General features: G+C 37.8%; 2 protein-coding genes and 1 pseudogene across 6 annotated transcripts; 2 read left to right on the top strand and 1 right to left on the bottom strand.

Annotated features, from left to right (window-relative positions):
• Positions 1 to 18,181: 18,181 nt before the first annotated feature.
• On the bottom strand, positions 18,182 to 41,256 carry LOC612377 (annotated as a pseudogene).
• A 69,625-nt stretch (positions 41,257 to 110,881) lies between these two features.
• FST (follistatin) lies at positions 110,882 to 117,308 on the top strand. 3 transcript variants are annotated; one of them, XM_038535120.1, is made up of 6 exons: positions 110,882 to 111,010; positions 113,029 to 113,220; positions 113,667 to 113,885; positions 114,250 to 114,474; positions 115,143 to 115,370; positions 116,100 to 117,308. In XM_038535120.1, the coding sequence occupies exons 1-6, from the start codon at positions 110,926 to 110,928 to the stop codon at positions 116,180 to 116,182; spliced, it is 1,032 nt and encodes a 343-aa protein (XP_038391048.1). In that variant the 5' UTR covers positions 110,882 to 110,925; the 3' UTR covers positions 116,183 to 117,308. The 3 variants fall into 3 exon arrangements, with proteins under 3 accessions (XP_038391048.1, XP_038391047.1, XP_038391049.1); XM_038535119.1 differs by having other exon boundaries at positions 115,140 to 115,370; XM_038535121.1 differs by having other exon boundaries at positions 115,140 to 115,370; positions 115,837 to 117,308.
• Positions 117,309 to 169,307: 51,999 nt separating this feature from the next.
• NDUFS4 (NADH:ubiquinone oxidoreductase subunit S4) lies at positions 169,308 to 282,974 on the top strand. Of its 3 annotated transcripts, none has more exons than XM_038535116.1 (5): positions 169,308 to 169,461; positions 213,087 to 213,165; positions 248,941 to 249,113; positions 263,733 to 263,806; positions 282,753 to 282,974. In XM_038535116.1, exons 1-5 carry the CDS (start codon positions 169,364 to 169,366, stop codon positions 282,854 to 282,856), a joined length of 528 nt encoding a protein of 175 aa, XP_038391044.1. In that variant the 5' UTR covers positions 169,308 to 169,363; the 3' UTR covers positions 282,857 to 282,974. The 3 variants fall into 3 exon arrangements, with proteins under 3 accessions (XP_038391044.1, XP_038391046.1, XP_038391045.1); XM_038535118.1 differs by lacking the exon at positions 282,753 to 282,974 and adding an exon at positions 265,403 to 265,446; XM_038535117.1 differs by lacking the exon at positions 169,308 to 169,461 and adding an exon at positions 169,955 to 170,003.
• The last annotated feature ends 5,384 nt before the right edge of the window (positions 282,975 to 288,358 follow it).

The following is a 288,358-nucleotide window of genomic DNA, read 5'->3' as shown; positions in this document are numbered from 1 at the left end:
TTTACTCAAAAGAATTATAGCCGAAAACCTCCTTATTCTGAGAAAGGTCCTAGACATCAAAGTCCAAGAAGCACAGAGAACTCCCATTAAATTCAACAAAAGCTGACCAAAACCAAGGCATATCATAGTCAAATTCATAAAATAGACAGACAAGGAAAGAATTCTGAAAGCAAAAAGGTTAAAAAAAAAAAAAGAAAAAAGAAAGCCTTAACTTACAAGGGAAGACAGATCAGATTTGCAGCAGATCTGTCCACCAAAACTTGGTAAGCCAGAAAGAACTGGAAGGAAATACTCAATGTGCTGAATGGGAAGAATATGCAGCCAAGAATTCTTTATCCTTCAAGGCTGTTATTCACAAAAGAAGAAGAGATAAAGAGTTTCCCAGACAAACAAAAATTAAAGGAGTCCATTACCACTAAACCAGCCCTGCAAGAAATTTTAAGAGGGACTCTTTGACTGGAGGGAGAAAAAAAAAACACCAAAAGCAACAAAGACTAGAAAGAACCAGAGAACATCACCAGGAACACCAACTCTACAAGGTAATACAATGACACTAAATTCGTATCTTTCACTAATCACTCTGAATGTAAACGGACTAAGTGATCCAGTCAAAAGACATAGGGTTTTAATGGATTAAAAAACAAGACCCATCTACATGCTACCAAGAGACTAATTTTAGACCTAAAGACATCTGCAGATTGAAAGTGAAGGGATGAAGAACCATCTATCATGCTAATAGATATCAAAAGAAAGCCAGAGTAGCCATCCTTATATCAGACAAACTAGATTTCAAAATAAAGACTAATAGAAGATAAAGAAGGGCATTATAACATAATTAAGGCATCTATCCATCAAGGAGATCTAACAATTAGAAATACTTATGCCCCCAATTTGGAAGCATGCAATCTACATATCAATTAATAATAATCATAAAGAAACACATTGGTAATAATACATTAATAGTAGGGGACTTTTACACCCCACTTACAGCAATGGACAGATCATCTAAGCAGAAAATCAGTAAGGAAATAATGACTTTGAATGACACACTGGACCAGATAGACTTAACCTATATTCAGGGCATTTCATCCTAAAGCAACAGAATACACATTCCTTTCACATGCACATGTAAAATTCCTCAGAACAGATTACATACTAGGTCACAAATCAGGACTCAACTAGTACAAAATGACTGAGATCATACCATGCATTTTTTCAGACCACAATGCTATGAAACTTGAATTCAATCAGAAGAAAAAAATCGGGGGAGGTTGTGCCTAAATGGCTTAGTCAGTTAAGCATCTGCCTTTAGCTCAGGTCATGATCCCAAGGTCCTGGGATTGAGCCCCACATTGGGCTCCCTGTTCAGGGGGACCCTCCTTTTCCCTCTGTTCTCTCTTTCAAATAAATAAAGAAAATCTTTAAAAGAAAATAAGAAAAAAATTTAGAAGGACCACAAATACATGGAGGTTAAAGAACATCCTAAAAAGAATGAATGGGTGAACCAGGAAATTAAAGAAGAATTTTAAAAATAAATGGAAGCAAATAAAAATGAAAATACAACAGTTCAAAACATTTGGGATGCAGCAAAGGTGGTCCCAAGAGGGAAGTATATAACAATACAGGCCTTCCTCAAAAAGCAAGAAAAGTCTCAAATATACAACTTAATCTTAAACCTAAAGGAGCTAGAAAAGAACCAGCAAATAATGCCAAAAGCCAGCAGAGGGAAATAATAAATATTAGAGCAGAAATAAATGATATAGAAACAAAAAAAAATAGTAGAACAGATTAATGAAACTAAGAGCTGGTTTTGAAAGAATTAATAAATTAATAACCCTAGCCAAACTTATCAAAAAGAAAAGAGAAAGAATCCAAATAGATTTTAAAAATGAATGAGAAGAGATCACAACCAATATCACAGAAATACAAACAATTATAGGAGAATACTATGAAAAATTATATGCCAACAAACTGGGCAACCTGGAAGAAATGGACACATTCCTAGAAACCTACAAACTACCAAAAATAAAAACAGAGAAATAGAAAATTGGAACAGACCCACAACTAGCAAATAAATTGAATCAGTAATCAAAAATCTCCCAACAAACAAAAATCCAGGGCCGGACAGATTCCCAGGGGAATTCTACTAGACATTAAAGAAGAGTTATTGCCTATTCTCTTCAAACTGTTCCAAAAAACTAGAAATGGAAGGAAAACTTCCAAACTCCTTCTACAAGGCCAGCATTACCTTCATTCCAAAACCAGACAAAGATCTCTCTACAAAGTACATTATAGGCCAATTTCCCTAATGAACATGGATGTAAAAATTCTCAATAAAATACTAGCAAATCAAATTCAACAGTACATTAAAAGAATTATTCACCATGATCAAATGGGATTTATTCCTAAGCTGCAGGGGTGGTTCAACACATACAAATCAATCAGCATGATATACCACATTAATAAAAGAGAAGATAAGAACCATATGATCCTCTCAGTAGAGGCAGAAAAAGCATTTGACCAAATACAGCATCCTTTCTTGATAAAAACCCTCCGCAATATAGGGATAGAAGGAACATACCTCAATACCATAAAGGCCATATGTGAAAGACCCACAGCTAATATCATCCTCAATGGGGAAAAATTGAGAGCCTTTTCCCTATGGTCAGGAACAAGACGAGGATGTCCACTCTTACCATTACTATTTAACAGTACTCGAAGTCTTAGCTTCAGATCAGACAACAAAAAGAAATAAAAGGCATCCAATTGGCAAGGAAGAAGTCAAACTTTCACTCTTTGCAGAAGACATGATACTCTATGCAGAAAACTTGAAACGCTCTACCAAAAAACTGTTAGAACTCATACATGAATTCAGCAAAGTTGCAGGATATAAAATCAATGTGCAAAACTTCGTTGCATGTCTATACACCAATAACAAATCAGGAGAAAAAGAAATCAAGGTATCCATCCCATTTGCAACTGCACCAAAACCAATAAGATACCTAGGAATAAACCTAACTAAAAGGTTAAAGATCTAAATACTCTGGAAACTATAGAACTCTTATGAAAGAAATTGAAGAGGACACAGAGAAATGTAAAAGTATTGTAAATGTAAAATGTAAAAGCTCATGGATTGGAAGAACAAACATCATTAAAATGTCTATACTATGCAAAGCAATCTAAACATTTAATGCAATCCCTAGCAAAATGTCATCGACATTTTTCACAGCTAGAACAAACAATCCTAAAATTCGTATGGAACCACAAAAAAAAAACACCAAATAGCCAAAGCAATCTTGAAAAAGTAAAGCAAAGCTAGAGACATCATGATTCCAGACTTCAAGCTGTATTACAAAGCTGCAGTCATCAAGACAGTATGGTACTGGCACAAAAACAGACACATAGATCAATGGAACAGAACAGAGAACCAGAAATGGACCCACAAGTATTGGGTCAACTAATCTTCAACAAAGCAGAGAAGAATATCCAGTGGAAAAAGGACAGTCTCTTCAATAAATTGTGTTGTGAAAATTGGGTAGCCACATGCAGAAGAATGAAAATGGACCACTTTCTAACACCATACACAAAAATAAATTCAAAATGGTTGAAAGACCTAAGTGTGAGACAGGATACCATCAAAATCCTAAAGGAAAACACAGCCACAGCAACTTCTTATTAGACAAGTCTCCAGAGGCAAGGGAAACAAAAGCAAAAATGAACTATTGGGACTTCATCAAGATAAAAAGCTTCTGCACAGCAAAGGAAACAATCAGCAAAACTAAAAGATAACCTATGGAATGGGAGAAGATACTTGCAAATGACATATCTGATAAAGGGTTAGTATCCAAAATATATAAAGAACTTACTAAACTCAACACTCAAAAAACAAATAATGCAGTTAGGAAATGGACAGAAGACATGAACAAACATTTTTCCAAAAAGACATCTCGATGGCTAACAGACACATGAAAAGATGCTCAACATCACTCATCATTGATTTAATACAAATCAAAACCATGGTGAGATACCACCACACACCCATCAGAAAGGCTAAAATTAACAACAAAGGAAACAAGAGATGTTGGTGAGGACGCAGAGAAAGGGAAACCTTGTTACACTGTTTGTAGGAATGCAAACTGGTGCAGCCACTATGGAAAATAGTTTGGCAGTTCCCAAAAAAGCTTAAAAAAAGAATTGCCCTATGATCCAGCAATTACCCTACTAGGTAAATACTAGGTATTTACCCAAAGGATACAAAAATACTAATTCAAAGGGACTCCTGTACCCTAATGTATTTTTTTAATTTTATTTATTTATTCATGAGAGATACAGAGAGAGAGGCAGAGGGAGAAGCAGGATCCCTGCAGGGAGCTCAATACAGGACTCAATCCGGAGACCGCAGAATTACAATCCGAGCCAAAGGCAGACACTCAACCACTGAACCACCCAGGTGCCCCTACCCCAATGTTTATAGCAACATTATCAACAATAGCCAAACTATGTGACTTTTGATCTTGGGGATGTGAGTTTGGGCCCCACATGGGTGTAGAGAGTGCTTAAAAATAAAATCTAAGGGGCACCTGGTGGCTCAGTCAGTTAAGTGTCCAACTTCAGCTCAAGTCATGATCTTAGAATCCTGGGATGGAGCTCCACATCCATCTGGTTCTGCACTCAGTGGGAAGTCGGCTTCTGCCTTTGCCCCTCCCCTACTACTTGTGTGCGTGTGTGCTCTCTCTCTCAAATAAATAAATAAAATCTTTAAAAAAAAATAGCCAAACTATGGAGTGAGCCCAAGTATCCATCCAATGATGAATGGATAAAGAAGATATGGTATATTTATATATACCACATGGCCATTTGTAATAATGTGGATGGAGCTAAAGTATATTATGCTAAGCGAAATAAGTCAGTCAGAAAAACAAATACCATATGACTTCACTCATATGTGGAATTTAAGAAACAGGACAAATGACCATAGGGGAAGGGGAAAACAGAGAGAGAGGGGAAAGAAAACGGTAAGAGACTCTTTACAGACAACAAACTGAGGGTTGTTGGAAGGGAAGTGGGGGAATGGATGGGCTAAATGAGTGATGGTTACTAAGGAGGGCACTTGTGATGAGCATTGAGTTTGTTTGTTTTTTTTAAGACTTTATGTATTTATTCATGAGATACACACAGAGAGAGATAGAGAGAGGCAGAGACACAGGCAGAGGGAGAAGCAGGCTCCATGCAGGGAACCCGATGTGGGACTTGAGCCTGGGTCTCCAGGATCATGCTCTGGGCTGAAGGCGGCGCTAAACCGCTGAGCCACCCAGGCTGCGGAGCATGGAGTTTTATATGTAAATGATGAATCACTAAATTCTACACCTGAAGCCAATTTTACCATATATGTTAACTAACTAGAATTTAAATTTAAAATTTGGTTTTTTTATTTTTTTAAATTTAAAATTTGAAATTAAAAAAAGAAATGAAGTAGGAGTCACATTACAAATCCCATGAATATTAAAAGGGATATTAAAAGGAATATTACAAATAACTCTATGCCTACAGATTTGGTAATATAGGTGAAAGTGGCCAATTCCTTGAATATTCAAACCACCAAAATTCACACAAGGGTAGATAACCCAAATACCCCTATATCTACTGAATTGAAATCAATAATTAAGAAATTTCCAAAAAAGAAAACACCCCAGGCTAATATTGTTTCACTAGTGAATTCTATAAAATATTTAAAGAAGAAATGATACCAATTCTTCACAATTATTTTCAAAAAACTAAAGCAGAGGGAACACTTCCTAACTCATTCTTTAATGGCAGTATTATCCTAATACCAAAACTAGATAAAGATATTACAAGAAAGGAAGGCTATGGATCAATATCTCTAAAGAATATAGATGTAAGAATCCTTAACAAAATATTAGCAAATTAAACCTAACAATACGTAAAAAGAATTATACGATACAACCAAGTACGATTTATTTCCAGTATGCAAGACCGATTTAACACTCAAAAAAATCAATGTCTTACATATCATTAGGCTAAATTTGAAAAACAAATGAACATATCAATTGTCACCAAAAAAAAGCATTTGACAAAATTCATAATAAAAACCCTCAGAAAACTATAAATAGTGGAGGAACTTCCTCAACTTGATCAAGAATAGCTAATAAACAACTAACATTATACTTATTTGTGAGAGACTGGATGTTTTCTTATTAAAATCGAGAACAAGTTAAGGAAGTCATCTTTCTACATACCCATTTAACTCTATACTGGAAGTACTAGCCAATTTATACTAGTTAGACTAGTTATACTCTTTGTCTCAAAGTTTATTTTATTTGATATTAATATTGTCGCTCAAACCCTCTTCACTGGCATATCTTTTTCTAGGCACTTAGTCTAGCGCTGCCTTCAGCCCAGGGCCTGATCCTGAGTCCTGGGATCAAGTTCCACATCAGGCTCCCTGCATCAAGCCAGCTTCTCCCTCTGCCTGGGTCTCTGCCTCTCTCTTTCTCTCTCTCTCTCTCTCTCTCTCTCTCTCTCTTTCTCTCTCAAATAAATAAAAATAAAATCTTAAAACAAAAAATTCCCACTGTTATATTTTAAGTTTGGCAATCAAGAGTGACCCCTGTGGAAACCGTAGGCTCCCACCCTCAATCCCAATAAAAACAGAACCCCCAGCCCATGTGCACTCTCTCTCTCTCTCTCTCTCTGTACCTGCAACCTCACTGCATGGCCCAGGTGTGCTATGTAATTTCCAAGTCTTGTAAGTAATATTTTTTTTTCAAAGTTTCCTTATGATTGTCGCTGAAGGGCATTTGCCATCATAATAAAAACCATAAGTCTGGTTAAGATTTTATTTATTTATTCATGAGATACACACAGAGAGAGATAGAGAGAGGCAGAGAGAGAAGCAGGCTCCATGCAGGGAGCCCAATGTGGGACTCGATCCTGGGACTCCAGGATCACGCCCTGAGTTGAAGGCAGATGCTCAACCGCTGAGCCACCCAGAAGTCTCGTATAGTTCTCTTTTTAACTAACAATAAGCTGAGACCAACACAAAACACTGTATTGGCTAAAGTCCATACTACTCAGATTTCCTTAGTTTATACTTACTGTCCTTTTTCTGTTCTAGGACACCACATTACATTCACCTACTCATCAGGTCTCCCAAGGCTGTAACAGTTTCTGAGACTTTTGGTTTTGGTTACCTTGACAGTTTTGAGGAGTACTGGTAAGGTATTTTGTAGAATGTTTGTCAAGTAGAGATTTGTCTGATGTTTCTCTTATGATCAGATGGATATTACGGGTTTTGGAGAGGAAAACCAGAGGCAAAGTGACACTCTCATCACATCATACTGATGGTACATACTATCTACATGACTTTCACTGTTGATGTTAACCCTGATCACTTGCCTGAGGTAGTGATTGTTAGGATGCTCAACTAAAGATGCTATTTTCCCTCCTTTGTATATTGTACTTTTAGAAGGAAGTCATTGTGTGCAGCCCACATATAAGGAATGAGGAGTTATCTTTCATCTCCTTGACAATAAAGTATATACATAAATTATTTGAATTTTTCTGCATGAGAAATTTGTCCCTTCTCCCATTTATTTATGTATACAATAATTTATATCAATGTGTACTAATGACTACTTATTTTACACTTTGTGTTATAATCCATTACTACTTTCTTTATTTTGCTACCCAGATTGTTCCAATTTTGGTCATTGGGAGCTCTTTCAGTTTGTTTTTATGTCCCTTTGACATAACATATCCTTTGCATTGTGGGAGAGTTTTTAAATGTGAGATCTTCCTTACTTTCTAGTACTACATCATACTTCAGATTTATTGTGTACAGTCTTTGTCCCAGTCCTAGAGCCAGCCGTTTCTTGCAAGGTGCCTTTTACTTCTCTTCCCCCTTTACATTCTCCAGTACAACATCTGGATGATAGATGCACTCATTGCTACTGAGACATCATTGCTTCTAGGACCTCTCAACTGAAAAAGCAAGAGAATAAAACCTGTATTTATATACACATACCTATAAATATTTCTATATGTCACCATCTTTGTCTATATTAGGCTAAACATGAGGTCACACTAATGTTTCCAACTCTAGATCATTACCCCACAGATCATACTAGCCTCATCTCCTTGCTTACCTGTAACCTCCAACAGTGACACACCTTGCTCCCACCATCAGCCATCTGTTTGCTTATTTGTTCAATTCTAGTATGCATATATAGTAATTTCAGAATTGTTAACCTGTACCCCTGTGAGAAACAATTTTATCAACTAGAGTAGAATACCTCAGTACAGTTCCTTTTGCAGACACTCCACTTATTTCCAAAGTGACTCAGGTCAGCACTGTTTCCCCACCACCACCCCTACCCCTATAGTGAAACTGTTTCATATATTTATAAAGCAATTAGATTGGTGTGTTACATTCTTATTACATCTGGGATCTTCCACTTTCTAAATGATTTTTTTTATTATACACATTGTTCGACTCTTTGTGCTATTCTGTTCTATGAGGTTTTTTTTAAGATTTTATTTATTTATTCATGAGAGACAGAGAGAGAGAGAGAGAGAGGCAGAGGGAGAAGCAGGTTCCAAGCAGGGAGCCTGACGTGGGACTCAATCCTGGGTCTCCAGGATCACGCCCTGGGCTGAAGGCAGCGCTAAACTGCAGAGCCACCAGGGCTGCCCAGTTCTATGAGTTTGGACAAATACATGTCATGTATCCATCTCCAAAGCATCACAGAACATAGTTTCATGATCTCAAAAAGACCCTTTTACTATCCCTATTCCACCCCACCCCTAAACTCTTGGAAACTACTAAACTGTTTATCATCTGTATAAACAAGTCACATAATTAAACCATTCAGCATGCAACCCTTCCAGACCAGCTTCTTTCACTTAGCAATATGCATTTAAGATGCATCCGTGTCTTTTCATAGCTTAGTAGCTCATTCTTCTCTATCACTGAATAGGAAATGTTGTACTATGGTTTGTTCATCTATTCACCTACTGAAGGACATCTTGGCAGCTTTCAGTTTTGGATAGATATAAATCAAATTGCTATAAACATTCAATGTGCAGGTTTTTGTGTGGACATAAGTTTTCAATTCACTTGGGCAAACATCTAGGAGTGTAATAGCTGGATCATACGGCAAGACAATGTTTAGCTCACCATTTTAATAGATATCTAGTAGTATGGTGCTATCTCTTTGCTGTTTTAATTTATAATTCCCTAATGACATGATGTTAAGCATCTTTTCATATACTTATTTGCTATCTGTAATATTTTTTTAGTAGGGGCTTTCAGATCTTAGGCCCATTTTTAAATTTAGTTGTTATCTTCTTGTAGAGTTTGAAGAGTTCCATACACACACACACACACACACACACACATATATATATATATATTTATACTAGATTCAAGTCTTTTTACAGATACGTGTTCTGAAAATATTTTCCCCGTCTGTAGCTTTTCTTTTCATTCTCTTAACAGTGTCTTTCATAAAGAAATTTTTAGTTTTAGTATAGTCCAACTTAACTAAATTTTTCTTTCATGTGTCATGCTTTGGGTTATATATCTAAAAAGTCATCATCAAACCCAGGGTCACCTAGATTCTCTGTTATCCTCTAGAAGCTTAATAGTTTTGCATTTTACATTTAGATTTATGATACATTTTGAGTTAATTTTTATAAATGGTATAAGGTCTATGCCTAGACTTGTTTTGCATGTGAATGTCCAGTAGTTTCAGCATCATCTGCTGAAAAAAACTATCCTTTCTCTTCTAAATAGCCTTTGATCCTTCATAAAAGACCAGTTGACAATATTTGTGGGAGTCTTTTTCTGGGCTATTCTGTTCCACTGATCTATTTGTCCATTCTTTGCTGATACTATGCTATCTTAATTACTAGAGCTTTATTGTAAGTTTTAAGTCAAGTGTTGTCAGTCTTTAGACTTTGTTCTTCTTCCATACTGTGTTGGTTACTCTGGGTCTTTTGTCTTTCCATATAAATTTCATATTTTCTTCAATACCAACAAGATAACTTGCTGGGATCTTGATTGGAATTACATTGAATCTATAGATCAAGCTTAAAAGAACTGACTTAACAATATTTTGTCTTCTTATCAATGAACATGGAATATCTCAACATTTATTTAGATCTTCTTTGATTTATTTCATCAGGGTTTTGTAGCTTTCCACCTATAGACCTTGAATATATTTTTAGATTTATACCAAAATATTAAATTTTTGTTATAATATAAAAATAGTGTTGTTTTAACTTCAAGATTGAAATGTTCATTGCTAATATACAGGAAAGAAGTTGATTCTTACATATTAACCTTATTTTCTATGACCTTTATTTAATTACTTATATTTTTATAGTATTTGTTACCAATTCTTTGGGATTTCCTGCATAGACTATCATATTATATATGAACAAAGACAGTTTTTTTTTATTGGTGTTCAATTTACTAACATACAGAATAACACCCAGTGCCCGTCACCCATTCACTCACACCCCCCGCCCTCCTCCCCTTCTACCACCCCTAGTTCGTTTCCCAGAGTTAGCAGTCTTTACGTTCTGTCTCCCTTTCTGATATTTCCCACACATTTCTTCTCCCTTCCCTTATTTTCCCTTTCACTATTACTTATATTCCCCAAATGAATGAGAACATATAATGTTTGTCCTTCTCCGACTGACTTACTTCACTCAGCATAATACCCTCCAGTTCCATCCACGTTGAAGCAAATGGTGGGTATTTGTCATTTCTAATAGCTGAGTAATATTCCATTGTATACATAAACCACATCTTCTTTATCCATTCATCTTTCGTTGGACACCGAGGCTCCTTCCACAGTTTGGCTATAGTGGCCATTGCTGCTAGAAACATCGGGGTGCAGGTGTCCCGGCGTTTCATTGCATTTGTATCTTTGGGGTAAATCCCCAACAGTGCAATTGCTGGGTCGTAGGGCAGGTATATTTTTAACTGTTTGAGGAACCTCCACACAGTTTTCCAGAGTGGCTGCACCAGTTCACATTCCCACCAACAGTGTAGGAGGGTTCCCTTTTCTCCGCATCCTCTCCAACATTTGTTGTTTCCTGCCTTGTTAATTTTCCCCATTCTCACTGGTGTGAGGTGGTATCTCATTGTAGTTTTGATTTGTATTTCCCTGATGGCAAGTGATGCAGAGCATTTTCTCATATGCATGTTGGCCATGTCTATGTCTTCCTCTGTGAGATTTCTGTTCATGTCTTTTGCCCATTTCATGATTGGATTGTTTGTTTCTTTGGTGTTGAGTTTAATAAGTTCTTTATAGATCTTGGAAACTAGCCCTTTATCTGATATGTCATTTGCAAATATCTTCTCCCATTCTGTAGGTTGTCTTTGAGTTTTGTTGACTGTATCCTTTGCTGTGCAAAAGCTTCTTATCTTGATGAAGTCCCAATAGTTCATTTTTGCTTTTGTTTCTTTTGCCTTTGTGGATGTATCTTGCAAGAAGTTACTATGGCCGAGTTCAAAAAGGGTGTTGCCTGTGTTCTTCTCTAGGATTTTGATGGAATCTTGTCTCACATTTAGATCTTTCATCCATTTTGAGTTTATCTTTGTGTATGGTGAAAGAGAGTGGTCTAGTTTCATTCTTCTGCATGTGGATGTCCAATTTTCCCAGCACCATTTATTGAAGAGACTGTCTTTCTTCCAATGGATAGTCTTTCCTCCTTTATCGAATATTAGTTGCCCATAAAGTTCAGGGTCCACTTCTGGATTCTCTATTCTGTTCCACTGATCTATGTGTCTGTTTTTGTGCCAGTACCACACTGTCTTGATGACACAGCTTTGTAGTACAACCTGAAATCTGGCATTGTGATGCCCCCAGATATGGTTTTCTTTTTTAAAATTCCCCTGGCTATTCGGGGTCTTTTCTGATTCCACACAAATCTTAAAATAATTTGTTCTAACTCTCTGAAGAAAGTCCATGGTATTTTGATAGGGATTGCATTAAACGTGTATATTGCCCTGGGTAACATTGACATTTTCACAATATTAATTCTGCCAATCCATGAGCATGGAATATTTTTCCATCTCTTTGTGTCTTCCTCAATTTCTTTCAGAAGTGTTCTATAGTTTTGAGGGTATAGATCCTTTACATCTTTGGTGAGGTTTATTCCTAGGTATCTTATGCTTTTGGGTGCAATTGTAAATGGGATTGACTCCTTAATTTCTCTTTCTTCAGTCTCATTGTTAGTGTATAGAAATGCCACTGACTTCTGGGCATTGATTTTGTATCCTGCCACGCTACCGAATTGCTGTATGAGTTCTAGCAATCTTGGGGTGGAGACTTTTGGGTTTTCTATGTAGAGTATCATGTCATCGGCGAAGAGAGAGAGTTTGACTTCTTCTTTGCCAATTTGAATGCCTTTAATGTCTTTTTGTTGTCTGATTGCTGAGGCTAGGACTTCCAGTACTATGTTGAATAGCAGTGGTGAGAGTGGACATCCCTGTCTTGTTCCTGATCTTAGGGGAAAGGCTCCCAGTGCTTCCCCATTGAGAATGATATTTGCTGTGGGCTTTTCATAGATGGCTTTTAAGATGTCGAGGAATGTTCCCTCTATCCCTACACTCTGAAGAGTTTTAATCAGGAATGGATGCTGTATTTTGTCAAATGCTTTCTCTGCATCCAATGAGAGGATCATATGGTTCTTGGTTTTTCTCTTGCTGATAGGATGAATCACATTGATTGTTTTATGGGTGTTGAACCAGCCTTGTGTCCCAGGGATAAATCCTACTTGGTCATGATGAATAATTTTCTTAATGTACTGTTGGATCCTATTGGCCAGTATCTTGTTGAGAATTTTTGCACCCATGTTCATCAGGGATATTGGTCTGTAATTCTCCTTTTTGGCGGGGTCTTTGGCTTTGGAATTAAGGTGATGCTGGCTTCATAGAACGAATTTGGAAGTACTCCATCTCTTTCTATCTTTCCAAACAGCTTTAGGAGAATAGGTATGATTTCTTCTTTAAACGTTTGATAAAATTCTCCTGGGAAGCCATCTGGCCCTGGACTCTTGTGTCTTGGGAGGTTTTTGATGACTGCTTCAATTTCCTCCCTGGTTATTGGCCTGTTCAGGTTTTCTATTTCTTCCTGTTCCAGTTTTGGTAGTTTGTGGCTTTCCAGGAATGCGTCCATTTCTTCTAGATTGCCTAATTTATTGGCGTATAGCTGTTCATAATACGTTTTTAAAATCGTTTGTATTTCCTTGGTGTTGGTAGTGATCTCTCCTTTCTCATTCATGATTTTATTAATTTGAGTCTTCTCTCTCTTCTTTTTAATAAGGCTGGCTAATGGTTTATCTATCTTATTAATTCTTTCAAAGAACCAACTCCTGGTTCTGTTGATCTGTTCCACAGTTCTTCTGGTCTCGATTTCGTTGAGTTCTGCTCGAATCTTTATTAACTCCCTTCTTCTCTTGGGTGTAGGATCTATTTGCTGTTTTTTGTCTAGCTCCTTTATGTGTAAGGTTAGCTTTTGTATTTGAGTTCTTTCCAGTTTTTGAATGGATGCTTGTATTGCGATGTATTTCCCCCTTAGGACTGCTTTTGCTGCATCCCAAAGATTTTGAACGGTTGTATCTTCATTCTCATTAGTTTCCATGAATCTTTTTAATTCTTCCTTAATTTCCTGGTTGACCCTTTTATCTTTTAGCAGGATGGTCCTTAACCTCCATGTGTTTGAGGTCCTTCCAAACTTCTTGTTGTGATTTAGTTCTAATTTCAAGGCATTATGGTCCGAGAATATGCAGGGGACAATCCCAATCTTTTGGTATCGGTTCAGACCCGATTTGTGACCCAATATGTGGTCTATTCTGGAGAAAGTTCCATGTGCGCTTGAGAAGAATGTGTATTCAGTTGAGTTTGGATGTAAAGTTCTGTAGATATCTGTGAAATCCATCTGGTCCAGTGTATCATTTAAAGCTCTCGTTTCTTTGGAGATGTTTTGCTTAGAAGACCTATCGAGTATAGAAAGAGCTAGATTGAAGTCACCAAGTATAAGTGTATTATTATCTAAGTATTTCTTCACTTTGGTTAATAATTGATTTATATATTTGGCAGCTCCCACATTCGGAGCATATATATTGAGGATTGTTAAGTCCTCTTGTTGAATAGATCCTTTAAGTATGATATAGTGTCCCTCTTCATCTCTCACTACAGTCTTTGGGGTAAATTTTAGTTTATCTGATATAAGGATGGCTACCCCTGCTTTCTTTTGAGGACCATTCGAATGGTAAATGGTTCTCCAACCTTTTATTTTCAGGCTGTAGGTGTCCTTCTGTCTAAAATGAGTCTCTTGTAGACAGCAAATAGATGGGTCCTGCTTTTTTATCCAGTCTGAAACCCTGCGCCTTTTGATGGGGTCATTAAGCCCGTTCACATTCAGAGTTACTATTGAGAGATATGAGTTTAGTGTCATCATGATATCTATTCAGTCTTTGTTTTTGTGGACTGTTCCACTGAACTTCTTCTTAAAGGGGAATTTTAAGAGGCCCCCTTAAAATTTCTTGCAGAGCTGGTTTGGAGGTCACATATTCTTTTAGTTGCTGCCTGTCTTGGAAGCTCTTTATCTCTCCTTCCATTTTGAATGAGAGCCTTGCTGGATAAAGTATTCTTGGTTGCATGTTCTTCTCATTTAGGACCCTGAATATATCCTGCCAGCCCTTTCTGGCCTGCCAGGTCTCTGTGGAGAGGTCTGCTGTTACCCTAATACTCCTCCCCATAAAAGTCAGGGATTTCTTGTCTCTTGCTGCTTTAAGGATCTTCTCCTTATCTTTGGAATTTGCAAGCTTCACAATTAAATGTCGAGGTGTTGAACGGTTTTTATTGATTTTAGGGGGGGATCTCTCTATTTCCTGGATCTGAATGCCTGTTTCCCTTCCCAGATTAGGAAAGTTTTCAGCTAGAATTTGTTCAAATACATATTCTGGCCCTCTGTCCCTTTCGGCGCCCTCGGGAACCCCAATTAAACGTAGGTTTTTCTTCCTCAGGCTGTCGTTTATTTCCCTTAATCTATCTTCATGGTCTTTTAATTGTTTGTCTCTTTTTTCCTCAGTTTCCCTCTTTGCTATCAACTTGTCTTCTAGGTCACTCACTCGTTCTTCCACCTCGTTAACCCTCGTCGTTAGGACTTCTAGTTTGGATTGCATCTCATTCAATTGATTTTTAATTTCTGCCTGATTAGCTCTAAATTCTGCAGTCATGAAGTCTCTTGAGTCCTTTATACTTTTTTCTAGAGCCACCAGTAGCTGTATAATAGTGCTTCTGAATTGGCTTTCTGACATTGAATTGTAATACAGATTTTGTAACTCTGTGGGAGAGAGGACTGTTTCTGATTCTTTCTTTTGAGGTGAGGTTTTCCTTCTAGTCATTTTGCTCAGTGCAGAGTGGCCAAAAGCAAGTTGTATTGGGAAAAAGAGAAAAAGAGAGGAGAGAAAGAAGGAAAGAAAAGAGAAAGAGAAAAAAAAAGGGAAGAAAAAGAAAAAAAAAACGAAAAAAAAAAAAAAGAAGAAGAAAAAGAGAAAGAAAAAGAAAGGAGAAAAAAAGGGGGTGGGGGAAGGAAACAAATCAAAAAGCAAAACAAAATAAAAACAAAAACAAAACAAAACAAACAAACAAAAAAAGAACCACGGGGGAGTATCTTCTGATTCTGTGTACTTTAAGTCCCTTGGCTTCTCCTGGGAGTTGTCCGTCTAGCTGGTGTTCTGGGGGAGGGGCCTGCTGTGCTGATTTTCAGGTGTTAGCAGTTGGGGGAGCTGCTGTGCCCCTGCCTGGTGCAGGGCTCAGTGGGGGTTGTTTACCCCGTGAGGCCGCAGGAGGAACAGCCCCAGTGGCGGGGCAGCTCTGGAAACCTGGATTCAGCTCCGGCAGGAACTCCGGAGCTCTCCGTCTGCAGGGCCTGGAGGCTCCGGGCGGGGCCGCTGCTCTGCTCAGCTGGGGCAGGAGCGTCCTCGCTGTCCTGGGCCCTCCCGGCCTCTGCCTGTCCCGGGGGAGGCGGGATCCTGGGCTGTGTCCCGGCGCCCTGTGCTCCGGGGCCTGCGCTGTTGGATTCGCGCTCCCGGGCCGCGCAGCCCCCTCCGCGGAGCCGCCGCCCGAGCCCCTTCAGCTGCTCCGGGTCCCGCCGGGTCCCGCCGTGCGCGCTGCAGCCCTTAGGGAGCTCGGCGCACTCTCCTGGGCGCGCAGTTGCTGTTACTGTCCCCGGGAGCCCGAGGGCATCCCCGCCCTCCTGGGTCCTGCTCCAACTCCCTGCGAGCCCCTTTCCGCCCGGGAAGGTCGGTGCAGCTCCTGCTTCTCCGGGACGGGGCTCTCCTGTCCTGGGGACACTCGCCCCGGCCTCAGCCCGGCTCCTCGCGCGGCCCCTCCCCCTTGGAGGCCTTTGTTCCTTTATTTCTTTTTCCCCGTCTTCCTACCTTGATAGAAGCACGAACTCTTCTCACTGTAGCATTCCAGCTGGTCTCTCTTTAAATCTCAGGCCGAATTCATAGATTTTCAGGATAATTTGAAGGTTTTCTAGGTAGTTTGGTGGAGACAGGTGATTTGGGGACCCTACTCTTCCGCCATCTTGCTCCTCCCCCCACAAAGACAGTTTTATTTTTTCTTTTCTGATCTGTAAAAGAGATCATTTATTCATTTATTCATTCATTTATTTATCACTTATTTATTGCCCTGCTGCATTAACTAGGACTTCCGGTAAATACTAATGTAATAATCACTCCCTCCATAGTTTTCCCAGTACATAGCTAGATCATGATAAAATTTAATCCTGGTATTGACCTAATAGTCGGAAGGTTAAGTAAGGGCAGGTCCAGAGGTGAACCAACATAATACTGCTGCCTGTCTCACAATCTTCAAGAAAGGGAGACTCTGTTTTCCAACAGTCGAAAGTTGATGCCACATCTGTAAACATAGAGAGCACAAGAGAATCTGCATGCTCAAGTTTATGTACCAAGATAACATCAATCATATCAGGTCTTAAGGTCTCACTCTTTATCAGGCACTTTTCTTTAAGATTTTATTTATTTATTCATGAAAGACACACACGCAGAGAGAGAGAGAGAAGCAAAGACAAAGGCAGAGGGAGAAGCAGGCTCCCTGCAGGGAGCCCGATGTGGGGACTCGATCCCGGGACTCGATACCGGGACTCCAGGATCACGCTCTGGGCTGAAGGCAGGTGCTCAAACACTGAGCCACCCAGAGATCCCCTATCAGGCACTTATCTTTAGCATAGATTTGGCTAGGCTGAGAATTCAGCCTTTTCCAAAGTTCTGCCACTCTTAAAAATGAGGTTCTATGCCTGATCTTCATCTCCATCTCTCCCTCACTAGTAGAAAATGAGATCACTTTGAAAGCTATGTAAGCTGTCCCCTAACTCTCACACTTAGCATGAAATTGGTGATGGATTGTCCTGAGCCTATGATTTTCTCTTTTCAATGGCAATCAACAATACCCACCCAATTTCACAATTCTTATATTCTTTCTCTGCTACCTTCCAAATGCCAGAGATACTGAACAAGCCAGTGCAAATTCTTCCCCTATACACATTCCCATTCACCACAGGTAGAAGTCTCAACAGTTGTACTTCTACTACATATCATAATAGATTATTGCAACTGATGATGAGGCATTTCTATTATACTGACAGAAAATGATCCAACCTGGGATCCCATTCTTAGAGTGTACGTCCCTCTTCTAGAAACAAATGTATTAGGTTAAGTTCCCTAGAAACAGAGCCTGAAATAGGGTTTGTAGTAAACATAATTTATTTATTTTTTAAAAATACTCTTAAGGCATTTATTTATTAAAACGTTCTCTGCCAAGATTTCACATTAGCTTGAAATTCAAATCAGTCTTTACATTTCTCTACTGAGGACTCCACCTCAGTGTATGACATAAAAGCACCTTCTCCAGCAGTGAGTGTTACCAGCATCCACACAGTGAGCCCCATGGTCGGCCTCTCTGTTCCCCAGGTGACCCAACTAGATGTTAATACTGCTCTGCTACAGGGTAAAAGCTCCTAACTCAAACTCATTGGAAAAGGGGTGAAACTTCTGCAAAGTGCACTTTAAGAAGAGGTACTGTTTGCTCATGAAAAGAAACCAGTGAGTCCTCTAAGAATAATAAAAGGGGATATTTTACAGTTAAGCACATGATTTGGAGTGAAGAATTCGGATGTTGCTCTGCTGGTCCAGGCTGTTAATACTCTTCTTGTTCCTCCTGTGGGCCCCCTTCATCAGGTATCACAAAGCCCTCATCTGTGGCATAGAGAATGTCCACGATCCTCTGCAATACAGGGTTGTTTTCCCCTTCTTTCTCCTGGCAAATCAATTCAATGTTTCTTAGCTTTCCAAAGTAGAAATCTCTCTCTTTCTCCAAGTCTTCGATGGTAGGTTTCAATACATTGACCTGCTGCATCAATTCAGCTGCTTCATCATCCCCGTTGCCCACACCAGGATTCTTTCGCACCACACCCGGGCCAGCCTTAGGGGTTGCAGTAGTTCTGTGTGTTGCAATGGGCCTCTGTGGAGCTGCCCTGCTAGAGCTGAGAGTTTTCTTCGGTTTGTTCAGAGCTGGAGCAACAAGGGAGGGAGCCACTGCAGTTTCTTGACCTTGTCTGGCAGCTACAGGGTCATAGTCTTTTCCATCATAGTTTGCATCAAAAAATTTCTTGAACCACTGAACAAATTCAAAATTGTCCTGAAACTTCCTTTTACTAATTTGTCCACAGGAATTACTTTGTCAACACCCATTCTTTTAAAACCTGCTTGTAGTATTTTGAAGTTCTGGATGTATTCACGCTCTAGTTTAGCCTGGAATTTCACTTTCTTCAAGGCAATGGAGCCAGGGAATAGCATGTCCATAAACTGACAATAGGCAGCCCCTGAGCACAACTGTTCAATCTTTGTCAGATTCAGCTGCAGAGACTCATTGATCCAGGCCAGCATATCATGTCGACTTAGGTTATCAATGGTGACGGTCGTTGAGTATACGTTCACTGCATCTTCGGCTCTCGGTGGGACCGCGTCCACTGCCTGTGCCCGGCTTCGATTCTGCCTTCGTCTCGTTCCAGGTTTGTAGTATACATGATTTATTGAGACAATGCCCTTCAGGAAAAAAATTCTATATAGAGAGAATTAGGCAGAATTAGGAAAGGAGAAGGAGGCACGCAAAGGTGCAGTCTTTGATGAAAGCTAGCTATAGTTTAATCCACAGGATGAGGCTCAGAAGCATAAACCCAACACAGGTTAACCCTTCCCAAGGAAAAAAGCCAGGCTTTTATGCTCCTACATTCATCATTCACTGGCTCAGGAACATCCTCAGTGGAGATGTAACTGCCAGGGGTAGATGGTTCCCATTAAAAGACGACCAGCTGGGGACACCCGGGTGGCTCAGTGGTTGAGCATCTGCTTTTGGCTCAAGTTGTAATCCCAGGGTCCTGGATCCAGTCCTGCATCAGGCTCCCTGCAGGGAACCTGTTTCTCCCTCTGCCTATATCTCTGCCTTTTTCTGTGTGTCTCTCATGAATGAATAAATAAAATCTTTTTTTTTTTTTAAAAGAACCAGTTGTCTGAGCATCAGCCATGAACTGTTGACACAGCATCTGACAGCATAGATGCACTACCTGGTAAACGGGAATCTGAGCAAGACAACACGGCACTACTACAAGTGTTGAAAAAAGAGTCTTTTCTATATATAATGTTAGGTCAATTGGATATCCAGTTGACTCAAAATGCATTAAGCTTGAACTTTCCTCATACCATATTAAAACATCAATTCTAATTTGATTGTGTATTTACATATGAAAGGTGGCACAATAAAAGTCCTTTAAAAAAGTATACTCTATACATTATTAAAGTAATATGATTTTTTTCAATAGAGAGAGAGTATACATGAGCAGAAAGAGAGAGAGAGAGAATCTTAAGCAGGCTCCACGCCCAGTGCAGAGCCTGACATGGGGCTCAATTGCACGACTCTGAGATCAAGACCTGAGCCAAAATCAAGAGTCAGATGCTTAACCAACTGAGCCACCCAGGCACCCTAAGATTTCCTAAACATTACACAAAAAGGCATTATTCTTAAAGAAAATGATGGTGGAATTAGTAACTTTTGTATATTTAAAGACCTATTAAAAAAAGAATGAACCAAATAATGAAAGAAGATATGTGCATGTAGACATCTGTCCAAGGTCTCATACCCAGAACAGATGACATATTCCTACAAAGCAATAAGAAAAACATTTTTTTACTGTTTAAAAAAAAAAAAAGTAACATTTTTTTAATTGACAAAAGACATAAGCAGGCACTTCACAAAAGAAGTTACCCAAATGACTAATAAACATAGGAAAGGGCTCTTGAGTTCATTAATCACCAGAAAATCTGAAACCATTATATATCCATCAGAGTGACTGGAAGTAGAAGATTAACAATAAGTGCTGGCTAGGATGTGGAAAAACTGGAACTTGAATACACTGCTACTGGGAAGGTGAATTATTATAGCCACTTTGAAAACGTGCTTAGCTGTATCTACTGAAAGAGAATATCTGCCTATTCAATGAGATATAAATTTCATTATTAGGTAAATACTGAATAGAAATGTGTACCTCTGTAGACAACAGGACATGTACAAAGATGTTCCTAGCAGAGTTATTCATAATAGCTGAAAACTGGAAACAAAAAAAAATACTCTTGAATATATATGACTATATTACATACATATATATATATAGAGAGAGAGAGAATATACATATAGTTAACAAATTACTGCCATATGCAACAATATAAATTGTGTCACAAAAAATCCATACTATATAATTCGAATTATAGAAAGTTAAGGTATCTCTGGAGAAAGAGAGTATAATGACAAGGAATAGGCACAGGAGGATTTTCTGGATGCTGGTAATGTTATGTTTCTTGACATTCATTTTGTGAAAATCCATCAAGCTACACACTGAGGATGTATGTCTTTACCTATATGAATTTTTACACATCAATACATTATTTAGTAAAATGGAATTGCAATCAGTAAATTGTGATTTTCTCATTTAGCCCAGCAATATAACCTTTAAAAATGTGTATTATGTCTAATGCTAAAACCCATCATAATTACAATCAGATAATCCTGTGTAGTTTGCAAATCATTTGCAAATGGATTATCTTTTCATTAGTGTAGTGATAAAAACAACTAACCCACTATTACTAGAACATGTCTGTAGTAAAGGGAACCCAGAGCCCAGCTTACCTAAAGTTGTCTTCTGGCACAATAAGGAAATAAGAGAGATGTAAAATGCTGGAAACTCTTTTTAATCCCCAAGAATATCCAGTGTAGTACAATCTTATCTTCTTATCACCTCATCATATTTTTTTACTATCTTTTCCATCTTTTCCCCTCAGTGTTTCTCTCCTTCTTTCCTCCCATCTCCTTTCTTCTTCAATCTCTTCTATGCAAGTTTCATGGAGACAGTGTACAGCTGAGGTGAAGGTACCATCATTAAGGCTATTCCTGGGGGAAATGATCTGTTCTCTTTAATCTGTTAGCTCTAATTTTTCATCTGCCTAAATTTCTCAAAAGGAAAAGGGCAGAGCATTAAACAGTGATAGCTAACTAATTGTCAAGCAAAAATTTATGGCCCCTCATCCATAGTGTAAAGATTATTTGAAAATTGATTCCCAGGAGCACCTGGGGGCTCATTTGGTTAAGTGTCTCCCTTTGGTTTAGGTTATAATCCCGGGGTCCTGGAATCAAGCCCCACCCAGATGGGGTCCTCTGCTCAGCCAGGAGCCTGCTTCTCCCTCTCCCCTCTTCTTGCACTCTCTCTATCTCTTTCTCAAATTAGTACATAAAATCTTAATTTAAAAAAAAAAGAAAAAATAAAAGAAAATTGATTCCCAGCCAGGGACTACATTTCCTAGTCTCTCTTGCAGTTAGGTGAGACTATATAAATGAATACTAACTTATGAAAAGTGAGTGGAAATGTTACATGCCATGTCCAATTCCAGTCCATAAAATTCTCCTATGCATTTTCCTCTCTGCCCTATTCCCCTAGTGGGAAACCTGGATCATCTGCATACTGAAATTGGCAAGGCCTCCATTGTCCTGGACTTCTGAATGACTGTGTGGAGGAAGGATACTGCCCACCTATTCCCTACCCAACACTTGCATTAAAGCTGTTGGCCTACCTAAATTGATATGAAGTAGTTTCAAAATCTTTAGTAAACAAGGATCACCCAATTATCTTTTCCAAGTCCTAGGCTTGATAGGTTATAAGTTTTCTGTGACTATACTTGTAGAGAAGAGAGACTAATTTTTCCATTCCCCTGTTCTCTATTACAGGGAACAGAGCAGTTAAGTGTCATAGCTACTGTGCCATTAAGTCAAAAAAAAGGGGGGTGGAGGGGGCTAAAAAATGCCAATTAATTCCTGTGGCCCAAATAAAGGTATTGTATCTCCTTAATTTTACGTTAGTATCTTCACTAAGTAAAATGGTTTTGCTAAGGATCATCAGACTCTCTGCAGAGAGTTGCAACAGTTGAAAAGGATGATGAGACAGAAAGGATGAATATCCATCATTTTCTTCAACATGGATGGAAACTGGAGCGTATTATGCTGAGTGAAAAAGTCAATCAGAGAAGGACAACCATCATATGGTTTCACTCATATGTGGAATATAAGAAATAGTGAAAGCGGGGCGGCCTGGGTGGCTCAGCGGTTTAGCGCTGCCTTCAGCCAGGGTGTGATCTTGGAGACCAGAGATCTGGTCCACATCAGGCTCCCTGCACGGAGCCCACTTCTCCCTCAGCCTCTCTGTTTCTCTGTCTCTCTCTCTGTGTCTCTGTCTCTGTCTCTGTCTCTCTCTCATGAGTAAATAAAATATTAAAGAAATAATGAAAGGAACTATAAAAGAAAGGAGGGAAACTGGAGGAAAAATTAGAGAGGAAGACAAACCACAAGAGACTCATAACTCTGGAAAATAAAGGGTTGCAGAAAGAGAGGTGGGGGGCGGATGGGGTGACTGGGTGACAGGCACTAAGGAAAACACTTGATGGGATGAGCACTAGGTGTTATACTATATGTTGGCAAATTGAATTTAATTAAAAAAAAAAGAAAAGGATGATGGGACTTAGTGATGAAGTTTCATTCAGAAATACAGTGACTTCCTAAAAGAACTTGCTTCAGAATTTTATGGTTTGGAAACCAGAGATGAGGCTTATTTTGTAGAAATGTTCTATTTTTAAAACAAAAAGAAAGAAATACTGAGTGCTTTTATGAGTACCCCACTACCTTAGCCTCCTGCTCAGGAAAACAATGCCAGGGAATTCCAGTGGTCTGGTGCACATGTGGCTTGGCAGGTGCTTTATACTTAAAAGCACATGAGGTTGTCAGATTGGCTCAAACTGCTCTAAGCATAACCTTGGGGAACCAGTTCATGTTTGCCATAACTCCATCCCCAGAACATCTGGGAATCTCCTGAAAAATTAATAATGAATTGTGGGTAGAAATTTGATAAAGGACTTATGACACAGGCATTAATACCATATGAGTTTTTATGATTAACTTTAGTATAATAAAAGCCAAATGAATTAGAAATTATTTAGTCCAATATTTTAGCCCATCATTGACATAGGTCAAGGTACCTCAAGTGCAATTTTAATGAATACAGTGTTTGTTATGAGGCCACTAAGATGATAGCATATAAAGTGTCACTGATCTCCATATGACTCCATTTGGCATTCTAAAAGTTTCACTGTTTACAGTTCAGGGCTTTCTGATCACGTGGTAGGGTACATTCCATAGCTCCCTCTGACAGAATAATTCCAGTGTGTCATTTCAGAGGAATATTGAACTAGACCCTAACTTGGCTAATACTTGAGTACTCCAAATTCCCAAGAGGTTACTTTTGATGGGAAACTGGCCCCAACTGCTCTGAAATATTCATGTTTAACCTCTAGAACTCAACCCAAGAACTATCTAGCCTGATTTTGTGTTTAGTACAGTGGGTCATTCTGGGCTAACAAATATGAAGATACTCCAGTGAAGAAAAATGGAACTGACTGATGTTAAGGACTATCACTTCAGGTTAATGATCCTCAATGAAAGGCTATGTTGCTCATGCCTCAGGGCCACCATGTATCCTATGGGAATTGCCACAATGCATGACTGTGGGAATTGTCAGGGTTCACAGAAAGCTCTTCACACACCATCTTCATTCACACACATGCACACACATATACAGTCCCCTGACTACCTATAGTACTGATTTGAGTCTCAATTCATAAACTTCAACTGTCTTGTAAACACAGATTATTATATCTTCCTCCATTAGAGGACTTCTTGGAGATATAAGCAAATGGACGTTTCACCACACTTTATGAAACACTTATTTAAACATGGATTTTTTAAACTTATTATAAAAGTAATAGATGTTTATTGTAAAAACTAGAAAATATAAGTAAGCAAAATATAAATTCATAATTCTACCATCTATAGACAGCCACTATTAATTTTTTGATGCATGTTCTTCTAGTTTTGCATAGTTCAGGATGGTAGCCACTAGCCACATGACACTACTGAACATGTGAAATATATCTAGTCCAAACTGAAATGTGCTCTAATGGTAAAATACCCAGTGAATTTCAAAAACATGTGAAATATTCTCTTATACAAAAATATATAAAATATCATTAATAATTTTGTCAGTTAATATTTTGTCCATTATTAACTCTTTGAGGAACCTCCACACAGTTTTCCAGAGTGGCTGCACCATTTCACATTCCCACCGACAGTGTAAGAGGGTTCCCTTTTCTCCATATCCTCTCCAACATTTGTGGTTTCCTGCCTTGTTAATTTTCCCCATTCTCACTGGTTGAGGTGGTATCTCATTGTGGTTTTGATTTGTATTTCCCTGATGGTAAGTGATGCAGAGCATTTTCTCATGTGCATGTTGGCCATGTCTATGTCTTGCTTTGTGAGATTTCTGTTCATGTCTTTTGCCCATTTCATGATTGGATTGTTTGTTTCTTTGCTGTTGAGTTTAAGAAGTTCTTTATAGCCCTTTATCTGATACGTCATTTGCAAATATCTTCTCCCATTCTGTAGGTTGTCTTTTAGTTTTGTCGACTGTATCTTTTGCTGTGCAAAAGCTTCTTATCTTGATGAAGCCCCAATAGCTCATTTTTGCTTTTGTTTCTCTTGCCTTCGTGGTGTATCTTGCAAGAAGTTACTGTGGCCGAGTTCAAAAAGGGTGTTGCCTGTGTTCTCCTCTAGGATTTTGATGGAATCTTGTCTCACATTTAGGTCTTTCATCCATTTTGAGTTTATCTTTCTGTATGGTGAAAGAGAGTGGTCTAGTTTCATTGTTCTGCATGTGGATGCTCAATTTTCCCAGCACCATTTATTGAAGAGACTGTCTTTCTTCCAGTGGATAGTCTTTCCTCCTTTATCGGATATTAGTTGACCATAAAGTTGAGGGTCCACTTCTGAGTTCTCTATTCTGTTCCATTGAAAATAGACCTGCCCTACGACCCAGCAATTGCACTGCTGGGGATTTACCCTAAAGATACAGATGCAATGAAACTCCGGGACACCTGAACCCCAATGTTTATAGCAGCAATGGCCACAATAGCCAAACTGTGGAAGGAGCCTCGGTGTCCATCGAAAGATGAGTGGATAAAGAAGATGTGGTCTATGTATACAATGGAATATTACTCAGCCATTAGAAACGACAAATACCCACCATTTGCTTCGACGTGGATGGAACTGGAGGGTATTATGCTGAGTGAAATAAGTCAATTGGAGAAGGACAAACATTATATGGTCTCATTCATTTGGGGAATATAAATAATAGTGAAAGGGAATAGAAGGGAAGAGAGAAGAAATGGGTAGGAAATATCAGAAAGGGAGACAGAACATGAAGACTCCTAACCCTGGGAAATAAACTAGGGGTGGTGGAAGGGGAGGAGGGAGGAGGATGGGGGTGAATGGGTGACGGGCACTGAGGGGAGCACTTGACGGGATGAGCACTGGGTGTTATTCTGTATGTTGGCAAATTGAACACCAATAAAAAATAAATTTATTATTAAAAAATATATATTTTGTCCATTAATATATATTATTAAAATTAATTTCAATTATTTCTTTCCACTTGTCTTAATGTGGCTACTAGAAAACTTTAAATGCATTTGTGACTTGTAATATATTTAAATAGAATAATGCTATTCTAGAACTTTTCTTATGTATGTAAATTTCCCTCTTTTGAGTGTTACAATATATATGCTTATTTGTTTTAAGTGGACTTTTTAAGTTTAGCAATATTTTATGAAGATATTTCTATATTAGTAAATATTTATTGGCAATACTATTTTAATTATATTTATATTTATTAAACAACTTAATATTATATTAATCATCTTAATATATATAACCAATGCCTTAGTGTTGAACTTTTATGTTGTTTCAATTGGATATATTTCCAATAAACGTATAAATAATTTCTAAAGTCACAATCAGAGTATGTCTTACTTCACTGTAATATACTTTACTTTTCAAAAAAACAATGAAAATAAACCAGTAGACATCCCTAAAATGAGGGTTTAAGGTTGAGTGATTTTGTTTATACCTTATGTGCTATATCTGGATTCTAAAAAACAGAAAACAGGGAAGGCTATTGGCTCAGTGGTTGAGCATCTGCCTTTGGCCCAGGGCATAATCCCAGAGTCCCAGGATCAAGTCCTGCATCAGATCCCTGCATGGAGCCTGCTTCTCTCTCTGCCTCTCTCTGCCTGTGTCTCTGCATCTCTCTCTCTCTCTCTCTCTCTCTCTCTCTCTGCGTCTCTCGTGAATAAATAAATAAAATCTTGAAAACACACACACATACACACACCAGAACTAGTAAGATAGATTAGATATAGATATAGAGATTTATTATAGAAATTGGCTCATGCAATAATGAAAGTTGAGAAGACCCATAATCTGCTATCTACAAACTGAAGAACCAGGAAAGCCAGTGGTATAATTCAGTCCCTATCTGAAGGCCTGATAACCAGAAGTGCTGATGCCCACAGTTAGGAGAAGATGGATATCCCAGCTTAAGCAGAGAGCACATTTACCCTTCCTCTATTGGCTTGTTCTATGCAAGCCTTTAATGTATTAGAAGATGCACATCCACTTCGGTGCAGGCAATCTTCTTTATTCAACCTACCAACTGAAATGCTAACCTCTTCTAAAAACATGCCCTCACAGACACATAAGAAATAATGTTTTACCAGTTATCTGGGCATCCTTTAGCCCAGTCAAGTTGACATATAAAATAACCACCATACACACATTTAAGCAAAAGTTACCAAGCAGTAGATTCTGAGGTATGTCTGAAAACATCTCCAAAAAACATTTAGTTTGCTCTCAAACTGATTTGCTTTGCACTTGGGTGGGTCAGTATTTATTTAATGCTATAAACACTAATCCTTATACAAATTAACATGTATAATTACATGTATCTAAATTCTTATAGATTAATCTAATAAGATGTTTAATCAGCTATGGGTTCTCTAATTTTTTCCAGTCGATTTTATGAGAATTTGTTTTTGTGCGTTGACTTTAAGTAACTAAGCTAAAAGAGCTCTCATGGCCTGATGACACAGACAAAAAGGAAATAGATGCATCCATAAACGCATACTGGTGACTTTGTTCATAGCAAGTGGACTGGTAAATATGTTCAGGCAGCCCAAAAATGCCCTAGCCAAAAACTCAGGGGAATGTTTTAAATTCAGCCTTATAAAAGAAGCTGCTTCTCTGTTATTTAGAAATTTGTTCTTCTGTTACTCTATCTCTACTTCCTTCTGGTTTAAAATCAAAATAAAAGGGATTCCTGGGTGGCTCAGTAGGCTAAGCACTTGCTTTTGGCTCAGGTTAGGATCCCAGCAGTTCAGGATCCCAGGGTCCTGGGATCAAGCCCTACATGGGGCTCTTTCCTCAGCAGGGAGCCTGTTCTCCCTCTGCCTGCTGTTCCCCCTGCTTATGCATTCTCGATCTCTCTCTCTCTCTCTCTCTCTCTCCATGACAAATAAATAAATAAAATCTTTTTTTAATTAAAAAATAAAGGGAAAATAGAGTCCCTATATATTTCAAAGTTAAAAGGAATAGAGGAAGATGAGAAACTGTCCCTAGTCAACAAGAAAGGGCTTACATAAAAGGAGATTTTCTGTTATTTTTTTAAAGTAATCTCTGTATGCAACATGAGGCTCGAACTCACAACCCCAAGATCAGGAGTCTCATGTTCTACCAACTGAGCCAGCAGACACTCTGAGGTTTTCTGTAATTTTTTACTAGAGAACATCATAATAGAATTTGAATCCTATAAAGAAAGGCTCCATATCTTTATGAAAAAGTAAGGTCTCCTCAGAGTTGGAGGTAGTACCAGGCAACACCCAATAGCTTCCTACTTTGAGGAAAGGTTAGAGAAACATCCCCAGCAGCCCCCTGCCCAGGCATATTTCCCTATTCTTGAGATAACAGACAATTGGCCCAACAAAATCATCACTGTCTATAACTAGGCATAACTGATCATTGGCCTAAAGCATATAGCCTACATTCCTACAAGTGCTGCATTATTAAAAGGAAAAGAAATTTCCTTCCTTATTTTCCTGAAACCCTTTCAATGTATTCAACAGTATCTGTCCTCTACCCAAAGTCCAAACATAAGAGAATAATAAATACCATTTACTATAAATAATTATCACTGAACTAAGGATTGGAGTTTCAGTAGAGTTCATGGAACTGGCTTTGAAAAAATTTCACAGAATAAATGCACCTACTGTCCTGCCCTGCTCAGGATACGACACTCTACTTCAGTAAAACAGATAATATTTTGAGGTTAACCCTAGACATTAAATGCTATTTGACTGTGCTCTGTAAACATTGCAAAAGTAAACCACATGCATTTACTCAGAACATTTTAAATGTGGGCCAAAATAAAATCCTAGAACCTTCATTGGTACTGCATCTATTTTAAGATGATAAACAGAAAGAAGTACCTATAAACACTCCCTGTCTTAAATATTTCTAGCTTTAAATCCAGAACTCTTGGTTTCTATTTTTCACTGAAATTTTTTGTTGTACTACAAAATGTAGGTCAAGTTGTTGGTAAGTGCTGGACAGAATCTGTTTATATCAAAAAGTAAATGGTAGAACCCTTCCAGGTTGGCATAGTTTAAAAAAAATTACTCCTGCCACTGTGCTTTTCAGGGTATCCCTGATAAAGCTGAGGAATGCTTAACATAGACCTCTCTGAATGCTACATTTTAATCATAATTGTGTAACTTTCCCTTGAGGGAAAATTCATAAGAATTATAATTCATAAGACCCTCTATTCCTGGGAACCAATAACAAAAAATACAAATAAAATCTTATTCAGGTTCTTATGCTTTATGCATATATATATATATGTATATATATATATACATATATATATATATACAAACACACATGCACCCCTCTAGCTGCCTGAAGATAATCCTTTGCTAATTTACTCTCAAAATTAAATGAATGTTTATACAACATCCAAGCAGATAAATGCAGTCATTTTGGAGAAAGGAATAAATTACTTAGTTATCAGGGATTCTTCAAATATAACAATCTAATAATTATCATAGATCTTGCTCAAATGATTTTCATATATAACCATTAAAGCATAAGGAGTAGACTTAGCCAAGTGCCAACTTATGGTGGAGAGTGTTCAAAATAACTCTAGATCCTGGAATAGGCCCTCTTCTGGATGAAGCCCTCTAGTTTTAAGAGTAAACCTTGACCTGAATTAAAAGTAATTTATCTAGCAGTACTCATTTGGTGATACATGAAGAAAAGGTATGCTTGCAAGTAAAGCATCTCCTCCTATAAGACAAAATAATGTATAAACCACAAGGGAAGGGAATGAAACTCTATCAAGAAAAAAGATGTGAAGCTTAGGATACTACTAAGAGGGCATATGGATCTGAAGTTCAAAAATGGACAAGGTGAGTTCTTTATGCTTTTTTTTTTCTTTATGCTTTTCTGAGCATGGTGAGAAACCACGGTCCATATATTCCTGTTGAAAAATAGGACTTCTATTGCTAAATGACAACAGATCCCCAGGAGGACTCAGATCTAGTGTTAACTCCAATGCAGACTAGATTAGGTAAAGTCTTATTTTTTTAAGATTTTATTTCAGAGAGAGAGGCAGAGACACAGACAGAGGGAGAAGCAGGCTCCCCACAGGGAGCTCGATGTGGGACAGATTTGATCCTAGTACCCTGGGATCACTCCTTGAGCCGAAGGCAGATGCTAAACCACTGAGTAACCCAGGTGTCCCTAGTTAAAGTTTTAAATGAAGATGCCACTAGTGCTTAGAAAATAGCTAGCGTAATGGTGAGACTTAAAAGGAGGAAAGACAAAAAAGTTCTCAATTACAGTATTTCTAGGACCTGTCTAGGTTATGAGTAAAAAAAATTAGAGATCTCTAATTCAGAGAACAGGAAATGAACAAAGTCTCCCCTTCTTAAGAAATAGCATCATGTCCTTCCTGTGCATTCTTTAAAAATAAATATTTTACTTGTTTATGGTAATTTAAGTGCCCTTCACTATAATCCTGTGGAACAACTATTACCCTGGGATGAACCACCTTTTCACTGATAACCCTCAGCACTCTAGTTCACTGTATTTTCTCAGAGTCTCAACCTGGGTGGCCAACGAGGTTGCATTACCAGGTCCAATCTAGAGTAGGATCAGTTAGGAACTGAGGAGATATCAACTATGGGCCAAGACTGGGAAACCCCCTTCTTTCATTTCAGAAGTGCTGTGAGCAAATTCCTTTGGGGGCTGAGGCTTATGCAGCTCCCGGTTCTCCACTAGTGCAGTATAAAGGGGTGGAACCTAACCCTGAGAGAATACACCAAGGATGTGAAATACAAGAACAAATCTAGGTCTGAGTTCCAGCGTTCCTTGGATACTTCCTATGGCTGGACACTGTGCTAGGTACTGAGGAAAAAGAGATAAATGATAAATGATAAATGATAAATGATGGAGTGGGTCAGCCTCAAAAAGCTCACCATTTGAATTGTTTTGTAAGATTTTCTCACATGTTCTTTTTTTTAAGATTTTATTTTTTATTTATTCATGAGAGACACAGAGAGAGAGAGGGAAAGAGAGAGAGAGAGAGGCAGAGACACAGGCAGAGGGAGAAGCAGGCTCCATGCAGGGAGCCCGATGTGGGACTCGATTCCGGGTCCCCAGGATCACGCCCCCGGCTGCAGGCGACGCTAAATCGCTGCGCCCGCGGGGTTGCCCTCACGTGTTCTTGTTTAGCAATTTTCTAGTTTTAGCTCTTTAGGTCTGTGATCTATCTTGAGTTAATTTTTGTATATAATGTGAAGTAAGATCATTTTTTCCTCATTGAGTTGTTTTAATACCTTTTCTGAAAATCAATTAGCCACATATGCATGGTGTGTATTTGTGAACTTTCTATTCTGTACCACTTATTTATTTGTCTATCTTTACACTAAACTAATACCACACTATCTTGGTTACTGGAGTTTCATCATAAGTTTTGAAATTAGATGGTTGTATGTCTTCCATTTTTGTCCTCTAGATCCTTTGCGTTTCCACATAAAGTTTAGAATCAGTTTGTCCAAGAGAGGAAAGGAAAAAGAAGGAAAGGAGAGGAGAGGAGAGGAGAGGAGAGGAGAGGAGAGGAGAGGAGAGGAGAGGAGAGGAGAGGAGAGGAGAGGAGAGGAGAGGAGAGGAGAGGAGAGGAGAGGAAAGGAAAGGAAAGGAAGAAGAAAAGAGTCTGCTGATATTTTTGACTGGAGGTTTGAGTTGACTTTCTAAATCAATCTGAGAAAAATTAACATCTTAATTATATTGACTATTCCTATCGTGAACATACAAAATCCCCTTTTGGCCCCAATGCATGGGTTATCAGTCTTTGTAAGTATGTTTCTTAGAATTTTTTTATAATACCATCTCTAAAAGACTCTGTTATATAGCATGCAGTACTGAGGACATAAATGATACTTAGTAAATGTCAAAAGTTAATAATACTGCCCAAGAAATGGTATGAAAGTATATCATTATTACAAAGATAACAAAAAACTTAGATCATTACATCTAATTTTGCTAATATGCTTTTTTACTAATAGACTTCTTTCAACTGATATATTTGGCCCTTATGTATTTACTCTCCTTGGATTGTATAAATAAGAAGTCTAGTTTCACTTTTACTGGAAAGATATTCACCTTCATTTTCAGTCTTTCATTCCTGAGAGGTGGATCTTCAGCTCTGACATAAACTGCTTGCAAAATTTGATCCCCTAATAGCAGAAAATGGTAAAACCTTAAGACTCAACATCTAGGTTCTTCCTAATGGAAACAAGAAAGGACTATATATACCTCTTTAGATGTATAAGTATGATGTATGGCTAGGATTAGTATTCAACAATCCATACAAGAATTGACCCAAACAATCAGAAAGGATGCCCTCCAAAGATAGCACATAGAGTAATTTTGTTACAAACTATCTGAATATAATCCCTGTTCATAGACATAAGAATAAATATCTCTGGGTAACTTCAAGTGTCTTATAGAAAGAAAGCTGAACTTCATGGGACACCTGGGTAGCTCAGCGGTTGCGTGTCTGCCTTCAGCTCAGGGTGTGATCCCAGCTTTGGGGATTGAGTCCCACATCAGGCTCCCTGAGGAGAGCCTGATTCTCCCACTGCCTAGGTCTCTGCCTCTCATTGTGCATCTCTCATAACAAATGAATACAACAGAAAGAAAGAAAGAAGAAAGAAAGAAAGAAAGAAAGAAAGAAAGAAAGAAAGAAAGAAAGAAAGAAAGAAAGAAAGAAAGAGAAAGAAAGCTGAACTTCAGCAAAACTTTACTGTATGCAAAAGTTACCATCAACTGCTCACAGGTTAAATTTCTGAATCCTCAGTAATTTGGGGCACTTCCTCTTGCTTCCCAAAGACCAGCAATATTGTGCCTTTTCCTCTCACACACCTAGAACTATTCCATGCTTCTAATATTTCTAACAAATCCTAGAATCATAGGCTATCCATGCTGAGAGGGATCTTAGAAATTCTCTAATAGAATCCCTTATTTTGCAACTGGGAAAACAGAGTTCTAAGAAAATCAAATCATTAAGGGTACATGGGTGGCTTATTTGGTTAAGCGTCCGACTCTATTTCAGCTCAGGTCATGATCTCAGTGTCATGGGATTAAGCCCTGAGTCAGGCTCCATATTCAGTACGGAATCTGCTCAAGATTCTCTCCCTCTGTCTCTGAACTTCATGCTCTCTCTCTCTCTCTAAAATCAAATAAATAAATAAATCCTAAAAAAAGAAAAAGGAAATGAAATTACTTTTCCAAAGTCATATCATATAGTGCTAATGCAAAAATTGAACTAAAGTTTTCTGCCATTCATTGACTTCAGAGTAATCACAGAATATCCTATCATAGAAATTAGTAGTTTAAGCTATTACTATGTTAAGGTACTACTTAACCCAGGATAGTTCCATTTATTTTTTTAATTATAGAATACACAAAATTTCATATTTTAAAAATATATTTCATTTATTTTTATTTAAATTCAATTTGCCAACATATACTATAATACCCAGTGCTCATCACATCATGTGCCTTCCTTAATGCCCGTCATCCAGTTACCCCATTCTCCCAACCACCTCCCCTTCAGCAACCCTCCATTTGTTTCCCAGAGTCACAAGTCTTTCATAGTTTGTCTTCATCCATAATTTTTCCCTACTCAGTTTCCCCCTCTTTCCCTTATGGTCCCTTACACTATTTCTATATTCCACATATGAGTGAAATCATATGATAAGCTTTTTTCTCCGACTGACTTACTTCACTTAGCATAACACCCTCCAGTTCCAACTAAGTTGATGTAAATGGTAGGTATTCATCCTTTCTGATGGCTGAGCACATGAAAAAATGCTCCGCATCACTTGTCCTCAGGGAAATACAAATCAAAACCACAATGAGATACCACTTTACACGAGTGAGAATAGCTAAAATTAACAAGTCATAAAAAAAACATTTTTAACTGAATGTTCCAGGCATTACAATTTTAAATGAAATATATTGAAAGGGATATATTACCTGACTGCTCTAATGTACCTGGGGCCCCACATGTAGCTATAGGGGCCCTCCTTTTAACATGAACAAATATATATATAGTCCTCTCTCAAGATTCATTAAATATAACAGGATAATCACAACCAGCATAATGAGCACCAAATAAATTTAAATCAACTGAATGAATGTTACCCATCTTCCAAAGACAAGAGACAGTAACTGAAATGATAAGAATGGCATATCACAACTAGAAAATTCATCTGTATGAATTATTCTGAGCCAGATGTATTACCTATCCCAAGGTTCTAAGGCCTAAATCCATGGGATTAGTTATTCTCTTTAGTTGACTCAATTTTGTTTCTTTCAAACATCAGCTGTTATTGGTTCCAACTCAAGTTTTGAGTAGACAACTCCAGACCCAGATTCTTAATCATAAATGTCCTGTTTGGCATCTGACATTTTAAAAGCTTGTGAGTGAACCATGAGTTCGATGCCTGTTGTATGGTGAGATATGTAGAATAAGAAATTAATCTCCTCTTTTATTATTATTATTCAATTTATTTAAACTGAAAAATGGGCACTTGACTGACAACTCTTGATCTGAGGATTGTGAATTCAAGCCCCATGTTAGGCGTAGAGACTACTGAAAAAAATTAAATAAACTTTAAAAAGTAATTAAAAAACAAAAACTCCACGCATTTCCCCCAGCTCCCCACCTCTGGCAATCTTCAATCTGTTCTTCATGAGTTTGTCTCTTGTTATTGTCGTGATTTAGATTCCACATATAAGAACAATCATATGGCATTTGTCTTTCTCTAACTTATTGCAGTTAGCCTAATGCCCTCAAGGTCCATCCACGCTGTCACAAATGGTCAGATTTCAATATTTTTAATGGCTGAATAATATTCCATTGTGTATATGCATATATGTATGCATGTATAAATACATACTACATTTTTTATTCATGCCTCCATCAATAGACATAGCCTGTTTCCATATCTTGGCTATTGTAAATAATATTACAATGAACATGAGATGCATATATCTTTTTGAGTTGTTTTCTTCAGATAAATACCTAGAAATGGAATTTCTGAATCATATGATATTTGTATTTTTAATTTTTTGAAGAACCTCCATATTGCTTTCATAATGGCTGCATCAGTTTACATCCTCACCAATAGTGCACAAGAGTTCTGTTTTCTCCACATCCACATTATTTCTAGTCTATTTGGTAACAGCCATTCTAACAAGTGTGAAGTGATATCTCATTGTGATTTTGATTTGCATTTCCCTGGTGATTCATGACTTAGAGCATATTTTTATGTACCTGTTGGCCATCTGTATGTCTTCTTTAGTCTATTCAGCTCTTGTGACCTTTTTTTTTAGATGAGAACAGTATAGCACAATATTTTATCTTTTTATAATAAATTTATTTTTTATTGGTGTTCAATTTGCCAACATACAGAATAACACCCAGTGCTCATCCCGTCAAGTGCCCCCTCAGTGCCCATCACCCATTCACCCCCACCCCCCGCCCTCCTCCCCTCCCACCACCCCTAGTTCGTTTCCCAGAGTTAGGAGTCTTTATGTTCTGTCTCCCTTTCTGATATTTCCCACACATTTCTTCTCCCTTCCCTTTATTCTCTTTCACTATTATTTATATTCCCCAAATGAATGAGAACATACACTGTTTGTCCTTCTCCGATTGACTTACTTCACTCAGCATAATACCCTCCAGTTCCATCCACGTTGAAGCAAATGGTGGGTATTTGTTGTTTCTAATGGCTGAGTAATATTCCATTGTATACATAAACCACATCTTCTTTATCCATTCATCTTTCGATGGACACCGAGGCTCCTTCCACAGTTTGTCTTGTGCCCATTTTTTAATGAGATTATTTGATTTTTGCTATTGAGTTGCATTAATTCTTTATCTATTTTGGGTATCAGCCCCTTATCTGATACATGATTTATATTTTCTCCTATTCAATAGGTTGCTTTTTCTTTTTTTTTTTTTTTTTTTGCTTTTTCATTTTTTTTATGGCTTCCTTTATTGTGCAGAAGCTTTTTAGTTTGACCTAGTCCTACTTGTTTATTCTTGCTTCTGTTGCTTTTGCTTTTGGTATAAGATTAAAAAATCGGGACACCTGGGTGGCTCAGCAGCTCAGCATCTGCTTTTGGCTCAGGGCATGATCCTGGAGTCCTGGGATGGAGTCCCACATCGGACTTCCTGCATGGAGCCAGCTTCTCTCTCTGCCTGTGTCTCTGCCTCTCTCTCTCCTCTGTCTTTCATGAATAAATAAATAAATAAATAAATAAAATCTTTAAAAAACAAAGACAAAACAAAACAAAATCATCACCAAAACCTATGTCAAGGAGCTTACTGCCTACATTTTCTTCTAGGAGTTTTATGGTTTCACATCTTATGTTCAAGTCTTTATTCATTTTGAGTTAATTTTTGTGTATGGTATAAGATAGTGGTCTAGTTTCACATTTTTGCTTGTGGCTGTCCAATTTTTCCAACACAGTTTACTGAACAGACTGTCCTTCCTTCATTATATATTCTTGGCTCCTTTGCTATAAATTAATTGACCATATATGCATGAATTTCAGATAACATAATGTACAAGTCTCTTTTGGTCCTATAAAATCCTACTCCCAAACTTTTATTCTCATACTGGTGTGTATTTTTTTCCTTTGCATTTACATACAAATATTTCTACATTTAATTTTTTTAAGATTTTATTTATTTATTCATGAGAGAGGCAGAGACACAGGCAGAGGGAGAAGCAAGCTCCCCATGGGGAGCCCAATGTAGGACTCAATCCCAGGACCCCAGGATCATGCCCTGAGCCAAAGGCAGATGTTCAACCACTGAGCCACCCAGGCATCCCTACATATAATTTTGTTTTAAAGGTGATTTTAAAACAAATAATAAGGGATCCCTGGGTGGCTCAGTGGTTTGGCCCAGGGCATGATCCTGGATATGCGGGATCGAGTCCCGCGTTAGGTTCTTTGCATGGAGCCTGCTTCTCTCACTGCCTGTGTCTCTGCCTCTCTATCTCTCTCTCTCTCTCTTTCTCTCTCATGAATAAATAAATAAAATCTTAAAAAAAATAATAACTACCTATTGTTGGCAATTTGGTTTGCTTTTCTATTTGTTGACTTGCCATTGGAGATCTGCCACCTAATATTTTGCAGTGTTCTAGATGGTCTGTTATCCATTTCACATTATAGCTTCCTCCTCTATGTTCTTACTATCGCAAGGGAAATGCCCAGATATAAATTTCCCAAAATCCTTTTTAACTATGGCTCGGCTCTGGATTAAATTCTGTCAATAAGAGGTAATCTCACAAGACTGAAAAGATAATATTTTCTAGCAGTTATGTGGGCAAATGGAAAAAAAAATGAGAGTTTACAGCAGTTTCTAGGAAAGTTCCTAAAAATAACCTGCTGCTCAACATGTTAAAAAAAAAAAGCCTCCTGTAGAGCAAGGATATTAATAAAGACAATTTGAAGGACATAGATTCCAACCATTTCTCTAGATATAGGTTTAATTCCCGGATCAAGTGGGGCCATCATCTCCCATGTTCTGTTGTCAAGGTGCACCTCCAACTCTCTTGATTTTCTCTGCCTAAGATTTGTTTTGATTCAGTATCTTTTTAGTTAACCTAGAGGCAGCACTGTGAAACCCTTTCTGGTATTTTCTTGCGGATATTGCTAAGGACATTGCTTCCTATGTGAAAATCCAATGAGAAATTTCTTTCAGAACTAATTGCCAAAGGAAACATTTGCACATATCAGAAATTGGTGTGTTAATCATTTAACTAATCACCTGGTTGATAGTAAAATCAGAATTAATTTACACTCAGTTTTCAGGAACTATGTAAGACACAGTGGCTTATGTGCCTCGTATCTTTACTAGGTCTCTACCTTCTATACAATGTATACTTTACTATATTTCTATGCTTTCTTTGCTCCTTATTTTTTAATTTACTTATATTTTCCAATTTTTCATGTATATGTTTGTCTTTTTCACTACCTCTCCCAATTAAGAAATATAATATATGCTAAAGTATAAAATTTTTAAAATACGTGTTAGCCCAAGCTTCCTGAGACCTCAACATGTGGATGCAAACGTGGTAACATAAATAATAACTAAAATTTTAATTTTATAAATTTTAGTTTATATTCCTATTTATTTATGAACATCTTTGGGTTCCCATAAAACACGTCATCTCTGCTCCCAACCAAATGTTTCTGGCAATCCCCAGTGGGTGTTTCACATGGACTTATTTTTCTATTAGGCACAACCATGATAGATGAGCACCATAGATATGCATTTTTTTTCCCTTAAGTGACAGTTCTAGATGAGTACTCAGGTCAGCAGGGGAATTCAGCTCTTCATTGTCACTCAGGAACCTAAGTTGATGACTACTTTAAGTATTGAATCACCGAATCACTATATTGTACACCTGAAATTTATGTAAAACTGTTATACTATACTGGAATTAAAAGTTTTAAAATTAGGATCATATGTCTTCTTCTTTATTCACTTAAAATCATATTAAGAATTTGCCTATCATAAAATTGTCTTCAAAAAACAGTTTTAAAAGACAACATATTAGGGATGCCTGGGTGGCTCACTCAGTTGAGCATTCAACTCTTGGTTTCAGCTTAGATTATGATCTCATGGGTTGTGGAACAGAGCTCCTCACTCGGTAAGGAGTCTACTTGGAAGAGTCTCTCCTGCCCTTCCCCCCACTTGTACTCTTCTCTCTCTCTCAAAATGAATAAATAAATCTTTATTTTTAAAAAAGGATATATTATTTTGTCTCATATGTAGCATAACATATTTACCTGTTTTCCTGCTGTTGGATATTTAACCTCTTTACATTTTTGGTTTAATAAATGAAACTAAAATTAAAATATTATATATAAATCTTTAGCAGTCTTTCTAAGATTTTTCTTAGTATAGAGTCCTACAATGGAATTGAATTATGAAGTCAAAGAATATTATAGAGGGTGTATCTTACTCCTCTTCCACTTGATAAGGGGTAGGAGGGTTAAGTTAGCCCTGTTTTAATCACATCTCAGTATAAATGCAGATTTCTCTTCTCCACCATCACCCCTCCAGGTGTCAAGGGCTCCATCTTCTATCTCAGGACATTTAAGAGTATTACAAACCATCAAAAGGAGATGTTTTGTGTTTGTTTGTTAGCTTGTCTGTTTGTGTTAACTAAAATAGAACTGAACATCATCTCTCCTGATTACTGGGAGATATGCTGGCTATCAGACCTGGAAGGCTCCTAACAATGCCAATATAAAGGGCATCTATGTAGGTCCTCAGCACAGGCTATGTGCTGAAATATTCACTGAAATGAAAACAGAATGGGTCACAGACACTGATTTTTCTCCCAAGTGGTTCCCTGGTATTTGCAGCAGATGTACTCAAGGTAGTGTCAACTGGAGTCAACTCTATTCCTACCCACAAAAATCTCTGCAGTTTCCAGTGTCCCTTGACTCTTCCATATACATTTTTAAGCATTTAGCATTATTTAGATTCCCAGAAGTTGCTGCAAACATTATGCAATTTCTTGATCTACAAAAAAGTTAATAAAAAAATTATATACTATAGAATAGAATTGATAAACTACAGCCCTCAGGCTGATAAAGTTTTATTGGAACACGTTCACATCCATTCATTTACATGTTATCCATGGCAGCTTTCAACTACAGCTGCCAAGTTGAACGGTTATGACAAAGACTTTATGGCCCCCAAGCTTAAAATATTTACAGAAAAAGATCTCCAATCCCTGCTCAACTCCATAGGCTCCTACTGAAGTATGTACTATATTCACATGCTATCCTACTCATCTGTTGAGCTGTCTACCTCGAAGTAATTTTCTTATTCATAAATGTCCTATATTACTGCCATTGTTAATGCATCTAGCCTCCTTAACCATTTCTCCCACTTGTCATAATTTTTAAATTCCATTCCTCTCTTCCTATTCAATTTAGGTTCATAATTTTGTGCACATACTATGTTTCAGCCACCCAAGTTAATAATAAATATGTTAAGAGGCATTTTCCTCTCTGGTTATGTAGGACTTAAGTATTTTCAAATGGTTAGTGAACGTTACTAATGATATTTCTCTTTCTCTTCTTCCTACTAAATATTATGCTATGTCTGTGTAGTCATAGTCATTTCCAACACAAGACTCTACAAACCTAAGATTATCTCATCCCAATAGAAACAAAGGGGAAAAGGAATTAGACTTAAGTGAAAGCCAAAGTAAAACCGTATCAAGGGAGCTTAAAAATAACAGTGTATTTCTTTCAAATAAATGTGCCCTTCTTTCAAAAGACTATTGTGGCATAGAAAATTATCTTTAGAGTCCTAAAAATTGCCATCAAATGTAGAGTAAGATAGAAATGATCATTAACATTCAAAAACAATTAAAGGAATTCTAAAATTTAAAGTACCTAAATCAAATTAAATAGCACAAGAGAAAACACATAGCTATTTAAGAAGTACATATAAAATTGCAAGACATCCTTGTCTCCTAGTTATACAGCTTAGGTGGTTAATCACTGTTTTCCAACTGACGTAACAAGGATGTCCTTGCGTGTATTATTTACAAGACCAAATACATGGTTAATAAAAAGAAGCAGTTTAAAACACCCTCTTTTAATGTTTTTGTTATACAAGTGGACACAGATTTGTGATTAAAACTCGTCAGAGAAGCATGTGAAAAAGTGGTATGAATCATTACTGATTTCCTGCCTTGCCCCTTTCCAAAGAAACTCATTCTTTTCCCCAACTAAAAACATATAAGACGTTCATAGTTATAAAACCATGTGAAAAGAAAGCAATTTGTTTAAAAATTTTTAATCTCTAATACAAAGCTTCTTACCTAAATGCTCATATATGTCATTTAAGTTCTTTCTAGAGGTACAAAAGTGACTCATAGTTTCATATAGTTGGAGATAATTTTAGAAAGAGCCTCTTTTTGTTTAAATAAATATCAAACCTTTTGCCAAGCCTTGGAAACTGCTGTTTTCATTGGCATGTTGACTTAAAAGGTTAGATTGTCTTTGGTCTTTAACTAGAATCTTGGAGAAGGAGGGGAAGGCCTAAAGAATCTCTGGAGACTTCTTTTACCTATATTACTATGACTCTACTGTTTGATGAAATCCAAATGATGCTCAAATAAAAATCAATTTTCAAAACCTCCCTACTGTTGAAATATAGATGCATTTCCAAATTTTTCATTCAGGAGTCCTTCCTAAACTAACATCCATCCTTTTTGCCTTTTTTCTTTCTTTCACATACTCTGGGAATTGCATATTAAATTTTCTTCCTCTCACCCACCAACATTCCCAGCCCCATCTCTATCCCCTTTATAAAGTGTAAGAAAAGTATCTGTCTTTGGCATCTCTAATCTTCCCTTTGAATACATGCTTCCTTAACTTTGCTCTTTTCTCCAGGAATCTAGCACCATATGCTGGGCTCTGTATTAGTTATCTCTTGCTGATTACCCCAAACTTAATGTCTTAAAACAGCACATATTTATTATCTCATGCAGTTTCTGTAGGCCAGGAATTTGGATGTGGTTTGGCTGAGTAGTTCTACTTTCAGGTCTCTCATGATGTTGAAGTCAAGATGTCATTCAGAGTTATAGTCTCCTGAAGGCTTCAGTAAGGCTGGAAAATCCACTTCCAATGTGGCTCATTCAGATACCTGGCAAATTAGTGCTGATTGTTGGCAGAACACCTCAGTTCCTCACCATAAGAAACTCTGTGAAGGACTGCTTGAGTGACCTCACAACGCAGCAGCTGACTTTCCCCAGAATGATTCATTTAGTGATTAATGCAGAAGCCTCAATGTCTTGTGACCTAGTTTTGGGAGTCACTTCCACAGTATTCTACTGGTTCACAAAAGCAACCCTCATTCAAAGTCATAGAGACAACATAAGAGTGCAACTAACAGGAAGCAAGAATCACTGGCAGCCATCTTGGAAGTTACCGCAGGCCCTAATTGCCCAAGACCTTCCACTCAGGCCTGCCTGTACTGGCCCTGACAGTCCTCTCCAGATGGCCTCCAAAGAAAATGCTCAGTACATTTATCCTCTTAATTCTCTATTCTTTACTAAGCATAGCTTTGCTGATCAGATAATTTTTGTTAATGTGTTCAGAGAATGCTACAAGGAAAAAGTATTACTTCTAACTTATATTCTTCTTCATCAGAGAATAAAAGAGCCAAGGCCTTGACTAAGCACTAACTCTAGTGGAGGAAACATCAGGTTTCTTCCTGAACAACAGTGGTTCTCATGATACTAGTAGATGGTGGAAATGTTCTTGTATTAAGTCCTTGTATTAAATCTCACCATGCAGGCATATACCAGCTTCCACAACTCCAAAATCTGAATTTGTAGGGAAGTATGAACAATACGGTAATTCTAGTCACAAGTTTGCATTTCAGCTCTCTGAAATGACTATTGGCTGGAATTAAGCAGACCATGCTCTGATCCCGTACTCAGTGCACACTTGCGTATCCTCAGTCTGGCAGAGAGTAAGCATCCAATAAATACTAGTTCAATGAAAGAAGGAAGATCCAGACAGACTTGATTTCTCAATAAATGGTAGTACTAATGTAGCTACCCACCTGCTTTCCAGAAACTCAAGAGGTGCAGCTTCAATAAAGAAGAGAGAAAACAAAAGAAAAATTGTTCAACTTGTGTTGAATTAGAATTAGAAGCAGAACTCTCTGAAATTAAAAAAGCCCAACAGGGGATGACTTCATTCAAGTTATGTCTTTGAAATTAAAAGAATTACAAACAGTAATTATTAGAGACCAACATTTACTGACTACATCTAACTTAGATCATGTACTTTGCATATATTAGCCATCCTCTTTCAACAACCCTGCAGGATACATATTGGAAACCTCATTCCAAAAGAAAAAAACAGTAAGAAGCATGGCTAATTAGAGATAGAGAGCTGGACTTCAAACTCAGGTTTGTCTGACTCCAAAGCACAAACTCTTCCTCCAAGACTGTACTGACTAATTTGTTGCCCCTAATCGAAAAACAGGCTTACAGGGTGTTACCAATTGTACTTAAGGTAGACCCATGGTTCCTCTGTCATCTTCCTGGGCTCATATGTACGGGTACTGTCAGTTGGCTCAAGGCAACTATAAGCTTGCTCAATTGGCAGACGCCAGACCCAGGGACTTTATAGGGTTCATCACTGACTATACAGCTTTCCTGGGGAGTAAAGAAAAGATATAACAGGGTTAAAGCTAACCTCAGCACTGAAGCCTGTAAACTCTGGTGATGTGTAAAATTTGATTAGAGGAGGGTAGAGAAGAATGCAATATTTATATTTCTCAAAAAATAATGAGTTAAATTCACTTTTCCCCTTTTGGTGTATAGATACACACAAAGGGTTGATTTCTCTGTATATCATTATTTTTTTATTCTGTAGCACATTCATTACTGCATGAGAGTTCTAAGCTATCATAAAGGATTTTAATAAGAAATAGAAGGAAATTATTCTCCATGCTCACATATGGCCACCAAGCACACAACCTCCAAAAAAAAAAAAATCATCCATAAACTACAGATTTAGAGTTTCAAGAATGTTAGAAACATAATGTGCTGAATTCTATCATCTGACTACTCAGTACTGAACAACACTAAAATCCTTAAGAAAAGGGAAAAAAATGAAGAAATTCTCCTTATGAGAATTACTAATAAACTTGCAGTCTATATAATCCTGCATGACAATCAGTAAGAAATAGTAGCTTTTTATTTCTTAAAGTTTCATAACAAACTTTTTTTTATAACAAACTTTTGAAAGTGTTTTAACGCTCTTCTTTGCATGTTGTTGAGCATTTGTCTTAAAATTCAAGTTATCTAGAATTTTAATAACTTCTACATTTCAGCTTTGCCCTGGCATTGTGGAAGATACAAAGAAGCATAAGATTTGTCCTTTTCTTTACAACAGTGGTTCTCGAAAGTGAGCATGTATCTAAATCATCTGGAAGGCTTATTCACAGAGTGCTGGACCCCTGACCTGGAATTTCTGACTTAGCAACTCTGGAGTGAGACCTAAAAAATTATAGTTCTGACAAATTCTCAGATGATGCTGATGCTATGGTCCAGGGACCACACTTGGAGAACCAATGCTTTAGAACTAAGTCTCCAGTCCAGATAAAAAGGCAAGACATAAACATCATGAAGTGAAAGGATTCTCTACAGCAGCATAAGATCAGGCGCAAACTCAGAGAGACGAGAGGCTTAAAAGAGAGTGATACAAGAACTCTAAAGAGAGCGATAGGGCAGCCCAGGTGGCTCAGCGGTTTAGCACCGCCTTCAGCCCAGGGCCTGATCCTGGAGATCCAGGATCGAGTCCCACGTCAGGCTCCCTGCATGGAGCCTGCTTCTCCCTCTACCTGTGTCTGTGCCTCTCTCTCTCTCTTTCTCTCTCTCTCTCTCTGTGTGTCTCTTATGAATAGATTATTAACCAAAGTGAAGAAATACTTAGATAATAATACACTTATACTTGGTGACTTCAATCTAGCTCTTTCTATACTCGTTAGGTCTTCTAAGCACAACATCTCCAAAGAAATGAGAGCTTTAAATGATACACTGGACCAGATGGATTTCACAGATATCTACAGAACTTTACATCCAAACTCAACTGAATACACATTCTTCTCAAGTGCACATGGAACTTTCTCCAGAATAGACCACATATTGGGTCACAAATCGGGTCTGAACCGATACCAAAAGATTGGGATCGTCCCCTGCACGTTCTCAGACCATAATGCCTTGAAATTAGAACTAAATCAGAACAAGAAGTTTGGAAGGACCTCAAACATGTGGAGGTTAAGGACCATCCTGCTAAAAGATGAAAGGGTCAACCAGGAAATTAAGGAAGAATTAAAAAGATTCATGGAAACTAATGAGAATGAAGATACAACCGTTCAAAATCTTTGGGATGCAGCAAAAGCAGTCCTAAGGGGGAAATACATCGCAATACAAGCATCCATTCAAAAACTGGAAAGAACTCAAATACAAAAGCTAACCTTACACATAAAGGAGCTAGACAAAAAACAGCAAATAGATCCTACACCCAGGAGAAGAAGGGAGTTAATAAAGATTCGAGCAGAACTCAACGAAATCGAGACCAGAAGAACTGTGGAACAGATCAACAGAACCAGGAGTTGGTTCTTTGAAAGAATTAATAAGATAGATAAACCATTAGCCAGCCTTATTAAAAAGAAGAGAGAGAAGACTCAAATTAATAAAATCATGAATGAGAAAGGAGAGATCACTACCAACACCAAGGAAATACAAACGATTTTAAAAACGTATTATGAAAAAAAAAAAACGTATTATGAACAGCTATACGCCAATAAATTAGGCAATCTAGAAGAAATGGACGCATTCCTGGAAAGCCACAAACTACCAAAACTGGAACAGGAAGAAATAGAAAACCTGAACAGGCCAATAACCAGGGAGGAAATTGAAGCAGTCATCAAAAACCTCCCAAGACACAAGAGTCCAGGGCCAGATGGCTTCCCAGGGGAATTTTATCAAACGTTTAAAGAAGAAACCATACCTATTCTCCTAAAGCTGTTTGGAAAGATAGAAAGAGATGGAGTACTTCCAAATTCGTTCTATGAGGCCAGCATCACCTTAATTCCAAAACCAGACAAAGACCCCACCAAAAAGGAGAATTACAGACCAATATCCCTGATGAACATGGATGCAAAAATTCTCAACAAGATACTGGCCAATAGGATCCAACAGTACATTAAGAAAATTATTCACCTGACCAAGTAGGATTTATCCCCGGGACACAAGGCTGGATCAACACCCGTAAAACAATCAATGTGATTCATCATATCAGCAAGAGAAAAACCAAGAACCATATGATCCTCTCATTAGATGCAGAGAAAGCATTTGACAAAATACAGCATCCATTCCTGATCAAAACTCTTCAGAGTGTAGGGATAGAGGGAACATTCCTCAACATCTTAAAAGCCATCTATGAAAAGCCCACAGCAAATATCATTCTCAATGGGAAAGCACTGGGAGCCTTTCCCCTAAGATCAGGAACAAGACAGGGATGTCCACTCTCCCCACTGCTATTCAACATAGTACTGGAAGTCCTAGCCTCAGCAATCAGACAACAAAAAGACATTAAAGGCATTCAAATTGGCAAAGAAGAAGATAAATAAAATCTCTAAAAATAAATAAATAAATAGAGTGATAGCATTGGCACTAGTCATCAGAAAAGAGGTGAGACCAAGGTTAGTTCTCACTGAAAGAGCAGGAAGAAGAGGGGGAAGGGCATCTCAGACCTAAGTACACGTGTAGTTTGAGTTATCTCAAACTACTCTGAGAAGGGATATTCCATTGGTCAGCAAAGATTGATACATTTGAAAAGGTATGCCAGGGCCAGCAAATGAAAACTAAAGGATTCATGGGCTTTAGGAACCACTGGAGATTCTTTAGTGGGAGAGTGATGATTTTAGTAAGGACTTAGTGAGGATTTGGGTAAGGATTAAAAGGCAAAAACATACATTTGCGGTGCTGGGAGAGACTAGAAAGGGAGAGGCACAAGCCAGATGGTAAATGCCATGATGTAGATCTGATGTGACAAAAACCTGAAAGGGGTGAAGGCAATGAAAATCAAGAGAAAGAGACAGATTGAAAGAGCTAGAGAACTTAGTGACTTACCTGATACAAAGACCAATACAAAGGAGGGAGAGGGGAATCAAAGTTTACTGAGGTTACGAACCCTATGACTGAGAGAAAACTATAACAAAATATTTTACTTTGTTGGACAATGCCCAAAATATTTCTGCTGACAATATAATATCAGAAGGTACTGATTTTTAGGGAGGAATGGGAGAGTCTATTTTGGCAAGTTTCAAACTTTCCCTAATCTTACAGGGTCAAGATAAGTCTGAATCTCATTTGTGTCCAAACCCATCTAAACTCTTTAAAAAGTGATTTCCTGTTTTAAAGAGAAAAAATATATATATTTTAAAAATTATTCAAAGGGCTTAAATACTTCTTAGACATCAAACAACCCTTAAGAAATAATATTTTGATGATTTAAGTAAAATTAATCAAAAACATATGGATTGAATTTCCTTTCAAATACACATGATATTTAGAAAGTAAGGTTAAGACTGCTTCATAAAATGAGCTTGCTCTTTTATCAAACTCAAAATGGCTGAAAAACTCTTCAAACATTCAAATTCCAGCCAGGTTTGTTGTACCCTCAGTTCTGCGTTATTGAATATCAGAATCTTTCAGGCCATTTTACTTTTTTTAGTCAATGAATCATGACATTGGTTTTCCATAAGACATAATATTTATGGGCTGTTTTGACATGTACATCTGCAAAATAAGGTAATGTAGTTGAATCCACTGAATGTTCCAGTGAGAACTTCCATACACACACAATAGTGCCCATTGCTTTCAGTAACCTATGATGGTGGTTTTCATATTTGGCAAAAGAGACTGTTCTCCTGAGTAATCTCTCTTCCCTAAGGAGCCATAAGGAAAGCTAGCTTGCTGGCTGTGGCCGACTCAGCACCCCCGCCAACCTGCGTGCACACATGTGCACAGACGCACACACACACACTCATACACAGAACAGCAAAATTAAATGGCTTTTGTGTTTTCCTTGTACATTCTGATTTCCCTTTAGCACAAGTTCCATTACCCTTATCTTAGACTTTGTCATTCCCCAAACCCTGTTACTTATCTTCCAATACTTCTAATCTCTACCTCTCTGATTCCTGCATTACATTCCTCCAAAGCCTGGCTCCTCATCTATAAAAATAGGTTAACAACAGACTATTCATTAGATAAACAAATCCATAATTTTTCACACAAGAGGGTTAAGAAGACCCTTATGGGTCACTTAGTTGAGCCCCCTTGTTATCAAACAAATGAAGAGAGGTTCCCTACAAGACAGAGCTGGTCAGTAGCCAGGATTAAAATACAAGTCTCCTGATTCACTTTCCATTTTTGTTCCACAGTATACCACATTACCTCTTGGACACCAGCTTTCTACAAGTGATTGCATGACTCCTGAGTGACTGTCCTTTTTTTTTTTTTTTCATCAAAAATGAACCATTTCCCTAGCTGATTGCTCAGTCATTTGCTCTTAACTTTCTGGAACTATCCCAACTACAGTGCTTATGATCAGCTTTCCTAGAGGATGCTGTGGGCAGGAGAGGTATTATTGGTCAAAAGAGCATTTCCAGGGTGTTCATATCATATTTCATTATTTACAACTGCTGACTCAACTCATGCCTAGAGCTAGATCTGTTTCACACAATCAGGCTTAGTTTAGGGCAGTGATTTGCAACTGGGAGTGACTTTTGCCCCCCAAGGGACATTTGTCAATGTCTGAAAACATTTTTGGTTTTCAAAACTGAGGAATGCTACTGGCATCTAGTGGGTAGAGGCCAGGGATGCTGCTAAACCTCCAACAATGCACAAGACAGCCCCCCACTACAAAGAATTATCTAGTCCCAAATAGCAACAGAGCAGAGTTTAGGGTGATGTTTTAGGAGAGGAGGCTCTTGTAGACATCTATACAAGAATTTCAGCACATTTCTAGGTTTGCAGATAATGGCTAGACCATTCTGTCTTGGAGTATTCATTCGGCATCTATTATGTGCTAGGCACTGCACTAGGTACTGCTGCTAAATTTACATTAGAAACACAGAATGTTGTTGTCTTACAAGGTTCTAGATACAGTGAAAGACAGAATCTTCAGCCAAATAAGTTCATGAGCATGCTACATTATAGTCAAATAAAATGCTGAACCTTTGGAAGGCATGATGTGCCTCACCCATTCCTGGGATCAACAACAGCCACTTGGACCTGGTGGAGAACTTTCAAAAGATGAATGCGGTGTCAGTGCCCTGAAGCCATCCAAGAACAACTAGACAGGCATCTGTAAAGAATGCTTCGCAAAGTGAAAAATGACCACGTGGTTTCTTTTGTTGTTGTTATTGTTGTTCTGCCAAGTGAAAAGCAAACTATGCTTTAAATATTTCAGGAAAGAAAAATCTCCCTTTGATACCATGTCTTACTCACGTTCACCAAAATGTCATCCTGTGAGGCTGGGTGCTATCCGGGACGTATCAAAAGCCTCTTTTATCAGTGTTATTCCTACTTTGAACACATTCCTTTAATTTAAGTCAGTATGACTGGTTTGTATTAAAATATTGGAAAGGTTCTTGGGTTTCAGACTGATAGTAAATCCATAAAAAAGCCAATGGCTTCTCCATTTCCGGGAAATCTAATTAAATGTTGTGAAAACAAATGTGCTCTGGTGTGGCATATGATAGAATAATATTGAAGAATAAATATTGAGTGTCTGTTGTTCAGTAAGCTCTTTGAACTCTGGAGAATGTGAGAAAAATACCTTCCTAAGCTAGGGGATCTAGCTAGGGAGATAAGGAATGATGAATGCTCACTTAAAACTACTCCAGATCCTCGATACTATAAAAACCTTAAATTAATTTAAGGGAAGACCTCCTCTACAGGCTCAGGTAATATAGTTTTCCTGCCACGTAGCAAATTTTGTATCTGAGGGGGTCTTATCTCACCAGTAGTCCCTACCAGAATCCTCAAGTGAGAAAAAACATATGCCTGGGACTTTTATCTCCCTCTCAGCCCATCCTCCACAGCACCACACTCAGTCTGACTTGGTAATGGCAAATCCCTCCACAAAATGGAGGTCAGAGTTTATCTCTGTTTTCAATGTCCATCTTTTTTTTTTTTTAACATAGGTTCCATGCCCAGCATGGGGCCCAAAGTGGGGCTTGAACTCACCACACTGAAATCAAGACCTGAACTAAGATTAAGAGTCAGAGGCTTAACCCACTGAGCCACCCAGGTGCCCTTCAATGTCTATCTTGACAAAATATTTGTGAGGTTCAGCAGTGGTGCCATGGAATATCTCCGGGGATGCATGTGGTATTGTAGCAACTCATAATCTACATTGCTTCCTTTCCTACCAACCCACACACAATTTAAACAAAAACAAGGTGTTTGCTATGCAAACACAACTTTAAACCATGTTCTTTTCCAACCAGATTGTTGATTATAAACCCATTCTATAACTGAAATTCTATGCCCATGGTTGGGATTTATATTTTTACCAAAAAAAATTATATCTATGACTTACATCTCATGGTTTATAAACTATTGCATATACTATCACATTTCAGTTTTATAATACTTCTGACACCCTCCTTGCCCCTTGCCACTTTGAGGGTTCTTAGCACAGTTATAGAGCCTAGAGGAAGGCATATTAATCTTTTCTGTACTGACCTGACCAATAATCCTGCCCACTCCACACCTCCTGTCTAGTCTGTTAAACTCGGATTATGCTTAAAAAGAAAAATTGTGTTCTTAATCTTCTTCATTTACTTCACCATCTCACACCCAGCACCCCTCTAGTAACCATCTATTTGTTCTCTACAGTTGTTAAGAGTCTGTTACTTGGTTTCTCTCTCTTTTTTCTTTATTTCTTTACTTTTTTCTTAAATTCCACATAAGTGAAATCATATGGTATTTGTGTTTCTCTGACTGACTTATTTCCCTTAGCATTATCTCTCTAGCTCCATCCATGTCATTACAAATGGCAAATTTTCTTTTTTTTTTTTTAGAGAGAGTGTGTGCATGTGAGTTATGGGGGAGGGACAGAGGGAGAGGACTAGAGACTCTTAAGCAGCCTCCATGCACAGCACAGAGATCATGAGATGAGATCATGACCTGAGCCAAAATCAAGAATCAGACACTTAACTGACTGAGCCACCCAGGCACCCCTGGATTTCATTCTTTTTATGGCTGAATAATATTCCATTATGTATATATATACCATAACCTTCTTTATCCATTCATCTATCAATGGACACTTGGGCTGCTTCCATAATTTGGCTACTGTAAATAATGCTGCAATAAACATAGGGGTGCATACATCCCTTCAAATTAGTGTTTTCAAATTCTTTGGGTAAATATCCAGTAGTGTGATGCTGGATCATAGTTCTTTTTTTAATTTTTTGCAGAACCTCCATACTATCTTCCACAGTGGCTGTATAAGTTTGCATTCCTACCAACAGGCAAGAGCATTCCTTTTTCTCCACAACTTTGCCAACACTTGTTTCTTGAGTTTTTTATTTTAGCCATTCTGACAGGTGTGAGGTGATATCTCATTCTGGTTTTGATATGCATTTCCCTGATGAAGAGTGATGCTGAGCATCTTCTCATGTTGGTTTGTTGGTCATCTGTATGTCTTCTTTGAAGAAACATCCATTCATGTCTTTTGCCCATTTTTAATCAGATTATTTATTTATTTATTTATTTATTTGGTGTTGAGTTGTGTAAGTTCTATATATATTTTGGATACTAACTTTTATCAGATATGTCACTTGCAAATATCTTCCCCCATACCTTTTTAGTTTTTTTGGTTGTTTCATTTGCTGTGCAGAAGCTTTTTATTTTCATGTAGTCCTAGTAGTTTATTTTTACTTTTTTAGTTTTGTTGGTTGTTTCATTTGCTGTGCAGCCTTTTATTTTGATGTCGTCCTAGTAGTTTATTTTTATTCTTGTTTCCATTGTCTTAGGAGATATATCAAGAAAAATGTTGTTACAGCTGGTGTTTGAGAAATTACTGCCTATGCTCTCTTCTAGGATTTTTATGGTTTCAGGTCTCACATTTAGGTCCTTAATCCATTTTGAGGTTTTTTGTACGGTATAGGTAAGTAGTCCAGTTTTATTCTTTTGCATATAGTTGTCCCGTCTTCCCAATACCATTTGTTGAAGAGACTGTCTTTTCCCATTGTATATTCATTCCTGCTTTGTCAAAGATAAATCGACCATATTGTTGTGGGTTTATTTCTAGGCTTTCTATTCTATCCTACTGATCTATTTATCTTTTTTTGTGCCAGCACCATACCGTTTTGTTTACTACAGCTTTGTAATATAACTTGAAGTTTGGAATTGTGATACCTCCAGTTTTGTTTTTCATTCTCAAGATTCTTCAGCTATTTGGGGGTCTTTTGTGATTCCATAAAAATTTTAGGATTGTTTGCTCTAGTTCTGTGAAAAATGATGTTGGTATTTTGATAGAGATTGTATTAAATCTGTAGATTACTTTGGGTAGTATACACATTTTGACAATATTTGTTCTTCCAATCCCTATGCATGGAAGGTCTTTCTTTTTGTTTATGTCCTTTAAATTTCTTTCTTTTCTTTTTAAAGATTTTATTTATTTATTTGAGAGATACAGTGCACATGAGCTAGCACAAGCAAGGGGATCAGCAGAGGGAGAGGGAGAGAAGCCCCAATGGGGGGCTCCATCCCAGGACTCTGGGATCATGACCTGAGCCAAAGGCAGATGCTTAACCAACTGAGACACCCAGGCACCCCTCAATTTCTTTCAACAAGAGGGTCACCTGGGTGGCTCAGCTGTTGAGCGTCTGCCTTTAGCTCAGGGCATGATCCTGGAGTCCCAGGATCAAGTCACATTGGGCTTCCTGCATGGAGCCTGCTTCTCCTTGCTGTGTCTCTGCCTCTCTCTGTGTGTGTCTCTCATGAATAAATGAATAAAATCTTTTTTTTAAGTCATTTTATATCGAAACACTAAATTACTTCAAAGAGTATTCTTAATTCTATAGCCTTCAGAACTAGTAGCATAAGTAGTAATTACTGATTTAAATATATAAAAAGTTACATTTAAGGATAGAGCAATAAGCTACTAGAGAGATGAAATGTTATGCCATGACTGTTAAACAAGTACCACACAACCCAATATTTTTTTTAAGATTTTATTTATTTATTAATGAAAGACACAGAGAGAGAGAAAGAGAGAGAGAGAGAGAGAGGAATAGAGACACAGGCAGAGGGAGAAGCAGGCTCCATGCAGGGAGCCTGACATGAGACTCGATCCTGGGTCTCCAGGATCACGCCCTGGGCTGAAGGCGGCACTAAACTGCTGAGCCACCTGGGCTGCCCACAACCCAATATTCTTAAGCAGGCAATTCATCTAACATGACAGTTGTAACATCTTATGGCATTTATTTTCTCTTTAAGTCTTCATTCCCACCAACCACACCACCCTTCAAAGGGTAGGCACTGTGTATTATATATGTATTGTATTCTCTGAAATCCCAGTACCTAGCTGAATTATGCCTACATAATGCCAGTGGTTGTTAATGCTTATTGTCTAAACAAATGACTATGAAAAGCTTTTCTAAGTTAAAAAAAGTCTTTAAAAATGGGCAAAAGATATGAGAGAGATAGACAGACCTCCACTAAACACATAGATTCTCCTCCATGTTTTATTCTGGGAAATACAAACCAAAACAATAATTAAATATTTTTCATCCATCAGATGGTATTTAATTGAAATAATTATTTAAATATTAGGTCTTGAAAAGTGGAAACAAGCATTCTCAAATAGTATATATTGATTTAATTTGACAACATCTATCAAAGTGTAAAATGTGCAAATTCTTTGATCTAGCAATTCCACTGTCAGGACTCCATACAGGAGAAAAACTCAATACATGCACAAAAATAGGAGATCCAATAAAGCAGGGTTTGTAATTGAAAAAAAAAAATGTAGAAACCTTAATGCCCACTAATAGAGGAATAGTAAATAAATGATAGTCAATCCACATTATGAGGACTTTAGATCTTACTACCTTCTTCCACATTGGATTTTCATACACTTAAAAAACAGTATTTCATAGTGGATAGAGACTTACAAGTTGTGCAGAAGGAAAACGAGAGTGATTGAAAGGTCTAAAGTTGGGAGCAAGAGGAGCAGAGGTAAAAAAAAAAAAAAAAAAAAAAGGAGGGAGGCATGCCTAGAACTAGGAGACCAGTTAGGTGCTGATAGCCAAGTAAAAGAAGGTGGTAGCTAGGAGACAGAAAAGTAGACAAACCATGAGAAATATTTGGAAAGTAAAACAGAAAGGATTCAGTAAGTAATTATATAGGAAAAGGGAGTGTCAAGGATGAAGCAAGTCTAGGTTCCAAGGCTTGCATAAGCAAATAGATAGTGGTGGCTTTCCCTGAGCCAAGAAACACAAGAAGAGAATTGGATGTGGAGAACAGGCAATGGAGTTCTTGAGGTCAATCCTCAACCTGTCCAGATTGAATGAGTGATCTTTAAAACAACCAACTAGAGATACTAGCAGGAACTCAGAAAAGCAGTGTAGGCTGGAAATGGAAGCATGGAAATCACTGACCTACAGATGTGTGGGTGATGTCAAGTGGGACAGAGAAGTGCCGAATAGAAACAGAAATGAGTGGTTGTCAATGGCCAAACTTAACTAATTAGGTGAAGACCAGATCTGGTAACCATAAAGTCCACTGAGACAAGGACCAACTGCCCTCTAGTGGAATCCAGGCCATTTTAACAGCCGGCACCAGGAAATACATTGAACTTATTTTCAAATAACTGTGAGCAAAAACGCTATAGACTTTCTATGTAGGAAAAAAAAAACTCTAAGCAAGTCACCTACCTCCCTCCACAAGGTTCTGGATAAAACAAAGTTTCTGTCTCAACAGAATTCCAAAAAATAAAGCTAATTATGTGTCTGTGTTTTTTAAAGATTTTATTTATTTACTCATGACAGACCCAGAGACAGAGAGAGAGGGAGAGAGAGAGAGAGAGGCAGAGACACAGGCAGAGGGAGAAGCAGGCTCCATGCAGGGAGTCTGACGTGGGACTCAATCCCTGGTCTCCAGGATCACGCCCTGGGCTGAAGGCGGCGCTAAACCACTGGGCCACTGGGGCTGCCCTAATTGTGTTTTTGAAACACTAGTCCATAATACTTTTTCCATAACCCAAACATCTAAAAGTTTCTAAAATCCAAAAGGTTTTTTCACAAACTCAGGTGCAAAACCTGACTTCATGCGAACACATTTGTTATAAAAATCTGACTTGAATTTCCATGAGGCTATTTCTGGTCCTCACTTGTCCCTCTCAGTATAAATATTTAAGTTGCACTTTTCAGCATCAAGGTTAGCCATCAAATGAGCTGCCGCTGTCCTGATTGTGTGTGTGTGTGTGTGTGTGTACATATGCGCAAGCCCAAAGGTGCATATATCATGCTTATGGGCATAGACTGTAGATGGCTTCACTCCACCTGAACTGCAGGGCAAGACCAGGGTTCTCCTTGCTTCAAAGTCTCCAGGAAATATACAATGCAGTGGACTAAGTTAGACCCTACATCCTGTATCTAATTCTCTTCTTCACATAAATCTTAAAAATTGAGATGGAAAAAAAATCTAGATGAAGATTCTATACATGAAAAGTACATAATAAATAGTAATAAGCATTTTCCACTAAAATCACACTGAGGCTCTGAACTTTCCCTCACTACTGATATCAAAAGGTCTATGATAATCTCATTCCTTGTGCTCTTCTGATAGTTGCATGCCCGAGGCCAGGAGCAAGTTAGGGCAGAAATAATGTCAAAATATTTTATCTTCTGTATGCTAAAAACAGAGTAGTTTAAAGTGCAACATCTTCCCCCAAAAAGCAGTACCTTAAATTCATTTAGAATTAGAGACTTTTACATGATGCTTATCCATTCATTCAACACATAGTTATTGTGTGGCTACTAGGCACCAGGCATTGTATTGATTTAGTAAATAAGGTAAAGTCCTCTTAATTCATGTGTAGGGTGAAGAAGCCAGACAGCATTATACCCATTTAACAGATGACAGAAAAAAGATTGAAAGACTCTACATGTCAACAATAATAAGTAATAAGAACAGAACTTGTCTGCAGACCCTCTACCGCTGTTTCTGTCTACTGACCTGTGCCCTCTACCTGCCCTACTGCCCTGCAAACCAGAGGCCAAGGCGGACATCAGAGATAAAGGCCTAGAGCAGTAGCAGAAGTAAGAGCAGGAGGAAGTCACAGAGCCAGCCAGAACACACACATCCGAGCCCCCAAATGATAGGAACATCACAAAGGCCCCAAAGAAGCCAAAGAGGAGGGTTTAGGAAATGACTGTGATCTCAAAGCCAAACACACTGAAATCCAAATCTAGGTATTTTTAGTTCTCTTCCTAGAATGAATAGAATGGTATAATTTATTTATGGCTGTTATATTTTGTTATAATTTTCCTCCAGTGCTATCTTAACATGAACATTTGAGAAGGATCTTCTACTAAAAAATAGGAAGTAATCCCAAAAATAATAGACCTTGGCTTTATAAGATGCCTTTTTTCCTGCCAGGGGGCTCAGAGCACTTTATGAGGGTACCAGATTTCCAAAAAGCAAGAACTAGATAGGAGGTGTTTCCATAGCCTCTTGGAATTTCCTGAAAAAAGATAAAGGCAAGGAAGGGGTCACCAAAGGCTACAGACACATTGTGTAAAGACTGTATTCATGCATATTTTATAGACAGGTATGGTAAGAGCTAGAAATGTTACAGTTCTGTAAGCTTTTGGCTCCCAAAGGATTGAGACTAGCCAAAAATGCAGGTAAACAAAATACCAGCTGAAAACTCCTCTACAAGAATGCTTTGGAATATCACACCTGGATTTTGGCTCCAAGCCACCACAAACAGAGTATGTGGGCTTACTGGCACTGAAACAAGAATATCCGTGAGAGAAATCAGGGCAGTCAATGGCTTAGGGGCCTGATAATGGGATATGTTTTGCCTCTTATCTTCTGGCTCATATTCAGCCCAGGTGGAAAGTGACTAAAAATGGCTGCCTTATTGTGGCCTCTAGACGTTTCCACTTGGGTCCTGGTAAACAAGGACCTCTCCCTCAAACAAAGGACCCAAAATGAGAAACTTGGAGCAAGTGTCTAACAGATCTGCCAAGAACTCAATGGGCCATAAAAAAGAAAAATAATAATAGTAATAATAAACCAAGAGGAAAAAAGAAAGAAAAATAGGGAGTCAAAAGCCTCCTCATCTTAACAGGTGGTTAGAAACTGGCACAAAGGCTATTCTTGTGGTAAATCCATCTGAGATCTTAAAGGAAAGCTTGTGTAGAGAAGCACAGTAAGGCATGAGAAGGTCAGTTTCCACATTTACAATGTAGACAGCAACATATCAGCCCCAAATAACTCTCAAGTGGAAGGAGATGAAGCACAGCTCGATTTAACTGGACACCTAACTAATGCATGAATGTTTGGAGCCATCTCATTATCTCACTCATAAAGTTGCCTTTAATTTCCAACTTCTTGAGCTACAACCATACTTCTAGGTCAAGTTTTCTTGACTTCAACACTAGCACCATTTTGAGCTGGATAATTCTTTATGCCTGTTCTGTGCATTGTCGAACAGTGTATCTGGCCTGTACTCACTAGATACCAGTAGCAGTCCCACCCTACCCTAAATTGTGACAACCCAAAACATCTCCAGACCTTGCCAGCCGTCCCTGAGGGGGGAAACCTGCGGAGTAAAGAACCACTGCCTCAGATAAAAGACCAAATCAACTCTGGAGCCAGCAAACATAGATTTAAGTTTCACTTTCAGTCTATGTGACATTGGGCATATTATTGACCACTCTGAGCCTCAGCTCCCTTGATGTGCCACTACTACTCTGTTGGGATATTGGTAAGATTAAATGAGATACAAACTAGCATATGGCAGGTGTTCAGTTTTCTTCCCTCCTGCTCTTCAATGACCTCTCAACATACAGATGCCTTCCAAATTATTCTAACTTCTCTTCCACTCCAGCTGTCCAACAAATTTCTTAATTCTTTCTCTGGTCTGCCCCTGAACTAAAATAAAAAAACTAGAGAATTATTCCTTTGCTTTGCCATTACTGGCTGGATAAACTAAGATAGGTTATTTAACCCCTTTTGAATTCTCTAATATTAAATCAATATTATCATCTTGGTATCTCCAAAACTACAGAAGGTTACTCCCCTGCTCAGAAGCCTGACCTGGCCCCACTATTGCTTTATGAGTCATGGAAAACATGGATTGCAGGCTACCTTTACTCAACCAAGTTTATGTCTTATTAAATTGATTCACTAACATGTCTATGCATTAAGATGTCTTGAGGAGATTTTCAAAACAAAACACAGAGGCTCAAGGCACCACCTCCAGAGAGCCTTATACAAGACTAAAGCAGCTATGGTTTTGTCGTGTTTTGTTTTGTTTTGTTTTTTAAGATTTCATTTATTTATTCATGAAAGACACAGAGAGAGAGGCAGAGACATAGGCAGAGGGAGAAGTAGGCTCCATGTAGGAAGCCCGATGTGGGACTCAATCCCCGGACTCCAGGATCTGAGCCAAAGGCAGACACTCAAACACTGAGCCACCCAGGCATTCCTAGTATTATACTTTAGAGGAGAAACTCTGGAAGGGCTCTTGCAAAGAACATCACTAATCAGAACATTAGTTTGAACTCTTCCTGTTTGATGGCTGTCAAAGACAGTTTATGAGTCATACAAGAGAGACCATGTTGTTAGAGTTACAAAATCTACAGTTCCTCTTCATCAACATACCTTGCTGACCAGACTTGGCTCTAAATATCTTGTTGGATAAATAAGAGTTCCAAGTTGATTACTTGGGTAGAAACACTCATTTGAATAAATAAACTATGATATGTTTGTTTTGAAAAAAGTGTCACTATCAATCAAAACATCTTACTACTTTAAGTTTAATTACTATTACTGGCTTGAAAGCTGTTTGATTAGAGTGGTGATTCTCGATGAGGGCTCGATGAGAGAGACATTTGGCAATGTCTGGAAATATTTTTGATTGTCACAACCAGAAAGGGGTTGCTACTGGTCAAAAGTGCCATGATTGAGATCTCTGGTTCTGTGGCATGTTTTCTTATATATCTTGATCTGTGTATTCATTCTTTAGAAGAAATTTCTTGGGTGGCCCAGGTAGCTCAGCAGTTTAGTGCCGCCTTCAGCCCAGGGCGTGATCCTGGAGACCCGGGATTGAGTCCCACATCGGGCTCCCTGCATGGAGCCTGCTTCTCCCTCTGCCTGTGTCTCTGCCTCTCACTCTCTCTTTCTCTCTCTCTGTCTCTCATAAATAAATAAAATCTAAAAAAAAAGAAAGAAGAAAGAAAGAAAGAAAGAAAGAAAGAAAGAAAGAAAGAAAGAAAGAAAGAAAGAAAGAAAGAAATTTCCTCCTCATCATACTGCTCATTGCAGAGCTATATATAGATGAAGGCAACATGGGAAATTTATATGACTGACTAGCAATTTTTTTCTGGTAATTGGAAAACCCCATTAATCAAGAGTCACTGTTCCAAGAAGAAGGTGTGACAGACCATAGCATACTGCTGCAGCTGGGAATGTGGGCTCTGAAGTTAGCCTGCCTGAGTACGAATCTCATCTCTGTCACTTATCAGCTATGTGACTTAATACAATTTACTTAACCTCACTATGTCTAAATTCCTTCTTCTGTAAATTGGGAGTAATAGCATATCTTACCTCTTACTATTTTTGGGAAGGTAAAATAAATTATAAAGTGTTTAGTGCGTGGCATATAAGAAGTGCTCAATAACTTTTAGTAGTTATGGTCCTCATCATCATTGTTATCGTAATCATCATCATCATCATAAGTAAAGATCATTGCAAAATTAAATTGCTAAACACAGTGCAAACTCAAATAAACTCATGTCTGAAGTTGACAGGACACTAGAGCAGTGGCCCTTTACTTTGACTGGATATTAGAATCATGTAGAAAGCTCCTTTAAAACCTTACAGCCCAGGCCACACTACAGACCAATCAAATCAGAATTCCTGGGGAGGGGAACCAGGAATCAGCACTTTTTTGAAGTTTTCCATATAATCCTAATGTTGAGGACCACTATGTTAAAGTTACTAACAAAGTATATCTCTTAGTAGGATGACAAAAGGAGAGTATATTTTAAAAAGAAACAAAGGTTTGTATAAGAAGTAAGAGGCGGGGGATAATCTTTGAGTTAATAAATGCATTCAGATTAATAGAGATATGAAGACAAGTATGCCACAGTCCCTAACCTTTAAATAATTTACAATCCCCTTACCAATAAAATATATATGGTGTTATGGGTACAGGAAGGAAAAAGCACTGAAATATAGCTATGTGAAAAAATGACAGTAAAGAATTTACATAGAGTTGAGAGACAAAAGAAAAGTCCTATAGAAAGTTGGGGAGGTAGGAATGCCCCCAAATAGCTTAAGAGTAAAGATCTGTCACTTAGGCTAAGGTGACAAAATTTTCAAAATTAAAAAGCAATCACACTGTTAGTTCAAAAAGGAATTCTGAATAACTAAAAAAAGTTATTTGTTGATTTTTTTAAAGATTAATTTCACAGAGATGAAGTTCTTTATTTCCTCATCCCAGAAAGTATAGCAAACCAAACATACAATCTTAAACAGTGGTCTACTCTATCAGGTGCTTGGGTGACACAGCCAGTTAAGCATCCAACTCTTTATTTTGGCTTAGGCCCTTGTCTCAGGGTTGTCAAATCGAGCCCAAGTCAGGCTCTGTGCTAAGCACAGAGTCTGCTAAAGTTTCTCTTTCCCTTTCCTTCTGCCCCTACCACCACCACCACAATTACATTGCTCTCTCTCTCTCTCTCAAATAAATAAATAAGTCTTAAAAACAACAACAACAACAACAACAATGCAGGGTGTGCCCAGGTGGCTCAGCCAGTTGAGCATCTGCCTTCAGCTTGGGTGGTGATCTTGGGGTGCTAGGATCCAGCCCCGTGTACAGATCCCTGCTCAGCAGGGAGTTTGCTTTTCTCTCTCCCTTTGCCCACCCCCGTCCCTGCTCATATTCTCCCTCTCTCTCTCTCTCTCTCTCTATCTCTCTGGTCTACTTTACTAAGCCAAATGTGTTATAATATTGTGCCAACACCATACGAGATGACAACACCCAAGGACATTCACAACCACCAGTTGCTTTTATTTTTTCTTAAGATTTTATGTATTTATTTTATTTTATTTTATTTTTAATTTATTCATGATAGTCACAGAGAGAGAGAGAGAGAGGCAGAGACACAGGCAGAGGGAGAAGCAGGCTCCATGCACCGGGAGCCCGACATGGGATTGGATCCCGGGTCTCCAGGATCGCGCCCTGGGCCAAAGGCAGGCGCCAAACCGCTGCGCCAACCAGGGATCCCTATGTATTTATTTTAGAGAGAGAGAGAGAGAGCACAAGTAGAGGGAGGGACACAGGGACAAGCAGACTCCCAGCTGAGTGCAGAGCCCGATGTGGGCTTGACGTGAGGCTCGATTGCAGGGCCCTGAGATCATGACCTGGCCAAAGTCAGATGCTTAACCAACTGAGCCACCCATGTGCCCCAACAACCACCAGTTTAAATGCAGACCACTAAATGACCCACTTTCAATCAAGTGAACTCATTAAAGAAAATAATTGGACATTTTCTACTCTTACCCCCAGAATCAATAATAGTAATATAACATTTTGTGTACAAAAGACTTACTAACAATCAGGACCTAACCACCTTTTAAGGGTGAGAATGCCAAAAAGCACTATTAACAGAAACTTATATCCTTTTGGCCTAGGTGTCAGTCTCTGGAATACCAGAGTTCTTTTTCTTTCATTTGACCTCTACTTTAACTTAAAAGCAAGTGCAATCTTTATTTGGTAACTGCTAAAACAAGTGGTTCTGTATATTGGAAGAAATTTTCTATGTGTGCATTTGCCTCTCCAAAGCCCTATTAAACAAAACCTAACTGTGGGAGCAAAGCTACCCCCTCACTGGAATCAGGCCCAAGCCTTGATATCTTCCTTTGTGTTTCTATGTGCATCCTATTATGGACCTATGTAACAATGCAAGACCACCACACAGGGTGGGGAGGAGCTTGAATTATAGCAGCTGTGGTCACAATGCAGGAATTGCAGCATACTGTGAAATTCTCCATAGCTCTGGATCACAATTAGAGTAGCACCTGTGCAAAACAGGTTTTTTCTGATCCCCTAGAAAGCCCTCTATTTTATGTAGGCCTGAACTGTGTTTGTTGTCCTTAAGCCAGTTCCCTGCCTTGGAATTTAGACAGTGGTTCAACTGCTCAATTTCATCCCTCTAAAGCAATCCAGAGAGTTCATGGGAGATATATCAATGAGTCAGTTCATTCCTGCCTTACCCAACCCTTCTCTATGTGATTCCCTGGGAAAGATAACTTTTACAGAGATGAAAAAGAATATCCTTTGTCTATGATACAGAAAGGCTTTTCATGAAGTCAAATCTTCTACGTATTGATGGCATGAAGGAAGATTGGGGGAAGGGTGTGATTGCTCCCTTTCAGTAGGACCTACTCCACAAGTGAAAGAGGCACAACTGCATGCCCCAAAGGAAATGGTTACCAAAATTGAGTCTATCACTTAATGCTAAAAAAATTTATGTGGTTTCTGCTTAAAAGTCATCAGAAGAATGTCATTCTTGGACACCACTAAAAACGTGATTAAGACAATTGTTCAGAGGTCCACAATAGGGACAGGAAATGTCAGAATCAAATTTTCAGGCTCAATTATTCATCTCATAAATAAATTTTGAAGATGGGTTTGTCTTATGAAAGTTGAGAAGTACAGTGTTAGCAATTATGCAAACCCTGAACACTTGGCTCCATGAAACCATTTATGTTGGTCTTGGAATGCTCTCTGGATCCAAGTAGCTGACAAAGTTTTTTATTATTATTATTAATAACATAAGGCTTTAAGGAAGGTATGAGATCTTTGAGTAAAGACACTCTGGACTAATTCCATTTTCCAATCTTATAATGGTTGCTAATTTTCTACTTATACTTTGCTCTTATCTCTCCTTTAGTAATAATAATTCATTATTCAATGCAGATGAATTCAAAGTCAAAATACTGGGTCCTTTAAGAAGTTTTACAGAAATATTTGCACAAAGGAAAATCAGTTAAAATCTTAGTAGGTAATGATTATAATAATTGTTCTCCTGACCACTAGGAATACTCCTACAGAATAGCTCATTGCTATTTCATATCCATCATAAGTTATCAGAGCAAGCATGCATCCCATTGAGAATTTTAATGAGGTTGCTAGTGCTTTCATGGTCCTCATTGTTCAAAATAGTTAAATAAATGAAAATATATGAAACTTTGTGTAAAACAACAAAAACAAACAAACAAAAAACACCTACAAGCCCTAGGCCCTGACCCCTAGGGGCTTACATTTTAATCAATAGATAATATTTGCACATAGCTAGCAACACATGTTTAAATGAATTTCGTACTATGCACTCAGCATCGTGCTAGGCACTATGGAGGTTTCAGAAGTATAAAATATGCCTCATCCTCAAAGAGGAGTGCAGTAGAATTAGAGAGATAAGATTAATGCTAGAAAGGAGATCAGCAAGGACTAGAAAGATTAAAGAGAAGTTCAGGAGTTGTACCTTTAGGTAGGCCTTGAAGGATAGATAAGATTTGAACAGAATAAAAGTATTTAGGCAGGCTAGGATAAACAATATATGAAGGCAGAAATGAGTATGGCAGTCACATAGGATTTACAAGGGGATTCCCTGATCCCTTTTTTTTTTTTTTTTTTTTTCTGGTCTTATTAGATCCATCTGATAGGGACAAGGTTAAAATTATTTGAAAGAATTTTGCCTCCTCTACATGCACTTTCTATGGAAACAGAGAGACAAGGGAGCCTTTGAAAGGGAGAACAGTGATAGCTCAGTGGATTAGAAATGCCTGTGTCTGGGAGGAAAAAAGTCGGAAGGATTGTAATTACAATACAGTGTATCAAGTGTTGTCATGGAAACATACAGTCCTGGAGCAGGAAGATTCCAGGAAGACATGACTCCTTTTATGCAGCTAGGTGACCACACACACACACACACACACACACACATCCATCACGGATCTGGTTAAACTTGGCTGCCAATTATACAGCCTATGAGAGTGCAGAATTCTCTGGGTGATGTCCAAGTTTCACATCCTTCTCTCTGATTTCATGCTCTCCCATCCCTACACTTCCAGGACTCCACATGGAGTCTCTTTATTGGCTTCCACTAAAAATCCACTCATGCTCAAGTATTTCTTGGATTTATTACCTTGATTACAAATTTAAAGTCACAAAGAAAGATTGCATTATAGAGTTGTGACCCACCATTATTTGAGTGGGTTCACCAGTACCGGTCTCTCCTTTCCTCCCTTCCAAGAAGTAAGCAAATTCTTTGCTGTTTAGCTCAAAAGAGTTCCATCCATATCCTTGGAATCTCATTCTATACCCCAAGCACTTTCATAAGCGTTTATCCAACTAAGTGAACTCCAGTGAATGTAATTTTCTGCACCTTATTAAAATTTCTTCTAAGTGAAGGAGAAAAAGGGGAATATTAGCAGTCTGGACAGCTTTTACCAAGTTCTCCCCCACAGAAAAAGGTAAGGAGAAAATGCAGCATGTGGATTACCTAGCTTGCAGTTCTCCTCCATATCACAGACCTTCCTCACCCTACAGCCTTCACATTCCCCATTCTTCTCCAATGGCCATAGAGAAATCCAATCTCTAACAATTCTGTTGGAATCCTCTTCTGGCTTTGCCTCTTTATTTACTTGAAGGGTCTCTCACACTCAGCCCAACACACAAAGTCCTTTCTGGCAGCACAGGTCTCCAAAGAATCAGAGAGAAGTCTATGAATGCAGCACTATCATTAATACAGTCAACAGCACCAGGCTTAAGGGAGCCCCAGGAAGGGGGTGCAACTCCCAATGTAAACCCTATGCCACATTTTCTTCACCCTCAGAGTCAGACCCATACTGGAGGGGATATTGTTAAGTGGGCCCCCTACCTTCTGCAGCTCTTTCTTCTAGGGCCTCAGCAACATACAAAAAATGTTAAATGTTCATATGAGCACCTTTGCTCATAGTGCTGGAGTAGTCACCTCTCTGGCTTCTTTCATATTTCCTGAACTTGATTTCTGAAAGAGCAGTGGTTTTTCCTGTTGGTTGGAGTTTACCACAAAATGTCTCTTCTCTTAATTCACAAAACCACACTGCATACCAGGAAGTGCTAAGTATGTTCTTATGTCCCTTATACTGACAAAAGTTACCACCCATATTGTTTACAATTCAGCATATACCTGGCTCCTTTATGAAGTAGCCAATATTAAATAGTGCAGTTTCCCCCAAAGGCTATATTGCTTATCTCAGAATGGTTACTGCAACTTTACTCTAAATTTACATGGAACTTCCAAAATCATCAGGATTTTTAGCCAATCCAACAAACCCCTAATCTCCGTGTACAATACACCCTACAGTTTAGAAGTCATTCTAAGGCTGTGCTGTTGGTTCAGGTCTGCCCCTTAATGCCAATGATACTGGACAGGACTCCAAAATGAACATATATCAAATAGGGAACTTGGAGTTGTGTTTAAACTTGGAAAAACCCAAATTCTATAGGACTGTGAAAGACAAAATCCTCCTCATGATTCTTTTGAGTGCTCCAGACTGGTTTCTTTGGGCTCTGCCTCTATACTCCCACACATCAGTCTAGGCAGGAAGCCCAGTATGTTTACTGGTTTCTACAAAAATCTACTCACACCCATTTTTTGAGTGTAGAACCTTTAGGAGGGTTTGGGAACAGTTTCATGGGGAAAGATCACACCCCATCTTTCTCTAGTCCTCCTCTCTCTCTCTCTCTCTCTCTGTCTCTCTCACCTTCTCTCCCTCTCTCCGTCTGTCTCTCTCTCTCCCAGAAACAATAGAAGAAAGGAAAAAGAAGATGAAGGCAGAAAAAAATGGGCTCTTTGAAGAAAAAACAAGAACACATGGTAAATTAGTGGGGGAAAGCTGAATCCCTACAATGGAAGTGCACAGAAGAAAGATTTCTGATACATATATTTTTAGTTAGAAGCAGCCGAGGGAAATACGTGACTGCTGACTGAAACTGAATCTATTAGACTGAACCATATGACATTGATAATATTCAATTGTGTTTCTCCTGTGGAAATAACAATGCCATATGATTCAACCAAACCTAAATAACCAGGCAATTCAGTAGATGATTACTCAATTTGAGGAGGATGGTAAGAAATAATTGTTTGATACGTGATTCATTTATTTATTTTTTGCCTAGTAGTTCTAAGTTAATAAAAATACAAGCAGAGATTGAAGCTATGACTAAAACATAATAAGATCAACTGTTTGTATTTATTTCTTTACATCTTTAGTATTTATATACATATATTCAAATATGTTTTATATTAAATGTGTATGTATTTACATATTTTAATTATGAAGTCAACTGTGCTATATTATAATCTCATTAATAATCAAGCAAATGGCTATTAGGAGGGCCAGGTAACTTTTTCATTTTAATTTGTGTATATGTATTGGATAATATGTCTAAGTTCTATGAAGAATAGAATAGAAAAGATATCACAGTTGTCATTCAGAGGCAGCCAGGGAATAAAATGACAAATGAGTCTTATGTTAGATTTTTTTCCTCACCCTAAAATGAAAATAAGATGGGGGAGGAGAATTACTAGAATTGGGTGTAGGAAAACTAGTATATGAAATCTATAATCAAGTAGAAACACAACTCTTATCAGAGGAAAATATCACCCATGAAAGCATAGACATTGTTATTCTTCAACACAGCTCACTAATGGAATGGGATTCTGTGCCAGTGAGTATAAAGCATAATAATACCATAACTATGTATATGGCTAGCTTGAGAATTTGTTTTGCAACTTTACTTGCTCCAAGAAATGATAAATTGAAGTTTAACAAATACAATAATTTTTGGTCTTTGTTTATTTCCTTTTAAAAGAAAAAGAAAGAACAGAAACTTCACAGTTGGGAATAGAAAATAACTTGTGGATATGGATTTTACTGCAAGCTATGCATCTGAGTTAAAGATGTTAATGCCGAATTCGCCCACCAAGATCAAAACTCCTACAAAACTCTTCCAGCTGCAGCATTTATGGCTCCAGGTTTTGTTTCAGAAAGTGAGGAATATGTTCCAGCATTATGATCTTATTTCTCTTTCTTGCCTGTTGTAAGCATAACCACAGTCTGCTCTGTTAATGCTATGGAAATGTTCATTTGGCATTGTTCTTCCCACAACCATGGAAACACCTGCTTCCAAATTAATTTATAATCTATTTTACACCTATGGCTGCAAGCCACATTCTTGGTTGGTTTCTTTTTTTTAAGAATTTTGGTATAAAGCATATAAGAAAGTTATAATGTCTGCTTCTTCTCTTTTCTGCTCCTCATGACATAATGTTGGCTTTTACACATTTCATTTTATGTCCAGCTTTTTAAGATGTTAATAATATGTAAAGATATGTGATATGTTAAAATATATGTAAAGTTTTTTTCAGTCTTTCAAAGCATATCCCAACACAGATATTGTACACTACACATACTTTTCTTGAATCTTGGTCTCAATTTCTCTTTTTATTTGGCCAGACTAAACCATGTAGTAAAGCATCTTTGGAGTTAGTTTAACAAAGAAAGAAATCTGACTGTGCCCTCAGTTTCAGTAACCAAATAAGAATGATTCACTTTTGTAAAAATAGTTATTTCCCCATAGATTTTATGGTAAGGTTAAGGGAAGATATGTTTAATATATTCCAGATGATCCTATGGAGGGATTATGAAAATCAATTTAACTACTGTTTCCTTGATTTTACAGAACTCTACATCTAAAACAATATTTAAGCTATTTTAAATATGGTACTGAGAATGATATTGAATTGGTATATGTTAATTTTTTAATAAATATCTTATAAAAGTAAGCACTCCTTTTTCCCAACAAAGGAAACAATAAATACAAAAGTGAATCAACTTTAGTAAGAGAAATACCTAGTCTGACGAAAAACAGGCAACTAAAATAAATGACATCACATTGTCTTCAAACACTTGTCATTATCAGATCATGAATAGTGATATTATGCTTAATATCTACAGAAAAGGAAAAATAAAAAAATATTCAAACTAAAAATGTTTACTCTTGGGATCCTTGGGTGGCTCAGCGGTTTAGCACCTGCCTTCAGCCCAGGGCGTGATCCTGGAGACCCAGGAGCGAGTCCCGCATCGCATCAGGCTCCCTGCATGGAGCCTGCTTCTCCCTCTGCCTGTGTCTCTGCCTCTCTCTCTCTCTCTCTCTGTGTGTGTGTGTGTGTCTCTCATGACAGCCATTTATTAAATAAATAAAATATTTTTTAAAAAATGTTTACTCCTTTTAGTTCTGAACTTTATTAAAAAAAAAAAAGAGAGAGAGAGAGAGAGAGAGCAGAGAGAATGTGAGAATGGAAGCATTTCCTTCCAATAGCAAAACCTGAGCTTGCAAGTCAAGGATAATACTATTCAAGTATTCCAGGTTCCCAAACAGGGCGTGAGTCATAATTCATGAGCATCAAAACTAAGGATGATTGCTTGCTTCTTTCCAGTACTGAAAGATGGTCTGTGTAACTTAAGGATGGAAACAAATATGTTTAGCCTCTAAGGATTTCATGGGACATTATTATAAGAGAAGAAATTCTTGTTGCAATCATTGCCATCATTTCCCTATAAGTTAACAAATACAACAAAGAGGTAGTAAATTAACTTTTTAAATTAGTGTCTCAGGGACTTTTGACCAATATTAAATGGTATTCATTTCTTTCTTATTAAATTTTCACGCAAATACATACTAACTTACAAGAGATCGTTTATATTTAAGTTTTTGTAATATGAGATGTAGGTCACAATCATTTAAAGTCTCCTGAATTATGTTGTTGTTGCTTCACCATTGTTTATCATACCGGCCTACAAGTTCACACAAGAGTGTCAGAAGAGGATGCCTTTACAATTCACAGACTAAGACTCATAATTCAATCCCTCAGAGTCTCAGGGCATTCTTTCCTTCATCTGTCTACCTTAGTAACCTTTAAATTAAAAATAAAAAGATTCTTATGTGAAAGAAACAAATGTCAGGTACATTAGGAGACTTAACTTTGTAGGAAGGGATTAGTAACATTACCTTGTAAAATGATGAGGAGCCATTGCCTAATTGGTAAACCATTCCCTTCAGACCACAGTATTAGTCACTTATTTGTTTACTTTTTGTTTCATGGATTATATTTGCTTACTAGATTTTCCCTGTATAAAGGGCCTTCATGCCCTGCCACATTAGTGGTGTTTGTGTTAGAGTATGAACCTGAAGATCAGGGGCTGACACATAGAAGGACACTATAGTTTAATACAAAGTAATGGATGCATTAGCTGTGAAATAAACACTTCTACAAGGTCTGAAAGACCCATAAGGTACTCATTATTTGGGGAACTGTAATTTTAATGGTTCATTTGGTGTTAAGAGAAAAATAAATCTTATTTTGGTTATTCATTTCTGGGCAACAAAGGGGCTCTTCGCCCTTTCAATAAGCAAGCTTCCAGATTCTTGTAGAAACTGTCTCAAGACATTATTAGAGGATGATTAAGATTGTGGGTATAGGAAGACATTATTGACAAACTTTTAACCTTTCAGTTATAACCTATATAAGAACAGAAAAACATCCTTAAGGATAAAGTTCTCTTCTTTTCCTGACTTTCTTTCTAACTCTGGTGACATCATGAATACTGCTCCTCTTTGAGTTGTCTTCATTTTCCCAAGAAATTCTCCCAAAATATGGGCAGCTTTCAGGGTTAAGATCTCAGGCTTCCATCAATTCCTGCTTCTTTAAGGATTAAATGAGAACTTCACTTACTACAGCTATGCTGGTGACTCCCAAATATACATTCCCAATCCTAATATCCCGTAAGAATTATTTGCCTACATTTCTCAGAAAGTAACACCATGGATATGTCCAAATCCCATATTTCCCTGACAACTAGTTCTTTATCCAAATCCCCCACTTCAATTGTTTATCACTGTAAACTTTTTTACCTATCCACAACTCATTCCCCCTCCCTGCTTCATTTTTTTCTTTAAAGAACTTACCATCAGCTCATATGCTATATATTTTACTTTTTACATTTTTATTCTCTGTGTCTCCCTCTCTTGAATGTTAGCTCCAAAAAATCAGGAAGTTTTCAATGTCTTTTCAGTGTTTTTTTCACTGTATTCCAGTATGAAAAATATATTACATATCAATATATACTCAATGAATGAGTGAAAAATAAGTTGATATGTGAAAGAATGAAGCCATAATTATCCAAAACCTCTAGACCAGAAAAATTAGAATATTTAAATCTGATCTCACATCTGTCCTGAATATCTAATTAGTTGCCGTCCTATGATTTGTCCTTTCAACGTTTCCTCTCCACCAAATCCAAACCCTAAATGCCTCACACATACGGATTTAAAACAAAAAGTCTCCAGGCTCCTTCCATTTCAATCACTTCCTCCAGATGACTCTTTTTTAAACTCTAGTTTTCATCACTCTACAGAATACACTCTATTCTTTGTAAATTTCATAGCCTCCTTGGTGCAGTCTCTAAACCCCTCTATAACCTGACCCCACTTTACTGATACATTCTAATTCCCAGTTACTACTCATCACTCTTGCTTCTCTTCCTCTTAGGCTAAACTTGTGACTAGCCCCTCTTAGATACAATGTTCATTCATACTTCATGCCTTTATGTAGGCAAATTTCCACCCGCCAAAATCTTTTTTCTCCCCATTTATGCAAATCCTATGTATTTTTGAGATCTGACTCCAGCTACATTCCATTAAACTCTTTGAAACCTTCACCAACAACCACAGTGCAAATTAATTCCTGCTTTGTCTGGTCTCTGGAAACGCTGTCTGCACCTCACATTCCATCACTGTTTGCCAATGGTTTCATGGCTTCATAACGGCTCCCCATTAGATGGTGAAACAAAGTTGAACCATTCTCATGGCCAGTCTTAGACCAGTGCTGTATCTAACAGAAACAGAAGTCCAACTCAAAACTCAAAGATACACTTAGAAACACCTTAAATTTTTACTAAGATTTTTCAAAGAGAAAGCATATCCCCTCAAGATCCTCTTTTTCATTGTTATCTCTTAAGTCTTCATAACAGCTGCTCAGTAATCATTCTCTCTCTCTCTCTCTCTTTCTCTCTCACACACACACTTATCTTCTCTACCCTTAAAACTCTAGTCCATACTACTGCTTTATTTCTCTCAGCATCCCTTACATTTCAATCTATTTTTCTTCCTGAATAGTTCTCTGCCCTGTGTCCTGGATATAAATTTAGACTTTGGGAGCTCCTTTAAATAGCATACCCCAGACATTGATCAGAACAAACCCCAGTTCCTGGGACTGTTGAAGCAAAAACAAAAACAGAAACCTCCTCTTCCTTCACAGATAGAGAAAGAGGAAAAGGTTAACAGTATCTGCCAGGCTAATTTTTTTATTCTTATCATATCTTTCACCTAGTTAGACCTTGGTGGTTATCTACAAATAAGGATATACTACTTGCTCCCCCAAGGACATTTTCTATCAGTTTTCAAATATCTCTAACCTCTCTTCTACTCCCAAGGGGCTGAAAGACTTATTTTAACAATAAACTTTATTTTCAGGTCGACTGAGTCAGACGTGGACTCTATCCTGAAGCTCCAGCTACACTCCCTCCTCCAGTAGCATAGCAGCAATTTCCATGCCCCTGATTTCCACACATACACAAGACACTCATCTGATGTAAGAGCACATCAGATGAGTGTCTTGTTCCACAACAGCTCTTTCCTCCAGATGTTTTCTCCTCTGCTGGAGAGAGATAATCTGGACACTTAGTTGTTTTTCTCCAAGATGACACTGTTGGCATCTGCAGACAAAACAGATCATTATGTGACAATGGAACAGCCTCAAGGCCATAGAATATTGCACAGCCCAACCCCAGGAAACATCTGCAGGTAGAAATATCCACAGCAGATTGGGGAGGAAAAGAAAATGATAGACACAATGTGGCAAAAGGAAGGGCAGTGGCAAATACAAGACAATTTTCATAATTACATAGGGGATGCCCTCATTTTCCATAATAACTGGTGATGGGGGACTTTGGAAGAGCTAAAGTCTGTCAATAGAGGCAGTTTATGTACAGAACTAAGAATACAATACTGTTTCTATGATTCATATTTTACTCCTTAGCTCTGCAACAGGGAAAACAAGGGACAAATGTAAAAAAAAAAAAAAAATAAGCACATCCACCTCAAAGGGCTCTTGTAAAACTTACAATGTGTGGCAAGTGTGAACATAGAGCCTGGCACATAGCAGGAATGTACTGAATAGTTCTCTCCCTACTCTTCTTCCCAACCCCTCCGTAAATAGAATCCATATTTTCCAAAATTTTATTCATTAAAAAAAATATTCATTAAGCATTTACTAGACATTGGAAATACAGTGGAGAATAGAACAGAAATAATTGATTGTACCTTACTAAGAGATAGGCACAGACCACATGCTTAATAAATACTTGTGTACTGACAAGATTAATCCCTAGTACTCCACTGGAATCCTCATACCCTGGAGAGCTCTAACCTGGTTCTGCTATCACAGAAGGTAGTTAATGTTGACTTTATGCTTAAAGATAACCAAAAAATGGAATAAAATAGGTGTCCTGAGGAAAAAGAGATGGCTGACAGACCCAGCTTGAAAATGAATTGCTAAAATGTCTATCTCCATCAGTAGGAATAAAATCTGGCAAATTCCAAGAGGGATAATATCAACATTTACCTTACCAGACCATGCCAAAGTCCATCATAAATCAAAGTGGGAAAGAGTCAAACAAAAATTTTTACTAATGAGATCTGTTGTTACAGTTTTATGTGTATCATTCAAGTTATACAAGCTAATTATCATAGCTTACAATAAGCATTATAAAAGGTCAGTTTATAATTGGATTCCATTTAAACAAAGAATATTGGGAGCACCTGGGTGGCTCAGTTGGTGAAGTGTCTGGCTTCAGCTCAGGATGTGATCCTGGGGTCCTGGAATCAAGTCTCGAATCAGGCTCCCTGCTGAATCAGGGGAGCCTGCTTCCCTCTGCCCCTTGCCCCTTTCCTCTCTCTTTCTCTCTCTCAAATAAATAAATAAATAAATAAAGATTTTTTTAAAGAAAAAAAGAATATTGAATAAAATGGATCCCTACACTTTAAAATATACTGAACTTTAAAATATATCAATAGGGACACCTGAGTGGCTCAGTTGGGTAAGCATCTGCCTTAAGCTTGGGTCATGATCCTAGGGTCCAGGATCAAGCCTTGCATCAAGCTTCCTGATTGGTGGGGAGCCTGCTTCTCCCTCTCCCCCTTCCACTCCCCCTGCTTGTGTTCTCTCTCTCAAATAAATGAATAGAATCTTTAAATAAATAAATAAAATATATCAATAAATTATTATTTCTTAGTATCTTGAAACTGTTTGGCACAGGACCCATAATATAAACCATATCTTCTTGGGTCCCACATTCCAAGGAAACATTTTCTCAGTCAACAAACTATTAAGGGATGCCTGAATGGCTCAGCAGTTAAACACATCTGCCTTCGGCTCAGGGCCAGAGCCTAGAGTCCCAGGATTGAGTCCTGTATCGGGCTCCCTGCATACAGCCTGCTTGTCTCTGCTTATGTCTCTGCCTCTCTCTTTCTGTGTCTCTCATGAGTAAATAAAATTAAAAAAAAAAAAAACTATTGGATACCTGCTTACCACTTAAGATACTCTTCTATTCTCTGGAAAGATGATGATGAGTAAGATAAAATATCATGAGATATGGCATTTATAGATTAGTGTGCAGAAAAATAAAGAAACACAAACAGTGTAACCAGTACTCTGATAGAGGATGGACAATTAAAGAACAGTAAATCCTCCCTGGGGGACAAGAGGAGATCAGACAAAGTGTCCCAAGAAAATGGTTCCTAAATTAAGCCCTGAAAAATATATAGGAGTTTGTCAGATAGATGTGAGTAGAAGTGAGGAACAGAAGGGGCATTCTAGTCACAACAAAGAAATATGAGAATGTGGTAGGTTTGGGGAACCACAAATATTAGCTCTGTATGGTTGTTCTAAGGAGTGAACCTACCATTAGACAGTGTTATCAATAAGGGCAAAGAAAGTACAATCTTATTCACCATATTTCCAAGAGATCCCCTGGTGCATAGTAGGTGTTCAATAACTATTAAATGAATAAGATCTCAAACCATAGTAGAGGAGTCCCAAATTATGAAAATTTTTATGTGTTGTGCTATAACTTGATCCTTTATAGGATAGGTACCTCGAAGAATTTAAGGCCAGAGAATGACATGACTAAATCAGTTTTAGAAAATTACCCTGGCAGGTTTTCAGAAGACAGACTAAAGAGGAATAAAAAAAAAAAAAAAAAAGTAGGTAGATCAGGTTGGAAGTAACTGCAAGAAATGATGAGACCTGAACCAGAGCAAAGCCAAGGGCTGAAAAGAAGGGGAAAATTGGGAGAATCTTTCAGAAATAAGAACTATAGTGCCACAGGACAATTTAGTTGGGGGTAGGGCAGAAGAGGAAGCCTAGAATAGCACCCAGGTGTCTGACATCTGCCACTAGGAAAATACTGTTGTAGTTCAACAATATAAGAAATATGAGTAAGTATCCTCTGTAAAACTATTTATTAAAAACATTCACATGTATATACAATAAGAATCCTGGACTAGATATGAAAATACATGTTGGAAAAGTTGGACTATTTCATGATTTATTTATTCATTCAAAGAATATTTAATGAGCTCCTACTTTGTGTCAGGCACTATACTAAGTAGTCACTAGGGAACCACTTGTGGGAAAAAAACAAATATGGTCCCTACTCTCATGGAGCTTACAGCTTTGTGTGGAAAACAGGCTATCAATTATATTACAGGCAGACAGGTGACAAATTATGTGAGGCTTTAAAGACCATGTTAAGGAGGTTGCCATTATCTTAAGAGCTTTGGACAGCCATGGAAGGGTTTTAGGAAGTAAGAGTAAGGAGATCACTAAATAAGATTTTCACTTGAACAGGATCACTCTGGTTATTTTGCAGTGGATTGTGGTGCATTGTAGTGTTCTTTTAGGAGGCCCTTACAGGTCGAGGCCAGAGGCAAATGGACCTTAGATTCCAAATAAAAGAACTGACCAGTATGATTATTTTGGTGGTTTATAACCAACTTCCATTATGAAAGGTCAGAATCTTGTACTGCACTAGCTATTAAATATTTTGAATATAAATCCACTGCTAGGGAGGTCATGGTGGAGGAAGAAAGAGGTAGATGGACTGAAGAGGTTTCTAGGAGGTAGAATTAATATCCCTTTAGCATGCAATAGGCTTTCCACCGGTCACAAGCTTCCTCTGGCTATTGACCCTGAGAAGGTAGAAGGTAGTGAGGACACAGGAGGAAGGAGAAAGCCCGCCCATTTGGCAGCAGTGAAAAGGCACATCCCCTTTCTTATTTCTATTCCCCGTGTTGGCACTTGGCCACCTCCATTTCCAGGGACAGTACCACTTAGCCTTTGGTTTTATAAATGAGGAAAATTAGGGACTAGAAAGTAACAATCCCAGACTACTCTTAGTCTATCATGAAACAAATTGTCCAATGCTTGTTTTTCCACACAGAAAGGTCAAGCATGTTTTCAATAATACACTTAACATGTGTTGCTCTTTGGCCAACATGACTAATAAAACCTACCTGTCTTGTATAGATTCTTTGCTTCTTCACTCTGACTTGTGTTCCTTATGCTATTCACAGCAGCCAAAGAAAGCAGAGCAAATGGAACTCACCAATTTGTTCCTTATTGCAACTCAGCTCAGATAAAAGGCTCAGTTGATAGGGGGATAATTAAACCTTTGTTCTAAATGAGCTTATAGGATTATCCCTAGGTTTCAGTTCTCCAAGTCATTTTTGTCTCCAGGTGCCATACATAATCCCATGTTGGCTAGAAGCAGGACTGGGCAAGCAGGAAAATTATAAAGTATTAACTAAGGCAAAAAATCAGTTACCAATCAATACACTTTTATTGAGCTGCTGCTTTTTTAAAAGTCAGTATCCTAGCTTCTCTAGGGGGTATAAACTACAGTACCTTCAAGAAGCAAACAATCCTAGGATGCCTGGGTGGCTCAGCAGTTGAGCATCTGCCTTTGGCTCAGGGCTTGATCCTGGAGTCCTGGGATCAGTCCCACATTGGGCTTCCTGCATGGAACCTGTTTCTGCCTCTGCCTATGTCTCTGCCTCTCTTTTTCTCTCTGTGTCTTTCATGAATTAATAAATAAAATCTTAAAAAAAAAGTAAACAGTCTTACTAATTAAACACACACACACACATCTAAGAAATAGCATCAAATGAAGCACAAACAATAATTGTTTGAGGGTTCTCGGGAGAGTGATGTTTGGGGGGTGGCCAAAAACAAGGGCAGAGCTGCCAGTGATGGGTAAGGTGATGTAAAAAGCAAGTTCAAAAGAAACATAGTCCAAAATGGGTGAATCGAATCTGGAAGATCAGGAAAGGGGTGGGGGAAAGATTGACTTTGGGACAATTTCAGAGATTTGGGAGAGAAGTTGGATTTGTTTGTTTGTAGGTTGGTTGATGGGCTTTCAGATATATTTTTATCTGCTTAACTGTAATGGTTGAGGAGGAATTAGAATAGAAAGAAAAGGCCTATATCGTCTACTCTGACAGATAACTTAAAGCTCAAGAAGTATTTTTCTTACTTATTTTCACTCTTTTTCGCCTGTGCTTTTGATATTACATCCAAAATATCACCACCAAGACCAATATCAAGGAGCTTTTTCCTGTATTTTTTCTAGAAGTTTTAGTGGTTTCCGATCTTATGCTTTAAGTCTTTAATCCATTTCAAGTTAATTGTTGTGAGTTGTGTAAGATAGAGATCCAATTTCATTCTTCTGCAGTTTTCCCAGCCTCATGATAAAATTTTCAGAGATGAGAAGTTTATTCTCATGAATAAGCAAAGAAAGTGGTTTCTTTTTTTTTTAAGATTTTATTTATTTACTTGAGAGAGAGAGAGAACATGAGTGGGGAGAGGGAGAGAGGGACAAGCAGACTACCCCCTGAGCATGGAGCCTGATATGAAGCTCAATCCCATGACCCTGAAATCATGATGTGAGCTGAAGATGCTTCACCAATTGAGCCACCCAGATGCCCCAAAAGTGGTTTCTTCAGATGGAATCTACTCCTGGTTAAGACTGTTCAAATTACAACAAAGGATTCAGAGCATAAACTTAGTTGATAAATCAGTGACAGGATTTGAGGATTGACCTCAATTTTGAAAGTTCTACTGTAGATGAAATGTTATCAAACAGCATCACATGCTACAGAGAATTAATTCATAAAAGAGAGAGTCAGTCAATGAGTTAAACTTCTTATTTTAAGTAATTGCCATGGCCACCCCAACCTTCAGCAACCACCACCATGATCAGTCAGCAGCCATCCATATTGTGGCAACACCTTCTAATCAACAATAAAATTAAGACTCCCTGAAAGTTCAGATGATGGTTAGCATTCTTTAGCAATAAAGTATTTTTTCATTAAGGTATATACATTTTTAGATGTAATGCTATAACACACTTAGTAGACTATAGTATACGTAAACATAACTTTTATATGCACTGGGAAACCAAAAAATTCAGTTGACTCACTTTACTGCAGAATTCACTTTATTGGGAGTGGTCTGGAGCCAAACCTGCAATATCTCCAAGGTATGCATGGGTTTATTTCAACAAGTGGGACTACATCAAACTGAAAACCTTCTACACAGAAAAAGAAACAATCAACAAAGTGAAAAGATAGCCTATGAAATGGGAGAAAATATTTGCAAACCATTTATTTGATAAGGCCTTAATATCCAAAATATATAAGGAACTCATACAACTCTTCAGCAAAAAAAAAACAAACAGTCCAATTTAAAATCAGGCAGGGAACCTGAATAGGTATTTTTCCAATGAACACATACAAATGGCCAAAAAATACATGAAAAGATGCTCAACATCATTAATCAGAAGGGAAATGCAAATCAAAACCATAAGGAGATGTCACTTCGTACCTGCTAGTACAGCTAACACTAAAAACATAGGTAACAATACTTAAAAGATGTGAAGGAAAAGGCATCCTGCGCACTGTTGGTGGAAACATAAATTGGTGTAGCCACTACAGAAAACAGTATGAAGGTTCCTCAAAAAATTAAAAACAGAACTATCATATGATTCTGCAATAACATATCTGACCATATATCCAAAGGAAACGAAATCAGGATTTTTTTTAAGATTTTATTAATTTGTTCATGAGAGACACAAAGAGAGAGGCAGAGACACAGGCAGAGAGAGAGGCAGTCTCCATGCAGGGAGCCCTGATGTGGGACTCGATCCCGGGACTCCAGGATCACGCCCTGGGCCAAAGGCAGACGGTCAACCACTGAGCCACTCAGGCATCCCGAAATCAAGATCTTGAAGAGATAGCTGCACTCCCATGTTTACTGCAGCATTACTTACAATAGCCAAGACCTGGAAACAACCTAAGTGTCTACAGATTAATAGATATAGACAATGTGGTATATATACATGCAATAGAATATTATTTTGCCACAAGGAAAAAAGGATATTTTGCCACTTGCAACAACATGGATAAACCTTGAGGGCATTATGCTAAGAGAAATAAGTCAGACAGAGAAAGAAAAATACTATATATCACCTATATATGGCATTTTTAAAAAGCCAAAGTCATCAAACAGAGAGTTTCTACTGGTGGTTATCAGGAGATGGGGGTAGGGAAATAGTGAGATGTTCATCAAAGGGTACAAACTCCCAGTTATAAAATGAATAAGTTCTGGGGATTTAATGTACAGCATGATGACTATAGTTAAAAATACTGTATTATATACCTAAAAGTTGCTAAGAGACTAAATTTTAAATGTTATTACTATACACACACACAAAAGTAATTATGTGAGGTAATGGAGGTGTTAACTAACCTTCCTCTGACAATCATTTCACAATATATACAAGCATCAAATCATCATGCTGTATACCTTTTTTTTTTTTTTAATTCAGACAGAGAGAGAGACAGAGACACAGGCAGAGGGAGAAGCAGGCTCCATACAGGGAGCCCGACATGGGACTCGATCCCGGGTCTCCAGGATCACACCCGGGGCTGCAGGCGGCACTAAACCACTGCACCACTGGGGCTGCCCATGCTGTATACCTTTTTTATCATGCTGTATACCTTAAGCTTATACAATGTTATATGTCAATTATACCAATAAAACTAGAAAAATAAGAAATATTTTTCTCACTCTATCAGAGTCCTAATCAGTCTGTGCTCCTTCCCAACATTCTTAAAGGCTATTACTAATGGGAATTAGTAACCTTTAATAGAGAGAGTGTGAAAGAGTAAGACATAGCAGAATTCCATGGAAAAAGCTCCCCTGCGTGGTAACACTTTGAGAACCCCTGGAGTAGAAAATGTGTGAGAACCTGTGACTTATAGGGAGACACCAATCAAAGAATCCTAGGTATAAGTATTTATGTTTTTCATGTTGTAGTTTGGAAGTTGAAAAGGAAAGAAAGAATAGATTGTACCGGAAGCTCATTCCTGGGGATCTCAAATTAATAAGCCAGGGACATCATTATATATAGGCTCCTCAATCTAGAGAATTCTTGTGCAGAATAGCAGAAATCAGCAGCAATGGAATAGCATATCAGGAAGCCGGAGAATTATGTTACCATCAGAGCCAGGACATAGCAAAAACCCATAATATGGTAGAGGCTCCATTACCCCACCAGGTAGGACTCACCTAGGACATTCTGAGCTGGTCCAAATAGGACTTCAAAGCTTTCACTCAACAAAGTGTAACTGAAGGAACCATGTGTCTTCCAGCAAGCAAATTCCTCTGGGGATGGCTTGTGCTTAAAGAGGAAACCACTTCAACACTCAGGTAAAAGTCACCAAGGGCCTGATCCTGAGAGAAACCCCTTTCTGAGTAGGCAGTGAATAGCATGTTTATAGATCACAGCTCTCCTTCCTGCTCACAGTCCCCTTATTCTTGGTTCACATGAGTAAGAGCTGTATTTCCTAGTCTCCCATCTCTCTTGGAAGCCCAAATCCAAGAAAATCCACACAAGTACAAAGAAAGAAAAGCATTATGAGCAATAGTAACATGGAACATTTTCATACAAAAATAATATGAATAATAATAGCTGCTGTGTATTGAACATCTTGGTTATGGGGCCTGTGCTTGGCGTAGTCTAAAAGAAGTGAAAACACAGAGGTGAGGCCAGCAGGGAAACTGGTGGTTTTTGAGCACCCACAATAAGGAGAATAGGACATGTAGGTGACCATACAAATGGATTGGTAGGCTTTAGGAAGATAAGGAAGAGTGGAAACATAGTCAAGGGAGATACTAACACAAAGAGAAGTTGGTGAGTGTCCCAGGGCTGGGTTCCAACATGACAGGCATACTTGGCTTGACAAACCGGAAAGTGCCTGAAAGAAGAAAGCCTGGATGGAGATGAAAGGAAAGAAACAGACACACCCACCTGCTGGAAAACAGAAATGGACCTACAGCAACAGCAGCTGATACCCCGCATTTTCAAACGGGCTGAGCTTTAACAAAGGATTGACAGATTGTCAGCAACTGTTTTCAAAAGAAAGACTGTAATCACAAGACACAGGACATATCTGGATCTACACCACATGTCACTGGAGCTAGCACAAATGAAAAGCCTCTACCCCTTGGGGCTCAGTTAAGTTTATCTCTGAGAATTCTTTGTTTTTCAATGCATTCTAATGGGCTACCACTGCCATTTCCAAAAGTTTTTCATGTCTCTCGTTTTCTTGATGAGGGAAATTAGTCATAGAATCATTAACCAGAATAACACTAACTCTTCTGGGGACGGATCCTGAACAGAATCATGAAAAGGCTGAAGTTCACCTTTGCTATCTCCCATTTACCCCATCTCTCCTCTTCCCTTCATCTTGGCAGAGTCTTTCCTCCTTCTCAGGTACCTATCCTGTATTCTAATGAACTTTGCTCTCAAGGGGCTCTCAATATATCACTTCAGGGATTCCAGAACTTCAGTGGATATAAGAATCGCTATGGCTCATTCATCTCTCCACCCTGAGATTCTGCCCAAACTAGTCTAGGGCCAGGCCCCTAAGTAACTGTTTTTAACAGACCTTCCAGGTAATTCTGATGCTGATCACTGTACTTGGGTGTTTGTTGGGAATTAAAGTATTCATTGATAATGGCCTAGGTTTTGACAAAGAATTCTTTTTTTTTTCCAGTGAAATTATTTAACAATATTATTTTTCTTTTTTTTTTTTTTGGTTTTTTTTTTTATTGGAGTTCAATTTGCCAACATATAGCATAACACCCAGTGCTCACCCTTTCAAGTGCCCCCCTCAGTGCCCATCACCCAGTCACCCCAACCCTCCTACCCACCCACCTCCCTTTCCACCACCCCTTGTTTGTTTCCCAGAGGTAGGTTGACAAAGAATTCTTGACTGGAGGTATGTAGAACTGAAGTTATGCATCTCTAATTGCTGGCTAGAGAATGAATATTTGAAAGATATTCAGTGCTCTCCCATTCAACATCCTTTATCTTATAAACAAATAGGGGTCAAATCAAACCCTGTAAGAGACAACTACTCCCTGCCCATTAGGATGACCCTCAGAGTTTCTCTCTTATGGTGCTAATACATATTTATGCCTTGATTGTCAGGACAGATCCATTGAATTGCCTGAATATTTCCAAGGTATCCACATAGGAACATAATTGTACAAAAAACAGAATTTAAGTTTAAATTTAGAGGTGTTGGGCAGCCCGGTTGGCTCAGCAATTTAGTGCCGCCTTCAGCTCAGGGATAATCCTGGAGTCCCGGAATGGAGTCCCACGTCAGGCTCCCTGCATGGAGCCTGCTTCTCCCTCTGCCTGTGTCTCTGCCTCTCTCTCTGTCTCTGTCTCTGTGTGTGTGTGTGTGTGTGTGTGTCTCATGAATAAATAAATAAAATTTTAAAATAAAATAAAGGTGTTACCATTTTTCTCAAAGTCACAGTCAAAATCAAACATCAAAACCAGTTACCACGTAGTAAATGACCATGCCTTTATTCTTCATAAAATTAGTCTACCTACACCTTTTTCAATTGTATTAATTTTATTTTGAGTTATAGTATCTTTTTTACATATTTATAACCACTTGGAAAATACAGGTCTTACTAAAACATGAGCTGATAAACAAAAAGAATAATAAAATGTTTAAATGCATATTCTATGGATCATATTTGATCTTTACTCTTTCTACCTTAAGCTGCCATTTCTATCACTGCTTTAGATCTGAGAAAAGATAGAGAACTTTACCCATGGGCAGCTCAGGTGGCTCAGCAGTTTAGCACCGCCTTTTCCCTGGGCTGTGGTCCTGGGGCCTCAGGATCAAGTCCCTTGTCCGGCTCCCTGCATGGAGCATGCTTCTCCTTCGGCCTGTGTCTCTACCTCTCTCTCTCTCTCTCTCATGAATAAATAAATAAAATATATTTTTTTAAAAAAAGAGAGAGAACTTTATCCAACCCTTGACCCCAAGACAAAACTCTATTGGAACCCTCTAGGCCTAAATTTCAATAAGTCCCACTAGAGGGCAGTTTTCCAGATTCATGCAAGGTTAGATTCAATCTGCCAGGACTACGTCCAACTGGCTAGTTTTTCTTTTTTAAAACATATCCTCTTAGTTGGGGGAAGATGGCAAAGGGGAAAAGGTCATAATTCCAAAGGACATATTTTCAATCCTACCTGTCATTGATATCAAATTTGAAAATTTTAGTAATTTTCTCCAAACTCTAAAGATCAAATATATGACAAATATATCACGTTCTCCTCTGAACCAAAATGGACCATTTTAAAAAGTTTACTTTATAAAACCAATTATGAATCACCTAATTGTTGCCCCAGGTGAACATAGTTTATTAATACAAAAGCTACTAATTGTCATTTAAAAATAATTGCTGACTAGAGTTCATTTCAAATACATAAACTTCATATACTAAGACTTACCTCTTACCTTCTAGAAGAGTTATAAACATTAATAGAACATATTCCTAGAACATTCCGAGAATGAATTTTTACAAATTCAGAGGGTTAGGGTTTGGGGTGATGGAAAAGTTGGTGGGAAGAGCAAAAGGGCACTCTCTAGAACTTCTCTGTTTCTCTTTTATAGAGATTCCAAAGAGTCTGAACATGTACAAGTCCTAAAAGATGCTGAGAATTCTCTAACAGTGTTTTTATCTGAGAAGAGAAACCCTAACTAGCCTCCATCTGCTAAGTCTATTATCAAGAAATCTTTAACATCTCTCTGAATTGAATCAGGGTTCATTCACTCATTCAACAAATATTTATTCAATACTTTCTAGGTGCCAGAATGGTGTAAAAGAATCAACAATGAATTAATCAAACAAAATTGACCTCATCATCATCTTTAATTGGTTGAGATTTGGGGAATGTGATCAAACTAATTCTAAGACTAAATGTTCATAGGTTAAAAAACCTATTTTTAAAATGTTCTGTCCTTTTGCAAGTAAAATAAAATTCTATGACTTTGTTTAGATATTGAAAGTTTACCAAACCAAGACCTAAAACTTTTTGTCTTCAAGCCATTCACTCCAGGACAAAACCAATCATTTATCCTTGAAGATGTTATAAAAATGAATTGGGACAGGTATTCTAACATATTTAAAAAGAACTATAAAGTATTATACAATTATTCCTCCCAATCTTTAGGGCCCAGCTCAAACTTCATCTCATTGTTAAAATCTTTCTCAAAAAAGGGAACCCTCTTACACTGTTGGTGGGAATGTGAAATGGTGCAGCCACTCTGGAAAACTGTGTAGAGGTTCCTCAAAGAGTTAAAAATAGACCTGCCCTACGACCCAGCAATTGCACTGCTGGGGATTTACCCCAAAGATACAGATGCAATGAAACGCCAGGACACCTGCACCCAGATGTTTATAGCAGCAATGTCCACAATAGCCAAACTGTGGAAGGAGCCTCGGCGTCCATCGAAAGATGAATGGATAAAGAAGATGTGGTCTATGTATACAATGGAATATTACTCAGCCATTAGAAACGACAAATACCCACCATTTGCTTCGACGTGGATGGAACTGGAGGGTATTATGCTGAGTGAAGTAAGTCAATCGGAGAAGGACAAATATTATACGGTCTCATTCATTTGGGGAATATAAATAATAGTCAAAGGGAATAGAAGGGAAGAGAGAAGAAATGGGTAGGAAATATCAGAAAGGGAGACAGAACATGGTAGACTCCTAACTCTGGGAAACGAACTAGGGGAGGTGGAAGGGGAGGAGGGCCGGGGGTGGGGGTGACTGGGTGGCGGGCACTGAGGGGGGCACGTGATGGGATGAGCACTGGGTGTTATTCTGTATGTTGGGAAAATTGAACACCAATAAAAAATAAACTTATTAAAAATAAATAAATAAAAATGAAAAAATAATAATAAAATCTTTCTCAAATTTCACTAAGCTCCTACAAACCAGAAGTAACCTTTACCTTTGGAGGTTCTAAAGCATTTATCACATGTTTCCTTATATCATGGTTCAGGTGTGTTGTAGTACATTGATTTACCTTGTATCCAATAGCCAATATTAGAAGCAGAGCAGTACGCTGGTTGAGAGTGGGGGCTCTGGCCCAGATTTCCAGGGTTGACTTCCTTTTCCATGTGACCCTAGCCTCAGTTTTCTCACCTGTAAAAAAATAAGCAACCTATAGTCTTACCACATGGAATTATTGTGATAATTAAGAACACTATCATAAGCCATCACAGCAAGAGTAGCCTAAGGAAATATGATGACTAAAGGAAATGTGGTATCCTGGATGGGTCCTAGAAAAGAAAAAAGAAATTAGATGAAAAACTAAGGAAATGTGAAAAAAAAAGTATGGACTTCTGTTAATAATAATGTACCAGGGGATCCCTGGGTGGCGCAGTGGTTTCGCGCTTGCCTTTGGCCCAGGGCGCCATCCTGGAGACCCGGGATCGAATCCCACGTCGGGCTCCCGGTGCATGGAGCCTGCTTCTCCCTCTGCCTGTGTCTCTGCCTCTCTCTCTCTCTCTCTCTCTCTCTCTCTCAATGTGTGACTATCATAAATAAATAAAATTTTTAAAAATAATAATAATGTACAAATATTGATTAATTGTGACAAATGTACCTTAATAATGTAAAATGTGAATAATAGGGGAAATTAAGTGTCAGGTATATGGAACATTCTGTACTATCTTCAAGGCTTTTCTGTAAATCTTAACTATTCTAAAATAAACAGTTCATTTAAAAAACAAAAGTTAGTGTGACACCTGAATGGCTCAGTTGGTTAAGTTCCAACTTTTGATCTCAGCTCAGGTCTTGATCTCAGGGTGTGAGTTCAGCCCCATGTTGGACTCCACTTTAGAAAAGAAAAAAAAAAAAGTCTACTTAAAAAAAAAAGCAAAACTTAGAATTAGAAATTTTTTTTAATATTCTTATAGGTAATGCATTTAGAATAATATATGGGCTTACTTTACTTACCTTAATATTGTTAAAATGTCCAAACTATCCAAAGTGATCCATGCAATTCCTATCAAAATCCCAAAGTCAGTTTTTACAGAAATAGGAAAAACAATTCTACAACTCATATGGAACCACAAAAGACCACAAATAGCCAAATCCATCCTGAGAAAAAACAACAAAGGTGGAGGTATCACACTTCCTGATTTCAAAACATAAAGTATAGCAATGGTAATGTCATAAAGACAGACATATAGACCAATATAATAGAAAAGAGAACCCAGAAGTAAATCCATGCATATACTGTCAACTGATATTCAACAAGAGTGCCAAAAATATATAATAGCGAAAGAACAATCTTTCAACAAATGGTATTGGGAAAACTAGATATCCACATGCAAAAGAATGAAATTGGATCCTTGTCTTATACCATACACAAAAATCAACTCAAAATAAAAACTTAAATGTAAGACCTGAAACTGTAGAACTCCTAGAAAACAAGCATAAGGGAAAAGCTTTATGACATTGATCTTGGCAATGATTTGACACCCAAAGCACTGGCAACAAAAATAAATAAATAAATAAACATGTGGGACTATATCAAACACTTCTACACAGCAAAGGAAACAATCAATAGAGTAAAAAGCAACCTATAAATTAGGAGAAAATGTTTGCAAACCATCTGTCTGAAAGGGGGTTAATATCCAAAATATATAAGGACCTTTTACAACTCAATAATTTAAAAAAACTAATAATACAATTTAAAAATGGGCTAAGAGCTTGCATCATTATTTGTCCAAAGAAGACACAACTTCTGGCACCTGGTTGGCTCAGTTGGTGGAGTATGGGACTCCCCATCTCAGGGTTGTGAGTTCGAGCCCCACACTGGGTACAGAGATTACTTAAAAATAAAACACTTTTTTAAAAAAGAAGACCAAACTATGGAAGGAGCCAAGATGTCAACAGATAAATGGATAAAGAAGATGTGATGATAGATAGATGATGATGATAGATAGATAGATAGATAGATAAATAGATAGATAGATAGATAGATAGATAGATATAGAGATATGGATATATATAATAGACTATTACCCAGCCATCAGAAAGGATGAATACCCACTATTTACATCAACGTGGATGGAACTGGAGGGTATTATGCTAAGGGAAATAAGTCAATCAGAGAAAGACAATTATCATATGGTTTTACTCATATGGGGGATATAAGAAATAGTGCAAGGGACCATAAGGGAAGGAGGGGAAACTGAATAGAAAAAAATCAGAGAGGAAGACAAACCATGAGAGATCTTAACTCTGGGAAACAAATGGAGGGTTGCTTAAAGGGAGATAGGTAGGGAGATGGGGTAACTGGATGACAGGCATTAAGGAGAGCATGTGATATGATGAGCACTGGCTGTTATATGCAACTGATGAATTATTGAAAACTACATCGAAACTAATAACGTACTAAATGTTGGCAAATTGAATTTAAATTTTTAAAAAAGATGACATACAAATAGCCAATAGGTATATGACAAAATGCTCAATGTCACTAATGATCAGGAAAATGCAATTCAAAACCATAATGAGATGTCATATCACTCCTGTCAGGTTGACTATTATCAAAAAACAAAAGATAACAAGTATTGGTCAGAATGTGAAGAAATTAGAACCCTTGTACACTGTTGGTAGAAATGCAGAAATGATGCAGCCACTATGGAAAACAGTATAGAAGTTCATCAAAAATTAAAAACAGAGGGCAGCCTGGTGGCTCAGTGGTTTAGCGCCGCCTTCAGCCCAGGGTGTGATCCTGGAGACCCAGGATCAAGTCCCACATCAGGCTCCCTGCATGGAGCCTGCTTCTCCCTCTACCTGTGTCTCTGCCTCTCTCTCTCTCTCTCTCTCTGTGTGTGTGTGTGTTTCTCATGAATAAATAAAATCTTTAAGACAAATTAAAAATAGAACCACCATATGATCCAGTAATCCCACTTCTGAGTATTTATCCCAAAAAAAATGAAATCGGGATCTCAAAGAGATACTAGCACTCTTATGTACTTTGCAGCACTATTCACAATAGCCAAGATGTAGAAACAACCTAACTGTCCATCAGACGTGAATGAATAAAGAAACTATAGTATAAAACTATAGTATACACATACAATACATACAATGGAATACTATTCAGCCTTTAAAAAAAAGGAAATTCTGCAATATGCAACATGAACTTTGACAATATTATACTAAGTGTAATATAATAAGCCACAGAAAGATGCATACTACATGAATCCATTTATATAAGTTATCAAAAATAGCCAAATACATAGAATCAAAGAGCAGAGGGTGTTTGCCAAGAGCTATTAGGGAGGCAGGAGGAGGATATAGAGAGCTACTAATCAACAACCATAAAGTTTCATAAAGCACTATAAATAAGCTGTAGAGATCTGCTGTACAACATTGTACTTTTAGTCAACTATCATATATTGTGCACTTAAACATTTGTTAAGAAGGTAGATCTTAACATGTTAAGTATGCTCTCTAGAATAAAATATTTTTTAACATTTTAAATGTATATATATATATGTGTATATATATATATATATATATATCCCATAGCAGGAACCCAATAAAAGGTAAGTAGCAATTGGTAGTAGTAGTAATAGTAATAGTAGTTAGAAACTAAGAACAGCTTTTAAGTAAAACTGTGATTTTCTTGTGCCTCGAACCTTTTGTTTTCCTTTTGATATTGCTTTGGGGATTTTCTTTTTTGTACAACATGAAGCAAAAAGCTGTGACTATAAATAAAACTATTATTTTTCAGACATTATTTCAGTGCTATATGGGAAAGGATTTAGTGTGCCAAAAACTGTATACATTGTAGTATCTTTTGGTCAGAATCATCTGTGGTGTGATTAGTTACATAGGCATGCCTGAAATGTCAATAGCACCTGTTTGAGAAGCTATGAGCTTATTTCATAGGCTTTCTTTCTGAAGTGGAGGGTTTTTTCTATTTTTATGCTTTGTTTTGCTTTTTTTTTTTAATTGTATGATTCCATTTATATAAAATGCCCAGAATAGGCAAATCCATAGAAACAGAAATTAGATTAGTGGTTGCCAGGGGCTGGAGAGAAGGAAGACTAGGAAGTGACTGCTAAAAGGTACAGGGTTTCCTTTTGGGGTAATGGAAATGCTCCGGAATTAGACACTGGTGATGGTTACAGAATATCAGGAATATACTAAAACCCACTGAATGTACACTTTAAAATACTGCATTTTATGTTACACAAATTGCGCCTTCATTATCCCTGTAGATGGATAGACTTGCTGTCAGAGTCTAAGCGAAAGCTATCCAGAGGCAGGTCTGCAGCTGGGCTATGGCTTGCACTCCCATTCTCAAAAAGGGGTTCCCCTCTCCTTGCCCTGGCTCGGAGATGGGTCGGCCCAGGCCAAGCACCTGCCCGCCTGTAAACGGAGTGTACCCTCATAGACAACGCGCTAGTGACCTGTCTCTGCAGGGACCCAGCTTCTCCATCAGCACCACCGCCGTGGGCAGAGCCTCAAGCCCGGGGGTCGCAGGCTCCTCTGCTGTGTCTGAGGGCTTCGACAGCTCATCTGCCGGCTGTTTGGGGGTTGAGATTCTGCTCCCAGACACCCTGTGGGTGTCTCACAGGGACTCAAGGTATCTTCAGACTCAGAACGTCTGTCTGAGATGATGGAGGAGCGGTGACAGAGCTGGCTCATTTTACTTTCTTGGAAGAGATTTCAGAAATGGCATTAAGCTCTCTCCTTGAGCCTCGAAGGATGACAGGGGGTATGACAAAGGTCTGGGATCCCTCAAGGTCCTCTGAAGAGAGTGGGGGCAGACTTTGAATGCCCTTTTGACACTTTGGCCAGTCTATATAGAAGGTGACCGGGTGGCTCAGCAGTTTAGCGCCGCCTTCAGCCCAGGGCCTGATCCTGGAGACCTGGGATCGAGTCCCACATCGGGCTCCCTGCACGGAGCCTGCTTCTCCCTCTGCCCGTGTCTCTGCCTCTCTCTGTGTCTCTCATGAATGAATAAATAAATAAATAAATAAATAAATAAATAAATAAAATCAAGAAGAAGGAGAAGGAGAAGAAGAAGAAGAGGAAGAAAAAGAAGAAAGAAGAAAGAAGAAGAAGAAGGTGACCACGCTTGAGCAGGTCACCGTCAGGCCCTCAGATTTGCAGGGCTGGGAACTCCGGACCAAGGAGGTAGGCAGCCTCGTTCCCAGCAGCCCGGTGGCAGCTTCTGCTCGGTCGGAGAAGCTCAGCATCTTGTACCCTGAAGCAGGACTGCGCCTGTGCAGACCAGAACTGTTGTTTTAATTTCTGAATTACAATTTTTTGTATATATTTCATAGTAACTGTTTCAGACCTGCTCGTATTTTATGGCCTTCAATGACTTTATATTATCTGTAGGATAGAGTCTAAGTGTCTTAATATGTTATTCTGGGACCTGCACCATTTAATCTTCCCAAACTCCAGTCAACAACCTGTCCCAGAATCCTATACCCTTCGTACATTGATGCTGCTTATTGCGCTTTCGCCTGGCATATTCAGCTAGCCATGCTTCTTGTAATAAAGTAATTCCCATCTTTTGAGGTCTTTTCCGTATGTTATGACACTTCGATGTCTTCAGAAAAATTAACTATAGATTCCTCCATCCTCCAGTTGCATTTTATCTCTAAGGATTATAAAAATTATAATCTTCTGAGGAACACTAAGTATGACTTATTCATCCTAATATTTATTTTTTGAATTAGATTTGTTGATTTCAAATGATCCTTTCTTGGACACATAATGGCCATGACTAACTAAGCTGAGTGTTTTCCTATCTTGAATTCTTTTAAATTATGTATAGCATGCTCACCACATTGTTCTGCACTTGGTTTTAGGTTGCTTTGGGATTAGTCGATTGCTGTTCAGGTCTGTACTCTCTGCCTTAATTAGATAATCCTTATGGGATGAGATCACATCTATCTCTTCTTTTGTCTCCTTGTGGTTCAAAGGCATCAGTCACACTAGCTGTATATAATAAAATGAACAGTCACATATTTATGACCAGGGGCAACCTTCATTTTTTATTTAATTACTTTAACTCTTAATGTTTATTCTCTTCAATTATATCTCTCAAGATTGATAAACCCCCAATACTCAAGGTTCTCTCTTCTGACCAAGAGTCTGTCTGAAAATATCTTTTATCCTTGTACACCTGAGCATCTATAAAAAAATGTTGCTTCACTTTATAGAGAACTAGGGATTCTCCTCAAAGATAGCCCAAGATAATTGATAAACATATGTATTTTTCTTTATAAAATTTACATATTGATTACAAAAATCCAAATAATACCTGAAAGTAGAAAGGCAAATCCCTCTTTAACCCCCTAATATTGTAATTTATTATTATTGTAATAATGTATAATACGTCTCATTTATATATATTAAATGTTTCATATTTATCCAATATATATTTTTCTAATTTTTATGCCCATATCATATAAACCACTCTACTTAATAAATAATAGAAATCTTCCTATTTCTATTCATCTCTTTTATTTGTATTTCGACCAAGCCATGTAAACCTCTATGGAAAAGAACAGTTTCAATAAAAGCAGAATATGGAAAATGGTAAAGAAAACAGGTATCTAGGGGCACTTGGGTGGCTCAGTTGGTTAAGCCTCTGTCTTTGCCCAGGTCATGATTTCAGAGTCCCAGGATCAAGTGCCATGTCAGACTCCCTGCTCAGCGGGGAGTCTGCTTCTCCCTCTGGCCCTCCCCCTTGCTGTGCGCTTTCCCGCATTCTCTCTCTCTAATAAATAAATCTTTTTTTAAAAAGTGTCTAAATGTCACACCTGTTTTAGAAACATGCTTTTTTCGTCAGTGCAGCAAGAGGACCAAGTTTTGTGGTATCAGACATTATCATCAAAAAGCACAGAACTTTAATTCTTAAACTTAACCCTGACCTACTTTACTTCCACATCTTTGATACTATTGGTTCAATGTATTTTGTTAGCCTAACTCAGATTCTTACACCAGATTCTTAACAAGTAGGTATCTTGACAAGAAAATTTCCCTAAACTCCTAAAATAATAATGAAGCCAGCATGTTAGATTTGGTGGCAGACTTTACACCAGCTATGAAATCTGCTCTCCACCACCAGTTGAATTTGGGTACATCTATTTGTGCAGTGTGCTAGACAAAACCATGCTTCTAAAAGCCAGAATCAGACTATGCCCAGCATCCTCTTAAATATCAAGCCAGCACAGAAGGCAGTATCATAAAACATTGGTGCATTCAGGAACTTCTATATATTCAGTGGCTGTACTTCTAAACCCAACATGCAAGAAAAAAACATTCAATTCCATGGAATTTTGTCCTAGATGATACAAAATCATATCAATGTGAAAAATGTAATCCAAAGCCTGAGGTGATATTGCCATCCTCATAGAGGAAACTTCCAGAAATCCACCGGGAGAACTAAATGCAAATACCACCTCCTAGGCAACTTGTTCAGAGATGCATGGTAGCTTAAAAAGGGGGGGGGGGGGGGGGTCACCTTCAAAAAAACTTCTTTCTGTGGACATCACTTCAAAAAGACCAAGGCATGGCACCAGTCAACTAAATTAAACCTGTGCATTGTAAGCATCTCTCAAAATGAGGAAGAATGACAGTAACTTGGGCTCGCACTTGTTTCCCCCGCCAATCTCCACAGCCCTCACCCACAGACCATAATTAACATCAGTGGAAACATAGGAGTACCAAAAACAACGATCCAGAATATAGTGACTCCGTCAGGCTCTAAGCTGTTGCTCAATGACTCTCTGCCCCTGAACATCAGCGGCTGCACCCACTACAAGCCAAAGAAGCTTGATTAGAAGCAGGGTCAACAAAAGAGAAGCGGGAAGAATGTGCAGAAGCACAACAGTTAGTGATGCAGAATATCCTCTGACTCCTGGGAACCATAGCAGGCAACAGATCGATGATGCTGCATACTTGACACGTAGAGGAGCTTTTGTTAACGGAGATTTCATGCAGCCCTGGAGGTGAAGAGGGAAAGCCACCAACCTTGATAGACAGACTGTCTACATGTGTACTTAGACAAGATGGGACTGTGTGTCATTAATGGAGCAGCTTTGCACCGCATTCACACACATGAATAGTAATGCCATCAGCGGCAGCGTCTTCTAATACTGAGGACAAAAATAAATACTCCAACGTGAAGTATAGACACAAGTCAAGACAGGTCTCTCTTGAGTTTTGAATTTTCATCATAGACTAAAGATGATTGATGGTGATGGTGCTGTGGCTAATGGACATATAACTGTATTTCCCATCACTTTTCCAGTACATGTTTCTGAGCCCTCTGATTATTTTCAGCCTTCACAAATGTTCTTTTTTCTGAATTCCCCACTCCGCTTTCTCAGTTGCCTTAGCTAACCAGTAGTTTCACTGAGCCATCTGTGTGCTCCCTTTCATTTCTGGCCATGTAGCATGTAAGCTCTCATTGTTCAGCTACCTGAGCATTTCTCCTTTCCCCAGCACCCTCCCCCAACCATTTCATCCAGACTGTGCTGGTCTATCAAGATGAAAGCAACACTATGACACTCGGAACAAACTTCTCCTGTCAGATGCACACAGGGGCCCTCTGTTGCACAATCTGCACTTGTCCTGCATGCAATAGAGATTCAACTCTCAGATATGAGATCCAGACTGCAGATCAGAGGGGGGACTGACTTCTGCCCTTCATTTGGGCCAAAGAATACTTATCTCCTTATTCCCAGCTTCTTCTCAAGTTGCAGTTAGACCTGAGGAGATGTAAATATGTAAGTAAAACCCAGGACCATATTCACAGGTTATCCCTTTCAAAATGCCAGCACTTCTCAGTTGCCTTATCACAGGCTGATTCAACTCCTTATTCATAAAAGGCCAATAGCAAGAAAAGGCAGCTCAGTGTGCCCAGAGGACCGCAGAGGTTACTGCCATATACTGATCTTTTGTTCTGACACATTGGTGTGTGGGATTGGGCTGTGGGCAAAGTTTCTATGTCTCTCTTTCTTGCAGCCCCAGGCTATCCTTAATCCATAGTTCTGCTAAAGAAATCCTTTCTGGAGCAGACATAACATAGGAAACTTCAACGATTGTTGTTGGTGTTTAATATTTATTGAACACCCACGACTGGACCAGGCTTTCCACTGATGTATAGTTTGCATCTTAGAACTTTCGGGGGGGGGGGAGCGGGGCGGGGAACACTTTGACTGAAACCTAAAAGCTGTTTAGCTATTGTAAGGGCAACGAGAACACACATTCCTCAAATATCTCTAATTGCTTCCCATAACACAATGCAATTTTCTGCTTCTATCATTAAAAATAGTCATTAACATATTCTGTGAGCACATCTCTATGATACTCTCCTTTAAACATTCAACTAAGCCCACTAATAGCTTCAGATGGAAAAAAAAGTCACCATGTTAAAACATACTTTTAAATATTTTTCTCCAGAAAATGTATAATATAATTAGAAATAAGACTCATTTTCAACCTGCACAATGTTAGTCCTTGTTTTGGTTTGCCTGTCTTTCTCTTCCAAACCCAAGTTTGGAACCTCTGATGAGTTCCATCTATAGAGGTCAAGTCTGTCTGCTTTCCTGAGACAGCCCTATCAGGAAAAAGATGCCCACAGAAGCTATAACCCTACTATTCTTATAGAGCTTGGCAATAAACCAGTTCCCTTGGACCCAGGAGCCTTCCATCCTGTCCTCTATACCTGCTTCACTGATAGATCTGGAACCCTGCTCAAAACTCAGTCTGTAGGCTAAGAACCTTCCTTGAACCCTACCTACTCCCCTCCCAGAGCTAGACCCTGCATGTTAGCAAGAATCTTGAAATATTAGAAATATTTCTAGAATACCTAGGTCTTTGTTGGCAAGGTTCTGCCTGCCTGATTGGACTGGTATTGGTGATCCTCTGAATTATTGCTTTTATACTTGGAAAAACTTTGTATGCATATACACCAAAGCATTAATAATCACTATCTCTGGGTGGTAGGAAACACATGATTTCAATTTTCCCCTTTACTATATTTCCACATGTTCTGCAGTAAAACATAATTCTTTGTACTCAGGGAAAAAGAAAAGGTTTTGTGTTTTCCTTAATACCACCAAGATATACCATTACCCTTCTCCTATGTTTCTGCTTCAGTAAATTCTCCTTTCTCTTTTCCAAATCTAGCCCGGTGAAAAAGAACTTTCTCTCCACAAAGAAGGCCAAAATCTAAGAACAAATCCTAAAAGAAAACATTTTTTAAAAGGTTTTAACATCTTTTATAACGTAAAAAAGTAAGATGTTGAAACATAAGACAAGGAAAATAAATGATTTATTAATCATATAAGAAATCAAGATTTTCATGGCACCAAGAAAATTATAAAATAAAAGTTTAAGTTAAAAATTACAAAGCAGGGACGCCTGGGTGGCTCCAATGGTTGAGCGCCTGCCTTCCACTCACGGCGTGATCCTGAGATTCCAGGATCGAATCCTGCATTGGGCTCTCTGCATGGAGCCTGCTTATCCCTCTGCGTGCCTCTCTCTCTCTCTCTCTCTTTCTCTTTGTGTCTCTCATGAATAAATAAATAAATAAAGTTTTTTAAATTACAAAACAGTAAATTAAACTAAGGTATGTTAAAACTGAATTAGAAGGGGTGCCTGGGTGGCTCAGTTGGTTAAGCAGTTGCCTTGGGCTCAAGTTGTGATCCAGGATCCTGAGATGGAGCCCAGAATCTGGAGCCCTGGGGGCTCCTGCTCAGCGAGGAGTCTGATTCTCATTCTCTCTCTCTCGCTCTCTCTTTGCCTCTGCCCCTACTCGTGCTCTCTCTCGCTCTCTCAAATAAATAAATAAAATATTTTAAAGATTAAAAAAAACTGAATTAGAAAATGTAAATCAAAGCCACAAAGAGGCTTTCCAGCAGGACACAAGAAATTATGCCCTAGACACAAAACTAAATGCCCTTCAGCTTGGGAAGTCTCTCCCTCCCACCCCACCCACTCATCCTCTCCTGGTGCTTTAGTTGCAAGACTTGGACCTTTCTGTATTGATAGGGACTGCTTATTTGTAATCTCACAGCTTTTCACTCTACCTGAAAAATGTGTTTCTTCCTGAAATGAATTGTTTATGCTGTGCTGCAAGTTCTATAAGCTACTTTCCTCAACTACAACCACCAGTACCAAAGTTTACTGTTGTGCATTTGAATTGTTTTACTCAGAAATTTATTAGGTTGCTGTCATCTGTTTCCTCATTCTAAGGTCTCTTTGTATAACTTTAGCTTCAAATAAAATTTATTATTTTGGGGAAAAAAACTAAATATCACTTCATACCTATTAAGATGGCTATAATCAAAAAGAAAGTTAATAACAAGTGTTGGGGAGAATGTGGAGAAATAGGAACATTCGCACATTGCTAGTGGAAGATAAAATGGTATGAACAGTTTCCAAAATGCTGCTTGGAAAACAATTTGGTAGTATCCCAAAAAGATAAGCATAATGAATGATATCATATGATCTGATAATTCCACTCCAAGATATATAAATTCAAGATAAATGAAAACATGTGTCACACAAAACTTGTATGAGTGTGTTCATAGCAGTATTACTCATAACAGCTAAAAACTAGAAACAACCCAAATGTCTATCAACTGATGAATAGATAAGCAAAATATGGCATGTCCACACAATGACGTACTATTCAGCCATATAAAAGGAGTGTAGTACAGGCTAAAATATGGATGAACCTTAAAAACATTATGCTAAGTAAAAGAATCCAGGTACAAGAGGCTATATATTGTATGATTCCATTCACATGAGATGTCTAGAATAGGCAAAACCATAGAGACAGTAAGTAAAATCCTTGTTGCCAAGGGCTAGGGGAAAAGAGGAACAAGAGTGACTGCTAATGCATACAGGGTTTTTTTTTAGAGTAATTAAAACATTTGGGAATTAGATGATGGTGATGTTTGCACAATTTTGTGAATATAGTACAAGCCGGGATCCCTGGGTGGCGCAGCGGTTTGGCGCGGGCCTTTGGCCCAGGGCGCGATCCTGGAGACCTGGGATCGAATCCCACATTGGGCTCCCGGTGCATGGAGCCTGCTTCTCCATCTGCCTGTGTCTCTGCCTCTCTCTCTCTCTCTCTGTGACTATCATAAATAAATAAATAAAATAAAATATATATATATATATATATATATATATATATATATATATAGTACAAGCCACTAAATTGTGTGTATTATCAAGCTCACATTATCACCTTTACAGGGACTAGTTGCTAAACCCCACAGAATAACCTGAAACTTTTTCTCAAGACTATCTATCTGGGAGAAAAAGGGGGAGTATTTATCCATAGGCTTCCATCATTGATGAAACCAGGTCAGTTGTTTGGTAGAATGACCCACTTTCAGAATTTGATCATTTCCCTGAGATGGAGTTCCTCTCTCTCCTGAATTTCCCAGAAATGAGAAATTAGAACCCACAGCTTGATTACATTCGATTTACACATTTTTGGCTATAGTTCATCATGGGTGATGTTATTTCTTTGCATTCTATTACAACAGAACACACCTAAAGCTGGTTGCCCTATCTTGGCAATACAAAAATTTACCAGTGGATTTGGGTCAGATCGCTCCATTATGTTGTGGTATCCCTCTTAAACTAGGAAATCATCTGGTTTCTTTGGCACCATGTAAATGTCAATTCCCCCACAATCACCCATCTAATGATTTTACTATAAATTGGTACTCAATTATATTCAATTAATTCTATACACAAAACAAATACTGTTTAATGTATGAATAAATGTCAGGGGTAGCTCATCTTCCAATCTCTCCATCTCCACTCCAGGCCCTGAACCCTAGATAGACCGAGGTCACTTTACACAAGACAAAGATTCCACACAGTTGTATGCCTTGAGAGAGTGCTTGGTCCCCATTGCTCTCCTCCTCGTGTAAGTTTTATATCTTGAGTTGCTGCTACCCGTTAAAGTTAGTGCTTAAGGGACCCCTGGGTGGCTCAGCAGTTGAGTGTCTGTCTTTGGCTCAGGGAGTGATTCCAGGATCCAGGACCAAGTCTCACATTGGGTTCCCTGTGGGGAGCCTGCTTCTCCCTCTGCCTATGTCTCTGCCTCTCTCTCTCTCTCTCTCTCTCTCTCTCTGTGTGTGTGTGTGTGTCTCTCATGAATACATAAGTAAATCTTTAAAAAAAAATAATAAAGTTAGTGCTTGAAAAGTGCAAAGTGGGATGCCTGGGTGGCTCAGCAGTTAAGCATCTGCCTTTGGCTCAGGGTGTGATTCCGGGATCCGGGATCGAGTCCCACCCACATTGGGCTCCCTGCATGGAGCCTGCTTCTCCCTCTGCCTGTGTCTCTGCCTCTCTCTCTCTCTCTTTCTCTCTCTCTCTCTCGCTGTGTCTCTCATGAATAAATAAAGAAAGGAATCTTTAAAAATATTTTTAATTAAATAAATAAAAAGTGCAAAGAGGAACATGTATTTTCTTGGGTATTGGTCTATAAAACAACCACCCATTCTCATTCGTTTGGTTTGTTCGTCTCAAAGTCTTTGTATTCTTGGTTGTAATTACTCATATCTAGGTAGATCTGGCTGTTTCCAGGGTGAAAAAGGAAAACTAACCTGTGTTAACCATAATAGATTTATTCATAAAGATAAAGCTGGTGGGTGCCTGGGTGGACTCAGTTAGTTAAGCATCTGCCTTCCGCTCAGGTCATAATCCCAGGGTGGTGGGATCAAGCCCCAAATCAGGCTCCCTTCTCCCCCTCCCTCTGCCTGCCACCCCCTCCTACTTGTCTTGTCCTCTCTCTGTCTTTGTCAAATAAATAAATAAAATCTCTTTTTTAAAAAACTGGCAATTTAGAGCATTCAAAATTTCTTGAATCCAATAGGCTCCTTAAACACAGTCCCAAATAGAAACTTGCCCTTCCTCCTTTATTATCTATCTCAAGAAATGATACCACCAGCCACTCATTTATTCATACTGGAAACCCAAGAGTCATCCTTGTCTCCTTCTTTTGTCTCCCACATTTAGTCAATCAAAAGAACCTATCAATTCTACCTTTAATCATCTCATGTATCCATCCTTATTTCATCCCCTGATAGAGTTCAGCTACTGGGATGGTATTCCAAAAGGTAGCCTTTCATCAGAGTTACTGCCTTCTAAATCTATCTCTAGCTCAGGCAGAGAGAACATGTCTAAGTGAAAAAAATGCCTCATGCCACTCCCTACTTAAAATATTCCCATGGTTTTCATTTGGAAAACCAATAAACCCAAGGTTTTGTTTTGTTTTGTTTTTAAACCCAAGGTTTTTATGAGAACTTAATATAATCTGCACCATCAACTTCTTCCATCTTCTCAATTTCCACTCTTCCTCTCGAAGTATGTGCTTTGGTAATTACCAGACTTCTTTTGGTTCCTCAAATGATTCTTCTCTTGCCTCTTGAACTTCACAAACACTATTCTACCATCTTCCTCAAGCAGCACCTTCTCCTGACCAACCCCTCCTCAAATGTAGGGTCTTAGCTAAATGTCATTTCATCAGGGACACCTTCCCTGGCCATCTTCACCACAATTTATTGTACATACTGATTTAATATTTGCTTCTCTGATTGGGTGGTGGGCACTGAGGGGGGCACTTGACGGGATGAGCACTGGGTGTTATTCTGTATATTGGCAAATTGAACACCAATAAAAAATAAATTTATTATAAAAAAAAATTTGCTTCTCTGTCATTTCAAAAATTCGGAGGAAACGACAACTAGATTGTCATTTGCTCCTCTATCCCCATCACAGGGTCTGGAGAATATAATAGATATTTAATAAATATGTGTTAAGGGGCACCTGGGTGGTTCAGTCAGTTAGGCATGTGCCTTTGGCTCAGGTCATGATCTGCAGGTCCTCGGATCAAGCCTTACATCAGGCTCCACGCTCAGTGTGGAGTCTGTTTCTCCATCTCCCTTTGCCCCTCCCCCCACACACACACTCCTGCACACACACTCTCTCTTTCTTGCTCTCTCTTTCAAATAAATAAATAAAATCTTTATAAATAAACAAATAAGTGTTAAAATTATATTGGAAACTAAGCCACAGAAAGACTATAGGCAGGATCCCTGGGTAGCACAGCAGTTTAGCACCTGCCTTTGGCCCAGGGCGCGATCCTGGAGACCCGGGATCGAATCCCACGTCGGCTCCCGGTGCATGGAGCCTGCTTCTCCCTCTGCCTATGTCTCTGTCTCTCTCTCTCTCTCTCTCTCTCTCTCTCTCTCTCTGTGTGACTATCATAAATAAATAAAAAATTTTAAAAAATCTAAAAAAAATAAAATTTCCATTCAGTTCTTTTTTTTTAAAAAAAAAAAAAAAGGAAGACTATAGGCATTTTTGCTAGCATATTTTGTGTGCTTTAAATACAGGTTTTATGAGTAACCTAAGCAGAAAAAAAATTATCTGTAAAAGCATGTTAAGTTGTTTAGAATATAATAGTAACTACAGTGCTGTTTCTTTTGCTCATTACTCCTTGGAAATCCTAAAGTAAATCCCCTTCCTAAATGCTGGGCTATACAGTTTTCCTGACTCAGCCTTGTTTTATGTTTTGTGGAGGGATCTAGGAAACAGTGATAATAATATCTATCTGGTATAAAATATACGGGCAAAATATTTGAGCAGACATTTCACAAAAGAACCTGTATAAGCAGCTGATAAACACATAAAAAAGTACTCGACATAACTAGTCATTTAGGGAAATTCAAATTAAAACCACAATGATATATCATTTTCCTCACTCTAGTGCTTAAAACTGGGAAAACTGACACTACAAATGTTGGTAAGGATGAGCAGCTACTCAAATCTTCCTACTTTGCTGTTAAGTTTAAAATGGTAGAACTACTTTGGAAAACATTTTACAGTTTCTTATAAAGTTAAATACATGCTTACTGTATGATCCAGCAATTCTATTCCTAGATATTCCATAGCCACCCAAGAGAAATGAATATTTCACAACATATATTCACAAAAAGATGAATATTCATACAGTTTTATTTGCAATGGTCCCAAACTGGGAATGGCTAGAACATCCATCAGCAGTTGAACAAATAAACAAATTGCAGGGGCGACTGGGTGGTTCAGTGGTTAAGCGTCTGCCTTTGGCTCAGGTCCTGGGGTCCTGGGATGCAGTCCCACATTAGGCTCCCTGTAGGGAGACTACTTCTTCCTCTGCCTATGTATCTGCCTCTCTCTGTATCTCATGATTAAATAAATAAAATATTTTAATTTGTAAAAATAAAAAAATTGCAATATATTCACAAAAAATGAAATACTATTCAGCAATAAAAGGGAATAAACCACTGGCCCACAACAACATGGGTGAACCTCTAACTCATCAATCCACTCCTAGGCATAGACCTAACAGTATATTCCTCAGTGTTTATATATGCACCAAAACAGAGTACAGGAATATTTATATCAACATTAGCATAATAGTCAAAACCAGGATCAACTCAAGTGAACTTCAAGAACACAATGAATAAATGGTGATATATTCATTTAATTAAAAAGTATAAACTATGATATGCAGCAGTATGAGTGAATCTCATAGCACAATGTTGAAAAAAATAATATCTATCTGAAAAGATCGTTAAAAAAAATTGAGATGGTATATTGCATGTGCCTGGCATGGGATAGATACTCAATACATCATTATTAAAGAACAAAATAATAGGTAGATACATATTGGGGGATGTGTGCTTTGAACTCTCTCAAGACAGTTGCTGTAATGGTGACATTGGTTAATTTTGTAAGACACTCTACTATATGGAATTATTTCAAAGAGGACACACTGGGATCTGAATGGTTCTTGAAAAGCAAGTAGACCGATCACAGTGTACTGGCAAAACAATCAGCCCATCTAGCAGTTGGATCTTTCAAAATCAGGGGTTGTGATCTAGAGTTCATGGAACCCTAGAGGATCTATGCATGGATTTTCAAATGTTTATGGCCTCTTTAAAAATGGATGCAAAATTTTGTGTGGGTATATATGTGTTTGTGTCTGTACACTATTCTGGGGAGTGGCTGTACACTATTCATATCTTTCAATAGCTTCTTAAAGGAACCGCGAATAAGAAAAAGCTAGGCTTCCTCTCTGGGCTCAGACCTGGTTGGCAGCGACTTGGCCAAATGCACCAAGAAGGTTGGAATCGTGGGTAAATACAGGACCTCCCTCAGGAAGATGGTGAAGAAGATTGAGATTAGCCAGCACGCCAAGTATACCTGCTCCTTCTGTGGCAAAACCAAGATGAAAAGGCAAGCAGTGGACATCTGGCACTGTGGCTCCTGCATGAAGACTGTAGCCAGTGGCGCCTGGACCTACAAACCCACCCATTGGACAGAGAGTAAATAATCAAAGGAGGATGAAGATGCAAGAAGGGCTGAAAGTCAACAAAAAGGAAAACGCATTTCTGGGCCATTGAGAAGATACAAAATACTACATAATTAGGTGATGATGCTCTGACTTTCTTGAGGGACAAACTGAAGAAAATTGAAGAACTTAGAGAAACACTGACCAGAGAAAATTAAGGAAAATTAATAAATTCTGCAAAGTCAATGCCAATTGACCAAGAAGACCCCTCAAGTTGGAATCAACATAAGCTAGAAAGCATATAAAATAGTTAATTTCTAAATAGTAGATATTTCTATGAAGCAAAAATGTAAAACAACTAATGTTTCAGCAGCTCAAAGTAAAATAAATGCTAATCATTTAAAAAAAAAAATCAGTCTGAACTAGAACCACCCCCTTGGTCTATGGTTTGTTTTCTGGTATTAAAAGCCTGACGTCCAAAAAAAAAAAAAAAAAAAAGGAAAAGCTAGGAATCATTGCCTAAACATTTCTTCAGGAAATCTGGTGCTCTGGCAAAAATGAAAATGTTGACAGTGTGATGGTTGTGTCATCTGGCTGGCCAAAGCAATGTTTTCTGCTAAAGCAAAGATTAGAAGTCTTGAGGTCAAAATGATCTCAACTAAATGGTTCTTCTACACTATATTTCCATCTGCCCAGCACGTGAGCCATTAACACATGGTTCCTGTTGATGGTTCTCATATTCTTATTTGCAAGGAAAATTCACTGAGACCAGTTCAGAAGAATCATTTATCTAATGTATTGGAGAACCAACTAAATGAGTCTCCTTTATATACTAACAATTTTCTGTTGCTAAAGACTGGCTATTTGTGGGAGATTAAACACACAAGACTTGACCAAGACTGTCTTTAAGTCATTCCTTTACTAATCTTCATAATATATATATTCCTATTCTAATCTAAAAAATAGCAAGTCTCGCCATGTGTTGAAATAATTTATTTCAACACTTAATGCATCATCTGTCCCGTATTTCCACATGTTGTGTCATCACCATTTGACCTCAACCCATTGTTAAATATTTAATAGTACGGTTGGATAAACAATACAAAGTATAGTTTACTTTTGAATGTAACATTTACATGAAAAAAAATAAGCCAATACATGCTGCAAAAGGTACAATTTTAGGTTATAGTACTACTTCTTCTGGTGAATGGAAAATGAGACGTTATGAGAAGGATGAATGAATCAGGGAGAGCAATGACAAATGAAAAGATGCCATAACTCTCCAATATAGAATAAAGGCAGAAAGCAACTGCCACCCAAATGTTGACACAATGGGAACTGTGTGTTTCCACTGCTTAAAACTTAAGCATAATGATGTTTTCAGTTTTTAAAAGGAATCTATTCACATAAAAATAATGAAATAATATTCAACAAAATACTCACCATTAGAAGATCATTTTTAACACTCACTGAGTGTAAATCTCATCATGACAGAAATTACTCATTTAAAGAACTGACTATAATCTAAGAGAAACATCAAAAGAACGCATGCAACAGATTTTAATGAGTAAGAACACCACTCCTGGAAAGCGTACTGAATACTGTCTTTTGACTCTCCACAGACAATCAACCGTAGGAAGTATGAAGACAAGCATAAGCCTGCACAGAAAATCTTTGTAACTCATCGAGTTATTTTGAGACAAAGAGTTGAAAACTGCATTTATTACCCTTCAGCATGTTTTTCAGTGACAGTCAAAATACAAAATGGATCTACAAATCATAGCTGAGAGAAATTAAAGAAAACGTAAGTAAATGGAAAGATATACCATATTCATGGCTTTGAAGACTCAATATTGTAAAATTTCAATTCTCCCCAAATCAACATATCGTGGCCATAATCCCATCAACCTTTTTTTCTTTTTGTAGAATTCAGCAAGTAGATTCTAAAATGTATTTGAAAATGTAACTAGAATATCCAAAGCAATCTTGAAAAAGACTGAAGTTGGAGGAATTACACCATCTGACTTCATTACTTACTATAAAGTCACAGTAATCCAGATAATATGATACTGGCATAAGATCAATAAATATATCAGTGGAACAGAATGAAGAACCCAGAAATTGGGAGGCCTAGGTGGCTCAGCAGTTGAGCATCTGCTTTCATCTCAGGTCATGATCCTGGAGTTCTGGAATCGAGTCCTGCATCAGGCTTCCTGCATGGAGCCTGCTTCTCCTCCCTCTGCCTATGTCTCTACCTTTCTCCGTGTCTCTTGTGAATAAATAAATAAAATCTTTAAAAAAAAAAAAAAAGAACCCAGAAATAGATCCACATATAAGGGTCGTTTGTTTTTTGACAAAGGTGCAAAGGCAAAAAGCAAAATGAATTTGGAATTAATTCCCCTTTGAGGAAAGATGACCAAATAAAAATGTATATAAAGACGCAATAGGATGTCTAAAGTCATGTATAATGCCTCATGAACTCTGGACCTATCATAAATATAATATTTTACTTTTGGAGCAAATCAGACATTAGAAATGAGACAGGATTCAGGTCAAATAAAAAATAAGTACAAATGACACCATGGATGATCAGATAGCGATCACATCAACTGCTGACTGCAATATTGAATAGGCAAGCACTTAGAAAAGAACTAATTATTAAATGTGCAAACCACTGCCACTCTATGAAAGCTAAAATGAGGTAACAGAAACCAAAATATACAAAAGTGACTACAGCATGCGAACTCACCTTCAGCCATTGAATAATCAGGAAAGTGGCTCTGACTTTGATGTTTCAATCACAAAGCAGGAAAACAAAACGGCAAATACTAATTTGCTCACCTTGCACTTTCCATGCAGTAGAAAGTATAAATGAAATAAGGGTTAAAAGTGCTAAACATCACACACTGATACTTTCAGTCACATCTAAATATATTAATCATTTGTATTGTCTTTTTTTTTTTTTATTGGTGTTCAATTTACTAACATACAGAATAACACCCAGTGCCCGTCACCCATTCACTCCCACCCCCCGCCCTCCTCCCCTTCTACCACCCCTAGTTCGTTTCCCAGAGTTAGCAGTCTTTACGTTCTGTCTCCCTTTCTGATATTTCCCACACATTTCTTCTCCCTTCCCTTATTTTCCCTTTCACTATTATTTATATTCCCCAAATGAATGAGAACATATAATGTTTGTCCTTCTCCGACTGACTTACTTCACTCAGCATAATACCCTCCAGTTCCATCCACGTTGAAGCAAATGGTGGGTATTTGTCATTTCTAATAGCTGAGTAATATTCCATTGTATACATAAACCACATCTTCTTTATCCATTCATCTTTCGTTGGACGCCGAGGCTCCTTCCACAGTTTGGCTATAGTGGCCATTGCTGCTAGAAACATCGGGGTGCAGGTGTCCCGGCGTTTCATTGCATTTGTATCTTTGGGGTAAATCCCCAACAGTGCAATTGCTGGGTCGTAGGGCAGGTATATTTTTAACTGTTTGAGGAATTGTCAAATGAAACCTAAAATACAGTTAGCTATTTATTTATTTTCTATCAATCCAATATTTGATTCCTATCCAGAGGTACAATTTGAAATCTTTACTTTTCTTTAAAGTTCATTTTAATGACTTAATTACAATAAACTCGAATATGCTGATAGAACTAGTTTAAGTGACTATGTGCCACATATCTTAGATGACTGCTGGAAACCCAAAGTATTTCTAAAATTGGAGGGGAAAATAAGACAATAAAAATGTATAGAACCATGCCTGGCTGGCTCAGTCAGTGGAGCTTGCAACTCTTGATCTCAGGGTTGTGAGTTCAAGCCCCATGCTGGGTGTAGAGATTACTTTAAAAAAATAAAATGCTTTTTAAAAAATGTTATACGGAAACAAGTAATATCAGAAAGAAAGTGCTGCCCATGATTGACTGGCTCTACATAACATCAAAGCAACACTGAAAAGAGAAAAGTCCAGGTAATCAATTGTTTTCTCACTACTATACAAAAAAACATACATTCTAATGACTTTTTTAAAAACTTAATTGATTTGGACATCATCTTGAATAAACATTGCTTTTATGTACTCACATTTCTTAACTTTTTAGTTCAGCCAATACAGAACTATTACCCCCCAACCCCACTTCAAATCCTCATTCTAGCCTAAGAAGTTGCACAATCCAGAGACCATGACGCATTAAGTACTGTTTTTGTACCTAGAAGAACAAAATCTGATTTTAAAATCATTCAGCCTTTATATCAAGTGCTTAAGTTCTATAAGATTGTTTATCTGCATTTGAAATCTTAATATCCATTTTGCAAAACACCTAACTTCAAAAAAGTTGAACACTTAATTTTCAGGCAAAAAAGTAAAAGCTACTCAGTTCATGACTTTCAACTTTTCCATGCATAACTTTATCCCACCCCCTTCCATATTCTCTCTTTTTTTTTTTAGAGACTGAAATTCAACCAGGTCCGTCCTGGTCTCAAACAGCAATTTCATATGATTTCAAATAGCTATCTTGGAAGCTAGATTGAATCATTTGCTAAACTCTAATATTTTAAATTTATAAACTTCAGAAGGAAGACAGCTTTTGAAGCTGACAAAAAAACAATCAGAGAACAGCAGTCTTTTTGTGTGCTGCCCAGAAAGTCAGTTACAAAGTGGTCCTATTGTGTTTCTCATAATTTACATTTACTTTTTTGGCAGAGCAGAAAGGAAAAAAATAAGAAGTCAAACTTAGAGGCATACAACAAAAATGAAAGAGGGCATTTTTATTTTAAAATGTCCTCTTGACATTTAGACATCCACAAACCCAATATTTAACATTTACAGGAGATAAAACAGTAAAAAAATATATATAGCAGCTGTTTTTCTGTGATGGTATTGAACAGGTGTGATACCATTTCATACCACAGAAATCGGATGGATCTCTTGCTGATGCTCACAGGAGGCCCATATGGAACCAATATTGACCTATGTCTCATTTCCTTGAATTGGCCAGAAGATAACCCAGGCCAACAAGAGTCCTAATGACTGATCTGTGCCGATTCAGAGCAGACATTCTCCCAAACAGATCAATACTATCCAAGGTGCAGCTGAAAAACAGGATGAGCTTGTATCATTAAACAAACACCAAGCTGCTTATTCACAAGGGTAAAAGCAACACAGCATTTGTGTTTTCCACAATGTGTTTGCCAGTGACCTCAACCCTGACCTGCAGGGCCACCCTCTCTAGGGCGAGAAGTAATCCTGTATGGGTCTGCCCCTGGTACTGGGGCACTCCTATGAGAGGTGGCATTTTTTTTTTTTTTTTTTACAAGGAGAGCTACTGCGTCTGCTTTGGCCAACCTAGACAATTACATGATGCCAAAGCAATTAGTCAATGCAGTTGATTTAGTCAAATGATCAGTCTGAGTATTTGGCATGATGTAGACAAAAAATCAAATAGAAACAGAATTTTTACTTTTTACCCACCATACAGAATTGTGTAGACACACCTTGGATTAAGTTAATTTAGAAAGTGTTTATGACACCAGTTACCTCTCTATATTAACTACTCAGATAAACCAAATACTTTTGATAAAAATTTCGAATATTTATTAACCCAGCAAAACTGACTCTATTGTTTTTATTTATCCACATAGATTCTCCCCCAAAAGTCATTGTATCTATCTGTATGCTCTTTTTATGTCAACATACTGTATATGCACATGTAATGGAACAAGCTAAATCGAATAATACATGCAAGTTACGTCACTATTTTTATTGGTATATGTTATAAAATATGAAGAAATTATGATCTTTAGAATCATATTCCCAGAAGTACTGGGAAAATAAACCACGGATTAAAACGTGACCCTACTTTCCTCTAAGCAAGATGACTTCATATATGACCAAGCATGAGTAAAATTTAAGTGTTTTGTATGGTCCTAGGGTGAAAACTCTAATTATAATCACATTTTCCAAGATTTGAGGGACTACAGTGGATTCAGGACCAATAAGTGTCCTTAAACAGGGACAAATATAAATTCACAGAATTATGTGTGGGTCTTAAAACGTGTTAATGGCTATTTGGTAGCATTGCCATGAGATCCAGCCATCTACCATCTAAAATGTTTTATCTATTCAGAATATCTAGTTTATTTTCCAGTCCTAGATTCATGGTTTGATAAACCCAGCTAAAACAAAACTGTGCCTCTTTGCTGCTATTAAAAGACAAGTTTTTTACACACACAAGTCAAATAACAATAACTGTTAGCTTTCCCCTTTCTTTTGACTGTTCTCCTTGGGGGAAAAAGAAGGACCTGAAAGGGAGAAAACATACTTTCCCTCCAGCACTTTACTATATAAGCACTCTCTCCACCTCCCTGAATAAAGAAGAAATAAATTCAACTTTGGAACTCTGCCATTGAGTGGCGGCTCCTGCAAAGGGGACAGTTTGCTATTAATTGTTAATGTCGTCTGCCATTAGAGGGCACTAAACAACCCTACATTAATGCTGCGTTGGAGGGAAGAGAGAAAGGAAGACGGGAAAAGAAAGAGGGGAGGGAGAAGCGGGGAGAGTTTGAGCAGACTCGGGGTAGGGGAGGGAAACAGAAAAGGGAAAGGGTGGGCAGACGAGAGGGAGAGAGAAGAGGGAAGAGAGAGGAGAGAGAGAGAAGACAAATCTGAAAAAACTAAGAAGGATGTGGAGCCCCCAGAGCCGTCTGAAGTCACCAAAAAGCCAGCCCTCCACCCCCGGGCCGCCGGCACCCCTCCTCTCCCGTCCTCAGGACGGTAATTATAAAGCGAAAAGCAGCGGCGAGGTCACCCGTTTTTACCAGCCTGCTGCACCGAATGCGCGCGGTGCAGGTGCGGCGGCCGCGGGGCTTTGTGATTCATGCCCACTTTCAAAGGGGGGCTTGGGCCCGTCTGAGAGGCACCCAAACAACTGTCTTCTAATATTAGCACGGCTGTATTTCGGGATCTATTATAGTCTGTCCAGACAGATCCCATTGTAATGGGATCTTTTATTAAAAGATTAGCACTATCTCCTGCAGTTGGTGGAAAAAAATCTGTTATCACTGAGTTATTTGCAGTTGTGGAGGGGGGGGGGGGGCTGAGGGAAGGTGGGGGGGGGGAGGGCGAGAGGAGGAATGGGGGGTGGCGGTCTGGCAGGGGGGGAGGCTTGAGGGAGGGCGAAGAGGGGCGGATTTGAAATCCGTAGAACAAATCCCAGTGACCTGCGAATGTCCAAGAATTTTGTCTGCATACTTCGCTGTCTGTTGTCCTTCGGGCTCCAGAAGCGAAAAGAATGGAAATTTAAAAGGCAGCTTTGGAATAAACAATATAGCATTTTCCGTGAAGTAATCGTTTTATATAAAAGGAAATATCGCCTCCTCGGTTTCATTCAGCGGTGCCAAAAATGTTATAAATGAGAGACCCGCCAACTTTCAGCGAAGAATGCCAGGCACTGTGCTTAATAAACTGAGGCTACAGAAGTTCATTATCGATGTTGCAATCTTTTTTATTCCGCGAACCGAGAAAGAGAGAGAAAAGAGGGAGAAAGAGAAGACCGAGCCGAGAAGGAGACTGGGAGAGACAGACAGAGGCACACAGGACAGAAACTGGGGAGTCTCCGCGCCGGGGAGGGTGGGGGTGGGGTGGGGGGGGGGGGGGGGGGGGGGGGTGCAGACCGCCTACGTCGGCGCCCCCGCTCGGGGCTCCGACTCCAGACGCCGCGAAGTGAAAGGGGAGAAAAGAAAGGGAGAGGGCGAGACTGTGACGGGGGCGGGGGGGCTGGGCCTGGGGTGCTCAACATTTTTTTTTCTTTTGCTCGGGACTCGTCGAGACCCAGGGCCGCGTCTCGGCCCCTCCCAGCCGAGGTGGAAGGCGCCCGGGCCGGGGCTCGCAGCCCCAACTGCGGGCCGGGGGTGGCCGCAGAGTCGGGCCAGCCCCGACCCAGACACAAAACCCCGCGGGGCGCGCGCCGGGGCCGCGGGGGCCTAAGAGCGTGCGCTGCGCCCCGGCTGCGCCCCCGCTGCGCCCCGGCGGCCAGGGGCCCCGCGCTCCGCCCCGACCGCGAGCAGGCGGCGGTCCCAGCGGCCCCGGGCTCTCGGGGCGTCTGCAAAGTCCTCCTGGAGCGGCGGAGCGGCGGAGCGGCGGAGCGGAGACCAACTCCCGGGCTCCCCCCGGCGCCGCCCGCCGCCTCCAGCGCCCCCAGCGCGCCCCCCTCTCACACTCCTCACACTCACACTCACACTCACGCACGCACGCACCGCCACCCCGGGCGCGCCGGCGTTGCCTGCGAGCGGCGGCGTGCAGGACTTGAAGTGGGTGTTCTTCCCCGCTCCCCACCCCCGAAGCGTCGCCCCCACCCCCCCGCCCCTGCGCCTTCCCCCTCCCTCTCCCTCCTACGCAAATAAGAACTCGGCGATTCCCCTCCTGCCGCTTTGATTTCGGGCACCTCCAACAGATAATTGGGAAGGGTTTCCAGAAGGTGGGAAATGTCACCTGATTCACACTGAACTTTTAAAAGCTCCCCACCCCCAAGGAGCCGCGCACACCCCAGCTCGCGGCCGCCCTCCCGCTGCCCCACACACTGGGAGACCGCCCACCGCAAACCGCGGAGACCCCCGTCTAGATTTAAAGCGCGGCTGCGCCCGGCTTCTGACGTCCATTGAATCGCGCGGGCGGCCGGCGGCGAGCGCGGGGCTGCGCCGGGATCGCTGCGCCCTCCGCCGCTCGCCTCTGCGACGCGCGCCGCTCGCCGGAGCCACCCGCCGCCGCGCCCGCTGCCCGCGCCGCCGCGCTCCTCGCCCCGCGCCTGCCCCCAGGATGGTCGGTCCCCGGCACCCGCCCGGCGGGCTCTGCCTCCTGCTGCTGCTGCTGTGCCAGTTCATGGAGGACCGCAGCGCCCAGGGTAAGCGAGGGGGATGCGCCGCGAGGGGAGGCTCGGCTGCGGCCGGGGCTTCGTACTTTTCTGTCGGGGGCGCTGGGTCTGCTCTCGGCACCGCTGCTCTCGGGAGATGTTGGACCAACTTAGCGACTCCGGGATGGAGCGGAGTGCGGAGACTGAAGGCAGTGACACTTTGGGACCGCCAGCCGAGTTTGGAGCGCGGTTATCCTTTAAAAGGAAAAGGGAGTGAGCCCGAGCCTCGCTCAGTAGTTAGGGTTAGATGCTCCAAGTTCTGGACATAATGAGTTGAGATGTTATCTCCCCGGTGTTGGCTCTGGAGAACGGGACAAGCATCAGTAGCCTGGAGGTTTCAGCCGATCCATTTGCCATCTACCCCTCTTCCCCTCCTACATCTTTTGGATACTTTGAGAAATGACCGGGGGATGGCGGCGGGGGGGTGGGGGGGGGGAGATCCTGAAATGTCTTTGGTGGCCGGGGGGACGTGGTTTCAGCAACTTTGCCCAAACTTGGAGATGTGGATGCTGAAAATTTTAGAGGGAAGAGTAGCTTTCTGCCTAGTGGATGCTTCTTCCAACCCCCCAACCACCCCCCTCCAAACCCCGCAAAAAAAAAAAAAAAAAAATTTTTTTTCTCCCCTGGAGTGTTTTGAGTAGTTTACATTTTTTTTTTTTTACCCCTGTGCCTCATTCCTCCGACTAACTTTAGGTAGAAGAGCGAGGAGCTCACAACTTCTCTAAATTCTGAGATGCATAAAGAGCAAATGACTAAAGTTTGGTCTCTTCTTTGTAAATTAGATGTATTCCAATTAGTCTTTTGGCCCAATTTTTTTTGAATAATAATTAACAATAGTAATAATAATAATAGCAGCTTGCCGGCCAATTATCGTGCAAGTTATATAGATGATTCATAAGAAGTCTTCCCGACCAAAATCCGAACGTGAAAAGGGGGGAGGAAGGAGGGAAAATGAACTTGCAAAGGTTCCTCGGTAGGTAGGAGATAGGTGAACGTGAAAGAGCAGGAAGCTCCCCCTTTGCCTCTCCCCCCCCCCCCAGCCCCCCTACACTGTTCTCGAGGCAGACCCGGAGCCCTCCTGGCCCCGGCGGTAGCGTCCTGAGCGTGTTGTAAACTGTCCCCCGGGCACTGCCCCCTCGCCGCCGGCACCGCGCGGCTGAGTTGCCCGCCTTTCGGGGCGAGGCGCTGCCCGGGTGCCGCGGACGTGGGCGCCGGCGAAAGCAGCCCTCGGAGATTTCGAAAGCTCGCGGTGGCCGCGGGCGTCCTCCGGGTCTGGCGGATTGCAAAACGGGCCGCCGGGCGGGCTGCGCCTCGAGGCCGCGCGGGGCAGCTCCGGGCAGGGCCCGCTGGCTTTTGCTTTTTTTTTTTTCTTTTTTTTTTTTTTTTTTGCTTTCATTTTTCCCAAGTGCCTCTTTTTTTTTTTTTTTTTCTTTTTCCTTGATGTGTTCCTGTTGTGCGTGTCGGTGTGGGTCTCTCCTCGCTCTTTCTCCTTCTCTCTCAAGTTCTCCTACTTTCTTAACCCCTGTCACAAATAATACCCGTGCCGCCTACGTGAAACCGACATGTAAAAACATCCGTCGCATCCTGTTTTTGTCAGGTTCTTTAATCTGCTCTTCGAGTCGCTGCAGGTTATGAAATGGGACGAATAAAAGTAAACAGTCTAGTAAAAGTCAATGCAAGCTGCACGTGTTGTGTCTGGGTCACTGGTAACTGACATTGATAGGGGCTGGGGCGCTCTGGCTCCTGGCTCGCGCCCCGCTTCCCCCTCACCCACCTCCCACCTCTGCAGCCGCCTCCCCCCCCCCCCCTTTCCCCACCTCTTCACTCCCTTCGATTTATTTTCTGCTTTTCTCTGCCGTCTCTCTCTACTCCTCCACAGTCACTCCCTCCCCATCCCCGCTGGGTCTCCTTCCCTCCCGAGCCCGCCGCCTCCCTCCTCTCACTCCCCCCCCACCCCCCACCCACCCCCGCCTCTCGCTCACCCACCTCCCACCCCTGTCTCCTCGCAGCTGGGAATTGCTGGCTCCGCCAAGCAAAGAACGGCCGCTGCCAGGTCCTATATAAAACAGAACTGAGCAAGGAAGAGTGCTGCAGCACCGGCCGCCTGAGCACCTCGTGGACCGAGGAGGATGTAAATGACAACACGCTCTTCAAGTGGATGATTTTCAACGGGGGCGCCCCCAACTGCATCCCCTGCAAAGGTAGGACTCTTCCTCCCCAGTGTGCAGGCCCTCAGTAGAGGGCGTCTTATCCTCACCTTCCCCATTGCCCTGCTGGGGTTTGGGCCCCGCCGAGCTCTGTCCGTGGGTTCCCTCTATCTTGTTCCCCCACCCTAACCCCCTCCCCCCCAGCCCTGGTTAGCCTTTCGGGTTGAATCTCACCTGTTTACACATCTTCCGGCTAAACACAGTTGCCAAAGTTTCCTGGACTTAGTAGCCAAGTATGGTGCTGAATCCCACTCGATGGCAGATTTCGGGTATAGGGTGCAGACCACGGCCTCCACCCCCTCCTCAACTTCTAGGAGAGAGCCGGCCCCCTCTGGTGCGAACTCCTGGCCACCCGACTGTACAAGGTCTCCACCACCCTCCTGGCTGACCTGCAGACTGCCTGGCCCAGGTTTTGATCCATGCCCCTTTCCACCTCGTAGAGACCTGCGAAAACGTGGACTGTGGCCCCGGGAAAAAATGCCGAATGAACAAGAAGAACAAACCCCGCTGTGTCTGTGCCCCAGACTGTTCCAACATCACCTGGAAGGGCCCAGTCTGCGGGCTGGACGGGAAAACCTACCGTAACGAATGTGCACTCCTCAAGGCCAGATGTAAAGAGCAGCCGGAGCTGGAAGTCCAGTACCAGGGCAAATGTAAAAGTAGGTCCTACCTGGCTCCCCTCCTCCCACTTTCTGCCAGAGGTGGACCTTCTGGAAGACCTCTGGGGGATGGTACAGCCCCACTATAAGAGCCTAATAATTATGATGATAATGATGCAAAATAAAGTAGTCTATATATATATATATATATATATATATATATATATATCCCGAAGGCTTCTTCAGAACACTGAGGGGGTCAACCTAGAGTCATAGATTTTTCTCTTGAAAACCACAAGGTTCCTAAACTGGTTTTTGAAAAGCTGGGTCCTTCCCTTTTCGGATTTCCTTGGCAATACCAAATGCTCATTGCCTAAGGGCCAGGAAGTGCCTGTTTTTGACACAGTTTCCCTCTTTATTTCAGAGACCTGTCGGGATGTGTTCTGTCCAGGCAGTTCCACATGTGTGGTGGACCAGACAAATAATGCCTACTGTGTGACATGTAACCGGATGTGCCCAGAGCCCACCTCCTCTGAACAGTATCTCTGTGGGAATGACGGAGTGACTTACCCCAGTGCCTGTCACCTGAGAAAGGCTACCTGCCTACTGGGCAGATCGATTGGATTAGCCTATGAGGGAAAGTGTATCAGTAGGTATTCTGGATTAAGGAAGGAAAAATGGAAACAGGATCAGAACGGCTAGGTGTAGTGTTAAAACTGCGGAGTTAATCAGTAAATAAACCCCAAGCCTCTCCTAATGCATCGTTTCCCCAAAGGGAGACCTACATACTGTCCAGTTTGGGGAAACTGTTGTAAATACAGCATTCCTCAAGGAAACCGTTATCTTCAAGAAGCATTGGTATATATGTTGAAATGCCAGCAAGAAACAGGAAACAATTTTCTGTCTTAGGAAACTTAGAACTCACTCGATTTTACACATATTTTAGGTGCTAGACTTGCTGGAAGCAAGAAATAATTGCTTAACAGCTCCTAAAATCTGTTACCAGTTTCTAATAACTGATGGAATGCTTTAGCTTTCAAAAGATTCCACTTGTGGGAAATAATCAAATACATATTTAACTCAAGGATCCTGTGGTAATCCGTTCCCCCAAAATACTATTTTCATGTACCAATAGGATATGCAGGAAATGTGTGTGAGTTTCGATTTTATTATCAAGCATTTTTGCATGATATCTCCACTATCCTATTAGTGAGTAATAAATTGTGTATTTATATTTATTGATGGGACTAAGGAAAGGGAGATATGGGGAAAAGGGGAAATCAGTTTACTTATCACCGGCATATTATATCCTAGAAGCAAAGTCCTGTGAAGATATCCAGTGCACCGGTGGAAAAAAGTGTTTGTGGGATTTCAAGGTTGGCAGAGGCCGGTGTTCCCTCTGTGATGAGCTGTGCCCTGAGAGTAAGTCTGAGGAGCCCGTCTGTGCCAGTGACAATGCCACGTATGCCAGCGAGTGTGCCATGAAGGAAGCTGCTTGCTCCTCAGGTGTGCTGCTGGAAGTAAAGCACTCCGGATCTTGCAACTGTAAGTGCAATTTTAACCTTGCTGCAATTTGAGGCTTTCCCAGGCAAGCCCTAGGGAATGGAGACATGAAAAGCACGAAAACCTTCCAATATAAGCCCATTTCTCCTTAAATTAGGTAACTGCTAAATTTCACCAGCAATTCAGTGGTCCACAGAAAAACTCCCTGGAATGTTTCCTGACTTTAGGACTTGTCCAAGGATCATCAACGGGCTTGCCTCTAAAAACCCACTCCTAGTCATTTGCCCCTAATTATTTTGCTTTAGTTATGTGCTTTGCCGTTTGCTTTATTAACACTTGAATCTAAACTAACTGCTTCAGAAGTTTTTTTTTTTTTTTTCTTTTTCAAAGACAGCTTTATATTATCACACATGGGCTGCTGCTTTTCGCAGTTGCCTCTACTAACTCTGAATTAAGGACCCAAAGCAGTTATACCTAGAACACAAGAGCGCTTTTTATCTAATTTCAGGAATCTGCCCGTAAAACCTGAGCCATTGATTCTTCAGAACTTTCTGCAGTTTTTGACTTCATAGATTATGTTTAAAACAAAAATTTTTTTAAACTTATTGCATAACAGCAGATGCCAAAAACAAAGCATCTCACTGCAAGTCACATAAAAATGCAACGCTGTAATATGGCTGTATCAGAGGGCTTTGAAAACATACACTGAGCTGCTTCTGCGCTGTTGTTGTCCGTATTTAAACAACAGCTCCCCTGTATTCCCCCATCTAGCCATTTCGGAAGATACCGAGGAAGAAGAGGAAGATGAAGACCAGGACTACAGCTTTCCTATATCTTCCATTCTAGAGTGGTAAACCCTCCACCAATGTTCAGTGTTGACATAGCCTTTGTCAAAAAAAAAAAAAAAAAAAAAAAGAAAGAAAAAGAAAAAGAAAGAAAGAAAAAAGAAAAAAAAATATATTGTCCATACTTGTAAATAAGTGTACGCTTATTTATTTGGGGGGGAAACTATACATAAAGGACTTTTGTCCTAGAGCTCTCTCCCAGGCCACCTTGTTACTCATTGGACACGGAGAGGCAGTCATTGTGAGGTCTACTGGATGAGGCCCATAGTTGAGACTTGTAGACATTTATTTATACTGTGTCATGTTTTATAATTTATACATAAAATGTCTGGTTGACTGTACACCTTGTTTTTGAAGAAATTTATTCGTGAAAGGAAGAGCAGTTGTTATTTATTGTGAGGTCTCTTGCTTGTAAAGTAAAAGCTTTTTTTTTTCCTTGTAAACCATTTAAGTCCATTCCTTACTATTTGCTCACTCATCTGTCTCCCTCCCATCTCACCGTCGTTAGACTCTTTTTCCACTTTAACAAACTTGCATGTCAGTTTCTGTCATGTTTATTTATTGGATTCTCTGCTGCCTGTTCTGTACATACATGATCCCTCGGGTTTTGTTTACAAGGAATCTTGACTGACCAAAAGGCATTATAACTGACTCAAATAGAAGGTACAGAGGATACACCTTTGAGGAAACTCCTAGTTCAGTTCTCTTGTGATTTGTGAGAGACAGGGTGATAGTAATGTTAGAATTCTCATAATGTACTTTTGAGATGTTACAAATCCAAAGAAATTGAGTGATGTGGGTATCTGGAGGCTGATGGAAGGGAATGCTATACATTCAACCTATTGTTAGGTGTTTCCTTTAAGCTAGTCTGCTGTACCTCTTAAATTAGTTCTTTTTCAAACAATGTGTCACTAAAAGTTATATCAAAGCTTTATCAGTTCAAGTTTCTTGCTTTTCATAATACTTTTTTCTGATGCAATTTTATATTTTCAAACATGGCAAGTTAAATATAAATTCATTTAAATATATAGTTTTGTACTTTTCTACCATGTAAATGTGCAATGTATATAAAAGTTATAATGTGTATTTGTAAATAAATGATGAGTGAAAAAATAAAAAAATTTTAAAAAGCCAATGGTCTCAATTGTTGGTGATGTGAAAGAAGGTGTTTGGGCTTTCAAGTTAAAGTGTATATGATACATTTGCTGAAAAGTAGAGTGAGCCAGGACAATAGCAACTCGAAAGCAAAGTAAACTACAAATCACTTCAGTGGAGTCCGAAAAATAAAGGGATGTAAGGTCCAGCAACCCGTTTGCAGGAGCGACTGCATACCTACAAACACCATCATCTTAGCTGTCCTTTTGTAAGCTCATCTCCAGAGCCAGGAGAACCCTTTATCTTCCTTCATCTAAATAAAATGGATCTTAGATCTCTAAAAAACAAAGCACATCATAAGGAGAAGTGAAAATAGACTAGTACTTGACAAGCACATTCTAGAAATTGGAATATCAACTACAGAAATAGGCATTATAGGGTTGGAATTCTAAGGACTTGGGGTGAGGATGGGGCAGAGGTGGATTGCCACAGTCACCTCCACGGTTTATCGGGATTATGTAATGACACTCGAGAATGTGTGTCAATATTTTGCAGGTTACATTAAGACAGCCAAGTCACACTACTAGAGCCTAAATCTGACATTGGGGGGACACCAGTTGGTGGTCCCTGTAATACATAGTAATATGTAACTAGATAATACGAATTTTCAATTTATTGAGTGCTAATTCATTGCCTAAGTGTATTAAAAATATCAAAGGAATGCAAGAGGCAAAGAAGTGAAGTCTGGGCCTGTGGGACGGAAGAGCAAAAAACAGTCAATATTGCCAACATTGCTCAACCAATAGATACAATCTTTTTTTCAAAAACCATGACCTAAGATCTTTGTAAAATTTTGTCCCTTTTCTGAAAACCCTCTTTACTCTTAACTATTAAAAATGATTTTAGGGGACTCTTGGCTCCCAACTGTGGCCACCAAATTTGGTGAAGGCAGAGGGGCCTCTTGGGTAGGCAGTTTAAATAATGATTGGGAACCTGTAGGGTTTGTTAGCTTTCACCCCCAGCTTCCCAGAGAAAGGTGAAAGGGAGTTGCAGAAGACAAACAGGCTGCCATCAACCCTGGGGAGGACAAGGGTCATAACTTCTCCAGTGCCCAGAAGCTACTGGCCTGCCACTAGGGATGGGCTCTTGGGAAAGGAAAGAGCCTGCAGATACTGTTTCACAGCCCTTCCTGGAGTTGATTTGTTACTTTGTCCTGGGATGCTACAGACATTTTAAAGCTGCCATTGACGATCAGAGTAAAAACGTCAGATTTAACAGCGACCAATGTGTGTCTTAGCAAGGGGGAGTGATAAAATCAGCAGCTTGCCTCTAAACAACATCCTGATTATTTGTTTAAAATTTTTATGTTATATTTGTTAGCATCAATCATTTCTCTTACACACTAGACAGTATCTCAGTTTTCTTCTTGGAGTTCCCTACTTTTCCAGTAATCCTGTACTTGATTAATTAGATCCAAAAAATTGAAGTCTTTTCTAAAATTAAAATTAGATTAATATCATTAGGCTATTGTTGGAAGTTCAACTATGTTTCAAAAAATCTTTGAAAAGGGCAGTTTAGGTGGCTCAGTGGTTTAGAGCCTGCCTTTGGCCCAGGGCGTGATCCTGGAGTCCCGGGATGGAGTCCCACATCAGTCTCCCTGCATGGAGCCTGCTTCTCCCTCTGCCTGTGTCTCTGCCTCTCTCTCTCTCTCTCTGTGTCTATCATGAATAAATAAATAAATAAATCTTTAAAAAAAAAGTCTAATTCACTTAGGCATACAATATAATGGAAATAGTTGTTAGTAACTAGTTAACTAATTAAAACTAGTTTCTGACTAATACGACTACATCCTAATCATCATTAGGAATTGTAAGATATTAAGTAATAATGAAAAAAATCTATCAGATGTCTAATTTTCATCAGATGCCCACCTAAATTAAGATTATATACGTGCATGGGTATGGCTTCTAGACTATGGCAAAAATAAAATCTGGCATAACAAATTATTCTCAAATGTGACAGCTAAATGGTAAAAGGTAATTGACCTTAGACTGCATTCTGGACCCAAGGAGGAAAATGCTATAAATAACACTAGAGGGCCAATTGACAAATTGGAATACTGTCCATAAATTATTAAATCAATGTTAAATTTACTGAAATTGATTATTGTAATGTGGTCACAAAAGAGACTACCCCTATACTTAGGAAATATATGCTAAGGAATTATGGGGAAGGACCAAAGCATATATAACTTACCCTTAAAGGATTTGGAAAGAAAAAATATAACTTTATAGTTCTTTTGCCATATGTATTTCAAGGAAGCATACAAATGATAAAAAAAATTTAGAGTAAAAAGTTAACAATAAGTGAATTTGAGTAAAAGGTATATGGGTATTTCTAATGCTATCTTTATTTTTGCAACTTAATTGGAAGTTTGAAATTATATCCAAATAAAAAGTTTAAAAACCTAAAAAAGTCCTTCTCAAAGAGAGGTACACAGTAGACTGCTTTTCCCATTCTCTAGGAAAGCAACTGAAGCATCAGAGTCATTTAAAAATGTATTTATTTGACCATAAGTCTCTGGAAAATAATTCCATTGACTTTACCAAGACTACTTAAAGAATCAAAATTGGCAATGAGAGAGTTCATGGCACCTAAACCATACCCAAACTGAGACACAGCCTTTTCTTTTCTAAAATCATCTTAAAATTTAGAGAGATTAGTAAATTTAGAGAGATTAGTAACTATGCTAAAACACTGCAACTGCTCTAAATCCATGATTTTCTTCACTGCTTGCTATATATTTTTTGGACAAGTAACTTAATCTCTATGTGCCTCAGTTTCCCCATGTATGTAGTCAGGATAATGAAAGTGTTTCCCCTTAATGCCATAGGGCTTAAAAGAGTTACGAAGTGTAAAAGCTTAGATGGGTGCCTGGCACATAAAAAATGAGTGTCCTCTAAGATAGTAATAATTGTTATGAATTAAAGAAAAACAAAAGTGGAATTGTGGCTCATCAACCAAACTCTATCTTGAAAATGTAATGAATGAGGAATGGCACCAATCAAGACTAGAAGCACAATTGTGAACAGTTTTTAAAAGGAAAGTAAATGTAGTTTAGAAGTATTTTATCCATGTTAATATTTGACACAATTCACAAATTCCAGGTACTGTTGCAAGAGTACACAGTTCAAAATAACATTTAAATACATTATTTCCTATGGAAATTTTTAAAAATTCACTAATCCACCAATATTGCCAAAGCCACAAAATATGTCCTTTGTCCTTTTCTCACATACCCAATATAATCCCAGGTAGTCAACTAAATTAAATAAATTTCTTTCATTTTGATATGATTTCCTACATGAGGACTACAGATTCCTAAAGATAGTAACAAGCTATTTTCAAACTGTCAAGAATCTTAACATAAATTGTGTGATCCCAAGAAACAAAAAGATGACCTATTATTTCATTAATAAACTCATTTATTTAAGAACATTTATCAAAACCTGGGTCCTAAAACAGACACATTTCTGTTATTCCCACTCCAATTTCCATTCAGATCAGCATACAGTCATTCTTCAGCCAAAAGTTGTCATGTAAATAGACTCCAGGCATGCCTGCCCTGCATATTCAGCAGACCTGCCCAGACATGTCCCAATCCCAGCTTCTATTTAGCTGGAATCCCCCCATGAGTACTGAATGGTCCCTGAGTTTTGCCATCCCTGGACCTCAGATATCTTGGCTGGTACCGTCAAGATTCCTGTGGCTGAGTCCTTCAGACACTTAAAAACATATTCTTTGGATTACACCAAATGTAGTCCTGGCAGAGCTGTAATTGGTCATTTTTCTATTTTAAGAATATGGCCCAGGAACCAACTGGTAGTGTTGGAAGCCAGAAACACTCCCACCTAAAGTCTCTTGTATTAATTTCCTAAGGACTCAGGGCTCTGGCTAAAGAATGCGTGCGTATAAGCTTTTCTCAGTAATTTGAGGCAAGTAAAAAGTTAGAAGAAAAGTTACAATCTTGGGGAGGAAGAGGATGCTTTGTATTTTTTCTAGTTTGAAGAAGAAATCTTGATAGATTGCTATCTTTTTCAGCACCAAAAAAAAAAAAAAAATTGATGGGACAATATCATGATCACGATACATCCCATAAAGGCCAGTCTCTATACTTTCTTGAGATTACTATGGGTTTATGTCCCAATGACAACAGGTACTTGGATTACTTTAAAGGCCAACAATACCTAGAATTCCTAAGGCAGAGTCTTCTACAGGATCAGAAACCCAGGAGAAGTCATCAAAATGGACAATTTAGTCATTGGATATGTGGAACCAACCAAAACCCAGTCAATAAAATTCCCAAACATAATTGGTGCTACATGAGTGGTGTAATGCCTGGACCAGCAGCAGCAACATTACTCGGGAACTTGTTACAAATATGAGTTCCAGAGCACTACCCCAGAACCACTGAACCAAATTCACTGAGGATAGAGTCCAAGAATCTACATTTTAACAACTTCTTCAGGTGATTCTTAATCATGCTAAAGTTTGAGAACTACTGCCCTCGAATTATTTCAAGTTCCAAATAAGCCCTGGTTAGTTGATGCTCCAAAGACAGTCAGAAAACTCATTTACAGCAGCACCTGGATGGCTCAGTTGGTTGAGTATCTGCCTTAGGCTCAGGTTATGATCCCAGGGGCCTGGGGTCCAGCCCCTGTTGGGCTCCCTGTTCAGCAGGGAGTCTGCTTTTCCCTCTCACTCTCCCTCTGTGCTCACTCTCTCTCTCTCAAATAAATAAATAAAATATTAAAAAAAGAAAAGAAAGAAAGAAGAGGGCAGCCTGGGTGGCTCAGCGGTTTAGCACTGCCTTTAGCCCAGGGCTTAATCCTGGAGATTCGGGATCAAGTCCCACGTCGGGCTCCCTACATGGAGCCTGCTTCTTGCTCTGCCTGTGTCTCTGCCTCTCTCTCTGTGTGTGTCTCTCATGAATAAATGAATAAAATCTTAAAAAAAAAAAAAAAAAAGAGAAAAAAACATGTGTAATGGGTCTCTGGCAGAGGTCCAGGGAAGCCATGTTCAGCCCTATTCCCCCAGCCTGATCTGGCCATGATTCTCACACATAATGTGGCCTCATGTTGCCAGTGTGCCTCCTGGTGATAAAGGTACTTATCTGGAGATAGCACAAGGCACATTTTCCCTAATATTCTCATCTTTCACTATATATATATATATTTTTTTTTTTTAAGATTTTATTTATTTATTCATGAGAGACATAGAGAGAGAGAGGCAGAGACACAGGCAGAGGGAGAAGCAGGCTCCATGCAAGGAGCCCGACGTGGGACTAGATCCCAGGTCTCCAGGATCAGGCCCTGGGCTGAAGGCGGCGCTAAACCACTGAGCCACCAGGGCTGCCCTCATCTTTCACTATATTAAGGGAGATCTTCCCCAGGAGGCTTAAGCTGGGCTGGCTAGGAGTTGTGGACTTGCCTTCACCATCCCTTCAGCCAGATGAATTGAGAAGTTTATCAAGAAGAGACTTGAATTTTTTCTTTTTAAGTAATCTCCATGCCAAAATGGGGCTTGAACTCACAATCTCAAGATCAAGAGTTGCATGCTCTACCAACTGAGCCAGCCAGGTGCTCCTAGAGATTTAAATTTTGAATGAGGGCAGCCCTGGTGGTGCAGCGGTTTAGCGCCGCCTGCAGCCCAGGGCATGATCCTGGAGTCCCGGGATCGAGTCCCACGTCAGGCTCTCTGCATGGAGCCTGCTTCTCCGTCTGCCTGTGTCTCTGCCTCTCTCTCTCTCTCTCTCTGCATCTCTATGAATAAATAAATAAAGTCTTAAAAAATATATTTATAAAAAAAATAAAATAAAATAAATTTTGAATGAATAGTAGTAACTTTCCAGACTTGGTCCTCCTTTATTTTTTTTTAAGATTTTATTTATTTATTCATGAGAGACAGAGAGAAGCAGAGACACAGGCAGGCTCCTCACAGGGAGCCCGACGCAGGACTCGATCCCCAGACCCGGATCACACCCTGAGCCAAAGGCAGATGCTCAACCATGAGCCACCCAGGCGTCCCTTGGTCCTCCTTTAAATTGACATTGGGTCCACTTCCCTTCCCTGGCACCTGGGGGCAACATCTAGGAGTTCTGCATCATCTTCTTAAAATAGTGGTTGAGTTTCATCCATGTGCCAGAAGGCAAAAACTGCTACTCATCTGGCCCACCTCTTCCAAAAACAGGGAGATCCAAACAACCACATGTAATAGACATACAGGCTTGAAACAATTTTAAGTGACATCTTCCAAGAGATGCATCCAGATGCAACAATGTCCCAAGGTTCATAGCTTGAACCAAGACTAGAAGGGCCTCTCGTTCAATATCCTGCCATTCTGCTCCTCTAAAGTCTCATAGTGTTTCCTCCTTCAAACACTGCAATGATTCTCTCATCAGAACTGTGTGGTTCTGTGAATTCCTGTCCAATTACATACACTCTCTGGCCAAAATCCTGACTGTGGCTCAGTGAAATCTACCTTCTCCACACCTATACCTATGAATTCAAGCCCCACACTGGGCATAGAGTTTCCTTAAAAGTAATTAATTAATTAAAATGATAGAAAATTGAAATAATATAATAATAATAATATAAAATAATAATAATATAATATAATATAATTCATTTCAAAGATGCACGTACATGCACAAAAACGTTTGTAAAAAAAAAACTTCAGCCTTGGCTGGGCTTTCAAAAAAAAAAGCCTTCTTGTGTCTCCCGCTAGAAACAACCTACGGAATGATCTTTGATGGGTTTCCGCTGCCTCTCCACTGCCTCACCTCCCCCTTATTCCTCAACCCTCTGCAATTTGGTCTCTTCTGTTAGTCAGCTGAAGAGTTTGACAAATGTTATCAATGACTTCCAAGCTCCCAATACAATGGACACAATGGACATTATTCTATCCTTATCTAACAGACTTCTCTTGGATTTGTACACTGTTAACCACTCTACTCTTGTCAATTCTCCTGGCTTTTTTTTTTTTTTTTTAAGATTTTATTTATTTATTCATGAGAAACAGAGAGAGAGAGAGGCAGAGACGCAGGCAGAGGGAGAAGCAGGCTCCAGGCAGGGAGTCCCATGTGGGATTCAATCCCAGGACCCGGGATCACAACCTGAGCCGGAGGCAGACCCTCAACCACTGAGCCACCCAGTTGCCCCTCCTCTGGCTTTTGTATTTCCACACCTTCCTATCTCACCATTCTTGTGGGGCTTCTTTATGAGCCTGTGCTCTCTCTCACCAAGAACAGAGATCAAAAGCTGGCAACCTGCGGACTAGATCTGACTTATATTTTATGGATCACACAAACCTGGAAAATTATTCTGAATTAGTTGAGAATGTTTAAAACTTGGGAAATTCCACCAAAAAAAAAAAAAATCTAGGTTTTGGGACGCCTGTGTGGCTCATGGTTTGAACATCTGCCTTCTGCCTTCGGCTCAGGGCGTGATCCTGGGGTCCCGGGATCCAGTCCCGCGTCGGGCTCCGTGCATGGAGCCTGCTTCTCCCTCTGCCTGAGTCTCTGCCTCTCTCTCTCTCTCTCATGAATAAATAAATAAAATCTTTAAAAAAAGAAATCTAGATTTCTACTTTTTCTTGGAAAATCAGGAAGCCTGACACCACACAGGTACAATTACCAGGAGCAGAGCAGACAGCGGGTGGCAAATCTCCCCTCTGGTTAGGGTATGCTTTCCCTAGTTCACTGCACTTCCCATTTCCCTGTTACCCTTGACCTGGCTTGCTTCACACATCTGTATGCTTCACACATGTAAATGCTCTGACTGCCTTTTGTGGGCCAAGAGTTCCAGTCTCCACTCCCTAGCTTTTCAAGCAACACAGTCTTCTGTACCTTCCACAGTATTTCAATATCATCGTGGTTTTCACTGCAATTCCTATGCTAGTGAATGCAGAACTCTATGACCAAAAAAAAAAAAAAAAAAGAACTCTATGACCAGCCTGGCATTAAGTGGAGCTTACGCTTCCTCTTCTAAGATCAGGAAATTGCACCTCTACAGTACAGTAGACCCAGAAAACCTACTGCTCCCAACAAAGAGAAGTCCTTCATCCCTCTTCTTTCCTCAGATAGATTCCAAATCAAAATCTTATGGGAGTATATCTGATTGGCAAAACTAAGTCCCTAAGTCCTAGTAAAAAAAAAAAGATGGGAAATTTAGAGTTAAGTTCTAAATTGGGAAGGTAGAAATCAGCATAGAGAAGTATAAGGTAGAGAGGGTATCCCAAAGATCCTGGCAACCACAACAGTAGGTAGATACAACCAGCTAATCTAAACAAAAGCTAAGCATTAAGTGGTTAAAAATAGAACTACAAGCCAGAAGGAAACTACAGAATTCAACAATATCAGTTCAAGAGTATTTTCTCTGAAGCACTCAACGAGGAAGCCATTCACAATCTACTACCAGTAGAATGCTCCATCCCGTAGGAAGGCAGCCCAAGGTAGAGGAACGTGGGAAGGGCAGAGAAATAAAGCAGAGAATGACGACATGAAGCAAACAGACAGAAGCAATTTCCCAAATAACAAACAATAGTTAACAAAAGGCGGAATGCTTTGCAAGTGAAAGCTTCCTGACCTTCAGTCTCTGGTGGAACCCTGCAGGAGCTAGCGCTTACAACATCTCCCGGAGGACTCCCAACTCACCCTCAAGCAAAGGCTAGTGAAAATGTAAGAATTCTCCGACATTAGCAAAGTGAGATCTCCAGTGCTGATGACATGGGCCAAAGATCCTGGTGACAAAAGAAAAAAGGCCAGATCAAGATAAATATTTGTCTTCACCTATATAGCTCCAGTGGGAGCAGACAAAATTAATATGGGCTAAAGTAACATTATAAAAGCTGTTTTATTTGACTTATTGATATATCTGCTTAAAATTCTCCTTAAGGGGTCTAGATTTTATGGGCCAGTATTGCATCTCAACGAAAACCCACAAGTGTCATCTATTTATATTTTATGATAGCAGTTTTCAGATCAATTGCAAGCTTTTCAAAAATCTTATATGTGGGGTGCCTGGGTTGCTCAGTTGGCTGGGTGTCTGACTTCTGCTAAGGTCATGATTTCAGGGTCCGGAGATCAGCCTGTATCAGGCTCCCTGCTCGGTAGGGAGTCTGCTTCTCCCTCTCCTTTTCCCTCTGCCCCTTGCCCCTGCCTCTGCACCCCCTCCTCCACTGGTGTTCTCTCTCTGTCTCCCTCAAATAAATAAATAGAATATTTTTTAAAAATCTTATATATGACCTGACTATTAAATTAATACAAAGCTTCAGTAGTTAATGAGGAGGAAAATATAGACAAATGTATATCAATGGATAATAAATCAATAAGAAATATATATTAAATCAATATAAAATTCAGAATTTGTCAGAGAAATAACGCACCTTTAAAAGTTTGCCAAAGTAATTTTTTGCTAAGATATTCAGAAGAGATAAATCTGGAGACAGAAAGATTAGTGGTTGCCAGGGACTGAGAGAATGGGTTAAAAATGGGGGGGTTAGGGGGGATCCCTGGGTGGCTCAGTGGTTCAGCACCTGCCTTCTGCCCAGGGCATGATCCTGGAGTCCTGGGATGGAGTCCCACATCGGGCTCCCTGCATGGAGCCTGCCTCTCCCTCTCCCTCTCTCTCTCTCTCTCTCCCCCTCTGTGTTTATCATGAATGAATAAAATCTTTTTTAAAAATGGGGGATTAGGGTTACTGCTGAGGGGTATAAGATTTCTTTTTCAGAAGTTGAATATGTTCTAAAATTGATTGTAGTGCTGGTTGCAAAGCTCTGTGACTATATAAACACCATGTACACTTTATTATTTTTCTTAAGATTGTATTTATTCATTTGAGAGAGAGAGAGAGAGAGCTCCACAGAGCACAGGAAGGGGGCAGGGGCAAAGGGAAAGGGAGAAGCAGACTTCCCCGCTCAATCCCAGGATTTAGAGATTGACCTGAGCCAAAGGCTGCCACTTAACTGACTGAGCCACCCAGGCGCCCCAAATTGTACACTTTAAATGGATACATTGAATGTATATGAATTTTATCCATAACAAAGCTGTTACTTTTTAGATTACCCAGATAATTTAAGTAGAACTTCATAGTCCCACTTGAAAAGTGTTTCAGTTTTACAACAGTTTATAAGAGACATCACCACATTTCAACACGTTCTAGTGTACCCATGTTTACTCTACAATTCTTTACCCTTAAATACCAGTTTTGAAGGTGGTAAACATAAGCCAAGCATCAAAATTAGAGCTGTAGAAAATTTAGTTCTTTGAGCTTCAGTAGGAAAAAAACCTAAATCTTTTCATGGATTAAAAACATGCCATACTTTTATACCCAGTTTTATGACTATAGTAGCCACATTAACACAGAGAAGGTGGGGAAAGGAGTCAGAATTCTGAGAAAAAAAAAAAAAAAAAAACAATTTAATTTACCAACATACGTTTCTTTTAACATTCCTAAGAAAATTCTCAGACCAGGAAAACAATAGAAATTCCAGTCCTATCACATACTGCTTGGTGCTGAAAGTATTTAGCATACAATTTAAAGAATAACAACCAAATTCATATTAAAACTTTATTCAAGGGGGCACCTGGCTGGCTTAGTCGGTTAAGTGTCTGCCTTCTGCTCAGGTTATGATCCCAGAGTCCTGGGATTGACCCCCAAATGGGCTCCCTGCTCAGCAGGAGCCTGCCTCTCCCTCTCCCCCTGCTCATGATCTATCTCTTTCTCAAGTAAATAAAATCTTAAGAAAAAAAAAAAAAAAACTTTAACAAGACGGAATACTTTTGGCTCCACCTGGCTACTAACACAGTCCAGCAGCCTTAAAGCAATTAATTGTGTTATCACATGTTTTTATTGGTGTGCTGCCAATTTCTATCAGGACAGAAGTTAATTTTTCTCCCTTTTGGATGTAAAGTGATGCTGGAAAAAATAATTGTTAGTATTGAACAATTTAATCAATTGTAATTTTTTTAAAAAGATTTTATTTATGTATTACATGACAGAGAGGTCACAAGCAAGGAAAGCAGCAGGCAAAGGGAGAGGTAGAAGCAGGCTCAATGTGGGGTTTGATGCAGGGCTTGATGCAGGGCTAAATCCCAGGACCCTGGGATGACCTGAGCCATAAGCAGATGCTTAACCAACTGAGCCACCCAGGTGCCCCAATCTATTGCAATATTTTAGTTTTACTTGTTATACTCCATCTTGGAAATAAAAAGTTTGCAAGTTTTTTTGGCAAATGTATTTATACATACCCATTCTTTCTGATAAGAGCAAGTTATTCCTTAAGAAAATATTTCACAGGGGCACATGGGTGGCTCAGCCGTTGAGCATCTGCCTTTGGCTCAGGACTTGATCCTGAGGTCCTGGGATGGAGTCCCACATCAGGCTCCCCTTGGGGAGCCTGCTTCTCCCTCTGCCTATGTCTCTGCTTCTCTCTGTGTCTCTCATGAATAAATAAATAAAATCTTTAAAAAAAAAAAAAAGAAAATTTTTCACAGCCAAAAGAAATATGCTTTAACTCTCCATTAGAAACTAAGTAGAGGGATCCCTGGGTGGCGCAGCGGTTTGGCGCCTGCCTTTGGCCCAGGGCGCGATCCTGGAGACCCGGGATCGAATCCCACGTCGGGCTCCCGGTGCATGGAGCCTGCTTCTCCCTCTGCCTGTGTCTCTGCCTCTCTCTCTCTCTCTCTCTGTGACTATCATAAATAAATAAAAATTGAAAAAAAATATTAAAAAAAAAAACAAAGAAACTAAGTAGAAAAATTTTAAAAAGAAACTAAATAGAAAATGAGACCTTATCAAATGCTAATATTCCTTCATTTAAATTATTTTTCACAAATTACAGTTTTGAATTGCAGCTTTCCCTTCCAGAATGTGGAAGAAGGGAAGAGTTAACTGTTTTTTCTCCTTTCTCTTCACAAAATCCTCCAATCTTACTTAGATTCTTATTCTTTAGTTAAAGTTGGATGTGCTTTTTTTTTTTTTTTTTCCGGCTTTTAATTTGATCATTCAATTCCTCTGGGCGAAAAAACTTGAAAATTTATGCAAGCACTTGGCTGATTATGTAGAATATTAATTATATATCTCCACATATGATATGCAACATCCTATGGCAATGATGCATATGCATATATAATGAACAGATATCCAGAGAGAATCTTTCCTCAAAACCCTACCTCAATTCACATAGAGATCCCATATGAGTTGCCTGGCTGGCTCAGTCAGTAGAGCCTATGACCCTTGATCCTGGAGTGGAGAATTTGAGCTCCACATTGGGCACAGAGATTACTTTATATTCTATTGCACTTCCACTCCCTGTCCACTCTTCATCCTCCTCTCTCCTGCTCTGTTTCCTGGAAGGTTGGACTGTGTGGGTTGCATCTTCCAATCACCCTTTGGGGGCTAGTTTTCCTCTCAGGTTAGCCAGGCCAGTGAGAAGGGAGCAGAGGATGGGAGGAGAGAGATGTAGGGTATTTATTCCCTGCTCCTTCTCTGCTTCAGCACCACTCTCTGGCTGTATCCACTTTTCCTCCATGACCAACCAGGAGAAGCAGGGCAGCTGTATGTACACATTCCCCGTTCTCTCCGAGCTCCAGAACTCTACTTCTTCCCCTGTCCCTTCCTCTATGGGGGAAAGTAAGGGCTTTCTGTTGTTGCTGTTCCAGGTGCCTCACAGAGCTTGCTTACTCTCTTACTTCTCCCCACACCACAGTGAGTAGTAGTCCTGCCCTGAACGTAGGTTCAGACAAACCATCTGGGGTGAATTCCCTCTTCCTGTCAGAACCCTGACTGACACAGACGCCATTTAAGACTTCCTATTCAGACCTGATATTTGGTTGTTCAATCCTTAATTCATACAGAAAAGGGAGCGAAAAAACATTGAAGAAAAGAACAATTTCTCTACCACAGCCTGGTAAAACTGCTTCTCAGTTCGATCTACCTCATATCACACAGTTTAAAAAAAAAAAACAAAAAACAAAAAACCTGCTTTTGCTGACCTTGCTTCTAAACTTTGGTTCCTTACCCAACATACCTGAATGTGCGCATTTATCTTTTTGTACTTAATTTAGTGAACACAGCAGTTCCAGGCTCTCCGATTGAAACTAAGCAGCAAAGACCAGCAGCTTCCACTGATAACCAAAACGAAGGTTTCATGCAACCTCTTCACGTGTTATATTAGCACACTCCAGTTTTGAGGCTAAAGCAATCTATTCCACCACCCTCTGTTCAGACTCGTCTCCAGGACTACAGTACTGATTTGCCTGAAAGCACAAGTTTTTCTTTTGTGTTTTTGATAATGAGTCTGCTATAAGCACTGTTATTTCTTTGCAAAACTGAGAGAAAAGTCTAGACTCAGAATCTGCTACATTTTGTAATTAACAAAGGAGCGTATCCTATTTATATAATGGAGAGGATAATTATAAGACCAGTAAGATCATATTCAATGTGTTCATTATCAAAAGAAGGTAAATATATTCAAATTCCTAAGATAAATATATTTATTACTTTAAGTGAGTGACTATAATTTTATGTAACAAATATTCTAACACATACAGTTTCTTATAGTAAGCAAACTTAAACATGCTTTGAGCTTAATGAAGCCTTAAGTTTATAGGTTAAATTGTTAACCAAAAAATTAGCATTTACATTTAGAAGATGCATATCATATTAACAGAATCATGTTAAGGAATCATAATTGAATTTGAAAAAGCAAAATTCATACAAATTTAACGTGGAAAAACTTACTCCTTTTCCCACCTTAGGTTGAGTTATTTATACATCATGTTCTTAAAACCATTTAGGTACTTTTTTTATAAGTATTTTTGTTTGATTTGAATAGGAAATGTATACCCCTGCTATGAAATTCAAAGGGAACAAAAAGATACTTAGGGAAAGTATGTTTCTTTCCCACTCCTGTACCCTGGTCAACAATTTCCCCTCCTCTGATGCAGCTAAAATTATCACTTTCCTGTATATTTTTCAGAAATATTCACTGCATAAACAAGCATGTACCTGTATTTTTTGTTTCGTTTTGTTTTGCATAAACAGTACCATACTGTAAATTCCATTTTGTACTTTATTTTGTTTACTTTTTAAATCTTATAGACTTTTCCCCATCTGTGTGGAACTGGCATTTTATTTTATTTTATTTTATTTTATTTTATTTTTAAGACAAAGTGGTAAGCTGCATAGATGTACCAAAATTGGTCTATTTTATAAGACCCTTTTTGCTTGGTATACACTATACTAGCTACTCACCCACTCTTTATCTTCTGTCCACCTTCCTGATTTGTTGCTTTGTTTTCACGTATATAGCAGGAAAAATAAAAGCGAATGTGATGATGATGATGTAATAAGGATATATGATTTTTTTCCACTGAGGATTTTTCAGTATTGTGCTGGTAAGCATGATTTAACAATCAGCTTTCCAGAGAGAAAAAAAACCTGGTTTGTGGCATTTGGTAATTATCCTATCATAGTTAATTTCAAGCTACCAATGTGATATCACCTGAACCAGAACTGAAAAGAGATGCACACCATTCTATAATACTTGCTGAATAGATACAAAAGATTTAACCTCATCATCACAGACAACATTTAAATAATTAGGAAGTGATGAGTTTTAAAACTTTTGGTGTGACTGACTAGGTGGCTCAGTTTGCTAAGTGTCTGACTCTTGATCTCAGCTCAGGGCTTGATCTCAGGGTCATGAGTTCAAGCCCCATACTGGGCTCCATACTGAGCACAGAGCCTATAACACACACACACACACACACACACACACACACACACACACACAAATATGTGTGTGTGTATGACACATTCGAGGCAAAGGGAATATATATATATATATTTGTCTTAGTATAATTTCTTTTTTTTAAAGATTTTATTTATTTATTCATGAGAGGCACAGAGAAGGGGGGGGTGGTGTGCAGAGACACAGGCAGAGGGAGAAGCAGGCTCCATACAGGGAGCCGGACGTGAGACTTGATCCTGGGTCTCCAGGATCACACCCTGGGCTGAAGGCAGCGCTAAACCACTGAGCCACCTGGGCTGCCCTATAATTTCTTTAATACACTTTATACATTCATACAGCTTAATTTTTAATAAAAGCTTGTTATTTTTTTAAAGATTTTATTTATTTATTTATTCATGAGAGAGAGAGGCAGAGACACAGGCAGAGGGAGAAGCAAGCTCCATGCAGGAAGCCCAATGTGGGACTTGATCCCGGAACTCTGGGTTCATGAACTGAGCCAAAGGCAGATGCTCAACCACTGAGCCACCCAGGTGTCCTAAAAGATTTTATTTTTAAGTAATCTCTACACCCAATGTGTGGCTGGAACTTACAGCCCCAATGTCAAGAGTCGTGTGCCAGCCAGGTGCCCCAACAGCTTATTAATTCTTAACTGGCTCAAAAATGCCTAAAAATGTAATGATCAGCTCTTAGGAGCTGGTGTGAGACAGCTCTAACACACTTCAAATTTTTTTTATATTCATTGAAGAGATACCCACATTAGCATATACCTACATACATCTTCTCTTGACTCATATTTATTTCAAATGAATATATTCAAAACTAAATTCCTGATTAGCCCCATCCCCAAACCTCTCCCCCAACAGTCTTCTGTATTCCAGCAAACAGCAACTCTGTTCTTCCAACTGCTCCAGTCAAAAGCCTTGGAGTCATCACCAACTCTTTTCCTTCATACACTCCATCTAATCTGTCCATAATCCTATGGACTGCTTCTACTACTTCTACTTTCAAAATATATCCAGAATCCAACCACCTCTCCTCATCTCCAGTGGTACTACCTGGTACCTCCTGTATACTGAAAATATTCATTGGATGACAAAAAAGATATGAGTGCATGACAGATAATTTTGAAAAACATGTATCTCATTTTGGGGTGGTTTAACTTTGTCATTACCCAACCGAAAAGCTCCGGTGGGCCTTTATTTCCTAGAAAAGTATTTGCAACTTGTAAGCTTCTGAGTTTGTAAAGATTCCACAAATCCACATACATACCAAACATTAAAATATCAACACTTACTTTTTCCTATGTCTGTAGATGCTTTGGTGATAAATAGAGCACAAATTTATTTTAAAATATTATTGAATTTATAGTAATTTTTTTTTGTCATTCTAGAGTTTTTCAGGGAAGTCCAAAAAATATTATTCCAAAAGAGTTCTTATAGTGGAAAAAAAATGAAATAGTTAGCATGAGAAGAAGTCTAATAATTTATTTTTTTATTTTAAGATTTTATTTATTTATGACAGAGAGAGAGAGAGAGACCGAGACACAGAGACACAGAGACACAGGCAGAGGGAGAAGCAGACTCCATGCAGAGAGTCCCATGTGGAACTCCGTCCTGGGACTCCAGGATCAGGCCCTGGGCTGAAGGCGGCGTTAAACCACTGAGCCACCTGGGCTGCCCAAGTCTAATAATTTAAAACTCACTAATTATGGGGTTCCTGGCTGGCTTAGTCAGTAGAGCTTGCAACTCTTGATCTTGGAGTCATGAGCTCAAGTCCCATGTTGGGCAAAGGGCTTACTTAAAAAAATAAAACTCATTAATTAAAATCGTATTGATTGAAACCTATAGTACAAAGAGTGTTTCTGGCTTTGTGAAAGATAACAACATGAATAGGACACGTCCTTCATCCTACAAGAATTCTAATCTACTTGGGAGATAGACACAATTCTAAATAATCCTACCATGAGATCTGTTGCCAGAAGTATACAAAGTGCTATGAGGCTATCTGATAAAGAGATTAATTCTGCCTAGAGGAAAAAAGATTTATCAGAAGAGGTGGGACTGTCTGACCTGGGCCTTAAAGGCTGGCTAGCTAGAAGATAGAAACACATTCCAGGCAAAGGGAAAAGTTTGAATTAAAGGATGTAGGTGGAAAAAAAAAAAAAGAATGGAGTGAAAGTGAAAGTGGAGAGTGTACTCAGAACCATAGCAGTACGGTTTTTACAGCTAAAGGTATATGGTTGAAAAAAATAATAATAAAGGAGTAGAGTAGTAGATCAGCTACGATGATAAGTTGTAGTCAAATTGCTGTGGGTTAGACTGATGAATTTGGTTTTTGTTCTGAAAGTGAAAAACAGTCATTAAAGTTCTTTAATTGGGGGATCCCTGAGTGGCTCAGCGGTTTAGCCCCTGCCTTCAGCCCAGGATGTGATCCTGGAATCCTGGGATCGAGTTCCACAAGAGGCTCCCTGCATGGAGCCTGCTTCTCCCTCTGCCTGTGTTTCTGCCTCTCTCTCTCTCTCTCTCTGTGTGTGTGTGTGTGTGTGTGTCTCTCATGAATGGATAAATAAAATCTTAAAAAAAAAAAGTTCTTTAATTGCATTAAAAAATATCTATGAACACCGACTATGTGACTGGCAGGAAGCCAGTTACTAGAGATGCAATGGTTACCAAGAGAGACAAGATGTCACCTACCCTCAATCTTTGAGCAAAAGAATGATGTCAAATGGTCTATACTTTTGGAAGATAAATCTATAGAAAAGATTGGCTGACTTCTTAGTTTTTCAGTCCCTTGTAAGAGGAAATTATTTTGAACACAAAATGTATTTGCTACTAACAATTTCCCTTACCAATAATTCCCTCCAACATTTTTAATAAGGAAGATGGAGCCTGAGAGCTTTTCCTTTATGGAAAGGGATGAGGAGTAGGAGGATTGTTATGGGTTGAATTGTGCCCTCTAAAAATTGATGCATTGAAGTCCTTCTTCCAATACCTCAGAATGTGAACTTACTTGGAAATATGGCCATTGTGAATGTAAGTAGTTAAGATGAGGCCATTTAGGGTGGACTCTAACCAATGTTACTGGAGTCCTTATAAAAAGGAAAATTTGGGCAGCCCGGGTGGCTCAGTCGTTTAGTGCCGCCTTCGGCCTGGGGCGTGATCCTGGGGTCCCGGGATCGAGTCCCATGTCAGGCTCCCTGCATGGAGCTCGCTTCTCCCTCTGTCTGTGCCTCCCTCTCTCTCTCTTTCTCTCTCTCTACCTATCTCTCATGAATAAATAAATAATAAACTCGTTTAAAAAAAAAAAAGGAAAATTTGGGGCAGCCCAGGTGGCTCAGCAGTTTAGTGCCACCTTCAGCCCAGTGCCTGATCCTGGGGATCCAGGATCGAGTCCCACGTCGGGCTCCCTGTATGGAGCCTGCTTCTCACTCTGCCTGTGTCTCTGCCTCTCTTTGTGTGTGTCTCTCATGAATAAATAAATAAAATCTTAAAAAAAAGAAAAAGGAAAGTTTAGATGCAGATGCATATAGGGAGAAGGCCATATAAGGATGAAAGTTGAGGTCAGGATGATTCTTCTACAAGCCATGGAATGCCTAAGATTGCCATCATAACCACAGAGGTTAGACAAGACTGGAACAGATTTTCTTTGACAGTAGAGAGAAGAAACCAGTCCTGCCAATACTTTGATCTTGAAGTTCTAGCCTCTAGAACTATAAAACAGTACATTTCTCTTCTTTAAAGCACCCTGTTCATGGTACTTCGTTATGGCAGTTCTAGCAAACTAATACAAGGATGGAAGCTACAATATTCCACCTTAGAAAAGAAACAGAGAAAGATCGTCATTGACATGGTAAAATCAGAGCAGTGAGGCTAAGAGTCCAGGAAGCTGTACAGGCTGCTTGGAAGGTCAAAGGTAAGCCAATAAGCTAAAACGGAACTTTGAGAGGAAGAATGGAATTGTCTAATAGGAATTTTTCAGTTAAGCATTACTGTGTGGTACATGATCTTTCTCTTCTTCAGCACTAAAAAAGTATTCAGCAAAATCTGTATCATTCACTTTCTTCAGTGATTTTTTTTTTTTTTAAGTAAGTTCTACACCCAGCATGGGACTTCAACTCAAGACCCCAAGATCAAGAGTCACATTCTCTAACTGAGTCAGCCAGACAGCCCTCTCTGGTGATTTAGTGTTTTTAGATAAAACAAAAAGCTGAGATTCTTGATTCAGGGTAAAAATGGACAAGGCAACGACAAGGTTTTCCACTGAGCTCTGTCATGTCTTACACTACAACCTATTTATTCCAGAGATAATTATCAAGCACCAGCCATGAGGCACAATGCCAGGCATGTAGTATGCAGTAATAAACAAGGTAGAGCTTAAACTCCAGTGAGAGAGACAATAAACAATCTATCACATTTTTACTAAAATTACTATTGGTTTGAGTAATTTTACTTATACAATATGTATAAAGGCAAAGTATAGGATACTGTAATAACATATATCCTAACCTACACTGAGACAAGGGGCTTGAGGAGGAACTAGCAGACAGTGATGGCCTGCGTTGGGATGGGAGTGGTGATGAAGATTTTCCCAGACAGACAGAATCAGCTTGTGCTAATACTCTGAGGGATCAAAGAGTTTGGTTTATTTGAGAAACAGCAAATAGGACATTGAATTTGAAATTCAGTGAGAGAGGCAAAGACAGGTAGAAAATGAAGCTGAAGAGGTGAGCAAGAGCCAGATCGTGCAGAAACTTGTAGGACTTAAATTTCTATCCAAAGAGCAATTGGAAGTCATTAAAGAATTTGAGCAGAGCAAAGAGATCAACAGATTTTTTAAATTTTTTTAAAATTCTACTGTCTGCAGAATTGAGGAAGTAGGATTGGGGAGGAGGAGGAAGAAAGTGGAGAGACATGAATAGGTAGGTGGAGGAGGACAGTTAGAGATCCATCTCAGTTAAAGATGAAAGTGATTTAGACTTGGGCTAGGGGAAGTAAATTCTGGGAGCTGGCTTCAATGCATGTGCAACCATTGCTGGCTATACTTATGGTTATCTGAGGAAACATTGCATCCTTCTTGTGTTCTCCTTGCACAGAGATTGCTGCTTCCCAATGCCAATCATGCTCTAGAACTTCTCTGGTGTTCTCTTTAGAGAATGTGGAAACAAGGTAAATATATTAGGGAGTAAGCTCTTTTTAATAAATTCTCCTTATCATCATTTGTGTTTTCTTTCCACAACTTGATTGTAACTTTCACCATGTCATTTCCAATGACTGGGGAGCATTGCTTACTAGATTCAGATCCCCTTTCACAAAGACAATTAGTTGATGTTTATTTTTTTACTGTACACTTACTAATGCTCATTCCATTTGGTTTCTTCATTTTTCCATGATTTGATTCTACACAGAACACTATTTAAAAAAAAAAACTTCAAAGCAATGGCTGTTTTTTGCAAACAGGGGAATTTTTATTTTTAAAATTACAAATGTTTACATTTATTTGAGCTTCTCTTCTCTATGCTGATTTCCAACATGCTTCAGATTCAAATGAAGGTCATATCTACAGAGTTTTATCTGGACTATAAACTGTAAAAAAAGATCACACAACTAGCAATGGTTTTATGAAATACATGTTATCTATTTGCTGTATACACATAACACTTTTCCTCAATCTCAAAGTTGAACCTAGTCTTAATACTTATGTTCTCCAGGGACTCCTGGGTGGCTCAGCGGTTGAGCATCTGACTTTGGCTCAGGGCGTGATCCTGGAGTTCTGGGACGGAGTCTCACATCGGGCTCCCTGCATCGCGTTCCCTGCAAGGAGCCTGTTTCTCCCTGCCTATATCTCTGCTTCTCTTTGTGTCTCTCATGAATACATAAATAAAATCTTAAAAAAAAAACAAAAAAAAACTTTAGTTCTCCAAGGGTATTAGTCAAAGAATCAAGACTTAAAAGCAAACAAACAAAAACAAAAAAAGTATTTTCTCAATACTTAAACATTTTTCTGATGTTTTAAGCAATGTGTGAAGGAGGAGATATAAAAAGAGAGTATGCACTTTCCCCCAGACTAATTTTGACAGCTTAAAAAAAAAGTGACTATTAATAAAACATTATTCAGACTGAAAAGAAATCTAAACAAAACTTCAAGCCATCAGCCTGTACTTTAAACACCAAACCAGCCACGAACTTGAGATTTTATGGTTCCTTTGTTATGAAGCTAAATATTATGGGATGTAGCATTATGGAATGTAATATACCTAACCCAAAATTTGATTTCCTTTCAAATGGAATATGAAAATGGAAACTAAATAAATGTTTTACTTGCCATTAGTCTAAGAAATATTGCATGCACCAGCAAATCTCTGGTCACCCTTAAGTGAGATTAAGTTCATCTCAATCATTTTATTCAATATATTAGTATCTATTAGATTCTAAACTTCAAGTTTAAAAACAATGTCTGTCTTGTTCACCACAGCTCACCCAACACCTAAAACAGTGTCTGGCACATGGTAAGCTCTCAATAAATATTTGTGGAATGAGTAGCTGTGCGTAATTTTAGCTTAATTCATCATTACATAGATTTCTGTATATAAAAATTTTCACACCAAAAAATTGCCATATACCTGCCTAATCCACTAAACCATATCATTTCCCATAGCTGGACCCACATAAAGAAATTACTCACACTTGGGGAGTCTGCATGGCTCAGTGGGTTGAGCAACCAAGCAACAGGCTCTTGATTCTGACTTGGGTCATGATCTCAGGGGATTGAGCCCTGAGTCAGGCTTCACACTCAGTGGAGACTCTGCTTGTCCCTCTCTCTCTCCCTCTCCCTCTGCTTCTCACATGCTCATTCTCTCTCTCTCTAATAAATACATTAACTGAATCTAAAAGAAAAGAAAGAAAGAAAGAAAGAAAGAAAGAAAGAAAGAAAGAAAGAAAGAAAGAAAGAAGAAAGAAAGAAATTATTGAGCTTAAGTCATTTCTTGAAGCCTCTGAGAAGTAGAATCATAATTACCAAAGTAATCTCATTCTTGGACCAGGTACAATGCCCTTTAAACTGAATTCTTCAGCAAAGGTATAAAAGTCTTTCTGGGAGGCGGGAGGGGCAGCGAGGGGAGATTTTCTGGTCAAAGAACTATTCTTTCAGCACACACACAAAAATTAACAGCATAAAGATGATTTAAATGACAGTATATCAATATCAAAGTTCTCAAGATAGGGGAACAAGAGAAAAAGCCATGTGCCTAACCAATGTTAAAGGGCTATGATTAAAAATAAATGATAAGTTTAAGGTTGTGTAAAGTCATCCAAAATCAGAATTGAAGCTATAACCTTATTTAGATATCTTTATTATCTTAACAATGTGTCTGAAGGACTAAAATGACTCCCCTGAGTGCTAGAAGCATATTTCCTTGAGCACTGCTTTGAATATCACTGACTTATTACAGGGCTGTTGTTTCTGAAGTGTTTAATATTAAAAATTTATGTGTGGGGACGCTTGGGTGGCTCAGTGGTTTAGCGCCTGCCTTTGGCTCAGGGTATGATCCTAGAGTCACCGGATCGAGTCCCACATCAGGCTCCCTGCAAGAAGACTGCTTCTCCCTCTGCCTGTGTCTCTGCCTCTTTCTCCCCCTTTGTCTATCATGAATAAATAAATAAAATCTTTAAAAAAAAAAAGACATCTACATTTGATCTTTGTCCCAATTTCTGACACAAAGTTTCTAAAACCCTTGGAATTTCCTGTGATGAGAGCTGATACAGATATCTCTTGTTTGTTAATGAGGTAACTTCTTAACCTCACGTAAGAATAGGGATGGATTGCTGGGAGTACCAGCCCTGTGATTAGAGCATTGGAACTTTCTATCCACCCCCATCACTCCTCTGGTGAGAGGAGTGGGAGATTGAATCAGTCATCAATGACCAATGAGTTAATCAATTGTGCTTATGTAATGAAGTCTCCATAAAAAGCCAAAGGGACAGGATTTGAAGTGTTTCCAGGTTGACAGTGGCATGCTTGGAGAGGGCATGAAAGCTCTGAGCCCTTCCTCATATCTTGCTCTATACATCTCTTCTATCTGGCTGGGCTATATCCTTTACCTAACTCAAGGGTAATCTAGTAAGTAAAACGTTTTTCTGAGTTTTGTGAACCGCTCTAGCAAATTAAGTATATCCAATGAGGGGGTCATGGTAATCTCTGATGCATAGTCATTTGGTCAGAAGCACGGGTAACAACTTCGACTTTCAATTGGCATCTGAATTGGGCATAAGTTGGGAGTAAGAGAGAGAGAATTGGAACAGGGCAGTCTTGTAGGACTGAACCTTTGACCTGTGGAATCCGACACTAATCTCTGGGTAGATAGAATTGAGTTGAATTACTGTAGGGCACGCAGCTGTGTCTGGGAATTGCTTGTTTGGTGATGTGGGGAGCCTCCCCCAACACACCCACTTTGGAATTGAGGGTACAAATCTTAAAATCCTTGAGCATCTCTCCTACTGCTAATTAGCATATGAAGGTCACATGCTATGGATAATATCTCAGGACTTTGCTGATTTACCATTCCAAAGCTATGACAGATAAAGCAATGAGTCAGACTACATGTCTGGAGGTTCTTAGATTTTTCCTCAAGCTATCTGAGTTTCTGTCATCTTGCTACACCTTCCTTTAGGGCCAGAATAATGATTCACCAAATCTCTCTTTAAGGATCCAATTATGCTTGTCTCTCTAGTTGAATTCCTTCCAAATCTGTCTCCTTTTCTCCCAGCACATAAACCTTTTTCTTTCCTCTTCCTGTCTAATGGTTAACTTCCATCCATCATGTTCTCCACACTCTTTATAGTAAAACTCTGTAATCTGAGTTCCTGAGATCAGTTCCTGATATTCAAAGGAGAATTTTTTTAAGTTTTTTTTTTCAAGTAATCTCTATACACAACGTGGGGCTCAAACTCATGACCCCAAGATCAAGATTATATGCCTTTTTGACTGAATCAGCCAGGCACCCCTCAAAGGAGAATTTTCAGAAGATAGACTGTAGAGACACTAAGCTCTACTGTAGAATACCATATCATTACTAACATTGGTGACATAGATGCATGATTTCCATTTTACCTGGACTGTCAATATTTCCCTGAAATTCTGTATTCTTTTTTTTTTTTTTAAGATTTTATTTATTTATTCATGAGAGACACAGAGAGGCAGAGACATAGACAGAGGGAGAAGCAGGCTCTCCGCAGGGAGCCCAACGTGGGACTCAGGGAGCCCTCCGGGACCCCAGGATCACACCTTGAGCCAAAGGCAGAGATGCTTGATCCCTGAGCCACCCAAGCATCCCTCTGTATTCTCTACATAACAATTCCTTCTAGTCTTCACATAAGCTATTTCATTCCTTTACTATATGTTAAGCATAACTATAGTAGGGCAACTGGGTGGCTTGGTCAGTTAAGTGGCTGCCTTCCACTCAAGTCATAATTCCAGATCCTAGGATCAAGCCCTAATTGGGCTCCCTGCTCAGAGAGGAGTCTGCTTCTTCCTCTCTCTCTGCCACTCCCTCTGCTGGTGCTTATCCTCTCACTCACTCTCTCTCTCTCTCAAATAAATAAAGAAAATATTTTTTTAAAAATTAAAAATAACCATAGCAATATCTATATAGATATATATGGTAAAATCACACCTATTCATTAAAAAAATTCAGAGGACAGGGATCCCTGGGTGGTGCAGCGGTTTAGCTCCTGCCTTTGGCCCAGGGCGCGATCCTGGAGACCCGGGATGGAATCCCACATCGGGCTCCCGGTGCATGGAGCCTGCTTCTCCCTCTGCCTGTGTCTCTGCCTCTCTCTCTCTGTGTGTGACTATCATAAATAAATAAAAATTTAAAAAAATTAAAAAAAAAATTCAGAGGATAGAAAAAGCCAAATAAGAAAAAGCAGGGCAGCCCTGGTGGCACAGCGGTTTAGCGCCGCCTGCAGCCCAGGGTGTGATCCTGGAGACCCTGGATCGAGTCCCGAGTCGGGCTCTCTATATGATGGCTGCTTCTCCCTCTGCCTGTGTCTTTGCCTCTCTCTCTGTCTCTATGAATAAATAAATAAATAAAATCTTAAAAAAAAAAAAAAAGAAAAAGCACCCAAAGTACCAACTACCTAAATGATGACTGCTGCTAACAATTTTGTGGCTATCTTTACAGATATTATGATTCCAGATTCGTATGCTTAGTAATCAATTTTACTTTAAAGAATATTTATTTATTTGACAGAAAGAGAGAACAAGCAGGCGGAGTGGCAGAGGGAGAGGTAGAAACAGGCTTCCCGAAGAACAGGAAGCCTGACATGGGGCTGGATCCCAGGACCCTAAGATCATGACCTGAGCTGAAGGCAGCCACTTAACTAACTGAGCCACCCAGTGCCCCAATAATCAATTTTAAATAAATGGCATTATTCCATATGTGGTTCCTTTTTCATGGACAGCATCTCATGGATATATTTTCACATGAATTAAATAAAAATGTATTAATTTTAATGGCCACAGAGTATTCCACTGTAGAATTGTACCCTAATCTTCTCATCCAGTTTCAAATTAATGGATTGGGAGGAGGCTAAAAACAAAGCCAGAAATGAGCATTCAATGAACTCATTCAGAATGAGCTATATCATTTCGCACTTGTCTAAATTACCCCTTGGAATAAACTCTAGAAGTGAGACTGGTGTGTCAAAGGTGATATACATTTTGTATTTTGATAAACAGTGTCAATTTGCCTTAAAAGAAAGTTGTCAATACAATTTCTATATTTGTAGTGAATTAGAGAGTATGTTGCCTTTTGCTTCCCAGTAATGAGTTGTTTTAAAACTTTATAGATGTGGAAATTATATTTACAATTATTTTTAGTTACATATCTTTGATTATTAATATAATTGAGTGTATTTTCATTTTTATTTACCAATTGTGGGTTTGTTTCATTTTTTAAAGATTTATTTACTTATTTACTTATCACATGGTGTTTGGGGGGAGGACCAGAGTGAGAGGGAGAGAGTCTTAAACAGACTCCTCACTGAGCACAGGAGCCTGATGTGAACTTAGTATCATGTAACCCTGGGATCATGACCTGAGCTGAAATCAAGAGTCAGGTGCTCAACCTACTGAGCCATCCAGGTGCCCCACCACACACCAGGTGTGTGTGTGTGTGTGTTTTTTTTTTTTTTTTTCATGTATCATTGGCTTGTTAAAACCTACCATTGCTATTTTTGAGCTTTTTTTATATATATAAATTTTTTCATTCGTACATAATGGCTATTAATCTTTTAACCTGAGTTGTGAATTTTTCCTAGTTTTTTATTCATCCTTCAGCTTGTTTATACTATTCTTTATCATAAAGATGTTTTGAAATCTAATGCACTTTCTATTTCTGTGACAACATGTGAACAATGAAATATAAATATATACATTTATATTTTCTTCAACTATTTTTTTTCTTTTAACCCCTCATCCTCTTCTTCAAGTTCTTTTACATTTAAATCATTGATTTATCTTTAGGTTTATAGGGATTTAAAAGTAGAGATTTAACTTATCTTTTTTTTTTTTTAAAGTAGGCACCTCACCCAACATGGAGTCCAACATGGGGCTTGAACCTACAACCCTGAGATCAAGACCTGAGCTGAGATCAAGAGTCGGATGCTTAACCAAGTAAGCCACCCAGCTGCCCCTAACATCTTTCCTAAATCACTAGCCAACTGTGAAAATATAATTTGGTGAATAATTCATCTTTTGTTTCACTGATTTGTTTCACTGATATTTACTGTATAATAAATACACATATACATACTTTGTCCTATTTCTAGGCTCACCAGCATTTTCTATAAGCCTATTTGTGAGCCGTAACACACTTTTTTTTATTGGTAGTTTTATGGTACATTTTAATACAGGACATATCATAATCCTCCAGATTCACCCTTCTCCACCCTGATCTGCCCTGAGGAGGCTGATCTGTTGGGAACCACAATACAGATTCCTTTGCTTTCTGGCTTATGGTTGGGAGTGGTCAAGAAACAGATGGAAGGGATTAGGGAGAGTGAGGTCTAAGTGTTTATTCCCCCAACTCCGACTTGTGGATCCCTATGAAGGGCTGTGTCTCCTGTCCTATCAAAGGTCCCTGCTCCTAAAATCCAGCCTCTCTGTGCAGCTCTCTCAGCCTCTGAGTTCCAGTAGTTGTTTCCTCTTTCCCCCACTTCAGTCCTGGCACTTATGGCAGTGCCCTGGGTTACCAGTCTTGGGGTGCTGCACTTTACTTTCTTGTTTCCTTTATATGCCTCCCAAACCTTTATAAAAATTCCCTTTGTTGGACAGCCCCGGTGGCGCAGCGGTTTAGCGCCGCCTGCAGCCCAGGGTGTGATCCCGAAGACCTGGGATCGAGTCCCACATTGGGCTCCCTGCATGGAGCCTGCTTCTCCCTCTGCCTGTGTCTCTGCCCCTCTCTTGCTGTCTCTAAATAAATAAATCTTAAAAAAAATAAATAAAATCTTTTTTAAAAAATTCCCTTTGTTACCTTCTCCTCTCGATATTGCAACTTGAGTGGGTTGTCTGTCTCTTGCTGGGAACCGTAGCTGATACAAGTGGTGTTCATGAATACTCCCATCAGTTTAGACCTTGCAGAAATTGGAATGCTTCTAGCCCTTCACCATTAACCATCCTGTAGATAGCTACAATGAACCCTCTAAGCTGTCCTTGAATGTTCTTGAATATTTTATCCCCTGGGCCCGTCTCCTCAGCAGATGATCTCACCCACTACAGCAGCTGCAAATTTCACTGCCCATCTCTCCTTTCTTCCCTACTCTCATGATGGAATAAGGTTTCTCCTTTCTCAGCTGAATCCCTCCAGCTATGCTCAGGATTCCATCCTTTCACTTTTCTCAGGGATCTTGGGACAAATTAGCAGATTGAAATAGGGCATGCCCATCTTGTCTTAATATGAAGTCCCTATTGGCTTGAGCCCCCCTCCAGTTGCTATCGTCCTCCTCTTCACCATCAAAGGTCTTTAACTCCACAATGCATTTATTCTTCAGCCTCCTCTAATTCCTCTAATTCCATGGAAATGTTTGCAAAATCATGTGTCAAAGGTGGACAGAGTGAGGAATCTAAGAGGTATATTTGGGAATAGTGTCTGCAAATTCTGAATGTGGGAGAGAGCTGGATGGGGGCATAGAAGACATTCAGATAGTGATTCAAACCTGAAAAATTCTCAGTCAATTCAACAGGAAGCTCTAGGGCAAAAATTGCTCCTTTAAAAAAGCTGTGTACTGGGCAGAAACAACTGGACTGACTTGATGCCCTTATCATGCTCCATCATCAGCTGAGCGGAATCTCAGTCTGAAAGCTAAGGGAGATTCTGGAGGTGCTCCAAGCTGGCCTCTGTCAGCCTAATGCTATTGGTCATTTTGCCCTTAAAAACTGTTCTTCTCTGATGTGCCTCTATTACTTTCTCAGCTTCTTAAGATTCTCTTTCTCTGAACACCTCTCTTATGTAGTTCTTCAGGGTCCTATCCCAGGCCTTGTTTGTTTTGTATCCTGAACACTCCCTCTAGAAAAGTCTCATACCTGTGGATAGCTTCAAAATGCTGATGACCTACAAATGTATGGCTTTAGCCAAGATCTCTGTCCTGAACTCTAGCTTTGCAGCCAGCAGCCCACTAGACAGTTTACATGGATGTCTCACAGACACCTTAAGCCATTCTAACTGAATTCATTACTTTCTCTCCAAACCTGCTTCTCCTCTATATTTTCTATCTCAATAAATGGTACAGTCATGGACAGTTTTTCATTATCCTCATCTCCTCTTCTTCACAGTCTTTTTTTAAAATATTTTATTTATTTATTCATGAGAGACACACAGAGAGGGAGAGAGAGAGAGAGAGAGAGAGAGAGGCAGAGATGCAGGCAGAGGGAGAAGCAGGCTTCTTACAGGGAGCCCAACGTGGGACTCAATCCCGGGTCTCCAGGATGACACCCCAGACTGAAGGCAGCGCTAAACCGCTGAGCCACCGGGGGTCCCCAAGTAAACAAAATTTGAAATAGCCATGTCTTGGGGCACCTGGCTGATTCAGCCAGTAGAGCATGAGACTCTTTTTCTTGGGGTCCTGAGTTTGAGCCCCATGTTGGGTGTAGAGATTACTTAAATTTTTTTTTAAATGGGTGCCTGGGTGGCTCAGTGGTTGAGCATCTACTTTTGCTCAGGTCATGGTCCAGGGTTCTGGGATCAAGTCCCACATTAGGCACCCTGCAGGGAGCCTACTTTTCCGTTTACCTATGTCTCTGCCTCTCTGTGTGTGTCTCTCATGAATAAATAAATAAAATCGTTAAAACTTTTTTTAATTGAAAAGATTTTTAAAAATAAAATAATAGGGCAGCCCCGGTGGCGCAGCGGCTTAGCGCCGCCTGCAGCCCAGGGTGTGATCCTGGAGATCCAGGATCGAGTCCCTCATCGGGCTTCCTGCATGGAGCCTGCTTCTCCCTCTGCCTGTGTCTCTGCCTCTCTCTTCGCTCTCTCTGAATGAATAAATAAATAAATATTTAAAAATTAATTAATTAATTAATTAATTAAATAATAAAAAAATTTAGTATTTGTGTTGCCGAAGCAAGCACTTGAAAAATTTTAAAATAAAATAACCATGTCTCTGGTGTGGGAAATGTAGATAAAAGCAGCACTGAAATACGATTTTTACCTGTTTTATTCCTTCCCTGTGGCTGCTATAATGAATCGCCACAGCCTGGTAGCTTAAAACAATGGAAGAGCCATTTAGCGCCACCTTCAGCCCGGGGCCTGATCCTGGAGACCCAGGATCGAGTCCCACGTCAGGCTCCGTGCATGGAGCCTGCTTCTCCCTCTGCCTGTGTCTCTGCCTCTCTCTCTCTCTCTCTCTCTGTGTGTGTGTGTGTGTGTCTCTCATGAATAAATAAATAAAATCTTAAAAAAAAAATAGAAGTTTATTCTCTCACAATTCTGTAGGGCAGAAGTTCAAAATCAAGGTGTTGGGAAAGCCACATTCCCCTGAGACCTTCAGGAAAAATCTGTTCCTTACATCTTCCATCATCTGGAGACTGCTGGCATAGCATCCCTGGGTTTTTGTCCCCAACACTCCAATATCTGCTTCTGTCTTTGCCTTGTCTTCTCTGCATGTCTGCCTCAAAACTTCCTCTGCCTCTCCCTTATGAAAATATATGTCGGGGCACTTGGGTAGCTCAGTGGTTAGGCCTCTGCCTTGGGCTCAGGTCATGATGTTAGGATCCTGGGATGGAGCCCACATTGTCAAGCTCTCTGCTCAGAGGGGTGTCTGCTTCTCCCTCTTCCCCCTGCCCCTCCCTCATACTTGTGCTTATGCTCAAGCCCTCTTTTTCTGTCTCTCTCTCAAATAAAATATTTTTAAAATAAAATAAACAAATAAATACAATCTTTAAAAAAAATACATGTGATTGCACCTAAGGCCCACCTAGATAATCCAGGATAAATCCTCTTTTCAAAATCTTTAATTTAATCCTGTCTTTTGCCACCTAAGGTAATATTCACAGACTCTCAATATTAAGGTATAGATTTATGGTCTTTTTAATCTTTTTTTTAAAAAGATTTATTTATTTACTCATAAGAGACACAGGCAGAGGGAGAACCAGGCTCCCCATAGGGAGCCCGATATGGGACTCAATCCTGGATCCCAGGATCATGACCTGAGCTGAAGGCAGACTCTCATCTGCTGAGCCACCCAGGCGTCCCTAGATTTATGTTTTTGAGGGGCCACACACTATACCTATCAAATTAGCTTTAGTGAGAATGAATATTCAATATAGTCAAATGACTCCCCCCCCAAAAAAAAACAGAGGCATACACATCCACAGCTGGTGAAGCTATAAATTGTTACAAATCTGTTCAGAACAATGTGATAGGATTTAAGACCACTTAAGACCAAAAATATCCATTCTTTGGGTACCTGGCTTGCTCAGTCATTAAAACATGTGACTCTTGATCTCGGAGTTGTGAGTTCAAGCCCTACATTGGGTTGAAAGGTTACTTGAAAATAAAATCTTAAAAAAAAAAAAAGAAAATAAAATCTTAAAAAAAAAAATTCTCTTATCCAGTAATCTCACATCTAGGAATCTATCTTAGACAAATACATTTAAATATGGACAAACAGAAGAGTCACAAATATATGCATAAAAATGTATATGCATACAGAAAAGAGACTAGGAAAAAATGCATCAAAATGCCCATCATGGTATCTCTGGATGGTAGTATTATGGACATAGTTATTCATACTGATCTATGCCTTTAAAATATTTTATGATAAGCATGCATTAGTTTAATAGTCATTTAAATTTATTTTCAAGTTTAATCCTACAAAATGTAGATTGGAGTTTGAGTCACAACGAAGGAATACATGACTAGTCATAGAAGATTTGAGAATTACTTTCCAAAATATTTCAAATCCTATTTGTCTATATTTCCACAACCAAAGCAAGACATAATAAAAAAATAGACTCTGGAAATCAAACTTCTGGGATTTTTGAGTAATCCCCTGTTTAATGTGCTGGGGTTCATCTATCTCTGGAGAAAATAAGAGAAAGATAAGCAGGGGATCCCTGAGTGGCTCAGCCATTTAGCGCCTGCCTTTGGCCCAAGGCCTGATCCTGGAGTCCTGGGATCAAGTCCCACATTGGGCTCCCTGCATGAGGCCTGCTTCTCCCTCTGCCTGCTTCTCTGCCTCTCTCTCTCTCTCTCTCTCTCTCTCTCTCTCATGAATAAATAAATAAATAAAATCTTAAAAAAAAATAAGCAAAGCTGGTATGGTCTGCTAGATCACCCTGTTATGAGGCTAAAGCAAACTCAGGAATCACCTTGTTCATTTTATTACCTAAAGACAGCAGTTGCACTCTAGAAAAATATAAAAGTCTCTTTTTTAAAAAAAAAACATTCTAGAGAGAGAAATCCAATATTTCCACTGGGCTTCCAAGTTCTTAAATATATCAATTATATTTGACAATATTCTGCAGGTTAAGTAACTGGAGGAGAGATGTGAGTCTATGAATTTTCTTTTGGGAACAATTAAAGAAACAAAGGAGAGACTGTTCCTTTGATTCTGTTAAATCTAGCTACATACAGCATGAAATTATTTTATGATTCCATTTATAACAGACTTCTGTATGAACTCTGATTTAAGATCAAGATATTGAAAACAAAATAATTATTAAGCAAAAGACTATCTCTGTGTAAAATAGAGTGAAAAAAATAAAATTCCCCTACAATAAGAAATTTTTTTTAATACACCAAATGTAGTCAGGAGTAATGTGTTCAACCTGCATCCTCAACTAAAGAAATTAGTTAGTTCAACAAGACAAATGTCTTTTTCATTATGAAATGTTGTCACATATAATTAGATATAACCTGAGGGCACCAATTAACCTTAAAATATAGTTACAGAGAACTTGTTTAGCATGTGCTTATCTAGTAATTATTAACTTCATCCATTCAATGCATTACTCAATAAAATCACCAAGAAGCAAATATCTTGCAGATTCTGTCTCAGGAAGCCTTAGAAGAAATGATGGCTTCCCCATTCACTACACACAAAACATCTTAAGGATTAAGACAATTGTAGTCAAAGGACTCTCCTCTTCCATTATGTACAAAGATCCTCAAAGCCTTTAACCTCAAGAGATTATGCAGAAAATGTGCATACAGTTTCCCCAGAGGAAATTCAGTTTGGGTGACTAACTCCATGAGAAGATGAAGCACAAAGAAAGGGTCGAGAAAAACCAAGGAAGACAATGCTGAAGTTGTGCATTTTTTCTGAGAATTAAGATCCAGTTAGGTGGATTCATCCTCAAGACAGTGGTTACAGTTTGGAAAGACATCTTTCAAAGGAAATAATTGTGTTGTAAGAAGAGGACTTATGTTGGCTTGCTTTGCAGACAACCTATTATTTGGATGGAATTGGTAAAGATATTTGTTTTCTTTTCATAACCTGTGGAGAGGATAATTTTAAATACTTAAAAATAAATATGGCAAAAATCAGTACATACATATGTCAAGCATATATACATATTGCAGACATATATTCATATATGAATATGTAAACTCATACATATATACAAGGCCTGTCTTTGCATTCTTCAGTCAAAAATTCATAAATGGCAGAAATATTTATTTTTGGAGTAAACTTGAGAAAGCTTCAGTCTCAAAAGATTGGTGTGGGGATTAGAAATTAAGAAAAGCTGTAAAAACGATGGGTAAGTAAATAGTCCAGCACTGCATAAAGAATTACTAGACAACTATTAAAAATGAGGATATAGAGATATTTGTTGTCTGTGACTATTTTTTATTATAAAAAGGAAGTACTAGAACAGCACGATATGTCACTATTAATGTAAAATTCTCTGTGTGTGTGTGTGTGTGTGTATAGAAAGACACCTCTGTCATACAGTGAGCATTGAATAAATATTTTGTTCAATGAACAACATTAATCTCAGTGTGATAAGGCCTAGGGTGAATTTTAGTTCTTTCTTTTTCTTTCTTGATATTGTTTAGTTTTTTCTAAATAAATAAATAAATATATATTTTTAAGATTTTATTTATTTATTCATGAGAGACACAGAGAGAGAGAGAGAGAGAGAGAAGCAGGTTCCATGCAGGGAGCCCAATGTGGGACTCTATCCCAGGACTCCAGGGTCACACCCTGGGCCAAAGGCAGGCGCCCAACCACTGAGCCACCCAGGCATCCCTCGATATTAGTTTTTAAAATGTTGTTCATTTTACTAGTTCTTTACTGCCACCCAGGTGTCCCAATAAATATATATATTGAGAAGTATGAAAACATTTTCATTTTTTAAAAGGAAAAACAAGAGGGGTGCCTGGGTGGCTCAGTGGTTGAGTATCTGACTTTGGCTCAAGTCATGATCCCAGGGTCCTGGAATCGAGTCCCTCATCAGGGTTCTCTCATGGAGCCTGCTTCTCCCTCTGCCTATGTCTCTGCCTCTCTCTCTCTGTCTCTTATGAGTAAGTAAATAAAAGCTAAAAATAAATAAACAAACAAATAAATAATAATAATAACAATATTACTTCCTTACATGTGACTCAGTAATGCAATATCCTTGAAACACCATTCATCACTCAATTTAGATTTCAGTAGAATTTGCTCTACTATTCCAGGTCTTCTCTTGTTCAGAAATCCTAGCTTCAGAGCACTGGGTTTTTTTTAGAGATAGAAGAATTTGGATAAAGAAAACTTATTGAATGGGATCCCTGGGTGACTCAGCAGTTTGGTGCCTGCCTTCGGCCCAGAGCGTGATCCTGGAGTCCCGGTCTCCCTGTGTGGAGCCTGCTTCTCTCTTTGCCTGTGTCTCTGCCTCTCTCTCTCTGTGTCTCTCATGAATAAATAAGTAAAATCTTAAAAAAAAAAAAAACAACTCATTGAAGATAATCGTGTATATATAAACACTGTAAAGTCAGGCGGGGGGGAGTTGGGGGGAAGGTTGCACCTTTCTGAGTGTTAATTCAGTGTTTCTCACACTTTTCTGCTTAAGCACCCTAGCTGCAGAATGAAGAACCTGGAAGGCTCTCTCACAATCTTGAAGTTTCTTTAGAGTCTTATGTTTGATCTAAAACATTATGAGAGTTTTGTATTGTATTCCATCATATCTCAATAAATTTAATGCCAAATAGGTTTCAATATATTTATCCTAGAGTAAAATTGACGCTCCAAGAAGAGACTGGCCACATTTTCCTTGTAGGTTGAGTGCCTGATCGGTTGAGGGAGTGGGGAAACCATCCCAGCAGAGAAGAAAGTCATACGAAAGTGAAGTACTCAGAATCCTTGTCACTGAGAGGAGTTGCTCTTGTGAAATGAGGCTCCAGCTTTGCCCAGGGTGCCTGGGCACCTGATGGAAATCACAGGAAAGGAAAATACATGATAGAATGTCATAGAATGCATTCAATCATAGTTTGTTTGTTTTTTTTTAAGATTTATTTATTTATTCATGAGAGACACAGACTGAGACACAGGCAGAGACACAGGCAGAGACACAGGCTGAGGGAGAAGCAGGCTCCATGCAGGGAGCCGGATGCAGGACTTGATCCTGGATCGCGGTATCATGACCTGAGTGAAGGCAGGCGCCCAACCAGGCTGAGCCACCCAGGCATCCCTCGATCTTAGTTTTTAAAATGTTGTTCATTTTACTAGTTCTTTTATATATTCAAGTCCTAAAAAAGAAAGTAGTATTTTTAAAGGTCAGTTATGGACTGGTAAGGTCAGCAAAACACAGTTACTAAGAATTTACTTAAGCACATCAAAAAAATCAAGGATAAAGCTGAAATAAAATTTTTATTTCAAAAGACTGTGTATGTCGTAATCTAATGGGTATTCTGACAATATTATATCTTTATTTTTTTAAAGATTTTATTTATTTATTTGACAGAGGGGAGAGAGAGAGAAATCACAAGCAGAGGAAGCAGCAGGAAGAGGGAAAGGGAGAAGTAGGCTTCCTGCTGAGTAGGGAGCCCATGTGAGGCTTGATCTCAGGACTCTGGGATCATGGCCTGAGCTGGAGGCAGATACCTAACCAACTGAGCCACCCAGGTGCCCCATATTATACCTTTATTACAAATATTTTGTGAAATTTTATTTTATTTTATTTTATTTTTATTTTGTGAAATTTTAAATGTTTATGTTTGCTTACTAGAAAATGAATAAGCCCCAGATTTCATAAATCACCACAATATCAAATTTAGTTGTATGTATGTATGTATTTATTTATTTAAAGATTTCATTTATTTATTCATGAAAGACACACAGAGAGAGAGAGAGAGGCAGAGACACAGGCAGAGGGAGAAACAGGCTCCATGCAGGGAGCCAAACGTGGGACTCGATCCCTGGACTCCAGGATCACGCCCTGGGCCAAAGGCCAAAAACCGCTGAGCCACCCAGGGATCCCCTCAAATTTAGTTTTAAAATAAGGTGGTTTTTTTCTTCTCTTCCAGGACAACAAAGCAAAATTTATAACTTGTATCTATTCTCTCAGATAATAATGTTATCCTTTAAAATACACATTTTTTCTCCCTTAAGAAAACTGCTTTACAGTCTTTGAAATTAAGAAAAGAAAAACTTTCAATAAAACATTTAAAAATTTCAAATCTATTCATGATTTGTATCACTCTTTTTGTTTAGAAAAGAAAAATATAATTACTCAGTATACTTCAATAAGAGAGGAGCATGGAGTAATGAAGATACCAACTGAGGAACATTAAATTAAAACCATGTGGAAACCTGGCAATAGGATCAGGACAACCAAGTTACAATTTAAAAATTAATATTTAAAAAAATTTTTGGTGACTGAGTAGTGAAGAAAAATAAATTCTATATTGCTATTCAACAGTGTTCGAAAACTCTGAAATAATGTATCTTTTTGCAAGAGCTGGAGCTGAGGATCTGGGGAGGGTTTTCAGAGCTAAATGAAACTTTAAAAGGCTTCTTTTTCTTTTGCAATTATTCATTTCTTGGGTTCAGTGAAATGTGTTGGATCACAAAGAATGATATTGTTTTATTTTTCTTTTCCCCTAAAAAATAGTTATAAAATTAAAATTACAGAAAAAAATTAATCTACTTCCAGCGAAAAGGGACATTTAAAAAAGAACACAAGTAGTGTTTCAAGACCGAAAAGCAACTCAGTGTAGTAAATTACTGTATCTGAATATCCTATTTTTGCATCACATTTAAATTGTTGGAGCCTGAAAAAGTAAATGCCAGTGCTTGATTCAAAGAGATATTTATCACATTCTCTAAACCGATGGGAAGAATACACAGACACAATAGGGATTACAACTCTCTTTGATGAAGTCTCCCTGATTTGAACCTGTTTTTTCCTCTTTCATGGAACAAGAGATAATCTCCCTGAAATAAATATTTCCCCCTTTGAAAAATGATTCAAACACAAGATAATTAGACAAAATAAGGTACTGAATACAGAAGTGGAAAATAATAAATAAATATAAACAGACAAAACCCTAGATTATATCTATTCTATTTTTAAAAGAAAAAAGGTAATGAGCAGACAACCACTTGTAATTTACGAGCTGAAGTCTTCTTTTGACAGCCCATGGATCAATTAAATCCTCTTCAAATTAGTTTTGATGTGTTAATGTGTGAGTTCCCCACCTCCCCAAGTTTCCATGGACCATTACTGGGTTTTTATGCTGGCTTTCCACTGAATTGTTTCTAGTGTTTTGTTGCATGTTAATACAAGGTCATTTAAAGCTGCATAAATACAGAGAAAAATAACTCTAAAGCAGATTATTTCTCACTTTGCCTTATTTTTTCACACGGTCTTCTGTCTCCTATTAGCTAAGGAAAGGTAGAAAACACTTGAATCTTGATCAGTTTTTCTTAGACAGTTATAATCTTTAGCAATATTTAGATTACCAAAATACAGCAGGTAGCCAAATCCCGAGTTTCACAACCTGTTCAAAAACACCTAGATTTTCAAAATTGTTAACCTTAACCATCACAGATACTTAACTCTAACAAGGAGTGGCTAACAGGTAAAGAAAGAATATTTTAAATTTATGACTGGGTAATTCTTTTCACATATGATGGAATCCAAAACAATACCTCAGTTTCATCTGACAGGGAATTACTGTCACGTTTGCCTCTCCAATGCTTCCTGTTGGGGGTGAGTGGTCTATTCTTCAGCATGACAAAGTCTGATTTCTGAATGGCTGGTAGTGTCAAAGGGCCATTAGTATGCTAAGCCTTTTAGTGGCATGGGATAGCTCCATCCTGCTTTCCTCAATTGTTGCAATTGGGCCACGTGACTAACTGATGATTTCAAGGCAAGCTTTGGAATCTTGATGTCTTCCAGAAATTAATATTCCTTTTGGTAATATAATCTATTGACTCTTACTCAATTCTTTAATGCCTGAAAAGAGGTACAGTCTTAGTGAAACTGAGCAATGAGAAAAAAGAAGGCTCAGCAAACAAAATTGCTAGCTTCTCTCATGATTATGTTTTAAGAGTTTAAAAAGACAAGTCTAATCTGTTTGGAAAAACTGTTGACAGCTTTGTCATGTTCTTCATTTTTAAAAATTCTGCATAGAATAGTGACAATCGCACTTTGGAAGCAAGTTTTCAAAACTGAATTAACTATAGAAATGTTTGTAGTATTTTTTTTTTTTTGGTATAGTGAACTCTTTATTACCCAGCACTGATTTCCTTTGCATATCTTGAATATATTCTTTTTGTGCTTATTAACTGCCAGCACCCATAATATAGTAGAATAAGCACAAAACAATCCTTTGAAAATTAAACGAAGTAGACTAGATGATTTCTGATTCTATGCTGACTAGCTACTTCTTTTTTTATTATGTCTTATTTTTATTTTACGTTCCCTGCAAACTAATAGGGAAGTTTATTGGAATAGAGCATTTAGCTTCAAAGAAGATTCAAAAGGTGATCCAATTTAGATTAGTCTGCCAGTGTTACCAAAGGAAGAGCTGCTGAAGGGTGAGAAAATTATGAAACCAATCAACCTTACAGGAATGAGATCTATATTTTGCATATTATTTGGTGAGAGGGATCTTCCAAGAATACCAGTCACATACATATTCAAATGTAGAGAGGAAATGAAGAAATCAAAGTTCAATGCACAATGCTTTTAGATTACGGACATTTATATTATCCATAAATTTGCCTTTTTTCCTAATGAGTGAATTACTGCAAACTGAGAATATCTTGTTACTTCTGTGACCTATTGTAGCAGAGATTGACTGGTTTTTCAGAAAAGTTTCTCCTCCTTCTTCTTCTTCTTCTCCTCCTCCTCCTCCTCCTCCTCCTCCTCCTCCTCCTCCTTCTTCTTCTTCTTCTTCTTCTTCTTCTTCTTCTTCTTCTCCCCCCACCCTCCCCCATGCACACAGCTAGACTATACAACCATACAACCCTTTCTGCCTTCCTTGCAGTGAGGTATAATTATGTGACTGAGTTTCAGCTAATAGGATGTACTCAGCTAATAGGATGTGCTTCACTGCCAGGGCTACCCCATAAAAGTCTCCTGCATATGATCTTTTAATGCCGTTTCTCCATCTGCCAGCCTGACTCAGAACATGGTGACTTTGAAAACTTACCGTATAAAGGGCAGAGCCACAGGATAGAACTAGCTTAGGGGAGAACTTCTTCCTCCCCCCAACCAGGAATACTTATTTGGGGCTTTATGTGAGTGAGAAATAATATTTTTGAACTATTGAACATTCCTTATTGACGTGGGATTCTGCCAAAAACAACAAGTGAAAATGTGTGACGTTGGCTTAGTAGTCGAACATCAAGCAATGAGGAGACTGGAATCAGAGGCTAGAAACAGAATCATGTTATCAAGAAGTAAAACACATGGCAAAACTGTCTCCAGCGATAGCTTGAAGGAAGACCCTATAACCTCTGTGACGCTGGTAGAAGTGAATGGGAAAGCTATCAGCAAGCTATTGCAGGAAACCAATGTACTCAGAAAAGAATCACGGTTTGCAAACAGAAATGAAAGAGGATTGAGTCCAGAAATCTAGTTCCTGAAAAAATTCCAAAAGTCAGCTACTTCTACACCCTATAGAGAAGGAAAGAAGACTGAAGGAAAATAAAGGTTTTGGACAACAAAGAGCTATAAAACATCTGCTATGTTCTGGTTTGCTCAGGATAGTTCACACCTGTTGTTTCTGCCTAAATATTAATAGTGTTACTATGACTTCTTCTGAGGCAAAAATCAGAATACAGGTATGACGTTCCTACTCAAAGTCTAGGTGCCCCGAAGGTAACTGGCCAGTTAAAAGAAAACGTAATGGTGTGACATATATTATCTATTGTTGTATCATGAACAACCCCCAATTTGGTAGATTAAAACACAACCATCTGCTAGCAATTGTATAATTGGGAAACAGCTCCATGAGGACATCTCATCTCTGTTCCACAAGAAATCAGTGAGGGTCACTCGGTAGTTGCATTTAACTGGAAGATGATTTATTAGAAGAAGCAAGGAAGCAAAAAATCAATGAGGCTTGAAAGTTATGCCTAGGAAGGACTTTTAGGTGTGGCTACCCACACATGAAACTGAGGAAAAAGTACATCAATCAGAAATGTACTGCAATTTTGAAGGAATTGAACTATTAACATAGTTTCAAGCTCAAACTTGCACATTAGGAGCAAGCAGTAACAAGTGGGCAGCTCCCAAGAAGGGCATATTGCAGGAGTATCTATGGAGCATGTTGGACAATGAAGTACTTCCCAGAGGGCAAGGGTCTAGAAAACACAGGGAACAATGAATAAGGGACTTTCTACTAGAGAAAAGAATCAGAGTGTAAGGTAAGGACCTTCAAAATGTTTGCTCAACAAAACTTCAAAGTTGCCAAGTGTATTGTATTGATAGCCGTGTATCTCTAATCTTTTCCTTTCCTGACTAGGAGTGTTTAATGGAGTTATCTGTCACAATTCCACCATTGTAACTTGCATATATATGTTGATGGCACTGGGGGACATAAAACTTCTCTTTTTGGTTCATATTGGTAGGCACCAAGTTAGTATGTCACTATCAGCTTCATCTGGGTGCAGCCTCTGCATGAAACTTGTTTTGTTTTGCTTTGTTTCCTTGGGAGGGGAATGGGTGTCTTCTATATACAAGGAGAAAAGAGAAAAGAGATTTTTAATTATCAGAAGAGTAGACTGTGGCAAAGACTATTATGTGTTAACCGAAGTCCATTTCCTTTTCCTTCAAAGGACATAGATATACTACTTTCTCCAGAATTCCTCTTGTAGTTAAATATGACTATATGACTAATTTATGGCCATTAGAATGTGGATAGAAGTGATGTGTGCCCCTTTCAAGTCTGATCTGTTGGGACACCTGGGCGGCTCATGGCTCAGTTGTTGAACATCTGCCTTTGGCTTAGGGCATGATCCCAAGGTCCTGGGATCGAGTTCTGCATCAGGCTCCCTGAAGGGACCCTGCTTCTCCCTCTCCTGATGTCTCTGCCTCTCCTTCTGTGTCTCTTGTGAGTGAGAAATAATATTTTTGAACTATTGAACATTCCTTATTGTTCTTAATAAATAAATAAATAAATAAATAAATAAATAAAATAAATAAATAAATAAAATCTTAAAAGAAAAAAAAAGAAAAGGTGACATTTGATCAAAGACCTATGAGAGGACAGAGTTAGCCATGTTGGTATATAGGGGGAAATATGTTCTAGATGAGGGAACAATCAATGCAAAGGCCCTAAGGTGAGAAAATGCCTGGTATACTGAAGAAAACAGTGAGGAAGGAAAGAAGAGCAGAAGAGCAGATAAGCTAAGAGAGGTAATAGAGTTAGATCATCTCTAATGTGAGGACCTATCGGATGGTTTTGAGCAAAGGGGTGACATGAATTGCCTTATATTTTAAAAAAGACTGGGATCCTTGGGTGGCGCAGCGGTTTGGCGCCTGCCTTTGGCCCAGGGCGCGATCCTGGAGACCCGGGATCGAGTCCCACGTCGGGCTCCCGGTGCATGGAGCCTGCTTCTCCCTCTGCCTGTGTCTCTGCCTCTCTCTCTCTCTCTCTGACTATCACAAATAAATAAAAATTAAAAAAAAAAAAAAGACCATGTGGCAGCTGAGCTGAGAATACAGTGTGGGAAACAGAGACAAAAGAAGGGAGATATATTAAAAGATACTAGCAGCATCCTAGGCAAGAGGTGATGGTAGCTTGGACCTGTGAGCTAGCAATAGAGGTATGAGAAGTGGTCATACTATAGTTATACTTTGAAGGTAGAGCCTTCAAGGAACTTATTCGGGTGAGAAAAAAAAGAGAGGAGTTAAGGAATACTCCAATATGTTGTGAATATCTAACCAGGGATATACAAAGTGGCCAGAAGTTTTTAAGCATGGTAGGAGGAGTTAACTGAATGAGTTCTTCTAATAACTGAATAAAAACTTTTTTCCTTATGCTCACCTGGACATCTCTCAGTGCTGATGGTTGAGAGTCATCAAAGCAGTCTCTGGTAGCTGTTTTTAGATCTTTAACTGCCTGTTGTTGAGTCTTATATATACGGACTTTGTGGCCACTCCATCGTATGGAATCATTTTTCAGAAACATCCCAACATGTTTCAGAACTAGCATTCCTGAGAGGGAGGGGTGACTCTAAAGTTTTTAGCTTGAATAGCTGCAATGATAAAATTAAGACAGAAAGGCTGTCGGTTGAACAAATTTGGGAGAGATCAGGAATTTAGGAGTTTTGGACGTGTTAAGTTTGTGATATCTGTTGAGTATCCAAGTGAGGAAATTAAGTAAATAAGTGGAAATACAAGTCTTCAATTCATGAGAAAACACTGAGCTGGAGATAAAGGTTTGGGAGCCGTTGGTAGATGACTTTTTTTTTTTAAGATTGTATTTATTTATTCATGAGAGACAGAGAGAGGGAGAGAGGGAGAGAGAAAAAAAGAGAGAGACACAGAGAGAGAGGCAGAGAGGAAGAGAGGCAGCAGGGAGCCTGATGGGAGACTGGAGCCCAGGACAGCGGGATCACCACCTGAGCCAAAGGCAGACCTCAACCGCTGAGCCACCCATGCATCCCCTGAATGAGATTGTTAAGGTTGATGGAAAGAAGACTGAGGGTTGAGTCCTGGGATACTCCAATATTAAGTTTGGGAAAGAAGGAGGAACCAGCACTGGAATGTGAGGAGGAGCATGCAAATGAAGTAGGAGGAAAACCAGGACAGTATGGTGTCCTGAAAACCAAGTGAAAGGAGTGTATTAAGGACTATTAAGGACTGAGTCATTAATTGTATCAAATGATAAGTCAAGGGATCCCTGGGTGGCGCAGCGGTTTGGCGCCTGCCTTTGGCCCAGGGCGCGATCCTGGAGACCCGGAATCGAATCCCACATCGGGCTCCCAGTGCATGGAGCCTGCTTCTCCCTCTGCCTATGTCTCTGCGCCTCTCTCTCTCTCTGTGACTATCATAAATAAATAAAAATTTAAAAAAAATCTAATGATAAGTCAAATATGGTGAAGTCTGAGATTTGATCCTTGGTTTTAGCAACATGGAGGACATTAGTGACCTTGAAAGAGCAGTGTCAGTGCAGAGGTGGGAAAGAAAGCATGCCTATGTAGGTTGAAGAGAGAATGGGAAAATGGAGATAGTGTATACAGACAACCCTTAGAAGATTATTGCTGCAAAGAAATGAGGCAGTAGTTAGTGGGATAAAATTGAGTCAAGGTCAGTTTTATTTTTTAAAATGGGAGAAATAGGAGTGCCTGACTGGCACAGTCAGAAAAGCCCCCATGCTGGGTGTAGAGATTTAGTAGAGATTACTAAAATAAATAAATAAATTTTTAAAAAGAATAAAATTTTCCCAGTGAAGTAGGAAAGTCATCGGCAAGAAGTGAGGATAAGGATGCCTGGTTGGCTCAGCTGGTAAAGCATGCAACTCTTGATCTTGTCATGAGTTTGAATCTCACTTTGGACATAGAGTTTATTTATAAAAAAATAAAAAAAGTGGGGCACCTGGGTGGCTTAGTCGGTTGAGCATCCAACTCTAGATTTTAGCTAGGGGGATGATCTCACAGTCATGAGATTGAGCCCCACATGGGGCTTTGCACTCAGAGCAGACTCTGCTTGAGATTTTCTCTCTCCCTCTTCGTTTGTCCCTCCTCCTCCAAATGAATAAATAAAACTTTAAAGAATAATAAAAATTTAAAAAATTAAAGGAATATTTTTAAAAAGTGAGGATGGGAGAAGATGTAACAGACATTGGAGGAGAGTGAAGGTGTGAAAGAGTCATTTAATAAAATGTGAGGATGAATGAGGTTAAAAATGTATGATTATAAGAATATAGGAAAGTTTAATATGATTGCCAAATAGTGTTAAGGGTCAGTTTGAGGTTTGTGGTCAAGTGAGGCAAACGGCAAACTGGTATGGTTTGATGCTTTTCCCCAGTCATGATCAGCTGCATGGATGTAGGTGCAGGATGGAAAGAGAATTGGATTCAGTTTTGCTGAGTACAAAAAACTGAGAGAAAGGCAAGGGAGTTGTGAGTGTAAGCAAGAAAATAATCATGATTACTGGCCAGGGAATTTAATTTGGAGAAGAGGGGAGAGTCTTCATTAAGGGAGGGAGTGAAGAATAGGGAAATGATGGTAGAATAATGGGTTGGCAGTTCTTACAGAATTGAAGGATGGCTGGAGTATTCAGGCTCCTTCTACCTCATTATTTGCTCATTACAGAGATCTTGACTTTTGAATCTGAGTCTTCATGTTTATAGTTCTATATTTCTTTGCATCTAAAATGTGCATTTCTTCACACTTTGCCTTTCTGAAATCAGTATATATAATCGGTAGTGTGTCATGGCTTACTTGCTCTATTTTTCTGTAGTTAATAGTACAGAAAATAATGATGCATTTTACAGTTGATAACATCATATATTGGAAGAAAGATGGTGGTATCTGGCCAAGATAGACAATACTGGATGAGAGGAACAGATATGCTTTGGGTAAGAGAAAGGGAAAGAATATAAGTAGTTTGGATTTCTACATTTTAAGTTTGAGAATGAGCTATAAGCAGTTGAAAATTTAGGATTGGAAGTCCAGATTGTGATGGGACATGTGATCAAAATTATGTACAAAAATTCCTTGAGTTCTTAGGAATTTTGATTGTTTGTACCCTTTGTTTTTTCAAAAGTAATTTCAAGCGGCAGTTCTTCACTCTAGGTAGAAATTATTTCATTCGTTGCCAAAGCTTCAGCAGCCCTGCCAGATGTCATGATAATTTTCTAAGATGATAAGGTATTAATTCAAGGTTTTCAATTAAATTAGCACTGAAAAATAAGATGTGATTTAAAATATTAGTTTGTAGCCAATAAGTGATGGTGGAATTTTGCATGTCTGTAGCGATTGCATGAGAAACCTCTGATAGAAATGTCTGGTTTTAATTTATTTTCTTCTGGATGCTTTATTGAAGACCCATGTGCAAGGGGAAAAAATTAAAACCAGACAACTTCAGATCCACTGTAAATTTCACATGCCATCAGAAAGTCTAAACTAAATGTTTCTTTTGGCCACCATGCTTGAAATGCAAGCAAAAAGTAAAATCGACTCACGTTTTAATACTCCTATTTGAAATAATAAAATGGTATTTAGACCTAGGATCTATTAATCCTAGCAGTAGAACGTATAGCTTAGGTGACATTGTAAAAAAATAAAATAAAATAAATGCACACAGCAAATTATTTCTCTTTCATTTCAGGCCTATATCCTGTATTTGAAATGTGAGAAATAAGGAAATGAAAGGGGTTATTAAACTTTTTTTTTTTTTTTTTTAATGCAAGTCTAGTAAAAGGTAGATTTATGGTTTCAGGTCTCTTGCCAGCAACATGAGGCCTCTACCCCCGACATCCCAACCCAGTCTTCAGGAAATGACATTTGATCAAAGATGAAATATTAGAAACCAATAAGATTTGTGAGAGGACAGCCACATGAAAAGTAATTTTACAAGCTTTATCTAAGCAAAAATAACAAAAAGAAAAGGCCCTCCCCATGATCCACATTTTTACAGTTCTAGTTAGCTTCATTTATTCATTCCTTCATTTACTCAATAATTCATTTATTCTGTACCTTCTTTGGGGCCTATTATGTGGCAGGGCCTAGGCTAGGTATGGGAAATGATCAGCAAAAATGGATATGATCCCTGTCCACAGAGAAATTACTTTACCTTCTGGAGAAAGTGATGATTACATTGCATTAAAATAGCATGGAAGGTGCTCCAAGGAGAAAGACATGGAGCTAGGTGTGTCTACCAAAAGAGGAATTGGTGTGGTCAGGGAAGTCAGAGAAATTTTCCCTGTGTAAGAGGATCAATAAACATGTTTTCCACTGCAGGATATCTAGCCGATGGCGACTTAAACAGTTCAAGGCACTTATTTCTTATAACAAGAAGGAGGAGGTATTTTGATCAAGGTTTATTCAGAAGCTCAGTAATGCCATTAAAACCCTAGGCTTGGGATCCCTGGGTGGCGCAGCAGTTTGGCGCCTGCCTTTGGCCCAGGGCGCGATCCTGGAGACCCGGGATCGAATCCCACGTCGGGCTCCTGGTGCATGGAGCCTGCTTCTCCCTCTGCCTGTGTCTCTGCCTCTCTCTCTCTCTCTTTCTCTCTCTCTGTGACTATCATAAATAAATAAAAATTAAGAAAAGAACAAAACCGTAGGCTCTTTCCCTCTCTGCTATTCCATCCTTTCTGGTTGGGTAGGTTCATATGCTTACTCCCTAATGCTGAGGGGATGCCACAGCTCTATGTCTTCATACAATTGCATTCAAAGGCAGGAAAAGAGGCATTTCTCTTTGTGTATCTCCTTTTTTCAGAAGCTTTTTTTACCCACAAGGGATTTCAGATGCCTTTGGCCTTAGCATGCCCGTGTGCTGGCTGCAAAAGCTCATGGGAAAGCAATTATCCTACATTTTTTTAGCCTCTATAGCAGGAGTCAGGCTCTGTCAGCAAGGGAGACGAAGATGGGAAATGTTTATAAGATACCTACAATTTCTACCAAAGGAGTCTCTAGCTATGATCTGAACAAGGAGGATGACTAGAGAAGAGGCAAGGAAGAGCACTTTAGTAGGCAACAGTTTGCAAAAGGCCCTGGAGCAGGACCAAAAGACAGTCAATGGTCTAGAGAGAAACGTGAGGGACAAACCATGTAGAACTTGTCAGTTCAGGAGAAGTGATTTTATTCTGAGAGCAATGATAAGCCATTGGAGGGATTCATACAGGTGACATGATCATGTGTTTGTTTCCAGGACAGAGTGTAAACTGGAGGCCGGAATGAATGTGGTAACCTCGTAGGACCCAGTGTAGATCTCCAGGTAGAAATAAGGTTTAAAATTATATAGTTTACTAAGTTTTGTAAATTAAATTAAAATTATTTTATTCAATCAATATTTATTGCAGAATGAGAACAATTGTTCCTTGAAGCATTAGTATTATGGAAGCAATTTTTAGGAGTACCTGTTAATGTCTCTTACAATTATTGTTCCTCAGAATGTCATTTGGGAAATGTGGTTAAAGCGGTTTAAATTAACTCAGTGAATTAAAAAAAAAAAAAAAAAAAGATGCTCAGTGAATTAAAAGCTATGCCAAACTACTGATGAGTCAGATAACGTTAGATAGTGAGTACTAATTAGTAGTAAAACAAGTGTCTTAAATTGCTGTTTTGTTGGGGCACCTGGGTGGCTCAGTCAGTTAAGTGGCTGCCTTCCACTCAGGTCATAATCCTGGGGTCCTAGGATCAAGGGGGGGCAGTTTCTTGCCCAGCTGGGAGTCTGCTTCTCTCTCTCCCTCTGCCCATCTCTCTGCTCATGCAAGCATTCTCTCTCTCTCTCAAATAAATAATAAAATCTTTTTAAAAAATGTTTTGTTTAGCAATGATAAGCTGTTTAGAAGGAGGTTTCTGGTCACCATACATGAAATATAAGCAAAAAGTAAAGTCAATATTAATACTCCTATTGAAATGTTAAACTGGTATTTAGACCTAGACATTTTATTAAGCTTTGTGGTAGAGTCTATAGTTAGGTGAAATTGTAAAAAATTAAATAAATAAAGGCACAAAACAAGTTATTCTTGTTTCGTTCTTAGGCATATATCCTATATGTGAGATCACCAAGGACTGCAGTTATGGGTAGCTGAGGGAATCTCGCAGAATGTCAAGAGAACCAGAGATTCTACAGGAGTATATTGTTGGCAATGTTGATTTTGGATCAAAGGGTGTGTAGAAAGGCAAACAGACCAGTGAAGTCTTCCCTCAAATTCCAAATTCACAAAAGGAAGGGACTGGAATAGGTGGTAGGTGGAGAGGTTGAGTTTTAGTCAATGGGGCTAGGAACAAGGCTACAGTAAGTTCCCCTGATGAACACTGGGACAGATAATAAGTTGCTTTTTTTTTTTTTTTTTTTTTTTTTACAGATTTTATTTATTTATTCATGAAAGACCCAGAGAGAGAAAGGCAGAGATGTAGGCAGGAGAAGCAGGCTCCAGGCAGGGACCCTGATGTGGGACTCGATCCTGAGACTGGATCACGCCCTGAGCCAAAAGCAGACACTCAACTGCTGAGCCACCCAGGTGTCCCTCATAAGTCCCTTAAAAAAGAAGGCACCTCTATTAAAATTTAACCCAACATCAATACCACCCGAGGGCTTAAAATTCCCCCTGAAATAGAGAACCCAGAAATACTATGGCCAAATTGATTTCTTGATAAAGGTACAAAAGCAATTCAATGGAAGAAAGTCTTTCTAAAAAGAGTGCTGGAGCAACTGGATATCTACAGGTAAAAAATTCAACCTTGTCCTAAACCTCACACTTTATTAACTAAAGACATAACTTTAAAAAGACGATAGACTTAACTGTAAAAGGTAAAACTAAAAAACTTTTAGAAGAAAACATAGGAGAAAATGCTTAGGACATAGGGTTGGTGACCAGTACTTGGACATGACACTAAAAATACAAACCATGAATTTAAAAATGACCAATCTAGGAGCGTCTAGGTGGCTCAGTTGGTTGAGCATCTGCCTTCGGCTCAGGTCATGATCCTGGAGCACCAGGATTGAGCTCCGCATTGGGCTCCCTGCTCAGCACGGAGTCTGCTCCCTCTATCTCTCTGCCTGTACCGCCCACCCCCCCCCAAGAACACACACATGCTCTCTCAAATAAATAACATCTTAAAAAATAAAAAAATAAAAATGACCAATCTAGACTTCATCGGAACTTAATATATTTACTGAACAAAAGACTCTGTTAAGAGGATGAAAAGACAAACTACGGAATAGGAGAAAATATTTGCAAACCACATATCTGATAAAGGACTCATATCTGTAATATATAAAGACCTCTCAAATTGTAACAGTAAAAAACAAATAATGCAATTAGAAAATGAGCAAAAGAATGAAATATTTAACTGCATAGAATATACAGATGGCAAATAAGCACATGAAAAGACATTTGATAATATGAGCCATTAGGGGAATGTAAATTAAGGTCATGATGAGATATCATGACACACCTATTATTAATGTTGATGAACTAAAATAAACAGTGAAATATCAAATGCTGATGAGGAAAAGGAGAAAATGTATCTCATATATTGCTGATAGGAATGTAAAATGGTATAGCTACTTTGAAAAATAGTTAAGCAGTTTCTTTCTTTTTTTTTTAAAAATATTTTATTTGTTTATTCATGATAGAGGCAGGGACATAGGCAGAGGGAGAAACAGTCTTCATGCTGGGAGGGGGGGGGTGGGAGGCGGGGAGCCTGATGCAGGACTCTATCCCCAGATCCCAGGATAACAAACTGAAAGGAAGGCAAGATGCTCAACTACTGGGCCATCCAGTTTCCCCTAAGCAGTTTCTGAAAAAACAAACAAACAAACAAACAAAAAAACAACAAAAAAAAACCAAACATACATGTGTCACATGACCCAGCATTGTGCTTTTGGATATTTAACCCAGAGAAATTAAAATTTATGTCTACACAAAAAGCCACACGTGTTCCCAACAGTTTTATTTTTATTTTTTTTAATTTTTATTTATTTACTTATGATAGTCACAGAGAGAGAGAGAGGCAGAGACACAAGCAGAGGGAGAAGCAGGCTCCATGCACCGGGAGCCTGATATGGGATTCGATCCCGGGTCTCCAGGATCGCGCCCTGGGCCAAAGGCAGGCGCCAAACCGCTGCGCCACCCAGGGATCCCCCAACAGTTTTATTTGTAATAGCCGAAACCAGGAAACAACCAAAATATTTTGTAATAGGTGAATAGTTAAACAAAAAATAAGTTTGTACATACATATATCTTATTGGTTTTGCTTTTCTGGAGGATCCTAATACACCAGGAATGCTACTCGGCAATAAAAAGGAATGCACCATTGATACATGCATTAACTTGAACGGTTTTCAAGGACATTATGCTGAGTGTAAGCAGCTAATCTCAAAAAGTCATACAATGCATGAGTCAATTTATATAACATTCTTGAAATGTCAAAATTACACGAATGGAAACAATATCGTTGAATCTTGAACAACATGGGTTTGAACTATGCAGGTCCACTTATACATGGATTTTTTTTTCAGTAAATATAGTATAGTACTGTACATATATTTTCTCTTCCTTATGATTTTCTTTCTTTTATTTTTTTTCTTTCTTTCTTTCTTTCTTTCTTTCTTTCTTTCTTCCTTTCTTTCTTGCTTTCTTTCTTTCTTCTTTCTTTCTTTCTTTCCTTTCTTTTTTAACAGAAACTTTCTTTTTTTAAAGTATATTCTATACCGACCATAGGGCTGGAACTCACAAATATTTTTAAAGATTTAATTTATTTGAAAGAGAGAGCACATACGCACTCCAGTCCTAGTGCTAGGGTGGGGGCAGAGGAAGAGGGAGGAGCAGACTCCTTGCTGAGCAGGGAGCCCAAAGCTGGGCTGGATCCCCGGATCCTGAGATCCTGACCTAGTCTATGTCAGACGCTTAACCAACTGAACCACTCAGGCATCCCTCACAAGGAATTCTTAATAACATTTTCTTTTTTCCAGTTTATTTTATTATAAGAATACAGTATAAAATACATATAACACACAAAATATGTGTTAATCGACTGTGTTATTGGTAAGGCTTCTAGTCAATAGTAGGCTATTAGCAGTTATGTTTTGGGGAGTCAAAAATTGTACGGATTTTTGACTATGCAGGTCTCCTGAATCCCTGCATTAAGAGTCAACTGTAATGGTGGCCAAGAGTTAGTCCCCTGCATGTTACTATAAAAAGGTAGCCCCTGGAGATCTTTGTGGTGATGAAATAGTTCTGTACCTTGACTGTGGTAGTGTTTTCATGAATTGCCACATGTGATAGAATGATAATAGGACTATCCAAACATTTATATCAATGTCAGTTTCCTGGCTTTAATATGTACTATAATTACATAAGATGTATCAATGGGAGGAACTGGGTGACAAGCACACAAAACTTTTCTGTACTATTTTGGTAACTTCCTGTGAAATCTCTAATTATTTCAAGATAAAAATTTTAAAAGAAAATACCCTCTGAGACATCTCTCCCTTGCCTTCTTTCATCTTTTTGTGCATTTCCTCTTTCCCTGGACATGGTTTTCTCTTTAGAGCTAGGTGCTAGGTATTAGGGTGCTGAATCTCTTTCTTTCCCCTCTTTCCATATGTATTGCGTTTTCTTTTAACTGGCCATAATGCAGAACCAAGTTATTCTCCAGCCTCCTGCTAATCCTATTCTTTTAATAAAGGTTATGTTTTCAAGTGCTTAATTTTAAAAGCAAAAATAAATAAATAAATAAATAAATAAATAAATAAATAAATAAATGCAGGAGCATTCTTTTTTAAATCTCTTTAAAAACAAACTCCGTAAAACTAACTTTTGTATTTTAAAGAACTCTGTTAATCATTGTTTTTAAGGTCAGTAGCCTACAATTCAAAGATGTTTCCAACACTGGTCTCAGAAGATCATTTTTGCATTATATGTATGAAGCATTAATAATATTCTTGGTGTGTTTAGATGATGATAGCAAATTCAGAATTTACTGGGAAGACAAGGATATCAAATATTGTGCTCCATTCGTTTTTCATATACACCCACACGTCAAAAAAATAACCCTTTGCCAGGCCATATGTCCAAAGTGGAAAATATGATCTTTACAACCAGAGAACATCAAACTGAATACAGTCCTTTCCTGAGGGCTTACATACTGAATCTGGCAACACTTTGGAAAAGTACTACTTTAGGTTCTCAAGAACCCGGAGAGCCCTCTATGCTCAGTCCTTTGAAAAAATTATGAGTTGCAGGTGTTTAAATTTTCCAGTTTTTTGGGTGTGTGTGTGCTGGGGGTGGGAGGTGTCTGTGTCTTTTCATTAAATAACCAGTCCTAACAACAAACAAGGATTCCACTCTATGGAAGTGGTATTTACACTTAATGCACTACTGCATTTTCTCCCATCCTTTTGCCTTCTTATTTCTTTCAATCAAACCTTTCACCTCAGTTCTAAACTGCAGTATTTAACGAAGCGTCCAACAGAAATGAAGTAGACACACACACACACACACACACACACACACACACACACACACACACACACACACACACACACACACACACACACACACACACACACAAAAGGGACACCCCAGGACGCGGCAGTTGCAGAGGCTTGAGATCGAAGGAAGTTTGTCCCTTCCGGAGACCCGTCCTGGCGTTAGCCTGCAGCAAGATGGCGGCGGTCTCAATGTCAGCGGCGCTGAGGCGAATGCTGTGGGGGAAAAGGGCCGCGGCTGCAGCCGCCGTTTCCGTTTCCAGGGTTCCTACCAGGTAACGGGACTGTGAGGCTTCTTCTTCTTCCAGCTCCTGGGGTCCTTCCACTTTTGCGGAGGTCTCCGCTGACTGGGTCCGGGAGAAGGCCTCGGGGAAGGCGTTCTCCGCTGACCCCTTGGTCCGGAGAGGGCAGGCGGGTTTGGGATTGGCCGCGCTTCAGGGGCGCCGGCCCCGGCGAGTGGGGGCGTGAGTGCGGGGACGGCGGCGGAGGACGCGTGGCCTCGTGGCAGCTCCCGGCCTCAGGCTGTGGGAGAGGGTCTGCGGGGTGGGGTTGTCTCCGGGGCTGTGGGCCGAGCCCTCGCCCCCAGAGGAGGGGAGGAGTCTTCCTCCTCATTCCGCCTGCTCTGCGCGCTCCTCGGTTTTTCACCTGTGGGCCCATCCCTCCGCTCCTTGCGGGAAGGCTAAACCCCTCTCTCCCTTCCTCGGCTTTAGGTGGTAATAGTGGGTCTCTGTGCAGAAAGAGTGTCTGTTTTATTCCTCAGACCGCTTGGCCGGAATTGATGGTTAGTGGACATGTCCCTGGCAGTAATCTTTGGAAGGTAATCTTGAAACGGCTGGTGGTGATGTCGGGGTGTTTCCTCTCCAGAATCTTATTAAAAGCTCCACAGTGACTCAGGGATTGTTGCTGTTACCGTTCTGCTTTGCAGCGTTGTTGTTGTTTTTTTGTTCGTTTGTTTGTTTTTGTTTTTGTGTGTGTGTGGTTTTATTTTTTTTTTATTTTATTTTTTTTGTGATGGTGGTTTTATTTCGACTGCATCACTTCATTCTCGGTTTCCCTGTTCCGAATTTTCCTGACTTTGTTACTGACACAGCAGCAGCGCGCGTGCGCGCGTACACACACACACACACACACACACACACACAGTAGTATTTTTGTCTGCAAAGAATAATGTTTTATCGCTGTTTTCGCTGCTTATATTAGAAACCAGGGTGTGTATATGGAATATCCTTATGCAGGCTCTGGAGAGACTACGCTAAGTGCTTAGAATGACCTGGAAAGACTGTATGGACAGTTGGGAGTGGTTAGGAATTGATCTAGTCAAGTGCTAATTATATTAAAATATAAAGGGAATGCAGAGAATTAGAAGGAGAGTTAACTGGAGAGGATTTTTTTTTTTTTTTTTAGGGGTTTAAATGGTGGGTGTTGGGGAGGTGGGGAGAAGAGGGTGTTCTGGGTGTGTAGGGTGGGTGGCTTTCGAAAAGCGCTGAAGCTTTGAGGGCAGTAGTAGATATACACATAATGTAGTCGTTCAAACATAAGGATGCTAAGATTGAGGAAAGGTAAACAAGTTTGTGGTCAACCATTCTACATGTGGGGAACTCGAAGACGGCTAAGCGCTTCTCTAAGTAAAATGTCCCGCTGGTTTGAGTCAGGCTGTTAAGAGAGGTGATCCAGGTTAGTTCTTGTTCTCCTAGACGTTATGGAGATTAATTTTGCACTCCCAACTAATAATGTATTCACAGTAGCCCTAGAACTCAAAACAAATGTGAAGGATCCACTGGTGCGTGGCTAATTGAAGACAAGACTGTATATCTAAGCTTAGGTCACAGCCATTTTGTCAGCTATTGTTGTAGTTGAACTTAAGATACTGGATTTTGGAAATTTTCAAGTTTATTTATAATGAGAGACAGACGGAGGCAGACACATAGGCAGAGGGAGAAGAAGCAAGCTCCCCATGGGGAGCCTGATGAAGGATGCGATCGCAGGATCCTGGGATCATGGCCCCAGCCAAAGGCAGACGCTCAACCACTGAGCCACCCAGGCGTCCCTGGCTTTTCATTCTTAATTTTTCTCTTTCCATTATGATTTGAAAGTAATGATCTGAAAAATTTGTGGGTGGAAAGCGAGCCATTTTGGGTGCCTGGGTGGCTCAGTGGGTTAGGCATCTGGTTTCTGCTCAGGTCATGATCCCAGGGCCCTAGGATGCAGCTGCGCGTCAAGCTGTGTGTCTGGTTCCTTGATCAGCAGAGAAACTGCTTCTCACTCTCCCTGCCACACTCCTTGCTTGTGCTTTCTCTGTCAAATAAAACACAACCTTTAACTTTTTTTTTTTTTTAAAAAGGAAAGCACCAATTAATGGGATAATCTAAATCTAAAATTCATTTTATTGTAATGCTTATAAAACATTTGCAAGTAATGTAACATTTCAGATCACTTGAGTAAAATGAGGAAGATAGAATCAGGCATTTGGTAAGAAGGGGAGTAGTGAACAAAAAATATACTGAAGAAAAGAATTATCAGTAGAAGGAAAGAAGCAGTTACATTAACTTGTATGACATTAACTATAGTATATCAGTAAAAAATAAGAGCAAACCAAAAAACCCAACATACATAAGGGTTAAAAATTATTTAAACAGTGTACATGGGATCCCTGGGTGGCGCAGCGGTTTGGCGCCTGCCTTTGGCCCAGGGCGCGATCCTGGAGACCCGGGATCGAATCCCACGTCGGGCTCCTGGTGCATGGAGCCTGCTTCTCCCTCTGCCTATGTCTCTGCCTCTCTCTCTCTCTCTGTGTGACTATCATAAATAAATTAATTAATTAAAAAAATTAAAAAAAATAAACAGTGTAGATGGGGCAACCCGGGTGGCTCAGTGACTTAGCGCTGCCTTCAGCCCAGAGCGTGATCCTGGAGACCTGGGATCGAGTCCCACGTTGGGCTCTCTACATGGGGCCTGCTTCTCCCTCTGCCTGTGTCTCTGCCTCTCTCTCTCTGTGTGTGTGTCTCTCATGAATAAATAAATAAAAATCTTAAAAAAAAAAATAGTGTAGATGATTCGCTTGATCTAGTTACTGAGCTCATGCTCTAGAGTGTCCCAGTTTCCACATGCTTCTCATTTCTCTGGATTGAATGAGAAGGGGGGGAAACCTGGATAAATAGCCTACATGTATTCTTACTTTCCCTGACTTTTCTATGGAATTGTCCACGGTAAGGCTAACAATTTAGGATTTTAATCTAAAAGCTAGATAAACTGGTGCTCTGTTTCAAATAGCAATACTTTGGACTCCATGCTTGATACAGTAGTTTTTGTTTTCTTTAACCTATTTACAGGTACTTATCTAGCCCTGTTTTATCACTTCTCATTTTGAACTGAGTCTTGTGTTTACCTCAGCACAGTTCCTTAGGGTCTGCGTAGGGTATTAATGACTGTTGTGGGAACTAAGTGTATGGATGGATCTTTTTTGTGAGGCTTATTTTGTGCTCCTGTCTGGGGCTGTTTTGTGTCGCCCTATTTCCTTTTCCAGCATTAGATAAGCCAGTATGAAATTATGAGTCTCCAGGAACCTCCAGTGAGTAAGATGTAGTAAAGATGACAGTCCTAAGGTTGACCAGAATTCTGTGTATATCACACCTTGCTGGGAAACTGTCTCAGCTCAATTTGGAGAAACATTTAGGATATTTAAAACCATGGGCAGCCCGGGTGGCTCAGCGGTTTAGCGCTGACTTGAGCTCAGGGTGTGATCCTGGAGTCCCACATCGGGCTCCCTGCATGGAGCTTGCTTCTCCCTCTGCCTGTGTCTCTGCCTCTCTCTTTCTCTCTATGTCTCTCATGAGTAAATAAGTAAAATCTTTAAAGAAATAAAAATAAAACCAGGTGTTGGCTTCTACTTCAGATAAGCTGGATAAATTTCTCTCTGAAGGGCAGCTACTTTTGTTGTCTCTGAAACATATCAAAGCCAAGTTTAGTGAGCTTGAAATATCTCTAAAATGTCTTTTTTTTTTTTTTTTTTTAAGTAGGCTCCACACCCTGTATGGAGCCCAAGGTGTGGCTTGAACTCATGACCCTGAGATCAGGACCTGAGTGAGATCAAGAGTTGGACGCTTAACCAACTGAGCCACCCAGGCACCCCTAAAATACCTTCTAATAGGTTTCGTTGTTTTGCTTATTTTCCTCATTAAGAAATATCCATAGTTGGTCTGTTTTCTTCAGTAGTAGACATCTTTGTTGAATTCTTCTTAGGAGAATTAAATATTTTAATACTAATAAATATTAGAATAGTAATAGTGGCACATAGTAAACCTTGCCTAAATAAACACTACTTTTATTATTGGTTCCAATATCTGAATTTTTTTTTCTTTCATCTTCATGATAGATATTGTGGTAGATGATATTATTTAAAATATTTGCTTGTGTTCTCTGTGACAGGATTATACATCTCTACCTTATTAGCTAGTCGATTTCTTTGGGCCAATGAAATATTACTGGCAATAATATGCCATGTCAAGCAGAAGCTTTAAGAGCTGTCCCATGTTTTGCCATGTCCCTTTTCCCTCTGCCTATGAGATGGATATTTTAGGTGGGATTTTTTTTTTCTTTTAGCTTAGATCCTGAAACGAATATCACATGGAGTAAAGCTAGAAGCTGATTCTTACAGGCTATATAAAATATAAAGTGTTTGTTGTAAGTTACAAAGATGTTTGGGTTGTTGGTTGCTTCAACATAAACAACCTATACTAACCCCCGTTTACATGTACATACATACATACATACTTGTAAACGAGCAGTTTTTAGCACCATTGAGTGAGGCCACAGGCTTTAGGAGAGCTGGAAATTTTTTTTTTTTTACCTATTTTTGTATCTTTCATGGCACCCATGTAATGGCTCACAAATAACAGGTAAATGTTTATCACATAGGGACGTATGGGTGGCTCAGCGGTTGAGCATCTGCTTTTGGCTCAGGGCATGATCTCGGAATCCCCGGATCCAGTCCCACATCAGGCTCCCCACAGGGAGCTTGCCTCTCTCTCTATGTCTCTGCCTGTCTCTCTGTGTCTCTCATGAATGGGTAAATAAAAAGGTAGGCGCCCAACCGCCGAGCTACCCAGGCGTCCCTGTATTCAAATTTTTAAAAAGAAGTGGAAATGAATTTATTTGGGAAAGGATATTCATGGAACATGAGTACTTTTTAGGAATAAGAGTAACTAAATGTGATTATTAAATTTGCGTTCTGTAAGCCACTTCACATGAAATTTTAAAAAGTTAATGTTACATTGGACTTAATGGAGAAAGAAGGAACAGTTTGGTTCCCTTGTAATACATGTTTTCTGGGATGGGGTGAATATAGAATAAAACAATTTCAAATGGAAAAGCTTCTAAAAAATATATACCTTGATGAAAATTGACAATCATTTTTATGGGATTTGTTCTGAGCACAAATTACTAATAGCTGACATTTATGTCTCACTGTATATTAGCCACTGCGCCAGTACTTTACCTGTGTTATCTTATTTATTTCTCACAGTAATCCTATGAACCAAGGTTCTTATTTTTCAGATGAGGAAACATAACAGATGAGGAAACAGATTTTTAAATGTGCATTATTAGGAAATAGTCCGGTTTAAGCAGTCTAAAGGAACATGTTGACTTCAGTAGTCTGAAATATATGTCTGATAATAGTAAATTAAAACCTGAGTGTTTTCTCTGTTTTTCTTTTGCAAATGTGTTTATTTGAGAAACTATCTGATGCTCTTTACTTTCACTTCCACTGTGAAGGCACTTCCACTGTGCCTTTTGTACAATGAGAGCTACTTTTTTTGTTTTATTCTTTTCCTTTAGGTTTTGTAATTATTTTTTGGTGAGAAATTTTGTATATGTGACTTGCTTATTATACTTTCTTACCCTGTTAAACAAAATGCATGTGATATGTGTTAAGCAAGGTAAACAGAACATATATTTCTTATTCCAGTGACCATTAGGAGAAAGTTATTGTATGCTGATGCCTTTAAAAACTATCAAGTGTTTGCTATACTTTCTGAGTTCTTTTGTCTGCTTTTTAATAGTGTTTTTGTGTCCTTTTTTGATTGGTTTGCTTCTCTTTAGCAGTTTCACTACCCTTTTTCATTTATCATGAGTTTGAATACCAAGCCAGTAAACTGTTAGGATTTTGTGTAAAATAAAGTAGGCTTAATGAAGCTGGGATGATGGCTGAATTTTATATTGTTGTGATTAAAACCTTGAACTTTAAGTTTGGCAGATGATTACATACAATACATGAGCTCTTATTATAACTTTTCTTTTTTAGTTTGCAGTATCCAAAGACCCTGGTGGAACCTTATGATACCTGAATTATGGAGTGGCCAAATTCTTCACAACGACTTTCATCTAAAAATTTGGATATTTTAGCAAACTATTCTGTCTTTTGTCTTTTAAGTAGTGGCATGAGTGCGCTTTAGAATTTTTATTTCAAATTTTATTCTGTTATTTGGATAGGTGAATACAATTTTGGGTTCTTTAGAACTAGTTAGTTGTCAAATATGACCTTTTTATTTTTGTCTTTATTCATTAGACTTAATTTTTTCTTTTATGGCATTATGATCAGTTTAGTGGTTTTTAAACCCTTGCTGTGCATCAAAATCACCTGTGTGTGCATAAAAAATTCAAATGCCTTGGCCCCAATATATAGTAGTTCAGTAAATTTAGGTTGAGGCTTAGCTCTGTGGTGATTTTGATGGGAAGCTAGGGCTGGAAACTACTGTTGGTGAGTTTTAAAATAGTTTCCATGCTATATCTTAAAGACTTCAAAACGCATTTTTCCTTGGGGGGGGTGGGGGTGGGTGGAGATTTCCAGAAACAAAGAAAAATTCCATTTTTGCATATTTCCCTAATCTAAATTAAGTTTTATGCTTTTCTCCGATATACTGTATGGAGGCTTTTTCTTGGAGAAATTTTCCTTTGAGGCAGAGCAGGCATTTTGATAATTTTGGAGAAAGCAGGCCATGTTACTTGCTCTCTAGAGACTCTTGTTCTTCCTTTTGGAAGGGCTCAGGTTTAATATAGCGCAGCTGTTGAACTCTGCCCTTCAAAGTTTTAAGAAGAAAGTGTTTTATCCTTTAAAATGGAAATGCCTTTTTTAGGGAGGTGGTCTTTGGCTAGATATAGTTCTCTAAGAAAGTTGCATACTTTTCTAGAGTTCTTTTGTTTCAGTGTTTTCATAGAATTGTTTCAGATGTTGAGAGCATAGTCTCTGAGAGTAAAGATGTGGCTGCTTTTGTGATATGTTTTGCTATATCCTTAACAAAGCTAGATGAAGAGTTTATTTCTTTGTGTCTTCTAGGACTCGAAAATATGTTCTTTCCTTTATTCAGCCACTCCATACATAAGTAAATGGTCCTTGAATAGGGTTTACTAGACAAAAGATCCTGTTCTAGATGACTGTTCAGCAAGCCATATGCTTCTCCTAAAAATGTCAGTCTGTCTTGATGAGCTTTAAAGTGAATGCAGATGTTTTGGCTCTTTTGAGGACTACCACTTTTTGTGTGGAAAGAGCACTTCTTTTTCAGGAGATTTCTTCACTATACTTACAGAAATTTGCATGAAATTTATATTTGTAACTTTTGTCTTTTAAGTTTAATGAAATTATATTTAATTAGGCATTAGTAATTTGAATTTAATTTTAATATTCTTAGGACAAATCAGATTTGGGGAAATAAAATAGGTCTCAATATGGCTTTTGTTAAGATTTTATATTTATTTAGTCTTCTTAAAAATTTGGAACTCAAAGCGCTCTATAATTTTTACCTTTATTCAATGACAGGTGATATTTTGACAGGAAGGATTACCTTTTTAGATGTTCATTGCCTTCTACTTTGCTAGGTTAACTCTGGAAGTTATAGTCCATAGATTCATACAGTGTTTGAGTTGGGATAAAACTGTAGGATCATCCTACCTGACCTTTTGTTTAATGCAAGAATTTCTAGAATTTCCTGCTTCTTTATTATCTAACAATTGAGGAATAAATGCTGAATTTTTGGTAGCCCATCTGTACTTTTAAATTCATTGGTAAATGATGTTTCCCTTTAATACTATATAGAAAAATTCTAACCCCCATGCACATGTTAGCCTTGCAGATAGATAATTGAAAACCTTTGTCATTACCCATTCTCCCCTTTAAGTCTGTGCTCCAGGCTTAACATATCTGTTTTTTTCTTTTTTTACCCTTTATTAATTTATCACCAGATTTCCTTTTTTTTTTTATCACCAGATTTCCTAATGCTTTTCTACCTCTTGGTACTCCTGAGGATGGGTTCCATTTTGCCAGTATTGTTCTTTGAGCTATATACTGTACTATTAACTAAATGAGATTATCAGAGTTGATAATTTAGCTAAAATTGAATTAATGAAAAAAAGTTGACTCTTAAGTTGGAATTTAAAAAATTTTATCTTTAAAATTATAAAGAAAAATTCACTTTTTCCTTTTGGGGAACAGTTTTTAGAATTTAATACATGTCATGTATAGATTTGTGTAATCACCACAATATTCAGGGTACAGGGTACCAAAAGACTTCATTACCCCAAAAGACTCCCTCTTGTTATCCCTCCCTACTCTTAAAATCCCTGGCAGTAAGTTATCTTTTCTTCATCTCCATAGTTTTGTAATTTTGAGACTGTAATATAAATGGAGCCATTCAGTATATAGTCTTGTGAAGATTAGTTTCTTTCACTCAGCATGAGATTTATCCAAGTTGTTGTGTTTGTCATTAGTTATCATTTTTTATTGCTAAGTAGTACATATTTTATTGTGTGGATGTGTCCCATAATCTATCCATTCACTCCTTGAAGGGCGTTTGGATTATTTCTGGGTTTTGACGGTTATAAATAGAGCCACTATCAATAAACATTTGTGTATAGGAGTTTATGTGAACATGATTTCATTTCTCTAGAGTAGCTACCCAGGAGGGAGAATCCTGGGTCATTGGTAATATATATTTAACTTTACAAGGTATTGCTAAAATGTTTTTCAGAGTGGTTGTACCATTTTGGTCTTCTGTCAGCAATGTATGAAAGTTTTGTTGCTTTGCCTCCTCATTGACATTGATATTGTCAGTGTTTTTTAGTTTAGCCATTTTAGTAGATGTATAATGATACTTCATTGTGGGTTTTATTTTTTATTTTATTTTTTTAAAAATATTTTATTTAGTTATTTGAGGGAGAGAGAGCACAAACAATGGGGTGGGGTGCTGACAGAGAGACAAGCAGACTCCCCACTGAGCGTGGAGCCTCCCATGAGCTTGATCCCAGGACCCCTAGATATGACCTGAACTGAAGTCGATGTTTGTTTGTTTATTTATTTGACTTTTTTAAAAAAGATTTTTATTTATTCGTGAGAGACACAGAGAGAGAGAGAGAGACAGGCTCCATGCAGGGAGCCCGACGTGGGACTCGATCCCGGGTCTCCAGGATCACACTCCGGGCTGCAGGTGGCACTAAACCACTGTGCCACTGGGTTGCCCTATTTATTTGATTTTTAATTTTAATTTAAATTCACTTTGAATTTATATATAATGTGTGTGTATATATATAGTACATAGTATATACAATATATAGTATAACACCCTAGTGTGTGTGTATATGTGTATATATATATATATAGTACATAGTATACACAATATATAGTATAACACCCAGTGCTCACCCCATTACAAAATAAGATGTTTGAGCCACCCAAGCATCCCTTCATTGTGATTTTTAAATAACATCTTTATTGAGATAGAATTTATAGGCCATAAAATTCACTTACATAAAGTAAAATTTGATGGTTTTTAGTATATTCACAGAGTTGTGCAACCATTCATTATCAATTTTAGAACATTTTTATTAACCCAAAAAGAAATTCTATGCCCACTAGCTGTTACTTCCTGTTTCTCCCTTTCTCCCAGCCCTAGGCAATCACTGATCTACTTTCTGTCTCTGTAGATTTGCCAACTCTGGACATTTTCTATAAATGGAATCACATGTGATCTTTTGTGACTGGCTTCTTTTACTTAGAGTAATGTTTTCAAATTGTAGCATGTATCAGTGCTTTATTCCTTTTTATTGTTAAATAATTTTCTGTTGTATGGACATACCACATTTTATTTATCCCTTAGTTGATGGACATTGGGGTTGTTTCTGCTTTTGGCTATTATGAATAATGACCTATAAAACATGCTTATACAAGCTTTGTGTAGACATATGTTTCTATTCTTTTGGGAATATACAGAAATGTTGAATTGTTGGATAATGTTGTATTTTCTGTTTTGCCTTTTGACAACTGCCGTACTCTTTCCAAAGTGGCTGCACCATTTTATATTCCCACCAGCAGGGAATGAGAGTTCCAGCATCTTCACAATCTTGCTAATGCTTGTTACTATTTTATTATAATCATCTGGTGAAGTGGTATCTAGTGGTTTTGATTTGTATTTCTGTGATAGCTAACTCATTGTGGTTTATATTTATTTCCCTAATGGTTGATGATACTGAATTTTGGGGAAGTGTTTGTATTTTTTTACCCATTTTTTAATTGGGCTGTTTGTTTTCCTTTTTTTGTTGTTGTTATTAAATATTTTATTTTATTTTAAAAGATTTTAATTATTTGACAGAGTAAAAGAGCACACGAACAGGGGGAGCTGCAGGCAGAGGTAGAAGAAGCAGGGGGGCCCCTGCTGAACAAGGAGTCTGATGAGGGGCTCAATCCCAGGACCCTGGGATCATGACCTGAGCCAAAGGCAGGTGCTTAACTGACTGAGTCATCCAGATGCCCCAAGATTTATTTTAGAGAGAGGGAGAGCGTGCACATACTGCAGGGAGGGACAGAACATCCTTATCTTTGGTACCAAGTTTTAAAAATGTTGGGGAGAGGCACCTGGTGGCTCAGTCAGTTAAGCATCTGCCTTCAGCTCAGATCGTGATCCCAAGGTCCTGGGATCAGAGCCTGCCATTGTGTCTGGCTTCCTGCTCTGTGGGTAATCTGCTTCTCCATCTTCCTTTGCCCCTCCTGCTTGTTCTCTCTCTCAAATAAATAATAAAATCTTAAAAAAAAAAAATGAAATAAGGGCAGCCCAGGTGGCTCAGTGGTTTAGTGCCTGCCTTAGGCCTGGGCCATGATCCTGGAGACCTGGGATCAAGTCCCATGTCAGGCTCCCTGCATGGAGCCTGCTTCTTCCTCTGCCTGTGTCTCTGCCCCTCTCTCTCTCGGTTACTCATGAATAAATAAATAAATGATTAAAAAATAAAAATCATTTAAAAAATAAAATAAAAATGTTAGGAGAAATAATTAGTGAGAGTAAATAGCCTAAGGGTTTACTATGATATTGTCATTCTTTGTAATTCTACTTGTATGTGTGTGTGTGTGTGTATATATAGATATATATATATATATATATGACGTTGGAAATTAGGTGTAATGAAAGCTAGGCCTCCTGAACAAAAATTAAGGACAGGAATATTTTATATTGAGATATCTTTAGGGAACAAATAATGTGTGTATATATTATGTAGGCTGGCTTCTTACCTTTTTTTTTTTTTTAATGATTTTATATATTTATATGAGAAAGAGAAAGTGCAGGAGCAGGGGGAGGAGAAGAAAGGGAGAAACAGACTCCCCAATGAGTATGGAGCTTGATGTGGGGCTCGATCCCTGAATCCTGAGATCATAATCTAAGCCCAGGTCAGACACTTCACAGACTGAGCTAACCCAGGTTCTCCTTTTTACCTTTTTCCTTAAGGAACTCTGGAATTTTGCTTGCTGGGTTTATTCATTCATTCAGAAATATTTGTAATTTTTTCTACTTCAAAAGGACTGCATTTCTACAGGCTTTTACTGGGAACATCTGCCTTGATGTTTTTTGGAACATTTGCTTTGGGGATGAATGTGTAGGATAGAAGTATTCAAGCACAGGCTAGATGGTCGTTTCTTGGGTCTTATGGATCGGCCTTGTCTTTTTTTTTTTTAAGATATTATTTATTTATTCCTGAGAGACACAGAGAGACACAGGCAGAGGGAGAAGCAGGCTCTCTGCAGGGAGCCTGATGCAGGACTCGATCCCGAGACTCCAGGATCACGCCCTGGGCCGAAGGCAGGCACTAAACCGCTGAGCTACCCAGGGATCCCCAGATTGCCATTTCTTAAAGTCGAGTCTGAGGCAGTTATGAGTATAGGTGATTTATTTGAGTTGACATAGGAACTAAAAATGAGGAGTTTAGGAAACAGGGAAGGAAGAAAAAAATGTGATACTGAAGTTGCTTCTGTAAGTGATAGAGGCTCAGTTCCCCTGGAACTTCCTGAGAAAATACAGAATGTCCCTCAGTATTGTCTATTTGAAAGATAGAACGCTTGAACATTTATCCACAGTTGTCATTCACCTGTGGTTGAAGGTATTATTAACTCTAATGTACTTTGAGCTATACTTGTGCTCCTGAAGATCTGAGTCATAATGTTCACTCGACAAGGAATGTTGGTTGATAACCTGAATCCTGAGTTTCTGTAGCTGTAGCAAATGAAAAAGAGGCCAAGAGGCTGTGACATGAGCACGGAAGGTGTTGGTTACAGGCTTCCTTATAACTCAAGGGTCTCTATAACTGATTTTTGGGAGGGAGGGTGCTAATAATAATAATTCTAATAGCTATTATTTATTGAGCACTTAGGCACTGAGGTAATTGATTTAGGTATGTTATTCCATGTCATGAAAATGAATGATATCAGTTTAGATGATTTCTTGACAATTATAGTTTATTCCTAGGCTTGTAAATAATTCACATTTATTGGAATTTGCTCATTCACCATTACTCTGAGGGACATGACAAAGGATTGGGAAACTTAGGTCTTACAACTCACTTAACTAAAAAATAATATAAGTTCTCTAGGAAAGAGATGGTTTCTTCTGTAAATTTCATGTTTAAGAAATTCACGACGGCAGAATACTGCTCTGCTATGTACTAGGGAGATGACATCCAAGGTTGACAATTAGAGATCAACTTACAGATTTTCCTTTGGATTTGAGAATGTTGATAGGTAAGGCTGGTGGCTGGTAATTTACATGATCTGATTCTCTGGGTTGAGGATATATTTTCTCTTTACTGGTACTGCCTAAATGATTCAAAGATAATTAAAACTTTTTTTCCTACAGCTGCATTTTAGGCTCTTGTTTTTTTTTTTTTTTTTTTTTTAAGATTATTTATTTATTTATTCATGAGAGACACAGAGAGAGAGGGGCAGAGACACAGGAAGAGGGAGAAGCAGGCTCCATGCAGGGAGCCTGACGTGGGACTCGATCCCGGGTCTCCAGGATCACGTCCTGGGCTGAAGGCAGCACTAAACCGCTGAGCCACCTGGGCTGCCCTAGCTTCTTGTTCCTGTCCCACTGTCATCTCTGACTATTCATACGATGGTAGCTTAGTCTTCCATCTTATTAATGTGTTTCAGCATACGAGTTTAGTGCATAGTTTGTTTTGGAATGGCTATAACATGCATCTGAGGTTATTTTACAAATTTTGGTTTCCTCTTCCTTTGAGACTTAAAACATGATTATTCTGTTGCTGATTGAAGTTCATGGTTTAAGTATGTCTTAGTTATTGCTTGTAAGTGACCCCTCATTAGGGCTCAGATTTTTACTTTGGTTTCAAATTCAGTCTTTCGACTTCAAGCTCAAACTGTTAATTTGGCCAGTCCCCTTAATAAACTCTTACTAGTTAGTGTTCTTGACCCAAACTGCAGGAAAAACTGCTTTCCAGAGATAGACATATTAACTCCTAATATTAACCATGCTGCCAGGCTATATTCTTAGCCTCATACTTGAACTTTTCTAGTTCACTTCATGTATCAGTCCAGTCAAACATTTCAGTCTAGTATAGTTAGGAACACGTTTTGGAGTCCGTTCCACCTATAGTTGAGTCCTGCCTATGCCACTTTCTAGCTCTTTGCCTACCTTGTGCCTATTTTTTCTGTTTTACAAATGGACATCATTATCTCTCTTTCATTCTCTTTCATAAAGTATATAAAGTCCTTACAGCAGTGCCTGGTGTATGCTAAGTGCCTGATAAATTATAACAATAATGTTATCAACATCATTATTATTCTTTTTTTAAAAAGATTTTATTTATTTATTTATTTATTTATTTATTTATTTATTTTTAAGATTTTTTTTTATTTTTTATTTATTCATGAGAGACACAGAGCGAGAGAGAAAGAGAGGCAGAGACACAGGCAGAGGGAGAAGCAGGCCCCATGCAGGGAGCCCGATGTGGGACTCGATCCCGGGTCTCCAGGATCACACCCCCGGCTGCAGGCGGCACTAAACCGCTGCGCCACCAGGGCTGCCCTATTTATTTATTTTTAAAAGTTTATTTATTTATTCATTCATGAGAGACAGAGAGAGAGAGTCAGAGACACAGGCAGAGGGAGAAGCAGACTCCATCCAGGACTCCAGGATCACACCCTGGGCTGAAGGCAGGCATTAAACCGTTGAGCCACCCAGGGATCCCCCTATTTATTTACTTATTTGAGCGAGTGAGAGAGAGCATGAGTGGAGGGAGGAGTAGAGGGAGAGGGAGAGGCAGACAGCCAGCTGAGCGGGGAGCCTGATGTGGGGCTCCATCCTAGGACCCTGAGATCATTACCTGAGCTGAAGTAGATGCTTAACCCACTGAACAATCCAGGAGCCCCTATTATTCTTTCTTTTGTGGCGTTTTTCTTTTCCTTTTTGCTCTTTTTTCCTTCCTTACCTTCTTTTTTTTCCTTTCATAAATCTTTCATAGATTCTAGTTCTTCCTGGATTATGAGAGCAACCTGGATTTTGTTTGTTTATTTACATATTTTATTCATGAGTATATAAGAGAATTATCTGCACCTGGCTTTTTCCAGATTGTGACCTCCCCTGCACTCTTCAGCTCAATGCAGTCTATTTTTGGCATCCACCATTCCACGTAAATAGCTTTCATCAAGGTCGACAGTGACCCTGTTGCTAAATTAATAAGCTCTTCTCAATCCTTATCTTATGTGACCTTTGCAATCCAAAGAGATGACTTTCTCATTATTGAAAGATTCTTCCTTTGACTTATACTTTGGCTTTCCTCCTCCTCAGTTACCTTTGAGTGTCCCAGAATCTTTTGCCTTTTCCTTGAACTGTCAGTATTTCTCATTTGATTTAATAGCTCTTTATTCTTTTAAAAATGTTTTATACTGTATAATATTTTATATACACTTGAATATATGTAACATATTTTAGGAAGCATAATGGCAAAGTGAATTCATGTGTGCACATCATCCAATTTAAGAACTAGAGAATAACTAATACCTTTATTCTTTGCATACACTCTGTGGTAGGCTGAATAGTTGTCCCTTCTTCCCAGATATATCCATGTCCTAATCCTCAGAACCTGTGAATGTTCCCTTAGATGGCAAAAGGGACTTTGCAGGTAGGATTAAGTTTGGCCTAGTCTTGCTTGACACATTATTAACCTGTGAGACTTATTTTGGACTTCTGAGCTCTAGAACTATAAGAGAATAAATTGATGTTTTAATCCACCAACTTTATGGTAATTTGTTACAGAGGCAGTAGAAAACTAATATGCTCTCCTTGTATCTTGTTATCTACTATGACTTCAGTTACCATCTCTTTACACTAAAGGCTAAATGTAGTTCATTTGCATCATATATACTTTTCACTCAAAAAAGTACACAACTAAAGGGTAGAAAATGTTTTAAAAACATTTAAAAATTCAACTTAATTCTTTCATTATTCTACTTAGTTATTATTTAGTACTTAACTAAGGAATAGCAGTTGTTCTAGTGCTAGAGGACTGGCTTATGAAGAGATGGTATATCCTTTGTGATGATAACTGGTTGTTATATGTAAGTGATGAATCACTCAACTCTGTATCTGAAAACAATTTTACCATATATGTTAATTAACTAGAATTTAATAGAAAAACTTGAAAAAAAAAAAGAGATGGTATATCTTTACTGGTGGGAGGCTTCCTACAGGATTTCTGAAGATAATTTTTACTCTTTGTAGTTCTTGCCTAACACACTGGCTTTAGGACCTACTTTCCATTAAGATGTGATTCTGCATCTTTTTCTGAATTTCTAGACTTCTGGACCCTTAGATCTAATCAGGGTGTCTCCACTTGGATTTTCCACAGGCCTCTAAATCACAGAATATCTGGAACAATTTGATGATCAGCATCTCCTCCACCACTCCCTTAGTTACTGTCACCAATAACTTGCCAGTTATCTAGCCAGAAATCTATCTATCATTCTTGTCTCTTCCCTCTCCTAGGCTTCTTCTCAATTAGTCATTCAATCCTAGTATTCATTTTACTAGCTCATTCAATTTCCATCCTTACTGTAGCCATAGTTAGTATCATCCTGCCTCCTAACTGGTCTCCATGTCATCAGTCTTAATTTTTTCTCCATGTTGCCTATAGGATAAAATCCCTACTTCTCAGCATGCCACAGAGTCCTTCATATTCCCTGTTCACATTTTCTATTCATTCCTTGGCATTCATCCTCTCACCGTTTCCACTCTGGCCCAGTCATACACAACTATATTTTAGTGATTCTAAACTACTTGTAACCCTGACTGTTCATGCTCTCCCCCTCCCCCACCTCCCTGCTTCTGGTCCCCCTCTTCCTGTCTCTCCTCACCCCTCTCTTTCCCCATCTTTCTCTCTCTTCCCTCCTACAATTAAGGTTCTGCCTGCCTACACTGTTTCTTCTTTCTGCTTTGTCCTCCTTGCACTGACCCTACCTCAGCATGCTTTGCCTATTGAAGTCCTATTCAACCTTTAGGTGGCACTTTAAACATCACTTTCTTTGAGGAGCATTATGTGAATTTACAAGTTAGACTATAATACTAATCTTAAGGTTTTAGAATCCTCTGGTGTTAACTTTTACCTTTACTAGTTCTTGTTATGCTCCATTGTGATTGCTTATTTTCTTGTCTCTGTTTCCACTAGACTTAAGTTCTTTGAGAGCAGGAACTATTTCTTCCTCACCTTTGTTTTCACAGCATAACATAGTCCTTAGCAAAGAACAGATACACTTAAGATCTGTGGGCTCATTTGATTATGGAATAGTATGAACATATAAAAATATAAATATAAACAGTCAACAAAGTTTAACCAGGCTTATTGAACATAGATACACTATTTTGTAGTTGAAGTATTATAGCTGTTGCCAGATCTTTTAGAATTTTCTTCAGAGAATATTTCATTGCCTGGGTATTCATCAACATAACCTAAATTATTTTTAAGTTAAGGCATCTTTTTAAGATACAGCATAGGCACTACAGTTAATAACACTATTGCATATTTGAAAGCTGCTAAAAGAGTGGGTCTTAAAAGTTCTCATCACAAGAAAAAAATTTGGAACTCTGTAAGATGATGTTAACTATGGTCATTTCACAATACATGCAAATATTGAATCTGTGTTGTACACTTGGAACTAATACACAGCTTATGTCAGTTATACTTAAAACCCTTTTTAGGTGAATTTTTTTTTAAAGATTTTATTTATTTATTTGAGAGAGAGGAGAGAGTACACAAAAGTGCAGAAGCAGAGGGAGGGGGAAGAGCCGAGGGAGAGAAGCAATTCCCCCTGAGCAGGGAACTAGATACAGGGCTAGATCTCAGGACCCTGAGATCATGACTTAAGTCAAAGTCAGAGGCTTAACTAACTGAGCCACCTAGGTGAAATTTTTTTTTTTTTTAGGTGAATGTTTTTAAACACTCTCTTCATTGAGCATGAGCTCAAGGTGGGGCTGGATCTCACAACCCCCAGATCTTGCCCTGAGCAGAAGTCTGCCTGTGTCTCTGCCTCTCTCTCTCTCTCTCTCTCTCTCTCTCTCATTAATGAATAAATTAAAAAAATCTTAAAAAAAAAAAATGCTGCTATGATGGGGATCCCTGGGTGGCTCAGCGGTTTAGCTCCTGCTTAAGCGCCTGCCTTTGGCTCAGGGCATGATCCTGGAGTCCCAGGATCGAGTCCCGCATCGGGCTCCCTGCATGGAGCCTGCTTCTCCCTCTGCCTGTGTCTCTGCCTCTCTCTCTCTCTCTCTGTCTCTCATGAATAAATAAAATCTTAAAAAAGAAAAAGAAAATGCTAGGATTTTATTTCTGATGTTCCCGACTGCACCACCTTGCTGCCTCTCAATAGATTTTTGATTAATTGAGAGTAGGATTGATAGACAGATTTTTATTTATTTTATTTTATTAATTTTTTTAAGTTGGTGGGATTTTTAATTACTTTGGTCAGTATTCAGTCTATACAGTTTTACTGACTGGATTTGGATAAATTTTATAGTGATTTTTTTTTTAGAGATTTTATTTATTCATGAGACACACACACACACACAGAGAGAGAGAGGCAGAGACACAGGCAGAGGGAGAAGCAGTCTCCATGCAAGGAGCCTGATATGGGACTTGATCCCGGGCCTCCAGGATCACACCCTGAGCTGCAGGCGGCACTAAACCACTGCTCCACCCGGGCTACCCCTTTTTGTTTTTGTTTTTTAAAGTGGTATGAAGGCCATAAAATGACTAGTTGAATAATAAGCAGCCTTTTTTATTTATTAATAAGCTAACCACTATCAAGTTTTGTGTGTGTGTGGCTTTGGTTTTATGTGGCCTTTTGTGCTTTTGTGCATATATATTTTGTTGTCTTCTGTGTATGAAAGAAGATAAAAAAATCTTTTAAAAAAAAAAAAGAAAGAAATGCTGCTATGATGGGGATCCCTGGGTGGCTCAGCGGTTTAGCTCCTGCTTAAGCGCCTGCCTTTGGCTCAGGGCATGATCCTGGAGTCCCAGGATCGAGTCCCGCATCGGGCTCCCTGCATGGAGCCTGCTTCTCCCTCTGTCTGTGTCTCTGCCTCTCTCTCTCTCTCTCTCTCTCTCTCTCTGTCTCTCATGAATAAATAAAATCTTAAAAAAGAAAAAGAAAATGCTATGAAATATTTTTATATGTTCATACTATTCCATAATCAAATGAGCCCACAGATCTTAAGTGTATCTGTTCTTTGCTAAGGACTATGTTATGCTGTGAAAACAAAGGTGAGGAAGAAATAGTTCCTGCTCTCAAAGAACTTAAGTCTAGTGGAAACAGAGACAAGAAAATAAGCAATTACAATGGAGCATAACAAGAACTAGTAAAGGTAAAAGTTAACACCAGAGGATTCTAAAACCTTAAGATTAGTATTATAGTCTAACTTGTAAATTCACATAATGCTCCTCAAAGAAAGTGATGTTTAAAGTGCCACCTAAAGGTTGAATAGGACTTCAATAGACAAAGCATGCTGAGGTAGGGTCAGTGCAAGGAGGACAAAGCAGAAAGAAGAAACAGTGTAGGCAGGCAGAACCTTAATTGTAGGAGGGAAGAGAGAGAAAGATGGGGAAAGAGAGGGGTGAGGAGAGACAGGAACTGCCCTTGATAGTTACATTTAAAAACCTAAATGGTTGCTTTATAAGGAAGACAAAAATCTAAAATGCTATCCTGCTTAAGAAAATGCTGCTATGGGAGCAGCCTGGGTGGCTCAGCGGTTTAAGCGCCTGCCTTCCTCCCAGGGCATGATTGTGGAGTCCTGGGATTGAGTCCCACATCAGGCTTCCTGCATGGAGCCTGCTCCGCCCTCTGCCTGTGTCTCTGCCTCTCTCTCTCTCTCTCTCTCTCTATCATGAATGAATAAATAAAAAAAGAGAAGTCTAGATCATATTTTACATTTTTGGTTGTTTTAGATTCTATTTGACTTTTTTCATTTTTTAAAAAAGATTTTATTTATTTATTGGATAGTGAGGGAGCACAAGCAGGGGGAGTGGCAGAGGGGAGAAGGAGAAATAAGCTCCCGACTGAGCAGGGAGCCCCACGAGGGACTGATTTTAGGATCCTGGGGTCGGGACCTGAGTAGAAGGCAAACGCTTAACCTACTAAGCCACTCTAGCACCCCTATTTGAAATTTTAAAAATAGATTAATAGATGTGTTAACTTTATACAAACATGTATTATTTTAATTTTTATTGAGGTTTTATTTATTTTTTTGGAGAGGGAGAATGGGAGAGCTAGAATGAAGAGGGGCAGAGGGAGAGGGAGAAGCAGCCTCCCCACTGATCAGGGAGCCCAACATGAGACTCAGTCCCAGGACCCCAGGATTAGGACCTTAGCCAAAAGAAAGCTGCTTAACTGAGCCATCCAGGTGCTCCTGACATGCATTATTCTAAAACTAATATGGTATTTCAGAGTGGCATTGCTTGGCTAAACAGTTTCAGAATATTTTCAGTTTTTCTTTTGTTAACAACTTATCTTTATTTACAGTAATTTATTACTAAATCTTTATTTGATTTTTGCCTGATTTCAAAAAAGGCTGCTCTAAAACAGGGCACTGGTAGCAAATATCTACTATAGCTGTTTTGGGAAATGAATTGTTACTTAGTTATCTTTAAAAATATTTATTTATTTCTTAAAGAGAGAGAAAGAGTGCACGTGCGCGTGCGCATGAAGGGGGAGGCAGAAGGAGAGGGAGAAGCAGACTCCTTCCTGAGCAGGGAACCTAATGTGAGGCTCTATCCTGGGACACAGGGATCATGACCTGAGCTGAAGGCAGATGCCCAAACAACTCAGCCACCTAAACTTTAAAAAGTTTAAACTTTTAAACCTAAACAACACCTAAACAACTTTAGCCAACTAAATAACCCTTATTTAGTTATTTTTAATCTGAAAACAATTTTTTAAGTTTTTATTTATTTATTTATTTGACAGGGAGAGCAAGTGCAAGCATGGGGAATGGCAGAGGGAGGGGGAGAAGCAGACTCCCCACTGAGCAAGGAGCCTAACGTGGGGTAAATCTCAGGACTGGGATCATGCCCGAGCCTAAGGGAGAATCCTTGTCTTGGAATTGATATGAATTTTAGGGTTAATCTAATAAAAACTTAAAAGTTCTTTATTTATTTGAGAGAGAGCGAGAGAGCATGCATGTGCAGGGGGAAGAGTAGAAGAGTAGAGAGGGTGAAGGACAAGCAGACTCTACGGTGAGTGGAGAGCCTATGTAGGGCTGGATCTCACAACCCAGAGATCACAACCTGAACCAAAATCAAGAGTCAGATGCTCACTGACTGAGCCGTTCAGGCGCCTGCAAAACTTAAAACTTCTCAAAGGAATTGTTAATTTAACAGCTTTAGTTTCTCTAAACTAATAGTAACGATTGCTAATAATGTTACTTGGAATAGATCACTATGCTGTACATTAAAAAGATGCCTTAATAGATCACTAAGTGCTTGTTATCATTTAGACCTGACTTAATCTTTTCAGTAACTCTGTGAGGCTATACCTTGGCTCACTAAGGGTAGATGGTAAAAACTTCTGATGATAGGAATTGTTAAAGAACAAAAACTTAGGGATACCTGGGTGGCTCAGCGGTTGAGCATCCACCTTTGGCTCCAGTCATGGTCCCTGGGTTGTGGGATCGCGATCTGCATCAGGCTTCTTGTGGGGAGCCTGCTTCTCCCTCTGCCTGTGTCTCTGCCTCTCTCTCTGTGTAAATAAAATCTTTAAAACAAAGATTTAATCAAGTAAATTTTAAAAATCTATTTGGCTTTATTAATTGATTCATGAATTAGGCAGCATGCCATCTAGCAAGTAGAAGGATGCATGCTGCCTAATTCATGAATTAGGGTACAGAAGGGAAACGTTTCTAAAAGCAGGACAAAGAAGTTATAAACAGAACAAAGGATTCTCTCCGGTAGGTCACCTTTTGGGTAGGGGGAGTGGGGCGTCTTATTAGGTTGATTATCTCATCTTCCTTTGGGGGATGGAGAGAGGCCTGTATTACCTCATTGGTGCTGGCCAGTAAATTCCAGACTGACTATTTAAAACCACATTTCTGGAGGAGGTTAAAAGTGCAATTAGTTGGATATTAAGCCCCAGTTTGGTGACTTGGCCCAGCATAAATGACTCCATTCTGGGTCTGTGTTTTTTGTGTGTGTTTTAGCAGAATGGTGTGCTGCTGTCAAGTCAGGTAGCATGTTCCTTCATGAAGAGGTGGTTCACAGGCCCTATGATGAGATACTTGGTTGACTAAAGATATATAATAGCAATAGTCTGATAGCAAGAATGGTTATGTCAGACAACTGTGTGTTCTTTTTTTAAAAGATTTTATTTATTTATCAGTGTGTGTAAGAGAGAGAGACAAAGCAGGGATGCTGGGCTCGATTCTAGGACCCTGACATCGTGACCTGAGTGGAAGTCAGATGCTTAACTGATCAAGCCACCCACATATCCAAACAGTGCATTCTTTGAAGTGGGAGATCTAGGTCCAAATGACCTTGAGTATTCTAAAAGTCTAGGCTGCTGAGCTTGCTAAATTGTGGTGCCCTTACAGTTTTCCTAGCAATCATATATTTCAAATATCATTCATTTTATCAAGGAAAAATAATTTCAATCTTGCTTTACACCAGTCAGAAAAATCTTTTGGTACAAAATTTAATAGTGATGTTTGGAATTCAGGTCCATAGGTTATGTGAGAAACAAAGGCAAAAGAAAAATGAAATTTCCTTACTACTTACAATTGACAAGTCCTTGAAACAGACCGAATGACCTTCCTCTAGGGACTCAGCTGCCTCAGTGTTAATACTTTGCTAAGGGCAAGAGGCAATCTTATCCCCACCCCCTTGAATCCTTAAGTCTTCTTTAATATATAAAATAATTCCTTTGGAAATTTCCTTTATCTCTGTTCCCCAGGATACTGGTTGGTAATCATCCTCCAAGCATATAGCCCACTGATACACATCTGAAGGGTCTCATGACTGAGTTTTTACTAAACAGTAATAAATGATCTTTTCCTAACAATAGCTAGCCTATTCAAAGTACTGGAAACCTTGCTTCCAAAATTCTTTAGAGACTTAATGCAATCCCTGACCCCCTCTGAACTTAAAAGTATATAATCGGCTGCTCCATATGACCTCAGTGCAGCTCTTTCTTCCCATGGATCCTGTCCCCATGGTACTGAAATTATAAAACACCTTTTGAGGTGCCTGGGTGGCTCAGTGAGTTAGCATCTTACTTCGGCTCAGGTCATGATATTGGGGTCCTGGAGTCAAGCCCCATATCTGCTCCATGCTCAACTGGGAGCTTGCTTGTTCCTTTGCCCCTCCCCCCACTTGTTCTCTCTCTTTCTTTTTTCTTTCTCTCATAAATAAAATCTTATACACCTTTTTTGCACAGAAGACATCTCAAGAATTCTTTCTTGGTTGTTGGCTCCAAACCCCACCATTTCAGACCACATCAAATAAGCAATCACCTCTGGAGAGCACAACTAACTATTGAGGGTGTAGATTAAAATTAACTTGTAAGTATGAGATGGGACTATTAATACTGAAGATTTATTTTTTCTTACTTCAACAGCTGGACTAGATAACATTTATTGAATCTTGACCAAATGCCAAGCACTTACTAAAGCTTTATATACATTGTCTCATTTAATACTCACAGTAACCACATGCAGTGAGTAAAAATATGGTCAACATTACTTTTCAATGTAATATTTTGAAGAGATAATGCAGTCAGAGAATTCTGTATATATAAAGTAAATTTTAGGAGGCTTTTTCTTCTCTGTTTCATTTGCTCATTTACCACGGCTCTCCTCACCCTCCAGGAAATGAACTGTTACTAGTTTCTTATGTTTGGAGTTTGTGCATATTCAAGCAACTACTTAAGCAAATACTTTACTCCTTTCCATTTTTCTATAAATAAAGCATTTATATTATTTAACGTAATATAAATAATTGGCTAATATTTTTTCCATTTTCCTTTCAGTATTTCAACTTTTTAAGAAGTTCTTATTTTAAATAATCTCTATACCCAACATGGAACTTGAACTTAAAACCCTGAGATCAAGAGTTGCACACTCCACTGACTGAACCAGCCAGGCATCCCCCGATTTTTCAAATTTTATTACAATTTTCACATATACAAAAACGTTAGACTATAATGAATTCAGAAACCTACCACCTAGATTTATGATTGTTAATACTTTGGTGTGTTTTTTGCTCATTTTGCTTTTATGTATTATATGTATATAGGTAAGCAAAATGGAGATATATTTATTTATAAGCAAAATATACAAACATATATATTCTTTTCTACCTAAGCTACTTGAAAGTAAATTATAAAAATCCTGGTACTCCATCCCTAAACACTTCCATATATATTTTTAAAATATTTTTATTTATTTATTTGACAGAGAATCAGAGAACACAAGTACACAAGTGGGGGGAATAGCAGAGGGAGCAGGAGAAGCAGACTCCCTGCTGAGCAGGGACCCTAATGCTGGGCTCAGTCCCAGGACTCTGGAATCATGACCTGAACCGAAGGCAAACGCTTAATGACTGAGACACCCAGGCACCCCAACACTTCCATATTTTGAGATAAATTACCACTAGGCAATGAAGGATTTTAAGCAAAGGAGTGGAATGATTGGGTATAATTACTTGCTGAGGTGGAAGATGCCTTTAAGGATAAGACTAGAAAAAAAAAAAAAAGGGTAAGACTAGAGTCAGGGAGATCAAGTAAGTGTTTTATTAGTGAAGGTGGGAGGGAATAAGGACAGAATCAGTGGATTTAGTAGAAGTTTATGGTTAATTGGACAGAAAAAGAAAACTTAGTTTATGTTTTTTAGAGTAATTCTTGAAAAGATGTGTTTGTTCATCTATTGTAGGGTTGCCTTTCCTCTTTTACTCCTAAATGAGCTGGTAATGTTACTAGAGGGAAAGAATCAAACATTTCTCTCTCAGCAGGCACTCCATGCCAGTTACTTAACATGCTGTTTAATTCTGCGAGTCATTCTGTGAGGTATTATTATCCTTATTTTTGCAGATGAGGAAATTGAAGTGCAGAGTTGTGAAGTAGTTTGTTCAGATCATATTCCTCTTAAGCTGCAATCTGGAATTTTAACATGGGTCTGACTGATTTTGAAGTCACTATATGACAGTTTTCTGAGTTGTTTCAGGAAGTTTAAAAAATATTGATGTTAGTGATTTTTTTCTTCTGAACGTATTTGTAATTATTCTTAACCATGTAATCATCAGCCTGTAAGAAATTGTATGACCCAGGGTGCCAGGTTTGCTAAGGGACAGATACTTCATCTATGAATTGAAGAGTGAGCAGCACCTACCAACTAGCTGTTCTCTTTGATGGAATATTGCTGGATGATGAATACTAATCTGTTCGGTTTTCATGTCTTATAATTTCAGCACGTTATCTGTGATCAGATTTATTGTTTATTATCTTTTAAAAAATATTTTTAATACAGACATAATCCCAATTGTTTTATAGCAGAGGTTTTAAACCAAAAGATTCCTAAGCTGAACAAAATAAGCAACAAGTTGGAATACTTCTAAGTGAAGATAAATGAGGATAAAATTCATAACTTTTTTTTTTAATTAGGTAATCTGTCTAAGATGAAACAGTAGCATTAAAGCTGGCATGAAGCAAATCATCTTAGAGCTTTTGACCCCTTTAAGCTTTGGAGCTATAAGAAAAAAATCATGTTGCTTTTAAAGACCAGAAACGGGCTTTTAAAAAGTGACATCTTGATTCACTTGAAAATAGTAAACTCTCAATATGTAATACTCCCAACCTCAGTCAATGTGAAACAGACATCCTATAACTTAAGTTCTCATATGGCATTCCCTAGAGAAATACATGAATAGAGAATTGCTTATCAAGCTGTATCAGTCAAGATACTAAATCCAAAAATATCTGTGGCTTAAACTAACAAAGATTTATTTCTTGTTCATGATTCATGTCCCTAGTGGGATAGCCAGAAGCTCTATTCCTTCACTATTTGTCCTCACTTGGGGACCCAGACTAACCACTGTTGGTTTCTCTGACAGGGGAAAAGAGGCATTTATGCACTGATTTTTTTTTTTTTTTAATGCACTGATTTTTAAAGCTACTAGATAGTGTCACTTCTTTTTCTTTCATTGCCTGAACTAAGTCACATGCCCACACCAAACTTTAGAGATGGCAGTGAGGTATAATCTTACCATATGCTGGGAGTGAGAACTAGACTACTCGGCACAACTGTAGTGATTAACACATAATATAGTCTTATGAGGAACATAGAGAATTTTGTGTAGTTGATTAGTAGAATCCTTTTTTTTTTTTTTTTAAAGATAGTACCTCTGAAGTAATACTACTATGATGAATTAAGGATCTTGATGCTGAAGGTTATAACAAGGTAGATAATTGAATATGTCTAGTAGTTACTTAATTGACCAGTCAGTTCTTTCATCTGGGCTTGCTTTTCCTTGTGTTTTGTTTTTTATAACTTCCTAAATATATTGAAGAGATTTTGCTTTTAACAACTATTGATAACATAAAAAGTATCAACTATTATATAAAATGTGCTAAATAATGGTGCTAAAGCAATGGTCTGAAAAATCATTATGGTGGTAATTGGTATTAAGTATGTTAGTGAAATATGACTTATTTAGTGTTATACAGACATGCACTATAGATTTTTTTTTGGAAAATATACTACATGAGGCAGTACAGAGAGTGATTATATTAAAGTTCAACAACTTCAATTTGATTTTTGAAAAATTTGTGAAGAGATGATTGATTATGTATATAGATATGCTTCTACATACCTAAAGAAGCTGTTTTCTAGACAGTTATAAATCTTTGGCTTTGACAAACTTGCATGTGTGTATTCCTCCTTATTAGTGGTTGTAAACAGGGTCAACAGTTTCTTTACAAGGCATAATCTTTTTTAAAAGTGTAAAATATACATAATACACAATTTACAATTTTAACCATTTTTAAGTGTAGTTCAGTGACATTAAGTACCACCATACATCTCCAGAATGTTTTTTTCATCTTCTAAAACTGAAATTCTCTACCTATTAAATAATAACTCTTTATTCTTCTCTCCCCTCAATGCCTGGCAAACACCATTGTACTTTTTGTTTTCATAATTTCAGTACTCAAGGTACTTCCTGTGAGTAGAATCATACAGTTTGTCTTTTTGTTACTGACTTATATCATCTATCATTTCTTTAAGGTTCATCTGTTTTGTAGCATGTGTCAGAATTTCCATCCTTCTTAAGGCTGAATAGTACTTTGTTGTATGTATATACTAATTATTTTTAATCCATCCCATCTGTGGGTTTCTTCCTCCTTTTGGCTACTGTGAATAATGCTGCTATATGTTTTCAGTCCTTCAGGGTATGTACCCAGAAGTAGAATTGCTGGATCATATGGTAATTGTTAATTTTTTAATGAATTGCTATACTGTTTTCCATAGTATTTACACCATTTTGCACTCTTGCCTGTGATTCCATTTTCTCCACATCCTTGCTAGCATTTTCTCTCTTCCCTCTCCCTGCCTCCCTTCCTTAGTCATTCTAATGAGTATCATGTTGTGTCTTTTAGTTTTATTTGCATTTCCCTGATAACTAGTGATGTGTTGAACAGTGTTCAAGTGTTTATTGGCCTTTGAGAAATGTCTGTTCAAGTCCTCTGCTCATTTTTGAATTGGGTTAGTTGTTTCATTGTTGAATTTTAGCAATACTCTATATATTCTGGCTATCCCTTGTCAGATTATTGTAATTTGCAAATACTTTTCTCTAGCAAATTTCCTTTTTTTTTTTTTTTTAAAGATTTTATTTATTTATTCATGGGAGACACAGAGAGAGAGAGAGAGAGAGAGAGAGGCAGACACAGGCAGAGGGACAAGCAGGCTCCACGCAGGGAGCCCGACGTGGGACTCGATCCGGGATCTCCAGGATCACGCCCTGGGCTGAAGGCGGCGCTAAGGCGCTAAACTGCTGAGCCACCCGGGCTGCCCCCTTTTTTCTTTTTTTTAAAAAAGATTTTATTTATTTATTCATGAAAGACAGAGAGAGAGAGAGAGAGAGAGAGGGAGGAAAGGAGGGAGAGGCAGAGACACAGGCAGAGGGAGAGGCAGGCTCCATGCAAGGAGCCTGATGTGGGACTCGATCCCGGGTCTCCAGGATCACATCCTTGGCTGAAGGCGGCACTAAACTGCTGAGCCACCTGGGCTGCCCCAGTTTCTTTTTCTCACAGGATTATATTTCGTTATATGGCTCTACCATAGTTTATCAATTCACCTATAGAAGGACATCTTGTTTGCTTCCAGTTTTGGGCAATTATAAATAAAGCTATGATAAATATTCTTGTACAGATTTTTGTGTGAACATTTGCTTTTAGTTCAGTTAGGTAAATCCTGGTAGCACAATTGCTGGATTGTATGTTAAGACCATGGAAAGAAACTGCCAAACTGTATTCCAAAGTGGCTATACCATTTGTGTTCCTACCAGCATGAATGAGAGTCATTGTTGTTCCACATGCTTGTCAGTATTTGGCGTTGTCGGTTTTTTGGATTTTAGCCATTCCACTAGGTGTGTAGTGGCATCTCACATTGTTTGAGTTTTCAATTCCCAATGAAATAGGATGTGGAAGACCTTTTCATATGCTTATTTGCCATCTGTATATCTTTTTTGGTGAGGTGTCTGTTCAGATCTTTTGCCTGTTTTTTTTAACTGGGTTGTTTTCCTATTGTTGAATATGAAGAGTGCTTTGTATATTGTAGATACAGGTTCTTCATCAGATATGTGTTTTGCAAATATAGTCTATCAGTCTATGGTTGTCTTTTCATTGTCTTAAAGTATCTTCCATAGAGCAGAAGCTTTTAATTTTAGTGAAGTCCAACTCATCTATATTTTCTTTCATGGATTTTGCTTCTGGTGTTGTATCTAAAAACTCAGAAGCAAACCAAGGTACCTAGAGTTTTATGTTATTTTCTAGAAGCTTGACAGTTTTGCTTCTTACTTTTAGGTCTATGATCCATTTTGAGTTAATTTTTGTGAAAGGTGTAAAGTCAGTGTGTAAGTTCGTTTTTCTCCATGTGGATATATTCTAGTTCCACTTAATGAAAGAGATTGTGTTGAATCTGCTTATTAAGTTGGAAAGAACTGGCATTAACAATATTGTCTTCCTATCTCTATGTATTTATAGGATCTTTGATTTCTTTGGAGTTTTCTAACTTCATCATATACACCTTGCAAATACTGTTTTTATTACCTCAAAATATAATCTTCAAAAAGTCTTAACGGGGAAAAGATAAAAAGAAACCATCAGCAATGGAAAATAGTATGTGAGGGCACCTGGGTGGCTCAGTGGGTCAAGCATCTGCCTTCAGCTCAGGTCATAATCCCAGAGTCCTGGGATCAAGCTCCATGTTGTGGGGCTCACTGCTCAGCAGGGACCTTGCTTCTCCCTTTCTCTTTGCTTGACACTCTCTCTGCTTGTATTCTGTCTGTCAAATAAATAAAATCTTAAAAAAAAGAAAATAGTATCTAAATAAGAATAAATAGTACTTAATTCCAAGTACTAACACTATTCTCCCTTTGAAGCAAACTAACTTTATCAACTAAGGAGAATAAAATTCCCATCCTTCATATCCCATGTAGCAAATTGAAAACATGGCCCCAAATTTGACACTCCTCCCTTCATTCAACAGCTGCAGGTTCCCTATTCCTAGAATCTGAGCCCTGTGACTACTTGATCAATATGATACCAAACTAAGGCTATGTGTATTTCTAGGCTCAGGCCTTAAAAAACTGCAGTTTCCATTTTCTGTCTCTTAGAACATTGCTTCTTGGGATATTTACCATTGGAATCCACCCACCATACTGTGAAGAAGTCCAAGGTGCCCCACAGAGAGACCCAGATGGGGAGACATCAGTAACATCACTTTGCCAGCCATGTAAATGATCCTCTAGCCCAAGTTGAGCCATCCCAGCAGATACGACATGGAGCAGAGACAAATTTCCCTGCCAAACTCTTGCCTAAAATGCAGATTTGTGAGCAAAACAAATGACTTGTTGTTTTAAGCAACTGAGTATTAGTTTGTATCCAACTATAGATAATAAAAACATCCGTACAAATAACTGAAGATGGTTTTGTAAACATTAAAATTGAACCAATAACTTTAAAAGACCAGAAATGAACTGATCAACTTCTAGAAAAAGTAAAATTCCTAATCCTATAGAAATTATTAGGGAATTAATTAATATTTCAACCTTTTGATTAAACCTACTACTTCTGTTGTCAATTTACTGCAAATTGAATTAATCCAAATTCACATTAAACCAGAAAGTATTCAGTTCCATTAAGAAGTGTTAAACCACAAGAAAATATTTCTAAGAGTTCTAACTGAAAATTACAATAAAAAACATATATACACTCTCCATGTCACAATAATGATCTCAGACTTAAAATACTTTGGTATTTGGGTCAGTCACCTTCAAGCTAATGCTCTTGAAGTCTTCAAGATTTTTTTATTTTAAATATTTTATTTATTTATTCATGAGAGACACAGAGAGAGTGAGTCAGAGACACAGGCAGAGAGAGAAGCAAGCTCCATGCAGGAAGCCTGATGTGGGACTCGATCCTGGGTCTCCAGGATCACACCTGGGGGCCAAAGGCAGACGCTCCACCACTAAGCCACCCAGGCGTCCCATTTTTTTTTTGTTTTTAAAGATTCAAAATCTTTAATCAATAGAGAAAACTTAAACTGTCATTACACTGTACTCACTATGCAGAAGCAAGAAAGAAGTAATTGTTAATGGAAAAAATAAAGATGAGGGGTTCAAAGGATCATTTCAATGTGAAAATATGTGTAGTGAAAGGAAAGGCAAGGATATTACAAATGCTCTGGTATTCAGTGGAAATAACAGTGAAAATAGCTTATAATCTAGTCACAAATAAGTTCCTTGATTCTAATTCAGATTTATCACAAAATTTCTAATCTTTACCTACATACTTAATGTTATCTTAAACTGTTCCCCTTGTCAGGTGCATAAAAATTAACAATCTCTTGCATAGGTATCCTTTTTCCCATTCTTCTGAGCCAGATGGAACTTGCAGCACAGACTAATAGCAGTTGTCCTCTGAACACAACTCAAGCCAAAAACTTAAACTAATCCTTTGAGTGTCATCCAACAGATGAAGGAAAGATTTGTGCAAGAGGGATAAGGGTAATTATGCTTATTACATAACAGACCTTGGAATGAAATTGAGGAGTAAAAGAAGGAGAATGTGATCAAGGTTTTGGAGGGTGATAATGAAGAAATTGGAGGGTGCGATGGAAAATGAAAAAGGAAAGGAGAAACAAATCTACCCCAGTTTGTAACAACAAGTTAGCAAAATAAACCTAAATGAGTAAAAATAAAAGAAATAAGAAATATAGATGTCATGGTGATGATAGTAATTATATTACAAAATACAATGAATATATGAAAAATACATGTTTAGGAAGGTCAAATCATTGAGGTATAGTGGCCAATAAAAAATAACTCTTCTGGTTTGGAATGCCTTAAAGGAACTGAGTTGCTGTACTTTACAATGTCTTGTAAATAATTGGAAGCAAATTTACTGTAAGATGTCAATTTTCTTTTAAGATTTTATTTATTTATTTGACAGAGCACAAGCAGGGGTAGTGGCAGGCAGAGGGAGAGGGAGAAAAGCAGGCTCTAGGATGAGCAAGGAGCCCAATGCACAGCTCAATCCCAGGATCCTGGGATCATGGCAGATGCTTGACCATCTGAGACACCCAGGCACCTCAAGATGTCAATTATTAAGATTTTATTTTTTAAGACTTTATTTATTTATTTGAAAGAAAGAGACAGCACAAGCTGGGGGAGAGGGAGAGGCAGATGGAAGCACACTCCCCACTGAGCACAGAGCCCGTGATGCGGGGCTTGATCCCAGGACCCCTGGGATCATGATCTGAGCTAAAGTCAGATGCTCAACCGACTGAGCCACCCACACGTCCCTAATCTACAAGTTAAATATAAAAAATTCTAACAGAATTTTTATAAAATTAGATAATTCTCATTGGGAAGAAAAAATTTACAAAAATAACCAAGAATATTTTGAAAACTAAAAGGCAGGATTTGCCTTGCCTACTAATATGCTACAATAATTAAAATATGGTATTAGCACAGGCACACAGATCAAATAAACAGTACAGATCAGAATACAAAAACAGATCATGTAGATTTGTAAGTCTATTATATAATAAAAGTGCAATTTCAAATTAGTGGCGAAAGGATGGACTATTTAATAAATAATAATGAAATGATTGGCTAGCCTTTCATGGAAGAAAAATGTTTGAATCCTGTAATAAAATAGTTCTACCATCTATTAAAGAATCCCAAATGGATTCATACACACACACACACACACACACACACACACACTGTGTTATGTATAAATTACTGGAATAAAATATAAGAGTTTTTAAAATAGCATTCGGATGGAAAAGTTTTCTTAACCAAGACACAAGGCAAAATACCCACAAACTGTGAAAGAAAAATAACTTCTGAACAAGTGTACTACAAGCTGAAGGAAATATCATAAAAAGTACAACATATACAGCAGTTTAAACACTAATATATAGAATATATAAAGGACTCTTAGAAACCAAGGCAGAAATCACCTAAAAAAGAGAAAGAGAGCAGAGGAGCTATACATGCTAGATATTAATTCCAGCTATATCAATAATCACTTTAGGAATAGTCTCAATACACCAATTGAAAGAGAAACTGTGTCAGAGTGGATTTAAAAAGAAAACAAGACCCAACTATATGTTACCTAAGAGAAAACCATATTAAATATAAAGACATGGACAGATTAAAAGTGAAGAGATGGAAAAAGATATGCCATGCTAACAGTAATCAAATGTTACTGCCATAGCAGTATTAATCTCTGATAAACTAGATTATCAGGAATGGGGTTCCTGGTTGGCTAGTTGGTAGAATATCTGACTCTTTGACTCTTTCTTAATCTCAGAGTCATGAGTTTGAGCCCCACGGTGGGTGTAGAGATCACTTTTAAAAAATTATCAGGAATAAAGAGGGGGTATTACATCATTAGAAAGGGGTCAGTTCTCCAAGAAGATATTAACAACACTTCAGGTATGTAGGACCAACAAAAGAATGTCAAATAATGTGGAGCAAAACCCAAAAGAGCTACAAGGAGAAACAAATTCATTTATTATCATTAGGAGACTTCAACACTCTTCTTCAAAAAAAAAGAAAAAGATTTTATTTTCAAATAATCTATACTAATAGTAACTGACAGAGCCATCCAGCAGAATATCAGTAAGGATACAGCTGAAATGAAGAGCACATCAATCAAGTAGATTTAGTTGGCATTTTTTACTTTTTTTAAAATTTAAATTCAATTAGCCAACATACAGTACATTATTAGCCTCAGATGTGGTATTCAATTTATCAGTTGCGCGTGGTTTAAGTGACATTTACAGAATACATCACCCAACAGCAGCATATACATCCTTCTAAACTCACATTGAACATTCACTAAGTTAGTCACATTCTCAGCCATAAAACACACCCTAACAAATTTAAAAGAATAGAAATCACACAGAGTATACTCTCAGTCAACAATGGAATTAAACTAGAAACCAGTAACAGAAAACTGGAAAATCCCCCGTTATTTGGAGATAACAAAACATCATGCTTCTAAATAAATTATGTGTCAAAAGAAGTCTCAGAAATTTTAAAATATTTTGAACTAAATGAAAATGAAAATACAGCTTTTCAAAATCTGTGTGATGCAGCAAATGCAGTGTTTAAAACTTAGCACTTAATATATACATCAGAAAAGACAAAGTTTAAATTCAATAATCCAAGATTCTGCCAATGGAGACTATAGCAAAGTGCAATATAAATCAATATAAGTCAAGCAGAGGAAAAAAAATAAAAGTTATTGCAGAAATTAAGGACATTGTAAACAGGAAATTGGTAAATTGATAGAACTGTTAAAGTGGATAAAAATCAACAAAACCATAACCTGTTCTTTGAAAAGATCAGAGAAGTGATAAATCTCTGGTCAGGCTAACCAAGAAAAAAAAAGACAAAGGGGATCCCTGGGTGGCTCAGCAGTTTAGTGCCTGCCTTTGGTTCAGGGCGTGATCCTAGAGTCTCAGGATCAAGTCCCGCATCAGGCTCCCTGCCTGGAGCCTGCTTCTCCTGCCTGTCTCTCTGCTCACTCTTGCGCGTGCTCTCGCTCTCGCTCTCGCTCTCACTCTCACTCTCACTCTCACTCTCACTCTCACTCTCTGTCTTTCTCATGAATAATTAAATAAATAAAATCTTAAAAAAAAAAAAAAAAAAAAAAGATGGGATCCTTGGGTGGCTCAGTGGTTTAATGCCTGCCTTTGGTTCAGGGCATGATCCTAGAGTCCCAGGATCAAGTCCCGCATCGGGCTCCCTGCATGGAGCCTGCTTCTCCCTCTGCTTGTGTCTCTGCCTCTTTCTCTCTCTGTCTCTCATGAATAAATAAATAAAATCTTAAAAAAAAAGACAAAAATTACCAATATCAGAAACAAAAGCAAGTCATCATTGTTGACACCTAGGCATTCAAGAGATAATAAAGAAGTATTATAAATACCTCTGTGCCCACAAATATAACTTAAGAGGAAATAAACTAATTATTTGAAAAACACAAACTACCACAACTGATACAAAGAGAAATAATCTGGATAGGCCTACAGCTATTAAAGAAATTGAATCAATAATTAATGACCTTCCAAAAAAAAAAAAAGAAGAAAGCACCAGGCTCAGACAGTGCTTCTGCCAAATATTTAAAAAGAAATGATACTAATTTTCTACACTCTCTTCCAGAAGGGAACATGTCTTAACTCATTTGATGAAACCAGCATTATCTTAACTACCAACTCCAGGAAAAAAAGGGTGGCGGGGGAGGGGGGAACTATAGACCATTATCTCTTACGAACACAGATGCAGAAATCCTCAACAAAATAAAAATATTTATACAATGCAACCAAGTAGGATGTATTCCAGATATGCAAGGCTGGATCAATATCTGAAAATCAATTAATATCCAGTACATCAACAATCTAAAAAAAAATCACTTGATCACATTGTCACATAAAAGACAAAATCCAATACCCAACATACTAAAAACTCTCAGCAAACTTAAGAATAGAGGGGAGCTTCCAAAAACTGATAAAGAACATATACATGAAATCTACAACAAACATACTTAATGATGAGTAACTACTCCTGAGACTGGGAAAAGGCAGATATCCCCTCTTGCTAATTCTATTTAACATTGTACTAGAAGTCTTCGTTAGTGGTAATAAGGCAAGAGGATGAAATGATAACTAAACATATTGGGAAAGAAAATATAACACTGTCCTAGCTTGCAGATGACAACACTGTAAGGAAGAATCCCAAAGAATTAACAAAAAACAATCTAGAGCTATAAAGTAATTATAATAGCAATTTGTGAGATATGTTAATATCCAAAACCAATTGCTTTCTTGTATCACCATCAAGGACTAATTGGAATTTGATATTAAAAATGCAATATCAGGGACGCCTGGGTGGCTCAGCAGTTGAGCATCTGCCTTCGGCTTGGAGGTGATCCCGAGGTTCAGGATCGAGCCTGCTTCTCCCTCTGCCTATGTCTCTGCCTCTCTCTCTCTCTCTCTCTCTGTCTCTCTACCTATCTCTCATGAATAAAGAAATAATATCTTAAAAAAAAAATGCAATACCAGAGGTGCCTGGGTGGCTCAATTGGTTAAGCCTCTGTCTTAGGCTCAGGTCGTGATCTCAGGGTCCTGGGACTGAGGCCCACATCATGCTCCTTCCTCAGTGGGAAATCTCCTTCTCCCTCTGCATCTGCCCCTTCCCTGCTCATGCTTGCTCACACTCTCTCAAATAAATAAATAAAATCTTTAAAGAAAAATGCAGTATCATTCGCATTAGCACCAATAAAGAAATAAATATATGAAGGTAAATGTAACAAAATATATATAAGATGTCTATGAAAAAAACTAGGAAACTGATAAATCACAAAATAAATAAATGAAGGTACATTCCATGTTTGTGGATAGGAAGACTCAGTATTAGTAAAATGTCAATTCTCCCCAACTTGATCTGCAGATCCAGCACTTCCAAATAAAAATTCTAGCAAGTTATTTCATGGGTATTGGCAAGGCAATTCTAAATTCATATGGAAAGACAAAAGACCCAAAATAGTCAACATAATACTGTAAAAAAATAACAAAGTTAGAGGATTAAACACTGATTTCATTCTCACTACACTTATCAGTAACCAAGATAGAGTGGCATTGGCAGAAGAATAAACAAGTAGATCAATAGAACATGAACAATAGCCCAGAAATAGATTACTCAAATACAGTCAATTGATCTTTGAGATAGGAGCAAAGGCAATCCAATGGTGAAAAGATAATTTTTTCACCAAGTGGAACTAGAATATATCCACATGGAGAAAAACAAACTTACACACTGACTTTACACCTTTCACAAAAATTAACTCAAAATGGATCATAGACCTAAAAGTAAGAAGCAAAACTGTCAAGCTTCTAGAAAATAACATAAAACTCTAGGTACCTTGGTTTGCTTCTGAGTTTTTAGATACAACACCAGAAGCAAAATCCATGAAAGAAAATATAGATGAGTTGGACTTCACTAAAATTAAAAGCTTCTGCTTTATGGAAGATACTTTAAGACAATGAAAAGACAACCATAGACTGATAGACTATATTTGCAAAACACATATCTGATGAAGAACCTGTATCTACAATATACAAAGCACTCTTCATATTCAACAATAGGAAAACAACCCAGTTAAAAAAAACAGGCAAAAGATCTGAACAGACACCTCACCAAAAAAGATATACAGATGGCAAATAAGCATATGAAAAGGTCTTCCACATCCTATTTCATTGGGAATTGAAAACTCAAACAATGTGAGATGCCACTACACACCTAGTGGAATGGCTAAAATCCAAAAAACCGACAACGCCAAATACTGACAAGCATGTGGAACAACAATGACTCTCATTCATGCTGGTAGGAACACAAATGGTATAGCCACTTTGGAATACAGTTTGGCAGTTTCTTAAAGCTAACCATGGTCATAACATACAGTTTAGCAGTTGTGTCCCTAAGTAGTTACCTAAATGAGTTGCAAACTTATATCCCCACAAAAATCTGCATATGAATGTCATTACCAGAAACAACCTTAATATCCATCAACAGGTGAATGGATAAACAAATGTGGTATATATGTTTTTGAAAGTTTTAACTCCTTAGAGTTTTAAAGAAAAACAGATTATTATGAGTTATTTATTACTTAGCATTTCCATAAGGGATTATTGAAACAAAGTAGAACTATACTCTTTCCACTTACTAGAATCACAGAAACCACTAGCACAAACTTCAGAGCAAGTCCTTATTTTATAAATTTACAAAGAATCAAATTGAGGTGCAGAAAGGTTAAGTGATTTGCTCATAAACAGAAATAGTAGGTACTAAAACCAGAGTTAGAAATAAGACCTCTTGTTTTCCATTTCCAGGATATCTCATTTTCTTATGGGAAACTTGTACAGGGAAACTAAATATAATAAATGACACGCTCAGTATAATAACAGTCTTTGGTAATAACAGTCACAGCCCTGAGAGTTTATCCTTTGGGCTGAGAATTAAAGTTGACTCTTAAGAAACCTGAAAATGTGAAACGGCCACTTAAAAAACAGGTACACAGAAAGGCAAGTTCATGAGGCAAATAAAACTTCTAATTTCTCAAAAATAGGTGATAGCGAAGTTAAAATTACTACCTGTTTACTAATGATTACTTATCATTTCTACGTGTATACTTTTTAGTTTTGTGATACATTACCCAATAACATAAGATTATTAATATATTGGCAGTTTTTGCCTTTGGCTATTTAGTGAATTGTGCTATTAGGAACATTGGTGTACAAATACCTATTTGAGTCCCTGCTTTTAATTCTTTGAGTATATATCCAGAAGTGGAATTGCTGAATCATGTGGTAATTCTTGGTTTAATTTTTTTAGGAACTGCCATACTGCTTTCCATAGCAACTGCATGATTTTACATTCCCATCAGCAATGCGCCGTGTTCTAGTTCTTTATATCCCAGCAACACTTTTTTTTTTTGATAACCATCCAAATGGGTATGAAGTCGTATCTCATTGTGGTTTTGATTTACATTTTCCTAATGATTAGTAATGTTGAGTATCTCTTTGTGTGCTTATTGACTATAGATCTTTGGATAAATGCCATTCAAGTCCCTTTCCATCCTTTCCCCATTTTTAATTAGGCTATTTGATTTTTTGTCATGTGACTCCCTCTTGAAATTTAAGATATATTCCTTCTGGGGCACCTGGCTGATGTAGTCAGTAGAGCAATGTGAATCTTGATCTTGGGGTCACGAGTTCTAGCCCTACACTGAGCATAGAGATTACTTAAAAAAAAAAAAAGAATTCTCCCTACTTACTGATTTCTAGGAGCTTTTTTTTTTTTTTCTAGGAGCTTTTTAACCTGTTTTGGATTTTTTACTATTTTATATTGTAGATATTTTCTTCTTGTTTGTTATCTTTTGTTTTCTTTTATAGTATCATTGGTTTAGAAGTTTTTATATTTTGTCATTTTTTCCTTTTATACTTTTTAGGTTTTATTTCTGGTTTAATGTTTTTATACTCTTATATTATTAAAAAACACTTTATTTCCTGCCTAGCAATTTACTGATATAACATTCTTTAAAGGCTAATCCACAAATAGATATTTGCTATATTTTGCATCTAATCTAAAAATAACTGTAGGGGCAGCCCAGGTGGCTCAGCGGTTTAGTGCCGCCTTCAGCCCAGGGCCTGATCCTGGAGACCTGGGATCGAGTCCCAAATCAGGCTCCCTCCATGGAGCCTGCTTCTCCCTCTACCTGTGTCTCTGCCTCTCTCTCTGTGTCTCTCATGAATAAATAAATAAATAAAATCTTTTAAAAGCTCAGATCTGAAAAAAAAAATAAAAAAAAATAAGAATAACTGTAGCTTATATTTTATAGGTATAATTAATTAAATACTGTGTTTATAATTGACTCTAGATCTTTGTTCCTACCTTAACTTTTTATAATTGGAGGAAAATCCTTCTCCATATCCGAGATTTGATTTTTTAAAAATAATTACTGTTTCTACGTTTAGGGAGTAGCTACATAGCACATGACCTAATAAGACCTAATAACACATACATGCACGTATACATATGCACATATTACGTGTGTGTTCTTAGGCAAAATTTTCTGTAATAAATGATATGAATATAGTTTCAAATAATAAAAATTCCTGTTTATGATTTCTTTGCAGTCTGGTTTATCTTTAAGGTTTTTTGGGGGTCACCAGGGTGGCTCAGATGGTTAAACATCTGCCTTTGGCTCAGGTCATGATTTCTGGGTCCTGGGATCGAGCCCCACGTTGAGCTCCTTGCTCAGGGAGGAGTCTGCTTCTCCTTCTCCCTCTGCCTCTCCCCTCTGCCCGTGCTGTCTCTTTCTCTCTCTCAAATGGGTAAATAAAATCATTTTTTAAAAAAGTGCTTTCTTATCAAAAGAAAACTTCTCAAAAGTTTTGTCATTTTTAATTCTTTCTGGTAGGGTTACTTTACTTAATGTCTTTTGTCACTTTTTTTAAAAAAAAGATTTTTATTTAATTATTTATTTGGGAGAAAGAGCATGAGAGAGAATGAATAGGGGGAAGGGCAGAGGAAGAAGCAGAGAGCCCTTCGTGGGCCTCAATCCTAGGATCCTGGGACCATGACCTGAGCGAAAGGCAGGCACTGAACCTACTGAGCCATCCAGGTACCCTTTTGCCACTTTTTAATTGTTGTTTTTTATATATAGCCTGATAAAGATATGATTTTTCATCTGTGTATTTGTTTGTAAAAGTTATTATCTGTTTTCAGAAAGTGATATATAACTTCATTATTATGATTAGTTGGAGATTAATCTAAAATTTAAAAAATAGATCTTTATGCTTTTAAAATTTTGCTTTAGGTTATGACTTAATATACAATAAGATTTTATTACACAATTTAAGAAAATTGTTTATTTTTTATTATATATTTTTTAAAAGATTATTTATTTATTTATTCATGAGAGACACAGAGGGAGAGAGAGAGGCAGAGACACAGGCAGAGGGAGAAGCAGGGAGCCGGATGCAGGACTTGATCCTGGGACTCCAGGAGTGCTCCCTGGGCCGAAGGCAGGTGCTAAACCACTGAGCCGCTCAGGGATCCCCAAGAAAATTGTTTAAATCAAATCCACTGTATAATCCAAAATTACACAGTTCATGGATTATAGAATTTTAATCTATGTTATTACCATAGAGTTTTAATCTATGTAGAATAATTTACACTATTTTGATTTAGCACTTCTCTTCATTAGAGGAGCTTTTGCAGCCTCATTTTCTTGAAATGTAGCTACATTTTATAATATTTCCAATATTTTAAGTTCTCCTGAGTTTCCTTATCATTGCGTCATTTTTTTCCCTTACAGTATATGAATTTGGTTAAGAGTATTCAGGATGTTTTTATTGTCATGTTGTTGATCTTAATGATTTCCAGAGTAAATTGATTTTTAAGAGTGTTAATCATACTACTTTACATAACATGTATTTTAACTGTATCAATTAAAATAATTTCCATGTAGATGTGTAAATGTAATTATTATTATTTTTTTTTTTAGATTTTTAAATTTACTTATTCATGAGAGACACAGAGAGGCAGAGACATAGGCAGAGTCAGAAGCAGGTTCCCTGTGGGGAGTCCAATGCGGGACTTGATCCTGAGACTCAAGGATCATGACTTGAGCCTAAGGCAGACACTCAACCACTGAGCCACCCAGGTGTCCCTGTGTATATGTATTTCTGAGCAGGATATTTTAAAACAAAATTTTATTTAAATCCAATTAATTAAGATATAATGGATTATTGATTTCAGAGGTAGAGGTCAGTGATTCATCAGGCTTATATAATACCCAATACTCATTATGTCATATGCCCTTGTCTGTGTTCATCACCCAGTTGCTCCATTCCAACTCCTCCCCTCCAATGACCCTCAGTTTGTTTCCTATGATTGAGTCTCTTATGGTTTGCCTGTCTCTGATTTCATCTTGTTTTGTTTTTCCTTCTTCCCGTATGATCCTGTTTGTTTCTTAAATTCCACATATGAGTGAGATCATCTGATAATTGTCTTTCTCTGATTGACTTATTTCACTTAGCATAATATCTTCTAGTTCCATCCACATCGTTGCAAATGGCAGGATTTCTTTTCTTTTCTTTTCTTTTCTTTTTTCTTTTCTTTTCTTTTCTTTCTTTTCTTTTCTTTTCTTCTTTCTTTCTTTCTTTCTTTCTTTCTTTCTTTCTTTCTTTCTTTCTTTCTTTCTTTCTTTCTTTCTTTCACAGCTGAATAGTAGTCTATTTTATATATATGCACCACATCTCCTTTATCCATTCACCTATTGAGGCACATCTAGGCTCTTTCCATAGTGGGCTATTGTGAACATTGCTGCTATAGATATTGGGGTGCAGATGCTTCTTTGGATCACTACATTGCACTAGTAGTGCAATTGCTGGGTCATAGGATAGCTCTATTTTCAACTTTTTGAGGAACCTCCATACTGTTTTTCAGAGTGGCTGCACCAGCTTGCTTTCCCACCAGCAGTGTAAGAGGGTTCCCCTTTCTCCACATCCTCCCCAACATCTGCCATTTCCTAACTTATTAATTTTAGACATTCTGATCAGTGTGCGGTGGTATCTCATTGTTGTTTTGATTTGTAGTTCTCTGATGCTGAGTGATATGTTGAGCATGTTTTCATGTGTCGGTCATTTGTATGTCTTCTTTGGAGAAATGTCTGTTCATGTCTTCTGCCCATTTCTTTTTTTTTCTTTTTTTTTTCTTCTGCCCATTTCTTGATTGGATTATTTATTCTTTGGATGTTGGGTTTGATAAGTCCTTTATAGATTTTGGATACCAGCCCCTTATCTAATGTGTCATTTGCAAACATCTTTTCCTATTCTGTAGGTTGCCTTTTTTGGTTTTATTGACTGTTTCCGTGGCTGTGCAAAAAGCTTTTTATCTTGATGACGTTCCAATAATTCAATTTTACCTTTGTTTCCTTTGCCTTTGGAGATGTGTCTAGCAAGAAGTTGCTGTGGCCGAGGTCAAAGGGGTTGCTGCCTCTGTTCTCCTTTAAGAATTTGATGGATTCCTGTCTTACATTTAGGTCTTTCATCAATTTTGAGTCCATTTTTGTGTATGGTATGAGGAAATGGTTCAGTTCATTCTTCTGCATGTGGCTGTCCAGTTTTCCCAATACCATTTGTTGAGGAGACTGTCTTTTTTCCATTGGGTATTCTTTCCTGCTTTGTCAAAGATTAGTCACCATAGAGTTGAGGGCCCATTTCTGGGTTCTCTGTTCTGTTCCATTGTTCTATGTATCTGTTTTTGTGCCAGTACCATACTGTTTTGATGATTACAGCTTTGTAATAGAGCTTAAAGTCCAGAATTGTGATGCCACCAGTTTTAGTTTTCTTTTTAAACTATCCTTTGGCTATTTGGGTTCTTTTCTGGTTCCATACAAATTTTAGGATTTATTTGTTCCAACTCTGAATTAAGTTGATGGTATTTTCATAGGGATTGCATTGAATGTACAGATTTGAGCAAAGTATTTAAAATAATAAAGTATTAATTTTTGGAAATAACTGGCATTTAAAAAATATATGTTCATAAAGCAAAAAGGCCTTTTGGATTGTTATCTTTAAATTATGCTATTAGTAGGTAGATTTTCTATAAAGCTGTGTACACCTTAGCTGTTGAAGGCATGATGGTTTGCATTAGGTATTAGTGTTTATGTTGTGTCAGAATTATGATGGTAGTTATACTTCATTTAAAAAAGAAACAACTTGGGGTACCTCCGTGGCTCAGTTGGTTAAGCAGCTGCCTTTGTCTCAGGTCCTGATCCCAGGGTCCTGGGATTGCTCTCCCTCTGCCCTTCCCCTCCTGCTCATGCTTGCTTCTTTGCTCTTTCTCAAATAAATAAAAAATTTAAAAGAAATAAAGAAGAACTTAATACTGTATATTCTGTCAGTTTTGAAACCTGAGTCTTGATTGTATAAGCTACATTTTGAAGGAGAAATCTGCATAGGATGGCTTAGTATTTTTGAAAATGTAAAATGCTAAATTTAACAATGACGGCATGGCATTCATTAGTATAAAGTACAGTGTGTATATGAAGGGAAAAAAAGATGGTAGTTTTAAGTAATTTCTTTGGGGCAAGGGTCAGAGGATGCTAATATAAAGGAACTAGATTTGGTGCCCATTTTATTTCTGACTTAATATTTCTTTTAACTATTTAGACTTTCTTTAATTCTGTGAATGAGATACAGGACTAAACTAATAACATTAGTTAACATTATCATATAAATCATTTCTATTTAAACTAATTTTTTTTGAAATTAGAGTAAAGAAACTTCATTTGTTAACATTATATAATTAAATTCTAACAATATTTACTTTCAGCCATTAAGAATATGATTTTTTTCTTTTTCTTTCTGATATGATCATTTAGGAATCAGCCTTCCAGAGGGAGTGATAATAGCTTTGAATTTTTTTTCCTGATAGTGACAAACTAGCTACTGTACACTCATGGAGTATGGTACTTGTTACTGATGGCCTTTCTGTGACAGAGAGCCTATAGACTGACATAAAGTGCAGCCTGTTGTGAGCTCTTAAGTGAGTCTGCCAAAAACTCAGCAGACAGAACTAATTGGGGAGAGAAAGGATTTTTGTGCCCTCTTCTCTTTCTTTCTATTCTTTTTTGTTTTATAAGACAGATATTGTTAAAGTAGCTCATTTGTGTAAGATTTGTCTGCCTCTCTTTTCTCATTGCATGGATCATTTTTTAACTTAAAGTCTTGCACTGCAGGTCATTAAGCACTTCCACATGGAGGTTGGCACAGGACCAAGCTCGAGACACGCAACTCATAACAGTTGATGAAACATTGGTAAGAATTTTATTATACGCTGCTATGATTCTGCCTTCAGGGTTATTTTTGTACAATAGCTTTTCAGAATGGTGTTCTGGTTCTTACCGGAAAATGATGTGAATTTGAATATCTATACTGTATATATATTTTAAAAGGAAATACTTATTACAAAAAGATAATTTGTGTTAAGCATTATACACAGATATTAAGTCATATGCAGATACTAGATTAAAGTTAAAAAGGGCTTCATTTTTGTGGTGTTTATAAGTAGCAATCAGAACATTTAAAATTAATGAATATGAATTGAACAAGAATATAAATGTAAGTGAATATGTGTAGTTTTTAATTTTCTCGTTACACGCCTGTTTAGTTAAGTTATAAAACACCAGGTAGTATGTAAACTTAAGTATATTGGGTTTTTTTGGAACCAATTATTTTATGGTTGTTTTTATTGTATGTAAATATATGTGTACACACACACATTACATTTATTACTAAATTATGCATGAGAGATTAGAACTAGCAACAAATAAATAATACTCTGTTAATTAGTAGCAGATAGAATTATGGTTACTGTCACATAAAAAATTTTTCTATGTGTGGTATTATTTTAGATGCAACTTATTTATGCTTATATTGGAAAATAGTATAAATTTTATAGTCTTAGACTTGTAAAAATGTGTAATAGTGTAATCATGTTTTTCATTTTTATCTGGTTTACCATTATCAAGTGTATAGGTGTGTTTCTTCTCTTCTTCCATTTGTACATTTCTTTTATCACTCAGTGTCGACTCTGTAAGCATAATTTAAATAATAGATCACACTTAAAGCTCTAAACATCATTTATACCGCTAAAGATATAAACAGATACATAAATAGATAAGTTAACAGACAATGGAGAAATAGTTTGGAAAACTCCGATCTTCTGCTTAAGGCTGGTTAGTTTTATCTTTTAAGCTATCTCCTCTTAGATTCACTTGCTGACGTTGCCATCATCCTAGTCTAGGCTACCATCATCTTTTTTGTAAATTGCTGCAGAATTTTTTAAATTGTTCTCTACAGATATTTTAATCTTCCTTTAATTCATTTTCCAAAAGATAAACAGAATAGTCTTTAAATGCTAGTTTTGTCACTTCTTGTGTAAGATCCATTGGTTTTCTTACTGACCTAAAAGTAAGCATTAAAATCCTTAACATGGGAAAAAAAATCCTTATATGGTTTTTGAGGTCTTGCATGATTTAAGTCTTGCCTTCCTCTCTAAGTTTACCTTGTACCACTGTATTTTATACACTCTGCTCCAGCTACACCAGTCCTGGAACTTGCTGTTCCTTTCCCTCGTTCAGGGCATTCACATTCCAGTTCTCTCTGCCTAGATGCTTTTCACTAATCCCTTAGCTCTTATCCAGGGACGTTCTACTTCTTCTTCAAATAATAATCAAACATCACTTGCTTAGTCAAGTATAAAGGAAATGAGACATGTATGTGTGTAAGAGGAGGATGATTTACATATGACGTGTTCATTAATTAATGAGGGTACTATTTTAATTTTTCCAATGACCATCTTTTTTTTTTTTTTAAAGATTTTTATTTATTTATTCATAAGAGAGACAGAGAGAGAGAGGCAGAGACATAGGCAGAGCGAGAAGCAGGCTCCCTGGGATCATGCCCTGAGCTTGAAGGCAGATGCCCAACCGCTGAACCACCCAGACATCCCTTCAGTGACCATCTTTTAAACCCCTTATCTAATATTGTGGGGTTTACTCTTTATAAGATTTTCAAATTTTATAGAGTTTATTAGTAATGCTTCTAAGTTCTCTCCTTTCTGGTTTGAAGAATAATAAGTGAGGTAGTAATCTATTCCTCTAAACAAGATGCTGTGAATCATATCAGAGAGGTATACAGTCTGCTTTGAGTTTTTATCTCATTAAATCAGATGCATGCTTCCAACAAATTTTGTTGCCCTGTATAAATTTTCCCAGCTTTGTTATTTCTTTTTTTTTGAAGTGTATTAGTTAACATGTCTATTCCAGCTGAAATCAATTTAAGTCTTACTTATAAATTATTCATAGTTGAAATAATATTTAAACAGATAACTGAATCCCATAGGTAATTTTCAGACATGAATTTTAGCCATTCACTAAAGAGTTTTCATTAAAATTTAAAAAAAAAATATTGTATTTATTCTTTTGTGAGAGACACACAAAGAAAGGCAGAGACATGGGCAGAGGGAGAAGCAGGCTCCCTCCAGGGAGCTGGATGTGGAACTCGATCCAAGGACTCTGGGATCACGTCCTGATCTGAAGGTAGACTCTCAACAACTGAGCCACCCATGCATCCCTCATTTAGATTTATATTAAAATACAAGTATTAAATAATCAAATACATAACATAATGTTGATAGGGAGTTTCAGGTCTTGTTTCCATACACTACTGGATGAAAGGTTCAGTTGATAGCATAATGGCAAGTGGCCAAAGAGTACTTCTAGAAATACTGAGCAGTTGGAGTTGATTATATTATTATTATTATTATTATATTTGCATTTTGAACAAAAATTATTCTAAAAATGTATGGTAGTCTTCCCCCATTCCACAGAGGATATGTTCCAAGACTCCCCAGTGGATGCCTAAAGCCATGGATAGTACAAACCCTATATATACTATGTTTTATCTATGCATACATACCTATGATAAAGTTTAATTTACAAATTAAGCACAGTAAGAGATTAACAACACTGATAAAATAGAACAATTGTAACTATACTCTAATAAAATTTATGTGAATGTGGTCTCTCTTCAAAATACCTTACTGGATTGTGCTTAACCCTTCTTGTGATGCTGTGAGATGATAAAACGCCTACGTGATCAGATGAAGTGAGGTGAATGATGTAGGCATTGTGATGTAATGTTAGGCTACTACTGACCTCCAGACAAATATGTTAGAAAGAGAATCATTAGCTTCCTTACTGTGGTTGACTGTGGGTAACTGAAACTACAGAAAGAGAAACCATGGATGAGGGGCTACAAGAGTATGGGATCTACTGTATATCAACATTAATGATAAAAATATTTCAAAATGTGAAGTAAATATAAGTATTTTAGAAGATATGGAAACAGAATTTTAATATCAGTATTTTATGGAAACCAATTTATTAGCTAAGTATACCATTTTAATTAACTACTCAACACTAGTTTAGTATTATATTTGTATCTGAAATTTCTTAAAAAGATTATTTATTTATTCATGAGTGACACACAGAGAGAGGCAGAGACATAGGCAGAAAGATAAGCAGGCTCCCTTTTGGAGTGCCTGATGTGGGACTTGATCCCAGGATCCCGGGATCATGACCTGAGCCAAAGGCAGACACTCAACCACTGAGCCACCCCAATGCCCCCTCCCCCTTTTAAAGATATATTTGTACCTGGATTTGAATAAAAACTGGAATCTTAATTGTAAGGTAAGGGAATCGGCCATTATCATGATTTCTGTTAGATATTCTTACATAATGCATTAAAATTAATATAGGTGATACCTGTTATATAGCCCAGGGCTTAAGCATGTGAACTAAACTTAGTTGGTGATAAATTTTTGTGGTTATTGGAAAATGAATCCCAGGAATTTAAAACCAGAGGATAACTTTAGATGTTACATAGTTATATTACTGGATCCAGTCATTTTTCATTTAAAAGATTTTTCAATCTTTTATTCAAGAGAAATTTTATGGGGAAATCCAGTAAGTAATTAACTAGATAAAAGCTGAACTGCTGGAGGTAAGGGTTAGGAACATGAAGGAAGACCTGTAAGCCTTCTCCAAGACAGTTTTCTTGGGGAACTTCAAAGCACGAGATTTGGAAAGATCATTTTCATCTTCTGTCCTTTTTTATTGTAGTGAACAACTCGTTCTCAAACTTCCGTTTAAAAAATTTCCAGTTAACTGGTTCTCATTTCTTTGAGGCTACTTTTTTTTTTTAAGATTTTATTTATTTATTCATGATAGACACACAGAGAGAGAGAGAGAGAGAGAGAGAGAGAGGCAAAGACATAGGCAGAGGGAGAAGCAGGCTAGGCTCCATGCCCTGGGCTAAAGGCAGGTGCTGAACTGCTGAGCCACCCAGGGATCCCCGAGGCTACTTTTTATATTACTAATCAGCCATAATTATTAGAAAGCTATTTCTGAGAGAAAAATAGTCTTCCCAACAAATGAAGGTGGAACAATTGTATATCCAAATGCAAAACAAAACAAAAACCGCCAACCATATTTTGTACCATATGCAAAAATTAACTCAAAGTTTTAAATGTAAACTCATAGTTCTAAATGTAAAACTAAAAATTATAAAACTTCTAGAAGAGAATGTAGGAGAGACTATTACCTTGGGTTAGATGTGTTTTATAGCTACAAAACAAAGCATAATCTTCTTTTGTTTTTTTAAAAATAATTTATTTATTTATTCATGAGAGACACAGAGACACAGGAAGATGGAGAAGCAGACTCCATGCAGAGAGCCTGATATGGGACCCAATCCCAGGACTTCGGGATCACATCCTGAGCCAAAGGCAGATGCTCAACTACTGAGCCACCCAGGCGTCCCTGCATAATCCATTTTTTAAAAACCTGTAAAGTTGGGGGCCACCTGGGTGGCTCAGTCGGTTAAGCATCCGACCCTTGATCACAGCTCAGGTCTTGATCTCAAGGTCATGAGTTCAAGGCCCACACTGGTCTCCATGCTAGGTGTGGAGCCTACTTTTAAAAAGAATTATAAAGTTGGTTTTCCTTACAGTCAAAAATTTCTGCTCTTTGAAAGAGATTGTTAAGAGAATGAAAAGACAAGGCACAGATTGGGAGGTTATAAAACACATATCTGATAAAGGAGTTGTATCCAGAAAATCAACATTTATAACCAAATAATATGATACTAACTCAAATAAAAATGAACACTTTACCCAGAATATATTCAGATGGCAAATGAACATACGAAAAGATGCTCAACATCATTAGTCATAATGGAAATGAATATTAAAACTACACTGAGATACCACTACCCATTTATCTGAATGGCTTAAAAAAATTGACCAAGTGCTTTTAAGGATGCAGACCTACTGGAACTCTCATATAGTGCTGGTGAGAATGCAAAATGGCACAGTCATTTTGGAAAACAGTGTGGTAGTTTCTTACAGAGGCAAATATATGCTTACCATTTAACCTAGCAGTCTCACTTCTCAATATTTATTCAAGTGAAATGAAATCTTATGTTCACACAGAATCCTGCATACAAATGTATGTATGTATGTATGTATGTATGTATGATAGTCACACAGAGAGAGAGAGGCAGAGACATAGGCAGAGGGAGAAGCAGGCTCCATGCACCGGGAGCCTGACGTGGGATTCGATCCCGGGTCTCCAGGATTGCTCCCTGGGCCAAAGGCAGGCGCTAAACCGCTGCGCCACCCAGGGATCCCTACAAATGTTTTTAATAGCTTTATTGATCATTACAGTAACTGGAAGTACCACAACTTATACTTCAGTACATCTATATAATAGACTTTTACTCACCAATTAGTAACAAATCTGGATGAATCTCCAGTGCATTATGTTAAGTAAAAGAAGCCAGACTCACAGGCTACCATACTATGTGATTCCATTTATTTGACATTTTAGAACAGGCAAAACTCTAGAGACAGAAAATTGATCACTGTTTGTCAAGACTGAATGTGGAAGCAGAGTATACGAAAAAGGTCATTAAGAAATTTGGGTGGGGTAATGTAACTGTTCTATATCGGGATTATGGTGTTGATTCTTTCTTCAAAATCTTTTATTTGTGTTCATTTGTTTAAAACAAAGAACTGTAAACTTTAAAGGATAGATTTTTTTGTTTATAAATTACATCTCCGTTTTTTAAAAGGGGTAAAGATTGTTTCCTAATTTGGTGATTATCTGCTTTTTTATAACTAATATCCATTGGTTCAAGGTCTCCCTTACTATCTAGGACATGCCATTTTCTACGTGACAGCCTCCTGTGTATTTGAGAACAGCTCTTTGGTCATCCTAACTCAGTGGTTCTCAAAGGGTGATCTGAGCAGGGTGGAGGTGGGGATTGGCCTAAGACCCTCATAAGAGTCCACAGATCAGACTTCTAAAAATTATACAAGGATGTGTTTACATTGACATTTAAGGTACAAAAGCAGCTGTAGTACATCTGTGCTACTACTTTGTATTTCTCTTTCTTGCATTTGAGATTTTAAAAAACTCCAGTTTCACTTAATGTCCTTGATAAATCAGCAAAAATTATTAGTTTAAAAAATTTCAATGCTGCATAAACATCTTTTTATGTTCCGTGTAAAGAAACAGAAGTCACACCCATAAAACACTCTTGCTAAAGTACCACAATTGTCTCAAGGCAAAGCATCTGTATGGTTGAGTTGTTGCAAACAACCCTGCCACGTTTTTCATGAAACACCTTTTAAGTGAAAAAACAGTAACAGATGACAGACAAATGATGGTTTTTCAGTTCTTACTACATGGCAGACATTTTCTCAAAAACGAACTTCAAAGAAATGTTGCCAATGATAAACTGCAAACTTTCAAGTGAAAATTAGAATTTTTGTAGAACTTGATTTTACCACTGATCTGATCAAGCTTGACATCTTTTCAATACTTAAAGACTGTTCTAATAGGATTGGTGGTAGTATTAACGATTTTAGTATATGTGCTACCGAAGTGAGCACAGTGGTGGTATTAACAAATATGATTTTTAACGAACATATCATGAAACGTGCTAACAATTGTAAGATCTGCATACCTCTATGAAATAGTATTTTCCATAGACCAATATATGATATTTTAAAATCATGCATGGGTAAAAGTGTCATTTAAAGTGCAAGAAAGGGATCCCTGGGTGGCGCAGCGGTTTGGCGCCTGCCTTTGGCCCAGGGCGCGATCCTGGAGACCCGGGATCGAATCCCACGTCAGGCTCCTGGTGCATGGAGCCTGCTTCTCCCTCTGCCTGTGTCTTTGCCTCTCTCTCTCTCTCTCTCTCTCTGTATGTGACTATCATAAATAAATAAAAATTAAAAAAAAAAAGTTGCACATAAAAAAAAAGTGCAAGAAAGAGCAATGAATTTTTATTTATTTATTCATTCATTCATTCATTTATTAAGAGCAATGAATTTAATGTAACTGAACATAAAAATAATTAAGACTGGGCAGCCCTGGTGGTGCAGCAGTTTGGCGCCGCCTGCAGCCTGGGTTGTGATCCTGGAGACCTGGGATCAAGTCCCACATCGGGCTCCCTGCATGGAGCCTGCTTCTCCCTCTCCCTGTGTCTCTCCCTCTCTCTCTCTGTGTCTATGAATAAATAAATAAAATCTTTAAAAAAAATTAAGACTATGAAAAAATCGCTCCTTTTTCTTATTACATTTATTTTCTTCATTTATTGAAACCAAGACAATTTAGCGCAACAGTTTGAGTTCAGAAACATGTTAGAATTCAGCTTTTATTAAGCTAGATTATTAGAGATTTTCAAAAATGCAAATCAGTGGCACTCTTACTGGTTTTTGAAAATATATTTTTCATTATAATGTTATTTATGTAGATATATAATCAATTTATTTTAAATTAAATATATATTTACATTTTTCTTTATTTTAATTTCTTTCATGGTAAATATCTATAGGTGTCTCATATAAATAAAACCTCATTGGGGCTTAATAATTTTTAAGCTTATAAACAAATCCTGAGACTAAAATGTTTGTTAATCATTATCCTAAGTTTTTTCTTTTCTGGGTTAAACATCCCCAGGGCTTTGGTTCATTTCACATGAGTTCCAGTTAATTCATCCTCTTGATTAATTTCTAGTTTGGCTGAATCCCTTTTAAATGTTGTTGCCAGGATTTCTTAAGTTACTCTAGGTGTGTGGTGCAGGGTATGGCAGGGATTATTACCTCTATTTCTTTTAATCTCAGCAATTCTAATAAAGCAATTTAAAATTTAGGTTTTCATACTTCATCCTTAATGTGGATTTCATGAATAGTTAAAACCTCAGATCCTTTTTTATTTGTATTGTTATCAAGTCAGTTTTATTTCTTCTTAAATATATGCTATTTTTATTTTTAACTGTTATTCTTAATAAATTAACATGCTCAAACAGCATGTTAATCAAGTGAAGCTTTTTTCTTTTTTTTTTTCCTATCACATCTGACAGGCAGAATTTAATAAAATGTTTTATTCTGGGCATCAATTGTATATTGACAACATGTTTTCTGGTTTCTTTTTAAGACATGGAATTTAGAGGGGTAAATCTGCCTGGCATTTTCTATTGTAAAGAATCTATTCTCTAATTTTAGAACTATATACAGAATTGACATATTGGAGAACAAATCTTCAGAGAATAAAATTGTAATTCCTGAATTACAGTTAATAATAAATTTTATGTCAGAGCACATAGTAAATTTCTAATTGGTCGATCATAAGCATGTCTTCTCTTGTTCATAAACTGTCTTTTTCATTTGCTAATAAATGAACTAGTAAAATTTTAAATATCAAAAGATGACAGCATTTTAAAATAATCTTGTCAATTCATGTAGAAGCACAGTGTTAAAAAAATTTCTTTTCATGGGTTGCACCATTATTATTTCCAAATATGAGATACTTCCTAAAAGTGATAAGGAAAGCTTACTAATGGTTTTTTGGCCCTTAGTTTTTGTTGCAGGAGCTGCTTTGCCATAGAGATTAGGTGAAGAATGTTTTTGCCTCTGTGTTTTATTAAGAGAGTAACTTTCCTTCTTTTATGCCACCTCACCTCCATCTCCTTTCAATACTTTTGATGAAAATGCAAGTCTCATGAACATGTTGTCTTTCTGTAGTCACTTGGACTACAAAAAGAAATTAAATTTTCGGTACTCTTTTAAAGATTTTGTGTAGGTGCTTTCCCACAAAACAACTAAGGCATACATTAAACTTTAAACATTAAAAGGTATGTTTTTGATTGGGGTTTTTTGGTTTGTTTTTAATCATCTTTATTACCTCTTCTAAATACCAATTCCTGTTTGTCGCAGTTACCTTTATTACCTATCTACTGCTATAATTAAAATTTTAATACAGAAGCAGAAAAATACTCATAATATGTAAGAATTGTTTTAACTTATTAATAAAACATGTGAGATGAGTTTGTACCTTACGATAATCTGTAAAATTATGTTGGCTGCCATCTTTTCTTCATTTTTCATTTATTTAGTCAGTAAATATTTATTGGGCACTTATGTGTGCCAGACACATGTAAATTTGAATGGCTTGTTTTATTTTAGGTGCTTAGTTATTTTGTTTAAAACCTGTTAAACACTACCTTTTAAAAATCTTACAAAGGAATTATGGTTAGTTTTCCCTGCATCCTCAACGCAAATAACGCATAGGAAAAAGGAAACATTTAGCAGTCTGTAATACAATTCAAGTCAGTGGAGCCGGGAGGATTGGTATCATTTCTAAGCTTTTTCTTGAGAAATTACAATATACACTATTAATATAAAATCCTAATATTTTGGACATTTTAAGTAGTCTGTATTTATTTTCTTTAAAAATAAGGTATACATGTAAAATAGAGTGTTTTGGATATTACCAATTTGTTATTTTACTACTTGACAGTTTCTTCCAAAGAGCAATAACAACACCAGTTAAAGCTTTGTTACTTGCTGATAATTTGTTACATGTAACTGCTATTTGATTAAGTACATGGTATTGGTAGCATGCTCAGTCAACTAACTGAGTGATAATGTTGCTGTTTTAGAATGTCTGCCAGCAGCAAGTTATTGAATAGAATTTTTTTGTCACTTAAATAGGTTTAAAATTTTTTCATTGCTTGATTTTGCTCTAAGAAATTTATAAAAATGAATGTTTGCAAGCCTACAGAAATAAAACAATTATGTTTACTACACAAGTACTTGTTTTATGTTGTTTTTACTTCCTAACATATTAGAAGTTTACAGATGAAAACTTTTTATAAATCTGCAAGCTTGAAATAAAAATCAATCATTAAGAGGTGACCAGCACGAAAAGATAAAAACTTAAGTTAAAGGCTTAGATTTGCTTTGACTGCTTGCTTTTTTGGTGGGGGTGTGGGGTCAGTTTTCTTTTGGTGAGATTACTTTTGGTGCATGGCAGCGCTATCTCTGCTAGATTATTGGAAGGACTAGTGTCTGCAGTTGGGGTTATACAGCCTTCTAGCATCTCAAGTGTCTGTTTTGTCTGGACTTTCCTCATGCAGCATTCTTGTGCAAAAATTTCAAGGCTTTAGTCTGGAGCACTGGGTCAAAGGATATGTCTCTTTGAAGGGTAGACAGGAGTTTTTTATGTTTTATTCACTAAGTAGTATTTCATTTTACATCAAAGAATAGCAGTCTTTGAGAACCTTCTATGGTGGCAGTTTAGCATGTGGGTTTTTTTTTTCTTTAAGACTTTCACTAAATATGGAATAATGTTTCTTCGTGTTTTTCAGCCTACAGATGCTTATTTATATTCTTGTATTTAGATGAGACTATTAAAATAAAAAGAGAAAAAGCATTACTAAATATAAATGTTAGTTTGCAATATAGTTTTATGTTTTAAAAACAACTAGTTTTTTTTACAATGTACTTCTCTCTGTGGTTTTACACTACCCATTAGCTACTGAAGAAAATTGTTGAATAGCCTATTAAAATTGTAGCAATACTATTACTTAAAATTCTAAGAAGTAATGACTAATGATTTTGGAAATGTAAATTTTATAGTAACATGGCCATTCTTTAATTGGCCTTTTTTCAAGCACTATTTTGTGTGTGTGTGAGACGGAGAGAGAAAGAAATAGAGGGGAGAGAGGGAGAGATGGAGGGGAGAGGAGGGAAAGGGAAGAGATAACTGATTTTGGAAAATATCAAAAACTGAAGTAATAAATGTTAAGATTTGGTATGGTTCAGAAGAAATGTTCTTCCTACACATTTGGGATAGATTAATCCGTAAATGTATTTTGTACCAATAATATTAATCACATAAGTGGTTGCTTATATGTCTTAGAAGGTTATTAAATTGCATTTAATATTCCTATCTCATATATATACCTAAGCCTATGAACTAATATTAAAATAGCCTGTTTTTATGTTTACAGATGAAACATACTCTTAAATTATTGATGATTTATCTAAATAGAGTAAAATGATCCTTTAAAATAGAAATATTTCTACTCATTAGTAACATATCAATTTTAAAACAACTTCAGTTAACTTGTACATTTAATAGTGATTAAAACAAGTCAGATCATTTTTATATAGTTATTTTAATAAAATCACACTAATTACATAACTTTGTTGCCTGAAACATACTCCCAATTAAAATAAGTTATTTTCACATATTATCAAGTTATATAAAACTTGTACTTACGTACTTACAGAGGAAATGGATGTTAATAGTAATTTTTATATGCAGGCAGGAACCATTTAATTTAAAATAGAGAATGATCTTTCTATATTAAAATTGTTCAAGGAACAAAAGATCTTTCCTCTACAGTATTCAGCCATCTCTATTATCTGTGATTCTTCAGCAATTAAAGCAGATTTATTTTCCTCTTTGTTCCTACTTGGAATACTTGAACAATGCTGGAGAATTGAACTGACTGGAATGTTTTATCTTTCAAAAGCTTTAAAGTTCTATGTACCAATTAGCAAAATACAGTAAAGGTTTAAACTGTTAATAGCCACAACATCTTTAATGCATAGATCTGTAGTATGCTAGCGCTGTATAACAGTTCTCCATTGTATGTCTCTTTTAAGGAGAGTAACTGTGTCAGTTCTTTTCTTGCTTTACTACCTGCTGTGTATGGAAATTGTGTGTAGTACTTGACACTTGCTTTCATGAATTTAAAATTCTTGCATGTTATTATGTAGGAGCTTTGGCTCTCAATAAAGTAGAATTGATAATATTTTACTTGTTTGGATTTTGATTAAAATTTTTTGGGTCATATTTTAGAGATTATACAATTTATATGTGAAAATACATTATCTGTTTTTCTTTAATGAATTCAAGGTACAGAAACTGTATGTTATCTGTTTGGAAATTGCTTGTTTAATTTATTCATTTGACTGAATATAATTGAAAAAAATCATCAGTGTTTATATCAGAATATGTAGGTACATGATGTTTTATACTTTGAGTACAGGTGAGTTTTTTAATTGCTGCTTATTTGGTAGTAGAGTATTTTGTTTTTAGAGTTACTGCTTTTTTAATTGGCCAATTTACCCAGATAATTTCAAAACTCAATAATACATCCAAATATCTGCTTCAAACTTGTGAAAGCCTGATGTTCATCATATTATAGTAAGTACCTAACAAATGCAGAGGTCAGAGAAAGTAAAGAAAATGGGAGTAACATCTGGTGACAGTTACTTTTTTCTCTTTATCTCATGTATCTCAGGGAATAGAATTAGAGCAAAGGAAAGGAAAATGCAGACCTCAGAATTCGAGACTAGCAAACTTCGATTCTGTTTCTTCATTCAGGCCTTTTAATTTTATATGACTTAGTCTATGCTGATTCTAACTGTTTAAAATACCACTGGCAAGCTTGCAAATATCATTCATGTTTTACAAGATGAGAAGTTAAAAAATGGATAGTGATATGGAACCCTTACTATATGCAGTGTACTGTCTTCACAAAACTCTGCTTCTTCAATAAGGCATACTTTTCAAGAATGTATGAATAGGCTTTTTGTTCCATTCCTGTTTCATGTTTAATACTTCTTTCAGCTTTGAGTATTTGCGTATTAGTAATTGAGTGAGTTTTTTAAGTCTTAATGCCTCCACCAAATAGATATAAAAAATTTTGATCTTGGCTTTCTTTAAGCAACACATAGGACATATGTTGGACTGAGAACACTAATGGAATTTCAAGAACTGAGGATCTGATTAGTATACAGATTTGCATGTATTACAATGACCACTAAGCATACATTGTTTTAATTAAAATCTGTCAAAAAGATTTTTAGACATAATTGATTAGTTCGAGATTTGACATCCAAGAAATTAAAACCTTATTAAAATAAGGTTCCTAGTTTAGTAAGCATCATAATGTATTAACCATTCACATATGGCTGATGTAGCCTGTGCCTAGAGTGTTTAGAAATTAAAGCTACTCTAGGGCTAGGAGTTTTCTTTTTATTTCTTTATTTATATTTAAAAAAAATTTTTTTAAGAGAGGAAGGTGGGGGAGGGGCAATGGGTGAGGGAGAGAGAGAATCCTACATAGCCTACACCCCCAACACAGAGCCCCACACAGGGCTCAATCTCATAACCCTGAGATCATGACTTGAGCTGAAATCAGAAGTTGGGTGCTTAACCAACTGAACCACCCCTAGGGCTAGGAATATTCAACTATGACAGCCTGTAGTTTTGAAGATCCTATAAGGGATTTTTTTTTTTTACTTGTCTCTTATTTATAGCATAAAATCTTACTGTACCTTTTCATTTGTGTATTACATTTTTAAGCATATATGTGTGTGTATACATATGTATATATACATATGTACCATAATTGAGCACCTGTATGTATTATTTGAGCATATAGTTGTAAATATGGAACAACATTGTTACCCTTAAAGTTTACATTCTCACATGTAAGCGTATACCAACTTTATAAATAATTAGGATACTTCCATAGATTAATGAATATCATAGGAAAGAGCAAAGAGATGGGATAGAGAGTAGCTACGGGGTTTGAGTAGAATGGAGGTTATTTATAGGGCAATCAAGACAAGCCACTTTGAAAAGGTATGATATTTGAATTAAGATCTGAAGTGAGGAGTCAGCTATATGAGAATCCAAGAACATACCAGTCAGAGGAAGAAGCTAATGTTCCAAAGTGTAAGCCAGCTGGTAGTAGTCAGGAGAAGGAAAGCTGTGACATAATGGGAGGGGTGGGGGGAGATTAAACAAAATGAGGTCAAAGAGGTAGTCAGGGATTGAATCAGGTACAGTTTTTAGGTTGATGGTTAGAAGTTTGAATTTAGGGTTTTAAGTAGGAAAGTGATTTGATCTGATTTACTGATCAAAAAAGCTTAAGAATTACTTAGCTCTTGATGGTTAAAGAGCACTTCAGAGAAGTTCAAAGAAGTGGTTTACTTGTTGCCATTTTTATTTACTCCTATGTCTTTTTTTGACATTCATGAGATAATTTTTATAGTTTTCATGAAGTTTTCCTACATAAAGTTTTCTACAAGTGATTGAATTTTTAACAGCCATTTAAAAATGGATCCTGATTTTGCCTTTGTATTTTAGATTTTACATATGGTATAACAATTCAGTGATTCTTCCTATTAAAAAACTCTTCTCAATTTGAAATGCTTTTTGTTAAAGATCATATTGGGACCTGAAATAATAAATTTATCTACTTCCTCTAATTCTCCCCTCTATGGCCCTTCCACACCCCCCCCCCTTCCTCCATCAAAAGGGGAAAAAAATAGAGATCTGTCATCACTGTGAGGAAGATAAATTAACTGAGCTGCTGTCCACCAAGTAGGTGCTGACAAAGCCCCAAATACATTTAAGCTTCTGTACCTTGCTTCAGCTAGTGGTGTGGGCCAGTGGTGACAGTTGTCTTTGTCTTAACTTTGACTCTACTTCTCTCTCTCTTTGCCATTCCTTTCTTTTTCTTCCTCTCTGCTTTTTGAGATTTGTCTCTCTCTAGTATTTATATAGCTAGTTCCCTGTCTTTGTGACACTGTTCATTTTTGCTGTCTCTGAAGCTGACAGCCATCTTTCTGGCTTTCTGACTGTGTTTCTCCTTTGCCCCTCTCATTTTCCCCTTTCAGCAATTGGCTATAAAGAAATAGGCTTTGGACATTATCTTTCTTTTCCTTTTTCCACTCAATTATGTCTCTTAAGTCTCTTCTACTCTTCTTATTCTTCTCCCTTTCTCTTGTTTCTTCCACATTTCTTACTCTTGTCTTTCTTCATACTTCTTTCTTCTCCCCCAAATACTGGGAGATCTAGAGAGAAGAGACAGAGACGGCCCTACCCTCTAATAGGTAGAGCCTAATTTTCTCTTTCTTTTCTCATTGCCTTATTTTTCTCTTTGAGAATGTATAGGATTTTGAAGACATTTATTGACTGGAAAAAGAATGTCATGATTTGTACATTATATTTTTGAAATTTTCACCCTAGTAAGAGGCTTTGAGACACTGGAAAGACTATGGACTGCACTAGATCTTCAAATCCGTTCTTTTAATTGTAAGTCTTTGAGCAAGTTATTTAACTTCTATGTCCTCATCTTACAAAATAAAAACACCTTTTCAGATTTGTTTTGTTTTTTATTTTTTTATTTTTTCAAGATTTTATTTATTTATTCATGATAGACATAGAGAGAGAGAGAGAAAGAGAGAGAGGCAGAGACACAGGCAGAGAGAGAAGCAGGCTCCATGCAAGGAGCCTGACGTGGGACTCCATCCCGGGTCTCCAGGATCCCGCCCTGGGCCAAAGGCAGGCAGGCGCTAAACCGCTGCGCCACCCAGGGATCCCCTTCAGATTTGTTTTGGAAGTTAATTGAGAATATCTACTTATTACTTATTATTATTTTTTTGAGACTATCTACTTTAAACAAGAGGAGATACAATATCTTATTTATTTCATCATTCAATAAAAGCTCTTTTCCTTCCTTTTTTCCCCCTACGTGGAGTTGTTTGTATGAAGAGAAGCAAACTGAAATTACGATTGTGATACATAACTGAATCTGAAGTCTTGAGAAGACTACTATTCTTTTTTTTTTTTTTTTAATTTTTATTTATTTATTCATGATAGACACACACAGAGAGAGGCAGAGACACAGGCAGAGGGAGAAGCAGGCTCCATGCACCAGGAGCCCGACGTGGGATTCGATCCCGGGTCTCCAGGATCGCGCCCTGGGCCAAAGGCAGGCGCCAAACCGCTGCGCCACCCAGGGATCCCAGAAGACTACTATTCTGAGTCACATTTCTACTCAGACACTTGAGTGCTGGGGATTTTGGAGCAAAATATTGACCTCAGTTACAGTGGTCTTATGTTAATACATCATTGTGTTCTTTGTGTATGTATGTGTGTGTATTTAATTATTTTTGTTATGTAACTTGCCTTCTAACAGCCTGTGGCATTTTACTAAATCATCTTTGATGTAACTATCTCATATAGTTTCTGACAATCAGTTGTATAGATGTATTGATATATAGTTTTGTTTCAATGAGAATTTTTTTTTCTTTGTTAAAGATTTCATTTATTTATTTGACAGAGAGAGCCCAAGCAGGGGGAGCAGGAGGCAGAGGGAGAGGGAAGAGCAGGTTCCCTGCTGAGCATAGAGTCCATCAGACTAGTGGGGCTCTGTAAGCCAAAGGCACAATCGACTGAGCCACCCAGGCACCCCTCAGTGAGAAGGTTTGTTAGTCATTTATAAACTTTTTTTAAAGAGTCTGTTTATTTATTCATGAGAGACAGAGAGAGAGAGAGAGGCAGATACACAGGCAGAGGGAGAAACAGGCTCCATGCGGGATCCTGATGTGGGACTCATTCCCTAGACTCCAGGATCATGCCCTGGGCCAGAGGCAGGTGCTAAACCACTTAGCCACCCAGGGATCCCCCTATAAACTTTTTTTAAAAAAAGATCAGAGAATGAGCATGAACTGGGGGAGAGGCAGAGGCTTCCCACTGACCAGGGAGCTTGACATGGGGCTCCATCCTAGATCATGATCTGAGCTGAGGGCAGACGCTTAACTGACTGAGCCACCTAGGTGCCCTGCTTATAACCTTTTAATGGGAATTTTAAACTATTACTCCAAAGAAGTTTCTGAAGGCCTTATTCATCTTATTATATATTATATTCAGTTGTTACAGTCATATAATTTTAAAAACTTTACTGATTTTAACAGTAAAATAAGTACATTGTAGAAATATTAACTTGGAATGTAAAAATACAAAGAAAATTAAAATCATCTTTAATTTCAGTCTTAGTGATATTACTCCATTTTTATATGAATATTTGAACACACCAACATCCAACATATTTATGTATAACACAAATCATGCTTTATAGTTTGATATCCTATTTTTTCATTTTTTCATTTCATTTGACATTATATTGTGAATATCTTTAAAATTATTCAAAAGCATAATTGTAAATGGATATATGGATATGTACTGTTTCATTGTATGGCTATACCATAATAACATCTATTGTTATGCTTCCCATTATTTAAAATTTTTCGCATTATACACAGTGCTAGAACGAACAACTTCGTACCTAAGTGTAGGCTTTGATAACATCATTATTTTAGGATTGATTCTTTGAGTGGGATTATTAAATCAAAGGGGTTAGTATCAATATTTCAAATATTTTTGATACCTAAAGATAATTGATACAGAATACTTCTGAGGTTTTTAGTAATTAACTCTGTATAATTTTAGGGATATGGCTCTTCATAGCCTGTGCTTTTTTTCCTAGCATTCATAGTCCTAGCATACGTGGTCCTAGCATCTATGGATACCTTTCAGACTCTGGCATATATATGGGTATAACAGATTCTACCTAATATGTCTAAGAAGTAGAGAACAACAAAAACACATAATACTTAAATGCATTGAAAGTGCTTCAAAGTTTAGTACATCCTGAAGATCAACATTATGAAGTTAGCTGTCATTGTACTATCGATTTCTGGATGAGATTTCTATCATAAATGTATACAAAATGCATAACAGTACTGCTGTTACTATTATAATACATTTTAACAGAGTTTATGGTATAAAGAATGTATCTGAGGAAGTTATGAAACATTCTCCCTGGGATCCCTGGGTGGCTCAGCAGTTTAGCATCTGCCTTCCACTCTGGGCATGATCCTAGAGACCTGGGATCGAGTCCCACGTCGGGCTCCCTGCATGGAGCCTGCTTCTCTCCCTCTGCCTGTGTCTCTGCCTCTCTCTCTGCCTCTCATGAATAAATAAAAATCTTAAAAAAAAAAAAGAAAGAAACACTCTCCCTACCTTATGTGTCAGTCTATATTCTTTCTTGTTACAACACCTTCCCAGAACAATGTAGGTGATCATCTTTTAAAATGTCTATAGTACTTCTCTTTGGTGAACTACATTTATATTGGTTTCTAATTTAATTTAACTTTATTGTAGTCAAAAACACACTCTGAATTCAGTTCTGAAAATTTTTGAGACTATTTTTTTAATGGCTCAGAATGTGGCCTGTCTTCATGAATGTTCCATGTATACCTGGAAAGAATGTGCATATTCTAGTTTTGGAGTTTGGTGTTCTATAAATTTCAATTCAGTTTTAAGTTGGGGTTAATAGTGTTCACATTTTCTTCATCCTTCCTAATAATTTTGTCTGTATCTTCTGTCAGTTACTGAGAGTAGTGTTAACATCTCAAACTATAATTTGTCTGTTTCTTATGTTGGTCACTTACTTGCTTCACTTACTTTGAAGCTCTACTATTAGATACGTAAACATTGAAGAGTGTTATGTGTGCTTGATGAATTGATATTTTTTATCCCTCTGTACTGTCCTCCTTTTCCTGGTGCTGATCCCTATTCTGAAGTCTGCTTTGGTGATATTAATATAGTTGCTCCTGTTTTCATAGTTTTGCATGGTGCATCATATTTTAACCCCTTTACTTTAAATCTATTTGTGAGCTTATATTTAAAGTTGTCTCTTGCACATGTAGGTGCGCCTGGGTGGCTCTGTTGGTTAAGCATCTGCCTTCGGCTTGGGTCATGATCCCAGAGGCCTGGAATTGAGTCCCATATTGGGCTCCCTGCTCAGTGGGGAGCCTGATTCTCACTCCTCCTCTGCCTGCTGCTCTCCCTGCTTGTGTCCTCTCTCTCAAATAATTAAAATCTTTAAAAATAAATAAATAAAGTTTGGCTCTTTTATTTTACCTAGTTTGACAATCTCTGCCTTTTAATCCCCATGTGAGTTCTCTTTTCTTTCTTTCTTTTTTTTTTGGGGGGGGGGCAACTTTACCCATTTCTTTGACTCCAGTCCTCATGTCTGGCAACCACCAATCTGTTCTCTATCCGTGGACTTGGTGTTTTGTTTTGTTATTGTTGTTAAGATTCCACACATAAAAAAAAAAATCATGCAGTATTTGTCTTTCTCTGACTTATTTCATTAGCACAGTTTCTGTGAGGTCCATCCATATTGTCATTAATGGGAAAGTCTCATTCTTTTCTATGGCTGAATAATATTCCATTATGTACACACACACACACACACACACACACACACACACACCATGAATTCTTTATCCATTCATCTATTCATTGACATTTAGGTTGTTTTTATATTTTGGCTATTGTAAATAATGCTACAGTGAACATGGGAGTGCATGTATCTTTTTGTGTTAGTGTTTTTGTTTTCTGCAGATAAATATCCAGAAGTAGAATTGCTGGATAATATGGTAGTTTTATTTTTAACTTTTTGAGGACCCTCCATACTGTTTTCTATAGCGACTGCACAAGTTTATATTTCCATCAACAGTGCACAAAGGGGGTTCCCTTTTCTCCACATACCTGCCATCACTGGTTATTTCCTGTCTTTTATAGTAGCCACTTTAACAAGTGTATAGCAATGTCATTGTCATTTTGATTTTTTTTTTTTAAGATTTTATGTACTTATTCATGATAGACACACAGAGAGAGAGGCAGTGACATAGGCATGGGGAGAAGCAGGCTCTCTTCAGGGAGCCGGATGCAGGACTCGATCCCTGGACCCAGGATCATGCCTGAACTGAGGGCAGACTCTCAGCCACTGAGCCACTCAGGTGTCCTATCATTTTCATTTGTATTTAAAATCCCTGCTGGCTAATGATGTTGAGCATCTTTTCATGTACCTTTTGGAAAAATATCTATTCAGATCTTATGCCAATTTTTAAAAAAAGACATTTATTTAAGAGAGAGCATGCAAGGACAGAGGGAGGGGCAGAGAGAGAGGGAGAGAGAAACTTAAGCAGACTTCACACCAAGCACTGAGCCTGTCACGGGGCTTGATCTCAAGACCTTGAGATCATGATCTGAGCCAAAACCAAGAGTCAGTCGCCCAACAGACTGAGCCACACAGGCACCCCTTTCTGCCAATTTTTAAATCAGGTTGGTTTGGTTGTTTTTTTGTTTGTTTGTTTGTTTGTTTGTTTTTGTTTTTGTTTTGGCTATTGAGTTGTATGCATTCTTTATATATTTTGGATATATCCTGACCCCTTATCAGATACATGATTTGCAAACATTTTCTCTTGTTCAATAGGTTGCCTTTTCATTTTGTTGGTGGTTTTTTGCTGTGTAGAAGCTTTATCATTTGATTAGTCCAATTATTTATTTTTGCTTTTCTTGCCTTTGATTTCAGTGTCAAATCTGAAAAGTCATTGCTTAGACTGATGTCAGGGAGCTTATTGTCTGTGTTTCCTCCTCTTCCTCTAACCCTTCTTCTTCCTCCTCCTCCTCTTCTCCTTCTTTTTAAGATTTTATGTATTTATTTGGCAGAATGCAAGCAGGGAGAGCTGCAGGCAGAGGGAAAGGGAGAAGCAGGTTCCCCACTGAGCAGGGTGCCTGATGTGGGACTTGATCCCAGAACCCTGAGATCATGACCCAAGCCAAAAGCAGACACTCAACTGATTGAGCCACTCAGGCACCCCTGTCTGTGTTTTCTTCTTAAAGTTTTATGGTTTCAAGTGTTACATTCTATTCTTTAATACATTTTGAGAATTTTGTATATGGTATAAGATAGTAGTTAATTTCATTCTTTTTCATGGGTTGTTCAGTTTTCCCAAATGCCTTTTTTGAAGGAACTGTCCTTTCTCCATTTGTATTTTTCACTCATTAGTTGTAAATTAATTGACTATAAGGGGTTTATTTCTGAGCTCTCTACTCTGTGCTGTTGATCTATGTGAACTTTTATGCCAACTGTAGCTTTGCAATATAGTTAAAAATCAGGATGTATGATTCCTCCAGCTTTGTTCTTTCTCAAGAATGGTTGGCTATTTGGGGTCCTTTTTAGGACTGTGTTTGTTCCATTTAAGAAAACCCCCATTGGAATATTGATAGGAATTGTGTTGAATCTGTGGATTGCTTTGGGTTCTATGGACATTCTAACAATATTTTTCTAATCCATGAGCATGGACTATCTTTCATTTTTTTATGTCTTCATCATTTTCTTCTATCAATATCATATAGTTTCCAGTATATAGGTTTATATAATTGGTTAAATTTATTCCTGGGAATTTTCTTTTTTAATTATTATTTATTTATTTGAGAGAGAGAGTGTGTGCGCCCAAACATGGGGGTGTGGAGGGACTAAGGGAGGAGAAGCAGCTCCCTGATGAGCAGGGAGCATGACATGGAGCTTGATCCCAGGACCTCAGGATTGTTACCTGAGCTGAAGGCAGATCCTTAACTGGCTGAGCCACCCAGGTACCCCTAGATATGTTCTTTTCTTGCTATTTTTTTAAAGATTTTATTTATTTATTCATGAAAGAGACAGAGAGAGGCAGAGACCTAGGCAGAGGGAGAAGCAGGCACCATGCAGGAAGCCTGATGGGGGCTTGATCCTGGGACTCCAGGATCACTCCCTGAGCCACCCAGGTGTCCCCATACTTTTTATTTTAAGACTTTATATTTATTTTTTATTTATTTATCTATTTATTTATTTATTTATTTATTTGAGAGAGAGAGCGCGCGCACAATCACTGGGAGGAGCAGAGGGAAATGGACAAGCAGACTCTGCACTGAGCTAGAGCCCAACACAGGGATCATTTCATGATCCTGAGATTATGACCTGAGCTGAAATCAAGAGTCAGATGCTCAACTGACTGAGCCACCCAGGGACCCTTTTTGAATGCTATTTGAAATGGGATTGTTTTTTCAATTTCTCTTTCTGATAGTTTATTGCTAGTGTGTAGAAATGCACCAGGTTTTTTTTATATTACTTTTGTTCCCTGCAATTATATTAAGTTCACTTTTAATTCTAACAGGTTTTTTTAAAAATTTTTTATTTATTTATGATAGTCACAGAGAGAGAGAGGCAGAGACACAGGCAGAGGGAGAAGCAGGCTCCATGCACTGGGAGCCCGACGTGGGACTGGATCCCGGGTCTCCAGGATCGTGCCCTGGGCCAAAGGCAGGCGCCAAACCGCAGCGCCACCCAGGGATCCCTAACAGGTTTTTTTTTTTTTTTTTTTTAAGATTTTATTTATTTACTTGATGGAGAGAGAAAATCCAACATGGGGCTTGATCCCAGGACCTCAGGATCATGACCTGAGCTGAAGGCAGATCCTTAACTAACTGAGCCACCCAGGTGCCCCTAACAGTTTTTTGGTAGAGTATTTAGTTTTCTGTATATGTAATAGTATGTCAACTGAGAATAGTGACTATTTTACTTCTTACTTTCTTAATTGGATGTCTTTTATATCTTTTTCTTTCCTAATTGCTCTGGGTAGGACTTCCAATCCTATGTTGAACAGAAGTGGCAAGAGTGGGCATACTTGTCTTGTTTCTGATCTTAAAGGAAAGCTTTCAGCTTTCCACCATTGAGTATGATGTTAGCTTTGGGCTTGTCATGTGGCTTTTATTATGTTGAGATACATTCCCTCTACACTTAACTTTGTTAAGAATTTTTATCATAGGGCAGCCTGGGCGGCTCAGCGGTTTAGCACTACTTTCAGCCCAGGGTGTGATCCTGGAGACCCAGGATCGAGTCCCGCGTCGGGCTCCCTGCATGGAGCCTGCTTCTCCCTCTGCCTGTATCTCTGCCTCTATCACCGTCTCTCATGAATAAATAAATAAAATCTTAAAAAAAAAGAATTTTTATCATAAATCAATGTTAAATTTTGTGAAATGCTTTTTTGCATCTGTTGAGTTGATAATATAATTTTTATCCTTCATTTTTTTTATCCTTCATTTTTGTTAATATAGTATATTTCTGTTAAAGTATAATCTGCCTTTTAATACCCATCTGATTTTCACCCTCTACCCTTTTGCCTTCATAATTTTGGATTAAGTACATTTTTAGAAACCTTTTTTATCTCCTCTGTCAATGTTTATCTGTACTTCTTCTTTTTTTTTTTTTTTTTAAGTAGTTCCTTTAGGGATTTATAGTATGCATTCTTAAGTTTTTACATTCTGCCATAAACTAGTAATATATCACTTTACATGTAACATAACCTTGAAACGCTGCTTCCATCTGTTACACTAGTCCTTTGTGTTAATGTTGACATACATTTTACTTCCAAAAATGTTGTAAACCTCATAGTAAATTATTAATACTGCTTTAGACAGTTATTTATTTTTTTTAAAGATTTTATTTATTTATTCATGAGAGACTTAGAGAGAGAGAGAGAGAGAGAGGCAGAGACATAGGCAGAGGCAGAAGCAGGCTCCATGCAGGGAGCTTGATGTGGGACTTGATCCGGGGACTCCAGGATCATGCCCTGGGCCGAAGGCAGGCGCTAAACCGCTGAGCCACCCAGGGATTCCACAATCAGTTATTTTTAAAGAAACTACAAAACAAGGAGAAAAATCTTTTATATTTACTCACTAATTTGCCATTTTTTGTATTTTTCATTCCTCCATATAGATATAGATTTCTATATCTTTGGTATTTCTTTCAGCCTGAAGAACTTCATTTGAACACTTCTTGTAGTGCAGGTTTATTGGGACAGAATCTCTCAACAGTTGTGTTCTGGAAATGCCTTCATTTTGCCTCTGCTTTTGAAAGACCTTGTCTTAGCTCAGGCTGCCATAACAAAATACCATAGACTGAGGGGTATATATATAACAGAAATTTATTTTCTCAGTTTTGGAGGCTAGAAGTCTAGATCCAAATGCCAGCATGGTTGGTTTCTGGTTAGGATAAACTTCAAGGCTTGTAGATGGCTGCCTTTTTACCTTGTCCTCACATGGCAGAGTGAGAGGGAGGGAGAGAGAACAAGAGAGAGAATGAGAGTGAATATGAGTGTGTGGGTAGGCATGAGCAAACACGTGCTCAGGTGTCTCTTATATGGGCATTAATCTCATTATAAGGACCCTACATCATAACTCATCTAAACCAAATTACTTCCCAAAGGCCCATCATGTCTCCAAATACCATCATGTTTGGAATTAAGCTTTCAAGACATGAATTTGTGGGGTAAGGGGATATTGAATGTTATGGACTTTCTCACTGGATATAGGTTGAAAGTTTTTAATTTAACACTTTAAAGATGCCATTCCACTTTCTTTTTTTTTTTTAAATTGTGGTAAATATGCATAACACAAAATTCACCATTTTAGCCATTTTTAAGTGTATGATTCAGTGGCCTTAAGCTCATTTACAGTGTTGTGCAGACATCCTCAGTATCCATTACCAGAACTTTTTCACGTTTCCAAACAGAACTCATTAAATGGGTTACCCCATTTACTCCCCATTACCCACTTCACCACATCTCTGGTAACTTTATTATACCTTCTGTCTCTATGAATTTGCCTATCATTGGTTCCTCTTATGAGCACAGTCATACAATATTTGTCAAAGGAGACAAAAGTCTTCAGGAGAGTGGGAGAGAGGCACTGGGTCTCACAATCTAGAAGGTACCTGAAGTCCCGTTTCTGCTTTAGCATTCTTTCTTCACTATTAATAAACCTTGAAGTAGACCGGTCTTGATACTCTTGTTGAAAATCAGTTGACCTGGGGATCCCTGGGTGGCTCAGCGGTTTGGCGCCTGCCTTTGGTCGAGGGCGCGCGATCCTGGAGTCCCGGGATCAAGTCCCGCGTCAGGCTCCCGGCATGGAGCCAGCTTCTCCCTCTGCCTGTGTCTCTGCCTCTCTCTCTCTCTCTCTCTCTCTCTGTCTCTCTGTCTCTCTATCAAGGATAAATAAATAAAATCTTCAAAAAAAAAAAAAAAAAAGAAAATCAGTTGACCGTATATGCAAGAGTTTATTTTGGGGCTATTACATTGGCCTTTATCCATACTTCTACCAGTTTTTTTTTTTCTTATACCAGTATTATTTCAAGTACTATATTATTTCAAGAACTATAGCTTTGTAATAAGTTTTGAAATCAAAACAATTGCATCTTCCAACTTTTTTCTTTTTTTTCAAGATTGTTTTGAAGCAAAAATTCCATATGAATTTTGTGATGAATTTTTCTGTTTCTGTAGAAAATATCACTGAGATTTTGATTGAGATTTTGATAGAGTCTGTACATTGATTTGGGTAATACTATCATCTTGATAATATTAAGACTTCAGTCCATGAACATGCCATGTCTTTCCATTTATTTTTGACATCTTTAATTTCCTTAAGCAGTGTTGTGTAGTTTTCAGTGTACATGTCTTTCACCTTTTTGGTTAAGTTTATTCCCAGGCATTTTATTCTTTTTGATATTATTGTAAATGGAATTATTATCTTAATTTTGTTTTCATATTGTTTATTGGTAGCATTTAGAAACACAACTATGTTTTCTGTGTTGTTTTTTTGTCCTGCCACTTTGCTGAACTTGTTCATTAGTTCTAACAGTTTTTGTGAGTGTATATGGAATCCTATAAATCTGTGAACAGAGATGATTTTACTTCTTTATTTCTAATTCGGTTGCCTTTTATTTATTTTGCCTCATTGCTCCTCTTTAGAACTCTGCTTCACAAATGTTTGTTACCTCACCATCCCTAAACTGGTCCCTACCTACTCTGCTTTGAGAACTCCTGTGTTCTGCTTGGGCTTCCCAGTGGTCTGCACTGTGCTTCCAGGGATAAAGCTGAGACAGTTAAGGGCTACATCATGAATTCTTTTTCCAGGGATTACAGTATGATTCTGCCTACTATCTAGTTGTCCAGTACCTGAAAATAGTTGCTTAAAATAATTTTCCCAGTTTTATATGGCAAGAGGAAGTCTGGTAACAATTACTCCATCATGGGTGGCAGTAAAAGTCCATGTACTTTCTACACTGTGACAGTTCTTGTACAATAATGGCTTTGTTAATGAATATTTTACCTTTTTTTTTTTTTAACCTACCTTTAACAATTTGCTCAGTTACTGATTCAGCTCTTTCTTTAAAACATACTTTCAGACACCCGAACACACTACATACTATGGCTTAATTTAGGTTTCATTTTAGTATACTTCCAGACTTCAGCTCTTTGTAATTGAGTCATATGCTTACTAAGACTCAGTTGTGTTTGTTTCCACAGATTTTTATGCCAGTTTTACTTGAAATTGTAATTACATAATTTAATTGAATACTATGATCTGATTGCTATATAGGGGACAAAGTTCTTTTCGTGACAGTTCTGTTGAATACTTTGAAAAGACAATACCGATGAATTTCTAATAAACAATTTCTGTCGAATTAAGTGGAGGTGAAACAATTATAAAAGATTGTAGTGTAAAGAAATCACAAAATTCTAAACAAATTTTGGACCCAGCATGTTTCACAGATGTTTTTATATTCTAACTTCATATTTAAGAAGCCAAAACTGGGCAGCCCGGGTGGCTCAGCGGTTTAGCGCCGCGTTCAGCCCAGGGCCTGATCCTGGAGACCTGGGATCGAGTCCCACGTCGGGCTTCGTGCATATGGAGCCTGCTTCTCCCTCTGCCTGTGTCTCTGCCTCTTTGTCTCTCTGTTTCTGTCATGAATAATAAATATAAGTAGATTAAAAAAAAAAAAAAGAAGCCAAAACTATGATATATTTTCTTGGTGGCTAGTGGAAGAAATGACATTTGGAATTTACTCACTGGACCTATACCTGTTAAGTACTGGCCCTGTTATTATTTTATTAAAAGGATGTACATGTATGCTTTTTGAGTTATAATACAATGTTTAAGATATGAATGGATATGTATGCACATGCGTGCGTATGTGCATGTATATATTTACTTGCTTAGGGGTCCCCTGTTGTCACTAATATTTTCAGTTAACTGTCATTTCCTAAGGCAAAAAGGAGACTTCTCTTGGGTACTTTCACTTTTATTCTTACATTAAATTAACAAGAAATTGTCTTACATAGTTTATGTGCCTCCTCACAATGTAGTTTGACTTTCATATCATTGCCTCTTGAATATTGCTTTATTAAACCAGAAGCATTTAGCTTTGGACCCATTATTTTTTATTATTTCCAGCTTCCTTTCCAGATTTAATTTCATTTATTGCTTAAATCATCTCTTGATTTTAAGAAGTTTATTTACCTTCTTCTATTCCTTTGCCTTAATATTAATCAGCAGTTATATCCTATTTAGTTCTTTACTGCTGTCACTTTTGTAATAATTGTTTTTTTTTTGCTTTTGTAATAATTTTTAATTTATGTCAGCCTTTTAATTTGTTACCAGGGGATGTGGAGGACTATTTGATTAAAAAATACAAATTGGATCTTTACAAACTGTAATATGTGACTTCCAAGTGCTTTGTGGCTACACTCTTTTGTCCTTTTCAGTTTCTGAAAAAGCTCTCACATGTCTTATATAGCTACATGACTTAGTGATTTAAAAATCCAAAACCTTTGGGAGCATTGGATTAGAAAGCAAAAATTAAGTCTTTTTAATTCTTAAAAAGTTGATCATTATTATTATAACTTTCTTCTTGTTAAGTTAAAAAATTGTTAGCTTAATAACTTAAGAATGCTTCAGTGAAGCATATTGGTTTTCACTGAGGCAATATTGATCATTTATTTGTGAAGCATGACTTTTGTAGTAACTTTCACTTGTTTCGAAGTTTATAGAAAATAAAGATTGTTTCAAGTGTTTCCCTGTAAAACTGATTGATGTGTTCCAATGGATTTTCCTGATTTGGGGGGGAGAAGTTTATTTCTGTATCATTTTTTTAAAATTGTAGCATTCTGAAAAAAAAAATCGTACTATTCTGTCATGAAATAGCTGCTTAGCAGACTTGATCTAGCTACCCTGTATGTCAAATCATGCACTACAAAATAGACTGTGTACAGTACTGATCTGAAAATTTTTGCCATCCCCACACCATTATGTTGGGGAGGAAGAATTTATTCTGCCCTTCAGGGTCCTTCAGGATGAACTAAGAATCAAGTTGATATGAGACAGATTAACAGGAGAAAACCAAATTTAATAGTGTACATATGGCAATTCACATAGACATGGAATTCCAAACACAGTTGAGCAATGTGATGCTTATCTGAGCTAAGGAGAGGGTAGGAGTCTGAAGCTACAATGGGCAGAAAGACCATTAGTGGGAAAGTAAGAAGAGGTGTTAAAAAAATTGCCTTATTATATACATAAGTTTCTTAGTAAAGAGGACTCTGTTAATAGCTCTTTTTCTGGCACAAGCAGGCAGTTAAGGGGGGAAGTAAAGAGATTTTCCTAAATCTGCTGGGTTTTGATTGTTTTTAAATCAAAATAATGTTCATGCTAAGTTGTCCTGTCTTGAGATGTCCTGCCCTTGGTCCCTACAATTACAAAGAGATTGCATATTTGTATGATGTTTCAGAATTATATTTTAGGTAGTTAGATTTTTAGGTGAGTGTTACCATCTCATGTTGGTTTCTTCTGGTAGCTGCTCTTATAAAGTAACATAATATCACTTGGGTCAATTTTGAAGAAATTTTGTTAATTTTTTGATATGTTTTTACAAGTCAAACACCAAACTCATCCTCTCCTTTGTAGTTCCATGTGGAAGAATACACACTAAATAAATTCAAGCCAATAAATTCAATATATACCTGTGTTTCTATGCCTTTAAAGAATAAATGGAAGTTGGCCTATCTTGTTGGTGGCAATATAAAATTTGACCACAGTTTTGGGAAGCAATTTGATAACATTTCAGGGACCCTGAAAATTCTTATAACCTTTGACTTTGTCAATTTTACCCTCCATGACAGTTAAAGGAATCAGCTTACTGGGATTTTCATTGCAGTGTATTTGAAAGGCAATAATAATGAAACAATTTGATTTTTCAACAATGAGAAATTGTTGCTGATCAGTCTGTCATAGCCACTAACTCAGGAAATAAATGAGTGAATCCCCGTGCACTGTGTTAGCCAACTGCTCCATCCCAGGGATTCCTGAGGGGCCTGGAAAAATCTGAAGCATAGCTTCTAGCTGTGTTTGCCAACACTATTGCTGAACAAACTTGTTGCGACAGAAGCCAATAACTCAAGAGACAAGGATTTGGAAAAGAGAAAGAGAGAAATTTAATTCAGGTGCCAGCAGCCTTTGCAAGTGGCAGGCACAAGCCTTTACAACCTACTTCTCTGCTGGCAAAATGGATACCTAGAGTTTTATTGGGAGAGTTTGAGGAGGGTGGGGGTTCCATATAAGAAAGCAAGCAGAGTGTATGATCATGGGTGGCAGTCCATATGTGTTTAGACCATGATCCCATATGGGCTGAGAAGGGGATACGTGGGGTATGGTCTTCTAGGCATTCCATTACTATCTGGGCTTTTCTGGTCTGGTGTTGGAATGTTCCAGTCATTGCAAAATGTCTTTGTCAATGCCTGAAGAAGTGCAATAAGAAATAAGCACAATGGGTTTTAGTTAGAACTTGAGTTAAGCAGTCTTGTCTATTTCTGGTTAACTATTGGCATCTATAGTTAAACAAGAGGGCTCCCTGACAAAATGGCTAAGACAATGTGACATATCAACTTAATAGATTTTTAATGAGGCCATTAAAACAAATATGAGCACTGGGTTAAAAAACGTAGTGATATGATACTTAAAAATAATCAGTGCAAAATATTATTGGTTTAACTATGTAAAGTGGATATGATATGGATAATTATTGGTAGGTAAAAACAGTTAAAACAGTTGCTAGGGTGTTAGGCATATGGATATATTTTTATAAATTTCTAATACTGTTACAGTGTTTACCAGTCTCATTAAAATCATAAGTATCCTGAAGGAATCATCTTCTTTGTCCCTCATCATCATGTATTTTCTGATACTCTTTCACCTTTAAAACCTGATTTAATCCTTCCAAACAGTGCTATGACACAGGTACTGTGATACAGTTTAAAGGAGGAAACGGACATACAGAAAGGTGAAATAGCTTGTCAGTATTGCACATGTAACAAATGGTGGAGCTGGCTGGGTTTCCTCCAGATTTATCTGAATTCTACTTCCTTGCTGTTACCCAATATTGTATTTCACGATATGATTATTTAGTTATTTCTCCCACACATTACTCCCACTATGGGTGTACAAATTGTAAACTTAGGAATAAAATCTTGTCTTTTTTTTTTTTTTTTTTAAGATTTTATTTATTCATGAGAGACACAGAGGCAGAGACAGGCAGAGGGAGAAGGAGTCTCCCTGTGGGGAGCCTAGTGAGAGACTCTATCCACCACTCTGGGAACACGCCCTGAGCTGAAGGCAGATGCTCAACCACTGAGTCACCCAGGTGTTCCAAAATTTTGTCTTTATATGCTCTGCAGCCCCTGGCATAACTAAATTGGCATAGTAGGATCTTTGATTTTGAGTTGAAACAAATAAAGGCAAATTATATCTTATTTTTTCAATTACATGAGTGTCATAGGCTTACTAGTATGTGTTTTCATACTTTGTAAAACCAATTTAATGTATATTTGACTCCGTGTTTTTGATGTATACAACAAATGGGACATTCAGCTCTTTGGAAAAGCTACATTTTTCTCTTCTCCAGACTTGTAGCAATTTACTGACTCTAATTACAAAACCCTTTGTTGTATTTTGATTACAAAGTTTTCAAGGAAGATGGGAGATTCTCTGCATCTTAACACCAGCTTTTTACTATTTATTCACCCTGTCCTTTTTAAAAAGTTCATATTAATTTTCATGAGAATAGAGACGATGCATGTACTGTTTTGAGCATTGTGTCCAATAACTAATACATAGTAGGTGCTGAAAAATATGTTGAGTAAATGAGATATATTCTTTTTGTTGTCTGAGGTATGCATTTTATGTATGTTAGTTGTCATTTTACCTCATTTTGATTTTATAGATAGCAAATTAAGAAAAGCTTATTCGTTTGCCCACATTTGGGACTCAGCCCTTTGGCTTTAACCATTGCTCCTGCTCAGAAGGATCTGGGAGTAATGAAAATGGTTTGAGATTGAGAAATGTCTCTAATTCTTAGTTTTTTTACTTGTTTTATGATTTGCAGTCATTTGCATGTTACTATTTCTATCTTAACATTTTATTTAAAGCTTTTGGTTCCATGATACCCTTACCCAGTATGCAAAATGTAATGTTATATTCCAACACTGTTTCATCACCTGGTTGGATTCCCACATCAGTGCATTTTTGCAATTTTTATTTGTATCTTAATTTTTATGGCCACTGATTTTTTTTTTTAGAAGTGCTTCAAGTTCTTCCGTGATAACTAAATACATTTGTTGGTTATGCTGTCAACTCTTTATATTTTTCAAAGTGTAAAATTTATTTTATAAAATGCCCTTCATTATTTATGAGATCATTTCATGAATTTCTTGTGCTAAGTATCTGTGGGGTACTTGAAAGGAAGTTTTTATTACAGATCTAAAATTGTTTTCTTTTTAACATCTCTCATGGTTGAAGTAGAATATAAACGCAGTCTTCAAATTTAGATCAGTTTTAGCCCTGGAATAAATTTAAATACATAATTGGTAACTAAAAGTTTGCAGTAGAACAAGTTTCTGTAACAATATTTGTACTTAATGTTCCAGTATGTGCTTTATTAAAACTTTTCAACAGTGTGTTTTAGTGAACTTATTATCAAAAAGCCTGGTTAAAATTTTGGCTCTTACGGATGTACGGGGAGATCAAAAATTCCCCAAAGTGGTGAAAACCTTTTTCATTTATTTCTCTTTATGACAAGTGTAAACTATTAAGGTTAAGTGGGTGGGGCAACTGGAAGTAATTACTAAGGCCAGTGGCATTTTTGTGGTTTAATAAAGGCAGAAGCTAATTATTCAGTTTTTATTTAAGTGAAATGGTGCCAAAAAGGAGGTTCCTGCAGAGCAGCTGCACTCCTTCAGTGTTACCCTAATTTACCAAAGACACAACTGTCACAAACAAAACTTTTAAACTTGATATATAGCCACAAAAGTAAGGAGGCTTTTGTTTGGAGTGCATGCAGAAGAACTCCTTTATACAAATCAACCGGCAGATGACGGACAATGATGAAAATTTGATTCTTTGAAGTCATAATAGTCATTGAAATGTGTGAAATTCTGGTATTGAAAAGAGAGCGACCAGCAAGACTCTAAATCCTGGGTGGTTGCAAGAAGCTTGCTGGGAGGTTTTTCTGCATTTTGACACCAACTTCCCATTGCTTGTTCCCTGCTTCCTTTGTTAAAAAAAAAAAAAAAAAAAAAAGTTGAATTCACACAACATAAATGGGGACAGTTGATAACCGAATCATACAGTTTTTATATGGAAAACTAATATTTTATAATGGAAATCGGTGTTTGAAAGAATAAAGTTTATTTACATATGCTGGCATGTACTTTCTTAATGATTTTTAAAATTCCTCTTCCATTGAACTAGACTTATGAAATAGAAGGTCAGCTGTACGCTCTTCCAGAATTTAAAATTGTAGAAGAGATGATACTGAAAGAGTGGAACTTTGGAATTATGATATGCATCTTTTCAGTAGCAGATATTTGAATGCCTTTCAGTCTACAAATCACTAATTATTGCTTCTTAAAAATCACATTATTATACCTATGATTGTGAAACTTAAGATAATGACATTCTTTAATAATTGGAATATAGGTTTTATGCTTACTCATCTGTTTAAAAGTTTTGAAATTCAGTAAATTAGTGTGTATTATCCAAAGGGTAACTTGATGTGTTAAAATTTATAGATAATTATTAGCTAGTGAGTCTTGAGTTTCTTCAGGTAAAATCTTTAAGACTTCTTATCAAATGCGATTTAGCTTTTCTGTGGTCATAGAATATCATGAATTGTTATTTATAAATATTTTACCAGTAAAATGAGAAATCTATAAAAGGCAATATTGACATCTTCAAAACATATCTTTTATAAGCAGCGTTTTGTTTTGTTTTAAACCACAGGTGATCCAAATTGCAATACCAGAGTAGAAATCTAGAGTTGATGTCTTTGGTTTTTGGTTCAATGTAGTTTAGTTTGCAGATGTTTTTATTTATTTATTTTGAGGGAGAGCAAAGATTTCAAGGCACAAGTAAAGATTTCAATATAGTGCCTCATAGTTCTTTTCAAGTATTACATTGTTTTAATGGAATCTTGGAGTGGGAGCTTTTAGCCCATTGAAATGTGGCTTAAAGGACAGGTTCTTCTGTCACTAGCTGAAGCTGTGTGGATGAAATGATAACAATAGTGTCGTAATGCATTTTAAAAGTGTGAGAAATCAGTTTGTCTAGACTAAGAGTGTGCCTACAGGGACTAGGAATTTTAGAGCTTCTGTGCCCTTTAGGTGTCAAGTATGTGAGCGATGCCAAGCCTTTTCATCCTCGTCTTTGGCAGCAGCTCAACTGGGCTGCAGTACCTTACATGTCTTTTGCCGGCAAAAACGGATTCTGTGTCAGGACAACTTGGTCTTCAAAATTCAGTAACTTATTTGTGCCAGTGCCAACTTTAAATTGAGGAATATCAACTTTAAATTGGGGAATATCAATTTAAAAAATGCTATACTTTGAGAAGCTATGGAGGCACTCATGGTTGTTCAAAATAAAAAGAGCTCGGTAACATTTTATAGCCACTTAAGAGAGATTTTCCATCCTAAAGAAAAAATCATTTTCCTATTCTATTTTAATAGATAGTACAAATCAAGAAATGCTATTTCCTTTTTTAAAAGTTTAAAAAATTACTTTAGTGTATATATCTCACAATATAGGAGATTATAAAGAGAAAGTAATGTTTCCTGTCATCTCATCTTTCTGAGCTAATTAATTAGTGTTAAGAGTTTAATAGTTTCCTTTCCTGTAAGTCTTAAAAAGTAGCTAACTTGTAGATCCAGTGTTTATGGACTCAACTCATATTGGAGGGTTTGCTGTGGAATTTGGAAATGATACCTTATCCTGTAATTTTATAATACATGTGCATTGTTTGTTATATCCCACTTCAGCTATAGCTGAAAAAATGTATAAAATAAATATATGTATTTAACATCAATATATAATATTAAATAAGTTAATATGACAAATTATTGAGGACTTCCCATGAGTTTCTTTAAGCTCTTTAAGTCATCAGATGTCATCATACTTGAAATTTCTTTGAAATTGAACTTGACAATTAAAAATGATCAACTAAAACTTAGTTTAGTTATATGTTTAAAAATTATGAGCCAGTTGTGCATATTTTGCTTTTATCCTGTATACAAAGAAACTTTAAAAATGTAGGTATGTACTAGAAGTGCGTATTTGTATAATAAATATTTATATGGGTTATTTTGGTAGTTTCTCCAGACAAGCTGTGACAAAGTAACCACACCTAGTTATTGGTGTAAGTAGAAAGACATCATGTCAAGCAGAAGATTGGTTGCCAGCTAAAATAACTTTAAACTATTTATTTATTTATTTATTTATTTAGAGAAAGATAGCCTGAGCATAGCAGGGGGAAGGGTAGAGAGAGAGTGAGAGAGAAGCAGACTCCCCACTGAGCAGGCCTGACATAGGGCTCAATCCCAGCATCCTGAGATCTTGACCTTTGCCCAGTGCCCAAGGCAGCCACTCAATGGACTGAGCTACCCAGGTGCCCCTAAACAATTTTTTTTAAGTCTGAGTAGGAAGGCCAGTGCAGTCAGAAATATATTTAGTATTTGCCCAGTACCTATTTGCAGCACCAAGTGTTAACACAATTATTTGGTCCATAATATTGTTTAGAGTGGAACTATAAATTAAATAAACATTTGTCTTTAGTGGATTTATTACAATTAAATTGAAATTCACAGAATTTTCCGGTTTTCACAAGTTTGGTATCATTTTCATGTTTACTCTGTTGTTTTTAACCAGTTATTTAAAATTTACCTTAGTAAGTGAACCATGATATGATAATGCTTCATTTATAAGAATATGGTTAACCCTGATATGATCTTACTTTGATCAAATATAGTGTTTCTACTATTACTGAATGGAGACTTAAATTCTGAATTACTTTACTATTTTGTGTCCTGATTGTACCATATTTGAGAAATAGGTCTAAACTGGGGTATCAGAATTATATGCATTTGTCAGTTGAGCATTTGTTACTAGATAAAATTTTTTTTCAAAAAGAGAAAGCTACACAATTTTTACAGAAAGGTGAAATGAAAACAATGGTAACTTTTTTGGTTTACTTTTGCAGAGTAGATTTGATGTATCATTTTCTTTTCAGTAGATTTCACCAAAGAGAGATAAAATGGTAGTATCTAAAGTTGTTAATTGATTTTGTTTGCCAAAATGCTTAGGCCTTTCTCTAAAGAAATGCCTTGTTGTAAGCAGTTTGACACAAATCACTGGTAATGGACTTTTTTCTATTTAAAAGTTATCAATATTTTATATCTCCTTACTCCATTCACAATTTTTCTCTCTTACTAGTTATACCAGCTCATGAAATAAGAGTCTACTGATGACAGGTTCATCTACGAGCAAACACTTCAGAAATTACCAATGTTTTGTTGGACAGAAGGCACCTAAATTTTTTTTTCATGAACCCTTTTCTACTGTACCCTAACTACTCCCAATATATCTTTTTCAGATGTCAAAATAGCAATATATAGGGTAAATAGTAGAGTTGGTGAAATCAGAAAGCTAAAAACCCCAGTTGAGAAATCTGAATAGGGTTATATGGGTATACAAAGCAGCAAAAGTACATCAGAGTGTATATGAGCTGTTAGAAATGTGTTTGCTTGTTTTTCTGTAGGATATTACTACTTTAACTGGTGTTCCAGAAGAGCATATCAAAACTAGAAAAGTCAGGATCTTTGTTCCTGCTCGCAATAACATGCAGTCTGGAGTAAATAACACAAAGAAATGGAAGATGGAGTTTGATACCAGGGAGCGATGGGAAAATCCTTTGATGGGTTGGGCATCAACGTGAGTACTTTGGTTTAATTTGAATATTGTTTTCTGCCCTCTTTCTGTATAGATTTTCCTTGTAAATATATTGAATTGTAAACTTTTTCATGTACAGTATATCCTTTGATAGTACTTTTTGAGAGACCATTTATGTAGATATCGTGTTCAATGATAGACATATATATTTAGTATTTATGTATGTGTGGCCCAGCACAATAAATCCTAGAACCAGTCTTTTCGGAGTATTTATTGGATGAAATGGCTGATAATGTGAGCACTGTTAGTATGTTCTCAAATGTCGTATATTAGTTTAAGATACGATGTATGAATAGTGTTAATAATTTAATAACACTTTTGTTTATTTTTTTGTTGTTTATTTTTAAATTATTTTTTGTCATTGTTTGTAAGGAGACGAGTTTAGAAATTAGCTATTTTGAGGGAAACTTGTAAGTTCCTGTGATCTTGTGATTAACAGATTTACAGTGCATTGGAACAAAGTGGTTATAAATTCTGTGGCACCAGTGAAGTAAGTCAGTGACCTAAATATCTGTGGTGGAATAAAATAGCAGAACTGTGTTCTTTGTAGAACACAATAGAATATCTGTGTTAAATAGCAGAACTACCCCTAGTTCAATACAAGCTGCTGCTACTAGAGAAAATAGCCAGATAAGTTAGAAAATTATCAGTCTTTTTTTTTTTTTTTAAGATTTATTTATTCATGAGACAGAGAGAGAGAGGCAGAGGCATAGGCAGAGGGAGAAGCAGGCTCCCCACAGGGAGCCCAAAGTGGGACTCGATCCCAGATTCCGGATCCTGGGATCACGCCCTGAGCTGAAGGCAGATGCTCAACCACTGAGCCACCCAGGCGTCCCAAAAAATTATCAGTCTAATTGAGACTCTAGAACATTTTATGTGTTCAGTCTCCAGCTGAAGGTGGTTATCCATTTAAATTATGTCCAATTTTAGAAAAGTATGACATTTAACATCTTCTTTTATCAAAGTACCTGGAGAGTTTTTAAAGCATCTGCCATGTTGCAATTTAAATAGAATTATAGGGCACCTAGGTGGCTGAGTCAGTGAAGAGTCTGCCTTCATGATCATGGTCTTAGGGTCATGATCTTAGGGTCCTGGGATTGAGCCCCACATTAAAGCTCCCTGTTCAGCAGGGAGTCTGCTTCTCCCTCTCCTACCACTCATGCTTCTTGTATTCTCTCTGAAATAAATAAATATCTTAACAAAATATATAGAATTATATCTTATTTGTAAAATAATATATAAAGAGTGTTTTAGGTATCCATACTCAGTATTTGAAATGTCATGATTACTCCTTTTTTTTTTTTACTCAAGATTTTATTTGAGAGAGAGAAGGAGCTGGAGCAGAGGTAGGAGTAGAGGAAGAGGGAGAAACAGACTCCCTTGAGCAAGGAGCCTAATAATGCAGGGCTCAATCCTAGGACTACTGGGATCATGACCCCAGCCGAAGACAGATGATGAACCGACTGATTACCCAGGTGCCCCTGAAATGTCATGATTGCTCTTTAAGTTACATGAGATTTTAATGTTTTTTCTCTATATGTAAGACTCATATCCATTGCACTATTTATTGATGGTATTTGGGTAGTTTTGTTAATAAATTTAACCATCAAATTGGCCTTATTTAGCAATTTATGAATCAGACAGCATCCCATCTAGCTAATAGGATCTCTAAAGAACTATACAAAATGGAAAAGTCGTTTTTTTATGTTTTTAAATTTTTATTTTCAGGTAGTCTCTACACTTGGCATAGGGCTTGAACTCACAGTCAAGATCAAGAGTCAGTCACATTCTCTACTGACTGAGCCAACCAGGCGCCTCCAACATGGAAAACTTTTATTTTATTTATTTATTTTTAAAGATTTATTTATTTATTTATTCATTCATTCATTCATTCATGAGAGGCCCAGAGAGGCAGAGACATAGGCAGAGTTAGGAGCAGGCTCCCTGCAGGAGTCCAATGTGGGACTCCATCCCGGAACTCCGGGATCACACCCTGAGCCAAAGGCAGACTTTTCAACTGCTGAGCCACCCAGGTATCCCAATGGAAGACTTTTATTGGCAGAAGGGGCAAGAGATAAGGAAAGCATGGATTACCTCATCTTTCTTTGGGGACAGAAGAGGCCTATTGGGAGGATTACCTCACTATTGTTGACTAGGAAATTCGAGGATTGACTAGTTTAAGATTACATTCCTGGGAAAGGTTGAAACTACAGTTAGGTTAGGTATGAAATCTTTCTTTGTTGATGTGAGGCTTAGCACAAGTGACCCCATTTTGGGCCTATTTTTATATTTTTAACAATCCTTGCCCCCCACCCCCACCGACCCCTCACCTTTTGGATTAGACTCTCAGCTTAACTGAGAGATATGATTAAAATTTAAGGCATTAACATTGTTCCCAGCTACCACTTTTTAAAGTTCTCACAGCTTTTGTTGATCCTTTGTGTGTCGTCACAGGTCTTGATCTCTTTGACAGACCCCAGCTTCAGGTTCATATTTTTAAGCTGGTCATTCTTTTCTTTTTTGATGTTTCAGTCTTAGGGAGATCATTTGCTTAGTGGGTAGAGGCTACGAACATGCATTTAAAACCTTTGAGAGAACACAGCATGCCAGGGAAAACTAGTATGATTATAATAAGTGAGATAATTCCCAGTGTTTGGATTGGACTTTAGAACCGAGGACTCTCTAAGACCCAAACCAATCAAAATCAATTAAGTCAAAGAAAGACTCCCTGGAGGGACTCACCTTTTTTTGCCAAGTGGCTTTCTCAGTGATCTTATGTAACTGAGTTTCAACTTCCTCAGAAGTGGTAATCCATAGCAGGTGGTGTTGACCAGGGAAAGAGAGTCCTGCCAAAGGAAGTGAATCCTGAATGCCTCCCAGTAATTCCCATTTTAATCTGTGGCTCTGGACTGGAAAGGCATCAGCAATGGAAGCCAGTAATATTTTAATGGTTTGTAGACCGCACTTGTGGTTTTATTCTGGTTACCCTTGTCTCGTGTCCTTTTCTTTATATAGAGCCTGGATGCAAAGTTCCCCAAGTTTTAAGGTTAATAAAAGACAGGAAAATGGACTGAGGGGTCTTTAGTATATCTATCAGAGTTTTTTATGACAAAGAGGATATTGGCTAAAGTATGGTCTTGATCTGGTGTCTTGGGAGGAAGTAGCATACATCAATGTTACCTACTTCTTCAGTTTATTTAGAAGGTTTCCAACATTTTCACAGGACTAGATATTAGGCGAAGCCTTTTCAAGCTGTGAAATATGTGCTTGGGGTTCTTCTAATCCTTGGAGTTTGGCTGCCATCTAGGTGGTGAGGGGGAACTGGTAGAGACCTTTCCAAGGAGATTGAAGGGCAGTCTTAGTGATCCCAAAGGTGGGAGAGAATTGAAAATCTTAGTTTAGGGGCACCGGGGTGCCTCAGTTGGTTAAGTGTATGCCTTCAGCTTGAATTGTGGTCCCAGGGTCCTGCTTATCCCTCTCCCTCTGCCTCCTCTCTCTCTTATGAATGAATAAATAAATAAAATCTTAAAAAAAAAAAGAAAGAAAAACTAGTTTTGAGAGTTGTAGCCAGATATTTGAGGAAACTAGAAAAATTCAGGATACATGCAGACATGTAACAAAACCTCAAAAATAGTTAATAGGGCCAGAATCTGACATTTAAAAGGTACAAACATCTTATTCTCTACAAGTAACTCCACTCTTTAAAAAAAAAAACAAAACAAAACAAAAAAACAAACTCAAAGATAATCACCATAAAACTCATTTGTTTACAGTAAACTTGGCCTGATTGTTTATTATAAGTGCAGTGAGAATAGTGACTGACCATATAAGCTCTTTTTGAAGACTGCTTTGCTGAAATTTTTATTAAGGAATCTTTGGACTTTCAAAAGCCTCTGAAGGACCGGCCATCAAATTTTACTTGTAAAACCTCCAGTTAAAGCCTTGGTGACATAACTAGTATTTCCTTTTTTTATTTTTTTTATTTTTATTTATTTATTCATGAGAGACACACACAGAGAGAGAAAGAGACATAGGCAGAGGGAGAAGTAGGTTCCATGCAGGGAGCCGATGTGGGACTTGATCCCAGGACTCCAGGATCACACGCCCTGAGCTGAAGGCAGATGCCCAACTGCTGAGCCACCTAGGTGTCCCATAACCAGTACTTTCAGTTATGTTATAAGGAGAACAGACTTTTATTGAAGTTATGTAAATAACTAACTATATTACTATGAAAAGAATACTCCTGGGGTGCCTGGGTGGCTCAGTTGGTTAAGCAGCCAATTCTTGATTCCAGGGTCATTTGTTCAAGTCCCACTGGGTGTGGAGCCTACTTAAAAAAAAAAAGAATACTTTAGTATTTCATCTTTATTTACAAAGGTATACTTTACCAAATTGCCAAATCTGGAAAAGCAAAACATTAAAGAACCAGCAGTATTTCAAACAAGAAGTGATAAAAATTATAATTTTCCTCATTCAGTCCTATGTTATTCTTTATTTTTTTAAGTAGGCTCTGTGTCCAACATGGGGTTCATGGCCTTTAAGAGTCACATGTTCGGCAGCCCAGGTGTCTCAGTGGTTTAGCGCCTGCCTTCAGCCCAGGGTGTGATCCTGGAGACCTGGGATCAAGTCCCATGTCGGGCTCCCTGCATGGGGCCTGCTTCTCCCTCTGCCTGTGTCTGTGCCTCTCTCTCTCTCTCTTTCTCTGTGTGTGTGTGTCTCTCATGAATAAATAAATATATTTTTTTTAAAGAGTCACATGTTCTACTGAACTGAGCCAACCATGTTATTAATTCTTAAATCCAGTTTTTTCTAATAGTTCTGGAAATAGGAATTTCTAGTTCAGTTGTATGATTTTAGTTATCAGAAACCTGTCATTGGCAGGGCACCTGGCATGGCTCAGTCAGTAGAACATGTACCTGTTGATCTTGGAGTTGTAAGTTTGAGCCCCATGTTGGGTATTGTGATTACTTAAAAAGAAATCTTAAAAAAAAAAATAACCTGTACTTGTCAAAATCCTTTCCATGAATGTGTAGTACTTTTGCAGGAACACTTAAGCATCAGAGTAAAACAACATCTCTGAGTGACAAAAGCCTTAAAAGACTTAACTGTGTTAAAGGTCTGACAAGAGTCCCTTAAAATGGAATAGACAAGGAAATTTGTGTGTGTGTGTGTGTGTGTGTGTGTGTTACACATCATTTTAAGATAAGTAGAATTATGAATGATATAACATTATACCAGGACATCAGATTTCTAGGAATTTCATATAATTTTTTAGAACACTTATAATACATGCCTATATAAAAACAACATAAAGAAGGCTTAATACTAGTTGACAGTGCTTTTCCTCATTTAACATTTCAAGTAGGCCTAATTAGTTTAACATCTCTCTTTTTATAAGGAGAGAATACAAATCTTTTCCAATTTTCCAGGGACCCCCTAGAAAAATACTAAAATTAGTTTAAGTCAGAAATACTATGATTTTTGGGAAGTTGATCAAAAAATCACAGATTAGAAAACACTTGGTCAGGTGGGATCATAGGTTACTGTGAAACAGTAGTTACCCAATTAACCGTAGCGACAGTTAAAGACTTGGAAGGCAAATAGAAAAAGTTAGATCATTGCAAAATAATAACCTTAGTTCTTTTAATGGGGAAGATTCAGTTTTTTTTGTTTTTGTTTTTGTTTCTTTTTAAGATTTAATTTATTTATTCATGGGAGACACAGAGACAGAGAGAGGCAGAGACACAGGCAGAGGGAGAAGGAGGCTCCATGCAGGGAGCCTGATGTGGGACTTGATCCCGGGTCTCCAGGATCACGCCCTGGGCTGAAGGCAGCGCCAAACCACCAAGCCACCTGGGCTGCCCAAGATTCAGTTTTCTTAAGTAATTAAAGATGTGATAAAAACATGAAACACAGGAAATTATTTTGACAAGATAAAATCTTTGTTTTCTAGGCAGATTATATAAAAAGGTAAAGGAAAAAGAATCTTTTAGTCTCTCATCAAAAGCAGACCAAATAGTCCAAGAAAACTTTGTTCTTTTAACAGAGTGAAAACCACATTCTGATTTTGCACTAGTTCCCTTTATCTATCATCTATCTATCTATCTATCTATCTATCTATCTATCTATCTATCATGTGATTTGGGGAGGAGCGTGGGGGAGAGAGAGAGGATTTTAAGCAGGCTTCATACTCAGCATGGAGCCTAATGTAGGGCTAGATCTCAAAACTCTGAGATCGTGAGCCAAAATCAAGAGTCAGGTGCTTAATGGACTGGGCCACCCAGGCACTCCTGCACTAGCTTACTATAAAACACATTCACTTAAAGTCATTCTGGTCTTAGCCAGTCTTGACCATGCTTAATATTCCTGTCCAAAAATTCCTTTTCCATAAACCTTAGTGGCTTTAATTATATATGTTAGAATTTTTAACCCTAGAACCTTAAAAAATAATAATAATAAAAAAAACCTGAGTAGGCTCCATACTCAATGTGGAGCTTGAATTCATGACCCTGAGATCAAGAGTTGCATGCTCTATTGATTGAGCCAAACAAGTGCCCCTAAAAATTTTAATTTTTAATGAAAATTAAGAAGTAAACAGTAATGAATTGTCTTTAACATTCTATGGATTGGCAGACTTAAACTTTTTGTTATTTCTAGAAATGCTTGTTTTCTCATAATAATTTTCTCAGGCACAAAGCATGTTTACTAATAGATCCAAATACTTTTAATTCCTCAGTAAAAGGAAGCCAAAAGTAGATAAACGTATATTCAGTAATGTTTCAGTTTTTATATTATTTGTAAATGATCTAGAGATTTAATTATATTCCATCACTTAATTTAACACAACGTTAAGGTCTCGGGTTAAAAAAAGACTTGGAGAGGGGTACTTGGGTGACTCAGTGGTTGAGCGTCTACTTTTAGCTCAGGTCGTGATCCTGGGGTTCTGGGATCAAGTCCTGTATCACGTTCCCTGCAAGGAGCCTACCTCTCTTCCTCTGCCTGTCTCTGCCTCTCTCTTTTTGTGTCTTTCATGAATAAATAAATAAAATCTTAAAAAAAATCTGGGGAAACTATTCTAAAAATTCATTTAAAGCTTTTTATCTTGCTTAAGCCTATTTTAATTCATTTGTTCTTAGGGTACCTGGGTAGCCTGGTCAGTTAAGTGTCTGTTAGTTTGGCTCTGGTCATGATCTTAGTCTTAGGGTCATGAGATCAAGCCTCAAGTCAGGCTCCACATTCAGTGAGGAGTCTGCTTGAAATTTTCTCCCTCCCTCCCTCCCTCCCTCTTTCCCTCCTTCTCTCTCTCTCTCTTTCTCTCTTTCTCTGTCTGCTCCTCCTCCCTTTCTGGCACATGTGTGCTCTCTCGAAAATAAATAAATCTTTAATTCACTCATTTTCAAAAATTATGTTTAGATCACTTGTGAAAATTCATATTATTTTTTTTCCTGACAAGTTCCATAACAGAGATAATATGAACATACTTGACTATTAAGCCCAAATAGAATAAAAGTTGTATGTCTGCATTAAATTCACTATTGATAATTCTAAAGAACTATTTTAATTAAACCAACAAACTTAAATTAGCTTTGATGCTGAATATTTTCCCAGATCTCATGAATCTGAGTAACAGTTGGATTAGTTTCTATTGTCTATCTGAGAATTTTAGGAATACCTTAATTCATATAAGTGCTTAATTTTCCTTAAGCCAATTAAATAGAACTCTTTTACAAATTAATTTTACCAATACCGTCTAGAGATAAAAAAAAAATAACTTATCTGCAACACATAGATCTACAGAGAGATGTAATAGAGAACTTATAACTTCTATTTTAAAATTACTGCCATGAATCAGGTACAGTAGTAATATATAACTCACTAGTTATAAAAGAAGTTGAATCTAAGTTGTTTTTCTAGTAGATAAAATAAATTAAGGTTATCTGCTCAGTTAGCTAAAGATTTTACTAATGTTTCTGGGGACACCTGGGTGGCTCAGCGGTTTGGCGCCTGCCTTCAGCCTAGGGCTTGATCCTGGAGACCTGGCATCGAGTCCCATGTTGGGTTCCCTGCATGGAGCCTGCTTCTCTCTCTCTGCCTGTGTCTCTGCCTCTCTCTCTGTATCTCTCATGAATAAATAAATAAAATCTTAAAATATATATATTTAAAATTTTTTTTACTAATGTTTCTGGAGGAAACATCTGCTTCACTTGAGCTGATGTTGACAGATTTGCATAGAACCTTTGAGGATACTTTTTTCTAGTGTCCTGGTTGATTGCAAATGAAGCATCAACACTTGGGCCATTGTTTTGATTGTGGACCCCTAGGAGGGTGTGATATGGGGGACCTGGACATTATTTTAGGTGCCTGGTCTTGGAGCTATTGTAGTTGTAAGGCTAGTAGGTTGGCAGAATTCTGTTCGTGGTGCTGTTCCCAAGTCCTTTCAAAGTGCTCAGCTGTGATTACAGGTTCAGTCAGTTGTCTCCCATCCTGTTTTTTGCTTGTCAATCCACTAATCTCAAGAGATAATCCATTTACAAATAGGACAGTTAGAGCAAATTGGGTGACCTCAGTTATTGTATAGAGCCCAGAATGCCACAGGAAGAGAGCTTCCAAGTAAGCTTAAAGTCTGCGGTAGATTCATCTTTCTTTTTTCTGCACTTTTGAATAATTTACCAATGTGAACAGGGAAGACTCTAGGAATGTCTTTTAAAGATCAGTGGGGGCAGCTCCGGTGGCTCAGAGGTTTAGCGCTGCCTTCAGCCCAGGGTGTGATCCTGGAGACCCAGGATCGAGTCCCATGTCGGGCTCCCTGTATAGAGCCTGCTTCTCCCTCTGCCTGTGTCTCTGCCTTTCTCTCTCTCTCTCTCTCTCTCTGTCTGTCTCTCATGAATAAATAAATAAAATCTTAAAAAAAAAAATCAGTGGGCTGTTCTGTGAGCCTTTTCTTGTCCACAAGGGAACCAGGTTGAAGGTTAAGGATCTGGGATATCATCCTTGGAGTTACACCATCCTGCTTTGTATCCTGTTTGGGCTTCCCCACGTCCCACCAGCATATGCACAAGATCTGGCAGCCTGGGGTCATAAGTCCTCATAATGACTTGAATAAATTCTTCAGAAAACTTTTGTGGATCATCCTTGGGTTTAGGAAGTTCTTTAACTATGGTTTTTAGTTTGGTCTTTGATCAAGGAGTGAAAGAATGATTTTATCATAAAAGGTAACCTTTGAATAGTCTCTTCAGGGTGGAAAGGCAGTTTAGATAGATCAGTAGAATGTTGAATACTAAAGTAAAGGAAGATTAGAGGGGAGCAATAGGAATCATTCCGGTTTTATATCTTTTTAAAGTACCTCTTGTGTCTTTAATTTTTCATTAGCCTTTTGCTTCATATTTTTAATGAAGTAATTTTGGAATCTTGATACATTTTGCAATCTTCTGAATACCAATTAAAATACGTATCCCATTCTGTTTGTTCAGTTCAGGAACCCTTGTTTTCAAGTGCATTTCTTAAATGAATGATCTCATCTAATTGGAACGTTTTCCATAATGGCCAGTGTAATTCTAGGTTGTCTCTAATAAAATTTTGACATTTTGGTAGATATTTCACCAAGCTATAGAACTTCTGAGACCATAGTTTTTAGACAAAATATGCAGGTGTGCCAGAAGGTGGCATGCTTAACTTTTTAGAATTTATGGATCTCTTTTTCTTTCTTTCTTTCTTCCTTTCTTTTCTTTTCTTTTCTTTTCTTTTCTTTTCTTTTCTTTTCTTTTCTTTTCTTTCTTTTCTTTTTTTTTTCTTTTTAAAGCTAAATCTTTGGATCTCTCAGAGCCAAACATATACCTAAAAGGGATGTGCTGCTACACTGGGGATTTTGTGATATTTTGCAGCGTACCTCATTGCACAGATATTTTGAGGTTGGCAGTGATATAGTGTCAATCTAATCTATTCTGCAGCCAATTTATACTAACGTGGGGATCTTTGAGTTAGTTGGTGAATGCTCTAACAGCTTTTAAGTGCTCAATATGTTCCTACCAATTTTTGCAGCTTCTTTGCTTCCAAGATCCGCATTAGCATTAGCCTTTACCCAACACAAGACAAACAAACATGTATATCGTAGTATATTGGCAATAACCTAGAGATGTTACTGTGTTTGGCCATGAGATAGTCCTGTGTGTACCACCAGTGATTTCCACCATGGAACCTTGGACTGGGGAAAGGATTAAACTAGCCGACACCAACAGATGGGGACTGGAGGCACCACATCAGCGGGAAACTGCAGCTGCCACTAACAGTTCCCACATGGGTCTTGGGACAGAATCAACACTGGGGGTTTCCACCAGTTAAGCCAGAATTCCAGCATGGAACTGGCTTGTAAGCCAATTAGATTGGGATTGTGCAGAGAGAGTGGAGCCCAGAATCAAGAGAAACTTACTCATGGCTCTTGGAAATGATGAACCAAGAATTCAAGGGTTTGTGGGTACCACACCTGTTGCTTATTGTATCTGAATGCCATCAGAAATTTGCTTCAGATCCCACAGCTGCCACTAAATTGGTTAAAAACAAAATTCAGCTGAGTAAATTTGAAGATCAAATTGGCTTAATTCAGTGATTCATGAATCCAGCAGCATTCCATCTAGCAAATAGAAGCTACTAAAAGCTTTACAAAATGAAAGACTTACGGGCAAAAAAGGACAAGGACAAGGACAAGGAAAGAACAGATTACCTTGCCTCTGATTGGTATTCCAGCTTGACTAGTTTAAGACTTATTCATTCCTGAGAGAAATTGAAATTGCAGTTAAGATAGGTGTCAAGTGCTGATTTGCTGATATGGGGCTAAGTACAAGTGACTCCATTTTAGTCCTGTTGTCTTTTTTTTTTTTTTTTTTTTTTTTCAGATTTTCTTTATTTATTCAGGAGAGAGGCAGAGAGAGGCAGAGACATAGGTAGCAGGAGAAGCAGGCTCAATCCCAGGACCCTGGGATCACAACCTGACCCGAAGGCAGACACTCAACTACTGAACCACCCAGGTGCCCCCAGGCTTGCTGTCTTTTGAACAACAATTTTCAGTTGGAGTTATTATGCATAATACTAAAATGAAGATTCTTGTACATCAGGTGAACCTATGACTTTATTAATATGCTAATTAATCCTGATCAAGCCAATTTTTATTAAGTTTCATTCTGAAAAAAGGAAAAGAAAAAAAAAGTATAATTCTCTAAATTCTCTATCCTTATGCCTATCCACTTAATGACACTGGTAATGTGATGAGTTTTGTTCCAGCAGACAGTTAAATTACAAATAGATTACCTTGAATTTGTAGAGGGTATATTTTATGCTTTGTAGGGTGGGTCTGTTTCAGTTTTACTCTGTAGTCATAGTCCTAGAAACATAGTGTTAAAAAATAAAAAGGTATAGGAATGCATAGGTGGCCCAGTTGGTTAAGTGTCTGATTCTTAATATCAGCTCAGGTCTTGATCTCCGGGTATGAGTTCAAGCCCCAGGTTAAGCTCCATGCCCAGCATGGAGCCTACTTAAAATTTGAAAAATAATAATAAAAAGGCAGGTCTTGGTGGAAAGCACAAAGTACTTAACCAAGTCCTTCTAACTCTTTGGGACTCCAAATTTAGTCTTCCCTGTAGCAAGGAAACAGCTGCTGAAATCTCTGGTTAATTCTTTCAGGCTTCTCAGCTATTGTTTTAGAGCCCTGCCCATTTGTTTGCAGAAGTTCCCTCCTCTGCAAATTCCTCCTTTTCACTCTTTCCTCCCCTACTTTGCAGCTGCTCTGGCAATCCTAAAAACTCCGGTCCTCAGATTCCTTGCGCTGATAAGACTATGGCTTTCTGCTTGAGTTCTAGATGGGTTTTAATGTCTGTACCAGAGAGTACCTTTAGGGGGAAAATTCAATCAATTTGAATCTAATCCATTGTGGTTCCCTTCTTTCAAAGGTCTAATCCTTTCCATTTTCATTCCTGCATTTGGTCACGCTCTTCCCTTCAGACAGTTGGATTTTTTTTGTTTTGTCCGCAGCTTATTATGTAATTGTTAGGCAGATGAATCTTATTTTAATGGTAGGTAAATCTGCCATTACCAAAATTGGAACCTCAGTAATTGGGGATTGAGCATGTAAAGTTTAAAAACATAAGTACAAATTATATTTAGTAAAGATGGAAAAGAGGTTATTTATAGTTGGAGGAAGTTGGATATAAAAGAAAATACTTCATAGAAAAGACTGATATTCATTGTAAACCATGAGAGATGGTTGGGATGGACTTCTCTATGCTGTATATTGGTCTTCCTCTATATTTCTAGTGGGAGGAACAGATTGAGCTGGTGGGAACATATAGGCTACATTTAGAGGAACACTTAGCAATCTGTTTGGCTAGTTGGTTACCTCCAAGGGGCATAATTCAAAAGAAGACTAGAAAGTGGGTTCTGATCATATTGGAGAAGTGCTGGAATGCTAAAGTGTAGGAAATTTTGAAATTCATGTGGTAAACAGAGGAAACTATTTTAAGTTTTCTAGTTGGACAGTGAATTTAAGAGTCAAACTAGGAAAATTAAGCTGACAACATGGTCAAGGGTAGATTGGAGTCAAGGAGGGAGAAGAAAGATTAGTTAGGAAAGTATGGTAGTTTGGGGAAAGGATAAGAAAGGGTGAACGCTGGTAGTGGCAACATACTTAGAACTTCAAAAGGTAGGTGATGGAGGATGAAAAGGATAGAAACGGAGTGCTGGAAAAATGTTGGCTTATTGATGCACATTGTTACTGTTCAATTTATGTATGTAATTCTTCCTCAATAAAATGAGAATAATAATGGCAATACCACCTTTGCAGAAAATGGAGCTTTTGGCTCCCAATTTTTTCCTACAGTTTTTGTTTTGTTTCCTATTCTCAACGAAGCTAACATGAATGTCAGTGCTTACCAAATTACTGGATCAGAGGCTTCTAAGTGGCGCAGATAAGCGTCTGAGTCTTGGTTTTGGCTCAGGCTGTGATCTCCAGGCTGTGGGATTGAGCCCTGTGTTGGGCTCTGTGCTCAGTGGGGAGTCTCCTGGAGATTCTCCTTCTTCCTCTGCCCCTCCTGCTCATTCTCTCTTTCATAAATAAATCTTTTTAAAAAATTACTGAATCATATTTATGTTGCCATTTTTGTTCTCAGTATATTTTATCCAAATTATCAACTGAGAAACCATTTGTGCATAAAGGAGAGGTCAATAAATTACTTGTTATTGGTACTAATATAGCTAACCAATGTGTAAAGCATTTTTTCCTTACAAGGAGAGGACATGGTAAGAATACCTATCATTATGAGGATCTCAAAGGAGCCATAATAGAGGACTAGAAGTTCAGCAGCAATAATTTATGGATCTTAATTCCAGTGAGGGCTACTTCCCATAAATTCTCTCCCTATGTGTATCTCATATCTTCCCATTATCCACATTACTTTCTAAATCTTAGTTTTTTATTTCCACATTTCTAAATGATGTTTCACAGAATGCTATATTTGCCTTTGAGAGATTTATAATAAACTTTTGGAGCAAACCGTGTTCTACCTTTTAATAAATGTACTGATAAAAGTGATATTTCTGAAATAATATATTTTGTGCATTTTGTGAAGTTTCTATATAAACTTGGGTTCTTAAAAAATAATTTTATTTATTTGACACTGAAAGAGTGCATATACGTGAACAAGCAGGGGGAGCAGCAGGGAGAGGGAGAAGCAGGCTCCTCTTGGAGCCAAGAGCCTGAGGTGGAGCTCCATCCCAGGACTCTGGGATCATTACCTGAGCCAAAGGCAGACACTTAACCAACTGAGCCACTCAGGCACCCAAGAAGTTTCCTTGTAGACTTGTAAACATTATCACTATCCTGTATTGAAGAACTCAATCAGATGTTAATTCTTGGAGCTTTAATTTTTCATCTGGTCATATGCTTAATTATTGTCTGTAATGCTGGAAGGTTCATTTAGAAGAGTGGGTGTTGTTGCCATCTATTTTTTAGGGTAATGATAGTACTGACAATTGCACTCACCAGTAAATATCTTGATATTGAATTTATAAGGTCAATTTGAGAATTTTGTTGGGATTTTAAATATTCAATTCTATTATTTTTTCCTGAAGGGGTGAATAAATGATTTTATTAAAGCCCCAAAATTGCAAAATGTCTTTGCAGTTATAAATTTTTAAATTTGACAGTATAGTGTAGAAAATCTCAGTTTGGGACGCCTGGATGGCCCAGCAGTTGAGCGTCTGCCTTGGATTCAGGGTGTGATCCCAGAGTCCCAGGATCGAAATACCACATCAGGCTTCCTGCATGGATCCTGCTTCTCCCTCTGCCTAGGTCTCTGCCCGTTTCTCTCTGTGTCTCTCATGAATAAATAAATAAAATCTTTAAAAAGAAAAAGAAAATCTCAGTTTAACATAGGAAAAGATATTCAAGGAGTTAACAGTTTTAAAATAAGATATTCCTTCAATAGTATACTTATCTGATATTGTACCATTTATTTTCTAAACATTTACTGTATTTTAAACATGGTTTTTTTTTTGTTTTGTTTTGTTTTTTAAAGCAAATTTAATGCTAAATCCTGGAAAAAAAATTTCTTACAGGGCTGACCCTTTGTCCAACATGGTTTTAACCTTCAGTACTAAAGAAGATGCAGCTGCCTTTGCAGAAAAAAATGGTATGTTTGGTCTGTTTTTGTTTTGCTTTGACAAATAAAATCAAGATATGATTTTATATTCTTGACCTTAATCAAAACCAGTCAGGGATATAGAATTTGAGTTGAGAGAAGTTTTATAGTATATCTAATCCAGTAGTTTTTAGTTTTTTTTTAATACCATTAGAACATCTCCTCCCTCCAAAAAAAAGTCTAAAATGGAATGCCCACATAACCTGTAAGAGCCAAAATGCTCTAATTTGAAATAGAGGCAGGGAGTAAAACTACTTCTACTCCTACCTTATTTAGGACTCCCTCTGCAAAAATCACTAACATTTAGTTTATAAACTCTAGTTGAACATCTCATAAGGCAGGCAGCCTATCCTAGTTTTGATACCTGTTTATTATTCTTACTCTGAGACAAAAATCTCCATCTATAATCTATAATGCCACCTAATGGCTCTTCGATTATTTGGAAAATAGTTATTGCTCCCTTATTCTCTGTAAAACTTCATGTAAGCCTAAATGTCTGTGGGCTACTTTTCTAGATATGATGGGTATAGTACCAAGCATAATCTCAACTCTGCAATTAGATTAATGCAGCCTAAGAGGGTATTAGTTTTTGAGGTAGCCACCTAAAACTATTGTTTATATTGATGTTCCTAAAACAAAAATGCAAAAATTTTTTTCTCATTATCTATTAAGCCATGCAACATGGTAGTGAAGAGAGGCTTTGGAGTCAGTCCAGTCTGAATTCTGATCCTTATTATGCCAATTTGGAAGCTACATGATTTTGGGTTAATTTCATAATGGACTTTTTTCCTTTGAAGTCATGATACTTAACTCATAGTGTACCTAGCCCAGTATCTCATACATGACAGATACTTGATAATTATTAGTTCTGACCCTTACCTCTCTCCATCTGACATTTCTGCTGTATTTCTGTTGGATTTACAAGCACTAGTATGTATTTTTACCTAATGCATTCTTCTATTCTAAATGAGCAGGTGAATTTGAATCTAAGTTATCTATTTGAATGAGATAATGTCTATTTAAGTAAGCTGTTAATTTAAGGCAATATGTAAATGTAAAATATTATTAGTGTTATGTAACATATTTGACATATAAATGTGAAAGTACTATATAAAGCTTGTTATCTAAAATACTTGCCTTTTAGTATTTAGTGTTACATAGCTTATGATTAAGAGTGTGAAGCCAAACTGCCTGAGTTTAGATCCATGTTGCTCTTTTAGTATTTGTATGCCTTTGCACTTCCATTTTCTCCTACGTACAATGGGCATTGTTATAAGGATTGAAGTAGTTAATAAGTGTTTAGAACATAGTTAAGAAAAAAAAAAAAAAGAACATAGTTAAGTTATAATCATTTATAAGTTTATCCTATTCTTTGTAGTAGACTTTTTAAGATCTAAAAACAAATTTAGTAAGTAAAGCTTCTTATTAAAACATGTTCTTGGCAGTTTCTAAATTTCTTAATTATATAATTATTCTCAAAGTGATCGTGGTCTTTAAAATATTATTTTGATTTAAATTAAATTGCTTTTTAATTAAACTAATATAGCTTATCAAAAACAGTTCTATTAATGTTTTCCATCTTTGCAGCCTACCATATTTCATGTCTGACACCTTGAAAATTATTCATTTGAGGTCTGCAATGTGAGTTTAATAACAGGAAATCTAATTAAACTGTTAAATCTCTGGTTAATGTCTAAGTGGTCACCAGGACTACATGACTACAGTTGCCATGTGAATTGCAGGTGTGAACTAGTCTCTGCTGCTGTTGAAATCAGGTACTTTCCCACTCTGATTTCTGCTCCCTGGGCAAGAAAATTGAGGAACGTTATCAAAGTCAATAAACAGTATAACTTGAAAAAGCTTAGTGGGTAGTGTCTTATAATACTGCAGGCTAACAGTGGATCAGGAATTTTAACCTTACAATGTAGCAGGAATCATATCCATCTTAGCCACTGCCTTGTCTCCAACATGTCGCACAAAACCTATTTAATGGACATGCGATACGTGGTAAAATTACGGACTTTGTAAAATACATTTCTCTGCAAAAGGAATTTGAAGCTGATTATTCCACCCTTGAATTCACTATAATACTTGTGAGCTGCCTCATTTATTTAAGTCAGCAATATAAATCATTTTATGTAAAGAGACTTTATATAGATAGTCCTGTTTCTCTAGTTATTGAGGCAGCAAGTCTAAGCAAATCATTGAAATGGTACAGAATCATGGGATTGAGGATCTTTTCCAAATTACCCACATCTTATCACATTCGGATTTGCCTCTCATGGGTAGGTGAATAGTGGTGGGGACATAAAAAAGGATCCACTCTCCCTCCACATCATTTTTTTATAAGATAATGCTATTGAAGGTTGGATGAACCAATGTCCTGGTTAATGAAAGCATTAGAAAGAATTTAGAAGCACTAATATGTAACAACTATTGGACTGAGATTAGTAACTAGGATTCTCATTCCATAACTGTCTGCTTGCTATACAGGAGATTTTGAACAAGTCTTGTTTCACTATACTTAACCTTTGATAAACATTATTCCTTCCTCTTTGAAATGAAAAGTTGTATTAGATAATACTCAAAAACTACAGGTTTAAGGAAATTAAGCTCATGGGCCAACTCATCCAGTTTTATTTCTTTACTTTCTAGCCCAGTACCTTATCCATTTTATGCTCTAGAGGGAAAATGTGTTTTTGTTGAATATAGATGATTCTGTGTTGATAATGAAAAAACCTGGCAAAGGTTATGCATTTAGGAGTATTAAATGTTTGCCTTTTAATAGTGTCAAGAAATAGGAAGTTAGGGTAAAACTGCCTCAAGGAAAAGATAGTTTGTATACTCAGGGACTATTTGAGAATCAGTACAATGAGGAACAAGGCTTCTTCGATGTGAAAAGGTGGTTTTATTAAAAGCACGGGAACAGGACCCACAGGGACAGGACCCAAAGCTCTGAGGTTGTGCTGGGTGACTGATTATATACTTTCAGGTTGGGAAGGGGTAAGGGACAGCACAAGCCTCCAGAGTATTTTGGAAACAAGGTTTCCAGGATCCTGAGGGGGCTAGCTATTAGGAAAAGGTCATTTATTACTGTTTGGTAAAAACTCAGTCTTGAGACCTTTCAGATGTATGTCAGTGGGCCATATGTTTGCTAAGTATCTTGGGGGGGGTAGAGATAAAGGAAGTTTTCAAAGAAATATTTATATATTAAGACTTACAGGATCCTGGGGATGGGGATAGCTAAGCTCTCTGAGGAAGGTCATTCTGCCTATTTCAAGGACTTTCAATGGGCTGTAGACAGTAAGGAAATTTAATTTTTTTCTTTTGCCTTTGTTTCCTACATCAGTTAAGTCAGCACTGTCCAATACAGTAGCCACATGAGATTGTATAGCACTTGAAATGTGTCTAGTTCAAATTGAAATGTGCAATAAGTGTAAAATATACATCGTATTTCAAAGACTTGGTATAAAAAAAACTTAAGTTTTTACATTGGTTACATATTTAAGTGATAACATTTTGGATATATATTGGGCTAGGAAAATACAATTAAAATAAATGTTACATATTTCCTTAGTCATTTTTTAAAAGTGGCTATCAGAAAATTTAAAATTAAATTGAGGCACCTGGCTGGTTCAGTCAGAAGACTGTGCAGCTCTTGATCTTGGGCTCTGGAGTTCCAGCCCCACATTAGGTATAGAGATTACTTAAATGAACTTGAAAAGAAAAGAAAAGAAAAGAAGAAAGAGAGAGAAGAGAAGAGAAGAGAAGAGAAGAGAAGAGAAGAGAAGAGAAGAGAAGAGAAAAGAAAATTTAAAAGTATTTGTGTTTCACATTATGTTTATTGGACAGCACTGATCTATAGTACTTATTAGCAATGTACAGAATATACGTTGTATACATATTCTGAATCACTAATACATATTCTATAGTGAATATCATAAATATGAAAACCTTATCCAACTTTGAAAACTTCACGTTTTGTATTTTGAGAAGTATAGTTCTATTCTTTACTCTTACTCAGTATGAATCAAGGATAAGTGGAAACTCTTATGTTACACGTAATATAATAATGAAATAAAATAGCTAAAAGAGACCTATATTATACCACAAGATCCCATTAATCACCCGTTTTTCATTTCTTAACCATATAAGGTACTGTGCAGGTTCATCTTTTTATATAAGAATTTTATGTAAGAATATATAATTTCTGAGACTAAAAGAAGTTCTCTTCTTCTTGCTATTAATAACTCCTGTAACTACCCCCCTGCTTCTGTTTTGCTTAGGTCTCTCTTCTCACCATATCTCGCTTCTTCAGAGGGCTAATTCTGTGAAACTAGGGTATGGGAAAGGAGAAAAGACTGAATGCCCTCCCTGTGGCTTTTCTCCCTGCTCCCTACCTTCCACTCCTCCAAATCTTACTTCTCAACCTCCCCCATACACACTAAGTAAAGAAAATATAAATACCCCTGTGTCTTTTGGCTTTAACCCCAGGGCCTCCTCCTGAAGGTCTCTCTTTGAGCTCAGCAAATATTCCAGAGGAACTCTTCAAAGATAACCTTTCTTTGTAAAAAGAGAAAAGAGTATCTGGGGTTTCCTCTGAAATGTAGATGAACCTCACTTTAGTTCTTTGTATACTGAAAAGACCTACCTTTCTCACCCATTGTGGCTTTTGTCTTTCCTAGTGTTTCCTTCTAGGGTTGAGGGTGAGGGCGGGGAGGAGAAGGAAGCTGCGTCTAGGAGAGCCGGAGAAGATGGCTGTGGAAAAATGTCAGTGATAGAAGGCTAGGGTCTCCTACCATTTACATGCTAATGAAACCAGAAATGGCCTTTTCCCCGTTTGATCTGATTTGAAACTTTGTGACTTTCCTTTGGTAGGTCATTTTACCCCCTGTGTTTTTCTCATTGTTGTTAGCTGTAAAAACTCTTTGAAATTCTCAAAATAGAGGAGGGTTTCTTTCAGGAGTAGGAGGATAGAGGATAAACTGTGAAACTGCATTCTGTCCACAGTGGATCTATTGGGGAAGAAAACCCGCCTCTGAAGTAATAGAAGGTAGAAGCAGGGGAGGAAGCAGACAGGTCAAGCCCTGGATTGAGGAAAATATGGAGGTAATTGGAACTGCAACCCAGGATTTACAGTTATCCCAGAAGTAGACCCATCAGCAAAGTCTGGACTTCCACCTACCTTAAAACCTACTAACAAGGGTCTCAAGCTAACATTCACTCATTTGTTAAAAAGACACCTTTGTTTCAAAAGGTAAGAATCAGGACTCCTACAGATATAAAAATTCATGTTAAAGAATTTATTTTATTCATGCGATATAAAGGAACTAGGTAGATGTTATAGCCAGTTCAAAGTAAAAGTCAAAACAGCACAAATGTATGTGGAAAAAAGGAATGCAAATGGAGACAGATGGACGTTTTGTGGGGGAAGGGCAGTTAATTAAATCACTACCAGTAGGACACAGGACATAATTTGCATATCTATCAGTCATACAACTTAAAAAGAAATAAAATAGCTGAAAGACTAGGAATTAAACTGAAATCTGATAACCTGGAAGGGAAAAGGCATACTATAGATAATGCAGTTTTCTATTGAAACATAATTTGTTTCTACCCTTCTGCTTTGTTAAAAAGAAAATCCCAAAGATTTATGATCACAAAATATTGGGCTAATATTTGGCCTGATTATTTAGGTATAGCAAGAATGAATAATTTGCAATTGTAGAGGAGGAAAAATAATTTTCCATTTAACTTTATAGGTCTTGGCTGAGACCTCTGCCCTCATAATTGGAAGATTAACAGAGAAAAAAACAGGTTTAGTAACATGTATACCTCCTGTACACCCGGGAAAACTGTGTAACTCCAGAATGACCTTTACCACCACCTAAATAAAATCTCCAGGTAAAGACAATAGATCTGGGGAGAGGATGCTGGGGAGAGTGAGTCTTGGGAGGCAATGCACCATAAAGAAGGGTATAACTGTTAGGCAGATTTAATTCTAACGCTTCTCCATTGGTGAATTTCCAGAGTTTTAGTCATCCTCTACTTCCTAATACAGAGTGGGAGACACCTTTACAAATGGAGATTTCCCTTATAAATGTAAATGTCCCTCACAAAAGGGCAATTTCTTCATTTTCAGAGATTTTCCTGTGTTTACTTTTTTTTTTTTTTTAAATAACCAGCTCCAAATCCGTATGCCAAAAAGGCATTTTGGGAGGCCACAGTTCTGCTGCTCTTCACCATATAAGCTTTCTTAAGTTTGCTTTGCTGAAATTTTTCATAAGGAATCTCAGGTTAGGCTTTTCGCAACCAATAACTTGCCACCAGATTTCTTCTGTGATACCTATTACTTTGGGCAAATTTTCCTTCCCTTCTCAGGGAAATATGAAAGTCCTCAAAATAAGGTTCCTTCCTACCTTGAGGAATTTTTAAGTTAGCCTGGTGCCAGGCCACTTTCCTAGAAGGATTTTTGTCAACTTTAGTTCCTTAAAAGTATGTGGTCATATCTGATTAAATGAGTAGCATTGTCAAATATGTCAATCTAGGTAAGGCCTTCATTTCATAGCCATTGGTTACACTTATTTTCTAATAAAAAGGAGGACATATTGAAAATGTGCCAATTACTATATTGCCATGAATATAAGAATATTCAACAAGAGTTACCCAGTTCTGTAGGGGTCATGCAGGGAAACTAATATCATTTACAAATGACTCCAATTTTTTTTTTTTTTTTTTTTTTTTTTTTTTAAATGACTCCAATTTTAATTTACAAAACACTGTCTATTAAATTATAGATACCCCAGGAGAAAAGGGAAAGGACTTCCTTAACTGCCCAGAAAATAGAACATTGAAACAATATCAGAAATATTCCAAACAAAAACTATATTCAGCCTTCATCAATGCATTCAGTCCTGTATCATTAACTCTGGCTTCACTGTGTCATAAATTTGTCTGCTCCTCAGCTAGAGTTCTGGAAATCCTGACTCAGTCTACTGGTATGGTCTTACAATTATTTACGGCATCAGAAGCCTATACCCAAGAATACCTAAGTCTTCCATGGAGCTCTGAGGCTCTTTCTTTGTTGAAGACAAAGCACTCTGGCCTGTAATGGATTTCAGGATAGCATCAGGATAAAACAAAAAAATCTATTCCTAAGTGATAAAAGACTTAAGATGGCTGTAATTAACATTACTGGTAAATTTCAGAAATGAAATATAAGCATTCAAAATAAGAATAATGCAACTTAAAGTCATACCAAAAATGTTATAGACAAAATATCTGTAATCAGTATTAAAGCCTGTTTTTTTTTTTAAATTTAAAAAATTTATTCATGAGAGACACAGAGAGAGAGAGACAGAGAGAGAGAGAGGCAGGCACAGACACAGGCAGAGGGAGAAGCAGGCTCCATACAGGGAGCCCCTTGATCCCGGGTCTCCGGGATCAGGCTCTGGGCTGAAGGCGGTGCTAAACCATAAAGCCTGTTTTCAAAGAAAACAGTGAATGTGCATCTAATTTATAAAAATACGTGAACATAATATTTACAGAGAAATAATTAATCCTAAGATATAATATACCCTGAATGTGTCAAACATATAGTAAGAATATACCAAAAATATGTCAAGAAAATCAAGTAAAGAGATTCAGTAAATCTGGGGTAGATCCTAAATATTTGCATATTAATAAAACTCCATTGATAAGTGATCTGGATTCCCAATTTGCATATACTGGCCTCTGTGATCCAAACTATGATCCTCTATGATTCCAAACTATGGAAGATGCAACCAAGTTAATGTTTTTAAAGATAAGTGAAATTGTGTCTGATAAATAAAACATCATGGACTACTGGGCACTGAGAATCTATATTTAGCATATAACATAAATTTCTGAAATATTTCTTTTTTTTTTTTTAAATTTTTTTAATTTTTATTTATTTATGATAGTCACAGAGAGAGAGAGAGAGAGAGGCAGAGACACAGGCAGAGGGAGAAGCAGGCTCCATGCACCGGGAGCCTGACGTGGGATTCGATCCCGGGTCTCCAGGATCGCGCCCTGGGCCAAAGGCAGGCGCTAAACCACTGCGCCACCCAGGGATCCCCCTGAAATATTTCTATTAACATTTTACCCATATAGATTTAACCTCAGGAGGGTTAAGCATCTTCTGACTTGATAACTCTTATATTCGTAAATAGTATCATGTCGAATAAACCCAGTTATTTCCAGTATCTCTCTTTTCACAAGGTTGAAAGAATACATCTTTGTGATATTCCAGAGGCCCTCTGGGGAATCATGAAAATAGTTTCTTAGGTACAAAGATAATCTGAATCTTATTTTACATTTAGGCTGTTATTTTGGGAAGACAAAAATTTAAAAATGTCAGTAGATTTGCACACTTAGGATAGGAATAGGATCGTGGGTGCTGGACAAACAGTACTTGACTGCTCATTTCAAAGGGATAATAAAACTTATAGACATAAAAGGTAACATGACTGTAAAGATCCTGAGCTCTTACAGACGTCATCAAGGACCTAAAGTCAGCATAAAGCATTTAAAGTTATTCTGGTAAGCCGCAGAAACTTTGGAATCTAGGCAGATTAGACAAAAAGAATAACCCTTCGTGTTGTAGATAGAGACAGTAAACAGTGAACTAATGAAATAAGCGCACCCAAACTGAGCAAACTTTGCTAAGATTTTAACACATTTCATAGCTTTTCAGACTTTTTAGACATACCGTAAGCCAAACACAACTTTCTTTTTTAAATCTTACATAACTTTCAGCATCCATTCAGGTTTTGTCCTTCACCATTCTCTTTCTCATTCTGAACATTAGCTTTAGGACTTAACTATGGGGTGACCTGACTAATAAGGGTGGCTGTGACAGTGCAGGAGGTGAAAGAATTCACCCAAGGCACAACAAAAGAGATAGAGGTTTATTGAATACACTGCAAGGAAGCTGTGGACAAGACCGCAAAGGAAAGACTGAGATGAGGAGGTGGTGAGGGACCACAGTTATTGGGCAGAGTGAAAGAGTATGGAATTTTTGGTAATCTTAGGAACTGTGTGCCTAGTTGTAATTGGTCAGTTAGGGCCTATGGCTATTTTGAGGTGGGTAGCTTAGTGAGCCTGTTTACCATGAGCTTGGTGGTCACGCTGGGTCCTTTTCTCTTGATCAAGTTTCCATTATTCAGGTCAGTTGCCTGAAAGGGACCTCTCTATACTGTTTTTTTTTTTTCTGTTGAAGAACAGAAACACATCTCATTACCTTGCATATGAAGTTATACCTCTTTGCCACTATTGCTCCTAATAAAATTTTGTATGTTAATTATATCTTTTAATCAAAGTTACTCTGATTTCATAGAGGAAACAGAGATCATTGAAAACTGTTACACACTAATATTTAAGTAAACTAGCAAAACTTATAAATTCACTTAACAACTTTCTACAACCACATGCACTCTTTATAGTGGAACTTCTCTAAATGGCAAAAATGAACGCATCCATTAACAAACCCAAAGGTACAACCTCTCTGTACCATATAAAATCAAGAAGCAAAAGTATATAAACTTAAATTTTTGCTTAGTAATCGGTTGTTCAGTATTCTTAGAAATGATCTAGGTATTTAATAAATATCCATTAACATCATCTAAGGTTTTAAGTTATCCAAAGATCTTGGAAATTATTTTTCAAAGTGACATACTATAAAACACAATTACTGTTAAAATTACCAGAATAATCAATGATTTTGGATAAATGCAAATTTATATTTTTTAGGATTATAAACATTAAACAGAAGTAATGCTAGCTTATTTGATCTGTAAATTTAAAATAAGTTTAGAAAGAACATATTGAAACAATAAAGTTCTGTGCTTGTGTTATATTTAACACTAATAAAGAAAACATAGCTGCTTTTATTAAATAAACATAGCTGCTTTTATTAAATCAAAATTGTTAAATTTGTCTTATTTCCCAAAGATCAGCTATATGTATTTTTCAAAGACTTAAGTATTTATTTAAGTTTTTATTTATTCATTTAAGTAATCTATACACCCAGTGTGGGTCTCGAACTCACAACCCTCAGATCAAGAGTTGCCTGCTCTTCTGACTAAGCCAGCCAGGCACCCCGAGACTCATCTATGTTATCTGAATTTGAATAATAATAATAATTATTATTATTATTATTTTTAAAGATTTTATTTATTTATTCATGAGAGACACAGGCAGAAGGAGAAGCAGGCTCCATGCAGGGAGCCTTACGTGGGACTCGATCCTGGGTCTCCAGGATCACGCTGGGGAGCCAAAGGTGACACTAAACCACTGAGCCACCCAGGCTGCCCTGAACTCGAATTCCTTAGATGTTTAAGAATACTTTTTTGAGGGCCGCCTGGATGGCTTTGTCGGTGGAGCATCTGCCTGTAGCACTGGTCGTGATTCCAGGGCCCTGGGATCAAGTCCCACGTCGGGCTCTATGCTCTGTGGGAAGCCTTCCTCTCCCTCTGCCTCCATCTCTTTCTCTCTGTCTCTCAGATTACTTTTTTGAGGCGGGGGAAGGGGAGGGAAGTTGGGGAGTCCCAGCAAGGGCTGGCAGGATACAGAGGGAGAGAATCTCAAGCAGACTCACCACTGAATGTGGAGGCCACTGGGGCTCAGTCTCATGACCCTGAGATCATGACCTGAGCCAAAATCAAGAGTTGAATGCCTTATTGAGCTACCACATTAAGACTATTTAGAAGTTGAATTTCCTTATTTTCTAAGAATTTTAGGAATTATTTTTTTCTATAAGCCATTCAGAACAGAGCCCCTTTAAGAGATTTTATAATCTAATTCATTAATAACATGTAGAGGTGGAAAAACATTACCCATACATATAATGAGAGGTAAAGACCCTTCTGAATTAACACATATAGACAGACCAGTCAGTAGTCAGTCACACAGCTTATAACTTTAGTTCTAAACTTTCAGTCACAGGTAACAGAATTAGGAAATTCAGTAATCCATGCTAAATAGCTGTTCTCTTAGTGAATACAAATTCTTCATTTGTTTGAGCTCAAATAGACTGCAAAGTCCAACAGACCAGATTTTCTGTCTTTTTTTTTCACCCATTTAGACAACAGATCTCTGAAACCATTAATTTATTTAAGGGAATTATCAAATGATTAGACCATAAAACCAATTCCCAAACTTAGTAGAGAGCAAAGTTAAAAAAAAAAACAAAAACAAAACAGGGAGTCAGCAGAGAGGTAGAGACAGGCAGAGGGGAGAAGCAGGCTCCATGCAGGAAGCCCAATGTGGGACTTGATCCCGGGATCCTGGGATCATGCCCTGAGCTCAACCGCTGAGCCACCCAGGCGTCTCCAGTGTTCAAATGTTTAAAAACACCTATTTAGGGATCCCTGGGTGGCGCAGCGGTTTGGCGCCTGCCTTTGACCCAGGGCGCGATCCTGGAGACCCGGGATCGAATCCCACATCGGGCTCCCGGTGCATGGAGCCTGCTTCTCCCTCTGCCTGTGTCTCTGCCTCTCTCTCTCTCACTGTGTGCCTATCATAAATAAATTAAAAAAATTAAAAAAATGTTAAAAAAAAAAACACCTATTTAATACATATTATTGATTTCATGAACATTGAATTCATAGCTAGCAGCACTGTAACTTATGCCTGAATGAAGTTTATCTAGCATACGTATTGATATATCTGAGCCTTTCTTACACTTGGGAACACTAAAAAGCTCTAGAGCACTATACTTGTGGCACCGTTTTAAACAGCAAAATCACCAAGAAGCACAAAAAAGCAAAAAAATGTAGCTGTAAATAGACCACGGAAAAAGACACTCGTTTACAGTATGAGATCTGAAACAAGAAGGTGCAGAGCATTACCTTGCTTGACCTCAATTAGGAAGTGATATGTTGGGTGACTCAAATTTCATCGCTCTGTGCATGTTACTAATGACCATGGAAGCATTATGAATATTGATTTGGAGTTTACAAGTAAATTTTAGTAAACAGGCAAATTCACAAATACAGAATCCACAAATTATGAGGATTATTTGTACCTACATCTTACAAGGTTTCAATATAACTCAAGGACCACGATCAGGGCTAAGATCTGGCATGCTATAGACACTGCATAATTTTTTGTTGAAGCCCCAGTTTTCTTCTTTGTAGTTCTTTCTTCTCAATCCCCAGTCCCAGGTACTGTCCTGTGGCCAGAAAAATGTTCAGCTTGACTCCTGAACTGCTAAGCTTCTTGAGAAACAGACAATGTTGGGGTGGGGAGAGAGATTTAAATTTCCTGTTGGAGGTCTAAAATAATTTTTCTCATGGAGATAAGGTTATACGTGGTGGCTTAGTGAGGTTCCTAGTATATTATGGGTTAAATGGGATTTGGAAATCCCTATGCACAGACCACACCCAAACCAGTTACATCAAAATCTCTGAGAGTGATTTTTGGACATGTACCACTGTTGTATAGTTTCTTTCTCTAGAAAAAATATGTTCTCAATTTCTAATGACTGATTTTCACATGTACTTTTGGAACACCGACCAGTTTATTTTGTGGCAAATTCTGAATAATGTGGTTCCAATTACTGCTTTGAAAATAAAAATAATACTGTATAGCAACTATATTATTTGAAAAGATAAAATTTAAGGGGGCCATTGACTATCACATCAAAGGTGGGTTTATTTTTGAGGTGTTGCAGCTGTGGCAGGTGTAGAATGTTACTAATCTAATAAATATTTCAGGTGCCTCACATTTTCACCTTATTTGCTTGTTTAAATAATTTTATATAATTTTTGTGGAAAGAGTTACTTTGCAAATGTATCCCAACCCCTGTTATTTCTCCATATTATTTTCTAAAAGAAGATCTAAGATGCTTGCAAATTAATCTGAACCTCTTCCCTTGCCAAGTATTAGGTACTTGGGAATTTCAAAGTAGACAGACTTATCATTCATTCACTCACTCATTTAAAGGATTTTATTTATTTATTCATGAGAGACACAGAGAGAGGCAGAGACACAGGCAGAGGGAGAAGCAGGCTCCATGCAGGGAGCCCGAGGTGGGACTGGGGTCTCCAGGATCACACCCCGGGCTGAAGGTGGTGCTAAACCACTCAGCCACCCAGGCTGCCCAAGACTTTTATTTTTTATTTTTTTTTAATTTAGTGTTTTCTTTTTTTAAAGATTTTATTTATTCATGAGAGACACACAGAGAGAGAGGCAGAGAGAGAAGCAGGCTCCATGCAGGGAGCCTGACGTGGGACTCGATCCCAAGTCTCCAGGATCAGGCCCTGGGCCAAAGGCGGCGCTAAACCGCTGAGCCACCTGGGCTGCTCTGGCCCAAGACTTGTAAAGTGAAATCCCTCAAAGGCTATCACAGCCCTCTCCCCCCTCTTTAAATTATATTTTAAAAGTTTATGCTGTGCTTTTACGGAGGCATAATGTGGATACAAAACCTTTCAAGTATCAATATATCTTGCTTTGGCTTCCCAAAGCATTTTCTATTCTGATCCTCTGCCTCTGTTAGCAGTGACTCCCAGTTATGTCATTTTGTGCCAAATTATGCAGTGCTTCTTGCTTTGTACACAGAAGGAGAGTAGGAAAAACTATTAAACTATTCACTTCTGAACTATCAGGGTTTGAGATTAGATTATTACAGGAGAAAGACATTTTATAGGACTTGAACCAAGGTTACCAGAAGTAACATTTCACAAACAATAAAAGCACTAATGAATATTTCTCTATTTTTGCATTACTGAACCATAAATAAAATGGTTCTGTATATAAAAGTGAATGGAATCCATTTTCTGTCTCATACATAGAACTCACAAGTTAATTTTCATGGTCTTGTTTTGTTCAGAGGCCTTTTGTGTTGTTTTTTGGTCTTTGATTCTTGAGTTTGGGGCTTTTTTGTGGAGGTGCATTTGAAAGATTTCACCAAACATTCATATTGTAGGAAGTAGAATAACTCAACCACAGCCTGGAGATCAACAAAATAAATGGGCATATTTCCAAAAATGAAATTGAGCATAAGATATTACAGGTCACATTTTAAGTTTACTACAGTATTTGCCAGAGGTACTTCTCTGATACTAGGGCTTAAAGATCAAAATATTTTTGTGAAAGCATTCCAGTGTGTGAAACAGCAAAGGGAGTCAGCTTCTCATCATTTAGGTGCTGGTGGTTGGATTTGTGGTTAATCCGTGCCATATGGCTGCTCTCCTCAGTGGGAAGTGACGGCAGCCCTAGGAGCTTACTCCATCCCTGGGGCAGCTGCTTTGGACTCAGTTGCTTTGATCTTCTTCTGTTGCACAGCTGGGAAGAGTAAGGGCTGGTTTTCAGTGTCCTAATAGAACAACATATTGGGACCACTGCCATACACTACACCTTGATTTTGTATAAGCATTCTTCAGAGAATGCAAGTGTTTTCACTTCCATGATCTAATACAGAAACTTAAGTTTGAGTTTTTAAAAAAAACTCTTAGTGTTGAAAAGAAATTTCTTATAGAAGCTTAACACTTTACATATAAAATTCCATTCTTAAATTTTTATGTTGTTTCTTCCAGGTTATGTTCTTTTTAAGAACAACTTCCAAATAGGAAGTAGAAAATAAGCATAATTCATGTAACTTATCCATTAAGTACAAATGTTTACAGTCCTTTCAAGTGTTGTTATTCTTATGGTTATTTTGTGTTTTTAGCTAAAGTTCACTGCTTGTTCCAGTAGCTGGTATATTGCCACAATATTAGAAAAAATAACTTGGGAAAGATTGTATGTAGTATGAAGTATAGTGGGACCAATAAAATAATTTATCTACACATTGTAAGGTAAATACTTTGGAGAAGAATGCTTGGAAATGTGGTCTGATTTGTAATAGAGGACCCCCCCCCTCAAAAGAGCAGATTTTCATCCTAGCATCAGTCCTACATAGTAGAAAAATTTTCTCCGTGATAGAAAATCCAAATGGAGATTTATGTAGACTCTGACTTGAGTTTCAGTCTCTTGTGAGTTATCATTAGATTTCCTCATACCTACTTAATCAGAGAAGTGTATTAGCTGGTTGTGCAGCTTTGGGAACAAAGTTGTTTCTAACAGAAAAATGCGAGAAAAAGGGTTTTCCCCCCTCTACATCCTAATAATCATGGTGGCTGTGGTAGAGCAATAATAATATAGAGATGGGTATTCTTAGCAAATATTAGTTTCTTCCACGTGTGTTTTTGTTTTTCCAAGGTGCTTTGCCCGTCCACATTCCAGTCCCTATAATGATACTTCTATTTATTGTTATCACCATCAACAGCAACTATGATCTGGCTCACAATTCCCAAGAGCCAGGTCACTCCTTTGTTAAAGGAGAAAACCCAAACCAGTTGTTTTTTTATGTGTACAAAATCCCAGTCATCTCACATTGCAGTGACCCCGACAGCATTTTGAAACTCCATGAACAAAACAGATAATAGAGCTACATCTGCATTCTGATGCAGTAAAAAAAAATTTTTCTCCCCAGTGGTTGAAAGATTAACCATGTAAATGAGAGAGTATCAGGTATGTATTTATTTGTGTATAATACCAATTCCTAAATATGTCCAAGTGTTTCCTCATTTCTTCTTCAGTTCCTCTTACAATGTCTTTATTGGGCTGGAGAGTATATATTGGGAAGCAGGGGTAGGGAGGGAGCATAGATTCTCTCACCCATCATTTGGCAAGAAGAGATCATGGAGGCCTTGGATAACTTACCAACAATCATTATAACAGGATGTAGCATCTACACTAGAAACCTTTTCCTTCCTCCACAACTGGGGTGGGAGTGGGAGGACATATGATGAACATAGACTTACTTTCCAGGCATTCTTGAGACACATTTATAAAAACTGGGGGGGGGTTAAAAATCACAAAGATTGAAAGGAAATGGGTGAAATAGATAAAAATTACAATTACAAGATGCATTTAAAGAAATGCAGTTTAAACTATTTATGACGTGATTCGGTCCATAATTTTAAAGTCGACCTCAGTAAAACACTGACTTTGCCACTTAGCTGTGTGGCTTTAGGCTGCTTATTTACCTTCTCTGTGCTTTATTTTTCCTTAATAATTAGATATAAAGTTGGAGTATATATAATGCCTACTTTATAAACCAGGCAACCTACGATCTTTTAAAATTCTGTAAAAATACATTTAAAGCACTTAGTAGAAGACTTAACAACATAGAATACTAGATATGCTCCTGCCTCAAGCTCTTTTCCCAGACATCCACACGGCTAACTGTTTGACCTCCTTCAGGTGTTCAGACAAATGTGACCTTCTCAAGGAGGGTGGGTTTCCCTGTGTACCTACTCTAAGGTGTTTTCTCTTTAGTGCTCATTAGCATAAAATATGTATTTTTAATCATAGATATTACTATATTAACACCTAATATACTATGCATTTACTTATCAGTTTCTCTTCTGCTAGCTTGAAGTAGTTTGGGGATTTATTCACAGCTTTACCTCTGGTGTCTCAGCAGTCCCTGACATACAGTATGCAATTAATAATGTTTATTAAATGAATAGCAAATGCTCAGTAAATATTATTATACCTGCTTTATTGAATTGAGTTTTTTTTAAATAATTAACAGCATCATTTGCTGGTTAATGTAGGAGATGCTTGAGAAGTTTATAATGTTAAAGTTATCATGTTCAGTTCACAATATTAATTTGCTTACCAAAATTCCTTTCTATAGTTAATTCGAAAGTAATGGGTTCCAATGTGATGGAAATTTTATTCACATTAATGCTTCACTTCATATAGAAGATGTGTTGCTAGAAAGTTGCAAATAAAATTTGAGACAGAAAGAATAGCTTATTTATCAAGTGCTTGCTGTAAACCACATGAGACACAGTATTAGTTAAGGCAGAAGCTCTGGAATCAGATTGTCCTTTTTTTAAATAAGATTTGTATTTATTTATTTATTTGACAGAGAGAGAGAGAGAGAGAGAGAACGAGCACCCAAGCAGGGGAAGCTGCAGACAGAAGGAGAGGGAGAAGCAGACTCCCCACCAAGCAGAGAGCATCATGTGGGGTTTGATCCCAGGACTCTGAGCCAAAGGCAGATGCTTAACCAACTGAGCCACCTGGGCGCCCCAGATTGTCTTTGTTGATAAGTCCTGATTCTGTCCCTTCCTAGCCAAGTGAGCTTGTGCTAGTTAACTAACCACTCTGTGCCTCAGTTTCCTTAGTTATATAAAGGAAATAATATTAGTTCATATAAAGGTTTTAGAAAAGTACCTTTTTCATAGAACCCAATAAATGATTAAGGGCCAGGTGTTTTCTAAGCATTCACATGAATAAGCTTGTTTAATCCTCATGACAACCTATGAAGTAGGTACTTTCTTAGGCCCATTAGTAAAGTTTTTGAAATGCTATTTGCCACTTATTAATGTACTTACAAGTTCAGGTCCTCCTAAAGTAAGAGACAGCTTTTTAATTTTTTTCTGTTTTAATGGATTAGAAAGTACTCAAAACTTTACTCCATGAAAGTAAGGCTGTGTTTAAGCAAGTAAATTGAATCAATATTTTCTCTCCTGGATTCTGATGTTTTGTTTGTATGTTTAAACCATTTGTTTCATTTGCTTTCCTGCCTCAATTTCCTTATAGCACATGGATTTTCTTTGAAGATGGAGTTTTGGCAATGGAATTATTAATTATTTTCTCTTTTTGGACACTAAAATAAGCAGCAGTAGCAATATGCTTTGATTTTCACAGGCTTCACTTTGATGGCAAAATTGCATTGTAGGGAGCTATTGAAATATAAGTTTTTGTGGCAGCAAATACTATACTGACCAAGAGGCACTAGAACTTAGAATGACTCACAAGATCAAGAAGTTTACTTAATTAGACATATAATACTGAGTTTGGTGGACATTTTTACATGACTGCATGATTCAGTAATGAATCAAGTGTTTCAAGATGAGTTATTTGAAGAAAATCCTCAGATAGAATGATAAACTACAGGAATGGAAAATGAATCTTATGAAGAAAAGTAAAAGTTACAGAGGTTGCTTGCACTAGGGAATAGAATGATTTTCAAAGAGGAGGATGTTGAAGGGTTGTTCTCCATAACTTAGAAGAACTGAGTAACTAATAAAGCAGAAGACATGGACATGAATAAATCTACTTTTCAAAATCATAAAACAATGAGAAGGGCTTTGGAGAGAAGATACAAAGACTCTCAGAAGATAATAGATCGTTTTGGCCAGTAGTTCTCAACTTCTATGCATAAAAATCTAGGATCAATAGTTGAAGTACAGATTCTCAAGCCCCTACCAGAAATTAGATCCAGCGAGCCTTTGATCAGGACAAAGAATTTGCATTGTTATCAAGTATTTCCATGGGATTCTAAATAGATAGCCCTTGATACAAATGCTGAAAAAGTTCTTGAATTTAATCAGTAGCCTGCCATAGTCCAAAGAGCTAGACCAAGTAATCTTTTAATGCTCCGAATCCATTATTTATGTACATAGATATGTATATAACTATGTACACTTTCCTGTATTGCTTTGAGTGAGATCCAAACTGTTGTGAAAACATGAGCTTTTAGAAAACAGTGAGACAGACTATATTGCTCAATGCTCCGCACTGCAGTTATTAAAGAGGATGCATATTATACCACATAGAGAAATAAAAAATTTTACATAAATACATAACCATAAGTAATTGAACAAAGAATATTGAGCAAGGAGAAGTCACATCATGGGTGACAGTTTTGAGATACAATAAATCATCTTCAGGCAATATTTTGGACTCTCTTGTCACAGGATTATAAGGGAAAACATTACTAAGTATATTTCAGATGTGCTGACATGTACTCTTCATAATAAATGAACATTAAATTTATGAAAGTTAGCTTCTACTTGCTGTGCTCTTGAGATATCTCTAATTGTGTTTCTCTGGGTTTGTTTTTGTTTTGTAGGGTGGAGCTATGACATTGAAGAGAGGAAGGTTCCAAAACCCAAGTCCAAGTCTTACGGTGCAAATTTTTCTTGGAACAAAAGAACAAGAGTATCCACAAAATAGGTTGGCACTGACTATATCTCTGTGCTTGACTGTGAATAAAGTCAGCTGTGCAGTATTTATAGTCCAGGTATAATACATCTCTTAATCTTCTAATAAATTTGACCTTTAACCACAAGTATATTTTGCGGTGCCTATTTTAATATTTTTTGATGTATCAAAGTGAACATGTTTCAATTTCCTATTTATAGAGATTTGAGGTGATCATACTTTTAGTACATAAAATCCATTAAAAGGAATGCTTGAAATCAGCTGCAACATTGAAGTCTTACACTTGGTTCTTTATAGCCATTCTCAAGTTAAGAGTGTTTATAAATTACCAGCCATCATTATTATAATGCTATCTTAGAAATTTGCTTGTTCTGAGATTAGAGAAATTTGGATTATATTGCAATCTCATAAACCCAAATCTCCCTATTATTGAGGTTCTCTTGTTTATTTTTCTTTAAAAATTTTTTTAAATTTAAGCTTAAATTTAAGTCTACTTAAAATTTAAGCTTTTAATTTAAGTCTACTTAAGCTTCTCTCTCTTTCTTCTCCTCTTCACTTCACACCCAGCCCAGTGTAGGGCTTGATCTCATAACCTTGAGATCATGACCTGAGCCAAAATCAAGAATCAGACAGTTAACTGACTGAGCCAGCCAGGCACCTCTGAAGTTCTTCTTCAATTAGAACTTCATATTTTCTGAGTTTGAGTCTGATTCTAAATTAATTGTGTTCCATACTAAATTCTGCCCAGAAATTCACATTCATGACTGTGAGGAGTTCAGATGAAGATGCTATATTCTTCTGAATTGAAAGACTCTGAGAAAATAATTAGTTCATTATTTGATATCTTTTTGTCTTTTGTCTTTTTGTTGGTTTTTTTTTTTTTTTTTTTTTTCCAAATAGACATAGATAATGCTCTTGTGTGTTAATCACTCAGGTCATCCACTGAGTTATCAAGCACGTACTCCTGTCAGTCTCTTCAATAGTCATTCTGTACACTAATCTTCCTAATTCTGTTAGGTAGGCACTATTATTGCCCCCTTTTGCAAAGACATATCAAGGCTTAAAAGGACCAAATAACCTGCTCAAAATCACACAGATCCTAAGTGCCAGAGCTAGGACTTGAACTCATGTCTTCACATCCCATTCTTTTAATTACTTTAGTTATAGAGAAATAGGATTGATTCATGGCAGATGATTCTTTGGATTGCTAATAAATTGTTATGAAAGTTCTATGTCAATTATGTCTTTTCTCACAATTACATTTCATAAAAACACTAATAGCACATTGACCTAGCCCAACAAAGAAAATACCTCAAAGTATATATAAATTTGTACAATCTTGTTTTGAAGAGTAATCTCTTCAAAAACATTAACTCTGTATCCACTTAATTCTAAAAATCCTCATCCTAACAAATAGCCCATGGATATACACAGAGGTGAATGTACAAAGATATGATTTCTAATAGCTAATATGTTGAAACAATCCAAATGTTTATTAAGAGGAATGGAGTTAAATGGAGTATTATGCAGCTATTATAAAGAACAAGAAATAGCTATGAGCTGTTTGGAATGATGTTCAAGTTACATTGCTAAGTAGAAAAATATAGGAATAGTAGATAACATCTGGGGGTGAGATGTGGCAGCAGGTGCTTACACATATATGCCCCTAGAATATTTTGGGAAAGATAACATAAGAAACTAGTAACGTGATTTTACCACTGATTTTGAGAGAGGACAGTCTTGGGTCTTTCAATTTTTCTTTTTTTTTTTTTAAGATTTTACTTATTCGAGAGAGAGTGAGCAAGCACGAGCAGGGCAGGGGTTGGGGCAGAGGGAGAAGAAGGCAGACTTCCCACTGAGCAGTGAGTCGGACACAGGTCTTGACCCCAGGACTCTGGGATCATGACCTGATCCAAAGGGAGACACTTAACCAACTGAGCCACCCAGGCTCCCCAGTTCTTTCAACTTTTATTTTTTTTAAAGATTTTATTTATTCATGAGAGACACACACACACACACAGGCAGAGACACAGTCAGAGGGAGAAGCAGACTCCATGCAAGGAGCCCAATTTGGGACTTGATCCTGGGACTCCAGGATCATGCCCTGGGCTAAAGGTGGCGCTAAACCACTGAGCCACCCAGGGATCCCCTCTTCCAACTTTTAATACAGTATTTAAATATATTACTATAAGGATGTACTATCTGAATAGTCAAATATACATAACTATAATTATTTATACACTACAATTCATACCTTGCCATCTTAAGCTTGAAAATTATACACGTTACTTTTTAATACTTTAATTAGAATTTTATTTCAAGTAAACAGTAAACTCTACAAAATGTTAAAATAGAGCTTTTAAGAAGTTCCACAGATACTTCAATGAACATAAGTTTAAATTTCAGTAAAAGAAACTTGTATTCTGGGATCCCTGGGTGGTGCAGCGGTTTGGCACCTGCCTTTGGCCTAGGGCACGATCCTGGAGACCCAGGATCGATTCCCACGTCGGGCTCCCGGTGCATGGAGCCTGCTTCTCTCTGCCTGTGTCTCTGCCTCTCTTTCTCTCTCTGTGACTATCATAAATAAATAAAAATTAAAAAAAAAAAAAACTTGTATTCTATACAATAAGGCAATACAATAGGTTTTTTTCCAAAAGCAATTTAGCGTTCCACCTTCACTTTGGTTTTTAATATAATATAGCATTCTTTATTTCTGTTACTCTGGAAGAACTCACTTCCTAGGCAACCTCCTGCATTGGCTAAAGGATTGTTCTTTTGTAATATCTGGTCCTTATTTACGTAATAAATAAACGTGCCTCTGTTCCTGGGTTGTTTCCATCTTTTTCATTACACTATAGTTGCAGCCGATGCAGTGACTTTTATGTTCATATTTAGTATAACTTAAAATGTCATTTATATCTGTAAGATTAGCATCAAGGGGCCCCCTTGTTGTTTTTGAATAGGTTTTTTTCCTTTTAGGGTATGATAAATCTGAAAGGAAAGAATAACAGCTCTCATTTTTATAGTCTCTGTCTTATGCTAAGGGAGCCTGTATGTAAAAGAAAATTCACAAAAAACAAACACGCTATCAGTAGTCCTAACGTATATTATCATTACAAATTTGTCTTACTTTCTCACATTATTTTATTTTTTTTTAAGATTTTATTTATTCTTAAAATGAAGAATAAATAAATGAGAGAGAGAGAGGCTCCATGCAGGGAGCCCGATGTGGGACTCGATCCCAGGACTCCAGGATCACGCGCTGGGCTGATGGCAGAAGCTCAACCACTGAGCCACCCAGGCATCCCGTGGAATTCTTCTTTAAAATATTTGTACTCTGGGGGCGCCTGGGTGGCTCAGTTGGTTGACAGCTGACTCTTTCTCCCTCTGCCCCTCCCCCTGCACGTGTGCACTCTCTCTCAAATAAAATCTAATATTTGTACTCTGATTACAAAAGTGTTGCAAAAATATTTGATCTATATAGAAGTCAAAAAGATAAATACAATTGCAAATTCCCATTCCAGCACAACCACTGTTGTACAACTGGTGTGTATGTTTCCAGTATTTTTTTCTCTTCCCTACATACACATGTTGCTTTTATAAAACAAATCACAATAATGTACATATTTTTTAAATTTTTATTTATGATAGTCACAGAGAGAGAGAGAGAGAGAGGTAGAGACATAGGCAGAGGGAGAAGCAGGCTCCATGCACTGGGAGCCCGACGTGGGATTTGATCCCGGGTCTCCAGGATCGTGCCCTGGGCCAAAGGCAGGCGCCAAACTGCTGCGCCACCCAGGGATCCCTGTACATACATTTTTAAAAATCAAATTGAATCGGTATCACTTTAACTGATACCAATTCAGTTTTCCAGTGACATTTTTCTATGACATGATATTTAATGGTCAATTTAACTTTTTTTCCAACATTCAGATTTTTCTAAATTTTTGCTATTATATTTTTACAAATCTAACTTAGCTCTCCAGCCATACCATAAATGAGAAGAGTAATAAGAATTGTTTTTTTCTCAGTGCCTTCCACAAAGGCCTATTGATGGGAAAACTCAATAATACTTAGTTTAATTATATAGGGGATTCTGAATACAAATCAAAGTTGATACGTCCCATTCTCTTATGATATTTAGTTGATGATGTCTTTGAAATGTCAGTGGATATTTACTGGGACTCTAGTCAATAGCTGCTTGAGTGGATGATGTTTACACCCACCTAAAAATTGCACCAGGGGGATCCCTGGGTGGCTCAGTGGTTCAGCACCACCTCTGGCCCTGGGCACGATCCTGGAGTCCCGGGATTGAGTCCCACATCAGGCTCCCTGCATGGAGCCTGATTTTCCCTCTGCCTGTGTCTCTGTCTCTCATAAATAAATAAAATATTTTAAAAAATAAAAAATAAATAAAAATAAAATAAAAATTGCACCAGGCACTCAAGAGTTACTAGTTTTTAGGATTTTATTTTTAAGTAATCTCTACACCAAATGTAGGGCTCAAACTTAAAACACTGAGATCAAGAGTCACATGCTCCACCAACTAAGCCAACCAAACACCTCTAAAGAGTTTTGTTTTTTTAAGATTTTATTTATATATTAGAGAGAGAGAGAGAACACAGGCTGGGGGAGTGGCAGAGGCAGAGGGAGCAACAGACTCCCCACTGAGCAGGGAGCCTGATTGGGGGGGCTTGATCTTAAGATGGAGCTGAAGGCAGATGCTTAACTGACTGAGCCACCCAGGCAGCCCCTAAGGAGTTATTTTAAATGTTATTTTTCTTTAAATTTTAGGAGTCAGGTTTTATTTTTTTAAACAGTCTTATATTACATCTTAAATAACTTTCAGTAAATTCTCAATCTGGGAGAAAGTTAATTATGTTACAGTGGATTTCTTTGAAAGATAAATATGAAATCTACATGGCTAATGAAAATTAAATCCCAAAATTGAAAAAAGTTAGGTTTTAATTGTGATATAGTTGATCACCCATAAATATAGAAATAATTACATTTGTGCTTTGGATCCTGATTGGGCTAGATTTAGGCTGAGGAAACAATGCTGGAATTTATGGCAACTCTGGGAACCTGATGAAAAGCTTCACTGTCTCCAGTTGTCAATTTAACAAAAATAAATCCAGGAGATTTCATTATGGTAAGAAGCGCATGATGCTGATTTTGGGAATAAAGTTTGCCAACAATGGTATGTGATAATAATAATGTATTATAACTTAATAGTTTTCTTGTCTAAAGGTCACTGGTAATATTTTTAAAGTCCTTTCTTTTCACTGGAATTTCCTCTAAATTTTTATTTAAAAAATAAACATTGAACATTCATAAATGCTTCACTTGAATTAGTTAACATTTTATCACGTGTTTTCCTTTCCTTCCTGTACATAACTTTGATTCAAAAGTAGGGTGCATACATCATGATATCATGTCTAAATGCTTGAGGGTGTGTCTATCCTGAAAAAAGATACCATTCTTTTATATACCACAATAACATTCTAACAATTA

This window comes from Canis lupus, chromosome 4 (genome assembly GCF_011100685.1).
Source record: "Canis lupus familiaris isolate Mischka breed German Shepherd chromosome 4, alternate assembly UU_Cfam_GSD_1.0, whole genome shotgun sequence".
NCBI lineage: Eukaryota > Metazoa > Chordata > Mammalia > Carnivora > Canidae > Canis > Canis lupus.
The sequence above is the reverse complement of the archived record's forward strand: the minus strand, read 5'-3'. Positions and strand labels throughout refer to the sequence as shown.

Coding starts and splice junctions, on each gene's coding strand:
- FST (XM_038535119.1), top strand. CDS start 110,926: ATGGTCGGTCCCCGGCACCCGCCCGGCGGGCTCTGCCTCCTGCTGCTG. Junction 111,011..113,028: donor GGAGGACCGCAGCGCCCAGG/GTAAGCGAGGGG, acceptor GTCTCCTCGCAG/CTGGGAATTGCTGGCTCCGC. Junction 113,886..114,249: donor GTACCAGGGCAAATGTAAAA/GTAGGTCCTACC, acceptor TCTTTATTTCAG/AGACCTGTCGGGATGTGTTC.
- NDUFS4 (XM_038535116.1), top strand. CDS start 169,364: ATGGCGGCGGTCTCAATGTCAGCGGCGCTGAGGCGAATGCTGTGGGGG. Junction 213,166..248,940: donor TAACAGTTGATGAAACATTG/GTAAGAATTTTA, acceptor GTTTTTCTGTAG/GATATTACTACTTTAACTGG. Junction 249,114..263,732: donor TTGATGGGTTGGGCATCAAC/GTGAGTACTTTG, acceptor AATTTCTTACAG/GGCTGACCCTTTGTCCAACA.